Source organism: Macaca thibetana, chromosome 11 (genome assembly GCF_024542745.1).
Source record: "Macaca thibetana thibetana isolate TM-01 chromosome 11, ASM2454274v1, whole genome shotgun sequence".
NCBI classification, from domain to species: Eukaryota; Metazoa; Chordata; class Mammalia; order Primates; family Cercopithecidae; genus Macaca; species Macaca thibetana.
Window position 1 is genome coordinate 63,479,838 of NC_065588.1, and position 284,189 is coordinate 63,764,026.

Sequence of the window (284,189 nt, forward strand, 5' to 3'; positions counted from 1 at the left end):
ATACATTAACAAAATTAGTAATAGCAGTGCTTAGAATTTCAATGCTGAGTCATACTGATGATTAACTCCATACTCCTAGTGGTGATGTGGTCCAGATACTGGAATGGAAGTGGCAGGGTGTGGAGTCCAGACATAGTCTACCACTCATGCTACTTACTAGTAATATTAAGGTGTTGTACTTAGCAATTCTTCACATGTGGGTTCCTGAGGAGATCTAAAAGTTAATACAAAACCAAGCTGTTTATTGATTTTCATGAGAAAACTTAGTTTAGGTCTACCTGATTTATTTTAAAAGAAGGCAGAAAGGAAATTTGGTATGGCAGGGTTTAACCTAAAAGGTTATTTATAAAATCAATAGCACTGAATGATAATTTTTTTAATGATGGTCATATATTTTATTAATGATATCTGAAAGTTGCTTAACCATTAGAAATTAGAATTATTTAAGGGTTGGAGTATGATGATTTCATCAAATGTTTGAATATTTAAATAATTTTTATGTAACCATAATTAAACCAAATTAGTCTTTTTTTCTTCATACTTTTCTTTGGTAGTGCAGAAATAACATAGGGGCATATCTAATTAACCAGTTCCAGCGGGTATTGCTATATCTTTATATCTAGTTCAGTCTCAAATGTATGAATATGATTATATAGTCATGATTGAAGTTCAAAATGAGGAAACATACAAAATCCTCAGCCATTGAAAAATTCAGTTAACTTGTTTATACTCCTGTAAGCTGTAATTAGTCACAAGACAAAGTATATAGTAATACTTTGTAATGAAGTAACATTTTCTGCCCACATTAATTTTACTAAAGACCTAAATTGTTAAAATTAGTTGGCAGTCTCTAGATTATGCTAAGTAAGTGTTTTGAAATTAAAGACCTTAAACATTTCAGCAAGTAAATATTGGATTCTAGCTCTGTTTTAAATTGAATCCTAATTTTCAAACCACTGCTACCCCAGATTCATACCTGTTTTTGAAATCTTGTTTATGGAATGGAAAATTGACAGTAGGTAATAGTTTATTTACTGATTGGACAAAGGATATTCTGGTTTTAACTGACTTTTCCATTTAAATAAAATTCATTTGATAATTTTGGTTGCAAAAATGGAACATGGTGGAAGTATTTGGCTACAGGCTACCACAGTCTCATCAGATTAAGACTTTTCTACAAGGAAATGCAAAATGAAATCATACATTTTCCTTTTCCAATACAGTAAGTTGCTTGTTTTCCTATTAATACTAGAAAATATTTTGTAAACACCTTTGCTGTAGTTTCAGGCAAGATCTCTCAGCAACATGTTTTTTGCTCTTTTTAACTTGGAAAGTTAGCTCTGAATCAAAACTACTGAAGGGAGTAATGCATATAATTTTACTTTGTTGGACCCTATAATGCCAGTGTGTCACGTTTCAGAAGGATTTTTAGTAGACAGAAATGCCTACTTTTGTTTTTGGAGTCTTAATACCCTGTCCTCTTCATACCTTATTAGTGGTGATTTTAGCAAGTTTAATTATTTTGCTGAGGTCTTAGAAAAGAGAAAGCTTATGCTATATGAAATGACATTGTTTCCAGATTAGGAAGTATTGGATTAATTTGCTATTGCCAGTAAGTAATGGTAGATGGATATTGAGTGATTTTAGTCTAGAATACTCTCACAAAAATAGTAAAGAATTGTACTTCAGGGCCGGATGGCGGCTCACGCCTGTAATCTCAGCACTTTGGGAGGCCAAGGTGGGGATCACTTGAAGACGGGAGTTGGAGACCAGCCCTAGGCAACATAGTGAGATCTTGTCTCTACCAAAAAAAAAAAAAAAAATCAACAAAATGCAACCAAAAGAATGGATGAGATGGCCCTAAAAGAATGAGGATTACATTTAATGAGAAGACATGTGGGATGAAATACCTAGTGAACAATATTTAAGGGAAACTGAAGTGCAAATAGCCTCACAGGTTTGTTTTTGTGTTTGAGACAAGGTCTCACTGTTGCCTAGGCTGGAGTACATTAGCACGAACATGGTTCACTGCAGCCTCAGCTTCCTGGGCACAAGTGATTCTCCCACCTCAGCCTCCCGAGTAACTGGGCGTATAGGTGTGTGCCACCACATCCAGCTAATTTTTTTATTTCTTTATAGAGATGGGGTCTCATGACCTTGTCCAGGGTGATCTTGAGCTCCTGGGCTCAAGCAGTTCTCCTGTGTTGGCCTCCTAAATTGCTGAGATAATTGCAAGTGCCTCCTTGCCCAGCTGTGTGTTGTTGATTTCTTTTTTTTTTTTTTTCTTTTTCTGAGATGGAGGCTTGCTTTGTCTCCCAGGCTGGAGTGCAGTGGTGCGATACCGCCTCACTGCAACCTCTGCCTCCTGGGTTCCAGCGATTCTCCTGCCTCAGCCTCCCAAGTAGCTGGGATTACAGGCTAGTGCCACCATGCCCAGCTAATTTTTGTATTTTTAGTAGAGATGAGGTTTTGCCATGTTGGCCAGGCTGGTCTCAAACTCCTGATCTTAGGTGTTTCACCCGCCTTGGCCTCCCACAGTGCTGGGATTACAGGTGTGAACCACGTCGCCCAGCCAGCTTCTTAATTTATACATCTAGCCCAGTCCATGCCCCTGTTTCAGACTATTACATCCAACCACCTGCTGTACATCTCATAAAGGTATCTCAAACACAGCATGTCTAAAGCTGAAGTCATCATCTTTCCCTGGTTTTTCCTGTCTCTTTGCTGATGGCATCCCATTTACCTAACCATTCAAACTGGAAATCTAAAAGGCTCACTTAGCATGAGTTTGGAGGCAGAATATGATAAAGAACAAGGACTCTGGGAGGCCAAGGTGGGTGGATCACTTGAGGTCAAGAGTTCGAGACCAACCTGGCCAACATGGCAAAACCCTGTCTCTGCTAGGAAAAGAAAAACACAAAGAAATTAGCCGGACGTGGTGGCACATGCCTGTAGTCCCAGTTATGCGGGAGGCTGAGACAGGAGAATTGCTTGAACCTGGGAGGTGGAGATTGCAGTGACCCAAGATTGCATGCACCACTGCACTCCAGCCTGGGTGACAGAGCGAGACCCTGTCTCAAGAAAAAAAGAACAAGGACTCTACAGACAGACATCATATATTAGTTTGAATCCTGGCTGACTGTTAGCTGTTGGACTTGGGTAAATTATTTAACCTCAACTTTCCCTGTCTATAAAATGAGAATTAAAAATTGTAGAACTTTATAGGGTTTTTGTGAGAATTAAATAGGAACATTTGTATAAAGCACTTAAAACAGTACCTGGCACATACTACGTGTAATATATAATTGTTAACTCTTATTAGCATTCTGTCCCTTTTATTTCCTAAATATCTCTCATGCCCATCTCTGTTATTCTTTTGGCTTAAGACCTCATTTCCTGCTTATCTATTGACTGGACTGTGGCAAATGCCTGCTAATTGTTATTTTTGTGTTCATTCATTTAGCAAGCCAATTTATTGCGCGCGTAGGGTGCTGCCAGGGCTACAAAAGCTATTGAGACTGTACTTGATATCAAGAAGCTTCCTGATTATCATGGGAAGACTGACATAAGGAAGCACCATAAAATTCTGCTGTATGAGAGGTATACACAGGGGTTACTGGGGGTTGACAATTGAGGGTATGGTCCATTCAACATGAGTGGGATAGAAACAATTCATAAAGGAGATGAAATGTCTTGAGGAATGAGCTCTTCCTTAGAAGAATGGTTTTCAAATGAGTGTGCATCACAATCACCTGTAGGACTTGTTAAAACAGATCGCTGGGCCCTACGCCCAGAGGCTGTGGTTCAGTAGGTTGTAGTAAACCAATAATTTTTTGCTGCTTCCCAAGGCCACACCTTGGAAGCGACTGCATTAAAGAAGGCATTATTTCCCAGTCCTTCCTCTACACAGCTGTCAAAACAAGGGTCCTGACCATTTCATCTTTGCACTACATCCTTCACTGTCTCTCTTTTGCCCACAGGATAAGTACAAACTAGATCTGGTTACTGCCTGCCCCACCAGCCTCAGCATCTCTCACACCTAGGACTAAGCTTTTCTTCTGACGACTATAAAATATTTCCCTCAGCCACCATGCTATTCCTTGCCTTCTCAAGTTTGCTGTAGGTCAAGTTAAACTTTTTGCCTGGAATGACTTGCCTTCTTTTTTGTTTTACTTAGCTGGCTGCTTTTCATCTTGTAGGTTAGGTCAAGGACTCCAGGAAGTCTTCCCTGGACAAGTAATGAAGAGGGGATAATCTAGGGACAAACTCCCATGTTTGGAACCTGACTCCATTTTCAGGCACGTAACGTCAAATTCCTTTTAAAAGCACCTCTCTGTTAACGGTGCAGGTAATGCTATTCCCCTCCTCTACTCCATACCATTGCTGACGGTTACTGAGTGGGCTAAGGTATGGGAAGGGCCAACTAGTCCAGCTGTTCACAAACAGCCCTTTATGTCAAACTGAATACTGCCAACCTAGTTCCACTTTCTTTATCTAAAGACTCAGCTTGGAGTCCTTTCTGGGACTTGGCTGGACTAAAAGTAACCCCGCCTTGTCTGGTTTGTGACTTTCTCTACTCTGATGCCCCTGGCTTTCTGCCTTCTAGAAATTTGTCAGAATTTCTGAAATTCTTGGGCCTTCCCTCTTGCTCTATATATGGTTTGGGATTCATTCCTTTTAAAAAATATTTACTGTCATTTCAGTAGAATTTTGACACAATAAATATAAGCACATCAGATTTTTTGCCATCTTGAAGCTTCTGTTATTTCTTGGTCTTTGGTAGTGCTTTACTGAGAAACATTATAATACAGTTGTAAAAGCTCAGGCTCTAAACCTGGGTTTAAATCTGGTTCTACCACTTCTTGGGAGTGGGACTTTGGGCAAAGTATTAATGTATCTAGTGTTACCGGTGGAGGGGCTTGACTATGAGTTGTTCCAGGTCCTGGGCATTTTGAACAAAGAACTGAACAAAATGCACACAGTGGCAGAGGAATGAAATGCAGGAATGAAGCAGCAAAAGCAGGAATTTATGAAAGCGAGAACGCACTCTGCTGGGAGGGAGTGGGCCTGAGCAAGTTGCTCAAGGGCCCAGTTACAAAGTTTTCTGGGCTTTAAGTATCCCATTTGAGGTTCTTACCATCTACCCCTTATCTGGATGAAGGATTTGGTCTGTGGCTGGTTAAAGGCTGAGGTGAATTGGCACCCTATGCACATGAAGGGATGGTTCTGTGTGGCCCTCAGCCAATCCAGGGCACTCTTCCTTTCCATCTGAGATATGTTGGGATGGGAGGGTTGTAGGAAGAGTAGCCCTTGATCCTTCATTACTTGGCTTGGGGAGATGGGGTTTTTCCCTTTTGATTTAGCTTTAGGAAGTTTGTGTTAATTGGCCTTAGGATTCCTGCGCCCAGACCCCGGTATTTTCCTTTAGATCCAGCTTTGAGAAGTCAGCGTGATTTGGCCTTAGATTTCCTGCCCCCAGACCCTGGTGTTTTCTCTTTTAAAAAGTTAGCACAAATTGCCCTTAAGTTCCCTGTCTGCAGACCCTATTCTTCTGCCTCACTAGCTCTATTTCCTCATTAGTCAAATTGAGTTATATGTACTAGTCTGAAAGAAGAGTTTCCCCCAACATACTAAGAAGGTTAACACACACACCATATAGTACAACACACATGAGATAGGGCAGGGACTCCTCTTAGGGGCCTGCTGGATCTTCCCAAGCATTGAAATTAAGGAAAACTCCTGAGTCTCTTCAAGGAAAATTCCAAGCACCTAGCTAGCCTTGAGTAGTAAATGAGCAACTTGATAAGCAAGAAGGTAATAATAGCTTAAATAGCCAAGTAAGTTCGAGTCACAAGATGTTTGGTTCCCATAGAAACTAAAAATAACATCTTGACACTTGTCCTTGAGCTGTTTTTCAGAAACCTGAACCCCCACCTGATGGAAAATGCTGACCTGTCATGTAAACCTCAGATAAGGAGGAACTGAGGGCTGAACTTCTTTGTTCTAAATTTCTCTCTGAGGGGCCTGCAGAGTCATACCCTCAGGCCAACCCTTAACACTTCTTTCTGCTGACCCCAAGTTTTTATACAAAGCATCGCTTCCTTAACCAATGCTGAATTGAAGAATCTCTGTATCCTATCATCTGTAAACCTCTGCTTCAAAATATCTCACCTTTTAGGGCCAAACCAATGTATAACCTCCACGTATTGATTTATGACTGCCTATAAACTTTGCCTCACCACCTTTAAAAGCCTTTGCATGTAGGGCACTGGGGAATTTGAGTCTAATGCTTATTAGCTGCCCAATTCTTCTTGCTTGGTGCCCTGCAATGAATGCCTACTTTCTCTCACTGTAGATCTTAGTGTTGGTGTTGACTTTGCTGTGCCAGGTGGATGGACCTAAGTTTGGTTCAGTAACACATAGTAATTACTCAAAAAATATATTTTTAAAAATATATTTATTCATAAATGACTGACTATAGAAGCTTAATAGTCCACTCATGGATTCTTCATATGTTACTCCCATTTTCTGAGGGAGGGAAAGGGATGTTATGAAATGTATTTTGAGGGGAGTATTTTACTCTATATTTTGAGAATCCTATGATGGCTCAATATTAGAAAATATATCAATGTAAAACTATTAGTGAAGTAGTAAAACTATAAGGACTAGTTATCAGAAACCAATAATAAATAGTATCCTAAACAGTGAAACATTAAAACAACTTTATTTAAAGTCAGAAGATAAACTACTAGTAGTATTATATAGCATTATTGTATAACATGGTCTTGGAGGTTTCCAAAAAATGAAATAAAGCAAGAAAATATAATGAATAATTGGGTTAGAAAATAAAGCTATCGTTTTCGTGTATGACATAACCACATACCTAGGAAACCAAGAGAATCTAGCAAGAAAAAAGCTTAAAATTGATAAAATGTGCTGAAGTGGATTCTTTCAAAGGAAGTACCCTGGTATAAATTGAAGATGGCGGAAGAGAAACAGGTAGCGTGCATGGCTCTCATGGAGAGGAATGAGAAGGGTGACTAAATACAGCATCTTCAACTGAAACATCCAGGTACTTGCAATGTATCTAATCAAGGAAACAGCTTGACCACAGAGAACAAAGAAAAGCAAAGCAGGACAACAGCCCACTTGGGAGTGACAGGAGCCAGGGGAACCTTCCCCACCCAGGGAAGTGGTGAGTGAATGGGTGACTCTGGGAACCCTCGCTTCTCCCACGGATCATTGCAAGGCAGGGTCAGGAGATCTCATGAACCCACTCCACCAGGGCCTTCAGTCTGACAGAGCTACATAGAGTCTTAGCAGAGCAGCCGCTCAGGTATGGGTGGAGACCCAGGAGCTTCAGAAAATCAAGCTTCCCAGCAAAGTAACTGCAACTCCTGCAAAGTGGGAGATTAGATCCCTGTATATACCTGTAGGAAAGAGGCGGAATCCTCGAGGCTGCGCAGTGACAGTCTGCAGGCCCCATTTCCACAGCATCTCAGGAGAAGACCCACAGGCTTGGAAATCCAACCAGCCACTGGTAGCAGCCTTGCGCCTCCCTGAAACGGAGCTCCCTGGGGGAGGGGTGAGCCGCCACCTCTGCTGCTGTTGGGGCAATTTAGCCACTCCAGCCTTCAGGCTTTGGAGAGTCCAAGCCAACTGGGGGTGGGAGGGATTTCCCAGTACAGCACAGCTGCTCTACAAAAATGTGGCCAGACTGCTTCTTTAAGCAGGTACCGCAATCTCATTCCTTCTCACTGATTGGGACCTCCCATCCGCGGCCTCCAGCCACCCCTGCCAGTGTTCTCCAGCTGACAGAGAGACTTGAATTCTCCCTGGGATGGAGCTCCCAGAGGGAGGGACAGGCTGCCATCATTGCTGTTTGGGCGAATTAACTGTTCCAGCCTTTGGGTTTTGGAGAGACTGAGTCAACCGGGAGTGGAAAGGGTACCCCAGCACAGCACAGCTGATCCACCAAAATGTGGCCATGCTTCTTCAAGTAGGTCCCTGATCCTATTCCTCCTCACTGGGTAGGACCTCCCAACCAGGGTCTCCAGCCACCTTCTACACGTGTGTTTGGGCCAGCAACAGGTCCATGCCTCCCTGGAACAAAGCTCCCAGAGGGAAGGGCAGGCCACCATCTTTGATGTTTCACCGCCTTCTCTGGATCAGGTACTAGAAAATCTGCAGCAACTAAGGACTAGAGTGGGTCCCCAGCACACTGCAACAGCCTGACAGAAAAGTGGTCACATCGTTACATGGGTGCCCATTTCCATATCTCTGTGAGGCAGGTCCTCCAGACCTGGGCCTCTTGCCAACCCCTGCCAGGGCTATTGAGCCAGTAGCAACTCAGGAACTCCCTGAACAGAGCCTCCAGGGGCAACTGAAAGCCTCTCTGCCACTGCCTCTGCAGTGGAACTACCCTTGCTACCCTCAGATTAATGAAGGAGCAAAGACCCTAAGTGCTTTATCCACCCCTCCAACAATCTGCAGTCAACCCAAGGAGAGGAGGCCAGTCTGTCTTACACGGGTCCCACATCGCACTCCACCCCCGCCACACCCGCCGCAACTGCTCAACACCAAACGGAACCCTTGGATTGTGCCCACAGCACAGATGCTGTATCCTGCGTTGATTCCACTGAGATACTGCTGACCTGCATCTCTCTGGGGTGGAGCCTCAAGGAAACAAGCAAAAGACCCTTGGCCACAATCACTACTAAGGTCCCTTCTTCATCTGCTTCCAAGTTGGGGAAGGAATATAAACACAGAGATTGCTTCAGCTGCATGGGCATCCCAGGAGTGCCAAGCCACAATCTACAGCCAACACTCAAGGGGGAGAGGAACCCACATTTTCATGGCATTGAGAGGGAACGTGACTGCAACTATGAGGAAACATAGGGGAGTCATACAACTGACCAAGAGTCTACCAACTGACCAATAATCCTGAATATCACCTGCTGGATCACACTCCAAAGCTTTGACACCATAAATACCTCACTAATCTACCCCACTCTGAAACCAGAGACAAGAAGCCAGCTTCAAATAAAGACCCTGCCCAAAGCCTCAGCCTGGTGAAAACATCCAGAAAAGAAGTCAATTGACTGTACTCAATCCACACCACAGCTAAAGGAACACCCACATGCAGAGATGAGAAAGAATGGACACAAGCAGTCTCATAACTCAAATGGCCAGAGTGTTGTATATCCTCCAAATGACTAACAATTCTCCAACAAGAGTTCTTAACCAGGCTGAACTGTCAGAAATGACAGAAATAGAATTCAGCATATGGATAGGAATGAATATCATTGAGATTCAGGAGGATGGCAAAAACCCAATCCAAGAAAAATAAAAATTACAATAAAGCAACATGGGAGCTGAAAAATGAAACAGCCAGTATGAAAAAGGACCTAAGTGAGTTTGACAGAGCTGAAGAACACAATAGGGGAATTTCACTATGCAATCACAAGTATTAACAGCAGAATAAACCAAGCTGAGGAAAGAATCTCAGAACTTGAAGATTGGTTCTCTGAAATAAGATAGACAAAAATAGATAAAAGAATAAAAAGAAATAAACGAACCTCTGAGAAGTTGGGATTATGAAAAGAGGCCAAATCTATAAGTCATTGGCATCCTTGAAAGGACCTGGGAGAAAGCAAACAACTTGGAAAACATCTCAGGAAATCGTCCATGAAAACTTCCCCAACCTTGCCAGAGAGGCCAACAGTGAAATTCAGGAAATACAGAGAACTCCTGCAAGATTTTACACAAAAACATCATCCCCAAGACACATAATTGTCAGACTTTCCAAGGTCTAAATGAAAGAAAGAATGTTAAAGGCAGAGAGAAGGGGCAGGTCACTTACAAAGGGAACCTCATAAGGATAACAGTGGACCTCTCAGCTAAAACCCTACAAGCCAGAAGAGATTGGGTATCTATATTCAACATTCTTAAAGAAAAAAAAGTCTGCAACCAAGAATTTCATATCCAGCCAAACTAAGCTTCCTAATTGAAGGAGAAATAAGATTCTTTTCAGATAGGTAAATGTTGAGGGAATTCATTACCACCAGACCTACCTTACAAGTGATCTTGAAAGGAGCACTAAATATAGAAAAGAAAGACTGCTACCAGCTAGTATAAACACACAGACCAGTGTCACTATAAAGCAACCACACAAAGAGGCCAATAAAATAACCTGCACAACAAACCCCTGTGACACAAGTTTACTTAAACTATGTTTCCTTGAAGCTAAAATAAAAGCTAAAAAAAGAGGAAGAATCCCTTTCCAGAAGAGTCTCTTTAAGAGATGGCAGCAAATGGAGGTAGTGCCTGGGGCTCTTCACTCTAGAACTCATACTTTCTGGTTTCCCTAAACTCACTAGCTGGGATATAAACAAGGGTCTGACATTGACTTCTCACTCAACACCCGTATCTGAAGAGAACAGCCGATCTTTCTAGGGGAACACAACCTACAGACCAAAATAACTTGAAAACTGAAAAGTGGTAAGAGTTCTTGCCTTCTTCATCTTCCAAAGTTAGCCAAATGTCTGTGTTCTGCATCTGAGTTTTCTTACCTCAAGTACTCATAAGATTTGTGTTTCATGGCTGAAAATAGGCACTACCGTGGACCTTAAAGACAAACAAATGAAATCCAGTTTTTGTTTGGAAGGAGAATGTTTGGCAAAAGAGATGAAGAGAGGTGGGATATAGGAGTATGTCAAGGGAAACCCAAGGTGGTAGGGAGTTGAGGAAAGAATGAGATTCTCTGTGACTGGGAAAAATGGGAGTGGGGCACATATGTACAACTGTCAGGGAAAGATCTGTGTGCCCACACAGTGCTGAAGATTTTGAATGGGACTGCTGTCTGCTTTATGGATTCCATAGCTTACAGGCCCTTGGAAAAAGAGTTCCTCAGGAGAATGGGACACATGGGCTTGGAAACCAAGCATCTCAGTGGTGAAGAACAGAAGGCCCTCATCCCATTCCTTGGTCCCTGGAGCTATTGCCTGTCCCACTTCTATTCAAAGAATTGTATGCCACTTTGAATAATGAGATTCTAAGATAGATTTAATTTGGTTTAAAACAAATTTCAAAATGCTTCAGTTCCCTGAGCAGATGCCGTGTGTTTGGTAGAAGATTTAGCATTGAAGAGAAGAAACCTGCAGCCTTGAGAAAATTTGCTGAAGGGGTTAATTTCTTTATGATTCCATAAAGAAATAGCAAAAAAGTAAGGGACTAGGAAGCGGGGAGGGGTAAAAAATTATTGAAGTGTAATATATACAGAGCAAAGAACACAATTCATAAGCGTATGGCTCAATGAGTTATCAAAACGTTAATATACCCACGTAACTATGTAACTACCACCCTGGTCAAGAAAAAGAACATCATCAGCATCCTTCTTGGTCATCTTTATTGTTGCTCCTCTTCTTGACTTGCTAACATTGGGGGTACCCCAAGACTAAGATGTTGGGTCTCTTCTTCTTATCTACATTCACTCCCTAGGGGACTCATCATCTCCTATGGAGTTATATACCATCCCTACTGACACCTCTCAAATTAATATCTCCAATCAGAACTTCTCCCCTGAACTCAAACCCTGTATATATAACTATAGCTTCTTGACATCTCTACTTGGATGTCTAAGTAGCTTCCCAAACTTGACAGATCCAGAACTGAACTCCCAACTCTCCACCTCACAAATTCTCTGCCTGTAGTGCCCTTAATTGTAGTAATATCTCATCCTTCCAGCTACTCAAGCCAGAAGGCTGCAAGTCATTCTTGATTCCTCCTTTTCTTTCACACACTATATACAACCTATTAGGAAATCCTGTTTGTTCTGCTTTCAAAATGTGTCTGTGGCTCTGATCACCACTCAGCATTTTTATAGTACCAGCCTAGTGTAGTTTATCGTAATCTCTGGCTTGTCTGGGTTGTTGTAATTGTCTCCCAACTATCCTTGATGCTTCCTCACTTGCCCTCCTCCAATCTAGTCTCAAAAGAGCAATCATAGTGGTCCTATACAAAAGTAAATCTCACGACACCATTCCATAGCTCAAAAGCCTCCACTGGCCTTCCATTTAATTCAAAAAAAAGTCAAACACCTTATTACACACAGCCTACAAGGCCCTCCATGATATTATAACCCTCGTTGCTTCTCTCACTGCATCTCTAGCTACTTTATCCCTTGTTCACTCCGCTAAAGCTACCCTAGCCTCCTTGCTGTTGACTGATCATGCCAGGTGCATGACATTTACATTGGCTCTTCCTTCTGCCCGGAACACTGTCCCCAGAGTGCTGTGTTAATGCCAGATATCCACATGGCTCACTCCTTCCGCTTTTGCAAGTGTTTACCTAAGTGTCACCAATCCTGCCTTTCTCAATCTCTATTACCCTTTTTTTCCCCATACAATAGCATTTATCACCTTGAAATGTACAATATAACCTATGGATCGTATATTCCTTAACTGTCTCTCTGCATAGAACATAAGCTCCATGTAGGCAGGGATTTTGTCTATTGATTTATTATCTCACTAATGTATAATAAGCACATGGTATATACATAAATGATGGAATAAATAACTTCCATATTTCAAGATATTCCAGGTGGTGGTGCCAAGCATATAATGTTTGGAAATAATGATTTTAGTGTCAGGAACATTGTGATAGCTCCACTTGAGGCTGCTGTTTTTACATGGGGAAATTTTTAAGTATTAATTACTCTTTTGAATCAGTATTATAAGCATGGTAGAAAATTCAATATATTTTTAAAGGTATATATTAAAAAGCAAATACCGGCTGGGCACAGTGGCTCACGGCTGTAGTCCCAGCACTTTGGGAGGCTGAGGCAGCCGGATCACTTGAGGTCAGGAATTCGAGACCAGCCTGGCCAACATGGTAAAATCCCATCTCTACTAAAAATACAAAAATTAGCCAGGCATGGTGGCACACGCCTTTAGTCCCAGCTGCTTGGGAGGCTGAGGCAGTAGAATCACTTGAGCCCAGGAGGCAGAGGTTGCAGTGAACCGAGATCACGCCACTGCACTCCAGCCTGGGTGACAGAGCAAAACTCTGCTTAAAAAGAAAAAAAAAGCTCCTAGAGTCTCTTCTTTGAGGCATTGCTCTTAAGTTTCTTGCATAGTATTCCACAAACTGTTTAAGCATATGTGAACATATTTATAGACATTCTTTTTTTACCCAGATAGTAGCATACTGCCCCTGGCCCTTTTTTCTTCATTTAACAATATAACTTGGAGAACCTTCCATGTCAGTAGAAATAAAAATGTTTCATTCTTTTAAAGTGCTCCATAATACTCTATTGTACAAATTTCTCATAATCTATGTAGCAATTCCTATACTGAAGTTGTTTCCAACATATTACTATTTCAAACATGCTACAATGAACATTCTTGTACTATTGGCACGAAGACATTTTGATGTGATCAAAACAAACCGAAAAGAATGAAAAGGAAACATTTTTATTTATTTACTTATTTTTATTTTAGATTCGGGGGTACATGTGCAGGTGTGTTACACGGATATATTGCATGATGCTCTGAGCTTCAATTGAATCTATCACCCAGGCAGTGAACATAGTATCCAATAGGTAATTTTTCGCCTTTTGTCCCCCTCCCTCCTCTCTCCTTTTGGAGTCACTGGTGTCTATTGTTCCCATCTTTATGTCCATGTAAAGCCAATGTTTGGCTTCCACTTATAAGTGAGAATATTTGGTTTGCTTAATTTGTTAATTTCCTTAGGATGATGGCCTCCAGCGGCATCTGTGTTGCTGCAAAGGACATTATTTTGCTCTTTTTTATGGCTGTGTAGTATTTCATGGTGTATATGTACCACAGTGTCTTCATCCAACTCACTATTAATGGACACCTGAGTTTATCCTGTGTCTTTGCTATTGTGAATAGTGCTGTCATAAACATTCAAGTGCAGGTGTCTTTTTGGTAAAATGATTTATTCGCCTTTGGGAATGAATATACCTACCAGTGTGATCACTAGGTCACATAGTAATTCATGGTAATTCTTTTTGGTTCTCTGAGAAATCTCCAAACTGCCAAGAAAACATATTTTAACTTCTAGGTTAAAATTTTTTTTTAAATTATTAACTAATTTGTATATGAGATGCTCTTTTCTTTCCTTTTTGGTTGATTTTGGCCATATTAAAATGTCATTATAAGTACAAAATATTGGACCTTACCACATCATAAACTACCAACCCTGGAGTGTGACAGGATCAATCTGAGTTAAATGGTCTCTAAACATATTTTCTATCACTAAACACATGTTATACTGTGCTCCACTCTGCTTCCCAGTGCTCAAACCCTGTTCTGCCCCATCAGGGATGGGAGGGAGTTAAGAATCATCTTGCAGACAAGCCATGCAATGAGGAGTTTACTGCACTGCCATCCGTCGTTCTAGGCAAAGTGTCTGTGCTTGCTTGCTTGCTTTCTCTCTCTCTCTCTTTCTCTCTCTCTCTCCTTCCTTCCTTTCTTTCTCTCTTCCTCTCCCTTTTCTTCCCTTTTCTTCCCTTTTCTTTCTCTCTCTCTCTCTTTCCTTTCTCCTTCCTTCCTTCCTTCCTTCCTTCCTTCCTTCCTTCCTTCCTTCCTTCCTTCCTTCCTTCCTTCCTTCCTTCTTCTCTTTCTCTTTCTCTCTCTCTCTCTCTTTTTTTTTTTGGAGATGGAGTCTCCCTTGCTCACCCAGGCTTGAATGCCGTGGCACAATCTCAGCTCACTGCAACCTCCACCTCCCGAGTTCAAGCTATTCTCATGCCTCAGTCTCCCAAGTAGCTGTGATTACAAGTGCGTGCCACATACCCAGCTAACTTTTGTATTTTTTTGTAGAGACGGGGTTTCACTGTGTTGGACAGGCTGGTCTCGAACTCCTGGCCTCAAGTGATCTGCCCACCTTGGCATCCCAAAGTGCTGGGATTACAGGGGTGACCCACAGCACTGTCTTTTGTATCTTGAATGGTTTGAGTTTTTGGTTTTTAAAAAATATTAATTTATTTCTCTTTTAAAGTTATTAGTAATGTACTTTTTGCTAATAAGTCCCTGCTTAATAATGAAACTTTTTTTTTTCTTTTTGACACAGGGTCTTGCTCTGTTGCCCAGGCTGGTCTCGAACTCCTGAGCTCAAGTGATCTGTCTGCCTCGGCCTCCCAAAGTGCTGGGATTATAGGCATGGGCCACCATGTCTGGCCAAATGAAACATTCTATTTTCAATCTGAAGATCATGAAGATGGACTATAGCTCTTAGGAGTTATGATGATGCTATTGTTTACCTTCCTATATCTTGAGGATGAGAAGATGGAACTGGTTGTGGTAGTAGATATCTGGGCCACAATGTGATCCCTTAATCTCAAGCCTGGATGGCATATGTAATCCTCAATTAAATTTCTAACAGATACTTTGTTTCTTTAACCTGTGAACATATTTTACACTTAAGATTCAAAGACTCTTCCAAGATGTTTTGGGAGATAAGACTCGGACATCATTAGAGGCTTAGACAAATTTGACAGACTTAAAAAAATTTATATGTACATACTTAAAGTAATGGTAATATATAGCGTGAAAAAATCCAAATAATATAGAACTTAAAGAAAATGTAAGTCTCATGTAGTCTGGGTTGCGTTAATGGATGCAGTAGAGATCAGTAAGTTGTACACATAATTATTTGGTAATAAAAAATAAAAACCCAGAGACTTATATATTTTTATAGGGCTACTTCGATTCAGGAGTGTTAAAATTGCTGTATCAAACTGACCTAATATATGGTGTCATTTTGACTCTTTTGCCCTGAGACTACCTCTGTCTTTGTTTTCTTTCTCTTTCACTTTTCTTTCCTTCCTGGCCAAACCATAATCCTACCCACCCCACCTTACCTTTGCCCTCCACCACAAGCTCTCAGTGTCTTTTTTCTCTGGCCCTTTACCTAATTCTTCTATCCCCAACAGTCAAAACATGATAAAAGTGTAGTAAGTTATATTTTTTTAGATTAAATTTCTTAATTTTTCTACTTCCTTGGGTATTATTACATATCTTTAGTGATTAAGAGTTGTGGTGAAAATAAATTTTTTTTTACTCTTTTTTTTTTTTTGAGAAGGGTCTTGCTTTATTGCCCAGGCTGGCGTTCAGTGGCACAATCTTGGCTCACTGCAACCTCTGCCCCCTAGGTTCAAGTGATTCTCCCACCTCAGCCTCCCTACTAGCTGAGACTACAGGTGCACACTACCACACTTGGCTGATTTTTTTTTTTTTTTTTTTTTGTATTTTCGGTAGAGATGGGGTTTCACCATGTTGCCCAGGCTGGTCTTGAACTCCTGGGCTCAAGCAATCTGCCCTCCTGAGCCTCCCAAAGTGCTTGGATTACTGGTGTGAACCACACTGAACCTGGTCATTTTTTTCTTCCATTTTTCACTCTGTTTTTTCTTTTGATACCTTTGCCCTGGTGGATTTGATGCCCTTGAGAGCAAATAATTACAACTATTTGATTGTCACTGAGCTATATTAGCTATAAAATTTCTGAACCTCTTGGTAGACATAAATAAATTACAAAAATTAACTTGTCAGCATTTTATTTTGGTGACTGTAATAATAGCCTTAGGTGTGGGACTATAAAAACAACTAACTAAACAATTCTAATTAATTTTGGAAGAACTGAAGCGATTAATGGGGATAGAAAGGAGTTTTCTCCAGAAATAAACATCTCAGATAAATTTCTACCATCCAATGTGATATTGAATTTTTGGAATTTGCTTTTCCTTGTAATGACAATGGAAAAAAATGTTCTTTAAATTCATATAGCTGATATTTAAAAATCAATATAGGAGAGTAATTTTTAGACATAGAAATTCTATAACATGATAATTATATGATATTGGTATAATTTGTTTTCTTTTTTTGAGACAGAGTCTCGCTCTGTTGCCCAGGCTGGAGTGCAGTGGCACAATCTCCACTCATTGCAACCTCTGCCTCCCAAGTTAAAGCGATTCTCATACCTCAGCCTCCCAAGTAGCTGGGATTACAGGTGTGTACCACCATGCCCAGCTATTTTTTTTTTCTATTTTTAGTAGAGATGGGGTTTCACTGTGTTGACCGGGCTGATCTCAAATTCCTTGCCCTCAAGTGATCTGCCAGCCTCAGCCTCTCAAAGTGCTGGGATTACAGGCCTGAGCTACCATGCCCAGCCTAATATTGGTATAATGTTTTAAAAGCTAGAAAACTGAGGGACATTTTTCAATGTTTATAGTCTTCTCCTGCCCTGCCCCTTTGCCCCCTGCTATTGTATTTTTTTTTAATTGATACCTAATTGTACAAATGTATGGGGTACATGTGATTTTTGATACATACAATGTAATGATCAAATTAGGACATTTCAGATATTCATCACTATGATCATTTATTATTTGTGCTGGGAATATTTCAAATATGCTCTTCTATTTTGAAATATCCAATGCATTGTAATTAACTATAGTCATCCTATTGTGCTATCAAACACTAGAACTTATTCCCTTATCTAACTGTATATTTGTACTCATTAACCAACTTCTCTTCATCCTCTTCACCCCCAGACACCCACCCTTCCCAGCCTCTGGTAACTATCATTCTACTGTCTACCTCCATGACATCCTCTTTTTAAGCTCCCACATATGAGTGAGAACATCTGATATTTGTTTTTCTGTGCCTGGCTTAATATATTTCACTTAACATAAAAACCTTCAGTTCCATTCATGTTGCTGTAAATGACAGGATTTTATTCCTTTTTATGGCTGAATAGTATTTTATTTTGTATATATACCACACATTTTCTTTATCCACCCATCCATTAATAGATGCTTAGGTGGATTCTATATCTTAACTGTTGTGAATAGTGCTGCAATAAACATAAGGGATACAGGCATCCCTTTGATATACTGATGTCCTTTCTTTTGGGTAAATATCCAGTAATGGGATTACTGGATAATATGGTGTTTTATTTTCAGTTTTTTTGGATAAATGTCCATACTATTTTCCATAGTGGCTGTACACACTGACAGTGTATAAGAGTTCTCTTTTGTCAACATCCTCACTAGCATTTGTTAATTTTTGTCTTTTTGGTAATAGATCTGGGGTGAGAATATATCTCATTGTGGTTTTGATTTGCATTTCCCTGGTGATTAATGATGTTGAGCACTTTTTTATTTACCGTTGGTCATTTGTATCTCTTGAGAAATGTCTATTCAGATCCCTTGCCCACTTTTTAATGGGATTATTTGTGGGTTTTTTTGTTTTTGTTTTTGTTTTTGCTGTTGAGTTTCTTACATATTTTGGATAATAGTCTCTTGCTGGATGAATAGTTTGCAAATATTTTCTCTGATTCAACAGGTTTTCTCTTCACTCTGTTCATTGTTTCTATTGCTGTGCGAATTTTTTTAGTGTATAGTCCCATTTGTCCGTTTTATTTTTGTTGGCTGTGCTTTTGAAGTCTTAGCCATAAAATTTGCCTGGACCAATGTCCTGAAGCATTTCTCTTGTTTTATTCTAGTAGTTTTATAGTTTCAGGTGTATGTTTAAGTCTTTAATCCATTTGCAGTTGTTTTTGTATATAGTGAGATAGGGGTCTAGTTTCATTCTTCTGCATATGGATATCCAGTTTTCCCAGCACCATTTATTGAAGAGGGTGTCCTTTCTCAATGTATTTTTTTTTATTTTTACATGTTTTTAACATTTTAAAATTTTTATTAAAACTCTATTTGGGGATATATTCTTTTTAAATTTTTTACATGACCTTTCCCAATGTATATATTCTTTTTTATGTTTTATGTGTTTTTAAATTTTTAATTTTTTATTAAATTTTTTGGGGGTACATAGTAGGTGTATGTATTTATGGGATACATGAGATAATTTGATATAGGCATGCAATAAGTAATAATCACATCATGGAAAATGGGGTATTCATCCCCTCAAGCATTTATCCTTTGTATTACAAACAACCCAATTATACTCTTTTAGCTATTTTAAAACGTACTATTAAATTATTATTGACTGCAATCACTCTGCTGTGTTATCAATACTAGGTCTTATTCTTTCTACCTATTTTTTGTCCCAATTAACCATCCCCTTCCTCCCACCACCATCCCACTGCCCTTCCTGGCTTCTGGTAACTGTCCTACTCTCTATCTGCATGAGTTCAATTCCAATGTATATTCTTGATGCCTTTCTCAAAAAATTGGCTGTAAATGCATGGTTTTATTTGTGGTTTCTCTATTCTGTTCCGTTGGTCTATGTGTCTGTTTTTATACCAATACCATGCTGTTTTGATTATATAGCTGTATAGAACGTTTTGAAGTCAGGTAATGTGGGGGCTTCAGTTTTGTTGTTTTGCTCAGGACTGCTTTGGCTCTTTGGGGTCTTTTGTGGTTCCATGTGAATTTTAGGAGGTTTTATTTTGTGAAGAATGTTACTGGTGTTTTGATAGGAATTATATTGAATCTGAAGACTGTTTGGGTGTTATGGTCATTTTAACAATATTAATTCTTTCAATTCATGACCATGGGATGTCTTTTCATTTGTTCATATCTTCAATGTCTTTCATCTATGTTTCATAGTTTTCCTTGTAGAAGTCTTTCACCTCCTTGGTTAAATTTATTCCTAGGTATTTTATGTTTTTAATTTATTGGAGCTATTGTAAATGGGATTGCCTTCTTGATTTCTTTCTCAGCTGGTTCATCACTGACGTATAGAAATGCTACTGACTTTCGTATGTTGGTTTGTTGAACAGTTCCAATAGTTTTCTGATGGAGTCTTTAGATTTTTTAATGTATAAGACCATGTTGTCTACAAAGAGAAATGATTTGACTTCCCCTTTTTCCAATTTGGGTGGTATTTATTTATTTATTTATTTATTTATTGAGACAGGGTCTTGCTCTGTTGCCCAGACTGGAGTGCAGTGGTGCGATCTTGGCTTACCGCAACCTCGGCCTCCAGGTTCAAGCAATTCTCCTGTCTCAACCTCCCAAGCAGCTGGAACTATAGGCACATGCCACCACATTCAGCTAATTTTTTGTATTTTTATTAAAGATAGAGTTTGACCATGTTGGCCAGGCTTGTCTTGAACTCCTGGCCCCAAGTGATTTGCCCGCCTTGGCTTCTCAAAGTGCTGGGATTACAGGTGTGAGTCACTATGCCTGGCCTGGATGCCTTTTATTTCTTTCTCTTACCTGATTGCCCTGGCTAAGACTTTCAGTACTGTGTCGAATAAAAGTGCTAAATGTAGGCATCCTTGTGTTTTAATTTTTAGAGGAAAGGCTTTCAGCTTTCCTCCATTCAGTATGTTGGCTATGGGTTTGTCATATATGATATTTATTTATTTATTTTATTTTTTGAGATGGTGTCTCACTCCGTCACCCAGGCTGGAATGCAGTGGCACGATCTTGGCTCACTGCAACCTCTGCCTCCCTGGTTCAAGCAATTCTCCTGCCTTAGCCTCTTGAATAGCTGGTACTACAGGTATGCACCACCACACCCAGCTAATTTTTGTATTTTTAGTAGAGACAGGGTTTCATCATATTGGCCAAGCTGGTCTCGAACTCCTGACCTCATGAGCCACCCACCTCAGTCTCTCAAAGTGCTGGGATTACAGATGTGAGCCACCATGCCTGACCCATATATGGTCTTTATTATGTTTATGTATGTTCCTTCTATGTCTAATTTGCTGAGAGTTTTTTTATCATGAAGGGATATTGGATTCTTTCAAATGCTTTTCCTGCATCTATTGAGATGATCATGTAACTTTTGTTTTTTATTCTGTTGATGTGATGTATTACCTTTATTGATTTATGAATGTGGAATCAACCTTGCACCACTGGGAAAGTTTCACTTGATCATGGTGTATTTTATTTTTGATGTATTGTTGGATGTGGTATGCTAGTATTTTGTTGAGAATTTTTGCAGCTATCTTCATCAGGGATATTGGCCTGTGGTTTTCTTTTTATGTTGTGTCCTTGTTTAGTTTTGGTATCTACTGGCCTTGTAGATTAGTTAGGAAGAATTTCCTCCTCTTCTGTGTTTTTGAAATAGTTTGAGAAGAATTGGTGTTAGTTTTTACTTATAAGTTAGGTAGAATTTAGCAGCAAAGCCATATCTGGTCCTGGGCTTTTCTTTGTTGGGAGACTTTTTATTACTGATTCAATCTCATTATTCATTATAAGTCTGTTTGGGTGTTTTATTTCTTTCTGGTTCAATCTGGGTAGTTTGTACGAGTCCAAGAATTTATCCATTTTCTTTAGGTTTTTCAATTTGTTAGCACATAGTTGTTCGTAATAGTCTCTGATGATCTTTTATGTTCCTGTAACATCAGTTGTAATGTCTCTTTTTTTTGTTTCTGATTTTATTTTTTAGAGTATTTTCTCTTTTTTCCTTGGTTAGTGTGGCTAATGTTTCATTGATTTTGTTTATCTTCTTAAAAAAACCAACTTTTTGTTCCGTTGGTCTTTTGTATTTTTTACTCTATACTTCAGTTCTCTGATTTTTATTATTTATTTTTTCTACTAATTTTGGTGTTTGTTCTTGCTTTTCTATCTCCTTGAGGGGGTATCACCAGGTTGTTGATTTGAAATCTTTTTATTTATTTATTTATTTTTTGAGACAGAGTCTCGCTCTGTCACCCAGGCTGGAGTATTTTTTTAATGTAGATGTTTATTACTATAACCTTCCCTCTTAGCACTGCTTTTGCTATAGCCCATAGGTTTTGATATGCTGTATTCCCATTTTCATTTGTTTCAATAAATATTTTATTTCCTTCTTAATTTCTTCATTGACTAAGTGATCATTCAGGAGTATGTTCTTTAAATTTCTACATATCTGTATAGTTTCTAAGGTTTCCCCTGTTATAGATTTCTAGTTTATTTCATTGTGATTTAGGAAGATTCTTGATAAAATTTCAATTTCTAAAACTTTGCTGAGATTTGTTTTGTGGCCTGTATTGTCTATCCTGGAGAATGTTTCATATGCCCATTAAAAGAATATGTATTGTGCAACTGTTGGATGAAGTGTTCTGTAAATATCTGTTAGGTCCATTTGATTTAAAGTGCAGTTTAAATCCAATGTTTCTTTGTACCTGAGACTGGGCAATTTATAAAAGAAAGCGATTTAATTGGACTTACAGTTCCATGTGCCTGGGGAGCCTCACAATCGTGGTGGAAGGAAAGGAAGAGCAAGTCACTTCTTATGTGGATGGCAACAAAGAGAGAGAGTTTGTGCAGGGAAACTCCACGTTATAAAGCCATCAGATCTTGTGAGACTTACTCACTATCATGAAAACAGCATGGGAAAGACCTGCCCCCATGATTCAATTACCCCTGACTGGGTCCCTCCCGCAACACGTGGGAATTCAAGATGAGATTTGAGTGAGAACACAGCCAAACCATATAATCATTATATAATGACTTTGTCTCTTTTTGCAGTTTTTGACTTAAAGTCTCTTTTATCTGATGTAAGTATAGCTACTCCTGCTTGCTTTTGGTTTCCATCTGCATAAAATACCTTTTTTCATCCCTTCACTTTCACTCTAAATGTGTCTTTACAGGTGAAGTGAGTTTCTTGTAGGCAACATATAGTGGGGTTATGTTTTGTTTTTAAATGTATTCAGCCAGTGTATGGATTTTAAATGTATATCTTTTAAGGGGGAATTTAATCCATTTACATTCAAGGCTATTATTGATACATTAGGACTTATTCCTGTTATTTTGTTAGTTGTTAATCTGGTTCCTTTGTATATCTTTTGTTTCGTTCTTCTTCTCTTATTGTTTAATAACAGTGTAGCTTAGTGATTTTCTGTAGAGGTAATATTTTAGTCCCTTCTCTTTCTCATTTGTGTATCTACTCTACTAGTAGAGTTTTAAACTTTCATATGTTTTCATAATGGTACATATTGTCCTTTCACTTCTAGATCTAGGACTCATTTAAGCACTTCTTGTAGTGCTGGTCTAGTGGTGATGAATTCCCTCAGTTTTTGCTTGTCTGGGAAAGACTTTATTTCTCCTTTATTTTTGAAGGATAGACTTTCTGGGCATAATATTCTTGCCTAGCAGGGTTTTTTCCCTTCTTTTAGCATTTTGAATATACTAACTCATTCTCTTCTGGCCTATAAGATTTCTGCTGAGAAATCTGCTGTTAGTCTGATAGGGATTCTATTATATATGACTTGACGCTTTGCTCTTGCTGTTCATAGAATTTTCTCATTATCTTTGACTTTTGACAGTTTTACTATAATGTGCTTTAGAGAAGACCTATTTGGGTTGAATCTGTTTGGGGATCTTTGTGCTTTCTGTATCTGGATGTCCGTTTCTTGCAGGACTTGGGACGTTTTCAGCTACTATTTAGTTAAATAGGTTTTCTATGCCTTTGCCCATTATTTCTTCTTCTAAAGCTTTCAAAATTAGAATAGTTGATTGCTTTATGGTTTCCTATGTCATATAGGCTTCCTTCACTCTTTTTCATTCTTTTTTTTTTTTTTGTCCAACTGGGTTATTTTAAAAGATCTGTCTTCTAGTTGAGAATTTTTTTCTTCTGCTTGATCTAGTCTATTGTTGAAGCCCTCAATTGTATTTTTAAAATTTTATTCACCGAATTCTTCAGTGCCAGGATTTCTGCTTGAGTCTTCTTATGATATCTATCTCTTTTTTGAGTTTCTTATTCAGATCATAAGTTGTTTTCCTGATTTTTAAATATTGTTTATCTGTGTTCTCTTGTATCTTACTGTGTTTCTTTAATATCAGTATTTTGAAAATTGTTTTAGGCATTTCAGATGTTTCTTTTTCATCAGAATCTGTTGCTAGAGAATTGTGTTTCCTTGGAGGTGTCATGTTTCTTTTTTTTCTTCATGTTTCTTTGTTTCTTCATGTTTCTTTTGTCATTACATTGATGTCTATACATCTATTGTTACAGTTGCTTCTTCCAGTTTTGTGGGTTGGTTTTTGCAGGAAGAGATTTTCCCTATAAATGTATCTATAGTATTGGTTGGGTAGGGCACTTTGGCTTTGAAAGTTGGGTGGATGCAGTAGTGTAGTCTCCATAGGACTTCTTTGTCTATAATCAGCATCAGTGGTGTCTGTGAGTTCTTCAGTGGCTTAGGCTGTGGTTGACAGTGAAGACTGTGGTGAGGTTTTGCTGGGCATAGGGACACCAGGCGGATCAGTCCTTAGTCCCCATGTGGCATATGTGAGCATCAGTTGTTGTGAGTCCAGGTAGGCTGATCCTTAGGCCTCCAGGTGGCTTGTTCAGGTGCCAGCAGTCACAGTGGTGGACCCAGTGAGTGCCAATTTGTCTAGTGAATCAGGGTTTTAGTTCTCAGAGTAGGCAAACCCTTATCCTGGCTTTTTAGGTCCCAGCTTCCCTTGACTGTGACTCCCAAAAGTGTAGAGAGACTTTGCTATCCTGGCTGCAGTGCCAAAATTGTAGAGACCAAGGGGAAAACTCCCCCTTGCCTTCAGAAGATTTACTGAAAAATCAACTTTCTTTATAAGGAAAGGGAGAAAGGAGAGTTGGGGAATGTAGACAATTCTTTTGAGGGACAGTGAATAATTATTAGGTAGAATGAATTCCTCTCCTCCCTACCATTTATTAAGGTATAACTGATGATTAAAAATTGTATGTGTTTACACTGTGTGTGATGTTTTGATATATATATACATTATGAAATTAATAAAGCAATCTAGTTAACATATTCATGCCACATATACTTACCATTTTTTGTCATGAGAACATTAAGGTCTTATCTCAGCAATTTTCAAGTATATGGTACATTATTATTAACTATAGTCACCATGCCATACAGTAGATCTGCAGAACTTATTCATCCTGTCTACCTGAGATATTTTACTTTTTGATCAGCATCTCCCGATTCTCCCCATTCCAACCTCCCCCAGTTCTTTTTACCCATCATTCTCTCTGATTCTATGAGTTCAGTGTTTTTTAGTTTCCACATACAAGTGATATCATGAAGTATTTGTCTTTTTGTATCTGGCTTATTTCACTTAGAATAATGTCCTCCAGGGTCATTCATGTTTTTGAAAATGACAAGATTTCCTTTTTTAAAATCTGAATATATTCCACTGTGTAGATATACATTACTTTTTAATGCATTCATTTTTCACTGGACTCTTGGGTTGTCTCCATATCTTGGATATTGTGAGTAACGCTACAATGAACATGGGAGTGTAGATATCTCTTTGACATACTGATTTCATGTCCTTTGGATATGTACCTAGTAGTGAAATCACTGGATCATATGGTAGTTCTATTTTCAACTTTTTTAGAAGGCGTTATATTATTTTTTCAGTGACTGTACCAATATACATTCTCACCAAGACTGCACAAGGGTTCCATTTTCTCCACACCTTATCTAGTACTTATCTTTTGTCTTTTCGGCAATAGCCATTTTAACAGATGTAAGGTAATATCTCATGGTAATTTTAATTTGTATTTCTCGGATGATTAATGAGTGATGTTGACCATTTTATTATACACCTGTTGCCACTTTGTATGTCTTCTCTTGACAAATGTTTATTCAGGTCATTTGCCCACTTTAAAGATTGTCGGGTTTTTTTGTTATTATTTGAATTCTTTATATATTTTGGATATTAACTCCTTCTCAGCCATATAGTTGGAAAATATTTTCTGTCAACATGTAGGTTTCATAATGTTGATTGTTTCCTTTGCTGTTGAGTTCAGTTTACTAGTATTTTGTTGAGAATTTTTCCATCTATGTTCATCAGGTATATTAGCCTATAATTTTCATCTCTTGTAGTGTTTTTGGCAGGCTTTGGTGTCATGGTAATGCTGGCCTTGTAAAATGAGTTTGGAAGTGTTCCCTTCTCTTAATTGTTTTGGAAGAGTTTGAGAAGGTCTCTTTAAGTAAGTGTACAGTTGACCGGTGAAGCCATTATGTCCTGGGTTTTTCTTTGTTGGGAGGATTTTGATTACTAATTTATCTCTCTACTCATTATTGGTCTGTTCTTATTTTCTATTTCTTCATGATTCACTCTTGGTAGGTTGTATGTTTTTAGGAATTTATCCATTTCTTCTATTTGTCCAATTTGTTGTTGTATAATTGTTCACAGTATTATTTTATTATCCGTTTTATTTCTGTGGTATCAGTCAGTTGTAATGTCTCCTTTTTTATTTATAATTTTAGTTATTTGAGCCTTCTCTCTTATTTTCTTAATCTAACTAAAGGATGGCTAATTTATTTGTCTCTTTAAAAAACCAACTTCTAAGTGACCCAGGAATTCTATTATTCATACAGACTTGCATTACTTCTTTATTCTTAACCACCCTCCCTTCCCCATGTGTTTTTTGAGATCACAGGACACTCTAATCCCTGGGCCTCTCTGGGTTCTGATGTTGGTTGGTATTTACCTCTACCAGTGTTTGGGTTCAGTTTTCTTTTCTTCTACAAGGTCATTCATGTCTCTATTCATTTCGTATCCTCCAAATGCTTATCAACATCTCTTGTCCATACTCTCCTATTCTCCTTGTCTAAAAAATGTTGAAATGTTTTATTATTTTACTGTCATTTGAATGCATTTGGGAAAGATAAAAGACATATATATACATGTATTCAACCCATCATGTTTATCCAAGTCCATCATTATTATTTTTTAGTTTCTCTCTTTATTTAAAAATATAATTTTGACACCATTACAGAATAAGTAAGTCTGTTATGTTTTATTGCTTTAGTATTTGATTTCAGATTGTGGTAGGCAGAACACTAAGATGGCCCACAAGATTCCTATCCCCTGGTGTACAGAACCTGTGTAATCCCCTCCCTTTGAGTCTAGGCAACATGATGGATGCCACGCCCATGGTTAGGTTAGGTTATATAGCAAAGGTGAAAGATAATTGAGGTCCCTGTAAGTTCACTTGGAGTTAATAAAAAAAGGAGATTATTCTGAGTAGTCTTTGCCTAATCAGATGAACCCTTGAAAGAGGATCGAGAAGTCAGAGAGATTTCAAGCAACAGAAATGCTGTCTTGATGACTTTGAAGGAACAAACAACCATGTGAACTACCTGTGGAGGAGGCAATATAGCAGGAACCTAAGGGTGACCTCTAGTAACTGGGAATAATTCCCAACTGATAATCAGCAAGAAAAATAGGGTCTTCTGTCATACAATCACACAGAACTAATTCTACCAAGAACCAATAAGCTTGGAGGAGGACCCAAGCTTCAGATGAAAATGTACCTGTGACTAATATTTCAGCTTAGTAAGACACTGAGGAGAGTTGCCAGCTAACCTGTACCTGGACATCTAACACATGCAAACTGTAAGATAATAATTTTGTATTGTTTTAAGCCACTACATTTTGGTCATTCATTATTCAGCAACAGAAAATGAATGCACAGGCCTGTCATGCTTCATATTCTATTATACTGAAGTCTATTGATATATGTATGTTTTTCTCTCTGAGACTTGGATATGGCCTTGGGGTTGAGGCATGATGTGTGTGTTTATGATTGGGTGGTTGTTTTATTTAGCATATATTCTATTTACTCCTGTAAAACAATAAGATTGCTTTACTTTTACATGCATTTCTAAATTATGATCATAGTTTAAAGAATATTATTAATTAAATCTTTATCATTACCAGTTTTGGTGAGACAAATTCATTTGGTAATGAAATAATAATAATAGCAACAACAATATCAATAACTCCTAATATTTACTAAATGCATGCTATGTGGCAAGCATTGTGCAAAGTGTTTTTTATTTAATCCTACCAAGTATTGTTATTATTATTATTCCCCTTTTACAGTTCAGGAAACAAAATCTTAAGGAAACTTCCAAAGGCCACATACCCTAGGAATGGTGGATCCAGAATTCTATACCAGATTGCCAAACTCCTCAGTTTGTGCATTTAACAGTTATGGAAAACTGCCTACAGGAATCTACAGAATGTTTATTATTATTATTGAGCCAGGGTCTCACTCTGTTGCCCAGGCTGGAATGCAGTGGCATGATCACAGCTCACTGTAGCCTAGAACTCCTGGGCTCAAGTGATCCTTCCACCTCAACCTCCCAAGTAGTTGGGACTACTGCCACTATGCCACCATGCCTGGATGTTTTTTTATTTTTTGTAGAGATGGGATCTTACTATGTTGTCCAGGCTGTTTTCAAACTCCTGGACTCAAGCAATTCTTCCACCCCAGCCTCCCAAAGTGCTGGGATTACAGGCGTGAGCTACTGTGCCCAGCAAATGTCAGCGTTATTGAAAATGAAACAGTTGACCTTTAACATTCTTGCTTTTTATGTGTATGGTTCTGACTAGTCACATGCAGCTCTGCAAGCTTATGTGATTTTGCTGTAATGTAAATTCATGTCGCTCAAATTTGGGAGAGTGGAATAACTGGTGAGGGATCCCAGCAGATGACAAGGAGGATCTCAGCTAATGGTTGTGTGTGCTCTGATGCTCATTAAGAAACCCAAGGGATCATTTCAGAGTTTGGATGTTTTCCTTTACATTGTGGGGAGAAATTATATGGTACTGTGAAGTAAATGGGCAGATTTTTAATAGTATTTGGCAAGTGGGACCCAGGAATGTCTGAGGGAGCTAGGCATAAGGACCAAAAGTAGATGGAAAACAAAGGGCCACTTTATTATTGGATAGACCAGGCCAGTACCCCAATTATATAATTGAAGGGAGCTCTTGGCTTAGGTTTGAGGCCTAATTTGGACATCCTAGTTCCCCTCAAGCCTATATCCAAAGTTGGGATCTTTTACCACCTCTGCTTGGCTTCCTGGTAGAGGAGCTTTCATTAGTGACCAGCAGGTTTGGGCATGTGTTCAGAAAGAGTAAGACTTCTGGGCCCTGAGGCAGCCTTGACTCAGTGAATAGTCCTGCTGCAGAGAAGGAACAAGAGCTAAAGATCCTACAACGGAAATGGCTATGTAATGTGCTCTTAATAACAATGTCTGATGGATTATCTTGGATTCTAACCAATCAGATTGGCTCTTTCTCCTCCCTTGGTGGTATCTAGAAGAGCATGAGCATTCTTCCTCTTACAATGGCAATTATAGATTTGGTGACTTAAGGAGTCTAAAAGGACCTCCTAAGATGAATCTATTCTTATTATTTATCAGACTGATATATATCTGACTTTCGTAAGAAGCTGAAGACATGTTGTTTAAATAATGGACAATCCATTCTTTCCTTTGCATATGTTTGATTTTTTAAGTTCTAAGTCTGCAGGCATGGTGATATACAGATAGTATGATGATTATATGCTTAAAACAAAACCTAAAACAAAATCCCCTGTATCCTCACCTGTATTCAGATGTGCAGCATGATCTTACTTCCAAGTTGAAGAAAAAAAAAAATCACAAAAGGGTATGGGATTGAGAAAGAGTTTTGTTTCTGGTTGCTCTCTCCAGCCTGTTTATCTATATTATGACATCTGTTATGAGGCTGCCAATGTAGTCACCAACAGTCACATTCTATTAGTTAAATTATAAGGTGCAGAATGAGAAAGCTTTTGAAAACTATGACTAATGTTGAATTCCTTATAAACAACCAACTTGTGGCCTCCACTTTATTGCTTCTAAGTGAGAGTGCATTAAAAATCTGTTAATATCTAGCTGCAAACTCAGGAGTAATTGCCCAGCCAGCCTTTTGAGATTAATTATAAGTCCAGAGCTGTCATTATATTCTGACTGGTTTCTCCGGTCAGGAGTGGTCTGCCTCTGAAGTAGTGCTTCATGTGCTCTTGACTGTGGTTTGAAAGGTTTTGAAGTTCAGTTGAAAATCTGAGCTGCTACCTCCCTGGTGAGTTTATCTCCTTCCAATTTATTTTGATGAGGTTCACATGGGGTAAGCCTATTGGATTTATGGCCCCAGAGCCTATTAGTTTCATTGTTTATATGCTCAAAGACAAAAATATTAAAAATAGTTTAAGTGGAAAGAACTTTAGAAGTAGAATATAGCAGCAACTTTGAATAATTTATTCCATCAACAAAGATATATTAAGTTGTTCCAATGTGTCTAACACTGTTTCTTACAGGCAGTGGGGACACAGGAGTGGACCAAATAACAGCCTATTTGATACGGTTTTTATCTGTGTCCCCACCCAAACCTCAGGCTGAATTGTAATCCCCCCATTGGAGGAAGTGATTGGATCATGGGAGTGGATTTCCCCCTTGTTATTCTTGTGATAGTGAGTGAGTTCTCATGAGATTTTGTTGTTTGAAAGTGTGTAGCACCTCCCCCTTCACTCTTTCTCTCTCCTTCTGGCCATGTCAAGATGTGCTTGCTTCCCTTTTACTTTCTGCCATGATTGTAAGTTTCCTGAGACCTCCCCAGTCATGAGTCCTGTACAGCCTGTGGGAACTTGAGCCAATTAAACCTATTTTCTTTGTAAGTTACCCAGTCTCAGGTAGTTCTTTATAGCAAGATGAGAGTGGACTAATACAGAAAATAGGTCCCGAGTAGTGGGGTATTGCTATAAAGATACCTGAAAATCTGGAAGCAACTTTGGAACTGGGTAATGAGCAGAGGTTGAAACAGTTTGGAGGACTCAGAAGACAGAAAGATAAGGGAAAGTTTGGAACTTCCTAGATACTTGTTGAATGGTTGTGACCAAAATGCTGATAGTGACATACACAGTGAAGTCCAGGCTGAGGTGGTCTCAAATGGAGATGAGGAACTTATTGGGAAATCGAGTAAAGGCCACTCTTGCTATGCTTTAGCAAGCATAGCGAAAGCATGCTTGGGTCTTAGAATTATGGTGGGAGGCAAAAGGCACTTCTTACATGGCGAAGGCAAGAGAAAATGAGGAATATGTGAAAGCAGAATCCCCTGATAAAACCATCAGATCTCATGAGATTTGTTCACTACCAAGAGAAGAGTATAGGGAAAACCACCCCCTTGATTCGAATTATCTCCCATTGGTCCCTCCCACACCTGCAGGTATTACGGGAGTGCAATTCAAGATGAGATTTGGGTGGGAACACAGCACCAAACCGTATCAGTGTTCAACGCACAACAAGGAGGCCAGTGGGGCTGGAATAGAGAGAATGAGGAAAAGAGTATTAGGAGATTAAGTCAGAGAGGAAGTGTCAGGTTGGAAGATGTTACACTCTGGTAAAGACTTCTGTATTAGTCCATTCTCACATTGCTATAAAGAACTACCTGATACTGGGTAATTTATAAAGAAAAGAGGTTTAATTGACTCACAGTTCAGCTGGCTGAACTGGAAGCATGGTTGCGGAAGACTCAGGAAACTTACAATCATGGCAGAAGGTGAAGGGGAAGCAGGCACATCTTACATGACTGAAGGAGGAAGAGAGCAAAGAGGGAGGTGCTACATGCCTTTATACAACCAGATCTCATAAGAACTCACTCTCATGAGAACAGCAAGGGGGAAATCCACCCCCATGATCCAATTGCCTCCCACCAGGCCCTCCGTCAAACACTGGGGATTACAATTTGACTCAAGGTTTGGGTGGTGACACAAATCCAAACCATTTCAACTTCATATTTTAGGATGTTAAAAGGGGAGCCTTCATAGAGTGTTTTAGTTTCCTATTGCTATGGTAACAAATTACCACAAAGTTACTGGCTTAGGAAAATACAAATTAATTATATTCTAGTTCTGGAGGTCAGATATCCAAAATGAGTCTTGCAGAATGTATTATTTTTCTAGGGCTGCCATGAAGCAAGTACAAACTGGGTGGCTTAAACATCAGAAATTTATTGTCTTGCAGTTCTGGAGGCTAAAATCTGAGATAAAGGTGTCAGCAGGATGGGTGTGAAGAATAATCTGTTTCATGCCTTTCCACTAGTTTCTCATGGTTTGCTGGCAATCTTTGGCATACCTTAGTTTGCAGAAGCATCACCACAATCTCTGCTTTCACCTTCACGTGATGCTCTTCCTGTGTTCATGTCTGTGTCCAATTTTCACTTCTTTATCAGGACACCGGTCATATTAAATTAGGTCCTGCCCTAATGACCTCATTTTAACTTGGTTATCTCTATTAAAGACCCTATCTCCAGATAAGATCACATTCTGAGGTACTGGGGGTTAGGACTCCCACATACTTTTTTTTTTGGAGGGGACACAATTCGATTCATAACATAGGGGGTTAAAATCAAGGTGATGTCAAGACTGCATTCCTTCCGGATACTCTAGGGGAGAATCTATTCTTTGATCTTGCCACCTCTAGAACCCACATTCCTGGGCTCATGGCCCCTCCCAGCAATGACACCACTCCCACCTCTCCTTCCTTTTGCTCATCTTGTCTAACTCTCACTCTCTTGCCTCCCTCGAATAAGAACCTTTGTTGTTATACCTGGAGAGTCAAAGATAATCTCCCACCTCAAGATCCTTAACTTAGTCACATCTGCAAAGACTCTTTTACCACATAAGGCAACATATTCACAGGTTCTGGGGATTGTGGGTTAGGGATTAGGGGATCAGGACATCTTTGAGGAATCATTACTCTGCCCACCTCAGAGGGTTTTGAGCAGAGGAGTGATATAATCTGCATTGTATTTTAGAAGAATCTCTGTACCTGCTGGGTGGAAGGGAAGAGTTTGAAGAAGCAGACCCAGTAGAAGACTGTAGCAGTGGTTCCGGTGGAAGAAGATGGTGCCCTGGACAAGAGTGGTTGGGGTGGAGATGCAGAGAAGTTGTCAGATTCTGGATGTATTGTGAAGATTGACTTGCCCATGGACTGCATGAGACAGGTGAGATAATAAATCTTCCTTATTGTCTCTTTTTCAGAATAACAGTAACTCATATTTATTTACCACCTTACAATTTTTGACATGGTTTATACATTTATTTTCTCATTAGAATTCCCTACAACCTTTTTATATATAATTATTTTTATATTTATTTTACATAGGCAGGACTGGAAGATCAGAGAGATGATTTCTTCTAGTGATTTGATTTTTAGTTGTTTTGAGCCAAATTTTTTTCTTTTTTTTTTAATTGTCTTGAAATATGCTTGATGGGGCAACCCGCTCAGGTTCCCTTCCACACTGTGGAAGCTTTGTTCTATCGCTCTTTGCAATAAATCTTGCTGCTGCTCAGGAAAAAAAAGAAAAAAAAGAAATATGCTTAATGGGTTTTAGGCACAGAAATTACTAGGTAAGTTTATACTGGTGATAAAGGGAAACAGGTGTTATCTGATGTCACCTATGTTGTATAAATAAATTCACAAATTCCAAAGCCAGAGATAGTTCCATATTTAGTTTGGTGAGGATTAAATGAGTTAATATATACAAAGAGTTTAGAACATTGTCTGGTACACATAAGCCCTATATAATAATAATCATGACAGTTATTATTTACTATTTAGAGTCAGTACTTCTAAAAGATATTTGAAATGGCTATTTTAAAAAGGCAAAACAAAACAAAGAAAAAATACAGGAAAAATTTATATTGTGATTTCCTAGAATAAATCAGTTGCTGCAGTTAAATGTTTTAGTTCTGAGCATCTAGGCAGCTATGTCAAAAACGAAAACACTGTTATGTAATATAGTTCTTGTTGATTTGTAATTGAAATCAAATTAGGTCATCTAAAGAAATGAACTTTTTATGAAATTCTAATCATAATTCAATGTGCAGATCCTTGTACAAAGGGGCTTTGAAACAATATTTTGGACTTTCAAAAAGTCTTAAAGAAGACCTTTCAGGCATGACATTAAATCTTAATGCAATGAAGTACTGTATGAATGTGCTAAACCCATATATTCTAGGTGTTTATTTTTTGTAAGTGTTCATTTTCCCTCCTGTTGCCAGAGTGACTTTTAAAAATGCAAACATGATCATGTTACCCCCTGCTTAAAATTCTTCCCTGACTCTTCATTGCCCACAGTGGTGGTCTCAAGCTTATTTTTAGTCATGGAACCATTTCCTCAAATTAGAGCTTACACAGAAATTCAATACGTAAACCACATATCAGCTGAGTTGCTCTGGATGAAGTGCAGGTGAGGACTTGGCATCTGCATTTCCAGCTTCATCTACCTCTCTCCTCGTGCACCTTGTTCCATCCTCCAACCATCAGGATATAATCAGAACCCCTCAGTGTGGCCTAAACAGCTTCCATTCAACCCTTAAGTTGCCATACTGGCTGCACTTAGTTTGAGCTTAGATGAGGATCTAACTTATTAATGAAACTGGTACATTTTTGAAAATGAGTGGTTAAAAAATTAAAATTATATGAGTTTTGAAATATTTACTTATTGTTCAACAAACTGGTTTTATGTTATTGTTAGGCATATAAAATGGTTTCATTAAAACTATGTTTTAAAAGGTCTCTCTAAAAATATTAACGCAGATATAAAAAACAAAGAGCAAAAATAAAAACAAAAAATAAAAAAATTATTAAAGCTGATATATTGATTGAATATTTCAAAAAAGACAAGTGTAATAATTACTCTTCAAACATATTACTGTATTTTACTTAGTTTCTTAGTTGGGTCTGTCTTTAAGCCTATGTCATTGTTTCTCTTCCTCCTCCCCTTGTTTTCTTTCTTTATTCTTTGAGTACATAATGCTTTTGTCCCCAGTATGGTTCTAAAATTTTAATAAAATTGCCTCTAATCTTCAAAACATAATTTTATGATATATAAATGGAAAATTTTTGATATATTAACTTCTGGATGAAAATTCTGTTTTTAACAAGAATATATTATCTCTGTGAGTGGTGAGGTAATCAGTAAGCTCACAACAAATGCAGCTAAGTAGAAGATATTCCCAATTCTCTTTTAAAATATATTAAAATGGTTAAACATTTTAGCCTAGATATTTTTGTTTCAATCCAGAATCACTTTCTTTGACATGCACTTCTATAAGACAAATCTTGTAGATCAAGGTTTCTCAGAGCCAGGCTGCCAACTAGTCCTAGCTAGTGCTAGGCTGTGAGCTGGCATGCACTCTGTGCCTACTCAGTGGCTTCTAGAGCAGGTTTGAGGCACCCACCAGTGAGCTTCAGTGTTGTCCTGCTAGGAACTCATTCCTGTGAGAGCAGAAGGTGAATCCTAAAAAAGATCAAGCAGGAAAGGGCTGCTTGAAAAAATAAGATATGAAAACTGGAAAAGGCTAGCCAAGAGCTCATTCTTGTTGCAGATTTTATTAGCCTTGTGAAGTTCTTGGATAAAGCAAGCCAGTGGCCTCAGATGGAGCTCTGCTTGGAGGAGAGTGAGTGGAGAGCTCTGCTTCTGATGAGTGGTCCCTGTACAAGCAGTGAGAGCACACTATGGACAGGGACACCGTCAGGGCTGTGCTGGGAGCCCAGCAGGAAGCTCTGCAGGAGCTACCACTCGAGTCCCCTGAGTTCCCCACTGAGGCCATCAAGTGGGACTGCAGCATGTTCCCCATTGAGAGGGAAGGTCCAGATTACACATTATGGGTCTCTAACTACCAGCCCCCTAAAGGCAGGTACAATGATATCACCAAGATGTACACACAGGTAGAACTCAAGAGAGAGTTGCAGCAGCCAACCTTGGAACATGATGCTCCGAGAGTCAGAATGACCAGAGTTCCAGTTGGCTTTCCACAGAATCAGGCATGCTGTGAATAAATATGTGTTTAATTAAAAAAGACAAAAAAAGGAAGAAAAAGGTTGTCTTTATGATTGTTTGGAACATTTCACCAAATTTAGGTTTTGTGAAAGTATAGACTTCTCAACTCTATTCCATTCTCTTCTGGAACAGAATGTCAATTTATCTGAATAAATATAGGAGCTCCATCAAAAGACTCTTCAGGTTGAAATATTCCAAAGTGCAATTACAGAATTTCAAAATTAAATCCTGTATCCTGTTTAAATTTGTATTGTTAACATTTGTTCACATCCTTGTTTTTGTATAGACAAATTTCATTTGCTCTTCTGCAAGTTTTGTTTTCAACAACCTTAATTCTCTAAAAAGCTTTGCAAGCTGAAGTTTTTGTTCTTCCACTTGTTGAATGCCTTGATTTAAAAATTCAATACTTGTTAATAAAATGTGACCAAAATTTAGAAAACTTGTTTACAAGAGTTGTCACCACTTAGGTTGACTTGAGGGCAGGTTTCCCCTTGCTGTTCTCATGATAGTGAGTGAGTTCTCATGACAGCTGATCGTTTAAAAGCATGTGGCACTTCCTTCTTCTTTTTCTCTCCTGATTCATCATGGTAAGACGTGCTTGCTTTCCCTTAGTCATCTGCCATGATTGTAAGTTTCCTGAGGCCTTCCAGCCTTATGCTTCTTGTATAGCCTGTGGAACTGTGAGTCAATTAAACCTCTTTTCTTCATAAATTACCCAGTCTCAGGTACAGCAGTGTGAGAACAGACTAATATACTTCAATTAAAGATTTATTCTTAATAGGTTCAAAGCTTTGGCTGATGGGGAAATGGGGCTGTCTAGAATGCCAGATACATGTTACGAGGGGAGGGAGGAAAGTAAGTGAGAGTATGTCTTATTCCCCTTCTGAACTGCTGAGGCGGTCATCTTAGCTGTCCATAGTGCTATGAGCCACTGGAAAACAGCCCCTTTCTTAATGTCTTAGCTATCAGGAATGGTCATCCATCTGGCAAACATTTGCAGTGTGCCTACCATGTGTTAGATACAGCCTGAGGTGCTGGGGTTGCAGAGTCAAACTCTTAATCTTTTTTCAGAATGAACCTATGGCAGGTGAGAGGGGAAAACAAACCATTTTACCAGCATATGATGGGCACTGTGATGGAGGTATAAACAGGGTCTTGTAGGAACATAAAAGCGAGGGGCTGCAGACTGCTTGGATGAGACAAGCGAAGGCAGCTCCTGAGCTGAAGTTTGAAGACAAGTAGGCATTACTCAGACTATCAAAAGTCAGGCATTGGGCAAAAAAGCGAGAGCATATATGTAGCATAGTGACTGAGGGTGCCTAGCATATTTAGGGAAACCTTCAAGTAGCTCTGTATGCTGGAAGATGAGTTTGTGTTGGGAATGTGGAAGGTGAGAAATTTGCCTAAAATCAACTCATCAGAGGCTGGTGAACGCTACAGGGAAATGATTGGTGGCAGTTTAGATATATTTCTGAAACTTTTGAATTTCATAAAAGATGACCTCTCAGTGACAATCTTTTTTTTTTTTTTTTTTTTTTTTTAGATGGAGTCTAGCTCTGTGGAGTGCAGTGGTTCATTGCAACCTCCACCTCCCAGGTTCAAGTGATTCTTCTGCCTCAGTTTCCCAAGTAGTTGGAATTACAGGCACCTGCCACCATGCCCAGCTCATTTTTGTATTTTTAGAAGAGACGGGGTTTCACTGTTTTGGCCAGGCTGGTCTCGAACTCCTGACCTCGTCATCCGCCTGTCTTGGCCTCCCAAAGTGCTGGGATTATAAGCGTGAGCCACTGCGCCTGACTGACAATGAATTTTATACCGAAAACTCTGTTTACTTTTGTATAGCCTTACTGATAGGTTAGAACATGGCTATCTCATTGTGATGACAGATTGTAGGAAACAGTTGCTCAATTGATAGTATCAGTCTATCTTGGTCAAGTGTCTTAGTTATATGAATTTATCATTTAACACCAACAGTACAAATGTTCAGCTGGTAAATAGCTCAAAGATCAACAGGAAGGTGTCTAAAACTACAGGAATGTCCAAGCAAGTAAGGTTCCACAGTGAGGGACGAAGTGGAATGAAGGGGAGGAGATGGCAGACTTGAAAAGAGCCCAAGAGTTTAGTTGTGGGACAGTGAAGTATTTCAGTTTTCCGGATAGTTATGAAAACTGAAATTATGTCTCCAAATGTGGGTTCAAAGGGAGGGTGGGACGCTGAAATATTGTTTTTGCTTTGTGTAGGCAGAGTTCCTGCCTCAAGAAGAGGTTTGGCAGTAACAAAGGTTAGCTCTTCTCCTGGCCATCACTCAGAAAAGTGTTCCCACAAAGTGGCTGACTTAAAAAGTAAACTTGACTAAGTATCATATCATATGAGCAGCACTGGAAAGAGGCAGAGCTGAGGGAAAGAGGGAAGCTTCTGTGTAGACATTGACTTGACTCTTTGACCACCATATCTTGCCTTTCAGTTTGTGGGTAGCTTAGGAAACCGAAGTCAGACAACATAGCTGGCTTTTGGGGGATAAGAACTGTGTCTTTCAGATGTTTCTCATAGTGTTTTACAGAATATGCCCTCAAAAGAAGCTGAAACAATTCAAAAAAGAAAGTCTGACACATTTCAATGCTGTGTTCAAACCTTCTGTTTTCCAAAACAGGCCATCAGGTATCAGCAGCAAATCACTTTTGTGGATTATAAAAGGAAGGCGACTTGCAGCTCTAAAATCTTAAATTCTCTGTTCCATGTTCTGTGTTTTATAAATAAGCATAATTGGTGTTCATAAAAGAAATCTGCAATCTCAGCCTACTTCAGGATGTTGGTGAGTTGACTAAGCTGTAAAACTCCTTAAAAGTCAGGATGTTTGGGCAGAAGAGGGCAAAACGTCTAGACAGAACAGAAGGTTTAAACTGCCCCTGGTGATGTTTAGTGGGAATTGACTTCAGCAGCTTTTCCTCCTGGGTGAACAGCTTGTGATTTGAGACTGTGAAGTGGTTGGCCTGAAATGCTTTCTACTCTGAAGTTATATGACTATTTTTTTTTCACATGGTGAATAAAGAGATTGATGGAAAAGACATAATTATCAAGATAAAAGTGTGTTTTAAAATAATACTTTTAAGTATTCGACTGTATTCCTTTGTCCTTATGCAAACCAAACCTTGAGAAACAAAGACTGATAAGATCTTGTGGAGAGAAAGTCAAATATTCCAATTCATTTGGCTTTGTTTGTGCCATACGTGTAAATAACTCCAACAAGATAGTCTGAGAAATAAGAGTTCATCTGGGAACATTCTTAGTCTTGTTATTAATGTTTTAAAATCCTTAGAACTCTTTTGCCAAATTCTGGGGCTTAAAATGCAAAGATAAGGATGATTATTTTCAGAGCCAAGTGTGGAAATTATTCATCTAGTATCTCTCTGTGTTCCTGCAGTGCTATTGACTCTTGCAAAATGGGATCTCATATCTCTTTACTAACGAGAACTCAAATCTTCCCTGGGGATTGGCAACTCTAAAGGCTCATTACTCATATGTTTGATGTTATCTTTTGCTGGCAAATAACTGATGCTAGAGTCCTGAACATTTGCCTTTTAGCTTTGCTGTTTGCCCAACATTATGCTAATTCATCTGAAATGGAATTGTCAGTAGCTGCAGAATGTCTTTACCTTTCTTGAGAATTGAAGAAATTTATCTTCACTGGAAGCCTTAATACTAAGCACCTTTTTTTTTTTTTTTTTTTTTTTTTTTTTTTTTTTTGCGTTCTTGGTCTTTTCTTCCAGGAGGTGGCGATAGAACATCATAAATATCAAAGCATAAAACGCATGCGTTTTGCCCCTCCAAATCTTCCATTGTGGAGCTTATGACCAGCGTGAGTTACTATTCAAGATTTGAGCCTTGGGTGAGCTCTTTCATTGTAACATGTGACTTCCAAGTCATATCTGAAGAGAGAGCAGAAGTACTTTCAACTCCATTGATCACTTGTTTTTCCACTTAGCTTCTCATTTTCTGAGTTTGTGCTGTTGAGTGCAGGAAACGTTAAATAGGTTGGCTTCCAGTTGACAGATGCTGAGATTTACTAGTGCTGTTGTAGGTTGGGCTTTTGAACCTAGAATTATTGCTTTTGCTGTAAACCAACATGGCTGCCATGCTGTTTTCTAGACGTATGAGGATACTACAGGCTCTATTAGAGACTAATTTTTAAAATAGCCCCTGATATTCCTCAACTCTTTCTGTTTAGCATTTTGTACACTATTCTTCAAGTTGGCATTTGGCAGCTTTTCCTCCTCTTACGATAAGGCAAAGTTAAAAAAAAAAAAAAAAAAGGACATTTGCCAAGGAACAATTTCACAGGAGCTTGGCTGGGAAACGGGAATTTGGTATCCTGCTTGTGTACCTGCCAGTTGATTTCTGATTTCCTTATTAGGGGAGAGAGAAAGTTATTCTGAGGTTTATCATCAACAGCTGCCTAATCCTAGTAAGATTAGCTCTCTTTTAGAGTGATCTAATTTGAAAATATCTGCTGTTTGATTACCTTTACTATTTTCTTTCTTTTTTTTTTAAATTATACTTTAAGTTCTGGGGTATGTGTGCACAACATGCAAGTTTGTTACATAGGTTTACATGTGCCACGTTGGTGTTTTGCACCCATCAACTCATCATTTACATTAGGTATTTCTCTTAATGCTGTCCCTCCCCTGGGCCCCTGAATATTTTCTTAAAACAAAAAGTTCCTGGTTTAGCAAGCAAAACTGGGATAGGTGTGCAAAAGAGAATCCAATGGAGAGTTCAGCATAAGCAGCTAGAAGAAGAAAATTGAATACATAGAGAAGGGAAGTTTGTAAAACTAAGGGTGGGGACTTTCTATATGGTGGCATGGAATAATTTTTTATTCATGGAAACTTTAACTATATTGCAGTACTTCGCAATTGAAAAGTGGAAAAGATAAATGCTTCTTTCTAGTGCAGTAGTTTTGTGAGGGTTCTTTTTCTAATATGAAGTTTTTTTCACATTAATTTCTTTGAAAGTACATTTAGGTGGTCAATAAGTGCTTAGTTAATTCATTCCTAATACAAATATTTTTGAGCTCCTACTATTAACTGGCTCAAAAGCCTAATAAGTTTGGGTATGCATTTGCTGTCTCAAGACGTTTGCTTTCTAATAGGTGGAGATAGACAGGTAAGCAATCATCGGTAAGTGATGCTTCCTAAAACATGTAGGTTTTTCAGATTTTGGTAATCACAGCATGAAAGAAAGTCATCAAGGCCAGCTCTATGCAAGGCTGCAAAACTGCGAAAGTATCAAAACAGCAGATCTCTGGCTTTAAATTCCAGCTTATGATTCATTAATGGTGTGCTCATGGGCAAATTGCTTAACCTCTCTCAACTTCAGTTTTCTTATGTAAAATGGGAATAACAGTACTTATTGGTGAGTCTGTTATGGGTATTTAATGAAATAATGTAAGTAAAGAATTCAGCATGGCACTCACTTGAGACTCAATAAGTGGTAGCTACTGTGATCATTTCTGCTTGTCTCCTTTCAGCTGGTTTCCTTCCACTGCTGAGGGCTTGGTTCCCTGTGCTTGCTTGTTGCTGCCATTCTAGAGGAACACTCCTCCTGCCTCTTCCACAATACATGCATGCTGTGATGCTTCCTTTAGGTCTGCCGTTTCCAGGGGAATGGGGTTCTATTTCTAGAACTTACTTCAGGCTCCTGATCTCTGTGTGATCCAGTTAGATAACCCAATAGCCTAGCCTGTGCCAAAGAGGTCCGTGCTAACCTTCACCCTTTTTTTTTTTTTTTTTTTTTTTGAGACAGAGTCTCGCTCTGTTGCCCAGGCTGGAGTGCAGTGGCATGATCTTGGCTCACTGCAAGCTCTGCCTCCAGGGTTCAGGCCATTCTCCTGCCTCAGCCTCCTGAGTAGCTGGGACTACAGGCGCCCGCCACCTCACCTGGCAAATTTTTTGTATTTTCAGTAGAGACGGGGTTTCACCATGTTAGCCAGGATGGTCTTGATCTCCTGACCTCGTGATCCACCCCCCTTGGCCTCCCAAAGTGCTGGGATTACAGGCGTGAGCCACCGCGCCTGGCCACCTTCACCTTTTACCTTGTTGAAAGAGGGCTGCTGAGACAGCCTGTCAGCCTGCGCCCTCCGGCATTCTGGCTTTTCTTTCTGAGGAGTGCTGCCTGTGGTCCTGTAACAGTTGCGTTTCTGGTTCCAATGACCGGACAGCCCAGTTATTCATCAAAAAGTGCTTATGAAGGAACTCTTCATTTCTAAATGTTGGGTGGACAGTGGTGGACAAAACAGACACTGGTGTCGCATTGAGCTTGGAGAAAAATGGGGACATAGACATTATACAGACAGACACACAGGGAAAAATATTTACAAATTGGTAAGTACCACAAAGGAGGTGGTATGAGGAAGAACTAGGAGATCAAGAAAGTGTGTTAATTAATTTTCTAGGGCTGCTGTAACAAAGTGCCACAAGCTGGGTGACTTTAACATCAGAAATTTACTGCCTCACAGCTCTGAAGACTAGACATCTGAGATCAAGATGTTGGCAGGGTTAGTTCCTTCTGAGGTCTGTGAGAAAGAATCTGTTCTATGCCTCCCTCCTAGCGTCTGAGGCAGTCTCTGGTGTTCCTTGACTTTTGCTACATCACCCCAACCTCTGCTTTCATCTTCACATTGTCTTCTCCTTGGGTGCCCGTCTTACTTCAAATTTCCCCTTTTTATAAGGACTCCAGTCCTGTTGGACTAGAGGCCCACCCTACTGCAGGAAGACCTCATCAAGACCTCATCAAATTAGATCTGCAACAATCCTATTACCAAACAAGTTCGCATTCTGAAGTATTGGAGATTAGGACTTTAACACATGAATTTTTGTGGTTATGCAGTTCAACCCCCTGCAGTCAACAGGGAATAGCTCTCCAGGGAAGAAAAGAAAGAAAGACATTTTAGTGGTAGAAGTGTCTCTTAGGGCTCTACAATCATTCAGTATAAACAGCTGTTGCTCAGCCCTGTGTGAAGCTGGCCTTGTCACGGTGGCTTAAGCTGGGAATGGAGACAGAAAAACTCACATGGATTGTGCTTGTATATCCTGTTACTCATCTAATTCCACATTTGACAGTGGAAATTCAGTCTCGCACACAAGAGATGGGGCAGGAGGCTTTTTTTATTTCTTGTGCTTTGACATTAATGTGACGATCACTCTAGTTTAGGCTTTTGGTTCATAGGGCAGAGAATGAAAATTTGGATAGTGTGACAGATTTGTGCAATCATCTGTCATGTCAGAGTTGCATGGAAATTTTAGATACTGAAAAAGTATCATTTGTGTTTTCATCCATGCAGCCATCCATTGCTATTATGTGGGCACCGTGGTAGCTAATGGCAATAGAATCAGGTGATAAAAAATATTTAACCACTCATGATGGTCAGGGCCAAAACCAATAACATCAGTAAACAATTCGTATGGCCAACCCGGGGCCAATGCACTAGCTACCAGCCATGTGTACAATACTTAATAACCAGCAGTTGTCCTAGGTCTCATGAAGCTGGTAGCTGGCTAATAGAAATATGATGCATACACATGTGTAATTTAAAGGTTTTTTTTCCCAGAGTATGGGGTCTCATTTTGTTACCCAGGAGTGCAATGGCATGATCATGGCTTACTGAAACCTCAAATTCCTGGGCTCAAACAGTCCTCCCACCTCAGCCTCCTGAGGAGCTGAGACTACAGGTGTGTACCACCATGCCTTGCTATTTTTCAAAAAAAATTTTTTATAGCAAGGGGATTTTACTATGTTGCCCAGTCTTGTCTTGATCTCCTGGCCTCAAGCGATCCTCCAGTACTGGCCTCTGAAGTGTTGAGATTACAGGCATAAGCCACTGCTCCTGGCCAATTTAAAGTTTTTTAATACTATGTTAAAATGTAAGAAGAGACCACTGAAATTAATTTAACAAAATATTTTATTTATCCTAAAATATCTATCATTTCAACATGCAATGAATATAAAAATTATTAATGCAATATACCACATTCTTTTTAATGCTAAGTCTTCAAAATCTGGTATGTATTCTAATGCATTTACAGCCTATCTTAATGGACAAACCACGTTTCCAGGGCTCAATGTTCACATGTGGCTGGTGGCTACCATATTGTGTCCAATAGCACAGGCCTAGAGGATAAATGAAGATCAGAGATCTAGCTCTCACTTTCTTAGAAAGAGAAGAGACCTACATAGAATAAATGTCCTTTGAGGGGCATTTGAAAAAGATGTAGTAGAGGGATCATGGAGTGAGGGGAGTGTATTAAAATATTAAATGAATGTATTTTTCATTTCCTTTTCCTCCAACTTGAAATGTTTTCTTGCAGCCTTTCTGTCAGTGTGAGTCCCAGAAAAGTGCTGAGTATAAATAACGATTTGATGAGAAGGAAACAATCGGAGGCAAGGCCCTGACAAACAAGGGAAAGAAATAAAAGAAGATTCTTCTAATATGAAGGAGAAAAGGACAGACAGAAGGGAGGGAGCGTAAGAAAGAGGTGTCAGTGTCCTTGCTTTCTCCTAGTCTCTTAGGGTTGAACCATGGTAAGAGGTGAGGTCTAGAAACATGTGTATAAGCATGAGGGAATGTAATGAAATTGATAGTAGTGGCCCACTTCCATAAACATATTAGAGGTTACCCAAATGCACAACCCCAATATATGCCTCTTTGGCATATGGGTTATTTTTAACTAAAGCCATTGAGAACCAGCAGATGTAGGGAGAACTCTAAAAACAAGGCACAAGTTTTCTTTTTGTAAAGGAAAAGTTACATTTATAAAGGAAATTTCCATTTGTAAAAGGTGTCTCCCTCTGTCACAGCAGAAAGAGTAGGATTCTTAACAACTCTTATCAATGGAGAAGGCACATACTGAAATCTTTATAACAGACCTTACTAAAAAACCCTTGGTTACTGTACTTTTCCTGGTTACCTTCCCATAACTTGACCATCCAGAAGCTCAAACTTTCTTTCCTTTGTTTAACCTAAGATGTTATACAAGCCCAAGTTCTAACCATCCCTTGGGATTATTTATCACTGGGTGCTCCCATGTGTACATGCATGTGTTAAACTTATGTTTATTTTTCTCTTTTTAATCTTTTGCAAGATTAATTTATAGGGCCCCAGCCAGAAAACCTAAGGTGGGTAGGGAAAAAAGGTTTTCTTCTTCTTTTCTCTACAAGAGCCTGGGGAAGAATGCAAGCTTCTGTGTTTAAAATGGCACCATATCCCAAAAGGTGAAAGGGCAATGGGATAGAGTGGGGTTCAGAGAGAGAGAGCGAGAGAGAGAGATAGAGAGAGAGAGAAAGAGAGAGAGAGAGAGAGAGAAACAGAGAAAACAGGAATGAGAGATGAGCCTGAGGCTCTGGGCAACCACAATCTGTAGGATATCACAGAGCCCCTGTGTGTTCCAGTGAGAAGGTTTGGAGACACTTAGAGGTTGGAGTACTATCAGGGGTTGGGGATCAGAAGAAATAAATGAAGAATTTGAGGACCTGTTAAATGGAAGCAAATGACTGGAATCACAGACTGTAATAGTGGATGTCAGCTCAGTGTCCCTGAAGGCCAGTGAGATATTGTGATATAGAATATATATTTGGTTTTCACCCCCAGTTCCTGGCACAGAGCTCCTAAAATCCTGGTAATTCCTTGAAATTATAGGGGTAATAATAGAAACATCTTTTGTTATACTATTTGGTCTTAGTCGCAGGTCCCCGACACAGAGCTTCTAAGACCCTTGCAACCCCCACAGTGATGACTGTCTTTTTTATGGTAACGAGATGTTTCGTGGCTGGGGCCCCTAGAAAGCTGGGGGCTGCTCACCATAAAGACCAAGGCATATGATGTTCCCCTTCCAGAGTCCAAGTGATCTCATTGTTCAATTCCCGCCTATGAGTGAGAACATGCGGTGTTTGGTTTTCTGTTCTTGTGATAGTTTGCTGAGAATGATGGTTTCCAGCTGCATCCATGTCCCTACAAAGGACACGAACTCATCCTTTTTTATAGCTGCATAGTATTCCATGGTGTATATGTGCCACATTTTCTTAATCCAGTCTGTCACTGATGGACATTTGGGTTGATTCCAAGTCTTTGCTATTGTGAATAGTGCCGCAATAAACATACGTGTGCATGTGTCTTTATAGCAGAATGATTTATAATCCTTAGGGTATATACCCAGTAATGGGATGGCTGGGTCATATGGTATTTCTAGTTCTAGATCCTTGAGGAATCACCATACTGTTTTTCACAATGGTTGAACCAGTTTGCAATCCCACCAACAGTGTAAAAGTGTTCCTATTTCTCCACATTCTCTCCAGCACCTGTTGTTTCCTGATCACACACCGGGGCCTATTATAGGGAGGGGGGAAGGGAGAGGGATGGCTTTGGGAGTTATACCTGATGTAAATGACGAGTTGATGGGTGCTGACGAGTTGATGGGTACAGCACACCAACATGGCACAAGTATATATATGTAACAAACCTGCACGTTGTGCACATGTACCCTAGAACTTAAAGTATTAAAAAAAAAAAAAAAAAAAAAAAAAAAAAGACCAAGGCATAATGAGAGGCTGGAACTTTCAGCCCCACCCCCTAACTTTTGAAGACGGGAGAGGGGCTGGAGATTAAGTCAAGCACCAATGGTCAATGATTTAATCAACCATGCCCACATAATGAAATTTTCATAAAAGCCCTAAATGACAGTGTCTGGAGAACTTTTAGGTTGGTGAACACAGTGAGGTGCTGGAAGGGTGGTGCACCCACAGACAGCATGGAAGTTCCACACTCCTTCCCACATACCTTGCCCAATGCAGTTCTTCCATGTGGCTGTTCTTGAGTTGTATCCTTTAGAATAAGCCTGTGAATGTAAGCAGAGTTTTCCTGAGTTCCTTGAGTTTGCTAGGAGCTGTAAAAAAAGTTCTCTGGAAAAGGAATTTGGAGGAAAGAGACTTTTTTCCCAGTAAATAGTTTGCAAACTGGTAGAAGCAGCCTTTGGAGTAAAAGGAAGCTACCTTCCAGAGAGCAAAGAGGGAGTTTGAGTTTTATAGCAAAATTCCGGCCCAGCTTCCCAACCAGGTCTGTTTATACAAATGAAGGATTGAAGCGCACTTAGTTCTGATTGGTTGGCCCAGCTAAGTTCCGATTGGTCAATACAGTTGAGTCCTGATTGGTTGACACAGCTGATATTTGATTGATTGGCTTCCAAGCCCCACACTTGAAGTCTCTGTCAGATGTTTCTTTCAAACAGCCAGTAGGGGTGTATTGGGCCACAGTTTATCTTGGTACCAAAAACAGGAGCTGGTTTGGCTTGACTGTAGAAAGGGAGGTCCTATGGTACTTTTACAATATCTTTCTGAGAACACAGAGTACCTGACTGCTCCCTCACCCAGCCATGCTGCCTGGTTCTGTTTTAACTTTGAGCACCTAAAAATGACCATTTGTCAGAATGGAAACCCCTGATTTATAGCCAGTTGGTCAGAAGCATGGGAGGTCTAAATTTCGGATTGGCATCTGAAATGAGGGTAGCCTTGTTGTGGGGCTGGGCCCTCAACCTATGGAATTTGATGCTAGCTCCAGGAACATAGTGTCAGAATTGAATTGTAGGACACCCAGTTGGTGTCCTGAGAGTTAGAGAATTGGTTAGTGTGAGACCCTCCTCCCCTCACTGATGTTTGGTGTTCTGTGGATAGAAACAGATCACAGTAGCACGAAGACACACAAGGGGCATGAATACATTGTAGAGGGCCAGGCAAAACCGTTGTAGGGGAGGAAAAATTGCCTCCTTCTACCTTTCTAGGTTCTTGCTGGTGTAGAAATTAAATTGACATAGGATTAACAGAATAAAACAATTTTAATTATGTACATGTGCATGAGAGTCCCACAAAAGTATGATACCTAAAGAAGCAGTCAGCTGATTAAGGTTTATGTGTCACCTGGAACTACAGAAAAGAATAGGGATTTGGGGCTGGGGGACAAGAGTGGAGGCAAATTATAGGAGGTTGGGAGGAAAGGCCAAATTAAGAGGAGACGGCCGTGAAAAGCACGTTAAACAAAGGTAAGATTTGTTATGCCTTCACCATTGATTGAGTCTCTAGAGATTTAGTTGTCTTTTTCTTTCTGGTGCAGAGAGGGAACCACCATTACAAATGGAAGTTTCCTTTCTTGATGTAAATTTCTCTTATAAAAGGGTAACTTTTCAGACATTCCGTGTCTGCAGTTTCTCAAAATAACCGGCTCAAAATAATCAATATGCCAAAAAGGTACATTTTAGGGTGGCTTATTCTGGTCTCCCGCAGTCACATTTTGGTGTGGTGTGTCCTGAACCCCATCATCATCTATTCTTCAACATCAGCAAAAAACCTGGAGAACTCAACCATTGCTGAGGCTTATTTGCAATGGTCAGCATCCAGTCTGGAAAACAGAACCCATGCCAGGCAGTAGAGGGCATTTATAATGGAAACTAGTGGAAGAGGCGTTGGAAAACTGAAAAGGGGGAAGAGGTGAGGCAACTTTGAAAGTAACAAAAACAAGAAGGCTTCATCACTCCTAGAGCTTCAGTAGCTCCCTGCGGGCAAGATGTTCAACCCAGCTACTTCGTGTTTCTCTAAAGTACTGGTTATGTAACAAGGCAAAGAGAATGGAGGTATCTGAGGAATAAAGACTCGCTGATAAAATGAGTGAGAATGAATGCAAGATTTGACCTTACATTAAGTCAGGAGTGGTAAAAGCAGCCAGGGGCAACACTTTGAGAACAGCAGCCAAGGGGGAGCGGTCTTGGAGAGGCCTGGGACTGTTCTGGCCGGGTGAGGTGGTCTCCACCCACAGGGAGGTGAGAATTTGGACTCAGACCTCTTGGCTTATCTCAAGTGTGAAAGAGAACCAGCTGTGTGTATTTACATTTCTAGGAGAAGAAGCTGTCTGGGAGGCCATTCTTGACAGGCAAACCACCTGCGGGGTCTGGCATCAGCATTCCTGGTGGCACTATTGATGTTGGCACTTCTGATTCCTCCAAAACACTTTTTCCCAGAGAGCATCAGTGAGTGCGGCCATAATTGAGGTAGGGTGTGAAGAGGCTTTGAGGAAAAATTCTCGCTGTGCTTCAGAGGAGTTAATGCTTATTTTCTGTGAGTGACATTTTGAGAAGATAAGAACATGTTCTAGTTTTCCCTAATATCCTCACCTAACTTCATCTAAAGGGACAGGTCTCAGCCAAGGTCTGCTGGTACTTTTAGGGGAAATGTTCCCCTTGTTTCCATCATTCTCTGCTTTGAGCTATAAGAAATGGAAGGAAAAAATCATTTGAGACAAGATACACAAAAAGAAATGATAGCTGTGTAAATGGTAATACATACTCCTACAGCTTTGGTGTGAAAATACTATTTCCTGCACTATCAAAGCCAAGGTCAGGGATTTTATTTTAGGCAAAATTGTAAATGATTCAGAAATCATTTAGTTAATAAAAGTACCCCTGGCCCTACTTACACTTTTCCTGTCCTCATTAACTTCTCCACTACTGTTGCTACCATCATAATTTATTTGGGGGGTATTGTTTGCTAGCATTTGTAAAACTGGTTGGCTTTCTTGCTTATTCACATTTTTTATAAAAATATTTGAGGTAAGATAGGTTGAAAAAGATGACAGACAGTAAAATCCAGGGATTATTTGTGGATTTCACCATTCTGGGCCTATCCTATTCTTCTTAATCTATAAGCATTTACAATTATAATGTAAGGAATTCCTAGTTTCTGGAAGTTATTATTTTTATTTTTTCTGGAAGTGAAATTACTTTTGGAATTCAATAATTTCTTATCTGAAGAAAAATGTTCTTTTATCACAAATTCCCACTTTAGGACAAAAATGCTACTGAAGTTACAGTATTTAAATTTTTCTGTGGGATGAAACTTTGATTTTCATACTTTCAGCTGATATTTCTTAGAGTTATGGTGCTGGGGGAGAAAAACATACAGCCAAAGGGTCTCCAGAAGAAAAGGCCCCTAGAGTGTTAACCCCTTCCTTCCACAGAGGAAGCCACACTCATGAGTGCACACTTTGCTCATTGGGTAATCGAAGCCCCATGAGCAGACTAAATGCTATAATTTAAGAGGTCCTGGTCCTAACCTGTCCTTGTCCCCAGATGCCTCTCCCATGCAAAAAAAGGTCTTCTGTTCGATGTGCCGCCTGAAATTCTGCCAATTTGTTCTTTGTTTGAATTATCATCCTGGGCTTTTTTTAAAAAATGCACATATTTCTGGGTAGGTTAGACAGTCATTGCCAGATAAGAATTGATTTTTGGTCAGATTGCTTTCTGGGGACTCCAAGGCTTCTTGGAGGTTATAATGCGAGACAACAAAGGGCAGCATTTCTGGAGCCTCTTTGAGGGGGCCAGAGAGAAAAGTGCTAAGGTGAGTACAGGCAGCATGCAATAGCAAGGAAGGCACCAGGGCCAATTTGGCTTTACTGGAAATTTTGCCCAGAACATATCCAGTTGTTGATTGAACCATAACTACTACTAAAAATAACATTCCTCATTTGCAGAACTAGTAAAAACATCCTTGGGACTGTATTTCCAATTAAATGAATGACTATTTATTCAGCCATTATCATACATGGCATATTGAGTAAGGTGGTGTTGGCATTTACTGAGCACCTATTTATTACATGATATAAGTTTTGCATACATTAAATTACTTAATCTCCTCATCAACCCATTTTGCAGGTGATGAAACCTAAAGCAAGAGAAGTCAAGTTACTAGGTAGGGAGTGACAGACCTAGAATTCAAGTCTAGTTCTAGCCTTGTATTTTTAGAAACCATGTTTCTGAGTTTTTAATTGGGTCTGTGTGGAACTGCCTTTGCAAGAATTATGACAGTGAGAAAAATCTGACATAGGAAAATTATGACAATGAAAGAAATCTGACCTAACTAATTTCCTCTTGCTTTTAACCCTAAGCTGCCCTTGTTCTTTCCTGGGAGTAAGCTAACTATGGGAAGAATTTAGTTTATAGTTTAACTTAAAAACAAAGGCTACACACCCCCTCCTTGTTTGTGGATCAGACTGCCTTTGTAAAACTAACCGATTAGCCACAAGATTAGAAATTATGACTCAGGAGTCATGCAGCCGGAGGCCACAAGGTTTCTTACCTCCCAGTTGGATAACATCACTATTGTAAAATCTAAGATTGGTGTTCGAGGTATTTTTCAGATCCTGCATTCTGACGGACCAGCTGGTGCCACTTAGACTGATAAACTGCTTCATGTGGTCTTGTGGGCCCCACCCAGAAATTGATTCAGGGCAAGAAGACAGCTTCGACCCCCTCACATAATTTCATCCCTGACCCAACCAATCAGTATTCCCCATTTCCTAGGCCTCTGCCTGCCAAGCTATCATTAAAAATCCCTAGCCTCCAAATTTTCAGGGAGCAGATTTGAGTAATAATAACCTCCTGTCCTTTTGCTTAGCTGGCTCTGCATTTATTAAACTCTTTCTCTATTGCAAAAACCCACTGTTCTTGGTGCATTGGCTTTTGTGAGCAGTGGGCAAGATGAACCTTGGGTGATTACATACGTGTCTAGAAGAGAGCTAATATATTGTGGTGGGATCACCATTCTGCAGAGCACATAGCACTTTTTAAAAAGCACTGAGTAATTACATGATGGGGAAATATCACAGACAATCTAATGCCAGGTCTTGTGTGTCTCCATTGGGTAAAATTATCTTCTATAATAAGGTCAGGTGAATTTTTTAGATGCAAATAACATGCACATGGGATATGAGACATTGCAGAACTCAAAGCTGAGGTACACATGTGCTGTTAGTTAAAAACATTGAGAGATGGCCGGGTGTGATGGCTCACGCCTATAATCCCAGCGCTTTGGGAGGCTGAGGTGGGCAGATCACCTGAGGTCTGGAGTTTGAGACCAGCCTGGCCAACATGGTGAAACCTTGTCTTTACTAAAATTACAAAAATTAGCCAGGTGTGGTGATAGGTGCCTATAATCCCAGCTGCTCAGGAGGCTGAAGCAGGAGAGTTGCTTGAACTAGGGAGGCAGAGGTTGCAGTGATCCAAGATCGCACCACTGTACTCCAGCCTGGGCGACAGAGTGAGACTCCAGCTCAAAACAAAACAAAACATTGAGAGACATTTTGTTAAAATATTGAAGAATGTATTTTTTACAAGCAAATATATTCAATGAAGCTATAATTCCATTAAGTGGAATATGAAGAACCCATATTTCAGAACAAGCCTGACGGAAGACTAATACTTTCAGATAATTGAAGCATTTTTTAAAAACTTTTTAAGGATAATTTTAGCATTCCAGTGCACAGTAGAAATAACCTTATTCCCTGCTAATTGGAATGTATAATTCTGAAAGAGGCATTGATCATCTTAATTAGAAATAAGGTTTGTGATGTTGAGATAATGGCCTTTGGTTTAATAATTTGCAGCAAGTTAATTTAGAATGGGAAACAGAAACCTGACCCAAGACAGTTTCTCTTGCTTCTGGTTCAGGTCTGTCAGGCCACATGGCTTACTCATCTTTCAAGCGCAAGGCAGCTCTGCATGGAGGATGGTAAGACTTTGGGCCAGCCCAAGGCATGACTGAAGGTAGGAGGTAGTGGTCACATTGCTGAGTTCTTCTCCTTTCCCTCTCTGAACTATGCTCCACCTCCTGGTGCTCTGTCTCACCTGCTTTCCAGTGGACCTGGTGGGAGTTTGCCAATCATTGCTCTTTGGAGCACGCCAAGCAGAAAGGCACCTACTGCCAAATCCACCTCCTCCTATTTCTCCACCTCTTTCTTCCACTCCGCTCAAACTCATGAAGAGAGGCTGCTTCCACCTAGTTACAAGGACAATATTGGATTACATCTGGAAACACAGAGAAAGGATGGGGAGTTTGTAGAGTTACCCAAAGCATCCAGCCTGGGGAGAGTGAGCAGAAATCCAGCTGTGCCTCACCTACCCTGTCTCGTTTTTTTTTTTTTTTTTTTTTGCGCCTAGTGGCTCCACTGCCCCCAACCAGCACAGGGTATGGCTGTGTCAGCCCAAAGGAGGGCTTAATGTCATCATCTGCCTGGAGGCAGTCTCCCTTTCTGTTCTACAGATACCATTTAGGCTCTGCCTAAATTATTACTGCAGTGACATAGTCCTTTAAAGATTTTATTCTTCACTAGAAGTCCAATGCACTATCCATTGCACCACAGAGTCACTTTAAAGATTTTGTTCTAAATGCCCTTATACACGTTTTCTCATTTGAAAATTACAGTAGCCTACTCACTTAAAGTGCATCAGAGATCATTTAACTCTGCTGTGCAGATGAGGAAGCTGAGACTCTTATTGAGACTCATTTTTCTAAGATCTTGATCTTGAACCGTGTCCTTGTGATTTTACATTGTCCTTCCTACCCTTACTTTGTTGGAATCTATTCATTGTAAAATGTGAATGACTAATAGTATTTTTAAAATTCTTTATTATTAACTGTGCATACATATATGAAAATATAGAGAGTAGAATAATTAGCTCATGTATCTGTTATCAAGAATCAACAATTACTAGATTTGGCCAGGCACCATGGCTTTTCATCCTACATATTTTAGTTTGTATGTCTTTAAAAAATAGACATATTCGGCTGGGCGCTGTGGCTCGTGCCTGTAATCCCAGCACTTTGGGAGACTGAGGTGGGTGGATCACCTGAGGTCAGGAGTTCAAGATCAACCCGGGCAACATGGTGAAACCCCGTCTCTACTAAAAATACAAAATTAGCTGGGCATGGTGGCACACACCTGTAATCCCAGCTACTAGGGAGGCTGAGGCAGGAGAATTGTCTGAACCCGGAAGGCAGAGGTTGCAGTGAGACGAGATCGCACCATTGCACTCCAGCTTGGGTGACAGAGCGAGACTCCGTCTCAAGAAAAAAAAAAAAAAGAAAATAGACATATTCTTGTGTAGCCACAATGACATTATCATACCTAACAAAATTATTCCTTGATATCACTAATAGCCACTTCATATTCAAATTTCCTAATTTGTCTAAAAAAATTCTTTTATTGTGACTGTGTTCAAATCAGGGTTCAAAAAACGTTTACATTCTATTATCCCTTCTTTCTCCTTATTTTCAACTTCTTTTCTTCTGTCTACTCTATTGTTTGGAAGGTTACTGAAACATTCACCATCTTTAAACACACATACACACACACACGTGTGCATGCACATGCACATATAGACATATTTGCTGTTGGGGAATCAGGTGAGAGCTAGCATGGCCGCTTGTGCTCCAAGAAGCTGATAAGACACATCTACGGGAAACAGCAGTGAGATAGTGCTAAGATAGAATTGCAAGGTTAGGCAAGTCTTATTTATTCAGAAATATTCTTTTGAGAACCTGATACATACCAGATTCTGTGCTATATGCTAGAGATAAAAGTGAGGATTAAGTTTAAAGTGGGAGGTTGGGAACAGACATTAAAATAAATAGCCCTAAAGGGCATTATTGCATGTTGTCTTCTAATTGCTTCTGTATGTCCCACCTTTCAGGGTTGACTTGCTTTTGCTAACATATCTGTAAAATGAAGAGCGTCAGTTCTCATTGTATTCAATTCTCGTCATTTTCACATAAAGCTCTGTGTATTTCGGATAGTTCTAGCTTTATTAAATGAACAACTGAGGTCTTCATTGCATGTAACTGTAACCCTTTGATTCCTTTCACTACTATTTACTTTCATCTTTCATTATATTTGATTTTTATTTCTTATGAAGGATACAATTTGGATTTAGGCCTGTGATATTGAACAAGCTGGATGGCTGTTAGAGATAGAAAGCCAACTGCTTACCTGAACAGTTTTACAATAGCACTGACAGAATATTAATTTTGGTTGCTGTATTAGGTAATGCTCGCCATGTAGCAAACATGTCCCCAAATGTACAGGCTCTTTAGAGCTGCAGTTTTCTTATCACATATAAGCTTATGTGTGATAATAATAAGATATTATGATATGTTTCTCCTAGGACTTCTGTAAAGAAATAATGCATATTGACACATTTTACAAACTAATGTGCTAAACAAGTGTTAGTATCAACAGCAGGCACAGGGTTGGCAGCGGCATCAGCAGTGGTAGTGGTAGTTACCATGACTCTTGTCAAAATGTCAGTAGACCATCCCTCCTAATGTCTGAGCCTGGGATTGTTGTCAGAATGCAAAGCTGAGAAAGAAAATCTGGTGATCGCATTCCTGTTTTTGATACAGCAGTGGTTCATTTCCTACAGGAGTCTATGATTTGGAAGAATTAATGGTTTCGTTCAGGGAAACCCTGAGATAATGAGAAAACTCTTCTGTATTCATTGGCCTCTACTTTGTTTTATGATAGAAGGTGCCTTGGGAACACTGCGCTGGATGCTAAAACTTTATCTTCTTCCTCTGTATTCATTGCTAGATATTATTTATGTTTATGCCTGTTTATTTTTCTTTAGTGGCCTCTGAATAGATTTATATTTTTATAATGTGTGGCACTTAATAATTACAGCTATGAGCAATTTGTTAAAAAATTTGCTGGATGTTTTTCTAAGTTCTACTGCAGTGGGCATGAAATGAGTGAGCATAGGAACCACCAGGGGGAACGTAATAAAATTTCATGTTCTAGGGCCAATGATTATAGACTGAATTGTAGATCTGAGAAAGGTTTAGTCATCAGGGATATTGGTTAAGTTTTTCTGCTCAGTTAACTTTTTAAATATGCACTCTTTTGTTTATTTTTAGTGATTACTCTAGAAATTTTAAAATGCATTCCTAACTAACTATAAAACACCTTCCACAAGTTTTACTCAAACAATGAAAAAGCTTACGATGGTTTAACTTTAGTTACTGCCTCTTACCCTTTGTGCTATTGTAGTCGTATATCCATATATTTTAATTTTTACATGTTCTAATGCTCACAAAACACATTATTACTGTGTTTAAAGCAGTGCATATAACTTTTTTTTTTTGAGACGGAGTCTCGCTCTGTTGCCCAGGCTGGAGTGCAGTGGCACTATCTTGCTCACTGCAACCTCTGCTTCCTGGGTTCAAGCGATTCTCGTGCCTTAGCCTTCCGAGCAGCTGGAATTACAGACGTGTGCCACCATGCCTGGCTAGTTTTTCTATTCTTAGTAGAGAGGAGGTTTCACGATATTGGCCAGACTGGTCTCGAACTCCTGACCTCAGGTGATCTGCCTTCCTCGGATTTCCAAAGTACTGGGAATACAGGCATGAGCCACTGCAGCTGGCCTGAATATAACTCTATATGTACCTTTTCTATTGCGTTTCATTTCTTACTGTAATTTCTGTTAGCTATCATTCTGTTGCCTTCTCTAACTTGAAGAACTTCCCTTAGTACACTCACAGTACAAGTTTTTTCAGCTTTTGTTTGAAAACATTTTTATTTCACTTTTTTTTTGAAGGATACATTCACTGGGTATAGTATTTTAGAATGGCATTTTTTTTACACCCCCCCTGCCCCCACCCTCACACCCCAGCATATTAAAAATGTTATTTTTTTGTATTCTGGCTTTCAATTTCCTTTGAAAATTCAGCCTTCAATATAGTTGTTGCTCCTTTGTAGGTAATGTATTTTTTACCTCTGGCAACTTTTAATATTTTTTTTCCTTTTTTAAAGTTTGGTTTTCTACACTTTAACCAGGATGTTCCAGCATGACTCTTTGTTTTTATCCTGCTTGGTGTTTACTGAACTTCTTGAATCTACAAGTTGATGTCTTTCATCAATTTTAGAAAATACAAAACTATTTTCTCTTCAAATATTACTCCTGCCCCAATTTCTCTCTCCTCTCCTCTGGAACTCTAAATACATACATATTAAGCCTTTTGACTGTCTTCCATGTATTTTTTATTATTCTCTGTTCTATTCTTGTTATTCTTCCTATGCTCTCCGTGCTTCTATATGGATATTTTATACTATCTTTTAGCTCACTAATTTTATTTTTATTGTGCCCAGGTCACTGTTAAGGATATCCAATTATTTAATTTTAGATACAGTATAGTTTTATTCTAGAATGTTTATTTTATTCTTGTATATAATTCATGTATCTGTTGAGTTTTTTCATGTTATTATCTATTTTGCCCATTTTTTTCTTCATTTTCTTCAACATTTTAACTTAGCTATTTTGAAGTTTTAGTCTACTTAGTCCAACATCTGGATCATCTGTGGGCACATTATCTAGTGTTTTCATTTGATTTTGATCACATTTTCCTGCCTATTCATATGTCTGTTCATATTTGGTTGTATTCTGGTCATTGTATCTAAGAGAATAGTAACATCTCTGCATGATGCCTTTTTTTTTTTTTTTTTTTTTTTTTTTTTTTTTTTTTTTTTACCAGATAGTTCCCCCTTTCCCTCTACTAGGTAGATAAAGTGTATTATCCTCTGGTAATTTTTCTGGCAACTCTTGTTTAAAACCCAAACGATCAAAAGAATTATGAAGCTGTGCTACCGTGGCCTGTGTTCATATTAAAAATCAAGTTTTGCCCTTGTTTTCTGTGGGCTCATGATTTGGCCTTGCACCCAGGGACTGAACTGAGCCAGGGTTTAGTTAAAAAGTCAGTCCACTTTTGTATTTTATTATTCTTCAGCCCTGGTCTATGCAGGCTTTTGATTCAAATTTTGGAAGGTGTCTTTCTTTGGCCTGAAATTTTGCCCTTTGAAGATTTTGAGGTGTTAACTATTTAACTTCCTGCTCCAGGCAAATTTAAAATATGCAAACTGTCTTCAGGGAGCGACTAGTTGTATTATTGCAGACCTCTTCTGTCCAGTGGGATTTTATCTTCAAGGCAACAAGAGTCTGTGGGAGATTTCACTTGGCTTTTCTAGCTTAGCATCCCCAGGTCTCCAGCCTCCCACGCTGTTCCAGAACATAGCAAATGATCAATGCTAAAAATCAGTCTTGCATTTGGGTCTCCTCTAGTTTCCAGTCTTCCAGATCTGTGTGGACACCAAAGACTCTGCTCATTTCACTCTCCTTAGTCCAAGAGCCATGGGCCTCTTACCAGTGGCACTTATGTCTTCCCAAGTGCCTCGAGGCAAAAAGATAGGTGACTGTGGTCAACTCGCCTAGGGAGTATTTACCCACCCTTCATGTTGGAATTAATCTAAACTTCATTGCCTCCAGAGAACTCTGATACCTTAAAATAAAATTTTTGCAATTTTGGTTATTGCAGTGGGAATATTGGCCCTCTACAGTCTGCTATATCCCACCTTACTTTGAATGGTACTAATGCTAGTGACTGGAGACCCACAGCTTTATTCTCACTACCTTTTGTTTCAGAAAAGGCAATACACTTGTTTGGAATGTATAAATTTTGTGTTAATCTATAACTGAAGATTTAGGATTTAAATATGTTACTGAGAAATGTGCATGAAGCCACACCATCCTTATTTAATCAGCTTCTAGGAATAAAAACTACTTTATTCTAAATTCTGTGCTATGGGTCATAAAATGGTATACGGAGTTAAATAGAATTATACCCCAATTCCATCGTGTTATTTTTATGAATTCGTTTCAAAACATAGTTTTGGGAAGCGTATTCTCTAGCAACTTATTTGAAAAAGATTTCAAGTTCAATGATAAAAAAGAAAAAAAGAAAAAGGTAAACCTTGAAGAAATTAATCTCCTGCTGATTTAGCTTCTTTAATTTTTAAAAATATTTTTTGATCTTGTAAAAAGCCATTTTATTGAGGTATAACTTACATTTTAAAAATTGCAGGTATTCCTGGCTAACCCAGTGAAACCCCGTCTCTACTAAAAAATACAAAAAACTAGCTGGGCCAGGTGGCGGGCGCCTGTAGTCCCAGCTACTTGGGAGGCTGAGGCAGGAGAATGGCGTGAACCCAGGAGGCGGAGCTTGCAGTGAGCCGAGATCCAGCCACTGCTCTCCAGCCTGGGCGACAGAGCGAGACTCCGTCTCAAAAAAAAAAAAAATTGCAGGTATTTTACATTTATATTTAAATGAGTTTTTGACAAATGTGTACACCTAGGTAACCGTCTTCACAGTTAAGATAAAAAACATTTCCTCAGCTGGGCGCAGTGGCTTAGGTCTTTAATCCCAGCACTTTGGGAGGCTGAGGTGGGTGGATCACCTGAGGTCAGGAATTCGAGACCAGCCTGGCCAACATGGTAAAACCCCATCTCTACTAAAACTACAAAAATCAGCCAGGTGTGGTGGCACGCACCTGTAATCACAGCTACTTGAGAGGTTGAGGCAGGAGAATGGCTTGAACCCAGGAGGCGAAGGTTGCAGTGAGCTGAGATCATGCCACTGGACTCCAGCCTGGGTGACAGAGTGAGACTCCATCTCAAAATACATAAATACATAAATATAAAAAAAAATAAATTTCCTTGAATATTTCCACCTTTTGTTTTTACTCTCATATAGGCATTCCACAGCAGCTAGTTACTTAGCTTTTTTCCTCTTCTTCACAAGTTACTGGTTCCTGACTCACATTTATACACATTGCCACTACTGCTTCTGAAATATTCCCTCATAATTTGAGCACTCTGATCTCTGCTTCCTTTTTCTTACCTCTAAATTCTTATGCATGTGGAGGAAGAGGTTGAACATGGGCATTTTGGCATGCTGCTCTGTAATTCTGTTCTTTACTTGATTAATATTTCTATACCCAGACTGCCCTCCTTGGAGATAAATTCCCCAGAGGACCCTTTACTATATTTTGTTCAATAAGTGCTATTAATAAACACAATTTGAAGAATGTAAATCAACTTTATTTTTTAAAGTTCTAGACTAACCCCGGCATCCTCTGTGGGGTGCATTCTATGAGAAGAGTTATGAGCATGCACCCACAGCACACACAGTGCCATTAGCTCATTCAACTTCTCAATATAATTTCATACCCGACTAGTATGAGATTGTCTTTTATAAAAGCATTGACCCATAGCAGTGGCAGCATCTGTCTATTAGTGTGCTCAACATTAAATTGGAATTTTAATGCTAATAATTAATTAGAATAATATCTCACTTGGACAGAAGCCATTTCATCCTCTCTTATGAGCTATAATGTTACTTGAACAACTATCAACTCCAAAGAAATAGAAAGAAAATTTTGTTATTACAATATTTTAGGAAAGGTAAAAGAAGAAATTTAGGTTTCATGAAAATATTTCTTAAAGGTAATGATCTTCAGAAATGGCGTTAGTTAACACAAAACAATCTTGTTACTAAAATGTTATTTCAATTTTCCTCTATTTTTAAGCCAAGTGAGTCATGAAGGAATAACATTGGTCGTTATATCCATATTACTAATACAAACGTGTGTAGGCTTTTAATAGTATTCAAGAAAATCTAGAGAAATGAAATTCACAAATTTTATTTAAGACCAGTACTAGTAATTTTCTTTCATAACATTCTGTAGGAACGCTTGATAAGTCCGCTTTGGTTTCCTGTTTTGGTCAGGATAACCTTAAATGAAGAGCCTGGTAACTATGGATATGCAGAAAAGAGAGAGAGAAAAAAAGTAAAGATCTGTGTAATCCTTGATCAGTAAAATCAGCTGACAAATAATCAGGCGTTGATAGAGGTCAGGGTAGGGACATGAAGCAGGACACAAAGCTTTATTACAAACATACTAAATCCAGGGGATTTCCTATGTGAAGGCCCATTTAATTCCTTATCATTGTCCAGTTATATGTGTGTGTGTGTGTGTGTATGTGTGTGTGTGTATATATATATATATAATTATTTTATAGATAAGGAAACTGAGATTTAAGGCAGTTTAATTAGATCAGAGTTACAAAGAGCCAGGGTCAAAACCTGTATATTCTGACTCAAAGGTTTATATAACTACAGCCCATGCTCACGTCTAGCTCTTGGAGTCATAGAATGGGGGCAAAGAAACAAATCTTCCTTCTTATTTAGTGCATTACTCTTTGTCAACATATGTGTGAGATTGAGATTAAACCCATCAGTGACAAACCCAGATATGGTAACCCCAGGTTTTTGAGGTTTCCATTTGTTTGACAAGTTTAGTTATCTGAGAAACTTCCTGACTGTTTTAAACAGAATGCCTCGGTCCTCTGAGAACAGGACACCTTCACTGGGCACTGGCAGGGACTGTCACCTTGAAGTGACACCTTAAAGACTTCCTAACTGTGGCTACTTTTGATTTTTAGGAAGCTTCTTGAGACTGCAGGGCTCAACCCTGGCTCCAGATTGACAATGGTGGACTTTGTAGGTAACAGAAACCCAATTAATAAGCTGAATTTACAAAAATGGTCTCTAAACTTTGGAAATGGGGCCAGGTGGTGATGACAAAGACAAATGTGGTTGGTTTGCCCTCTGCATGTTGGCTTTGCCCTGTACTAACAGCTTCCTTCTCACATTGTCACCATCTCTCTCTCTCTCTTCTTTTCTTTTTAACACAATGTTATTTGAATTCATGCAGTGTGAGTTAGTTTTATAGATTAGGGCACATCAGGAATACAAAGTTGTGGAGTAGAACGTGTGTGGCCAGTGAGATTTACTTTTTGGGAACTAGATTACATAAACCAATGTATTTGGTAATCATTTGGTTCTGATTATGTAAATCTGTAGATAAATGTGAAATTAGGACTGCCTGATAAAGATATATTGCTTATGTTGCACAAAGGTATCTGCTAGTACCATTTAATAGTTGTAATAATAATAACAGTTGACATTTGTGAGTGCTCACTATGTGCAAGGCACTGTGCTAAACTTATGTTATTCAATTATTACACCATCTCTATGAGACAGCTATGATTATACTCATTTTACAGGTAAAGAAATGGAGATTTGAAGAGGTGAAGTAATGCAAAGACACATAGCCACTAAATGGCAGAGGTGGGACTGGAAGCCAGTTCTGTGACTTGGAAATCCGTGCCCTCAAGCACCACATTATTTGTTTGCCTTATTATGATAGAAGGAGAGTATAAGGCGAGGCCCTCCAAACCCGTGAGGTGTTCATTTTCACCTTCCGGGTTCACTGGCAGAACCAGACGTGGAATCCAGATTTTCGAGTCTCAGTCCTTTACAAAATTGACTGACTTTGCTTCCTTGGAATTAATTTGCTTTTTCACTTTTTTTTTCAGAAAATAGGATTTGAAGTAAAACATATGCCAATAGAAATTATTATTTCAAACTAAAAACAAAATGAAAACTGTGCATTTGATTACTCTGTGGTACACTCTGGTGAACAGAAATGCAGACGGTCCAAATCTAGGGCCATGCTTTCTTCTGACCCTTCTTTGCCTAATATCAACACCATATTGTTACAAAGAGGGCAGTTCAGAGCCAAGAAGCCTCCTTATGGATGGTTACTGATTTTATCACTAAGAGAAATCTCAGTGGGAACGCAGACCATGTACAGTTGTGGGACACACTCACTGATCTTCCTAATTCTTCCATTGTCAGTCAGGTCAGACTGCCTCTCGTGGCTGCTCTAGGCTTCCACACGTTACTGCTTGCAAAGGCAGCTGACGTTAGCATACATTACAATAAATGAAATTGGGTTAAATTGTGCTACTGCCACATCAGCACTTTCAAATTGCACTAAGAAACTCTGATAGAGAGACATATATATAGTCGTCATACTTGTTAAAACTGATTCCTCATGCCTGAGGAAAATAAATCATGACTTCCTTAAGGTCTACTAGAATTGTTGGTTGGCATTTCTGACTGAATTCCCTCAGTTTTCACTACAAGATTTTATAAAAATGATGTTGCATTCATTCCTGGGACTCTTACAAGGCATTTAAAGCTTTCCAACATTCAACTGAGGATCCTTAAGATCACTTCTAAAATTGGGTTTCTTTGCTGCAAAAGATAGGTCTAATTTGGGAGTTAAATGCATTTGATAGGATTTTAAAACTTTTCTTTTGCCTCACAAAACTGACTGGCTTTGTATCAAATGAACAAACATTTCTGTTATACAATGACTTTCCTGTACCCTAATAGTGTGTGAATAGCCAAAAAACTTCATGCCATTAGAAGCTCAATAGAACACTTACCCTTTAATAAATATGGATTTCTACTTTAGAGCAAATATGGACTTTTTGGATCCCTCTCTACATCCTAGTGAAAGGAAATGAAAAGGTTAGAAATTGAAACAAAGGTATTTTTTTCTTAGAAAATTACATATGGCATGGAATTTGGAAAAAACGAAGTCCTCATTGGAGATGAATACATTTTTATTTGGGACATTTTATTAGTTTCTTATTGCTGTTGTAAGAAATTACTCCTTTCATAACAGCTTAACAATTATCCGTGTATTTTCTCTCAGTTTTGTATGTTATAAGTCTGGTAGGCTCAGTTTAGCATCTTACAATGCTGAGGTGTGGCCAGGGCTGCGTTTCTTACTGGAGTGTCTTTGGGGAGAATCCCTTCCAGTTCATTCACCAGGTTGACTGTATTCTGTTCCTTGCGGTTGTAGAAAGTAGGCCCCTACTTTCTTGCTGGCTGTCCACAGAGCATTGTTCTCAGCTTCTAGACCCTGCCCACATTCCCTGTATCATGGCTCCATTCCTCTATCTTCAAAGCCAACAAAGGCTGGCTAAATATTTATCTCACGCCATCTCTCTCTGACCCCCTTCACTCCCAGTCTCATCTTTCTCCTCTTCTGCTGCTGCATCTCTCTTACAGGTAGAGAAATATCTCTGATTTATGGGCTCAAATGATTAGATTTGGCACATTCAGATAATCCAGGATAATCTCCCTATTTTAAGATCTAGATCCTTAATGATATCTGCGAAATTCATAGCAGTACCTAGATTCCTGTTTGGTCAAATAATCTTAGAGTGACATCTTTAGAATTCTATTTTCCTCTGAAATGAATACAGCAGAGGCTATCCATTAGGGACTCTTTGGCTAGAGGTGGGTGGAATGCAAAGTTTGATTCAGAATTCCATACCATTGCTGCCTCTAATATTTTTAATTAATGAGAAGAAAACCATTACATTATCAATACACTACTTGGCCAGCACATAGAAACCTATCTTAATAAGTAACCAACAGTTACATATTTACTGACAAGAAGAATCACTTTTGTGTTTGCATCGTCATTAAATACCTGAGTTATGGGAGAACTCAAAGAGAATCTTCCCCTCTTTAGCAATGTTACGCTACATGCCAGTACCCCAGAGGTCTCAGCAGAGCATCAGTATTGCCTTAACTCTCGAAGTACTAACTTCAGCTGACATAGTCCACTGGGGATAGAGTCAAAAATGAAGACGGCTTTCCCAAGGGCCTCACCTGGGGCAACGACATTGAGAAAGTGATGACCCAGACCTGAGATCTCCTGGAAAGTTGAAGTTCAGTCTCAAGGAAGGTAAAGAAATAGGACTGGGGAGAAAAACTCCAAGGACTGGGAATAGGAGAGTTTCTCTAGGTTTATCAGAGAGTAAAGGAAAGGGGGACCTTGAGAAGTCGGACGTTTCTCTGATGTTTCCTTGAAGTCCAGAACCAACGTTTTGGACAAATTCCAGTAATTTTTCCATTTGCCCATCTCTATGTTCATAGTTCTTGTCATTAAGTCCACAGTATAAATTCACAGTTATTCAATATATCAAACTTTAGGAAAGTTAAAAGGGCTAACGCAATAGAAAATAGCCCATTTTTCAAGTGAACTTGACCATAGCTATTCTGGACAAAAAATATTTATATGTTATTTACTCAGTTGACCACTTTCATGGATTCTGGTTTATGTAGGATAAAATATGGAAATAAAAATTTAAGACATTCTTTCAGTCCATGGACAAAAACAATATACTCTCTGTCATACAGTAAATCCCATTTAAATTGTACTTCTCTGCCTCACTGGAAGTTTACAATGTGGTGATCAATATGTCTGATAGTAACCTCAGGATACACCCCAGACTTCTGAATTCTCAAACAAAGATGAAAATATGTCCAGTTTAAGTGTTAGGAATTATATACAGATTCTTTGAAAACTGACATTTTATGTTCCATATATACACGGACACTTCTGATTTAACTGGAGTACTTGATTGACAGAATGTTCCATTCACTAAATACTGTGTAAACTCTAGGTTGCTATTAGGTTTTTAGAATTCCCTCTTTGTTTTCTTTGCAGGATCCCATGGAAAAAAAAATATATATATATATGTATATATATATATTTTTTTTTTACTTTAACTTTAAATTATGGGATACATGTGCAGAACGTGCAGGTTTGTTACATAGGTATACATGTGCCATGGTGGTTTGCTGCACCCATCAACCCATCATCTAGGTTTTAAGCCCTGCATGCATTAGGTATTTATCCCAATGCTCTTCCTCCCCTTGCCCCCCACCTGCCATCAGGTCCCAGTGTGTGATGTTCCTCTCCCTGTGTCCATGTGTTCTCATTGTTCAACTCCCACTTATGAGTGAGAACATGTCGTGTTGATTTTCTGTTCCTGTGTTAGTTTGCTGAGAATGATGGCTTCCAGCTTCATCCATGTCCCTGCAAAGGATATGAACTCATTCTTTTTTATGGCTGCATTGTATTCCACCTACGGGAGAGATTTTCATGAAAAACAGCGTCGACTTAGCCCAGTTCAGAAATTCAGAACAATCAGGTGGCAAAATGGAGGGCTTGGTCCTGCCTCAGCTGTGTCCCCAGCTGTCTGTGTCAGTGACTGCAAAGCATGACAGGCAACAGCACTAGCCAAAGGCTTGTCATCACATGGGTTGAAGTTACATCTGTAAAGTATTTAACATCTGATTTAAATACTTTAAATTTAATGCTTCTGTACTTTCAATTTAAAGCACAGAACATTCTGCAAGAAGTATATTATGCTGCGAGTTTTGGTTTAAAACCATCTTGGTACCAATGCAGGCTCCATCAGTTATTAGCCTTGTAAACCTGAGAAAGTTGACCTCTGAGCTTCAGTTTGCTTATCTGTGAAAGGAGAATAGTACTTCAAAGGGATGATGTGAAAATTAAATGACATAATGCAAGACAATAGATTGACATAGTAAGCTCTTGGTCAGTCTCCACTATTATTATTAATAGTATACATGCATACATGTGATGCTTATAAAGACTTGTGAGTAAACACCAGTAAGAATGGTTGTCTTACTGGATAATTAGGCAGAGGAGAATTCTAATTTAAGTAGGCTCAATATATCAGCATTTTGATTTTCAAAACTGGAAAAAGCAATATGGGGTTGTCTTATCCCCTAAGAGATAGGTCAATTGCCAGGGATGAAAGGGGGCACACCCACATGCCTTTTGATTCATATGATGCCACCTTGACTGGGGCTTACAAGCTGTGCACTGAGAAATTACTGAATTCCATTATGTGCTTTACTGCACTGTCCTGTTCTATCCTTGAAATAATCCTAGGAAGTGGACACTGTTACAAACCATCTCCAGTCTACAGATGAGGAAACTGAGGCTGAGTAATTTGTCATTGCTACAGTCACATGGCTAATAAGTATCAGAGCTGACATTCAAATATGTCTCGATCCACACTGTGAGCACGGGGTCACCAAACTATACTACGTTTGACAGCATCTGGACCCCCGGCACTCCCTGGAGGTCTAAGGAGCAGGGTTATTCAGGTCTGTAACCATTCACTGTAATAGCACCTCCTGACTTTAGTTAACTACGGTCATCAGATAATTTTAAGGAAAGTAATTATAATAGGCATTATATATGGGCTTGCTCTGTGCTAGATTGTACAAGCAGAACTTAATAACATATATCTCCACAATGACCCACAAAGTAGATATTATCATTCCTTTATTACAGATGAGAAAAAAGGCCCAGGGGGGTTAAGTAATTTGCCCAAGGCTCAGAGTAAGTTGCAGGAATAGGAAGTACTACCTCTGAAGTGTTAATGTACGACAGTGGGAATCAGGAACTCATCAAAGGGCTATTTTGGAAACTAGCAGTTGCTGGTAAGTGAGAGATGCTTCCATACCTTCAAATCTTGTGAATTCAGCCATGGGAATTTTGGGAAACTAAAAGCTCTTCCGGTGGAGAAATTTGGGAATAGAGAGCTTGTGAAAACCAAAGCCACAAAGGATCTGAGTAATAGTGAAAACCAAAGTCACAGAGGACCTTGTTCCATTAGAAGAATTCAGTAATAGTTGTGTAACAAGTTGTTTATAATAAAAATATGATCATATTTATGGATTTTTCCCCTCACATTTGATAAAATATTCAAGACATTTTCTCAGAAAGCCATGAGTAACACCTAGAAAGAAAAGAAAAACATGACATTTTTAGGTTAGATTGCAGCTTGTCACCATAGATTTTTTAAAAAATCCTTTTAAAGCTTGCCAATTGACATAGGAAATTATGACTAAAAATAAAAGTGAGGTTGAAAAGGACAGAATGCAAAAGCCACTAACCAAAACTATTCAACTCGCCTCGCACACATTCTCTCTGGGTAGTTCAGTCAACAGCATTTTAACTTTTTTTAAAACTGCTTTTAAAAACTCTACAAAACAGACCATATTAATGATTAATTTTAGTTTTCATTGCAGAAAATACATTAATGGTTGAAGCTTAAGTTTACCTAAAAATATTTCCAAAAATGATGATCAATAACAAGGGGATGTCAGTGTTAGACCAGCCTTTGATATCTGCCTCCCTTTTGAGATCTGAAGTGGCCCAGGTGAAAACTGCTAGTGTGCAGGACAACAGACATTCTGGAGATAAACAGTCTTGTTTTGTAGCTCCTCTTTTTGGTTGTAAGATGAGGACTCAATCGCCTGTGAATTGGGACAGGTAGAGAAGCCTCTTGCATTTCAGTGCTTGCTCTTCGTGTATCTCTGCTTTAACTCTAATGTTCTTCAGTTTTTCCAAAATCATATGCTTTATGTTTGCACGTATGGGGAAAAAACAAAAACAAAAACAAACAAACAACAAAAAAACCATGGCAAGTGGAAGGCAAGCTCAAAGCAATCTTTTGAACCAGAAATTTGTGCTCTAATCAGAAAAGGATGTCTGGTGGTTAACATTACTATTTTGTAATTTGTTGAGCATTTAGTATTTGCCAGGTGTTGACCTAAACCCTTTAATTTATTATCTCATTTCTCATCTGTTGGATGAGGAACCAGAAGCTTAGAGAGGTTAAATGATGCTTCCAGGGTCATGGAATTGGTGGGGGCTGTGATCTGCTGTTGGGCCTGACTGTATTTTAAGATCTAAGAATCAAAGCTCAGGGATCAGGCGACTTGGATTTACCGCTTACAATTGTGTCATCCGGGACAAGTTATATGAACTCTTTGTGCATCTGCTTCCTCAACTGTAAAATAATGGTGACAATAATGCTTACCTACTTCAAGTGTAGATCCTCAATAAATGTCAGCTATAGCCAGCATTCCAAAACTCATGTTCTTGATCAGTTCACCCTGCACCAAACTAAGGCAAGAGTCTGTGTTGATAGTGCACAAGGTGAATTCTGTCTGAAATTCAGACTCCTTACTTCTAGCAGGTTGCTATCCTGCCCTCCAAACTTGCATCTTTTTGTTTTAATATATACTTAACATCTGAGTGAGCACATCCTTATAGAACATCAAGAGTAATAGAATGAGGTTCCAACCAGCAAAGACTATGCTGGACAAATTCAAACTAGATTTTACTTTTTTCTTTTGCATAAAAAATAGTCACGTTTTGGGTTTTAATTACATTTTGGTTTTAAAAATGGAATAAACCATCACAAAATTTTCTCCTAAGAAATTGTTTTCTGAGTACATAGGTGATACATTAATACAACCTGTGGTAAAAAAAAAAAAAAAAAAAAAAAAATCATTAAACCCAGGAGTGTATACAATACAAAGCGCAAGTTCCTCTTTAATCCATTCCAACTCGACCTGCTGCCCACTCGAGAGGCAACCATTGACAGTAGCCTTTTTTGTATCATCGCAGATTGTTTTCTGGGCATTTTTTTAAATGTAGGTAAATATGCTCCTGTGGCTATTTTTCAACTATAAATGCGATAAGACTTGACATAATGTAATATTTTTTTAAATGTCTACTCTGCCGGATGAAATTCAAACACACCATTGTAGCAATGGAGACCCTTTATTATGTTCAATTAATAATAATAATAATATATAATGGTATTATTATATATATAATAAGAAGAATAGTATTATTATTATTGCCCTCCTCTCCCCCATCGTCCCTGCTCCCTGACTAATGCACTCTCTTTAGGAAAATTCCCCTGCTATCTCCTGAGTGAGACCTGGTCACCACCACCTTTGTAGATTTGCTATTATGGCTTCCTATGCGGGATTATGCCTCCCTGCTTTCTCCATCTTTGGCCCATTAGCCCATTCGTTAGGGGCCAGCCAGGTCCTCTTTTCTCAGGAGGCCTCTTAGAGTCCTCTTATCTCCCAAGATTACCTAGCACTGGCGGGCTTTCCCTTGAGCTGCGTACCTTGTTGTATTCCATTTAACAGGTCAAGGCCCAAGGAAGTGCGTGGCCACTTCTGCATATCTTGTCTCCTCAATAGAATTTTATGTTTCTTTAGTTTTAGACTGTATCTTATGCCATCTTCTGTTCTTCCTATGGTCTTTGGCATAAATAATAGCCATTAAGACATACTTGAAGTAAACAGTTTTAAAGTAGAACAGACCAAAGAAGGTCTTTGAATACTATGCTGGTGGTTTAAGATGATTAATAATTTTACTGTAAGCAGCTTTTAGTGCATTCATTTTAGAAAACATTGAATGAGAGGTGCTATCCTTAGTCGATATTCTTAGGATGTTCTACGTTGTCTGGGGTGGATGGTCCTTGCAACATAAAGGAATGTTGAGAACTAAATTAATACTTTTAATATTTCCCACTATAGAGCAAGTATTTTTTACTTCTACATTATTTATTTATTTATTTATTTATTTATTTATTTAGACAGAGCCTTGATCTGTCACCTAGGCTGGAGAGCAGTGGCTGCAATCTCAACTCACTGCAACCTCCACCTCCTGGGTTCAAACAATTCTCGTGCCTCAGCCTCCCGAGTAGCTGGGATGACAGGTGTGCACCACCATGACAGGCTAATTTTTGTATTTTTAATAGAGACCGGAGCTCACCATGTTGGCCAGGCTGGTCTTGAACTCCTGACCTCAAGTGATCCGCCCATCTCGTCCTCCCAAAGTGCCGGGGTTACAGGCCTGAGCCACTGCACCCGGCCAATTCTACATATTTTTTTCTCTTTTGTCAGGATACATTGGCCACATGAAAACTAAAATAGAAGTCAGTTAGGTGGTTATGGCAAAGGAATTGTGTAATCAGTTGTAAGATTACCATTTGTGCCTGAGAAGAAAAATGTTCATCAATTTCAGCTACCTTACAAATACAAACAGGGTCTTAAAACATAATATCCAGTGAAGCTTAGCTGGGACAAAGCTGAAGCAGTGTAACCATGGAAAACAAGTGAATTATTAGAAATTATTTGTATTTTTTGTTTCTATTAAAGTATTTTTAATAACTAAATCCAGACTAATTGACCAATTTTGGCAAAGTACTGGTGATACTGAAAATTCAAATTTATTGGAACCATAAACGTTAAACTTAAGTGACTATGACTTAATAGGTTTATTAAGGTAAACCTTCCACACAACTGTGCTACAGAGTTAGTTATTTTAGTAATCCTTTAAATTCTGTTACAGTAATCTTGGTGAAGGTGGAGCTAGATTCTTTGGACTGGAATTTAGGCGTTTAATAAGTGGGTGGTAAACTGAGCTTTGGAACTCTTTTCTTTATGGTAAAAATTTGAATCCATGTGATTTTTAAATCTTTCTAAAAGACCTAAAGCATTTTTTCTCTCTCTCTTTTTTTTTTGTTTTGAAATTCAGTACATACAATTTTTTCACCAAATGTTCTTGCCTATATTTTTCAATAATTAGAGACCTCGCATTAATTCCTTACATTTAGAGGCTTCTGCATTAATGCCTCATATGTGAAGCATTATTTGTAAACTGGTATTCCATTATAGAAATAAATTAGTTATTGATGGATAGAACCTTCATAACCAGAATGCTGTAGAAACACATCATAAATTTTTTCTCCTTAGCACATTTAAAAAGCATTAAAATAAATGACAAAGAACTTTCTAAATGTTTATGACTTCAGTTTATGCATGTGGGCTAATGGAATGAAAGGCTAATCCATCAGTTAGCTCTTGCTGCATTTAATTAGCCTGGATCACTTCATCCTACACTGGAAATAACTTATGTCTTTTCTCTTTCCCTGAGGACAAACAAGGTAAAATTAACAGTAGCAGGAAATAGTTCCCTTACATTTAGGGCTGATGTAAATAGAGAGAAAAATAAGCTTACTGCAGAGAACAAATAAGGAGCACCTACAGCCAGCAGCTGCTCTTTAACCTCTACATAGGTTATTTCAACTTGAGATTTTGACTTCTTCCTTGTGTCGTTGCTACCTTATTTTATCTGTGACATTACATCAATTGTGTCCTGAGATGGGCCACTGACACGGAGAGAAGCGTGCAGTGTTTACACAGCAAGACTCATGGACTCATGTTCTTATTTAGAGAGAACAATTTTCTATTCTTATTTCTAAAATTAGGCAGCATCTTATATTTTTAAAATGCTCTGCAATCAGCATTAGTTGTTCATGTTACAAATTTGACAACCAAAATGTTGCACTGTGTTCTGGATTATATAGAATAACAGCGCCATTTTTAACAGGAGAAACCCCATGATTGTGATGTCTGATGGAAAACATATGTTCATTAACTGCTATATCAAATTGTGTAATAAAAGTGACTTCTATATTGGTCAATAAAGGAGGCAGCTGACTATATATATATTTTTTATATATAGATACATATATATGACTATATATGTGTGTGTATATATATATGTGTGTGCTTGTGTGTGTGTGTGTGTGTGTGTGTGTGTATATATATATATATATATATATATTTTTTTTTTTTTTTTTTCCATCCAGGCTTGCTTTCTGGCATTCTGCTCCAGAAAAGACCTGGGCATTGATGGGAAGCAGTTTGGTCGTATAGACCTCTGGGTTCTAGTGTCAAGTTAGCAATTAGAAAATTGTGTCAATTTAAGAAGGTAATTTAACCTCTGTTGGATTCATTTTTCTCACCTCAAATAAAGTGAAAGGTTCTTTCCAGATTAGCAGCTTTCAAACCGTCCTGAGTAAAGATTTCGCGGGTTGTCCTGGAAGCTCTTGTGCTGCGGGCCAGGGCAAGAGCAAGGATGGGAAAAGGCCCCGAAGAAATAGGTCTTCAAGACCTCTCAGTGAGTGGGAAACTCTGCTATTTATTTTATTTATTGGGCCTCTGTTTTGGCGAGTTGGGGAAAGTTTCTTCTTTTAAAAAGAGGTTGGAAAAACTTCATCCAAGACAATGTCTAGGTTTCCCTCCAGTGTTTTAATTTTATAATTTGAATTATAAACTGGCAACATGAATTAAAAATGAGTATAATTTAAAAAATAAATGCCTTTAGAAGAACATGGTACTTCCTGCCCATTTGTGCCTTGGGGTTTTATATGTGCCCGTGATGAATGACGCATGCTGCACACAGTGGGAGGGCAATGTCACAGTTAAACGACGTTCTTTTGGCTAATTGCTGTCTATGATATAAATCTCTGTTAATCTAATGAAACCAAGCAGGCTACACTTGAAGTGACTTGTTTTGAATTTGGTGCATATAAACAGTTTTCTCAGTTAACATGGTCCTATCTTAAATCAATTTCATTTTAATTGGGAACATTTTGTTTTGGTGAACTCAATTACCAACATATAGTGTTTTCTTAGCCCGATTTGTTAAGTTTTAAATTTCCTTACAGATATTTGCAGACAAAAATATTAAAAAGGAATCACCAAATTTATAGAAATGATGACAGTGAAGGAAAAGAAGAGAAATAAAAATTTAGCAAAAGGAAATTTAAAATATACCCAGGATACAAAGAGCTGCGTGGCACTTAATTCATTGTGTGCTTAAAGACTACCTGAGATTGGTGCCATTTGCAGAAGCCACTTTGAGACTCTTCTCTGATTGGGAAAACTGGTGCTGTGACCTAGATATGGAGTAGAGGGACAATCAAGGAGGGGGCGAGGGAGAGAGGAGCCTATTTCATTTCCCTGTGGTCTCAGATCTCGCATCTGCCACCTGCCTGCAGGGTTCCTAGGGTCTCAAGCCTGCTTGAACTTATCTGTCTTAGTTTGTATGGGAGGTGAGAAGGCAACCTGTGTGTTTTTATCATTACGCTGTCCCCTGTGCTTTCACTTGCTTCCAATAAAGCTTGTCCTTTAAACCTATTAATACTTTGCCCTCAAGAAATCTGCCCCCATTTGGAGGAGGGACATCGAGGTCAGGATTTTTTGTACTTGAGTTTAGGAGGGTCTCGGCAGCCAACAGTCAGGAAATGCCACTGCAGCTAAAGAGGTACAATAAATCTCCAAGCCACCCAGTGAAATGCAATCTCCCACCACATGGGAAAAGGTCAGATTTGAACAGTAAATAAATTCCTGTCACACAGCAGCATGTCTGTTCAGGTTAGATAGTAAATCTTCATGAAGAGAAGTAACCACACATACCACAATTCTATTTATATGATCCTGGACTTCATTAGTTAATTTTTACACAACTGGTCTTCTCTTCTGGTAGGCTTGGGGCTTACCATTCTCAAGTGTTAAGACCTCCCAGGACACAGAGGCTGGATGAAGTGGGCTGGGTGGACCTCCAGAGGATTCTGAATTCTGTTTATAGAGTATAAGCTCAAATACCCTTGAAGGGAAGAAAATTTTTATTTACAGCCTGTCCATATTTAATGGAAGACAGGGGATCATTGATGCTTCCTTTGGTATATAAAATTCCTTACAAATTTTTGTAACAAACCTTTTAGAATGCTGTAAATGGAAAAATCTCCAGCATGTTACAATATATTACACTCAGTTTCCTTTATCTTAACAGTCCAGAGGTTAGCAGCTGGAGTCAAACAGCTGAAGTCTCAGTTCTGATTCTTTAGCCAGCCAGTCGGCATTTGTTAAGCTATCATGCTATAAAGATACAAAGATGAATGAAGTTGGCTGCCTCAGAGAACTCACAGCCTGGCTGAAAAGAAAGACACAGAATAAATCATTAAAATGTAAATCCTAAGTGCTATAAACAAGCTTTCCCCAAAGGGCAATAAGAACATAGGGGAAGAAGCCATTAATTTCCTAGGCAATTTGAAAAGGCTTCACTGGTTGGGTGCGGTGGTTCATACCTGTAATCCCAGTACTTTGGGAGGCTGAGGCGGGTGGATCACAAGGTCAGGAGTTCGAGACTGGCCTAGCCAACATAGTGAAACCCCGTCTCTACTAAAAATACAAAAAAAATAGCTGGGTGTGGTAGCCTAAGGCAGGAGAGTCACTTGAATCCAGGAGGCGAAGGTTGCAGTGAGCCGAGATTACACCATTGCACTCCAGCCCAGGTGACAGTGCTAGACTCCATCTAAAAAAAAAAAAAAAAAAAAGAAAAAAGAAAGACTTCACCAAGGAAGTTGTATCTGGGCAGATTCCTGGGGGAATGAGTAGCTTTTTTCTCGATAGAAAAGGAAAGGAAAGGGAAGTACCTTACTTGATAGAAGAAAGGCTGTATTCAGAGGCTGTGTTAGTCTGTTCTAGCATTGCTATAAAGTAATACCTGAGACTGGGTAATTTATACAGAAAATAGGTTTAATTGGCTCATGGTACTGCAGGCCGTATAGGAAGCATAGTGGTTTCTGCTTCCGGGGAACCTCAGGAAACTTACAATCATGGGGGAAGGTGAAGGGGAACAGGAATGTCACATGGCAGGAGCAGGAGGAAGAGAAAGATGGTCAGGTGCTACACACTTTTAAATGACCAGATCTTGGGATGACTAACTGTCATCTTGACAGCTCCAAGAGGGATGGTGTTAAACCGCGAGAAACTGTCCTCATGATCCAATCACCTCCCAGGGAAGTATATTACAGATAGAACAAATGTTGTATTCAGAGGCCTAGAGATGTAACGGAGCAGGACATGTATTAGTAAGTGTGAGGATTTCAATATGGTATGAACTTAGGGTATATGCTGGGAAGTGGTAGGAGACGCAACTTGAAAGATCAGAATGGTTCAGGTTAAGTCCAAAGGCGTTCATGCCAGAGACAAAGTTCTAGCAGATTTCTTCTTGTCCCTGATGGTCAAGTGTAAGGCAAGATCAGGCCTATTTCTATCCCTATGATATACCCTTCTCTTTGCAAACTGGAGCACTATCTTGGCATAGCCAGATGAGCTGTAGTACTTCACTGAAATTTCCTTGCTTTGAACTCTGATCATAAAAAATTTCTTAAATGGCAGTGCTTTTTAGAGGACACCCTTGTCTTTGACTTTCTTCACCGTTTCCATTTGACAGATGTCAAGAATGACAGTTTTCAGAATATAAGACCATATCCTTGAGATGATTCAAGAACTACTGAAATAATTTTTGTGTCATATTTTGGCAACATCATTTTGTGTTTATGTTTTCATAGGGCAATTCATTTTCAAAATCTAGACTAATTTTTTTTTCTTAAATTTTATTTCTCAGCACCGGGCATTTGTTTTATAGCTCCCATAAATCATTGCAAAGAGAAGGTCACAAGGGAGTAAGCTTTCTGAGATATGTTGATGGAGTATTGCTTCACCAAAATTTGAGTTCTCACCACTAGCAAGCAAGATCTTACCAATTCATGGGTAGCACACTGAAACATGAGTTCAGGCAAATTACATCCACCTGCTTGTTCAGGGATTAAAATGTTTGCAATGTATCATGAGAATTTCTAAAATTAGTGCTGCAAGGACACTCATACACACAAGGAGAGCCTTTTCTTTTCTTTTTTTCTTGTAAAGGAATTTTGTTGGGTGTAAAATGGATTTCCAACAGGATGGAAGATGCTGAAATGCATTTCTAAGGATCCCCACCACCCCTCTTCCCCTTGGATATTTTGATCTGAATGCAGGGATTCATTCATTTAATCTATCTACAGATACAGACTGAATTCTTCCTGTGTCATAAGATTAGGGATATAGTGTGAATAAGACAGATAGGTCCCAGACCCCATGGAACTGCAGCCTAATTGTATTGAAGTAAATACGCAAGACAATTAGAGGTTGAAGATCGTAGGTAGTACATTCTTCAGGTGAGGTGAGAGATGATAACTCAGTTGTCGGTGGTCAAGGAAGGTTTCTAAGGAAGTTACATATAAGTTGAGGCCTGAGGGACGAGGCATGAGAAGAGACAGGGAAGAGCATTTCAGACAGCGTGGGCAGAATGTGCAAAGGCCCTGAGGCAGGAAAGGGCTTGGACTTTTTGAGGAACAGAAAGGAGAGGAATGCAGCTAGAATGGCTTTGTATCAGAGTATCAGAGTATCAGAAAGGGAGGTGTAGTATGGCAAGTTACCATCTTAAACTTCTAGCCATTAGTCAGGTTGGACTTGTTCTAGGTGATGGAGGCATCAGCTTTGAGCTGACTTCCACCTCTTGGCCCAAGAAACTTGGCTAATCCTCACAAATAGAAATGGGTGCTCACTGTTCTAGATGCCCTTGGTATCTTGCAGCTTTATGTGGTCCTTATGTTGCCTGGTGTGACAGCTCTACTGGAGGTGAAGTTGTTATGACATGAATAGCAACGGTTTTACTGCCGGCTGGGTGCAGTGGCTCACGCCTGTAATCCCAGCACTTTGGGAGGCTGAGGACAGTTGATCACTTGAGGTTGGGAGTTCGAGACATGCCTGGCCGACAAGGTGAAACCCTATCTCTATGAAAAATATAAAAATTAGCTGGGCATGGTGGCGAATGCCTGTAATCCCAGCTCCTCGGGAGACTGAGGCACAAGAATCACTTGAGCCCTGGAGGCAGAGGTTGTAGTGAGCTGAGGTCATGCCACTGTACTCCAGCTTAGGTGACAGAGCGAGACTGTCTCAAAAAAAAAAAAAAAAAAAAAAAAAAAAAAAAAAAAAAAAAAAAAGGCTTTGCTGTCTTTCCTTGGCCCCCTAATAAAGCAGAGGACGCTTAATTGGGGAATGGCTTCCAGGCCTGGACTTATACTGATCAGAATAATAGAGCCACAGAGGCTCAACAAAACCTGGAATGGCTAGAAAGGGCCTAGAGCTATGCTTAACATAATACATTTACTTTGGGATGTTAGACCAAGAAAGGGAGTTGGGTGAGAGAAAGAAAATTCAAAATCCTTACTGGCACTTGGATGGGTGGAAAAGAGACTTAATGGAAGCAAGTGTTCTGAAAAGTGGGACTATGAAGAAAAGATCTTTAGGACAACTACTGTGGGTTGTACAATGTAATGTCTGTTAAGTGCTTCTTTGAGAGATTTCAGTACATTTATAAATTCCTTTTCAGTATTTATACATTTGCTTCAATGTCATCTGGTGTGAGTAGAAGTGCATCGTAATTCTGAGACATGAGGTGGTCTGGATTTGTGGTATCACTGAATCTGTCTCTTTTTCTTTTACCTATGCCACTGCTAATGCATATTTCTGCAGGAAAGGAAATGTAAATAATACTTTGCCTATAGTGGATAGTAATAAAGATTTGAACTAATAATGAATAAGCATGCATATACATTAGTTGATATAAGAAAATATTGTTCCTTTCTTCAAAAAAAGATGTTGTTTTGGAATATGCCCAGCAATCAGGATCTAAATAATGCCAGAAAGAAAAAAAATATGTAAAAGGATTTTTCTGGGAGAAGCGAGTGAGTTATATCAGATGCCAAACTACACTCTAGGTGAGCAAGAGTTAATATGAGAGAGCTGTAAACAGGCAACGTTTTTAAGCACAACACTGAATCATTCCAAATAATCTAGCAACAACATCTTAAACGGCTCTAAAAGGACAGCAGATGTTCTAATGCATTATCAAAACGAAATTGGATGTTTTTGAACAAAGCAACAAATGGCTGTGTAAAGCAGTCGAAAGCACAGTCAAGACAAATTGCCTAATGTAAACTTCAGCAGTGACCAAAACCTGTTTTTATAAAGACTCAACACATTGATAAAAAGCAATTTTCAGGGGAGCTGGGTGTGATGGCACATGCTTGTAGTTCCAGCTATTCAGGAGGCTGAGGCGGGAGGATCTCTTAAGCCCAGAGTCTGAGTCTAGCCTGGACAACACAGTGAGATCCCCATCCCTGAAAAAAATTTTTAAATAATTTGTTTAAATTTGTAAAGAGTCATAGCAGCAAAATTTTATTTCACACTTGCTGCGAGCAAACAGAGATTGCAGGACAATCCAAAGATTTACTATTGGCTGGGCATGGTGGCTCATGCCTGTAATCCCAGCACTTTGGGAGGCTGAGCTGAGGTGGGTGGATCACTTGAGTCCATGAGTTCAAGACCATCCTGGGTAACATAGCAAAACCCTGTTTCTATAAAAAATTAAAAAAAAAAATTAGCCAGGTGTGATGGTGTGCATCTGTGGTCCCAGCTACTCGGGAGGCTGAGGTGGGAGGATCACCTGAGCCCCAAGAGGTTGAGGTTACAGTAAGCCAAGCCATGATTGTACCACTGCACTCCAGCCTGGGTGACAGAGTGAGACCCTCTCTCAAAAACAAAACAAACACCAACAAAACCCAAAGATTTACTTTGGGTAAGGACATTTTATAGAAAAAGAGAGTGGTCAGCTATGATTAGATCATCTGTGTTCACTGAATATAATAAATGCTACATCTGTTTCAATACCATCAGGTTCCTGACAGACACGCAGCTGAAGATATGGGGAGTAAGTTCTCAAAAGGGGTCTTAATCTCATTGAAGTTTATCATAACATTGCTTCAGCATTTCTATTCAGGAATAGTCATTTTTTTTTCCTCAGAAGAAGGTTGTAAAGAACCTTGTAAAGTGATTTTTGTCCCAGACTGTGTTAGGGACATTGTTCTCCATAGATAAATAAAGAAAATGTTTTTTCAGTCATATTAGTATGCATAGATAAACATAGTTTTCCTCTTCAGCAACTGGGATTATCCCAGCAGTAACTTCAGTCTTACTGGCTAGGTCCAACCGGGGTTTTGTCCAGAGGATGTGCTAGATAATGGTGGGATGTTCTCCAGAGCAGCTAAAAGCACATGTAGTTTGTGGTGAATGCAATTTCAGGGAACCAAGGCTTAGTCCCGGAGACACAATAATATCAGGCATTCGACAGAGGAGCAAAGTCAGAGACAGGAGCCGAGAAGCTGAGAGCTGGCGTCATTAGAACAGGCTGGGAAATATGAGTGTGAGGCATGTCTCGGCAGGAAGGTCCAGCATTGGCCAGGGAACAAAGCAGACTTCTTGGCATGCCCTCTCACTGAGGCTGTGTGAACCGCTGGGCAGGCCAGCCTGCTTAAAGGTAAGGGCTTCAAAGCGGGACAGATGCTGGGTGTTACATGGGGTGAAACTCACCATTTGGCTGTTCACTTTATGCATATACTTGCACAATTTCCTGTGTCTCTTCTTAATTGATGAACCCATTTTCTATTCTCAACCTCACACAGTCTCTTACAACTTCCCTTGGACTTTGCTAGTGTATTTTTTCAGTGTCTTCACCCTGGCATACTAATCGGTCCTGCTGTGCTCTGTGCAAAGATCTACAAGTCTTTAGTAGAAAGCCTCAGCAGTACTAGTTGGCTTGATTATTGAATGTGTTCTTCCTTTCAGGAAGTACAGAGTTACAAATAAATGGTGGGTGTACGAATATGAGGGGAGAGAAAGTGGGGGCATAAATTCAGACCCTTTCCAACAGCATCTCACTGGAGTACTGCAGTGAATTTTAGAGCATATTACTTTAGAGTTAGTGATACACAAAATAGGCTTTGGAGGAAAATGATGGGAACATTTAAAGGATTGAAAAATTGGGACTTATGTCTACGGGTTAAGATAATTAGAAATGGTTGACTTAAAAGTAGAAAAGCCTGAGCGATGAGGTCATATGAGGGAATACAGTGTTGGGGGTGGCCTTTGCGAAAACAGGACACATCTTCCCGGAATATCAATTTAGTCAAATATTCCAGAAGAGAGGCGGAGAGGAAGAAATTATTTTAGTGGGAATCAGTTATAGCTATATCATGGAGCAGAGTGTAAAATGCTCACAAATTGTTAATATAAAATACAAACTTAAAAAAAAAACCTTAAGCTTTTGTCTGAGCTGTTATGGTTTTGGCTCCTGGGTCCTAGATATATAGGTTTAATTTCTCCAGTCCTTAGGAGGCATTTGAGTGTTTAATTACAGTAGGGAGGATGGTGACCAACCTTCTGTGAGCCTGATAGAACTAGAATTATAGGTTACATAGAGAGTTTTAACTTAAATACAAAGGAGGACTTTTATTGAGGGTTATGACAATAAATCAGATGAGCAAAATGAGTTTAGGAACATTTAGGAGTGTATTCCTTACCTTGGAGAAAAAAGTAACCTGGAGAGCAACTGCTGTGTTACCCTCTAAAGCCTTTGGTGGGCTTCTCCCTCAGGTAGAGTCCTGGCTGGTGCGTGGTTTTTTTCTTCTGATGGTGCTTCTTTGCTAAAGTGGAATCGTGGCTAACAGGCCCCTTGCTGAGGGTCCCGGGGACAGGATTGAGGCAGGTTTTTCCAGAGTGTTTTGTATTTAGACCTATCTGGAAACAAATTTCCAAATTACCACAGTAGAGCCCTGGGTATTTTTATACCAATAAATTCTCTGATTCTATTGACAAGAGAAATACTATGGATTGAAGTGAAAAGTAAATGTCATGTTCCTTCTCAGTCTTATCTTCCAGAAATAACTACCAATAATGCTTTCTTATGTATTCTTCTACAGATTTTCTTTTCTTTTTCTTTTTTTTTTTTTTTTTTTTTGAGATGGAGTCTTGCTCTGTGGCCAGGCTGGAGTGCAGTGACAGGATCTCGGCTCACTGTAACCTCCATCTCCAGGTTCAAGTAATTCTCCTGCCTTAGCCTCCCGAGTAGCTGGGATTACAGGTGCCCGCTACCACACCCGGCTAATGTTTTTGTATTTTTAGTAGAGATGGCGTTTCATGGTGTTAGCCAGGATGGTCTCGATCTCCTGACCTCGTGATCTGCCCGCCTCAACCTCCCAAAGCGCTGGGATTACAGGCGTGAGCCACTGCGCCCAGCCTCTTCCACAGATTTTCTATGCATGTACTAGGAGATACATACATACCCATCCATACGCAAACATATACACACATGTGATCATATTATTTACATTTTTTCAACTTTTTCATTTTTAAATGAAAATGCTTTTTTCATTTAAAATGTCTAGAACATTTACCATATAATTTTCCCTTTTATTCTTTCTCTAGCATCAGACATCCGTAGAGAGTTCCATCATGTGGTTGTACATTCGTTTCTCAAACAATCTCATATTGCAGGATATTAAAGTTGTGCGGCAGATGCAGCGAGTTGTCATTTCTACTTCTTTCTGATGAGGAGAACTCCGACTTTGTTCAAGATAGTAATAGTCTCAACTAAACCTATGAGTGTCCCCAGGATCCCATGTAGGTAGGAGTGGCACGTGACACTGTCTGGGCTCAATGGAATTACAGTATTCCATTGTCGCTGGTGAAGGGTGTCCAGGTTCTTGGCATCTTGAACAAAGAATTGGACAAAACACACAAACAAAGCAAGGAAAGAATGAAGCAACAAAAGCAGAGATTTATTGAAAATGGAAGTATACTCCACAGGGTGGGTGCTGGTCGAGCATAGGGGCTCAAAAGCCTGGTTACAGAATTGTCTGGGGTTAAAATACCCTCTAGAGGTTTCCCACTGGTTACTTGGTGTACACCCTATGTAAATGAAGTGTGGCCCACAATCAGAGGCTAAAGTGAAGTTACAAAAGTTATAGTCCTGTGCTTTCTGCAACCAATCAGAGATATGTTCAATTTTCCATCTGCCAGGCAGAAAAAGTGGGTGGAGGGTTTACAAAGGGAGTAGCCTTCTGCACTTTTGTTTCTTAGTTGTGGAAAGTTGAGGTTTTCCTTTTGACTTAGTCCCAAATCGATCTTAGGTTCCCTGCCTCCAGATCCTGTTCTCCTGCCTCACCATTGTATGGGCACATCATAATTTAGCCAGTCAGGGAAAGCAGACTCAGTTCGAACATGGAGGTTGTTTTTAAATGGTTGCTATTATAAAATAAGCTTCAATCATAGTTCATCTGCTTGATTCTTTCCTTAGATAAAATAATCGAGTTTGTGTGGTGGAATTTTGAGCAGAGGCTGGTGGGCAGGGAAGGTGTTTTGGGGTGGGGAGCTGCCATCTTTTTAGTCTGTGTGTTCTGCGGGCTTATCCTCCAGGATTTTGTTGGAAATGTACGTTGACTCAGTGGTACATCATGCCTTGCCAATGCAATTTTTGCAGTTTATCGTACCTTCATTTTCTTGATGGCCTCTCCTTAGTCCCTTCCTTGCCTTCCTGCTTCTGGCATCTATGGCCAGAGGTCAGCTTCCAGTCAGTGTCTATGAGAGTCTGGATGTTGCTGCCATTTGCATTCTGCCTGGCTCTGCTCTGATGATTTCAGCATGACCGGGTTAAAAGAGAAGAATGAGGAAAGTCAGTCCCTCTTGTGGGGAGGAAGTTCATCCAGGCTGCAGACAAATTTATTCTGTTGCATCTTGATATCCAAGGTGAAAGAAATTGAGGTTACACATCACAGGTAGACAGAAAGCAGAATTCTAAAATATTCCTAGCCAATTTCACTTTGTTGAAAATATGTTGCAGCGTAGATATGGACAGCAGTGATAATCAAAATACCTAACAATTAGAAGATGTGGATACCACTTATCAGAATGGATGCTGGCATTAAATAACCAGCATGGCTGTACCAGTGTGAACCAACTGAATATCAGCGGTGGTGCAGGAAAATAGGATTTTCCTTCCTTTTATCCTCAGGAACTAAATTATGAAATCCTTGCCAGCTGGACTTCATCTCAGCAGTTTATTATCTCTCCCAAACAGTTTGTGAAAACTAATCTTCCTAAATTCCCCCTTAAAAGAATATCTCTTTGATTAAATCATCAATGGATATTTATTTTTTAAAGGTCCACAATTAACATGGATGTATTGGTCAGAACTCTTTGGGTTGTAAGTGGCACAGCCCAATTAAGACTATATTAAACACAATGGGAGGTTTTTAGTTTCTGTTACTGGGAAGCCCAGGATGGAAGACTTCAGGGATATTTGGATTCAAGCTCAAAGTTATAGTTAAGACTCCTTAATAATTATCTTCGTCCCTCTTTATATGCTACTGGCATTCTCTTCATTGGCAGATCGTGTTCTTCCAATTTGGTGGATAGAGCCATACTCATCGACAAGCAACTTTTGCACTCACCAAGGTTCTGGCACCGGGAAAGGCCCTGAGCACAGACACTTGAGCAAGCCCAGCTCCACTCCTGGAGCCAGACTCCAATCAGCAGAACCTTCCAGCTGATTTACAAGCAAAAATCAATCCCTATAAATAAATAAAAATAAAAATAAATGTTCCAGAGAAAAAAGACTTCACCGCTGAGAAATGCTAGGGCAAGCAAAGTTAAGTAGGCTTTCTTTAGCATTTGACTTTCTAGGCTTTAATGCACCCTTCTGCAATGTGAAACATTAAGGAGAGGATATTGAGTACAGCATTTCAGAAATGTATTTGATCCAGCCAGGCACGGTGGCTCACGCCTGTAATCCCAGCACTTTGGGAGGCTGAGGTGGGCTGATTACCTGAGGTCGGGAGTTCGAGACCAGCCTGACTAACATGGAGAAACCACGTCTCTACTAAAAATACAAAATTAGCTGGGTGTGGTGGCACATGCCTGTAATCTCAGCTACTCAGGGGGCTGAGGCAGGAGAATCGCTTGAACCTGGGAGGCAGAGGTTGCAGTGAGCTGACATCGTGCCATTACACTCTAGCCTTGGCAACAACAGCGAAACTCTGTCTCAAAAAAGAAAAAAAAAAGAGAAATAAATTTATTTGATCCTAGAACGTTTTCACCAAGCATGATGTTTTTGGGAACACCATTAGTAAACACTATACACTTCTATTTATGGAATTAGAGTTAGATCTCAGAGTCATGAGATTGTATAAACAAATTCACGTTCACAATACTAGGCAGGAGGTAAATACTGTACTGTCTTTCAGAAGAAGGATTAAACTGAAGGAGTAGTGAATAGAAAGACCTTTATCTAAGTCCGATATAAACTTTGCCAACTTTGTCATCTGGGAACAGATACTCAGCTCCTTAGCATTCTTGAAGCCTCTGTCTAGGAACTGAATCATTCATTTCCATAATTTTAGAGCTAGAAGAGATCAAGAGGTCATCTGGCCCAATTCCCCTTTTCAACGTATGAGGAAATCAAACCAGGGAGATTAGGTACCTTTCCCAGAGCAGGGCTAAGACTTGCTAACATCATCCATTGCTCTTTTCACTATATTAAAATTTCTTCTCTTTCCTGGAAAAAGTTTAATATTCCAGCTGCCTCTAATGCCTGTTTGAGCAAATAGTTAGGGGGGCAAAAGTCCAATGTCCTACTCAGAGCCATTTTGGAATAATCCTCTTAAATTCAACTGGATATCTGCTTCCTTTGAAATTCTGATTAGTCGAGGGTGTTTGATTTTGATAACCCACCAGGGAGGAAATTATGCTCTGAGGTCCAGCAGCTGCCAGAAGCAAGCTGTCAGCTTAATACCAGCTCTCTTTCTCTCCATTTTATCAGCAAAACAGCTGTGAACAAAGGCATGGAGGGTAGAACTGGGCGAGGAAACACAACACCACCGAAAGCTGGCATGAGCTCTGTTGCTGGGAGGGTCATGAAATTTTATGATGTTCCTTAATTAGAGTCAAATATAAACATCAAATAAAACCAAATACCCGTGATGTGTGACAATAGGTCATAGATATGGGTTATCAAAGACAAAGCGTTCCTTTGTACCCTTAAAACATCGTTGTTCACTACTCATTTTATACCTATTATGCCATTGAAATGTGATCTGAAAGGGTCTGGTTGAGTTCATAAAATGGAATAATTATTCTCTCATCTCTCTCTCATTGCTCACCCTTATCCTCACATATAAGCCACAGGTAACTCAGTAAATGCTGAGAATGGCATTGGGGCGATACAGTATTCAAATTGACAACAAGGCTCACTACTTATACGCTTTCCACTTATTTATGAGTCACACTGTTTAAGCACCAACTATGTCCCAGGTACTGTGCTGGACTAGAAGGATTTGACATTGAGCAGCAACAAGCCTGGTTGGTCCTTGCTGTCAGGAAGCTAGGAGTCTTGTGTGGGAGACAGACAGTAAGAAAAAAGTTCACAAAAAATACATAAAATTACCAACTGTGATAGATGCTTTGAAAAGAAGGTACATGGTGCTGTGACTGTATAACATGACAATGTGACCTAGACCAGTGCATCTCTAACTCTGTGTGCTGAAGGACCACTTTTCCCTTCAATCTGCCTGGACTGATACTAGCATACAAATTGTGCTACATGTGACTGACCATGTGAGTTTGACAACACCTGAACTGCTCTTTGCCCTGTTCAACAAGGCAAGTCTACTGAACATGTGCTTGGATGTCATGGTAATATTAAAACACTGTAGAACTTTCTAAATGCTTATTTCTCAATTTTAACATTTATCACATTGGAAACAATTTGTAGATTGGCACCGAAGTATGGACTGCACTTCGAGCAGCTCCAACCTAGACTGTCGAATCAAGAAGGTCGTCCTGGAGGAAATGATTTTTGCCTAGTGTTCTGTGATGAATCTATGATCACTATGACCATCATAGATCACCATGATCTATATTAAAGAGCAAATAGGCAAAATCGAGATGGGAAGGAGAATTCCAGGCAAAGAGAATCCAGGAGAAGAGGAGTGTGGCTGGAACATGCAGGTGAGTGGAAGATTAGTCAAGATGAGTTTGAAGGGAAATGCCAGGCCAGGCCTATGTTATCTTTGTGTTTTCTCCATGAAAAAGGACAGGTTTTGGAAGGTTTTAAACAGTGTGATTTTATCAGATTCGAGGTGCTAAGATCACTTTGCTGCAATATGGACAATACACTAGAAGGTGTGTCAGTCTGTTTAGGCAGTTATAACAAAATACCACAGACTGTGTGGCTTATAGACAACAGACATTTATTTCTTACAGTTCTGGAGGCTGTGAAGTCCAAGATCAAGGCACTGGCAAATTCAGTGTCCGATGAGGTCTGGCTTTATGGTTCACAGATGTGGCCTTCTCGCTGCAACCTCAGGGCTCTCTTTGGGGCCTCTTTTATAAGGGCACTAATCCCAATCATGAGGGTGCCACTCTCATGACCTCGTCACCTCCCAAAGGCCCCACCTCCTAATACTATCACCTTAAGGGTTAGAATTTCAACATATGAATTTTTGTGGGACACAAATATTCAGACCATAGCAGGAGAATAAAAGTGAAAGTAGGGAAACCAGCAAGTAGACTATTGCAGTAGTCCAGGTAACTTGAGCCAAAGGGGCAGTGGATGTGTAAGAAGTGGGAGATTGAGGCTGGGTGCAGTGGCTCATGCTGTAATCCCAGCACTTTGGGAGGCGAAGGCGGGTGGGTTGCTTGAGCCCAGGAGTTAGAGACCAGCCTGGGCAACATGGAGAAACCCTGTGTCTACAACAAATACAAAAATTAGCCAGGCGTGGTGGTGCCTCCCTGTGGTCCCAGATAGTTGGGAGGCTGGGGTGGGAGGATTGCTGGAGCCCAGGAAGTCAAGGCTGCAATGGGCCGAGGTCGCAGCACGGGAAGTGGGAGATTGAGACTGAGGATGTAGGGTAAGATTTCTGGTGGAGTGGATACAGGGTTGAAGAAGTGGGAAAGACCAAAGAGGACTCTTCTGGTAGCTAATCATCCCAATATTCCACTCTAATGCAGACAAGGAATATTGCTTCCTTTCTGTTCAGGACCAAAGGAGTCCCTTTATTCCTAAGGAAGTTTCCTGGCAGGGAATGGAATTCCATTTCCCAAGTCCTTCAGAGGCTCTGCCAATACTTGTAGATGTGCTTCACAACTGCCATTCTTTCTCCAATTAACGTTCCATTTATGGAACTAAGTGACTTCCCCTTTGAATATACATTCTTCTCTATAGTGTTTCCTCAGTTTTTTTCTTTGAAACCTTATTCTAGAAAATATTAATAGGCACTCAATGAAAAAGGAGTCTCATCAAAGAACATATTCAGGAAATACTGAGCTAAACAAGAGTCACACTGGTTTTTCTTTCAGTGCATGACTTTTCAGAGCACTTAATATGTGAATGTGCGTCTTCAGTTTCCAAGGGGGGAGAAACAAAATACAGTGTTTTCAAAACTTACTTAATTATGGGTTCCTTTTTGCCAAGATCATCTACCAGGCTAGAGTTCTATGAAACCTTCTTTGGGAAAGGATGGTGCCTGGTGACTAGAGCAGTCCCTTGTTCAGCACTGGAAGCTTGGTTCTGCTTCACATATTGGGTTCACTGGTTTATGACAGGACAATCTAGTTCCATTCCCTAAGGCACTTTTACTGAAAGGCTGAGTCAGTTTTTTGCAATCAGCAACGACACTCCCTTCTAGCTCTGTGCTGAGAATCGCTGTTCTAGCTCTAAGTGTTGGCCTGGGGGCAGCATCCTGTGTCTGTCTGGGGGCAATGTGCCACACTCAGGCAATACATGGGAAAGGAGGACCTGGAGTACTGCCTCGATGGACTTGAGTGACGTTGGTGTAACAGCCGTCCATTTTCCGTTTTCGCTGACTGGGAAACAGCAGCAGTTATAAATGACAGCTATGTCTGCAGAGGCTGACCTTCTCTTCATCCTCCCTTCTCTCTGGCTTTTGAGGGTAACCAGGGGAGCAGCAAAGACCAGCGTTTTCTTTACTGGTAAATGGGTGTCATTCATCAGCAGGTGTTACAGGTCCGTGCCTCTCGGACTTGAAGGTGCACGGGAATTCCCTGGGGATCATGGTAAATGCAGATTTCTGGGCCTTACTTCTAGAAATCCTTATTTGGCAGATCTGGAATGAGACATTGTCATCTGTAGTTATTTTTATCTTTATGCCTTTACTCCTATATACTTGAGTTCATTTCCCAAAAATAAGAACTATTTTCTTACATAATCACAGTACAATGATCAAAATTGGTAAATGAACCTTGTTATGACAGTGTTATCTAAATCTACAGATCTTACTCTAATCTCTCTAATTGTCCCAATCATTTACTTTCTAGCAAACCCTCCCTGAAAAAAAAAGCTCTGACTCAGGCCAAAGGGACCAGATGTTCCATGTTATTAAATTAGCCCAGGTCTAAGACAATAGGAAGCAATGGAATATGGTGGAAACGGTAGCTAACTTGGGTGAATCCCCTGCCTAAAGACATTTACTCTGAAATTTCTTAAACACAATACCAGCCTATGTTGTGGTCTCGCATGCACCCCACCTTCAGCTTCTCTGTGCCTGGCCCATACCTGCTACTATATCTTTGCAGTTTTTTGTTGTTGTTGTTGAGACGGAGTCTTGCTCTGTTCCTAGGCTGGAGTGCAGTGGCCGGATCTCAGTTCACTGCAAGCTCCGCCTGCCGGGTTTACGCCATTCTCCTGCCTCAGCCTCCCGAGTAGCTGGGACTACAGGCGCCCGCCACCTCGCCCGGCTAGTTTTTTATATTTTTTAGTAGAGACGGGGTTTCACCAGTTTAGCCAGGATGGTCTCGATCTCCTGACCTCGTGATCCGCCCGCCTTGGCCTCCCAAAGTGCTGGGATTACAGGCTTGAGCCACCGCGCCCGGCCTATATCTTTGCAGTTTGAGGCTTCCTGAGCTACGTGATTTCCCTGTCCACAACTCTCTCACTCCCCTAACAGAATACCCCCCTGTGCCAGGCATCACAACCATTATGCCTACGGGTCAGTTATTATGCCCATGAGGCAATCTTTGATCCATTCAGACAAATGGATAAATGCTAGTTAGAAATGCCAGGTGGGCTTGTGAGTTTTTAAGCTTGTTAAACACAGGATGCTGCAATGCGGTTGAAGTGGTTGGTGTCAAGAAACACTCCGTTAAAACTAAGGAGGTGGTTCTGGTAGCTGGTGGGAATCAGGTGTCATCCCAGTCATTCCATGTTTCTGAGGAAAACAGCAGCCAATAGCAACACAATAAAGTTTTGATTAGATGCAACTAGAAGAAATTGCCTTCCTTCAGAAAGGCATTCTCTTCCCTCGTGTTTTGAGGAAGTTGGCTATGCAGAAGACAAAAGCCTGACTTTTCTGCTTACTGGAACGTGGACCATTAAAGCCACGTTGCTAGCACTGCCATTGATTTGGTGATTTAACTCCGAGAGTAACCTTATTTTTAATTTCTTGGAGGGCGTCTCCCCCGTGGCTTCCAAGTAACAGCTAAGGTTCCCAATTCATCAAAATAACTTCCTTGTCACCTTTGCTCCCTTTCCCTGATATCGTCTTAACACCAGGCAATGGTTCTGGAAAACAAAAGACATCTTTGGTATTAATTATGCGTGTGGCAGTGGAGGGTGGCTTCTAGAATGTATGCACATTTAGGAAAATGGTTTGATTATTTAAAACTGTGTTCCTTCTATGTAATGATTCCCAGGCATCGAATCAATGCCAGGGCACTAATTGTATTAGAACTTTATTGAAGAAACATCTAGTGGGGCTGAGGCAGAAAATTGTCACTGAATTCTGCATCACTGGGGCTGGAGGATTGAGTGCCAATAGGGACCTCTAGTGTTCTGCAAAGGTTCAGACTTGATAATGCGAAGATTGTTTAGATGACTTTTCCTATTTCCCATGTGTCAAACGGGAGTATGCTTTTATTCAAAACTTGCCATTCTCTCTATGAAGTAAAGAGGCATAGCCTATTCATAGTTTCTGTCTAGGTATTTTTAAGTCGATGAATTTAAATAAAGACAATGTTTTCCGTGGAGCACCAGGATATACTGTTTCCATAGGCCTATAATACCAGATCTTATTTACTGTGCTTTCTGCAGATTGGCACCAGACTCAGCACTGCACGTGAGTTGCTTCTCTTTTTTTTTTTTGAAATGGAGTTTCGCTCTTGTTGCCCAGGCTGGCGTGTAATGGCGCAATGTTGGCTGACTGCGATCTCTGCCTCCAGGGTTCAAGTGATTCTCTTGCCTCAACCTCCCTAATAGCTGGCATTACAGGTGAATGCCACCACGCCCAACTAATTTTTGTATTTTCAGTAGAGACAAGATTTCGCCACGTTGGCCAGGCTAGTCTTGAACTCCTGACCTCAGGTGATCCACCCGACTCAGCCTTCCAGAGTGCTGGGATTACAGGCGGGAGCCACCGTGCCCGTCCAGGTTGCCTCTTTTAACCATTATTAATTGTACTATTATTTTTCATTTTTCCAGTGAAGACACTGAGACAAATGAAGGTGAAGTTACCAAGTGTAGGTAATTCTTCAGTGGTAGGGCCGGTCCTTGGTCTCATATCTCCCTTAATTCCAAAGCCTGTTTTCTGACCTGGCAAACTTTTAGCATAAATCTGAAGGGTAGACTAAAAGGTCACCCTTCTCCCTTCCCTGCTTCTCTCCCTTTTTTTTCTCCTTCTCTTTCTTCTTTCCTCCCTCCTTTTCCTACTAGTTTGCTCCTAAAGGGAAACTTTTTCTTCCTTCCCGTTTTTTCTTTATTCTCCCAAACTAGCAAATTTATCCATTTTCCATCAGAAGCTTGGTGACATTTGCAGAGGGAGAGGATTCTTTTTTTTTTTTGCCAGGGTTACACTCAGAATGGCATTTTGACAACTGCCAGGAATTGGCATGTTTTGTCTTGACATTGCTAAATAATCTCCCACATGAAATCAAAGCAGATATTTCATATGTCACTGCTGGGTAATGGCTTTTCTTGGGTTGTATCCAATCCAGGGAATTGGCATTGTTTTATTTCCCTGATGAAAACTGTTATTTGGCCCTTTCTAGCTCTTAAATTATTCTATCTTATAATTTCTATCTGAGCTGAAGAGGTAAATCTGTTTTAAAGAGCAGGTACTTTTTGCTAAAACAGAGGCATTGAGGTGAAGTGAATCATTCATTAGAAGTTGAACATTTGGAAGTCTTTAAACTTAATACAGTGCCTGGAATCTCACGGCTTCCTCAATCGTGAATTTTTTTTTTTTTTTTTTTTTTTTGCTTTGTTTTGTTTCAGTTTTGAATGAAACCTAGGAGGAAGCTTTTTAGGCCTTTTGTTCAAAAACATATGATTAGGGCCGGGCGCAGTGGCTCACACCTGTAATCCTAGCACTTTGGGAGGCCAAAGGGGGTGGATCACAAGGTCAAGAGCTTGAGACCAGCCTGGCCAACATGATGAAATCCCGTCTCTACTAAAAACACAAAAATTAGCTGGGCGTGGTGATGTGTGCCTGTAATACCACTTACTCGGGAGGCTGAGGCAGGAGAATCACTTGAACCTGGGAGGCGGAGATTGCAGTGAGCTGAGATCATGCCACTGCACTCAGCCTGGGCAACAGAGCAAGACTCCGTCCAAATGAAACAAAACAAAACAAAACAAACGAACAACAACAACAAACATACGATTAGGCCATATATGTGCAGGTTGTGATTTGGGTGGTTGAGGGGACACTCCACACAGATCTTGATCTGACGGCATAAGCAACTCTTCTGTCTGCCTAGCATCTTTCTGTTGGAAATCCCAGCCTCTCGTGTCTGTGGAGTGGTCACACACATGGCCATTTTCCCAGACAACTGAGCATTTGAGCCAGATTGGACAATCATGCCTCATCCTCCCCAGTATAGTGATGTGTCCTGTAGTGGGCATCTAATCCAAGCAGAGGCACTCAGTGTCATTTCAGAGTCATTGATACGGGGCTGCACTGAGAGAGTCATTCTGAAGATTGCAGAATCAAAGAACCATTTAAACATGAAGCTGCAGAGATAATTTGCGCTGCCCAGTGTAGAAACTTTGTTTAGGGAGGAGGGAAGCAGAGCCTGAAGACGAAGGTAGAGCAAGTGCATCTTAAGGACATCATCTGATGTCCTGGATCCAGCCATACCTGAAGTAGAAACCAACTTTTCAACTTTTCAGTTGTAAGAGCCAGTACATTCCCCTTTGTGTTAAATTAGTTTGAGTTGAGTTTTCGTCACTTGAAATTGGAAGTGTCCTGACGAATACAACAACATATGTAGAAATTTCTGGTTGAACAAACAGGAAGTGAAGAAATAGGATTCATTCACCCTTGATATTGATCTTCTTCCAGGGAGGATCTCATGAAGGCCAGTAAATTGTCTCCTGGTATCAACTGTGCATGAATCAAGAGTTCTTTTTGTTCCTGCTTTTCCGCCAATGTGAAATCCATATGAAGTAACTGAAAGTTGCCTAGTCAGTCTTTTGATTCTTCTCCATCACCTGCTGCAGGTCACTTCCATATAACTAAGGACGGAGTCGTTCCGATCACAACTTTTAATAAGAGTTAGCACTTTGGGAGGCTGAGGTGGGCTGAGATTGGGTAATCTGAGGTAATCTGATTGGGATTGGGAGTTCAAGCCCAGCCTGGGCAACATGGTGAGACCCTGTCTCTGCAAAAAATAGAAAAACTAGCTGGGTGTGGTGGCGCATTCCTGTAAACTCAGCTACTTGGGAGGCTGAGATGGGAGGGTGGCTTGAGCATGGAAGGTCGAGGCTGCAATGAGGTGTAATTGTGCCATTGCGCTTCAGCCTGGGTGACAGAGTGAGACCCTGTCTCAATAAATAAATAAATACATACATACATACATAAACAAACAAACAAATTTTAGTGATATTGAGTTCTTTGAAATTGAATTGCACTGCACTGGTTCCCATACTATTTACCACCAAGAACAAGAACAACTTTTATTTTTTTCTATGTGAAAGATTTTCTTTACAAAAGCATCACAGTTGCTAAATAATAAAGACTTTATTTATATTTGTATGTAATATAATATTTATGTATTATTTGTTTCTGCCATAGGAAGTAAATAAACACATATATAGGAACTGCTTAACATTTGCTAAAAACAGCTTTCTACACAGAACTGATATAATCCCTGCTATGAACAGCAATCTTTAGAATAATGTTATAGTTTCTGTTAGGATTTTTGCAATATTGTATATATTGTAAATATAAATATATTGTAAATATTGCACATGAAATATATATGTATATATACAACTCTCTCTTTGGAGACCCTAACCTGGGCACATCTGACCGATTAAACACTGCTATTATGTTAATTACTAAGAAGATAAAATGACATAGACCCTGTTGTAATGGAATTTATAATTCAGTTTATAGGGGAAAAAATAACCCTTTTTCCTCTACCCTTTTAGGTTCACTGGAGCACTGCAAATTAGACTGACAAAAGACAGATTATCGGGAGAAAAAAATACAAAGAAGCTAATAGGCTGAAGAGTTTATATACCATTTTAAACAAAGAATGATAAACTGTGGAGACTTCACAGGAAAAAAAAAAGGGGTGTGAGGCTTTCCAGAGCAGTCCACTACGGGAAGGTAAGTATATGGGGAGCTTCATGGAAGCCAGGGGCTGTCTTGGCAAGGTGTGTGTGTTCAGGTCCATCTCAGCGGTAACTTTCTGTCTTCTTCATGGCCTTAACAATTCCCTTGGAGAGGCAATTTATGGCAGTCCTCATTTCCCGGGAATTTCTGATTTTAGTCAGATTTTTTAAGAAAGAGAAGCTCTTGGAAGACTTCTTTCTGCATCTGTCGGATCTCAAAATAGTCCCATGCCAAAGTGGCATATTTTGGGGTGGCATATTTACCAATCCCCTTCAGGTTTCATTCATCCCTTCACCAAAAATTTACCCACTGCTTATCAGCCAAAATTCATTGAGATACAAAGTTGACTGACACGTGGCTTCTGCTCTCAAGGAACTTACAACTTGATCCACAAGGCACTTGCATTTCTGAAAGTAATGCAACTCTCAGGCTGTTATAACTAAATGCTGTAATAAGGTAGTATGTATCTTATGCATTAGAATAATTAGGTTTCCATGGGAACACTGCTATAGCCCCTGGTCAGCCTGCTGTGCTCAGTTACTCCTGGCTCTTGTGACAATAGAGGTAAAGGTGACACAGTATATCCACAGAGTGATCACCATTACTCAGCAGCAACAGGACTAGCATGTGTTATGGACCTGTGGGGAAGGAACTGAGATATGGCAAGAACCAGAATGTTACATACAGGAGGCATGGTTTGTCACAGGCTGTTTTTTAAATGATACAAATTAGTTATGCTGGATTTTCAGGGTGATATGGTTGGCGTTAGATGAGGCTGGGTAGGGCTCCACTCGGAACTTGTTACTGGAAAGGGGTCCTGATCCAGACCCCAAGAGAGAGTTCTTGGATCTTGCGCAAGAAAGAAGTCAGGGTGAGTCCATAGAGTAAAATGAAAGCAAGTTTATTAGGAAAGTAAAGGAATGAAAGAATGGCTACTCCACAGGCAGAGCAGCCAGGCTGGTTGCCCATTTTTAAGGTTATTTCTTGATCATATGCTAAATAAAGGTTGGAGTATTCATGCCTCCTCCTTTTACCCACATAGGGTAACTTTCGGTCATTGCCATGGCATTTGTAAGGTGTCATGGCGCTGGTGGGAGTGTAGCAGTGAGGTTGACCAGAGATCACTCTCCTCTCTTGGTTTTGGTGGGTTTTAACTGGCTTCTTTACTGCAATCTGTTTTATCAACAAGGTTTTTATACCTGTATCTTGTGCCAACCTCCTGTCTCATTCTGTGACTTAGAATGCCTTAACCTCTTGGGAATGCTGCCCATCAGGTCTCAGCCTCATTTTACCCAGCCCCTATTCAAGATGGAGTTGCTCTGGTTCGAACACCTCTGACACTCACCATAACCTTGTGGAACTTGTTAAAATAACTTAATAAGAGGTCATTAGGCTGGGATGATTCTATCGCCCTGCATTCCTATGTAAAGAAATTGAAACTTCAGCTCAGCCCATCACAAGCCAACTGAGCATTATATTACCAGGGACTTTCTGCTGAGATAATCCAAATAAGGCAATATCTGATCTGAACCAATTAAATATTTTCTTTGCCTCACTTTTGCATTCAGCCTATAATAGCTTTTCTCTTGCACTTCTTTGGCAGGGCCCTGACCACTTCTGGTTTGGAGCTGCCCTGTGTGTGAATTGCTGTCTTCTCAAATAAACTCTTAATATTTTAATATGCCTGTTTGTTTTTTAACAGATCTCACTCTGGACGATTAAACACCAATACCACCAACCTGAGTAGGCCTTCCAGGAAATACCGGGGACACTAAGAAGCCACACCCACTGAACCATTCTATGGTCACTCAGCATTTGAAGCAAATTGGAAAGGTGAAAAAGCTCGATAAGTGGGTGCTTCATGAGCTGACCGAAAGTAAAAAAAAAATTGTCATTTTGAAGTGTCATCTTCTCTTACTCTATGCAACAACAATGAACCACTTCTTGATTGGATTGTGATGTGCGAGGAAAAGTGGATTTTATGTAACAACTGGTGATGACCAGCTCAGTGGTTGGACCAAGAAGAAGCTCCAAAGCACTTTCCAAAGCCAAACTTGCATCAAAAAAGGTCATGGTCACTGCTTGGTGGTCTGCTGCCAGTCTGATCCACTACAGCTTTCCGAATCCCTGGGAAACCATTACGGCTGAGAAGTATGCTCAGCAAACCAATGAGATGCACGGAAAACTGCAGTGCCTGCAGCCGGCATTGGTCACCAGGAAGGGCCCAATTCTTCTCCACTGCAATGTCCGACTGCACATCACAACCAACGCTTCCGAAGTTGAACAAATTGGGCTACGAAGTCTTGCCTCATCTCCCATATTCACCTGACCTCTTGCCAGCCGACTACCACTTCTTCAAGCATCTCAACAACTTTTTGCAGGGAAAATGCTTCCACAACCAGCAGGATGCAGAAAATGCTTTCCAAAAGTTTGTTGAATCCCGAAGCATGGATTTTTATGCTACAGGAGTAAACTTATTTCTCATTGGCAAAAATGTATTGATTGTAAAGTTTTCTTTTTTGATTAAAGATGTGTTTGAGCCTAGTTATAATGATTTAAAGTTCACGGTCCAAAACCGCAAGTATTTTTTGCACCAGCGAGATGTGTGTATGAGAGGCTTATTTCACCCAGCCTCTTTTCCAGTCATCTGTAGAATTATTTCAAGCACAGGAGGGACCCTACTTCATATTGGGGAGGATTAAGGAAGACTTCCTGGAGGATTGTCTCAGAGCTTGCTGCAGGTGCATATTGAAAAGCAATTCATTACAATTTTCTATAAGAGACTGTGGCTGAACAATCTGATACACAGGTATGGTCAGAACTTTGTGTAACAATTTCTCTGTCACGTGTGTAGAAATCTTAAGGAAAGGAATACTCTCTCTCAGCAAGCTGAGTCCTGTAGCCAGGTACCTTGGGTAGTGTTTCCTGAATCTTTAAAACCCACTGACTTCAAATGGCATGACTTCCAGACTACAGAGGTGGGTATAAAGAGCAACTAAGCCCCCCACACCCTTAAAATCACATCTTGTCAAAATCATGAAGACTTTCAGAACTTGTGGATTCATTCCTCTTTCCATTGCCACTGCAAAATCTCATAGGAAATTTTTCTCTGTATGTAAAGAAGGAAATCATGCTCTTGCAGCTGCATCCTGAGTAATCACTTTTGAGATAAAACTATTTTTTTAGCCATAAAGACTATATTTGAATTTCACCAGCTGCTTTCTTAATGATTACTGGTCTATTTTGATAATGGCACCAGCTTCAAGAAAGGTGGTGATGCTACCTAACCTTTCTTCTTTCTTTGATAAGAAAGAGTTTTGCATCAGGGGAGATTACACTTATTTAATGTAATCCAGATGTCTCCTTTCTCAGTGTTCTCCAATTCTGCCAGCCTCATTGATGACTCCAACTATTACTATTCAAATACAAATGGCTTGCATATGTAAAGGGAAACTCAGAATACTTCGCTATTAATTTTTTCTTTTCTTTTCCTTTTTTCCTTCCTTCCTTCCCTCCTTTCCTCTTTCCCTCTCTCTCTCTCTTTCTCTCTTTCTTTCTTTCTTTCTTTCTTTCTGACGGACTCTAGCTCTGCCGCCCAGGCTGGAGTGCAGTGGGACGATCTCAACTCACTTGCAATCTTCGCCTCCCAGGTTCAAGCTATTCTCCTGCCTCAGCCTCAGAGTAGCTGGGACTACAGGCATGGGCCACCATGCTCAGCTAATTTTTGTATTTTTAGCAGAGATGGGGTTTCACCATGTTGGCCAGGATGATCTCCATCTCTTGACCTCATGATCCACCCCCCTCGGCCTCCCAGAAGCTATTCATTTCCTATGAAAGTTCTCAGGGGCAGGGTGGGGTGGGATGTGGTAACTTTCTCCTAGGTTCTCTGATTTTGGTGAATTCTTAATCTCACTTCTCGGTCTCAGGTGGTTTTCTTTTCTCAAAACTGAAACACAGCTGCTTCTTTTCCTTTATCTTCCCTAAGTGCCTTTACAGAAAGCATTTGTGTGTAGTTAAATTTTACAAACGGTTTTTGAAAACAGAGATTGCATTGCTGGAGAGCATAGCAAATTCTTTAAAACTAAATATGGGATATCACCATTGATTTCTAAATGCAGATAGCCCCAGCCCTTTTCATCAGCGAGAATTTCTCTTGAGCTCTCTTCTCCTGGGCCTCCCCATTCCATTTTCCTGAACTCTGGTCCTCCTGCCTTCTCTCTTTACCTCCCTATTTCCTCTACCAGCTTATGTCCCCACCATCTCAGTCTGCCCTTAGAAACTTATTTTTTTCTTCTTGCATCATTATGCAGAGAAACAAAGTTACTACTGGTTTCCTGGTTTTCCTTCTGAACAATATTTCAGAACCTATTTTATTTTATTTCTTTACAGCCAAATGGCTCTTCAAAGCATTTTGCTAAGGAAAAAACACTTTCCTCTTAAGAAAAATTTCATCAACAACTTTTACACTTGATCTTAGCCAAAAGGCTGAGAAGCAATCATCAACAGCCTTTAAAATGAGAATTTGTCATCTCCTTGGTACATTAAAGTCTATATCATATCCAGATTTTAGTAACTAATCAGCATTACTTTTATAGTATTGCAAAAATAAGGCTATATTTTGAAAATCACTAAGTAAGGAAACATAAGACTCAATATGGTCAGATTTTAAGTTCATGTTCTTTCCATCTTTTTTGGTAATTTCTGCATATTGCTTCTTGAGGAAGAGATCCCTTCCCACAAGCAGCCTCATTGTATTTTTCTTTAAAAGTTTTTTTTTTTTTTTTGGTAGGCATTTATTTCCAGGAAACTGTGGGTTAGCTTGAGACGGATATTAAAATTAAAGTTATAAACCTGAGGTTGCCTCTGACATGTGCAAAAAAGTAGGGAGTTTGGGAAGAGGTGAAATGATCACTTACTTGCTACCATCTTTGCTACAGCCAGAAATTAACACTTGGAAGCAAAATCTAGGAACACCATCTGAGACAAAGTTGTTTCTGGCCTGGAATCATAAATATTCATTATTGGTGCCCTGTCCCATCTCAAGACTGCAAATCTATTCCTTCAAATCTTACTCGGAAATGAGAGTTGATAAATCTCTGTGGTTTTAATGATGACAGCAATTCCATAAATTATTTAAAAGTGGCTTGCATTTTCTACCAGGTCATTTAATCCTCACTCACATCACGTCTCTAAGAGAATGTCCTTCTCTTGTTTGAAAAGTTTGCTAAGAAGTTCCCAGTCAGGTCAATTTTGATACAAAGACTTATCATCACAGAAGCCTCTTGCTGGGTTCACTTCCAGCCTTCTGAAATGGGTATGATCTGAACATGCTTTAGGGGGTTGAAGAACAAGGCATGTCAGCTCCATTCCTGTGCACCAACCCGCTTGTCTGCCTCAGGGTCACCATGTGACTTTGTGTAGTGACATCATCAGACAAAAGCGATGCTTCCAGGTTATGCCTGGGCCTGGACAAGGCCACTAGGGGACTGCCCTAGCCTGACTCTTTGGTCCTAAGGTATCAATCTGTTTAGCATTACATTTCTTATCCAGTTGTTTCCTGGTTTTACCACCTACAGATGTAAAACAGGTGTGTAAAATATGGTCCCATCTTAATGTCTGAGACCCCTTCCTCTGCATCAAAGGAACTCAGCACCCCTGAAAGTGTCTCTGGTCATCTCTGCAAGTTTCCCACGAGGGTTTTATAAGCGCCCACAGAGCAGTTGGTCATTTTGTGGCCTCTCATACTCTTCTGTTTCTTATTTTAATTCCCACATTTCTCATCATCTTTGTGTGTCAGCTGTTTTGTAGTAATACATATACAGTGATAAACATTTGCAGAGTAACTACTATGTGCTGGGTATTATTCCATAGGTCATATATATATTATTTAATGTTTATAGCCATCCTATGAGGTAGGAGCTGTTACTACTCTCATTTTACAGATAAGGAAACCAAAGTCCAGAGAGGGGCCAACAAGGAAGTGGTAGACCCTCTTGCCTTTAACCATTTTGCTATTTGCATGTTACAGTCATGTTGTAGTGTTGACTTAATCTAGAGAGTGAGAACACAGGCCTTGACAGGAGTCACACCCAGGGTCAAACTCCAGCTCAGCCACTTACTCATCAGGTAGCTTTGGCAAGCTGCTTAGCTTTTTTGACCCTCAGTATCCTTATCTGGAAATGGAGAAAATATTAGTAGTTTCCTCATCAAATTATTTTGGGGATTAAATAGAATAATGCACGTAACAACGTGAAGTGGAGTCCCTGGAGTGTTATAAGCATGCCCATAAATGTTAGCTCTGAATATGAGAGCAGTAATAATCCTCCCTGTAAATCTTTTTACAGATTAGCAAACTGAGGCTTGGAGAAGTGAAAAACTTGCCTAAGATTCAACAACATTAAAGGAACAGAGGCTGGGCTTGCAACTCAGCTCTGGGACTCCAAAGTCTGCCCTTTCCAACTACATTGTCTCGCTGACCACGAGCTCAGTTGATGCTGAAGACCTGTGGTAGGTGCTATTTGGGATATGGCTTTGATCAAGAGATGCCCTGATCTTGTACACCATTACTTGTAATAAGGGCCATGTGTGAAAAGTTCCACCCGAGTGGACTAAATGACAGGCTGCTGGAGGGCTGAGCAGAGAGGAATCACGTGACTGTGAACGCAGATCATTTCTGGGTAGTCTCAAACCTTTGGCTGAGTGCCTAAATCTTCATTTCACCTCTTGCTGTGAAACTCTTGTTTTTCTTTAAACCCAAGAGTCCAACTCCACGTGTAATACAATATCATGTAAATGAGGGTAACCTTGGAAGGCAGGCTGCTTGTCATACTATAGTGGCTTTGTTGCTATAATGAAAGCCACATGCTTCATGGTACTTTTAGACTAGTTAATATTAGCAGGTCAGCTGCATTTTTATTTAGCTATTGCTATTCCAGCTGTGCTTTTTCTGGTTATTTCAAGAGAATTCAGAATTTCTACCAAGCCATAAGGTTTTTCAGGAGAGTGGTGAACTGGAAGAAAATGGCCAGCACTTTCCCCTCGGCTCTCTGGTTTCCACATGGAATTTGTCATTGTTTTCCTGAGTCATTGTGAAAGGAAGACGTGGTTGACCCAGGGGTTTGTTTTCAAAGAGTAGTGGAATAAATAGGAAGGTGGAAAAAATGATGAGAAATGACTTGACTTTGTCCTGGGGCTAAGAGTAGAAAATAGGAAAGAGGGAGGAAAAGGGACATGCCTAACCACCTTGCTGAGTTCTTGAAATTTGCTGGAATGATATGGTCATGATTATGATTATGAGTATGATTGTTTTGAGAAAGGGAGGAACATTTCTTTCCATTCTTGAGTCCTCTTTGGAGTCATCTGAATCTCCAAATTTGCTTCTCAGAGAAAGTTTTATATTTCTTGGGAAAGATCTTAAATTACTTTCTTTCCCAACTAAATTGGGTCCCTCCTCCTCTACTCAACACTAAATATCCAATGTCCCTGTGACTGGAAGAGTCCCTTCTCTCTCTGTAGAAAGAAACTGGGACAGACAAAGAACTTTGCCTCCCAATCTAGTCATGTCATTAAGAGCAGTGATCTCAATCCTTAGGGTAGATCTTTGTGGACCCAGAGATTGATTGACGGGCACTTTCTCCTCTACCCAGCAGGCTGGAAGAAAAGGGGTATAAGAAAGAAACTTTCAGAGTTCCTCATAACAATCTTAAGGGCAAAGACCTGTCTGCTGAGGATTAGGTTCATTTGTGCCATACTCACAGAATCAGCAGCTCAGACTCCTCTGTCAGTGAGGGATGGGGCTGATGAGATTTTGCTTTAGCATGTGTGTTGTTTAACAAATGTATTTTGCATATATTGAGTCCAATAGCTATGAACAGGAAACTACTTCATTTTCTCTGCCATGACAACCTCGAAAATGTACTCTACTCAGCCTTCCCTCCCTGTCTGCCTCTGTAGTCTGATCATGTTCAAGCAACAAAAATGAGTCTTTTATTGAGGATTATGACTCATCTATAAGTATGAAAAGACCCAATAGAGTCAAATCAAAGCCTCAATCTCTTCACATCTCTGATTTTCACAGCCCAGGCCCGACCCTTGCTGGGGTTCCCAAAATAGGAAAGGAGAGTCTGGTCTCATGGTCCGTTTTTTCACTTGTTCCTGACTCACTTCTCCTCCCTGATTTGCCTTGCTGCTTTTGGTTTCTCCATGGTGGGGGAGTGGGGCAGAAAGGGAAACAGAAGATGGGCAGCCTTTTTAAACTATCTGGTGCTCTTTGGGGCTCTCTCTTGACTGGCTTTGCCCAGATGCTGGGCCCTTCATTACACTTTTCCATGATGTGTGTTTGTGGATCCTCTGCATTGGGACTTTTCTGATGTACTCGTTACTGATATTGGTGCATGCTCTTCAGCCGACCCCATGCGTCCCACTTTCCTCCTTCCACCCCCAACTGCTATCTTGGTGGTTGTACTCCAGCCTCTCACTGCCGATATCTCCTTGCTCTGGCAGGCCACCCTATAATGTGGGCTCCTTTCAAGAAGTTTCAGGAAAGATTCCATAGTGTCCACCAGGCTCATGGGAACTCCTGCATTCCTGCTCTACCCCACCAAGGAAAAGAAGGCTGCTTCCCCTGCTGCCTCTGTCCTCGCCTGCCCTCTTGGCAGTTCTCGGCAGGTTCCTGACCTCAGAAATAGTCTCAGCATGAGGCGGCTGTGGTCTCTGTTCAGCTATGTCCTCAAGTCTTCAAGGACACATGTCAGGTTCCCATGGGAGAGAAAAGCCAAGGGTTCTCTATTCTCAGGCATTCCCTTCAACAAGCTCTCTTGGGGACTTTCAAGTCTTCCTTTACATACTCGGGAGGTGAAAGATCAGTTTGGGCACCTTCTAGTGAGCCTGGGGATCCAGCAGGTGTCTGTAGGATTGGGGATAGAGGTGCTTACTACTTATTGTTTTCGCTTCAGGGGCTTCAGCCAAAATGTAGAGAGAGCAGGAAAATCCCATTTGCACCTAATGAAATGTGTAGGTTGAAAGTTCATCAGGAGTGAGCCTGCTGTGCTGGCTGCACTTTGAGACTTCCTCATGAGTCATTTAGAAAAATATTTCCAGATTGTACTATCTCTGGAAATTAGTGTTTGCTCTCAGAAGGTGTCTGTGAATGTGTATATATCTGCTTCAACAATTATTTGCTAGATAAACAGAAAAATAATAGCCATGTCTACACTGGTGGAAAACTATATATAGCTCTACTTAAAATTCATGCAGCATGTCTTTGCTAAGGTGTGCTCTATATATGTGTTAACTCTTTAAGGCCTTACTATAATTATCACCATGTCACAGAAAAGGAGATTGAGGTGCAGGAAGAAACACGAAGAGGTCACAAAGCTGGGAGAAAACATCTTCCAGTCCTGGTTGCTTGGTTTCAGAGTTCCTTCTTTGGGCCACTGCACTCCTCTACCATGAGGCTGGACTGCACTGAAGAACAGAGATGTTCCCCCATTGCTGACTTCCAGATGAAGCTCCTCTGAATTTCCTTAGTCTGAATGATGCATCATTAAGGAAATGTACCCCTGGGGAAGGAATGGCTCCAAGGTCAAGTTCAAGTCTGAGTAGTGAGTTGGGTATCAAACCTTGTTTTCACCACCCTGCAGAGTGGGAAGAACACATTGTTTTGGAGATGTGAGATCCTGTATAGGAACAAGCTTGTGTCCGTGATGGAAACCCCATGGGGAAAGTCTACCTTTTTGGATAATTTTCCCTTAGGCGATGTGTACAGGTTTAAGTTCCATAAGAGGAAAATGTGGTGTTGGCTTTTTGAGTTACCCTGGTTGTTTGGACGAGGCCCATGCGCTTCTGCTCCTCTGTGGTGATGCTATGGAGAATGAAGGGTCTGGGCATTTGATGGAATTATAGCCAGTACCATGTCAACCTCTTGTCTGAATCCATGAAAAGGGAGAAGTATCCATTTAAGGGGATTGTCTGGGAGTTCTGGATGGTGGTCAATGGAGGAGAGGCCTACGGAGGTAGAAAGGAGAACAACATGGTCCTCAGAGCAAGTTCCAATTCAGAGAAGTAATCACCCTCTTCCCAATATATTCTTAAAGAATCTGACTCATATCTGGGCAGTAGGAGAAGAGGATGCTTGGGTTAGATCTTTCTTCAGTAAAGCCCAATAAGACCATCATGTCTTTCCTGCCCTCAAAGACAGCAAGTCAGAGTGAATTTTGTGTATCCTATTGAGTAGGATTTGGCAGAGACAGAATTGAGGGGTCCCTGCTAGATCTGCAGGGGCAAGGAGAGTGCAGGCATCGAGCTTTTTTTGGAATCCTGGCTGAGGTGTCTTAGGTAGGTGGTGAAGAAAGCCAGTAGTCTCAGCTTCAAGGGCAAGTGGAGTCTAGAATAAAGGGGCATAGTCTGGTGGTGAGGACAACGGCTAGAGTCAGGCATGGCGACTCAGAAAAGCATCCTGGAGAATGCTTTAGTATGTCAGACTTCGGATGGAGTAACTTTCATCTGAGAACCATATAAATAACAACAGAATAGCAACGTTTACCAGTCTTCGTTCATTTTACAAAAGCATATAGAAGGCTTCATGTGTGTCTGGCCTTGCATTAAGCTCTAGAGGCAGCTGCGATTAGAAGAGCCTGATCTTTTTTTGAACAGTTTATAGTCCAGGGGTGATCTGGAACATCAACACGATGGTCTCCTAAGTTTATTGATGGGTTCCACACAGGTGCTCTGGGCTCATCGGCAGGTACACAACCTAGACTTTAACTGGGAGAAGAGATATCCAAGAAGACTTCCTGGAGGAAGTGGCATTTAAAGGGAGGCCTGTTCAGGAGGGAGAGGCTAGAGTTGAGGGAAATCATCAGGGTCAGATCATAATGGGTTTTATGACAGCCTAGGAGGTAGGTAGTGCTGTCATTATTTTATAGCTAATGCCAGTGAGCTCAGGGGGTAAAGCGACTTGCCCTGAATGAAACAGTGCAGGGGACAGACCTGGAATTGGATCTAAAATCTATCTTACCACAAAGGTGAAGCTCTTTCCACTTCACTCCTCTCTGTGCTTTTTAATTTGGGAAAAGTTTAATGAGCTAAAATTTGTACCCCCTCAAAATCACGTGTCTGTCTCTAATAGGCCTCTCTGTCCCACTTTGAGCTAAAAGTCATTGCATCCTCTCATGATGAAACAAATTGAAATTTATTTTAAAATATTCTTCACTGATCCTGGTGGAGGCAGCAAATCCCCAAAAACTCAGCTCAGGGCTTCGGCCTAATGCCTCCGTGAGGGAGGCCTTGGAAGAGCCGGGTCACGTCTGTATTCCAAGTGAGAGAGTCTGGAGAGAAAAGCACACAGCAGTTTCTTTCATAAAATTTTAAAAGGACTGGTTTGTTCATGACCTTGGTTGATTAGGGTCAGGTACTTGACATAATAATGCTTAATATATCAGAGAAATCTGTGTTTGCTCGCTGACCCATGCTCCTGATCCGGCTTCCCCAGCTGTAACTTCTCAGGAGTCAGCCCTCTGGAAAAGCAAATCAGTTTGAGCTGGTTTTTTTTTTCCCCCCTCTCTTCCCAGTTTGGTGCAAAATCCAATGTAACTTTGGCATTTAACTACTGATAAGTGAAAAATAAAGTTCATTGAAAGTGAGTGTTGTCATAGTTCATAAGAACTCACAGTCCCTGCATCTGGACAGCTGCCTTCTTGGCCAGACGTCCGACGACAGTCTTTCCATTTTATCATAAGGCTTTGGACTTCAGTCACTCTGTTTCCCACCCTGAGGCAGTGCAGACCCTGAATTGTCTTAGACAAAATTGAGAAGCAGTCAAAAAATGCCTTTAGGGCTGTCAAACTCCCCTTTTTCCCTCTCGCATGGAGTTTCACACTCAGTGGCTTAGATGCCCAGCATGCCATGATCTTTTTCTCCTTCCGTTAAAATGATGACCAGGAAAGAATCTGAAGCATAGTCATTGGAAGGGAGGAAGGAGTAATTATGGCAACGATAGCAACTAACACTTAGATAGCACATACCATGGCTAAGACACATGATTCTAAGAGTTTCATGTACATTGACTCACAAGTTGCTCCAATAACTCTACACATTAGAGAATATCATTATCTCCTTATGACACAGAGAGGTTAGTGTTACTTATTTAAGGTCATATAGAAGGTTGTAGAGACATGATTTGAACCCAGCAAGTCTGGGTTCAAATGTACTTAACCATTATATTTGAGCATGATTAGTTGGCCAAGATGTTGCAAGCACTGTGCTAGATACTGTAATGTGTTATATTACTTAACATTCTTAATATACTTAATATATTACTTAACTAGCCTTCGATAAAGGTTTTAAAACCTCATTTTACAAATAGCAAGACAGAGAGGATAAATGATTCGCTAGGATTTCATACCTAGTAAGTGTCAGGGCAGAAATCTAAATTATGATCTGAATGAGTGCAAATTCCACATTGTTTCCACCTGAGCATTTCGGGATCCAGAACATCAATCCCAGGGTAAGCGTCACTCTCTTTAGATATGGCTCTCACCTGAAACCTCAGCACTTCAGGAGGCTAAGGTGGAAGGATTGCTTGAGGCCAGGAGTTCAAGACTAGCCTGGTCAACATAGAGAGACCATGTCTCTACAAAACAAAAATTTACAAGAAAATTAGCCAGTCAGAGTGGTGTACACCTGTAGTCCCAGTCACTCAGGAGGCTGAGGTAGGAGAATCACTTGAGTCCAGGAGTTTGAGGTTGCAATGAGCTATGATTGTGTGCCCCTGCACTCCAACCTGGGCAACAGAGACCCTGTCTCCAAAAGAAAAAAAAGTATCAGAGCATTAAGTTAGACGATAGGAGCTATGATCATTTGGGGTACACCTTTGAGTAGCGACCAGTATGTAGGAGAAACATACTATTTGGCGAGGGAGGGATGGGTGATGAGAGTTTCTTGGCCCTAGAAATTACACTCCGTAGGCTGGTGTCTACTTAGCCATGCTAGCATGCTAGCCTCACGTAGAAGCTTTTTCTCTGCAGTTCTAGCCGACTATATTTGACTGGCCTCACCCCAATAGTTCACAGCCTCCCCACCCTCAAGTCACCATATCTGAAATTAAACTTGCTTTCCTTATATTCCCATCTAGGGTTAACAGTGTTGCCTAAGGTTCAAATACCCCTTCTCCTTCACCTGCCACATTGAATCAGTCCCTGAGGTCTATAGATTCTGCCTCTTACAAACGTTTCTAGTCTATTCTCTCATGCCTCATCGCTCACACTGACTTTGTTTAGATCATTCATCATCTTTTGCCTAAATTATTGTACTTGTCTCCCAAGTGGCCTCCTTACTCTGAGTTTTTCTCTCCTCTACTCCATCCATCATACTGCCCCTTGTGTAATTGCTTTAATATGAAAATCTGATCATGTCACTTCCTTGCCCAAAATCTGTCCATTGCAGGCCCCTAGCACTTACATAATATTTCCTCCAACTGGATGCTAAGGGCTTCAGTGATGTACTCTTGGGACTGATGGTATCATCAGAAATTTAAAAAAAAATACTTTAATTTCAAGGACAGCTTAAAATGTAAATAGAAGCATTTTCTAGATCATTGGATGACTGTATAACCAAATGCTGCCAGTTGATTTGTCTTTACAACTGCCTTTGCATTTAAAATTACCCTGGAGACAGGCTGGGCACAGTGGCTTATGCCTGTAATCCCAGCACTTTGGGAGGCCAAGGCGGGTGGATCACCTGAGGTCAGGATTTTGAGACCAGCCTGGCCAACATGGTGAAACCCATCTCTACTAAAAATATAAAAATTATCCGAGCATGGTGGCATGTGCCTATAGTCCCAGCTACTCGGGAGGCTGAGGCACAAGAATCACTTGAACCCAGGAGGTGGAGGTTGCAGTGAGCTGAGATCACTTCATTGCACTCCAGCCTGGGTAACAGAAAAAACAAAAAAAAATTACCCCGGAATCAAACTCAACATATAGACAAGGGAAGTGCTGGCCATGTGACATCACCACAGCCTCTTTGAATGGTTGGCTCCATGCTAGTTTGACTAGGGAGGAGTGAGATTACTGAGTCATTGCTCAGCACCTCACGGAGACAACCTGCATTGAAAATATTCCACATGCTTATAGTCAGTACCACATTCCTGGGCAGTGGACATTTTGTTTCAGTAATATTCGTTGCATTAAATGAATTTTGTTAATTTGCATTTAATTGGTTTTACATTATAATTATTTTGGATTTATAATTGCCTAAGATATACACATTGGGAAGTTGTACCCCATTGTTAAACTAAATTTTGTCTGAGAATGCCTCCCCAACTTGAGTGCCTAGGTAACAAACTACAACCTAACTTAGTACATACACAAACTGAAAGCCTAACTAGGAGTAAAGTCTCAGCCAATCACAGGCTACCAACTGATCAGGCCATGTGCAAATAAGGCAACCAATGAGCTGTAACCAATCAAGCTGTTTCTGTATCTCACTTCTGTTTCCTGTCCATAAGGCTGCCCATCCAACCTTGTGGACTGAGTTCTCTGAACCTCTTCTGCTTCCGAGGGCTGCCTGATTCACAAATTGCTTATTGCTCAGTTAAACGCTGTTAAATTTAATTCATGTAAAGTTTTTTTTAACATGTTTTATATTTGCATATGTTTAAATAATATAGTAAAAGTGAGTTGTCAATGCCAAGAATGTTTAATTAAATTCTTTTAAAAATACAGTTTCCCATGCCAAAGTCCGGGAAATCCTCACCTGACCAGTAGGATCAAGTGCGAACTCCTCAGAGTGGCATATGAGGCCATTCTGCCCTGTCCGCACCACCCTCCAGCCTCATTTCCTGCATCTCTCCCAAAGGCTGCTCCTCTTCACTGGAGTAGAGCTTCTGGACGGACAGTAGGGACTCTTTCTTATTCATATTTGTACCTATGGAACCTATCAGTGAGTGTTTACACAATACATCAATCCTGGAATAAATGAATGAACATGTGATGGAAGCCAGGAGGAAAAGGAACAAGGCTCTTTGGCAGACCATTTAGCCAACTCCTAACATTACTGGAAATAATAAAGTTCCTTGCATAACCCCAGGCTGGGACTTTCCAGCCTCCCCTACCTCAGCCACAATTCTATTCTAGAATAAGTTATTTACAGGCAGAGAGAGAGAGAGAGAGCCAGAGAGAGAGAGAGACAGAGAGATAGAGAATGAGAGAGAGACAGAGAGACAGAGTGTATGAGCTGAAGCTAACACTCAAAGGAGGAAGGTCAGATGCAGCCTGTATTCTGAGAGGAGGATTCATCTCCCCACAGCATTTTCAACTGGGGAATTCTCAGAGGATCAAAGAGAGACTCTGTCCACACTGCCATCCGTCCCATCTGCAGCCTATGGACTGCTCCCCTCCCACCCGTTTTTAGCTTCCCAAGGAGGGATGATTCACTTAAACAGACTGTTATGTGTACTTTATTTTTAGTCCAGAAAGTATTTGTTTTCAATGTTTGTGTATGGGAATGTGAGTTCAGATCAGCTGATGTGGCAGTGAGCATGAGTAACTTAGCAAGCAAAGCCACACAGCTTATTATGATCTCCAAGGCCCATGTCAGTTCCAAACTGCTATGCTCATAGTACTTACTGGGGGACAGTCAACTGTAGTGGTCCCTATTCTGCTCTCATTCTCATATAGAGGATATGGATGTGCTGTTTAGCCAGCCTGATCCCTTAAAAAGGAAGACTTTTCTTCCTTTCTTCTTTGCCTCCTTCCTTCTTGTCATTGTTCAATAATTGCCTCCAGTGACAAGCTTGTCCGGCCTTTGACCCTGATCCAACACAATAAAATTATAAAATAAGTTATTCTGTATCTGCAGAAAGCTTTACATATGGACAATGAAGTTGTAACAAGAAGGGTGTCAGCCATGGATCTTTCCACATAAACTTGGCTTTTAATAGTGCATTTGGAGACAAGGAGACCTGGGTCCTCCCAGCTCTGTGACCAGGAACAAGTCATTCACCTGTTTTGACCTTAGATTCCTCCTCTACAAAATGATGATGGAAAAATACCTGCTCTTTTTTTTTTAACATGAATTTCAGTGATGAGGATTGAAATTAAAATGAGATGATTTTGGTAAAAAAGCTTTGTCAACCGTATAAAGTACTAAGCTAATCTAAGGTGGGGTAATTTTTCTTAGCATGCCTTTCCCCTCATTAGAACCATTGCATCCTATATATGTGAAAGTAATTTTATAATAGGGCATTAGCTTTGTACTGTTTAGCAGCCATGATGGACACCCTTAATCCTTCTGCTAGACAAATGTACTGAGAGAGAACTGGGCCGTGGCAGGGGTGCATCAGGACAGAGGCAGGCCACCACCACTGCTTGGAAAGCAGGTCAGAGGGCGCGTGCTGTGGGTGGAGAGGGTCCCAGTGTGGAAGGCTGTCTTTGTATTGTGTGTTGAGCGCTAAGGATAGATGGAAAGCATTTAAATGCAAGATGATTAAGCTTGCTGGTGTCCCCTTGCCTGATATGGATGGGACTTCCCTTCCCATGGATGGTCATTGTTCAAAAGAATTGAATAAATTCCCAGGGATTTTTGGTCACTTTAATTATATTCTCTCACTGCACTCAAATGGTAAAACAAAGCCATTCTCTGCCTTTTGTGAGCTGTGTGTAAACACCCCACTTTATCTATCTATCTGTGTATCTATCTATCTACTCTATTATCATTTTATTGTGGTATGATTAACATGTAAAACATGTACATATTTAATGTAAACAACTCAGTGAGTCTGGGGATAAGTGTCTACTCATAAAACCACCAAGCCTGTAGATATAAACAATCACCTCTCAAAGTTCCCTCCCATGCATTTGTTATTATTATTATATTGTGGTAAGAACACTCAATATAAGATCTACTGTCTTAGAAAATTTCAAGTATACAATATCATATTGTTAGCTGTAGGCACTACATTGCACAGTAGATCTCCAGAACTTATTCATCTTTCATAAGTGAAATTTTATACCCTTTGACCAACACCTCCCCATGTCTCCCTCCCCCCAGCCCATGGTAACCACTATGTCTCTGCTTCTGTGAGTGTGACTATTTTAGAGTCCACATATAAGTGAAATTATACAGTATTTTTCTTTTTGTGTCTGGCTTGTTTCATTTAAATAATGTCTTCCAGGTCCATCCATGTTGTCACAAATGACAGGGTTTCCTTCTTTTTAAAAGCTAAATCAAATTCCACTGTGTATAAATACTACATTTTCTTTATCCATTCATCTGTTTTGGACACTTAGGTTGATTCCATATCTTGGCTATTGTAGATAGTGCCGCAATGAACATGGGAGTCCAAATATCTCTTTGAGTTACCAATTTCATTTCCTGGTCATATGGTAGTTCTATTTTTAGGTTTTTGAGAAACCTCCATCCTATTTTCCATAAGGGCTATACCAATTTACATTCCTACCAACAGCACACTAGGGTTTCCTTTTCTCCACCTCCTCACCAACATTTGTTCTTTTTAATCACCCGACTTTAAAACCACAGTGATAACTTGGTGAGTTTGTTAGTTCTTTAATGCCTGCCCCTCCCTGCCTGCCTTCTGGCATGTCACCCACATGCAGAAATGCATGTGGGGGAGGACGTGTTAGTGCTTCAATATGGAAATAAAAGATCTTTTCCAATGATACAGATATCTTCCTTGTTCCCTATCTCCTTTCCTTTAGAAAATGCTCATATCCTCTTCAAGAGATAAAACCTACACTATTCATGATGGGATAGCACTTTTCTCAGTGCCATCTTGAGCCCCATATTCGGGCTACTCATTCATTCGTTCATTTATTCATACATCCAGTACACAGCGATAGAGGTCCTACTATGTGTCAGACACTATTTGAAGTGCTTGTAATAAAACAGTGAACAAGAGAGACAGGGTCCCTGCTTTTATGGATCTTATCTATCTGTGGAGCAAAAGGACATAATGAATATTCAAATAAACAAGTACATGGAAAGACAGCTTTGGATGGTGATGAGTGCCATGAGTGAAATACAGCGACATGATAGAGAATGACCAGGGAGGGGACTATCTGGGAAGGCCTCTCTGGGGAAGCTGCATTTCAGCTGAGACCTGGGAAGAAGGAGGAGCCAGCCATAGACAGGTCTGGGACAGAGCATTCTGTGTTAAGGGAACATCAAGCGCAAGGGTGAAAAGGCCTCTCTAGCTTGCTGGGAAGCCAAACTTTGCTTTGCTGAAGTTGACAGCAGCTGGGTGTCCAGATGGGTAGTCCAGTTTTCTACTCTCTAAACCATATCACCAGTGAGTGCTCACAGGTTCAAGAACATAGGCTATCTGCTTCTCTCCTAACTGCCCCCTTTTACAGGATTCTCTCCAGTGAAGAGAATAACATAGATTGTAAAGCTGGTTTTAAGTCACCACCTTTGCGCAATTATCTCGATTTCTCTCTAAGCCTCTAAAGCCTTTGCTGTGATATGCCTACAGTACTTACTGAAGCCAAAAGTAGCACACAATTATTCCCCTTAAGTAGTACTAATAGACATATTGACTTTCAAATCTTAAGACACTGACCTTAGTTTGGGGCCTGATAGTGGGACTGATGTAAAGTCCATCTAAGAAAGGATACCTGGGCTGGGCGTGGTGGCTCACGCCTGTAATCCCAGCACTTTGGGAGGCCGAGGCAGGTGGGTGACCTGAGGTCAGGAGTTCAAGACCAACCTGGCCAAAATGGCGAAACCCCGTTTCTACTAAAAATACAAAAAATTAGCCAGACATGGTGGCGTGCACCTGTAATTCCAGCTACTGGGGAGGCGGAAGTGGGAGAATCACTTGAACTCAGGAAGTAAGGTTGCAGTGAGCCGAGACTTTGTCCCCCCCCCCAAAAAAAAAGTAGAAAGGACACCTGTGTAGGGGTGAGCAGACCAGCCTCCTGGTGTTCACAGATGAGCTTAATCAAGGAGAATGGGGGATGGAGCAAAACCCCTTTACAAATCAACAACATCAGAGAAAGAGAAGCAGACTTCAGATAGAGAAGTTATTTACTAGGTGTTAAGAGCTATCCGTCCTCTTGTAGAACAACCTATGAGTTAGTTTTTGTGAAAGTTCTTCCAGACACCTGAGGGAAATTGTCCCCCCTCTATTCTTTTTCCCTTATGTGCCCATCATCTCTGAAGTATTTGAAATACACAGTGCTATGGTTCCATTCTGTCCCCACCCAAATCACATCTCAAATTGTAATCCCCACGTGTTGGGGGAGGAAAAAAAGGCAGAAGGTGATTGGATCATGGGGGCCATCTCCCCTTTGCTGTACTCATGATAGTGAAGGACTTCTCATATCTGATGGTTTAAAAGTGGTATTTTCCCCCTACTCTCTCTCTTAACTTCTGCCATATAAGATATGCCTTGCTTTCCCTTCACTTTCTGCCATAATTGTAAGTTTCCTGAGGCCTCCCCAGCCATGTGGAACGGTGAATCAATTAAACCTTTTTCTTTATAAATTACCCAGTCTCAGGTAGTTCTTTATAGCAGTATGAAAACGACTAATACACACAGTGATCACTTTTTATCACATAATTAAATTTAAGAAAGTAGTAAATAGAAGAAAATACTCTGTAACTCATATCAAACAACGTGAGTATTGCTTGTACCCCAAATTTCTGGGCCAACTCATTTCTAGAGTCTTATTCATCCCCCAAGTAATGCTATGGATCTTCCTGCCTCTTTGTTTAAAACCCATCCCTGAAGTCCACCCAAGAGGTTGACTTTGATCTCCAAGTTCTGTGCCACATACATCTCCATTAGAATGTTGCTCGTTTCTCCTTCAGGGCTAACCTTTGCATACAGCATTCATTTACTCATTTAAGACATTTTTATTAAGCATCTACTGTGAACCTAGACTGTAATCAGTTTGGGGGATACAAGTTTATTCATCATTATGGACAAAGCAAACCTGGTTCTGGCTCACGTGGAGCTTGAAGTTTACTGAGGAACATAGACAAATAGGAAAGAGTAATGTGGGGTGACAAGTACTTTGACAGAAGTTAAACAGAAGTCATAGGGAGCACAGAGTTGAGAAATGAGGAATGCTACTCTCCCAAAGAAAGCCAGAAAGACCTCTCTGCCTCTGCTGGTCTCAGGTCTCATCTTCTAGGTATTTCCACTACCTTTTTATCCTCTTTCCTGCCTCTGGAGAGCCAAAGGCCACAAGGTGCAACTGCACCTTGACTTTCAGCCACATAACCAGTTAGAAGTCATTTTCTTTTTACCCTTACTGTCTGGCAAGTCCCTGTTCTGCATCATTTTTGCCAAACCAGGTTTTCCTCCTAACCTCCTTTGGCCACAGCCTCCTCTTGGTCCACAACAAATGACCAAGGGTTTCCTATTGACAGGAACATAGGGCTACTATCTCAGTGGGACAAGGATTTAGGGTCATTGTCCCAGGAGTGATGATGCTTCATGCTCCTTGTGACATATCTAGGTTAAGGGCTTAGGAGAAGACTTTTGTGGTTGTGGGGAGAGTTTTCTCTCTAAAACTAACAAGACTGTAAGGGAATACCATCAGCTCCTGAGGCTTCATTAGAGCTGAGATCTAACCAGAGGATATAGGGTGGAACTAATGATATTAAATCAACTATTCAAATGAAGAGATTTGCATGCATTTCCAAGCAGGACCTGGTATACCTGCTAGAATTTTAATAATTTAAGCTGTGGACTTCAGCATTTTTATTACACATTAACTGACTACACTGGGTAGGAAATATACATCAGTAAATTCTATTGGATACTTCCGGGGACGAGGTGAGAGTTTCAAGATGAACAGTGTTTATTTCTGTACCAACAACCACAGCTCTTCTCTTATTCTTTGTGACTCTTATTCAACCCACATCACAGAAAATGAAGTAACAAGATCACACATTCGTTGTATTCTATGGACCCTCTCTTTCACAGAATGATTACATTACCAGGTCACCCACTGGCTACCCACTGACTTGAGACTGACAATTCATTAGGCTTTTTTTTTTTTTTTTTTTTTTTTTTTTTTTTTTTTTTTTTTTTTTTTTTTTTTTTTTTTTTTTTTTTTTTTTTTGAGAGGGAGTCTTGCTTTGTTACCCAGGCTGGAGTGCAGTGGAGTGATCTCAGCTCACTGCAACCTCCGCCTCCTGGGCTCAAGCGATTCTTCTGCCTCAGCCTCTTGAGTAGCTAGGACTATAGGTATGCATCACCACGCCCAGCTAATTTTTGTATTTTTAGTAGAAATGGGGTTTCACCATGTTGGCCAGGTTGGTCTCGAAATCCTGACCTCAGGTGATCCACCCGCCTTGGCCTCCCAAAGTGCTGGGATTACAGACATGAGCCACTACGCCCAACTGAGCTGATATTTTTATTATCTTTTTTTTCCAGTTGAGAAGCCTGAGCCTCAGAGGGTAAGTGACTCCTCTCATTTATGCCGCTGGCGTCTGGTGAGGCTTGGTCTCAGCATTCAGGTATGCAGATGGGTATGTCTGTGGTAGGGAATAGAAGTCTGTTCTTAATGTTCTGCTGACTGCTCAGTGCTTTATGATGAGCCCAAGTCATCTGCCTTGCATCAATTTTTCCTCCATTCTTCTAATGTTTCTCTTTAGATAGAGCAAATTTATTCTTTTGTTCACCAGCTGGTCCTTTTACCTTTGAGGAGGTAAAAGAAGTAGGTTTCCAGCAGAGGAAGAGGGAGTATGAATGAAGGTCACGGGAGCATAGAGCAGGAAGAAATGGTCCCAGTGGAGTTGCCTAGTGGCCATCTAGGATGAGAGGCAGATTCGTAGAATCTGTCTTCAACGCAAGGTGAGGCTGTGCCTATGGGAAGGAAAGAAATGGCACGGAGGGTGAGCAGCCTCCCAGAATACACCTGGGCCCTGCTCATGGTCACTGGTTAGTTGGAGCCACATCTGGGTCTGAGATTCGGTCTGTACACAAGATTGCTGTGATGGATGTAATTCATTTCATCACATCCTATTTTTATCACAGCAGTATCAAGAAAATGAACACACAAAGCTATATCACCATGGAGAGCAGGCAGTTTAGATGTATTTATTTGTTTCTTTCTTCTGTATTTTTAATGTTTTGCTTGATTTCTCTTCATTTGAAGTTGCTCCTCTGATGTTACAGAGATAACATTTGCCTGATGATCTCAATCAGAAAGTGGTCACAGGAGTAGCATTCCACAGGACACTGAGCATTCGCTCTTGGGAGCACATCTTTGCACAAGGGCAAAGGAAAGGGCAGCCAAGGCCTGGGCGAAACGCAGCGCCCTCAGCTTTGAGAAGGAAGCATAGGGAGAGCGCCCTCTTGTGGAACTTGACTCACTGTCTAATCTGCCTAGTAACAGGCTCTCTTTCGTAGCTCTTTATACCAACGGATATATTTTTTCCCCATGGATTTGTGTTTGAAGGTATTCTTAGAAAATTCTGAGTACAACTCTCGGTTGCTTTTCATAACCACGAAGAACTGACAATCTGAAGTCAATGTGCAATTCAAAAGGTGGCATTTTTTTTTAAGAGAGCCAGATTAACTGTGAATTACCTCCCAAATTGGCATGTTGGGTAATTATTTTCATATTTTGGTGCAGAGCCTTTCAAAATATGGGTTTTGCAATTACGTTAAACAAAACAAAAAACTACTTCTCTCACCTGTGTAGGATTTAAGCAAAGCCCAGGCAGTTTGGGGTTATTTTTAGTCCTGATTAATTATTCAGCCAAGATAATTCCATGTTCAGCAGCTTATTTGGAAGAGACATGACAGCTGGGCTCTCAAGTCAGCCTCAGGTCAAAGCCGACATCTTCATAGCAAAACCGTGCTCTCCCCACATTTTGGGGAGAGGGCAGTGGGTTGCATTTTCTGTGACACTGGTGTCAGCTTTGCCAGCCTGGAGCCGGTGAGTGGAGGGAGAAACTGCTGATTCAGGGGACTTCAGACACGGCCGATTTCACAGCAGCGAAAATAGGTCACTAATGACACGTGGCAATGAGCCAATAAACTGCGGCCAGGAGCTTGGAAGGGTCTGCTGGTGGCAAGATCTGTTTCACTAGAACTCCAGAAAGAAAGCAATCTGCTTTAATTTGTTTAAAACAACCATAGGGTTGTAGAACTCAGAGGCCAAGATTGTGATCTCGTTTCTCCTTGCCTTTATGTTCCTAAGCATTCAAGTTTATTGTTTCGGTTTATCCCTTTTCCATTCCCATGAACTGAAATAACTGGAGCTCCTGCTTCTTTTTTGAATAGTCAAGCTCATGTGATTCTTTTTTCCCTTCAAGTGCCAGGGGGGAGAATGAAGACGATATGGGTTGACTCTGTGTCCCCACCCAAATCTCATCTTGAATTGTAATCCCCACGTGGTGGAGGGAGGGTCTTGATGGGAGGTGATTGGGGGCTATTGGGAGGATCATGAGGACGGTTCCCCCATGCTGTTCTCGTGATAGTGAGGGAGGGCTCGCGAGAACTGATGGTTTATAAATGGCGGTTTCCCCTGTGGCTCTTTCTCCTGCTGCCATGAAAGACGTACCTTGCTTCCCGTTTGCATTCTGCCACAATTGTAAGTTTCCAGAGCCCATGTGGAACTATGGGTCAATTAAACCTTTTTTCTTCATAAGTTACTCAGTCTCGGATGTGTCTTCATAGCAGTGTGAGAACAGACTAATGCATGTGACAATGATGATATTATCCTTTCTGATTCCCTCGTGTTGATGCTGATGTGACTCTGGTCGGTTTAGTCCATACCATACTGATCTTCATAAAACCATCTCTGTGATTTGGGAATGGTGTCATGTGTTGCCATTATGTGAGAAAATAGTATTTTTACTTCATTTTGGGTGGTCACTCTGGATTGATGTTTCCCATTAATATCCTGAAAGGAGAAGGGGGGATCGTAGAGAAGAATGCTGGGAATGGCTAATCACCCTCCATATTGGCCTGGTGTGATTCAGAACAGAGCTTAGACCAGAGATTCCCAAACCAAAGTGAGCCTCAGCATTCCTGGGAGGGCCTGTTAAAAACTAGGTGGCTGGGCCTCACTCTCTTATTCTGATTCATTAGGTTTGTACGAAAAGCCCAAGTATGTGCATTTCTAACAAGTTCCCAGGTGATGCTTGTGCTGCTGATCCAGGGACCTGCATAAACCTGAAGTGCTGGCTTAGGCAGGTCAGCAGTGGCCTCAGCACTTCCCCACATAAGCAATTTCCCCATCCTAGAGCTTCCTCAACACTGCAGACGGTTTAAGGGTAGAGACCATTTCTCATTCATCTTTAAATTTCCAGACTCCAGCATAGTGCTTGACACAGATGTGTTAAATAGTTGTTGAATTAATCAATGACTGAACTCTATCAGCTGATCTTCTTAGAATTTCTTACTTGAAGTGGGTAATCAGAGATGTTTTACTGAAGCTCTGGAATCACCTTAAATAGGACATTGGTTGCATTGAATGTAAATGATGAAATCACTGAAATTAATATTTAAAAAGACAATGGGCCTGGTGCGGTGGCTCACACCTGTGATCCCAGCACTTTGGGAGGTGGAGTGGGGTGGATCTGGAGGTCAGGAGTTCGAGACCAGGCAACATTGTGAAACCCTGTCTCTACTAAAAAATACACAAATTAGCCGGGCATGGTGGCACACACCTGTAGTCCCAGCTACTTGGGAGGCTGAGGCAGGAGAATTGCTTGAATCCAGGAGGCAGGGGTTGCAGTGAGCCAAAATCATGCCATTGCACTCCAGCCTGGGCAACAGAGTGAGACACCATCTCAAAAAACAAAAAAACAAAAAACAGCAGAGTAAGGATAAATAAGGCAATATGCTCTCCTAAGGGTTTCTCAGGTTGAACGAAAGGAGCTAGGTTTTAGGAAGAAGCTGGGCAGAGGAAAACGGCCTACCAAAGCGAACAAGGTGTTTTACCACCATTTGTAATAAGAGACAGAAACCTTCTGCAAGAAGTGTATTAAGAAGATGACCTGGCACCTTTCCCCTGGAGGGTTCCATGCACTGAACCTCACAGGGCAGGGTAAGACATAGTTCTTGTGTCAAAGGAGAGTTTTTGGCATGGTTTGTGACTTGGGGACTATGTAATATGTTGGCAACAAGTATGGAAATCCTGGAGATCAGCTTCTAGGACTTCTCCAATCTGTGTCTTCATTCTTTTATTTGGATGGGAACAAAGGGAAGAATGGAGTTTGAGTCTGGTTTGGTTGGAACCTTCCATCCCTCATGACCTTGTGGCTGCCTTAGCATGTGCCCTCTCCACGTGTTGCTGGGCATTTTCTGGCATGCCTCTTTTGTTTTTTTTTGTGTGGGTTTCTTTTTATCATGCTATCCTTCTGCTTGGAATGTCTCTCTCTACTGTCCAACCAGCCTAATCCTGGATAATTCAGACTTAACCATTTATAACTTCCCCTAGCAGCTACCTCTCCCAGGAAGTCTCTTTAGGTGTCTCTTCTCTGTGTTCTTATAATACCCTATGAATACTTCAATCACTCTTTCACTTATTCATTCAACAATTATCTATTGAGTTCCTAATAGGTGCTAGGCATAGTGCTAGTCATTGGGGATATAAAGATGGACATGACATAGCTCTTGTCCTTAAGTAGCTCATTGCCTAGTGAGAGGATATAAATAATTCAACAAGTAATTACAATACAAGTGCAAAGTCCTCAGATAGGAGTAAGCACTGATGCTATGGAAATACCTAGAAAGGATGCCTAACTTTAACTTGAGATGTCAAGGAGCATTTTCTAGATTAGCAGCCCCCAACTTTTTTTGGCACCAGGGGCCAGTTTTCTGGAAGACAATTTTTCCACTGATGATCAAGGGGAGGGATGGTTTCAGGATGAAACTGTTCTACCTCAGATCATCAGGCATTAGATTCTCATAAGGAACATGCAACCTAGACCCCTCACATGCACAGTTCACAATAGGGTTCACGTTCCTGTGAGAATCTAATGCCACTGCTAATCTGACAGGAGGTGGAGCTCAGTGGTAATGCTCACCTCCTGCTGTGCAGCCTGGTTTCTTTTCTTTTCTTTTTTTTTTTTTTTTTTTTGAGATGGAGTTTCACTCTTGTCACCCAGGGTGGAGTGCAGTGGCACAATCTCAGTTCACTGCAACCACCGCCTCTCAGGTTCAAGTGATTGTCCTGCCTCAGCCTCCCAAGTAGCTAAGATTACAGGCGCCTGCCATCACGCTCAGCTAATTTTTCTCTTTTTGGTAGAGATGGGGTTTCATCATGTTTGCCAGGCTGGTCTTGAACTCCTGACCTCAGGTGATCCACCCATCTCTGCCTCCCAAAGTCCTGGGATAATAGGCGTGTGCCACCGCGCCCACTGTGCAGCCTGGTTTCTAATAGGACACAGACTGGTACTGGTCCATGGCCTGGGGGTTGGGAACCCTTGTTTTAGATAAAGAAATACTTTACTCAAGATCTAGCAAGTTGAATAGAATTTAGCCAGACAAAGAGATGGGAGAAGAGCATACCAATGAGGAGAAGCTTTTGCAAAGCTTATTATTTGTTTATATGATCAGTTGAAGACCGTAGACTTTGGGGGCTGAGACTGTGTTTTATTCCTTAGTCTAGCCCTAACTCATAGAATCATACCTGGCATACAGTAGATGTCCAAGGAAAAATTTCTTGAATGTGTGAATGAATGAATTAGCTTCTGCTGCAACGGGTGCTGAGGGTACTAACCAGTAACCTCAGAAGGTGATGATTCTTAAAAAGTGAACCTTTGTTGGCTCAATGGCTCTCTATTCTAATTCTTTTATGCCCTTCCTATGTGCTTATCAGTTGGTTAGCAGACATTAAAATTGCGTGGGCTCTATGTGCAGGTTCATTTCATGTTCTGAGTACGATTGCTGATACGATTTCCATGCAGCAGCAAAATGCTCCAACCCAATGCTTTGAAAACAAATGTGCAAATTCCAAAAAGAGGATTAATGCAAACAAGGTTAGAACCGACTGAGCATTTTAACACTGCATGAAATATAAACACATCAAACTGTGTTTTCAGAAACAGACTTCTTTTTTTATGATTGGAAAAATACTGCTTTTGTTGATGGCTCCATCGTCAGTTGCCTCTCAAAGTGTGTTCTGCTGTTAATGGAACAGTGAGGCAGGTCTGCAGGCCCACGTGTCTACCCACTCATTGTCAGTGAGCACTGGATTTCTGAATCACCTGGGAAAATGGGAAATGATTAACTCAAAGCAAAAAAGGTGACTTACATTTTCTGAATGAATGATAGTGATTGAAGTGCTAACGCCTAAGAGATTTGCAGAGGAGTTCATGCAAGGGGTAGAGAGCGTCCCTGTGTTCTTAGGAGTTGCTTTAGTGATAGAAGCCCTGGCTCAGAGTGGGGGAGGCAAAGCAGGCAAGAAGCAGTGAGTGGGAGAATTGAATACCTTGATTGGAGAATCCTTGTGCTGCTCCTTTATGCCCTGATTGTGTGGGCTGACATCTGGCTGCAAATAGATGCTCAACAAAGGATCATGGCTAACTGCGGCTCGTAACAGTGCTTTGAAACTGAGTGCACATTAGAATCACACTGCAGAGTTTTAAAAAAATATCAACCCTAGGGCTTCATCCCAAGAGTTCCTGATTTAATTGGTGTGGGATAGGACCCAGGCATCAGCATCTTTTTAAAAGCTCCCCAGGTGCTTCTATTTGAAAGCCAGGATTGAGACTAATTGTTTGTAGTGGATTAGGAGAGCCTCTTGCCAGCCAAGGAGTGGCTCCTTCACTATGAGCGATCCCTTGTCATGATCTCTCTTCCAGGACAAGAGCAGAGAAGGGAGAACAAGAAAAGGGGAGTAATTAAGGGTTTAGTGTGATTCTTTTAAAACCCTAGTCCAGAGAGGCTTTGAGAAACACAGGTTACATCCACACTGATTGATCTTGTTATCCTTGAAATCGAAAAGAGAATATGGAGAATAAAGAGTTGGCAACATTTTAAAAAATGATGTGGCAATGGGTTATTGGCAAGGTACTTCCAGAAGGTCTTAAAATATGTTTGGCAAGAAACTCACTGATCAGATGAAGGGACCCGTAAAGTGAAATTTGAAGGGAAATAAAGATATTGAGGGAAGTGGGGAGAGGAACTGTGGAACTAGAGATCAAGGAATAAACTGCTATATGATTCACTTGAAAAACAAGGGAGGCCTCTCTGAGATCCCCAGGGGAGACAAGGAAAAGGTACAGGGATAATGCTCACAGGTATGGATGGTGACTAATGTTTCATAATTTCAGTTTAGAGAACTTAATATAATTTTTTTCAATTTATTATTTTAAGTACCACCAACACTGTTAGGGTGAGACTTATAAGTGGAACCCTCCACCAGAGTTCTGCCCTCCAGTTACAGATTTCCAGAAGGTGTAAAGCATTGCAACAGTCACATACTATGTTCCATCCCAAGCCTTATGAGGTCTTCAAAACCATACCACAGTATTCTTGGGGGAAAGTGTCTTCATAGAGAATATTTCAGCACTTGTTTTAATAATACACCCTTAAGCTGTTCTAATCTGTGCCCATCTCAATGCAAAATTCAGATTTACTTGAAAAAAAAATACACTAGTTCAACCTCAGAGGTCCTAGGTTTCTTTCCTTGACCACCTCCTATGCTGAGCTTCCATCTCGTCCCTCCTGGCTGGAGCAGTTAGGTTTACCAGAGCCACATAAGTGAGAGCTACCATTGGTCTTATCTTGGAAAGCTCGAGCTTTCCAGCATAAAGGAACTCAGATCCCTTAGGACCCTGGGAATCTCACGTGCCTCTGACTCCTTCAAGAGATGCAGCATCTGTATAACCAAAACGACCACCCTCTACTTCCCTGTCATATCTTGCTTGGCCCCGGAGAACACAGAGGGAAGGCTTCTGTGGATCACCCCTCCACCTTGTGTACACACCTCCTAGAATTGGTGTCTCACCGCCTAACTATGTGCCAATGGCTCTGATCTGTAAACAGGATATTGATATTAGATCTCACATAGTTTAAGCTTCTGCCAGTAGAATTTAGCTACCTTCCCGATATCTTCCTGCTATGTCAGAAAGCACAGCTCCTGAGCCCTCAGTACAGGAGTCCACGTGTTTAAACTGAAGGAAAGGACTTCATCAGCTGATATAGTGCAAGAACCTGGCTGAAAGAGATCATGAGGGTCCGAGCATCTGCTTACAGGCCTTCCCTTCCAGTTTTCAAAGAGTTCAAAAGGGTGGAGGGCCCTGGCTTCTCTTTTATCCATGGAATGCCTTTTCTGGTGCCTTTTCTTACTGTCTCTGGCCTGACATGCTTGGGTCAGGTAGGAGAAGGGCTTCGCCTTCATGGCATTGTTATCTTCAAATCTCCCTTAGTATCCACTAAGCCTATAGGTCTTTGATTCTCTAAGGTTCATGGGAAACGGCTAAGGGTGCTAGGAAAGATCTATTCAGGATCTGCCCTTACCCCATTATGATGCTAGCCATCTAGCAGAACTTGTACAGTATTTAAAAATGAACAATATCAACTCTGATTCTTCCAGGCAGTTCTGAACTTTGAGGATGAAAATTCACATGCCTCAAAGGTCTTATATAATTTGGTTTCTAAAGAAATTAGCACTCCAGGTATTTCATATCATGATCATCATTTTTGTCAATTACTAGATAGTGTCTGGAGCCCCCCAAGATCCCTTGTGGCCTTTGTCTAAAACTGAGAAAACCCACTGAGTGAGCAGCAAAACTGTCTTCTCCTTGTGCCGCTTAGCATCTGAATCTCATACTTACCACTCTTTAAAACCTGCACCGAAAACCATTGTCTCTGGTAAGCAGTGTTGGGCATTCTGAATCTAGAATTTGGGTTTGAGTTTCCTTTGGTGTCTATTTAAAAAAAAAAAACAATTGTTCATGCAAGTCTAAATTTTATCTGAATTTTTATTCTTCACAGTGCATGTGCTATGGGGCTCAAAGATACTAAGTGTGATGTTTTAAATGGTTACACTTCGAAAGAGTGACTCATCTCAACTTTCCCTAAGTGGTCATGTATTTTGCATATCTATTCTAGAATGCTCTAGGCCCACGGGCAATGCACATTGCACTCACAGAGGGCATACACTTGGCATCTGGCTTGGAATACCCTCCTTAGCCACATCTTTATCTGCTTGGCTACAAATCTGAAACTTTCCGTGCTCTTGGGGATCTGTTTTAGACACTCTCTGGAGTTAAAATGAATGAGCCAGTGCTTGAATATTTCCTCTTCCTGTTTGTGCAGCCTTCTGCACACAGGTAGCGATGCTAACTGCCCAAGTATGTTGCAATTGCATCTGGACTTGCAGGTGCAGAGCAGGCCCTATGGATCCAGCTCCCTCTCACATAATACCCTGGGTTTGGTGTGCTCTTCTCTTCTCTGACTCCCACCACCCACCCCCAGTTTTTCCCTGACTCTGATTCACATCTGTAGGAGTGGGCGGGAGGTTTTAGCACTTAGGCCACAGAATCTGAAGCCAGGATGAGGGCACAGATGCTGGCTCTCAAGTGTCCTTAAAGACTCCCTAACCAGCACCACTGAGCTCTAAGTATCACCTTTCCTTGTGGCTTCTTCCATCCTGGCCTTTCTAGATCCTGTGGGTGGAGGTCTGAAGTTTTTGTCCAGCATGATCTTGTTCCTGGAAGGCTGGAGACCACACAAATCCTGGGCTGATTCAACTTCCCAACCTTCTCCAAATGGCTTCTACCACTGGGATACCAAAAAGGGGTTGTCCACCAAGTTTTGGTTGTCAACAAAATTCAACCACTGATTTTGCCCATTCCCTTCCCTTCCACAACCATGGGATGTTACGGGATGGTGATATAGTTTGAATGCTTGTCCCTGCCCAAATCTCATGTTGAATTGTATCCCTAGTGCTGGAGGTGGGGCCTGGTGGGACATGTTTGGGTCATGTGGGTGGATTCTTCATGGCATGTTGCTGTCTTTACCATAGTGAGTGACTTCTTACGAGATCTGATTGTTTAGAAATATGTGGTACTTCCCCTCCCCACACCCTCTGTCTCTCTTGCTCCTGCTTTTGCCACGTGATGTGCCTGCTCCCCCTTCACCATCCGTCATGATTTAAGTTTCCTGAAATCTCTTAGAAGCTGAGCAGATGCCAGAACCATGCTTCCTGTAAAGCCTGCAGAACCGTGAGCCAATTAAACCTCTTTTTTTTTTTTTTTTTTTTTTTTTTAAATAAATCACCAGTCTCAGGTATTTCTTTATAACAATGCAAGAGTGGCCTAACACAGATAGTCGTCTTTTTCCTCCTTTAGGTACCACCTCTCCCTGACCCCCTAACCTCTCCAATGCTAGCAAGTGCGATCCTTAAAGCTTAATTGGCACCATGGGCATGGTATAGTCCATGCCTATAGGTCTGGTGCAGGATGAATCCTCCTCTACACTGGTCCTAGTGGGACCTTAAAGTTCCTGAATTTCCATTCCTTCTTTTCCTGTTTAATGTTATTAAGTGAAAGAAATAAAAGGGCGATCTCTGGTATGTAGCCAGAGTTCCTGCTGCAGCTTCCTTCTTAGAAATTACTTAAGAACCACTTCATATGTTTTTCCCTCTCTCCTGTCTTTTTTTCTACTGCATTATGTAACAAAGTTTCCAGACTCGGTTTATCAGCAGAGATCATTCTCCTTCCCTTCATGTCTGGTTAGAAATGAGACCTGCATAGTCCTGTGGTTGTTGGCACTCAGGAAGGCTGGCTGGAGAGTCTTTACTGTTCTGAGCCTGACAGGAGGCAGTGTTTGCCTTGAGGCCATCAAAGACCTCAGATACCTCAGAAAGCCCGAGGCTGTCTACCAGTCACCTTCTCCCATCAACACCTGGCCCCTATCGTTCTTTGTTCTCGCAGCATCTCAGAGGTGTGACCCAGCCAGAGTCAGAAAGTTCCCTCCCCACCCCCTACCTCCTCCTCTCCCCCCACCTCCACCCCAAGTGCTGGAGCAGTGCATCCTGGAATAGTTTCAGCTTTTTGTAACAGGCAGCTTTAGCAAATGTGTGGCCTGCAACTCCAGTTGGTGGTTCTGATATATGGACCTAGTTTTCAAAACATTTTTATAGACAGAGATTTTCACATATACGTGTACAACTTGATGGGTCGTCAAAAACTAAATATTCCTGTGTAACCAGAACCCAGGTAAAGAAGCAGAATATTACCAGCATCCCAAAGCTTCCTTAATCCTCCTTTCTAGTCACTCTGGATTTCTAGCAGCATGGATAGCTTTAACTGTTTATAGATCTTATACTGATGGAAGCGTATTCATAGTTTATACAATTTTGTGTCTGACTTTGGTGCAACATTATGTTTGTTCAGTTCATCTATATCATTGCACGTGGTCATAGATCATGCATTTCATATATTGTGTAGTATATGTGTGGATATACCACATCCATTTTACTATTTTTCTCCATTTTTTGCTCCAGATTTTGGCCCTTACAAACAGTGCTGTTGTGAATGTTGTGCCTGCCTGTCTTCTGGCTGGACATAGGTAGGTGTTTCTGTTGGGTGATATGCAGAAGTGAAAATGCTGGGTCATGATATGTGCACATGCAGCTTTGGAAGATACTGCCAAATAGTTTTTCAAAGTATATGAGAGTTTCAGTTCCTCCCCATCCTCTCCCACACTTGGTATTTTCTGCATTTTTATTGTAGCCATACTGGTGGGTGTGTGGTGGTGTCTCACTGTTGTTTGAATTTGAATTTCATTTTGAGTGGCTCTGTGGCAGCCCAGGAATGAAGCTAGGGCATCAAATAAAAGATGTTACCGCAGACATATGTCTGTTCTCGCTTTTGAGAGATGCGGCTCTATTAGTCTGTTCTCATGCTGCTAATAAAGACATAATTGAGACTGGGTAATTTATAAAGGAGAGAGGTTTAATGGACTTACAGTTCCACATGGTTGGGGAGGCCTCACAATCATGGCAGAAGATGGAGGAAGGAAGAGCAAAGGGACATCTTAAACGGCAGCAGGCAAGAGAGTGTGTACAGGGGAACTGCCCTTTATAAAACCATCAGATCTCATGAGACTTACTATCATGAGAACATCACAGGAAAACCCCACCTCCATGATTCCGTTACCTCCCATTGGGTCCCTCCCATGACATGTGGGAATTATGGGAGCTACAATTCAAGATGAGATTTGGATGGGAACACAGCCAAACCATATCAGCAGCCTTTCTCCCCACTTTAGAGATATCTTATTTGTAGAGGCTAGCTTGAAAATCCAGAGTCCAGGCCGGGCGCGGTGGCTCAAGCCTGTAATCCCAGCACTTTGGGAGGCCGAGGTGGGCGGATCACGAGGTCAGGAGATCGAGACCATCCTGGCTAACACAGTGAAACCCCGTCTCTACTAAAAATACAAAGAATTAGCTCGGCCTGGTGGCGGGCACCTGTAGTCCCAGCTACTCAGGAGGCTGAGGTAGGAGGATGGTGGGAACCCCGGAGGCGGAGCTTGCAGTGAGCCAAGATCGCACCACTGCACTCCAGCCTGGGCGACAGAGCGAGACTCCGTCTCAAAAAAAAAAAAAAAAAAAAAAAAAAAAAAAAAAATCCAGAGTCCTTTAAGTCATCCTACATTCTCAGAAAACATGCTATTGTCACTGGGCCTGGACACATCATGAAGTATTATGCAAGTGACTTTGCCTGACTGATACACTCATTTTCTCCCATCTACAAACAATAGTGGAGTCCTATATATGCCAGTCTCTGTTCTAGCTGTTGAGAGTACAGCAGGAAACCAAACAGAAGGTAGACTCTTCGAAGCTCACATTCTACGGGAGAGAGACAATCAACAATACAATGAGGAAATAGATGGTCAGACAGTGACTGGCACTGTGGAGAAAAACAGGGCAAGAAAGGTTGAGGATCTCCAGGCACAGCTTTCAATAGAGTGGTCAGGGATGGCGTCACTGACAAGGTGACATTGGAACAAAAGCCTTAAAGTTCCATGGGAACAAGCTATGTGGGTGTCAGAGGGAGGGGAGGAACATTCTAGAGGAAAAACCATGTGCAAATGCCCTAAAGTGGGAGCATGTTTGAGGAACAACAAAGAGGTCAGTGTGGTTGGAACCAAGTGAGCAAGAGATGATGTGGTGCAGAAAAGAAGGCTGTGCTGGGCCTGACAGGCAACCCAAGGACTCTCAGCTCAGAGTGAAACATCCTCAATGGTGCTCCAGTATCACCTTCATGGAGCCTCCTAGTATCAAATCTTCCTATCAACTGAGACCAGTTGGCTCTCTTTCCATAGCTTAGGATGTGTCAGGTTAGAATCTCCTCTGCCCCTAATCAAGTCTTTTCTGGTCATTTAGAGGTCATTTTGACTGGTGCAGCAGAAAGGGGAGGGACCAGGTAGAGTATGAGGATCTCACCTTTTCTGTGATTTGATGAACAACACTGGAGTTTAAATGTTCCTGAGAGAGTCCTCAGGCTGTCCCTCAACATCAGGCCTCAGCAGCACGTGGGGATGAACAGGGCACACTGTCAGTTAAAATTCACAGTCTGTAGGATCCACATTTCTCACCTGTATCAGAGACACCTGGATCCCACCCTGCAGGCCCCTCTCCACTACCAAGGGTCTCTTGGGGCAACTCCCGGAGAGAATCCAACATGTGCCCTTGATTTAGGCAAATGTAGCTGTGAATGTTCTGAAAAGGAATAGGAAAGAAGGGGCCTTGGTATCAGAATAGACTGAGCAGAAGAGAAAGACTCAGAAAAAGAAAGTATAGTATATGATGAGGAGAGCATTAATCAATTAACTACAATGGAAGAATCTATCTAAGCACTGGGGAAAAGAGAAAATTATTTAGTCCATAGCTCATATCAAAATCAACTTCCATAAAAATATGACAATAAAATATGGGCAATTTTTTTTTTTTTACAACAGAGGAGAGAGACTTTCTAAATGATCCAAAAAGTAAACCACCACCATCATCATCAACAACATCTAATACTTTATGCTTTACTTGTGTCAAGTAATTTAATCCTCACAACCACTTTATTTGGTAACATTAGTTTTTCTCATTTCCTAGATGGTAAAATTGAGGCACAGAGAGGGTAATTTTCCAAAGGTCCCAACAAGTGGTAGTGCCAGGATTCAAAGCAAACGAGTATGACTTCAGGGTTCCTACTTCTGTATTACCACAAAAGAAAATATTGAGAGATTTGAATACACGAATTAAAAGCTATTTGGAAAAAACATGTAGAGGAAAGGACAAATGATTGGCAGAGGAGGGGGAATCACGCCACATATGTAACAGATAAAGCATTAGTATCCTTTACAGAACAATTTCTCAAATGTTAGTTCTCAGAACACCAGTGTCCTGAACCATGCCAATGCGTGTTCTGTGAGGAAAAGAAAAAAGTCCTCATGGTCAATGAAGTTTAGGAAATGATGTGTTAAATCTGACCACGGAAGTCTTTTTTCCCTCACTTCACCTATTAACATCTCATGGGACAATCAAGCTTCTGAAATACAGCCCAGAAGATCTCACCTTTGTATATAATGTGTTCCTACAAATCAGGAAGGAAAATATGAAAAATCCCAATAGAAAAATGGACGCAAGAAAAAACAGACAGTTCAAAAAAGAAAAATATAAATAGCTGTAAGCATACAGAAACAATTCAACCTTGTTATTAAAGAAGGAAAGTGAAATATGGAGGTACCAATTTTTATCTTTCAATTAGGAAAAAGGGCTTATACCCAGTATTTGTAAGAGTAGGAGGGAAAAACCACACTCTTACAAAATCAGTGACATTGACTAACAAGTACAGCTTTTCTATGGGAGGGCAATTTGGCACTATGTATCAGAGGTCTTAAAAAATATGTGTATAACTTGATCTAGCAAAGTTTGTTCAGAGGCACTTATAAAGAAATACAGTAGGTCCTAGAATAATGTTGTGTCTGTCATTCAACATCATTTTCTTGCAACATTGACAAGAAAAAATATTGATTCCCTGCCGGGGCCACTGTCTGGTGAAGTATGCATGTTCTCCCCATGTCTGTGTGGGTTCTGTCCGTGTTCTCCCGTTGCCTCACATATCCCTAGGCTGTGCATGGTAGGTGAACTGGCCTGTCTCAATGGCCCAGTCTGAGTGGGTGTGTGTGAGCGTGTGAGTGACCCTGTGATAGGATGATGTCCTGTCCAGAGTTAGTTCCCACCTTGTGCCCTGAGCTGCTGGGACAGGCTCTGGTCACCCAAGACCCTAAACTGGAATAATTGGGTAAAAAATGACCTGACTTGTTTTCATTAATCTTTTAAAAATGTATGTATAGCTCACATGTATTTTAATGTTTAATATTACAAGTGTTCGGGGTCTTTATTTAGAAGTTTGATATTTTAGTGACCAGAAATATGCTGTAGGAACTTAACTTTTGTTCATATCAATTAGCCTTTGGTAAAATTGGTTTCCTTATGTGTTGTTTTGCTTAAAGTTGTTTCCGTTAAAGTCACAATTTCCAAGAACCTATAGGGGACATTAAGTGAGTACCTGCTGTAATTGGACAAGTGGGCAAGGATGTATGTACAGGGGAGTTCATTGCAGCATGATTTGTATTAGCAAAAATGTCTATTAATATGAGTCAACGAACATTTATACATGGAAGTACTGTGTACCTCTTAGAAACAGTGATAGTGATCTGTTGTATTCCCATGGAAATATGTCCAATGTATATGTAAAAATAATCAGATTACCAAATAACTTATAACTACCTTTGTAAGAAAAATAAAAGAAAATAAGATGGCAAGCATATATATTTAAATGTTAATGGTGATTAGTTTTCTCCAGTGGTTGGATTTCAGTTGATTTTTACTCTTTTCTTTATGCCTTTCTGAATTGTCTAATCTTTTTTACATTGACCACTTGTTACGTTGAAACTAAAAATGGCTATTACTGTTTGAAACATGACATTTTTACTACTTTGAAAAGGTGAGACACGTTAGAGAACTAAGGGGATTTAATTCTTTAACGAATGTGAAGTTTTTTATTATGCTACTGAAATTAGCCTCAGCCTAATAAGCTAAACCCAAAGTGAGGGTGAATAAGATTCAAGAGGAAGAAGACAAAGAAGCTTAAAAAAATCTGAAGTCTGTAGAAATAATACATCTTTCTAAAAGGGATATAGAGAAAAGAGGGAATTAACCTTCACATGGTTCAACTGCTGCATTGAATCCTTGGCTTGTCAGAGGAAAAACCTGGACAGTTAACGGTTCTTCTTGTATCAGGCAGGGAAACAAGCAGATGTCAAATAGTGTTTGGCAAACAGACCTGCAGAGCCACCCTCCAGCAGTTTCTGAAGGGAATCTCAACTCCTTGTTCCTGAATTTGTAGAACAGGATCTGGGCCAACTCCTTCCCCCCACCTTTTTTTAAACTAACCCAAAATGAACTCCTTATGCAAAGTCTGGATGGTTTCCAACCCACCCAGTGCTCAAGGTTGTCAGCCAGCTGTTGGCAGCTCACACTGACTCATTTTCTTTTCTCTTAAATGGTGCAGAAATATGTTGCTTTACATACAGAAGAGAGAGAGAGAAAAAAAGGAATTGAAGGACCTAATTTGAAAATACCTCAAATCTCCTAAAATCAGCCTTAAGACCTAGTCAGTTTATTTCCCCATTCGTTCTGTGGTACCAAATGTGTTGAAGTGGTCCCACAGAGAACTACCCATTTTATGGTATGTAAAGGGAATTCCTCAGCAAATTCTCCTGGAAAGGTGAGAACTTGAATACTAATGAAGAATCTATCTCCCTTGCCATTCTCTTGCCACTGCCAACTGAAAATGTAGCATTTTATGTTTATTTAAAACAGAATCTATCATAAAATAGATCTATTTTAGGAAATCGAATATTTGAAGAAATGTATCATCCTTACTCTCTATCATCCAGTCTTGTTGGGAGGTAATGTAGCCTAGTGGTTAAGATCAGAACCACTGGAGTCTGTTTCCTCATCCATAAAATACTATCTACCCCCACTGGGCTGTTGTGAAGATTAAATGAACTGTTTTTAGAAGTATGCAGTGCTGGCCTGGCACAGGCCAGTTAATGGAGGCCAGCAATAAACACAGCTCTTACCCCTGGATCACAATCAACATAGCAAGCATCTTCACAGAATCCCTAGGTATTTAGAAAGGCAGGTGTCACAAACATTTTTTGTTGTTTCAAAATGTCTTTCTCAGAAACACCACTGTTTGCTGGGTTAGGAGGTAAGTTCTCCCACCCCCAGTCTGCCAGCCCCACTCACCAAGTGTTGCTGGATCTCTTCCCTCACTAAGACCACCGTCTGGGGTCAAGGATTCGGTCTTCTCTTTCCAGGGGTGGGAGGTAGGTTTTGTAAGGGTCACGGATTATTGACACAAAGGCCATCCACAAGGGACAATCAGATGGGCTCAGCACATTCTGGAGTCATGGAGGACCATCTGCGGCAATGTGGGAATGGGTCATGGGAGGTTCCTGCCCAGCCCTAAGGAAAAAAATGAGTGAGGGGGCAGAGTCGTGTGCTCGTGACAGGAGCCAGCCAGACTCACAGCAGGCCTCCTGGTAGTGGCCGCCCACAAATCTTTGAGCAGAAACTGTCTGATCTGCCTTTCGTCCTGAGCCTGGGTGGAAACAAAACTTCAGAACAATAACTTTTCCTTTCCCTCGGCCTTCCAGTCATAACAACTCTAATTCTTCTTCAGACCAAGTGGATCCTTCTTCCCACTAGGGGAAAGGGCAGGAAGTGCTGAAAAGAAAGAAAACATGATAGTGAGTATTTCAAGATCTTCTCTTCCACCTTCACAATGAGAGCCTTTTCTTAGTTCTGTGTAGCTGTTGGGAATGCAAGGAAAAAGGGAAAACTGGGAGTGTGGTGCCTCCTTGGGAATTTCTTTGGATGGAGAATACGAAATTGAAAAGCCAAGAGTTCCTGCTTCGGGAGTGGGCAGTAGGGACTCTTTCTCCATGCATTCCATGTCTTCAGAATAATTTCATGCTCGGTATTTTTGCCTTTTCTCTGAAGTCCTCCCCAAGTCCTGGAAGAACCAAGAAATCACCATGGCTCAGACAGAATTTGTTTTAAGCAAGACTCGACTTGTCAGCTGATGCCGCAGCAACCTCCTACTAGACTGTGAGTTGCACAGGCTCAGCACTGGTTAGGAACTGCTAGACTTTCAGACAGGGCTGGCTCCAGTTTTTCCCTCTGATCATGGATTAAAGTGGAATTTTCCAGTGAGGCTTGATCTAGGAGGAACCCTTTTCTTCAGGTCCACAAGTTCTCTTTATTCTGCAGAGGAATCCTACCCTGTGGCCATAGTGGGGCAGTCTCCATCTATTCCGTCAATGACCAGACCTCAGATGAGAAGAGAAATAAGCATCCCTGGCAGAAAGATCTCCAAATACAGAGTGGTTTTCACTCATTCACACAAGAATCACAGGCTCATTGATAACAGTGTATAGGGATTTGGGTTTTCTATTTTTATTAAATAATGTATTATTACTATGAAAGTTTTCACATCTAAGAAATCAAAGGGTTATAAAATTATAAAAGTGTTCTGCAACTTTCACATCCTTTCTAGCATTAACAGCATTATTTTTTCAAAATAAAAATAAAAATATTTATTTTTTAATAGACAGTTTTTTTCCTACTAAAAAAGCTGTAACAGACAAAATTTCAGCTGTTAAAATGTTTATTTCTTGATTTTCTAAGTAACAGTGAGTATTATTTGTTAAAAGTTGGACTTCACTTGCATTGCATTTTGAGTACATGGTAATATTGCCATTTGAATGTAAATCTAAGAATGTTTAATACCTAAAATGCTGTTACTAGATGAAATGCTAAGTCAGACTTGAAAGTCAGACCCCAGTAATGATAACTAGTGTGAACATGGGATAATTAATGACTCTTTATTACGTAGGGACAGAGTGGTAGACTTTAAAATAGAACATTGGCATGGCAGCAAGGACACAGCACATGAAATTTATGAGGACCAAGACTTTCCAGACTATGGGGAGTGAGTGAGCACCAGCCCAGGATGGCAGGCGTCACATTCATTTCCCAACCACTTCTTAAGGGTTATTTCTGTAGAGAGGCAATTGCTGTGGTTGGAGTAGGAATGGAGAGAGTAGAGGAAGGATGCCTTGGTGTTTTTTCAAGTGAATACTTAAAAAAAAAAGGTTCTTGAAAGGAAGGTCAATATTTATTTTGCTTGGCTTGTTCTTCCTATCTGGAAAACTTCCTAACAGAATATACTACCCAGTTTCTTCAAGTCATGCAGAGTCAAAGGACAGATGAGATAAAAATCTAGATCTTACTTTGCAGAGATTTATTGGCCTCCTGTGTTTGCCATCTTACCAATGAGCCTGGTTGGGTAAGATGGCAGTAAGAGGGCAGCCTGTACTTAGAAAGTGCACAGTCACACACCTCACAAGCTGTGACATCGGTAGGTCTTGGAAGCAATAACATCTATGCTCATAGGTCTGATGGTATCGATGGGTTCCTATTGATCCAACAATATCTGAGACTTAGATGCCAGGGAGTCTGCAGTTAGAATCCCCTTCCCTTTTTTGCATATGTATGTAAATATTTCTTGCCTTATACTGGAGTACGCTAAAGAAGAACAGAAATTCAATGCCCAGCCTTTCTTTAATCTTACCCTCATTTCAGATACAAGAAAGAATGTTTATATTCCAACCTGGAGTTTTATCTGTAGTTTAGTTTCATTGCAAAACTCTATTCGTGCTTTCTTCATACCAGCCTTGGGTTCTTTACTATAATGGGCCTATGGAAATTATTTTATATCATCCCCAATAAATATTTTCCTGTTATTATTACTAAATTGGGGGCTTGTCCCATTGTCCGGCCTTGAGGATTTCTCTAGTAATATTTGTTGAAATGAAAAGAAAGCCAAGTCTTTTGAAGATTTAATACCATATTACGACAACTCTTCCAAAGCTTTTGATGGAAGTACTTGGTAGAATATTGAAGACGTATAATTATCATTATCAAAAATAATAAACACCTCTGAATTGTACAATGTGAATTATATTTCGCCTGTAGGGAGCTTACAATCTATGCATTCAGCTGTCACACACACAAACACAGCTTAAGCCAAATAAATCAACAACCTAGTGCCAAACACTCAGAAGGATTAAATGCTGTCACTGCGACCTTGGGTTCAGGAATAAAGGATGGAATTTTACCTCTGCACACAGTCCATGCATGTGAATGTCAACTGCAGAGTTTCCTAGACGATTATCAAATGGAAGCAGTAAAAGTGTACTCCCTAAAAAGAAATATCATGGGCTGCGCGCAGTGGCTTATGCCTGTAATTCCAGCACTTTGGGAGGCCAAGGCAGGCGGATCACTTGAGGTGGTCAGGAGTTTGAGACAAGCCTGGTCAACATGGCGAAACCCTGTCTCTACAAAAAATACAAAAATTAGCCAGGCATGGTGGCACACACCTGTCATCCCAGCTACTTGGGAGGCTGAGGCTTGAGAATCACTTGAACCCGGGAGGTGGGGGTTGCAGTGAGCCAAGATCACACCACTGCCCTCCAGCGTGGATGACAGAGTGAGACCCTGTCTCAAAAAAAAAAAAAAAAAAAAAAAGGAAAAAGAAAACTCACGTTCATTCCCAATTTAGAGAAGTGGCATACTCCCTTTTTATTAAAATTCAAGTTTCAGGGTATGAATTCTGGTTTGATAGTTGTGTCTTTTGCAGATAACACTCTTCCCTTAAAGGTTAAGGCTCGTTAGAACCAGGTTACAATAAGGGAGTATTTTTATTTTATTTCTTCTCATAGGAACAACGTGTTCAATCAACTATTTGCATAATTTAAGGCAAATTATTCTTCCAACAAGCCTACAACTACCTCCTCTGAGAGGGCAAGTGCTACACAGACCCATCTCTTGGAGATCTGATGAGCGTTATGTATTTATTTGCTTGTGACTTGAATAAGATGCATGACCTAAGCACGAATAAGCATACTGCAAACAAATTTAAATAGACCAGTTTTTAGAATAACATTTTCTAAGATTATCACATTTATATTTGCTCCTCCCTAGTGCCTGGGATTATTGACTGGCTCTAAGGTCACCAGTAGGTATTTATTCTAGGGCTTCCGTTCAGTTTGACAAAACAATCTTGCATTCTTCTTTTTCTTACAAACATTCCATCACTTGTCCTAGAAATTATGTAAAAGAGAAACACTAACTCAAACTGAAAAAGCAATTTTTAAAAAGCATTTCAGAAAGGAGAAAGGAAATTTCTGAATGTAAGTGCTGGGATCTAAAAGTCAGAGTGGATTTTCTGAGGCCTATTTATAATGGTTTAACCCAATCATGGGAATTTAAGACTGTGTACTTATCAAAAGTGGCTAAAAAATGAAAGAAACACAAAATATTATTTTTCCCCCACGACAGGCAATAAAACAAGTTATTTAACATAAGAAACATACTTTTTTTTAATGTATGAGATTAGCTGATTATGTATGGGATTAGTTGAGAGATGGTTAATCTCTCAACTCCAACTATGGCTTGTCAATCTCTTATGTGAGAGTCCAGGAGCTGCCTTCTAGGATACCCACTAAATGGCTAGAGATGTATTAGTTGTATTCTTAAGTTTTACTTGATAATCTATTTTGTGTTCATAAAGTTCTCTGAATTATTTGCCTTGTGATAGCAGTGATGGCTCATCCATGGTTGCTGTCATTTTCTTTTTCTAATAGAACACCCAGAAACAGGCTGAAAGAGAGTACCTAAGTAGCTATACCTATATAAAGGGGCAGCTCCATCTGCTTTCTGCCTGCTGTTATGAAGGCTTTCTGCCCGCTCCGGGCCTCCTATGTGTGCAGGGCAGGATATGGTTGGTGCCTGAGACCAGAGGCACAGTAGATGAAGGCAGGCATGATTTTGGCACAAGGGGAGGCATTTTCACCACCTGTCAAATTCCTTTCCTGTCTCCTTTTTGTCTCCTTTCACTTGTGAGAGCCCTAAAGGGAAGTTGAAGCTGTAGTCCATTATCCACCCAAAGGAAAGCAAGAGCCTAAAAAGAACTTGAAGGTCCAAAGGGGGGTTTTCTGCAGAGGTCGCTATAATTTTAATTAAGAGGGGAAAGCTTTGAAATGGGTCAGTTTATTAAGGACATCTATTGGCCATTTGTCTAGAAGTTCACTTTCCCTGCCCCACATTATGGGGTGGCCCCTCCTCAGAGGCAGAGCTGGAACAGTAAGACAGAGAGAGGAATCAGTGGCCTGTATGGCTGCTGTGATTATCACAGCCAGGTGGCCAATGTTCCAAAGTTAGAAAGGTCAATGACTTGGCAGTTGTCTGCGCAAGTTTGTGATCTTAAAGGACTCTAAGACCTTGGACTTATTTTAAGGGGGCAGGTGCCAAACTGCTACCTTGAGAAATGGATGCATACACAGCAAGCACAGGAATGGGCACAGGTTGGCATAGCTTAGTGGGTTAAGATTGCATAGAATAAACTGAGCCAAGTGATGGTAAATGAAAGATAACAAATGCAAAGTATGTGAACATTTTAAACAAGTTTTTGGTTGTTCTAGTTAGCCAGAGATGTTTCTCCAACCCAGCAGTTATAATTCAGGCAAGATTATGCAAATACAAAGACCCCAGATATTAAAAATACGTATAGCAACATTAGCCAAACCAGATAGTACAGAAACAAATTAATGCAGGCCTACTGTGAGAGAATCCTATAGGCAATACCTTTCTGGATGCAGGGCAGGTGTGTGGTTCAAGGAGCAACTGATAACCAAAGAACAACATACTAGAGATGGCATCCATTCTTAGGTGACAGTAACACTGATGTTACACTTTTGTGATTTTGTGTGTGTTTTATGTGTGTCTATTTAATACATCTGTAGCTTAAAGATGACAGATACATGATCTGTGTCCTGCTGCTCCTGCTTTCAGGGCCCTCTATAGGCATTTCTTATAGATCACACCATTTCTAAACTTGGAAATGGTCTCAGAACCATTCTCAACACAAGATTCAGAGTGATCAGGGTTGGCCTGGGAGGTGAAATCTATTTGTAGTCTCTCCAGTGCTTTTTGTTTGTTTGTTTGTTTTGTCTTTTCAATGTGTTTGTTTGCAATGTGTCAAGTAAGAAAGCTCTATTCAGTGTTACTAAAATAGAAATTCTTGAGCTGAGCATTGGGTTGCTAGGTTCTAGGACAAAGCTTGATAGCACCTCACCCTTTGATAAAATTATAGCTGATGACCAACTGTCCAACAAGTTCTGTCCCTATGTTGCTATGTTACCTGGGCTTACAAAAATGGCACATAAGTAGGACAATCCTGCAATCTTATCAAGAGTGTTACCTTTTGTGTGTGTGTGTGTGTGTGTGTGTGTGTGTGTGTGTGACAGAGAGAGAGAGAGAGAGACCCTTACTATAGAGAATGATGAGACATGCAGAATTTTTGTTAACCCAACTGCAACTCTAATTCTTGCTCTCCTTTCCTTCTGCTATTAATGTTAACACCAGAGCCCTTTTCTTTGAGGAACAGAATTGAATGCAGTATGAGCCCAGATACGGCTGACTCTGGTTCCAGGATCCTTGGGCTTATTTTGGGTACTCGGTGACAGCAGATACGTACATAACTCCTTTCATCTAGGTACTTGTGTAGCTGTATAGTTGGGAAATGTCTGCCTCAAGTTATTCCTGTGGAGAGCGTGCCAAGAGAAGTTATTCTTGCTTTTGTGGTTAAAATCTGTAATATGGCTATATTTCACAAGTTCTTATAATGGGGATTTTGCTTTTACCTTACTTCCCTTAACATCTTCCATTTTTTTTTCTGACCTCTCTCTTCTCCCCACCACTTTTTAAAAAGTTAAAATTTTTCATTTTACTTTTTGTGGGTACATAGTAGGTGTATATATTTATGGGGTACATAAAATGTTTTGATACAGGCAATGACATGTGAAATAAGCACATCATGGAGAATGGGGTATCCACCCCCTCAAGCGTTTATCCTTTGCGTTACAAACAATCCAATTACACTCTTTATTTTAAAATATGTAATTATTGTTGACTATAGTCACCCTTTTGTGCTATCAAATAGGAGGTATATTCATTCTTTCCATTTTTTTGGTACCCATTAATTGTTCCCACCTCCCCCACAACCCCCTACTACCCTTCCCAGCCGCTGGTAACCATCCTTCTACCCTCCGTCTTCAGGAGTTCAATTTTTTTTTATTTTTATCCCACAAATAAGTGAGAACATGCAATGTTTGTCTTTCTGTGCCTGTCCCATTTCACTTAACATAATGATCTCCAGTTCCATCATGTTATTGCAAATGACTGGATCTTTTATGGCTGAATAGTACTCCATTGTGTATAAGTACCACATTTCTTTATCTACTCATCTGTTGATGGCCACTTAGGTTGCTTCCAAATCTTAGCTATTGTGAACAGTGTTGCAACAGACATAGGAGTGTGAATATCTCTTGGATATACTGATTTCCTTTCTTTTGGTATATACCCAGCAGTGGGATTGCTGAATCACATGGTAGTTCAATTTTTAGTTTTTAAATGAATCTCCAAATCATTCTCCATAAGGATTGTACTAATCTACACTTTCACCAACGGTGTACAGGAGTTCCCTTTTCTCCACATCCTCACCAGCATTTATTGCTTCTTTTGTCTGAAAGCCATTTTAACCTGGGTGAGAGGATATTTCACTGTGATTTCAATTTGCATTTCTCTGATTTCAATCATGCTGAGCGCCTTTTCATATACCTGTTTGCCATTTGTATGTCTTCTTTTGAGAAATGTCTATTCAAATATTTTGCCCATTTTTGAATTGAATTATTAGTTTCTTTCCTATAGAGTGGTTTGACCTCTTTATATATTCCAGTTATTAATTCCTTGTTAGATGGGTAGTTTGAAAATATTTTCTCCCATTCTGTGGGTTGTCTCTTCACTTTGTTGACTATCCGTTGCTGTGCAGAAGCTTTTTAACTTGATGTGATCTCATCCATCCATTTTTGCTTTTATTGCCTGTGCTTGTGGGATATTGCTCAAGACATTTTTGCCCAGACCAACGTCCTGGAGATTTTCCCCAATGTTTTATTGTAGTATTTTCATAGTTTGAGGTCTAGATTCAAGTCTTTAATCCATTTCAATTTGATTTTTGTATATGGTAAGAGATAGGGGTCTAGTTTCATTCTTCTGCTACGGATATCCAGTTTTCCTAGCACCATTTATTGAAGAGGCTATCTTTTCCCCAGTGTATGTTCTGGGCACCTTTGTCATTATAGAGCTCTTTCACTTCTTTGATTAATTCCTAGGTATTTAATTTGATGTGTGGCTATTGTAAACGGGATTACTTTTAAAAAATATTTTTTATTATACTTTAAGTTCTGCACAGCATGCAGGTTTGTTACATATGTATACATGTGCCATGTTGGTGTGCTGCACCCATTAACTCGTCATTTACATTAGGTATATTTCCTAATGCTATCCCTCCCCCATCCCCCCATCCCATGACAGGCCCCGGTGTGTGATGTTCCCCTTCCTGTGTCCAAGTGTTCTCATTGTTCAATTCCCACGTGTGAGTGAGAACATGTGGTGTTTGGTTTTTTGTCCTTGCGATAGTTTGCTGAGAATGATGGTTTCCAGCTGCATCCATGTCCCTACAAAGGATGTGAACTCATCCTTTTTTATGGCCACATAGTATTCCGTGGTGTGTATGTGCCACATTTTCTCAATCCAGTCTGTCACTGATGGACATTTGGGTTGGTTCCAAGTCTTTACTATTGTGAATAGTGCCGCAGTAAACATACATGTGCATGTGTCTTTATAGCAGCATGATTTATAATCCTTTGAGTATATACCCAGTAATGGGATGGCTGGGTCAAATGGTATTTCTAGTTCTAGATCCTTGAGGAATCACCACACTGTCTTCCACAATGGTTGAACTAGTTTACAGTCCCACCAACAGTGTAAAAGTGTTCCTATTTCTCCACATCCTCTCCAGCACCTGTTATTTCCTGACTTTTTAATGAGCACAATTCTAACTGGTGTGAGAGATGGTATCTCATTGTGGTTTTGATTTGCATTTCCCTGATGACCAGTGATGATGAGCATTTTTTCATGTGTCTGTTGGCTGCATAAATGTCGTCTTTTGAGAAGTGTCTGTTCATATCCTTTGCCCACTTTTTGATGGAGTTGTTTGTTTTTTTCTTGTAAGTTTGTTTGGGTTCTTCATAGATTCTGGATATTAGCCCTTTGTCAGATGAGTAGATTGCAAAAATTTTCTCCCATTCTGTAGGTTGCCTGTTCACATGATAAGTTGTAAAGACCACCAACGCTATGAAGAAACTGTTTCAATTAACGAGCAAAATAACCAGCTAGCATCATGATGACAGGATCAAATTCACACATAAAAATATTAACCTTAAATGTAAATGGGCTAAATGCTCCAATTAAAAGATGCAGACTGGCAAATTGGATAAAGAGTCAAGACCCATCAATGTGCTGTATTCAGAGACCCATCTCATGTGCAGAGACACACATAGGCTCAAAATAAAGGGATGGAGGAAGATCTACCAAGCAAATAGGAAAACAAAAAAGGCAGGGGTTGCAATCCTAGTCTCTGATAAAACAGACTTTAAACCAACAAAGATCAAGAGACAAAGAAGGCCATTACATAATGGTAAAGGGATCAATTCAACAAGAAGAGCTAACTATCCTAAATATATATGCACCCAATGCAGGAGCACCCAGATTCATAAAGCAAGTCCTTAGAGACCTACAAAGAGACTTAGACTCCCACACAATAATAATGGGAGACTTTAACACCCCACTGTCAACATTAGACAGATCAACGAGACAGAAATTTAACAAGGATATCCAGGACTTGAACTCAGCTCTGCATCAAGCAGACCTAATAGGCATCTACAGAACTCTCCATCCCAAATCAACAGAATATAAATTCTCCTCAGCACCACATCGCACTTATTCCAAAATTGACCACGTAATTGGAAGTAAAGCACTCCTCAGCAAATGTAAAAGAACAAAAATTGTAACAAACTGTCTCTCAGACAACAGTGCAATCAAACTAGAACTCAGGATTAAGAAACGCCCTCAAAACCACTCAACTACATGGAAACTGAACAAGCTGCTCCTGAATAACTACTGGGTACATAACAAAATGAAGGCAGAAATAAAGATGTTCTTTGAAACCAACGAGAACAAAGACACAACATACCAGAATCTCTGGGACACATTGAAAGCGGTGTGTAGAGGGAAATTTATAGCACTAAATGCCCACAAGAGAAAGCAGGAAAGATCTGAAATCGACATCCTAACATCACAATTAAAAGAACTAGAAAAGCAAGAGCAAACACATTCAAAAGCTAGCAGAAGGCAAGAAATAACTAAGATCAGAGCAGAACTGAAGGAGACAGAGACACAAAAAACCCTTCAAAAAATCAATGAATCCAGGAACTGGTTTTTTGAAAAGATCAACAAAATTGATAGACCACTAGCAAGACTAATAAAGAAGAAAAGAGAGAAGAATCAAATAGACACAATGAAAAATGATGAAGGGGATATCACCACCAATCCCACAGAAATACAAACTACCATCAGAGAATACTATAAACACCTCCAGGCAAATAAACTAGAAAATCTAGAAGAAATGGATACATTCCTGGACATATACACCCTCCCAAGACTAAACCAGGAAGAACTAAAACAATATTTTTCACCTTGTTCACTGTTGGTATATAAAATGCTACTGATTTCTGTATGTTGATTTTGTGTCCTCCAACTTCGTTGAATGTTTATCAGTTCTAATCGTTTTCTTGTGGAGACTTTAGGTTTTTCCAAATAGAAGATCATATCATCTGCAAACCAGGATAAACTGATTTCTTTCTTCTCAATTTGGATGCCTTTTAATATCTTCCTATTGTGTGATTGCTCTGGCTAGGCATGTTGTGCTTCCATTATCATTTGTTTCAAGAAATTTTTAAATTTTCTTCTTAATTTCTTCATTGATACCTGGTCATTCAGGAGCATATTGTTTAATTTCTATGTATTTTTAGAGTTTCCAAAATTCCTCTTGTTATTAATTTCCAATTTTATTCCATTGTGGTCAGAGAAGATGCTTGATATTATTTCCATTTTTTTGAATGTTTTAAGACTTCTTGTGATGTAACATATGGTCTACTCCTGAGAATGATCCATGTGCTGAGGAAAAGAATGTGTATTCTACAGCTCTTGGATGACAACTCCTGTAAATATCTATTAGATCCATTTGTTCTATAGTGCAGATTAAGGAACATGTTTCTTTGTTGATTTTTTTGTCTGGAAGCTGTGTCCAATGCTGAAAGTGGGGTATTGAAGTCTCCAGCTATTATTGTATTCTGGCCTATTTCTCTTTAGCTCTAATATTATTTTTTTTATATATCAGGGTGCTCCATTGTTGGGTGCATGTATTTTTAAAATTGTTTTATCCTCTTGCTGAATTGACCCCTTTATCATTATATAGTGACCTTCTTTGTCTCTTTTTCTAGTTTTTGTCTTGAAATCTATTTTGCCTGGTATGAGTATAGCAGCTCCTGCTCTTTTTTGGTTTCCACTGGTGTGGAATACATTTTCCATTCATTTAGTTTCAGTCTATGTACATAGTTATAGGTGAAGTGTGTTTCTTGTAGGCAACAGATCAGTCTTGATTTTTTCAGTCTGTCTTCTGATTGGAGAGTTTAGTCCATTTACACTCAATGTTACTATGATAAGTAAGGACTTACTCCTGCCATTTTGTTACTTGTTTTCTTGTTGTATTGTGGTCTTCTCTTCCTTTTCTCTTTGCTTCCTGTCTTCCTTTAGTGAAAGTGCTTTTTCTGGTGATATGATTTAATTTCTTGCTTTTTAAATTTTTGTGTGTTCATGGTGTGTTTTCTGACTTGGGGTTACTATAAGGCTTGCAAGTACTGTCTTATAACTCATTATTTTAACCTGATAAGAATTTAACACTATTTGCATAAACAAACAAGTGAAAAGAAAACTAATAAAAATTCTACGCCTTAATTTCATCCCCCCACTTAACTTTTTGTTGTTTCTATTTGTATCTAATTGTACTGACTCTGTCTTGACAAGTTGTTGTAGTTATTATTTTTGATTGGCTCATCATTTAGTCTTTCTACTTAGGATAAGAGTAGTTTACATACCACAGTTAGTGTTATAATATTCTTCATTTTTCTGTGTACTTACTAGTGAGTTTTGTATCTTCAGGTGATTATTTATTGCTAATCAATGTCCTTTTCTTTCTGATTGATTTACTCCCTTTAGCATTTCTTGTAGAACAGATCTGGTATTGATGAAATCCCTCAACCGTTGTCTGGGAAAGTCTATTTCTCTTTGATATTTGAAGGATATTTTTGCCAAATATACTGTTACAGGGTAAAAGCTTGTTGTTGTTGTTGTTGTTGTTTTTTCCTTCATCACTTTAAATATGTCATGCTACTCTCTCCTGGCCTGTAAGATTTCCTCTGAAAAGTCTGCTGCCAGATGTATCAGAGCTCCATTGTAATTTTTTTGTTTCTATTCTCTTGCTGCTTTTAGGATCCTTTCTTTATCCTTAACCTTTGGGAGTTTGATTATTAAATGCCTTGAAGTAGTCTTCTTTGGGTGAAATCTGCTTGGTGTTCTATAACCCTCTTGTACTGGATGTTTATATCTTTTCCTGGGTTTGGAAAGTTCTCTATCATTATCTCTTTGAATAAACTTTCTACCCCTGTCTCTTTCTCTACCTCTTGTTTAAGGCCAACAACTCTTAAATTTGCCCTTCTGAGGCAATTTTTAGATCATGTCAGTGCATTTCATTGTTTTTCATCCTTTTCTTCTTTTGTCTCCTCTTTTTGTTTTCAAATAGCCTGTCTTTAAGCTCACTAATTATTTCTTCTGCTTGATCCATTTTGCTATTAAAGAACTCTGATGCATTCTTCAGTATGCCCATTGCATTTTTCAGCTCCAGAATTTCTGCATGATTCTTTTTAATTATTTAAATCTCTTTGTTAAATTTATCTGATAGAATCCTGAATTCCTTCTCTGTGTTGAATTTCTTTGAGTTTCCTCAATATAGCAATCTTTTTTATTTAAAAAATTTTAATTATATAGAAATGGAGGTTTCACTATGTTTACCAGGCTGGCCTCAAACTCCTGGGCTCAAATGATGCTAACACTTCAGCCTCCCAAAGTGCTAAGATTATAGGCATGAGACCCCACACCTGGCCAGCACAACTATTTAATTCTCTGTCTGAAATATCACAATTTCTGTTTCTCCTCTCTGTTTTTCCAGGATTGGTCCCTAACACCTTATTTAGTTCATTTGGTGAGGTCATGTTTTCCTGGACGGTGTTTATGCTAGTAGATGTTCTATGGTATCTAGGCATTGAGGAGTTAGGTATTTACAGTAGCCTTCACTGTCTGGGCTTATTTGTAAACAATCCTTCTTGGGAAGACTTTCCAGGTATTTGAGAGGAGTTGGGTGTTGTGATCTAAGCTGTATGTACTTTAGGTGACACCTCAAGCCCAGTAACACTGTGGTTCTTGCAGACTTGTAGAAGTACCACCTTGATGGTCTTGGACAAGATATGGGAGAATCTTCTGGATTACCAGGCAGACTCTTGTCCTCTTCCCTTACTTTCTCCCAAACAAACAGAATTTCTCTCTGTTCTGAGCCACCTAAAGCTGCGGGTGGAGTGATACAAGGACCTCTGTGGCCACAACCACTATGACTGCACTGGGTGAGACCTGAAGGCAGCACAGCACTGGGTCTTGCCCAAGGCCTGCTGTAACCACACCTGGCTACTGCCTATGTTTGCTCAAGGTCCTGGAGATCTATAATCAGCAAGCGGCAAAGCCAGCCAGGCCTGTGTCCTTCCCTTTAGAGTGGTGAGGTCCCCCAAGCCCTGGATGGGTCCAGAGGTACTGTCCAGGCATCAGGGACTGGAGTCAAAAACTTTAGAAGTCTACCTGGTAATCTATTATATTGCAGCTGAGCTGGCACTCAAGCCACAAGATGTAGTCCTTCCCACTCTTCCCTTCCCTTTCCACAGACAGAAGGACCTCATCCCATAGTCACCCCCACCCCAAACCACGGAGAGAACTGCCAGACTATTGCCCATGTTCCCTTAAGGCCCAAAGTCTCTTAAATCAGCTTGTGGTGAATGCTGCCTGGCCTGTGACTCACCCTTCAGGGCAGTGGGCTCCCCTCTGGCCCAGGGCAGGTCCAAAAATGCCAGCAAAGGGTCAAGTCCTAGATCAGGGACCCTGAGGGCCTGCTTGGTGCTCTACCCCTCTGTTACCATGCTGTCTCAGAGCTAAGCCAGCATGTCTCAGAGACTCATCCAAGGCCCTTGATGTAGTACTCTGGTATCACTACTGGTTGTTCAGGGTCCAAGGGCTCTTCAGTTAGCAGGTGACTGATGCTGCCAGGACTGGGTCTTTTCTTCAAGACAGCAGGTTCCCTTCTGACCCAGGGTGTGTCTAGAAATGTTCTCCAGGAGCGAGAGTCTGGAATGGGGGCCTCACAGCTCTGTCTGGTGCCCTATCCTGCTGTAGCTGCGCTGGTGTCTAAGATGCAAGACTGTCTCTCCTACTCTTTCCTCTCTTCTCTTCAAGCAGAGGAAGGAGTGTCTTTTGGAGCCCCGAGCTGAGCAGTATGGGATTAGGGGAGGGGTGATCCCACACTCCTTTGGCTGCCCCAGCTGATGTCTCAGTATGCACTCCAAGTCCACTATCTCTGGGCCTAGTTTAGCATTAGGCCTCTCCTAAGAGTTGCAGACCTTATGGTCTAGACTGCCTTTCATGTTTACTTGGAGACTGCTGTAGCCTTCTGTGGTGAGGTTTGCAGTCACTCAGTTCAGACTGCTAGGATCAATGATTCCCCTCTTGCTAGGCCTGATTTGAATGCTCCCTCCATTGGCAGGCATCGGCTGAGTTTGGTCCGGTTTTCCTTTTTGCTCTAACAGAACAGCCCTGATTTGAGTGCCTCAATTTGTGTGTTCTCCCTCCCCCCAGCTCCCAGAGACACTCTGCACCACCCTGCCGTAGCCAGGGGTGGGGTAGGGGTGGTGTCAGCAATTCAGGACTGTTTTTTTTAATCTCTTCAGTGCCTCTTTCAGTGATATGAAGTTAAAACCAGATACTATGAGTGCTCACCTGATTTTTAGTTCTCATGAAGGTGTTTTTTCTGTGTAGATAGTTATTAACTCAGTGCACTTGCGGGGATGGGTTGGGAGGGGCAATGATGGAAACTCTTACTCCGTCATCTTGCTTTTCCTCCTTTCTCCCTCTCTAAACAGACCAGAATGTGGCTCTGAACACTATCTCATTTTTTATTATATTAAATTAAAATGTGAAAGTTATGATTTATTACTTGTTAGGCCTCAATATGTTCTTTTTCCCATTCTCATTAGTTAATAAATATGCCAACCCTTAACTAAACTGATAGAAAATGTATCGAACTGCGTAATAGTTAAACTTAGTTGCTTTGATTTGCTTTGTTTGTTAGCTTTCTTTTATCCCTTTACATTTTTAATAAGGCATTTTGAGTAATGCAAAGGAATAAATGGAAGCTAAAAAAGGGCATTGAAATAATGAGCATTGAAATAATAATCCTCATATGAATTCAAGCAATGCATTCAAAGTTCAGTCCATGGCTTATGTATTGTCATGCCCTGGTCATCCGTCTAGTGAACCACACCTATGCACACTCTTAACAGTAACTGAGGTAGGCATTTAGTTCTTGAGCAAGAAAGAACACTTTAGCAAGTTAGGAAAGAAAGAAGCATTCTATTTCTACAAATGTATGCAACATTTGTTAACACAACAGCTATAACTACCATTTTAAAACATCTACTATGTGTCAGCACTATGCTAAGTGTAATATGGGTTATTTAAAATTCCTGCAACAGGCTGAGCACAGTGGCTCATGCTTGTAATCCCAGCACTTTGGGAGGCTGAGGCGGGTTGATCATCTGAGGTCAGGAGTTCAAGACCAGCTTGGCCAACATGGCAAAACCCTATCTCTACTAAAAATACAAAAATTAGCTGGGCGTGGTGGTGCACGCTTCTACTCCCAGCTAGTCGGGAGGCTAAGGCAGAAGCATCATTTGAACCTAGGAGGGTAGAGGTTGCAGTGAGCCAAAATTGTACCACTGCACTCCAGCCTGGGTGACAGAGTGAGAGTCTGTCTCGAAATAATAATAATAATAGTGATGATGATGATAATAATAAATAAAATAAAATTCCTGCAATAGCTTTGTAAAAATAGGTATTATTTTTCTAATTCCATAAATAAGAAAATTAAGCCTCTAAGAAGTTAATTAACTTGCTTAAAAGTTCACACAGCTAGAAAATGGCTAACAGAGCACATTCTCAGAATCCTCTTCTGATATCAATGAGTAAACTTGGCTATTGATGAGTAGATCTTATTAATGACTGTTATTTGATGTTAAGTCCATTTCAGCTTCCAAAGCACTATCACATATACTGTTTCTTCTCATTCGGTCTTCATAACAATTCTGTGAGTAGGTCACTGCAATCCCATTCCACAGATGAAGAAACTGAGGCCCCAAGTATTGCAACTATGAAAGCAAGTCAATTCTGGAGACAGGCGTGAAAGCACTGTAACTAAAGACCAGTGTTCTATTTCTAAGGGGAAAATTAACTGCACTTCTTTCCAGAGAAGACTGACTCACCAGAAATGAGCCAAATCAAAATAAGCATAATAATTTCTTCAACCTGTGGGCCCAGTGAGAAGGGAGGAGAAGGTCCCCAGCACAGAGGAGAGCCAGGATTACTTCTTTTACCAACCTGAGTCAGTGCACACTAAGGGCTGGTGTATGTGCACACGTGTGTGTACGTGCACACTGGTAGCCTGCAGGTGCCTGAGGATTGCTGAGGTCTTTTGCATCCCCCTGGGATAAGTAAAGGAAACTCTACCAGTGTGTAATAGCCAGGACCACAGTGTGTGCCTTGTTGCCTCAGACTGTGCTGGAGAGAGTCCCAGAGGGATCCTCCTCTTATGGGGCTGGCTTGACTCTTGCCAAGAACTGCCAGGCATTTAAGATACAGTCTTCACCTACACACATTCCCAGCAAACCCTTCAGATTGTAGCCCCCACAGCCTTCACACTTTCTCAACTCAAGCGTGGCATTGTGCCTACCATCAAACTCTGCATTGTAACAAAATTGAAGCCTCTTTTTGGATTATAGGGCCTGCAGGCTACAGCTACTTTAGAGAACTGACTGGTGTCCAAATTGAGAAATATTTGTTAAAAGGGGGCTTTTGCCAGGATATTTTCTCTGGGGACCATTATCATAAATCTGAAGAAAGAAGCCACATCTGAAAAGCCCATAGCATTAAGGAGCCCATTGTACTCTTTCCTTTTGGGAATTACTGACTCTAGATAATCTCTTCGAATCTTTGGGTCATATTTGTTTCATTATTTAATATCACAACTCAATCACACAATAGAAAATATTCACAAATCTGCATTTATGTCAAGGGCTAAAATGGGTCCACAATAATGTAGCTTTGGGGTTGTGCTTAAAATAAAATAATAATCAAAGTTTACTATTTCTTTCCTAGCATCTGTCCCTACCCAATTACTCTACTCAATTATTTTTAGGAATTGGCTCCTGGCATTGGTTCTTGAAGCCAGAGGTATTGTCTGTGCTGTCTCTTGGAATCATTTTTCCACTTGACACACTCAGAGTTAGAGGAGTAGGCTGGATGGGTCTGTTGGAGTGTTATTGTTCATACAGCCTGTGTCAGCAAGGGCTGCAATCAGCTTGTTTGTCACATGTCTCCAAGCCTCACTCAGGCAGGCATGGGGATAATAGCCACTAATCCAGCTACACAGAGAAAACTGGAGCCCTATGGGTGCTGAGCACCTTTTCTGTATCCTGTCCCCTGAACTAGAACTCTGGGTTTATATCACAAGTCATCTTTTACCTAAATACACTATTTTTCAAAAAAAAGAAGAAAGCGACCCTTGAAGGGTTAACATCAATGAATAGTTGGAAACTTGTTAAAAATTTTTTTCCCCTAACACATTTTAAAGTTTAGGAAAACCTAGAAATGCAATGCCTAAAAAAAGCCAGCTTCTGTCTATATTTCTAAATGATTTTTGCATCTTTAAAAAGATGTGTGTGCAATCTTCAGGGAGGAAGGGAAGGAATATATATGCCATTGCTGACTTCCTACTTCTAAAGATAGTACTTTAATATCTATAAATCAGACTCACTACTTTGGTATTATATATCAAAAGACATAGAGTTTCAAAATAATGCAATTCTGAGACCCTCCTCACCCTCCGCTTCTCACCTATCTTTATCTTTCCTAAAGTACAGGTACCTTCAGAATCCTGAAAGGGATTCAAACAATTCAACTTTTTTTTTTCCTGAGGCTAGATTAAAATTTACCTTTGCTTTATCTATATGTAGCAAGTAGAATTTGCTAAACAAAGAAGTAGTATAAACTCATATTTAGGATTGTTGCTCCATTTACTTAAGAAAGGGGTTTCATCACCTTTAAAGATATTGTAACATCATTTGAAGGCAAATAATGAGTGAACAAATTACAAAGTGTTTGTTCAGACAGGAAATATATTTTTAGGGCTTACCTGAAAGCACCGAAACTTCTTTTAAAATGGTACAGTTTCTCAGTAATTCACAGTAGGCTTCCCTCCATTTATTTCAAATGGATGAAATTTTATTGACCATGAAAACAGCCAACAGACACATGAAAAAATGCTCATCATCACTGGCCATCAGAGAAATGCAAATCAAAACCACAATGAGATACCATCTCACACCAGTTAGAATGGCAATCATTAAAAAGTCAGGAAACAACAGGTGCTGGAGAGGATGTGGAGAAATAGGAACACTTTTACACTGTTGGTGGGATTGTAAACTAGTTCAACCATTATGGAAAACAGTATGGCGATTCCTCAAGGATCTAGAACTAGATGTACCATATGACCCAGCCATCCCATTACTGGGTATATACCCAAAGGATTATAAATTATGCTGCTATAAAGACACATGCACACGTATGTTTATTGCAGCACTATTCACAATAGCAAAGACTTGGAATCAACCCAAATGTCCATCAGTGACAGATTGGATTAAGAAAATGTGGCACATATACACCATGGAATACTATGCAGCCATAAAAAAGGATGAGTTTGAGTCCTTTGTAGGGACTTGGATGCAGCTGGAATCCATCATTCTTAGCAAACTATCACAAGAACAGAAAACCAAACACCGCATGTTCTCACTCATAGGTGGGAACTGAACAATGAGATCACTTGGACTCAGGAGGGGGAACATCACACACCGGGGCCTATCATGGGGAGGGGGGGGAGGGGGGAGGGATTGCATTGGGAGTTATACCTGATGTAAATGACGAGTTGATGGGTGCAGCACAGCAACATGGCACAGGTATACATATGTAACAAACCTGCACGTTATGCACATGTACCCAACAAATTAAAGTATAATAATAATAAATAAATTAAAAAACAAAACAAAACAAAAAAAAAAAAAAAAAAAAAAAAAAAAAAAAGAAAATGGTATAATACTCAGAGGAGAATTCCCAATGAGGGTTGAGTCTTGGCTAACTAGTTGGGTTAGCCAGGCAGCATAGTGGAGGTGGATTTGGCATTGTGTTCTCATTCATTTACTATAAAAATGTGTTTGTGTATATGTGTTTTGGCATCTATCAGCACTATGCCACACACTAAAGATAACAGAGGATAAAATTTGCACATTGCCTTGGCTTGGCCTCACAGAACTTACAGTCAAATGGGGAATAGAGGACTTATCATCCAGTAGGTGCTTTGACAAGGGAAGAGCAGGATTCTTTGGAAGCGTATGGATGGAGCCCCTCAAACAGATCTGGAGAAGTGACATCTAAGCTGAGACCTGGAGGAGCAGGAGGAGTTGGAGAAGGGAGATATACAGAGGAACTTTTTAGATTACAATGTAGGTGAAACCACAGAGGCAAAGGAGAGCATGGCCAGGGGATGTGAGACAGAGGAAAAGAAAGTTCCATAACTTGGAGCTTAGAGGGCAAAGGTGCTGGCTCTGGCAAGACAGGAAGCTCTACAGGTATAAAAATGCTGTAAAGCCTGACTTCTTAGAGGTATCCAACACAGTTCAACTCACCTTCGCTCTTGAAGTAACTTCTTTCCCTTTTAGGCTTCCATAACACCACAGTCTCTTTGTTTTCCTCCTACTTCATAGATTACTTCTCGGTCTCCTTTGATGTCTCATTTTACCTTGCTCAATCTCTAAATATTAGAGTTCCTCAAGACTTAGTCCTCTGCACTCTTCTCTGCTCTATTTACCTCCTACATACATTTACCGAGTGATTTCATCCAGTCACGTGACTTTAAATAGAATCTATGCCAATGACCTCCAAATCTCTATACCCTGCCTCTTCCTCCAAATCCAGATTTATGTCTATTTGCTTCCTTGACCACTCTCTTTAGCTGTTCAATAGGCAACTCAGACACAATACTCAATTAGTTAGAATGAGCTTGGCTGTAAGCAACAGAAATCTTCAACTCAAATGGCTTAAATAGTAAGGTCATTCTTACAGTGTTGTTCCTGGCCTAGGTAGTTCACAGGGATGGCATTGTAGGTGAGAAAAAATTTTTCTTCAAAACTCTTAAGTTTTGTTACTGGGGTGTGCAAATTAAACTGAAAAAAGGAAAATTAACAGGAGAAGAAGTTTATTTATGCATGTAATGCTCATACATGCAGGAATGCTCAGTGATGAGTTAGTCAAAGGGATGATTAGAATTTGGGGCTTATAAACCTAACTTAGTAGGAGAAAGGAAAGTGGGAGAAAAGGCTTCTATGGGAAGGACAAATAGGTATTTTAAAAGAAAGAAAAATGGGTTTTTGGGAGGACAAATCAGAGAGAAAGGTTTTGCTAATATTGTATCTACAGTCTGAGCCATCTTTCCATCTCCTTCAGGGTGATAAAACCTCCCTGTGGAAAGGATTTATGATAAGTTTACTCAAGGTCTCTCTCCTGGCATCAGATCCACCCCAATGAGGGAATTTATGGCAGCCTCATTTCCCAGATACAAATTTCTTCTTTTAGTCAGATAAGGGAAGTTCCGAGAAGGCTTCTTTCTGCATCTGTTGAATTTCAAGTGCATTTGAAATAAGGATGAAAATCCTTATGCCAAAGTCACATATTTTGAAGATGGCATATCCTGATCCCTTTCAGTGCTGCGTTCTTTTAGTTGAACAAAATTGTACAAAGGCATTTCAGTGTCATGAACTGGGTTTTGGGCTAATTCTGAAATTGTGAATCACTGAAGGGCCTAGATTAGTATGATTCTTCTTACCTCTGACCTAGCCCCCTTTTATAATTCTAATCACCATAGGAGTCAAATTAAAGTCGAGATATTTTTGACCTATTGTAGTACCTTTTATAGTATAGATAGTATATATTTTGATGTATTATAATGCCTACCATCTGCTAATTCTTGTGGTGAACTTCAGATCTGGGACATTGATTAATAGCATAAATAGTCCCCTTTAATGGCCTCCTGTATCCTTGCCTTTCCCCTGAAACTTTTTTGTTCCTGCCAAGTTTGACCTTGAACTCATCTATGAGACTTGCTTAGGCCAATGGAGTGTCAGCAAATGTGACACAACCAGAAGCTTTAAAAGTGATTGTTCATTAAGAACAAACCTAGACTAGCTTGCTAGAGGAGAGGGGACCACATGGGGCAGAGATGAGCTGTCCCAAATGGGGCCATTCTAGATGAGGTGGCCTCCAGACAGTTGCCCAGCTAACCACAAATGCATGAGCATGCCCAGCCAAGACCAGTTCAGTCTAGTCCAAGTCAGCAGAACTGCCTAGCTGATCTGTAGACTCGTCATAAATAATAAATAGTAGTTGACTTAAGTCACTAGCATTGGGGTGGATTGTTATGTAATAAAAGCTAACATACCTGTGGAAAATTCCTAACTTTTTTGAATGGAAAGGATGCGAGAACACCTTCACGGAGGAGCTTGTAGGAGTAGGGTTACTTCAAACTATCTTTCAGGTGTGGAATTTTTTATTTCTTGGATTTCTCAAGATAGAAAATTTCTCAACTGAGCATGCTTCTCACAAAACACGCTGTCATACCTTGGCTGAGTAAGATGGTAACTCTGAGTTGGTTCTGCTAATAGGCCATCCTCCCTTGACATGCAAAATTGTATAATGGTAAGCTTCTCCTCTCTATGTGCAGAAGGTTGTGTTGCAACAGTGCTGGAAGAAGGCTGGTTACTGGACAGAGGCCCGTGGAAGCTGTTAAGAGGTAGCACAAGGCTGTCTCATGAGCGCAGGAGATGCGATCCCAAAGTAGGAACCATCACAGCCGTTTGTGGAATGGTCCCTGTGGAGATGAATTTCCAGCAAATTATTTGGCACTAGCTCTTTAAATCCTCTGAGGTCATGACAAACCTCTGGCCAGAGTTTCACACAATGACTGGTCACTTCTCTCAGGTCACAGTGATGCCCTTCATTTGCCAAAGGACTGCTACCAACTTCTAATTACCTGCTAATCTTTATCCTTCATTTCCTCCACTCAACGGATGCTATCAAACTTGCAGTTTAACATTCAGCTTGCCGTCCTTTGTTGTGCCCTTGCAGAAGGTCTGGCACCATCACTTAGACACTTCTTGACACACTTTTATGTCAGAAAGAAGCTGCAAGGAAAAAAAAACATGCATGACCACATGTGCTCAGTTCAGCTCTCATTGGTCAGTAGTGGCTGCTACACAGCATGGCTATGCTTGCTGACAGAAGCATCTGCTGGGCTGGCTCTCAGAGAATGAGAAGGTATGATTGTTCCAAGTATGTATTGATAATAGAATACAATGTATCATTTAATAAGGTAAATACACTTGGTCTTGAACCTGCAGATATGGAGGGCCTTGAACTTCTGCAGATTTTGGTATCAGCACAGTGTCCTGGAACCAGTTCCCTGTGGATACCAAGGGAAGAATGTACTTCAAATTACAGTAAAGCTATAAAAATTGTAGCTTAGTGATTAAGCACATAGACTTTAGAATCAGACAGGCCTGGGTGCAAATTAAGATTGATGATTTATTAGTGCTCTCGTTGTGAGCTTATTACTTAACCTCTCTATGCCACTGTGCAATGAAGACAGTAATTTCCACTTCCTAGGGATCTTGCAAGGATTAAATGAGACATAGCATGTAAAATGCCTAACACAGTCCTTAATACCTAGTAGGCACTCAGTAATTATAGGTGATGATAATAATGATGATTACCTAAGATAATTTTCTCCCAAATATATTCTACCCAACAATAGTGTATTTGGAAATATTAATAGGTGTACTGTGAAATAAAGGTTTCAGAGGTCACAGAGAACATCAATATGTAGTGAAGAAACTATTTTATTTAACACAGCTCTTCTCACATTGATTTGAAGACAGAACCTTTTTTTTTTTTTTCTTGGAATGCCTCTTGACATCTGTGAGACAGCACTGTCCTCCCAGACCCCTGTTTGGACAGTGCTGGCTCATGAAAATAATTTTCAGTTGTTTGACTGTTGAAAAATCCCTCACCAGAAAGCAAAATGAGAATTGAATATAAAGAAGCAGTACGTGTAAAAGCCTGGCCTTCGTGGGTATGGGAGCAATGTTGCAGTTGGCTTGCAGCCTCTCTGGAGTCTGGGAACACAGGAGATCGTCATCTCAGCCATCTGCTGTGAAGGGGCAGCGTGTGGTGCAGTGGGGCAGGCTTTTAACTTCTGAGTCAGAATTGGCTGTTCCATCTGCCAGCCTCACTTTGAAACAGAAGCCACTGAGGGCTTTTTCTCAGTGGCAGCTCAGTCCCCTGAAGACAAGCTCTGAACTCTGGACTGTCCTCACTAAGACCACCCAAGGCCAAAACTGAACTTTTCCTTCAGCCAGAAGTGGCCACACATGTTTTTTTATTTTTGTTTGTTTGAGTTTGTTTTGTAGGCAACCACATGAAGCACAGACCCAGGAGGCCTAAGCTGGCCTTGATGTAGGAGAAGCTGGGGACAGGGATGTTTTTGAAGAAGAAAGTGACCACTTGTCAAAGAATTCGGGATTGATTCCTAACGCAGAGTGGCTCATCAGGAGACCCAGGTTCTATTGGCCACCCCTCTTGAATAACAGCTGGTTATTCAGGCTAGGGAAAGTGTTTTTGTTTTTTAAGGGAAAGTTTATAGAAAGTGAGAGAAGGTAGATATGAGATCCAAAAGACAAAGTAAAAAGTAATGTGTGTTCTTTAAGGTAAGTGTAGGTACTTTTTAAGCATAATATTGAATTAACATTTGGTGCAATAATGAATTTATATAATGTCAATATTGAATTGATGAAGGGAAATCTGCAAGCGAAGGAGACACCAAACTGCTTTTGTGATCGGAGAGTCTGTATATCTTGCTACTGAGAAAATGTTTAATCCCATGCTTCATAAATAGCTACATGGCACAGAGAAAGATGGAATACTTACCAATTCACTTATGAAGTGAGCAAAACTAAAACCATCGTATAACATTTTGACAAAAACCATCAAACAAACTCTCTGCCAGAACTATTAAAAACACAAAACTCTTCGGATGCAACTGACACTGACTTAGGAAGACAAATTTAAAATGAGCAGAAATACTTTGAAATTAAATTCTTAATACCTTACATTAAATTAAATAATTAAATTGAAATCTTAAAAACTATAATCAGAGCAAGTAAGGTTTACCATAGAGATGTAAGGAATGGTTTATTAATGGGAAATCTATAAAGAAAATATGTCATTTCAAAATGACAAAAGAAAAAAATTACATAATCATCTTAGCAGATGATACACATTTCTGATTAAAAAATATTGTAAAGTAGGAAAAGAGAGTACTTCCTTAACAGTACTTATACAAATAGTCACTGGAGACATACTGTAGTAGAGTGTTCACATTAGAACTGGAAATATGTTAAGAATATGTGACCTTCACTATTTAGTATTATTTAATAGTATTATCTTCACTTTTAAATATTTTCCTGGAAGTTGTAGCCATTGAAATAAGATAGGAAACAAACAAAAGATGGCGTGATAATTAATTTTAGGTGTCAGCTTGGCTGGGCTATGGTGCTGAGATGTTCGGTCAAACACCAGCGTAGATGTTGCTGTGAAAATATTTTTCAGATGTGAATTTAAATTAGTAGACTTTGAGGAAAACAGATTATCCTTCATAATGTGGGTGGGCTTCAGCCAATCAGGCCTTAGGAGAAAAGACCTAGTTCCCTTGAGCAAGAAGAAATTCTGCCTCCAGACTGCCTTTGGACTTGAGACTGTAACATCAGCTCCTCCCTGGGTCTCTAGCCTGCTGGCCTGTCCTGCATATGTTGAATTTTCCAGCTCCAGAATTATGTGAGCCAATTTCTTAAAATACAGTCTCTGTATACACACACATACACACACACACACACACATACACACACACCCTCTTAGTTCTGTTTTTCTCTGGAGAACTCTAATACAAATAGCAACAATAGCTAACACCTACTGAATGCTTTCTATGTGCCAGGCAATGTTTTGAGGGATATACATGTATGTATTAACTCATTTAATCCTCACAATAATCCTAAAAGGTAGTGCTGCTTTTGTCCTTATTAAAAACTAATTAGAATGAAATATTCTGAGGATTCGTAAGAGAATCTGGGCTAATTGAAGGAGAAGAACCCAAAGCCTCAAGTTCCTACCCCATGCCCTTTTACTTTTAGGCAACAACTCCAACTGTCTCATTCTGGGTAAGGTTTATCAGTACTCTGGGACCTTGCATTGATGATGAAATTAATCCTGTTATCCGGGTGGTAGTCAGTTGAATTGGACACAGGCTGGGAAGCAATCATATTCAGGAACTTCTGTAGAGATTGGACTTGTACTCTGATGATCCTATATTAGTTTCCTATTGCGTTTGTAACAAATTATGGTACCACAGACTTAGAGGCTTACCATTCTGGAGGTCAGATGTCCTAAAACTGAGGTGTCAGCAGGGCTGAGTTTTAGAGAAGAGTCTGTTTCCTTCCAGCTTCCAGAGGCCACCTATATTCCTTGGCCCATAGCCCTTTCTCCACCTTGAAAGTGAGTAGTAGGCCATCTTAAAATTTATCTGACCTCTGCTTTCATTTTCCATGACCTCTCTTTCTGATTCTGACCCTCTTCCCTCCCTATTATGAGAGCCATTATGATTACTTTGAACCCACCTGGATAATCCACAATAATCTGTCTTCTCAAGATCTATAACTCAATCACGTCTGCAAAGTTCCTTTTGCCAGGGAAGGTAATGTATTCACAGGTTTCAGGGATTAGCCTGTGACATCTTTGGAGGGGTCATTATTCTGTCTATCATACATACCAAGCATAGGTGAAAGACACTAGCGTCTCTTTCCTATGGAGAAGTGTGCATGTAACGGATCCAAACCAAAAAACGCTGCCTTCTCAAACTCATATTATTATCCCGAAAGGTATGTCAACCTTCAGTGTTTTCCTGTTCCTGGTTTTCTGGGGGCAAACCTGCAGCACAACCCGGTTTTAGAAAACTGTATCACTGGAAAGGAGAATTTTCTTACGACCCTGCCTTATACCTTTTCCATATATGCATAATGTAACAAAACTAGGAAGAAACATAAATCCATATCATTCTCATCTGGTTGCAGGGAAGTCGATGTCTAATACAGAAACAGAAGACAAATTCACAGTGGACAAGATCAATAGCTATGACCTACTTAAAAGTTCAAAACTCTGTAGAATTTTAAAAAAGAGAAAATTAAAAGACAAACAACAAAGTAGAAAGCTACTTACAAAATGTATAGCAAATGGTTAATATATTTAATCCATAAAGAGCAGTTATAAATTAATAAGAGGAAAACGCTCCCAAGGCAGCATGGGCAAAAGGAACAGATAGGTCACAAAGGAAAATAAACAGATACGTCACAAAGGAAAATAAACAGATACATCACAAAGGAAAATAAACAGATACATCACAAAGGAAAATAAACAGATACGTCACAAAGGAAAATATCAAATGGCTTATATACACATGAAAATACTTAACCTCATAAGCAGAAAGGGAATGTAAACAAAAATAACCTGACAAATGTAAAAACACATAATGCCCAATGCTGGTGAAGATGTGGTGAAGCTTTCCAGACTCCTTCCTGATTGCTGGTAAGAGCAGGAATGGGTACAACATGTCTGGGGTCCCATTTGACAATATGTATTAAAAGCTTACACACCCTATGACCCAGAAATTTCACTTACAGTCATTTATTTGAAGGAAATCATCAGAGGACTATGCAAAAATTGGGCTGCAAGGATTTTCCACAGTCTATATATTTAAAACATACATGTATATGTCAGAACAAAAGAAAGGAAATCATTTGAATGTCTGAAGAAAAGATTGGTTAACTTTATTATAATCAGCTGTAAAATAGAATATTATAAAGTGCTTCAAAATCAGAATTTTATCTGTTCAATCTTATGTATTACCTGATTGTGTATTTACTATTTTCTTTCACTAGAAAACAAGGGCAGGTACTCTTTCTTTAACTTCTGTGCTCTGGGGGACTTGAATGTATGGGATGATACAAACCATATTTTTCAAATAACAACATGTGGAACGTCTACAGTTTGAAAAGAAACAGTATCAAGGTAGAAAAATTGTGGCGAGTAAAATGCAAAAGAAAAAGGGATTAGAAGAAAACACGTCAAAATATTTATACTGATTATCTCTGGATGTTGAGATTGAAGATGATATTTTTTCACAGTATGTTTTACAGTTCCCAAATTCACCATAATGACCATTAATTTCACAGTTTGAAAATATGTAATAGATAAATACAATTTTAAAAGAAGAGAAATAGTGCCTTCTGTCAAAATCACAACTTGTTCTCCTGACCTTTTAGTGGGGACTACTCAAAGTGAGATGTGTGGACCAATGGAACCTTGGAACTTGTGTGAAATACAGAATCACAACCCACTACTAAGTCAGAATTTGAATTTTATCAAGATACCCAGGTAATTCATTTATACGTTAACATTTGAGAATGTTTTAGGATATTTGCAACTGATCATATCATAACTGTATTGAGTTATGCTATCTGTATTGCTAATTGCTATCAAGATGTAGTATTCAGCATTCTGTACAAATGAGTTAATACAATTTTAAATATCTTTGCGGCATTGAAATAACTTCCACACAATTTCAGTAAATTGCCTCCTTATTTGAATGCAAATAATTCAGAAACACTAGGGTGAAATCTGCCCTGATATTTGCCTCTGCCCTATCCCTTGCTGCTGGCTGTTTTAACCTCCGATTCAGTGGCTGTGAAGACATCCTACCCTCTTTCCCTCACCCCATTGCCTCCATTAACTCATCCTTGCGTTAACTACTACTGTTGCTTTTGTTCACCTGCTCGCCCACATGGATCTGTGTGCTCGTTCCATATAGTCAAATACACTGTCACTGCTGAGATTACTCAGAGATTTTAAAAACCTATTGATCACTTAGTATTAGGCAGACAACAGTTGCTTTTCAGAGCAAAAAAATTTTCCGAAATTTATTTATTTCAATTGTTGAACATTTGACAGATAATTATTTCATAGGACAGTCCGTGACCTTGAAGGCCTCTTAATAAAATGGCAAGGGTGAGGGGGATGGGAGGCAGGCAACGTGTAGAAATATCACACAGTGAGCAGATGGGATATGTGCCTTTGACAAAACACAAGAAGGGAGCAATCATAGTGCCCAGGGAAAGCCAGGAAGGATTTGGGGAGAAGTGAAATCCTTCTGTCACCTTCTAACTCCTACTCAGATGAAGTTACTGCCATAGCAGATACATCCGTAGGCTGTACACATATCACTGTTAATTGTCATCTTCCCTGGCAGACTGATAGTTCAATGATGGCACAGAGCACGTCTCTCAGGCTCACAAAGGGAGTGCTTAATCTATTTTCGTTAAATGAAGGGATCTGATCTGAATCTTAGAGAGTTGGACTTGGCCTTGAGTGGATGTTCCTTGGGGCAGAGGACGTAGCCTGCACCACGGCAAGAAGAATAGAACACCACAGCGTGCTTTGACTGGCGTCAGCATACCATCTCCAAACTGCCTGTCAGCGGATCAGGGAGACATTTCCATTTTGAAAAAGGCTTGTCTACCAAACTGGGGGTTACAAAGAATAAAACCTTTTGGCCAGCTACCGGTGACAGATTTAAAGTTAAACCACCAGTCACAGGCACATCTCAGAATACGGTTCCTTCTTTCAAAGGAAGGGCTGTGATTATGCTAAGCCTGTCCAGGAATCCCCAGCCTGTGCTTTATTTATGGCTGCCCCCTTCAAAGCAGAGTGCAAACGTGCTTGGAATGAGCAGACAGGCAGGCATAGCTTTGCAGCCTGGGTACCTAGAGCTTCTAGAAAAGGAAGCAGAGTTGGAGGGCTGCCAAGACAGTAAGCTGTCTGCAGCATGACCAGGAAGAGGAGAAGCTAGGCTTTTTTGTCTCCAGTGCCTCCTCATCATTTTCTCAATATCCTGTGGCATTTGAACAGGCCGCTGGTGGTTTTCGGCAGGGTGATGTGCATGGTGACATTTGTATTAGTAGCTTCCTGATGACTGCCTTTTGTTTACCAAACCATAACAAAAGGGGGAGTTACTCCAGAAAATTGAAAGTCTATGTGTACCAAGGGCAAAAACCCCATCAAATTTGGGACGTGTGTCCTTTGGCTGCTGGAAAGGGGCCTGTAACATAGCCCTTGGTCACCCACTTGTCCTATGCTTGGGGCACTGTGCAGGTTTGGCTGGCAGAGGGGCTCTCCCTGTCAGTAAATACTGTGCTATAGGACACAGAAGCTGGAGGTGAGCCGGCCAAAGGGATGCCTGGAGGATCCTGAAATGCTGGTTTTAGAAACCTGCTTCCTAGTGAAGGTAGCCACTCCCTGGGGCTGTGTCACTCTGCCCTGCAGCTCTTGAGGCGTTGCCAGGCATGCACTCCATGTCACCCAAGAGAAATCACACCTTCAGGTTCAGTAGAGGCCACTGCCCCAGCAGAAGGATGTGGAAAGAACATTTGAGATGTGACATTCTGCACTGAACTCGATATGACCTTGCATAGCTGTTTGCTTCAGTCCCAAACCAGCTTCCTTTAACCTCTAGTGAAAATGTTTCCCACATGTGTCAAAGAAAACTTATCAGCAAAGTCTGATGGGACTAGGATGTATAGGAACCAAGGTAGGGAGGAGGAACTTTCTCACTGATTCTTCACCCAGAGCAGAAACTACCTTTTCTCATTTCTCTTTAGTATGCTGGGGTGGTTTGACTCTTCAAATATTTTTGGAGCTTGGCTCCAAAAATGCCATCCCTGACCACAGGGAGCTGAATACAAAGGCTCCCTCTTAGAGAACATGTTTTATGTGCTCCTGAATGCTTTCACATATCCGTAGTCCCCATGGAAAGACACAGCCCATCTTGTGAGCTGCCTGAGGTCCATGCTAGGTTCCTTTGATGCATGCAGACATGAAGGAAGCTAACAAGGGTCTGCCCTGCAAGGGACCCAGGACTCCGGACTCTGGGGCCTACTGCAGCACCATGGACCCTTGTCTTCACCCCTTCATCACAGGCCTGCAATGGTACTGTGTCTGGTGGAGGAATAGACAGCCTAGTGGGGCAAATTTACTTTCTTCTACCTCTGAGACTTGTATCTTTTTGTGAGACCTTTAGTGCAGTATCTTTCTTGGTTTAGTCTAAATATAGTTTTCAGTAGGCAGGAGAGTAATGCTTAGAAAGTATATAACTTGCTGATGTCAGGGGGAGAGAGATCTAATTTCTATTATATCAGAGTTCCCCAACCCTGGGCCATAGACCTGTACTGGTCCGTGGTCTGTTAGGAACCTGGCCATACAGCAGGAAGTGAGCAGCTGGTGAGCGAGCATTACTGCCTGAGCTCCACCTCCTGTCAGATCAGCAGTGGCATTAGATTCTCACAGCCATGCAAACCCTATTGTGAACTGTGCATATGAGGAATCTAGGTTGCACGCTCCTTATGAGAATCTAATAAGGCCTGATGATCTGAGGTGGAACAGTTTCACCCCAAAACCTCCCTGATCTGTGGAAAAACTGTCTCCCATGAAACCAGTCCCTGGTGCCAAAAAAGATCAGGGGCCACTGTATCATGCCATATAATTCAGCTTTTATATGACTCATATTTGTTTATTCAACTCATTGTCCTAGTTCTCATCTGCATACTGCCTAAAGTAGTTAATCTTCGGGTCTACAATAGCTGCCTTCTTGGCAATTCTGCCAACATATTCCTCGAAGAATCCTATATTCACGAGCCTCCTGTGGAAGACATCAAGGCTCTGAAGAGAGCTCCAGACAAAGGAAATGTCTGCATTCTAGGAAGAGCATACTTTGAGAGGGGCTACTTTTCCTAATTTGCACAAAAGCCCCCAGTGGGTTAATGATGTCTGTGGCAAAAACAGAACTCTGGCAGGTTATTTAGATACATTATCCCTTTTTTTCTCAGCATGGAGTTTTGGGAGGGCCATTCTCTCCCCAACCCTTTGCCACTTTTAACTATTAAAATATTGTAAGCATTCCAGGCCGGCATGGTGGCTCATGCCTGTAATCCCAGCACTTTGGGAGACTGAGGCAGGAGGATCACCTGAGGCCAGGAGTTTGAGACCAGCCTGGCCAACATGGCCAGGTCTCTACTAAAAATATAAAAAATTAGCCAGGTGTGGTGGCAGGTGCCTGTCATTCCAGCAACTCGGAAGGCTGAGGCAGGAGAATAGCTTGAACCCAGGAGGCAGAGGTATATATATGTACATATATGTACTTATATTAATACTTCTATATATGTACTAGTATATATATATAAGAAATATTCCAAACAGTTTTGAAAAAATTCAGTAATTCTACCTATTCTTGTGTATTCTATAATTCCTATTCATATATAATTTATAAATCATATCAGAATATGCTCTCAATTTTCTATGCTACCCTTTTTGCTGAAACTTATGCCATAAACACTTCACATTTCTAGTGGTTTCTGTTTTTCATAAGAATTGTGATTGTGCTTCCTCTGAGGAAGTGCATGATAACTCATTTAATTATTCCTGTATTCCTGCACTTTTGATGTTGCTTGTGGTATTTTGCCTTCATAGATAGCACCTCCGCGAGCATCTCTGTGTCCACAGCTGCTGCTTCTCTTGTACAGTTGGCCCTTGAACAACACGGATTTGAACTGCACAGGTCCACTTATTTGTGAATTTTCTTCAGTTTCCAGCACCCCAGACAGCAAAACCAACCCCTCCTGTTCCTCTTCCTCCTTAGCCTACTCAATCTGAAGAAGACAGGGATGAAAACCTTTATGATGATCCACTTCTCCTTAATGAATAGTAAATACATTTTCTTTCTTATTACTTTCTTAACAGCATTTCCTTACTAGCTTACTGTATTGTAATGATGCAATATATAATACTCATAGCATATAAAATACATACTAATTAACTGTTTATATTATTGGTAAGGCTTCCAATCAACAGTGTGCTATCAGTAGTTAAGTTTTTGAGGGGTCAAGAGTTATACATTGGGGAGATGGCCAAGATGGTGGACTAGAAGCAGCTAGTGTGCCCTGCTCTCATGGAGAGAAATAGAAAGGGCAAATTAATGCTCCTGTATATGCATTGGGATTCATCAAGAAAACAACTTAACCCATGGTGAATGGAGAAGAGTGAGGCAGGACAATTGCCCACCCAGGAGTGATGTGGAGCCAGGGAAATCTCCCCTGCCCAGGGAAGCAGTGAGTGACCCCAGGGACCCCTGCTTCTCCCATGGATCTTTTCAATCCTCAGGTCACTCCACCAGGGCCTTCAGTCTGATACAGAGAGCTATGTAGAGTCTTGTCAGAGAAACTACTCAGGCACACTCAAAGCTCCAGGGGTTTTATATACTCAGGCTTCCCAGCATAAGCAGCTGCAACTCTGGCAAAGTGGGAGGTTAGACCCCTATATATATCCCTAGGAAAGAGGCTGAATCCAGGGTGCTGAGCAGTGACAGTGTGCAGGCCCTGCTTCCACAGATCCTGCTTCCACAGCACCTCACATGATGAGACCCACTGGCTTGGAACTCCAGCCAGCCACAAGTAGCAATGTTACACCTCCCCAAGATGGAATATCCAGAGGGAGGGGTGGGGCGCCATCTTTTCTGTTTCACAATTTTAACCATTGATACCTTTGGGCTCTGGGGAATCCGAGGTGATTAGGGACTGGAGCAGTCCCCCAGCACAGTGTAGCAGCTCTATCAAGAGGCTGCCAGACTGCTCTTTCACACAGGTACCAGATCTTGTTGCTTTTCACTAGGCAAAATCTCCCAACCAAGGTTTACAACCACCCTGCCAGTGTTTTCCAGCTGTATTAGTCCATTCTCATGCACTATAAAGAATTCCCTGAGACTGAGTAGTTTATAAAGGAAAGAGGTTTAACTGACTCACAGTTCTGCAGGGATGGGGAAACCTCAGGAAAGTTACAATCATGGCAGAAGGGGAAACAAACACGTCCTTCTTCACATGGTGGCAGGAAGGAGTAGTGCTGAGCAAAAGGAGAAAAGCCCTTTATAAAACCATCAGATCCCATGAGAACTCCCTCACTGTCATAAGAACAGCATGGAGGTACTCACCCCCATGATTCAATTATGTCCTACCAGGTCCCTCTCATGACACATGGAGATTATGGGAACTATAATTCAAGATGAGATTTGGGTGAGGACACAGACAAACCATATCATCCCCCCACTGGCCCCTCCCAAATCTCATGTCCTCACATTTCAAAACACAATCATGCCTTTCCAACAGTCCCTCACATTCTTAGCTCATTCCAGCATTAACCAAAAAGTCCAAGTCCAAAGTCTCATCTGAGACAAAGCAAGTTCCTTCTGTCTATGAGCCTGTAAAATCAAAAGCAAGTTAGTTACTTCCTAGATAAAATGGGGGTACAGCATTGGGTAAACATACCCATTCCAAATGGGAGAAATTGGCCAAAATGAAGGTACTACAGGCCCCATGCAAGTCTCAAATCCGGCGGGGCAGTCAAATCTTAAAGCTTCGAAATTGTCTCCTTTGACTCCATGTCTCACATCCAGGTCATGCTGATGCAAGAGGTGGGCTCCCATAGCCTTGGGCAGCTCTGCCCCTATAGGTTTGCAGGATTCACCACCACTCCCAGCTGCTTTCATGGACTGGCATTGAATATCTGCAGCTTTTCCAGGTGCATGATGCAAACTGTTGGTGGATCTATCATTCTGGGGTCTGGAGGACAGTGGTCCTCTTCTTACAACTCCACTAGGCAGTGCCCCAGTGGAGACTCTGTGTGGTGACTCCGACCCCACGTTTCCCTTCCACACTGCCCTAGCAGAAGTTCTCCATGTGGGCTCCAATCCTGCAGCAACCTTCTGCATGGACATCCAGGCATTTCTATACATTCTCTGAAATCTAGGTGGACATTCCCAAACCTCAATTCTTTACTTCTGTGTACCTTCAGGCTCAACAACATGTGGAAGCTGCATCAGCTTGGGGCTTGAATCTCTCCCCAGAAAATGGGTTTTTCTTTTCTATTGCATCATCAGGCTACACATTTTCCAAACTTTTATGTTCTGCTTTATCTTTTTTTTTTTTTTTTTTTTTTTTTTGGCAGAGTCTCATCCTGTCACCACCCAGGCTTGAGTGCAGTGGTGTGATCTCATTGCAACCTCCACCTCTCAGGTTCAATCAACTCTCGTGCCTCAGTCTCCCGAGTAGCTGGGATTACAGGCACGTGCCACCACGCCTGGCTAATTTTTGTATTTTTAGTAGAGATGGAGTTTTGCCATGTTGACCAGGCTGGTCTTGAACTCCTGACCTCAAGTGATCCGCCCACCTTGGCTTCCCAAAGTGCTGGGATTATAGGCATGAGCCACTGCTCACAGCCACCCTGCTTCATCTTAAATGTTTTGCTGCTAAGAAATTTCTTGTGCCAGTTACCCTAAACAATTTACCTCAAGTTCAAAGTTCCACATGTCTCTAGGGCAGGAACAAAATGTCACCAGTCTCTTTGCTAAATCATAACAAGAGTCACCTTTGCTCCAGTTCCCAATGAGTTCCTCATCTACATCTGAGGCCACTTCAGCCTGGACTTTATTGTCCATATTGCTGTCAGCATTTTGGTCAAAACCATTCAACAAGTCTCCAGGAAGTTGTAAACTTTTCCACATCTTTCTGTCTTCTGAGCCCTCCAAGTCTGTAGGAAGTTCCAAACTTTCCCACATTTTTCCATCTTCTTCTGAGCCCTCCAAACTGTTCCAACCTCTGTCTGTAACCCAGTTCCAAAGTTGCTTCCACATTTTCGAGTATCTTTATAGCAGCACCCCACTCCCTGTGGTACCAATCTACTATTTTAGTCTGTTGTCACACTGCTATACAGAACTGCCCAAGATTGCATAGTTTATAAAGAAAAGAGGTTTAATTGACTCATAGTTCTGCAGGTATGGGGAAACCTCAGGAAACTTACAATCATGACAGAAGGTAAAGCAAACACGTCCTTCTTCACATGGTGGCAGGAAGGAGAAGTGTCAAGCAAAAGGTAAAAAGCCTCTTATAAAACTATCAGATCTCAAAAGAACTCCCTCACTATCATGAGAATAGCATGGAAGTAATTGCCCCCATGATTCAGTTACCTCCTATTGGGTCCCTTCCACGGTGTGTGGGGATTATGGGAACTACAATACAAGATGAGACTTGAGTTAGGGACACAGCCAAACCATATCACCAGCTAATAGCAGTTCCAAACCTCCCTGACATGGAGCTCCCAGAGGGAGGGGTGGACCTCCATCTTTGCTGTTTTGAAGGCTTAGCCATTATTGACTTTGGGTTTGGAGAGTCTGAGGTAACTGGGGGTTGGAGTAGACCCCCATCATAGCACAGCTGCTCTACAGAAAAGTGTCCAGACTGCTTTTTAATGCAGGCCCCCGATCCTGCTTCTCCTCACTGGGTGGGACCTTCTAACCAGGGTCCCCAGTCACCCCCACCAGTGTGTTTGGCCTGGCAATGGGGCTGTACCTTCCTGGGATGGAGGAGCAGGCCTCCATCTTGCTGTTTTGTAGCCTTCACCACTGATACCTTCAGGTATGGGAAAATTAGAGGTGACTAGGAACTGGAGTGAACCCTCAGAATACTGCAGTAGTCCTATGGAACAGTGGCCAGACTGTTTGTTATGTGGGTCCCTGATCCCATATCTCCTCGCTGGACAGGTCCTCCTGGCCTGGGTCTCCAGCAACCCCCCTGCTGCAACAGTTGAGCCTATAGTAGCTCTGTGACTCCCTGGGACAGAGCTCCCAGTGGGAGGGGAAGGTTGCTATCTTTGCAGTCTCCAGGCTCCAGAGAATCCATGAGACCAAGGGCTGGTCCAGACCCCTAGCACAGAGCACCCACCTCACAGAAAAGTGGCCAGACTTTTCTCCATGCAGGTCCCAGTCCTCAATTCTCCTCACTGGGCAGGATCACCTGACCTGGAGCTCCAGCACAACCATCCTGCCCATCTTACCACTTCAATCAGAAGCAGCCCAGCAGTTAAAGATACACTCACAGGCAGAGATGAGGAAGAACCAACACAAGAATGGCAACTCAAATGGCTGGAGTGTCTTATGTCGTTGAAAGAGCCACTCTAGTCCTTCAACAAGGGTTCTTAACCAGGCTGAGTTGGTTAAAATGACAGAAATAGAATTTGGAATATGGATAGGAATGAAGATCACTGAGATTCAGGAGAATGGCAAAACTCATTCCAAGGAAATAAAGAATCACAACAAAATGATACAGATGTTGGCAGATGAAGTAGCCAGTATAAAAAACCCTAACTGATCTAATAGAGCTGAAAAAACACGTAAGATTTCACAATGCAAACGCAAATATTAACAGCAGAATAGAACAAGCTAAGGAAAGAATCTCAGATCTTCAAGACTGGTTCTCAAATAAGACAGACAAAAATTAAAAAGAATGAAAAGAAACAAAACCTTTGAGAAATATGGGATTGTAAAGAGGCCAAATTTACAAATCACTGGCATCACTTGAAAGGAAAGGGGAGAAAGCAAACAAGTTAGAAAACATATTTTGGGATATTGTCCATGAAAAGTTTCACAACCTTGCTAGAAATGCCAACAGTCAAATTCAGGAAATATTGAGAATCTCTGCAAGATTCTACATAAGAAGATCATCACCAATACACATAATCATCCAATTTTCCCAAAGTGGAAATAGAAGAAAGAATGTTAAAGGCAGCTAGAGAGAAAGGGCAGGTTACCTACAAAGGGAATCCCACTAGACTAGACTAACAGCAGATGTCTCAGCAGAAATTCTCCAAGCCAGAAGAGATTGGGGGTCAATATTCAACATTCTTAAAGAAAAAAGATCTTCAACCAAGAATTTTATGTCTAGCTAAACTAAGCTTCCTAAGTGAAGGAGAAATAAGATTCTTTCTGATAAGAAAATGCTGAGGGAGTTCATTACCACCAGACTTGCCTTATAAGAGATCTTGAAAGGAGCACTAAATATGGAAAGAAAAGACTGTTACTAGCCAATGCAAAAACACACTGAAGTACACAGACCAGTGACAATATGAAGCAACCACACAAACAAGCCAGCATAATACCCAGCTAAAAATGTAATTACAGGATCAAATCAACACATACTAATACTAACATTGAATGTAAACGTGCTAAATGCCCCATTTGAAAGGGACAGAGTGGCAAGCTGGATAAAAAAGAAAATACCCAATAGTATGCTGTCTTCAAGAGACCCATCTCATATGCAGTGACACCCATAGGCTCAAAATAAAAGGGTAGAGGAAAATCTGCCAAGCGAATGGAAATCAGAAAAAAGCAGGGGTTGTAATCCTAATTTCAGACAAGCAGACTTTAAGCCAACAATGATTTAAAAAAGACAAAGAAAGGTATTCCATAATGGTAAAAGGTTCAATTTAACAAGAAGACCTGACTATTCTAAATATACATGCACTCAACACAGGAGCACCAGATTCGTAAAGCAAGTTCTTAGAGACCTACAAAGAGACTGAGACTCCCACACAGTAATAGTGGGAGACTTTAACACTCCACTGACAGTATTAGACAGATCATCAAGGCAGAAAATTAACAAAGATGTTCAGTACCTGAACTCAACATTGGACCAAATGGATCTAATAGACCTCTACAGAACTCTCACCCCAAAACAACAGAATATACATTCTTCTCATTGCTATATGTCACACACTACAAAATCAACCACACAATTGAACATAAAACAATCCTTAGCAAATGCGAAAGAACTGATATCATACCAAACACACCCTTGGACCACAATGCAATAAAAATAAAATCAAGACTAAAAAAGTTTCTCAAAATCATGTAATTACAAGGAAATTAAACAGTCTGCTCCTTAATGACTTTTGGGTAAATAATGAAATTAAGGCAGAAATCAAGAAGTTCTTTGAAACTAATAAGAACAAAGATGCAGCATACCAGAATCTCTGGGACACAGCTAAGGCAATGGTAAAAGAGAAATTTATAGCAGTAAATGCCCACATCAAAAGGTTAGAAAGATCTGAATTTAACAACCTAACGTCACAACTAAAAGAACTAGAGGAGCAAGAGCAAACCAACCCCAATCTAACAGAAGACAAGAAGTAACCAAAATCAGAGTTGAATTGAAGGATAATGAGATATGAAAACCTTTCAAAAGATTGACAAATCTAGAAATTGATTTTTTTGAAAAAATTGATGATTGGTAGGTCACTAGCTAGATTAATAAAGAAGAAAATAGAAAAGATCAAAATAAACACAATCAGAAATGACAAAGAGGATGTTACCACTGACCACACAAAATATAAATAATCATCAAAGACTACTATGAAGACCCCTATGCACATAAACTAGAAAATTTGGAAATGATAAATTCCTGGACACATACACCCTCCCAAGATGGAACCAGAAAGAAATTGGTTCCCTGAACAGATCAATAATGAACTCCAAAATTGAATCAGTAATAAATAGCTTAACAATAAAAAAATTCCCAGGACCAAATGGATTCAGAGCCTAATTCTACCAGATGTACAAAGAAGAGCTGGTACCATTCCTACTAAAACTACTTTTAAAAAGTTGAGGAGGATGGACTCCTCCCCAGCTCATTCTGTGAGACCAGCATCACCCTGATACCAAAACCTGGCAGAGACACAACAAAAAAATGAAAAAACTTCAGGCCAGTATCCTTGATGAACATGATGCAAAAATCCTCAACAAAATACTTGCAAACCAAATCCAGCAGTGCATCAAAAAGCTAATCCACCATGACCAAGTAGGCTTCATCCCTGGGATGCAAGGTTGTTTCAACCTATAAAAATCAATAAATGTGGTTCATCACATAAACAGAACCAAACACAAAAATCACATAATTATCTCAATAGATACAGAAAAAGCTTTCAATGAATTTTAACATTTCTTAATGTTAAAAACTCTTAATAAACCAGGAACTAAAGGAACATACCTTAAAATAACTAGAGCTATCTATGACAAACTCACAGCCAACATCATAAATAATGGTCAAAAGCTGGAAGCATTCCCCTTGAAAACCAGCGCAAGGCAAGGATGTCCTCTCTCATCATTCCTATTCGACAGAGTATTGAAAGTTCTGGCCAGAGCAATCAGGCAAAGGAAAGAAAGAAAGGGCCAAATAGGAAGATGGGAAGTCAAACTACCCCTGTTTGCATATGACATGATTCTATATCTAGAAAACCCCATAGTTTTCATCTCAAAAGTTCCTTCAGCTGATAAACAACTTCAGCAAAGTTTCAGGATACAAAATCAACATACAAAAATTACTAGCATTCCTATACACTGATAACAGCCAAACCAAAAGCCAAATCAGAAAGGCAATGCCATTCACAATTGCCATAAAAAGAACAAAATACCTAGGAATACAGCTAACCAGGGAGATGAAAGAACTCAACAATGAGAATCACAAAACACTTCTCAAAGAAATCAGAGATGACTTAAATGGAAAAACATTTCATGCTCATAGAAAGAATCAATATCATAAAAATGGCCATACTGTCCAAAGCATTTTATGGAGTCAATGATTTTCCTATCAAACTACCAGTGACATTTTTCACAAAACTAGAAAAAAACTATTTTAAAATTCATATGGAACCACAAAACTCCCAAATAGCCAAGGTAGTCCTAAGCAAACAACAAAGATGGAGGCATCATACTACCTGACTTCAAACTGTATTACAGGACTATGGGAGCCAAAATGGTATGGTACTGGTACAAAAACAGACACATAGACCAATGGTACAGAATAGAGAGCCCGGAAACAAGGCCACACACTTACAACCATCTGATCTTTGACAAAGCTGACAAAAACAAGCAACGGGGAAAGGACTCCCTACTCAATAAATGGTGCTGGTATCACTAGCTAACCATGCAGAAGATTAAAGCTGGACCCCTTCTTTACACCATCTACAAAAATCAACTCAAAATGGATTAAAGACTTAAATGTAAAACTATAAAAACCCTGGAAGACAACCTAGGCACTTCCATTCTAGACATCAGAACTGGCAAAGATTTAATGAGGAAGACACCAAAAACAACTGCAACAAAAGCAAAAATTGACAAATGGGATATACTCAAACTTAAGAGCTTCTGCACAGTGAAAGACTATCAGCAGAGTAAACAGACCACCTACAGAATAGGAGAAAATATTTGCAAACTATGCATGTGACAAAGGTCTAATATCTAGCATCTATAAGGAACTTAAACAAATTTACAAGAGAAAACCGAAAAACCCCATTAAAAAGTGGCCAAAGGACATGAACAGATGCTTTTCAAAAGAAGACATACATGCATCTAACAAGTATATGAAGCAAAGCTTAATCACTGATCTTTAGAGAAATACAAATCAAAACTACAATGAGATACTATCCCATACCGGTCAGAATGGCTATTATTAAAAAGTTAAAAAATAACAGATGCTGGCGAGGTTGCAGAGAAAAGGAAACACTTATACACTGTTGGTGGGAGTGCAAATTAGTTCAACCATTGTGAAAAGCAGTGTAGCGATTCCTTGAGGAGCTAAAAACAGAACTACTGTTTGACCCAGCAATCCCATTACTGGGTATATACCCAAAGGAATAGAGATCGTTCTATCATAAAGACAAATACAAGTGTATGTCTATTGCAGCACTATTCACAATAGTGAAGACATGGAATCAACTTAAATGCCCATCAGTGGTAGACTGAATAAAGAAAATGTGGGACATATACACTATGGAATACTATGCATCCATAAAAAAAGAACAAGATCATGTTCTTTGCAGGAACATGAATGGACCTGGAGGCCATCATCCTTAGCAAACTAACGCAGGAACAGAGAACCAAATACTGCATAGTCCTACTTACAAGTGGAGCTAAATGATAATACATGGACACAAAGAGAGGAACAACAGACACTGGGGCCTACCAGGGGGTGAAGAGTAGGAGACGGAAGAGAAGCAGGAAAAATAACTAACTAATAAGAACTATTAGTTATTATTATAACTAATAAAACAACCAGGTGTAATACCTAGGCTTACACCTGGGTGATGAAATAATCTGACAACAAACCCCTATGATTTGAGTTTACCTATATAACAAACTTGTACGTGTACCCCTGAACCTAAAATAAAAGTTAAGAAAAAGTTATACATGGTTTGGTGACAGTTACACTACCAAGGAAAAAAAAAGTTACATGTGGATCTTCGACTGTGCGGAGGTTATCAACCCCATATTCAATTGTATTTGAATAAATTCCCAGGAGTGGGATACAGTGTTTACAGCTATACAGTATAGCCTTTGATATGTGTTACCATATTGATTTCTTAAAGGATTGTAAAGATTTACATCCTGTGGATTCTCTGTGGTTGAGTAATTCAAAAGCCAAGGTAGGAGTGATAGTCATAATTTATTAACTAAGTGGGGCATCGACCCATCTAAACCCAGGCCAGTTAGTCAGCCTTCCTGGGTGCACTGCCTGAACATTGTTGTGACTTAGCAAACTTTCAGTTGCCTCTAAGGCTCCCTTTCCCTCTATTTTCTATTGTTTCGATCTGTTTTCTTTTTTGCCTCTAGCTCTCTTCTGCTCCTTTAGCAAGATAGTAATAGTAAAGCAATAGCTGATATTTTATTGAGTATTTACTCTGCCTTCATATGTATTAGCCCACTTAACTCTTGCAACAACCCTATCAGGTGGCTTAGTCCCATTTTATAGCCATGAGCACTAAGGCTTGGAAGGCTAAGACACTTGCCCAGGCACACAGAGATGAACCATGATGGAGCTGAGATTCAAACCCAGGCCGTTTGGCTCCACAGGGTTTTAGCTTGGGGTGTTGCGGTGCTGGGGATATGGTAGCACCAGAGAGGGGGAGACGCTAGAAGCCTAAAGGGGCTGAAGATGTGATGTTTCAGTTTCTTTTTTGCTCTTTTGTTTCCTGCATTATTAAACTTTTTGATTAGCTTCTCCCAGTGTCATATTTATTTGCAGCTGTTAAACATTAGAAAACTTCAGAGGGGGATTTATTTAAAGTGTAGTTATTAAAATGTCCATTTTGATTTAAGGATTTCTTCTGCTTTGTGTTACTCACTTGTCTCATATCTCTTTAATCTATAATCATTTCTAATAAAGAACATTCAGATCCTACCAGCCAATGCACTTGAAGTGATTCTTGCCAAGTTGCATTGAAGGATATTATCTCTCAGCTGAATTATCACTCAGCTGCATCGCTGTCTTTTTATTGTTTATAAACTCTGCAATGTGTCCATCCAGGTCCATTACAAAGCCATCTATGTATTTGGAGACTATACCTTGTTTATAGTATCCTGTATTCTCCTGCCGGGAAGAGGTCTCTGATTATTTTCCCCTTTAATGCACAATTGGTTTTCAATTGAATTTTCACAAACTAGGCTGTAGATGTCGATCTTTGAAGTGGGGATGGATGATGGCTATTTTGGAGAATTTGAGGGTTGGAAGGTCTGTTTCTGGTTGTAAACCCCATAGATCCTTGAAAGAAAATGATAGACTGGATGTTTTCCCTGAATGTGTCTCCTGGAAGTTTTCCTCAACAACCTTGGGCATAAAGAGAGAACTATGGGAAGTAAGGAATAGGTAGAGTGGGAAATGCCCTATCTTTGTTGAGTTCCTTCAAAGCAGAGACTCAGGCAAGGAATTGAGGGGATAGCGGGAGAGAGTCAGGAGAGTGAAACAGGGAAGGAGTACAAGTCAACATGAGGGGGTGTGTCCAAGGTCACCAGTGTAGGCGGATCTTTGAGAAGTACGTGGAATGCCTTCTAGAATCTTCCACCTGAAAGACAGGAGGTTGGAACGTTTAGCCCTCTAGCTCCAGTCCCCTGTTGGGCGAGGGTTGCTCTTGGCATAAAAATGCCTCCAGCGTGTACTCCTGGGTGTACCTGCCTGCAGAGGCTACTTTGGTGTTGCAGAGAGAGCCAGGTGAAGGTGAGCTCCTGGGAACTATCGATCTCAGTTGCATGACTGACATCACAGGTGAGCCAATGGCAAGTAACACAGTCATCAGAAGTTTCCTTGACACAGCCACAAAATGAGACGAAGGCTCTAAATTTCAAAATCTATCTACAGCCTTCCCACTTCTCCCACCTCCACCACTATCACTCTGGTTCAGGCCACCTTCATCTCTCACCTGGATCAACTGGTCTCCTTGCTCCCTCACCTGCCTTCTTACATTCTTTCTGCCTTAATCACCTCTTAAAAATACAAATCACTTCATACCACTCTTCTGCACAAAAATCCGCCAATAGCTTCCCATCGTCCTAAAACTACATATAATACAAAATTCTTATCTAGCCCAAGTTTCCTTCACCAGCTTCATTGCCTGTAACTCTTTTGCTTGTTCATTCTGTTCCAGCCACACAGTCTTCCTTATCCTCAAACATGCCAAGAATGATTGTCTCCTGTTTTTCCCCTTGAGCTGGGGTATAATGTTCCCTCCAATTTCACTTGGCTCGCTGCTGCCTCTACTTCCTCAGTGAAAACTTCCCTGACAACTCTTCCTAAATTAGCAATCCCTTCCTCTCTAACTACCCTTATCCAGATTTATTTTTCTTTATAGCACTTTTTTATCATAGGTCATGAGCTTGTATATTTATTACTTTGTTTATTCATTTTTTCCACTAGAATAAAATTCCATGAAAATAGCAGTTCACTATTTTATCTTCATCACCAAGAATAGTCCCTGGTGGCTGGGCACAGTGGCTTGTGCCTATAATCCTAGCACTTTGGGAGGCTGAGGTGGGTGGATCACTTGAGGTCAGGAGTTCAAAACCAGCCTAGCCAACATGGTGAAACCCTGTCTCTACTAAAAAAAAAAAAAAAAAAAAAAAATTAGTTGAGTGTGGTGGCATGTGCCTGTAATCCCAGCTACTTGGGAGACTGAGGCAGGAGAATTGCTTGAACAAGCGAGGTGGAGGTTGCAGTGATCTGAGATCGTGCCACTGCACTCCACCAGCCTGGGTGACAGAGCGAGACTCCATCTAAAAAAAAAAAAAAAAAAAAAAAAAAAGTAGTTCCTGGTACGTCATAGATTCTCAATAAGTATTTGTTTAATGAAATGAATAAATGAGTGATTCAGAAAGCATGATGCTTCTTCCTTCAAATTCTCTCCTGAAATGCTCCCATTAATGTGATCACCGGGGTCACCAAGAGGAGCATTACTTCTGTGTATAATTAATCATTTATGTCAATGGAATGATACCCCCATTGGAGCTGGTAGCCTGAGGTAGGTAGGAAGTAGGTGGTACCTGCAGGGGCACCAGGGAGGCATGGGCCTGGGGCTACTTCAACCACTTACACATCTACTGCCAGTTTGGCACCAGCCATGCTGGATGGGTGGGTGAGAGCCAGGGTTAGTACTGGCAAATTCTATGCTTCTTGCCTCTTTTCTAACTCTTTCCTTTCTCCCACCTGCTCAGGAAATGAGAGGGAGGGAGAAGCTACACCATCTGGGGCTGTGGGAAGGTCTGGCAGAGAGAAGGAACTTGACAGTGACAGTACTTGGGAGGCTCGACTTCTTCTTGCTGTATCCAAGGACTGACTGAAACAACACAGGCAAGGGCCATTTATGGAAGTATGCACAGCATTGCAAGAATGTGCTTTTGGGAATTTTGCCAGAAATCTACATTTTGAAGGAGACATGCTATTCATGTTAGGAAACAAATTCTCTTTCTGTGCCCCTTTTTTCTTTAACCCCACACCAGGTGACCTTTTGCCAACACCAGGAAGATTCAGTATTTCCCTGAGTAGTGCCCCAATATCCTGATTCCTCCACATTTTTCTCTTTAAAACTTACCTGTGCCCAGGCAGGTAGATCACGTGGTCAAGAGATCGCGACCATCCTGGCCAACATGGTGAAACCCCGTCTCTACTAAAAATACAAAAATTAGCTGGGTATGGTGGTGGGCGCCTGTAGTCCCAGCTACTTGGGAGACTGAGGCAGGAGAATTTTCTTGAACCCGGGAGGCGGAGGTTGCAGTGAGCTGAGATTGTGCCACTGCACTCCAGCCTGGCGACAGAGTGAGACTCCATCTCAAAAAAACAAAAAACAAAACAAACCCCACAAAACTTACCTGTGCCCTTTAAGGCTCTGCTGATGTTTCAATAGGATTGATATTTCAATGGGAAAAGGCCAGCCCCTATTCTCCTACTCAAGTAACAATATAACAGGGACATTCTAGAAACAACACTTCCAACCACCTTTCCTAAGTCAAAGAAGTGATTCTAAATATGGACATCCAGGTAAGTGGGGAGAAAGGATGGGTCACTGGAGAAGGAAATTTGGAGCTTGCAAGACTTCATGGTGTTGGCACTTGTCTTCTTTGTGAATGGGCTCTGGGACCTGACTCCCAGGGTTGAAATCCTGGTACTGCCATTTGATTAGTTGTGAGACATTGGGGATATGTTAACCTGCTTGCACCTCAATTTTGTGCCCTTGCCTCCCTGCTGCCCCTGCAGATACCACCTACTTCCTGCTCACCTCAGGCTATCAGCTCCCGATAATAGGGGGTCTCATTGCATTCTCATCACATTGACATAAATGATTAATTATACACAGAAGTAATGCTCCTCTGGGTTACCCAGGTGATCATGTTACTGGGAGCATTTCAGGAGAGAATTTGAAGGAAGAGTTATGATGATTCCTGAACCACTCATTTATTCATTTCACTAAACAAATATTTATTGAGAACCTGTAATGTCCCACGAACTATTCTTGATGGTGGAGATAAGATAGTGAACTGCCATTTGCATGAAACTTTATTTTAGAGGAAAAAATGAACAAAATTTTCTGTAAAATGGGGATAATAACTGGACCTTCCTCATAGAGTTGGTGTGAGCATTAAGTGAGAGTAACTGAACCTGTCTCTTGGGGTTGGCATGAGTATTACATGAGTTAATGTGTGTGAAGTGCTTAGAACAACGCCTATGGCACAGTAAGCTTCCAAAATGATGACAATGATGAGTCCATGAACTCACAAAGGAAACTCACAAAGAGCCACAATTCCTACCATTGACCTTGCCTTTGTAAAAAATCTTATACCCATTTTCCTGCCTATGACACCACCTTCAAACTGTTTTTGGTGTGGAGAATCAAAATCTATCACTTTCCCAAAACCTCCTGTGACTCTACTTTTTGTTGATGAGAGAATGAAGTTCCTTGGTGGGGCACTCAAGACTCTCTCCAATTTGTCCTCAACTATGGATTGATGATTTTTATGGTTACAAGTGACAGAAAGCAATTTGGACTGGCTAAACATTGGGAGGATGTGTAGTCTCCTCCATCATGGCAACATCTAAGTGTATAAATGTGCTGGTCTCTCTTGGTGGTAAGCACTCTCCTCAGAGAGACTCAGAAATTCCAGGCTTACGTTATCCTCACAGCTAGTGATCTTATGGAAAGAGATTGACTCTTTCCTAAAATTCCGACAAAATTCTTGGGATTTAGTCTTGGCACATTGGTTGACTTGAATTCTGTGCTCAGCTCTAAACGAATCACTCCATCCAGGAAGATGAAGGTGGTGATTGGTCAAGCCATGATCACAGGCCCCACTCTGAATCCAGCAGTGGGGTCAACTCTGCTTTTCAGATACTAAGAATAGATGGGCTTCCCCAAGGGAAAAGAGTTACTATGATGAAGAGAATAGAGAATGAATACTGAGTAAGCAAAAGTAACAGATGTCCACCACAACCTATCCTTCCTGCATTACTTGTTCTTTGAACACATGCTGCAATTTTCTATTTCCTGCCCTTGTACGTGATGTTTTTCTTTGCTTAAAATATCTATCTGACACCTCCACCTACCAAAAGTTCAAAGTCCATTTTAAACGATACTCCCTTTATGTAACCTACTTTTAGACAACCATAAATTACTAACTTTATTACAGTCCTTATCATCATCCAACTTGTATTATATTACATTGTGTATGTCCCTTTCTTCTCTTATTGGATTGTAAACTCCTTAAGGGAGATAATCATGGCTCATGCAGCATTGTACACTTGCACTTTATTTGGAGATCAGTGAATATCCTCCACCATGTGAAAAACTTTGAGTTGGCTGTAGGGTATCATAATAAAGTTAGTTGTGGTTATCATCATTATTTTCTAGTACCATGTCTTCCACAATGCAATTTTTAAATAAATATTTGAGTGATTTCCTAGAATATCTAAGTATAATCAGAAGTGATTTTGAGCAGTCTCCATATTCATTCTACATCTTTCTAAACCCAAGATTAACGTTATTCAGGTGCAGAAATGTGCCTTCTTTCAAGACGCTCCAGGCATCTGGGCCAAGCAAACAGAGCTGTGAGTTTATTTTTTGTCTGCATTTAGATTAGGCTCTTTGGCATTGCTTTAGTTTTATTCCTTAGCAACCTTTTACATTTTAATTATCTCTTATATCTTATTGACCTAAATCAAAGGCAGAGCTTCAAGTTTTTAAAGAGTCTTTCTAAGGCCAGTGAGTACATATTTACTTGCCCGTGGATGGTTTGACAGCCTCTAGTAAGCATACCTGGTACTAGCCAGCACTGGTCCCCCAGTACTAACCAGGCCTGTGAGCTCGGCTGGACCCTGGTGGCTTTGCCTTCCTTCATTTATATATTCAGAGACTGTAGCCCATTCACCAACTTTGCAAACGAGTGTCACTGCAGACAGAAAGGTTGGCCTCTGGCAAAGCTTGATGTGGGCTACCACTCTTCCCCTGTCTTCCATTTTCCCCCATTTTGTATACTCCCTTGCTTTCCCAAGAGATGCACACAGTATACCACCCTCTGGCTGCTTGGGGTTTCATTCTGGGAATCCCATCTGGATCTATGTTTTCTCCCCTCTCTCTGTTTCCTCCTCTTCTGTCCATAACGATGCCACTTGGCAACCCTTTGGGGTCAACCATCTTTTATTAGATTAGTTATTAGTTATAATCAATGAGCTATGGTTATTCATGACTTGATGCATCAGCCCTTCTAGATCACACATTTAATTCACACTTCTTAGTGGGATGGCTAGAAACAATTCTCAGCTCAAAGAAAAGGCAACCGCAGAATGAGTCTCAGGTCACAGAGCCGCTGTGGGAAAGGCTTGGAGACGACTGAGAGTTGGAGGAGGACAGGGTGAGGCACACTTTTAGCAGTGCTTTTTGGCAAACAGAACACCCTTGAAAAGAGCAGGCAAAAAATATCGAGAGACTGAAGCAGAAGCAGAATATACCCATCAATACTTACACAGGAAACTCCTTGAAATCATGGGCTTCTAGCTCCTGGTAAGCTAATGGTACTGCCCCCATTTATATTTTAAGAGGTAGGAACCTGGGATTTGTTGACAAAATTCAGCAGGAGATAATACTTTTGGCCAATTTTGACTTTTCAGGATCTTTATTGCTGATTCTTTTTTTTTTTTTTTTCGAGACATGGTGCCTCTCTCTGTCACCCAGGCTGGAGTACAGTGGTGTGATCATAGCTCACTGGAGCCTCAATCTCCCAGGCTCAACCAATCCTCCTGCCTCAGCCTCCCGAGTAGCTAGGACTATAGGCATGCACCACCAGACTTGATTAATTTTTTTTTTTTTTTTTTTTTTTTTTTTTACATCTTTTGTGAAGACAAGTTCTTACTATGTTGCCCAGGCTGGTCTCAAATTCTTTGCTAGCCTTAATCACTACCACTTTAAACCATGCACTTGTGTGCTTTGCATTTATCATCCCATATGGTCCACATCAGCCTTCTGAGGAAGTCAGTGACAGAGATGACCCCATTTTGCAGATGAGAAGGCTGAGACTCAGCAAGGTTGGCTTATGTTTCCCAAGGTTTCCTAACTAGCACATTGTAGAGTTAACATTTAGATCAAAGTGTCTGACTCCCAAGCCTTTGCTATCATCTCATTAAATCCTGTCAAAACAGGCAACTGATGCAGTTTCCAACTTCTTATATACAGCTCTCTCCATAACTAACTTATCTGCAAACACATTTTTCAGCATGTTCAATGTGTAATCTTTGTCCATTGTTGAGGACACTAAAATATGTAGCAAGTGCCCTGGGACTAGTATGACTGAGCGGTGAGCCCTGACTGGGGAAATGAAAGTGTTTCATAGAGGTTGGTACATTTGAGCCTAGTGATAAAGGATGAGCAGGAGTTTGGTGGGCAAAAAAAAGGAAAGAGATGCTTTGTTTCTCTTTTAGACTCTACAAACATACCCAGTGTAGGAAGGGGAGCATATGGGATGCCAAATGGTGCTATTCTTGTGGTATACCCAGTGTGATGTCCCTAGAAAGGGCTTGTGATCTCTATGGCGGGGTGGGTTGTGGGGAGTAACAAATAGATCCGCAGTAACACACACAGCAAGGAACAGAATGGGGAGCCTGGAATCTGCAAAGGGAGAATAAGAAGCAATGGAGATGTGGCTTTGTATCTAGACTTTGGGGAAAAGAGATATGGGGAAGTAGATTATAAGGAAGGTAATTTAGGTCAAAACAACAGTGGAGGAGGGCTAAACTGAAGCAAAGACACTTAGGCAGAAGTTTGAGGGAGATTGCCCTGGTCTATCAGTCTTAATGGGGAAAAAGCTCACTGGCTTTCCCAAAGTGATATTAATGAGTAGCAAACCCCGAAAGTCCAGATATCAAACCATAGGAGGACTGTTAGGTAAAAGGTGGTGTATGATACGGTTTGAATGTATGTCCTTGCCCAAATCTCATGTTGAATTGTAATCCCCAGTGTTGGAGGTTGGGCCTGGTGGGAAGTGTTTGGATCATGGGGTGGATCCCTCACGAATGGCTTGGGTCATCCCCTTGGTGATAAGTGAGCTCTCACTTTGAGTTCTCGCAAGATTTGGTCGTTTAATTGTGTGTAGCACCTCCCTGCCGCTCTCTCTGTCTCTTGCTCTGTTCTTGACATGTGATGTGTCTGTTCCCCCTCTGCCTTCTGCCCCGATTGGAAGCTTCCTCAGGCCTCCCCAGAAGCAGATGCCAACATGCTTTCTGTACAGCCTGCAGAACCATGAGCCAACTAAATCTCTTCTTATAAGTTACCCAGTCTCAGGTATTTCTTTATAGCAATGCAAGAATGACCTAATATAGTATATTTACTCAATTGAATTTGATACAGCTGTTAAGAACAACTGCTTGGGAACATAAAAACTGCCAGCATTCAAATGGCACAGTACAACATTATATTCATACTCCAGGTATCCACAGGAACTAGAATATTTAAAATTGGAAGTGATTGTGTTGGTTGGGATAACTGTTTTTATTTTTCACAATTTAAAAGGAAGAGGTTATCTCAAAGTGATTTTTCTGAGGGCCTGTCATTACACTGAGAGTAATAATAACCACCATTTGTTGAATGCAGCCTGTGCGTCAGACACTGTTCTGTTTCATGGATTATCTCATTCAGTCTTCACAGCAGCCACATCAGGTGAGTATGGTTATTGGGTGACGGTTGCTGAGGTCTCTTACCTAAGATTCCATGGGTAGAATTAGGATGTAAACCCAGGAAGCTGGACGTCAGAATTCATGCTTTTTACCTCTGTGTTATATACTGCTTCAGCTTAACTGTATCAAAAAGTCATTTTGGTATGAACAATCTTGCTAGGTTCAAGGTGGCCTAATGTCATTCTGAATTCTTCTCTAGGGAAACGATGTTGTAAAACTGCCCCCTGAAGAAAGCGTGGGGCCAGCAGGCAAAACACAAGCCTGCACCTGAGGAAAGCTAGATTCATCATTTAGTTTCACTGTGGAATGGCCCAGCTAATTTGAGAAATTTCATGGAGCTCTTGCCTCCAAGAAATTATTTAATCTCTCTGCATACTGCAGTAGCTCCTTTTATATGCAAACCCCATGTATCAAGTAATTCTTAACAAGATGGACTTTTCTCTCTTAGTTGAGGTAAAGCAATCAATTACTGGCAATGGATTTAGAACCAAACAGAGAGCACACACTTTAAAGAGTCCCAGGACAAACTCTGCTCAATATTGTTCCAAAAAGCTGTCTCAGGTGCACAAAGGCAAGCTCTGGCTGTATGCTACAATGAAGTGTTACTAGATGCTTTAAGATGTGGTCATTTGTGACAAAAGCAGAATCTTACATTCTGTAACTCTTTACAAGAATCTAACAGCACTTTCATAGATATGATTTCAATTGGTCTTTGTTATGGGCTGAATTGTGTCCCCTGAAAGTTCAAATGTTGAAGTCCTAACCCCTAGCACCTCAGAATGTGTGTGGCCTTATTTAGAAATAGAGTTGTTGCAGACATATTTAGTGAAGATGAGGTCACACTGGAGTAGGGTGGGCCCCAAATCCAATAGAGCTGCTGTTCTTATTTGAAAAGGGAAATTTGGAGACAGACATGCAGGGAGAACGCTGTGTGGAGATGAAGGCAGAGATCTGGTGGTGCAGCAGAAGTCAAGGAACACCAAAGCCTGCCAACAAGCCTCCCGGAGTCGGGGAACAGGCCGGGAACAGATTCTCCCTCACGGCCCTCAGAGGCAACCAACCCTGATCTTGGACTTTCAGCCTCCAGAACTGTGAGAAAAATACATTCCTGTTGCTTAAGCCACTCAGTTTGTTGTGGCAGCCCTGGGAAATTAATGGAGTCTCCAAAAGCAGACTCTTGGGGTAGGTAAACTATTACTTTCTCCCTATTATATAAATCTAGTCAACACTTCATAAGTTCATAAAAAGTATCAAGCACTATATAGGTAGGAACTCAATACTCACGACTCTCCTATGGGGTAAATGATTTGATTCTTCTCTCCCTTTTGTAGACAGAAACTAAGGCACAGAGAAATTAAATAACCCGCCCTGGGTGCCCCAGTTAAGAAGCACTGAGGCCAGAATTGCTCGTAGATTTCTAGCTAAGTGCTCTTTTCACCATGCCATGTTGCCTTCGTGAAACACAAAAGCCTGGGAAAGGTATGCTTGTGGAAAGATGGAAACAAAATGACAAAGACATGTGGCTTGATAAGGAAGTGAAATGTGTGGGCAGGATGAGACGCGGGGATAGAAGCTGGTGAAAGGAAAATGAAACTTCCGGGGACAAAATTTCCGAAATGTATTTCTTGGAAAACCCTTGCCTTGAGATGCCACATGAAAAAAATGGTTCCGGACTTAAAGGGGGAAAACACTGCTGACTCTCTCTCCCAGTCAGAGATTCACAGTGACATTCGCATTTCAAAGACTCTGACAAGTATTGCAGAAAAGAGCGAATATTTAGCTTTGTTTTACCCAGCATTCCTCAAACTTACTTAACCATTCTTTTACTCCTATTTATCTTTAATGTTTCCAAACAAGTTTTGTGGATTAGAGAGGTTAAGGAGACCCAGAGATGCCTATAGGTAGGTGTTAACATTCTAACATTATTTAGGTTCTTCTTTCAGCCCCATTGTTTCTTTCTTTTTCAAAGCAAGACTCTTAAATATTCACTTATTTTAAAAAATTAACCATCAGACATACAAATAGCATATGGAGACTAATATCAGAAAAGCACTTACATTACATCACCCAGCTTAAGAAATATAACATTATGGATACAGTTGAGGCCTCCTGTGGACCTTTCCCTATTACCTTCTGTTCTTTATAACCCGACCTCCTCCCTAGAGGTGATTTGCAGTATTATCCTGAATTTTTACTTTATCATTCTATGTATATCCATATGCTTTTTTTATACATGTGTATATTCTTAAGCAATATAGGGTGGTTTAATAGGGTCTTAAACTGTTACAATATTGCATATACCTTCTGTAACTTGCTTTTTATCCAACATTATACTTGTGAGCATTTTTCATGTGTGGCTATATTAGCTCTAGTTAATTCATTTTTACTGTAGTGTAATAGTCCCCTGTATGACTATGCCAGTATTACTTATCTATACTTATGTATAGACATTTAGGATGTTTACCATTTTTCTATTACAAATAACACTGCAATATATATTCTCATGTATGAATTCAGAAAAATATGTGACACTTTCTCTAAGATATAGACTTGGAATTGCTGGGTTATAGGATATGTGCATATTCAACTTTCCTAGATATTACCAAATTGTTCTCCAAAGTAGTTGTGCTAATTTCAATTCCTACCCACTGTGTATGAGAGGTCCAGTGGCTCTACCTTAACTCTTGATATTGCCAACCTGCATAATCCTTGGCAAATTAAAAGATGTGAAATTATACTTTATTATTATTATTATTATTATTATTATTTGAGGTGGGGTCTCACTGTGTTGCCCAGGCTGGAGTGCAGTGGTGCAATCTTGCCTGACTGCAGCCTCTGCCTCCTGGGTTCAAGTGATTCTCCTGCCTCAGCCTCCAGAGTAGCTGGGATTACAGGTGCCCACCACCATGCCTGGCTAATTTTGTATTTTTAGTAGTGATGGGGGTTTCATCATGTTGGCTAGGCTTGTCTGGAACTCCTGACCTCAGGTGATCCATCTGCCTCGGCCTCTTAACATGCTGGGATTACAGGCCTGAGCCATCATGCTAGGCCTATTATGATTTTAATTTTCATTTGCCCAATAACTAACTAATGAGATTGATCATTATATGATATGCTTATTGGCCATTTAGATTTCCTCTTCTGTGTATTTCCTCTTCCTTTGCACATTTATTTTTATTTTTTCTGTTAACTTATCTTTTTCTCATTAACTTTTGAAAGTTCTTTGTTAGTTCTCAATACTACCTTTTCTCAATTACTTGCTTTATAAATATCTTCCTGAAGACTGGAGCTTTCTTTTCACTTTTTGGAGTTTTTTTGCATAAAATGTTTAAATTGGCCGGGCACGGTGGCTCATGCCTGTAATCCCAGGACTTTGGGAGGCCGAGGAGGGCGGATCATGAGGTCAGGAGATCGAGACCATCCTGGCTAACACGGTGAAACCCCATCTCTACTAAAAATACAAAAAATTAGCCTGGCGTGGTGGCGGTCACCTGTAGTCCCAGCTACTGGGGAGGCTGAGGCAGGAGAATGGCGTGAACCTGGGAGGCGGAGCTTGCAATGAGCCTAGATCGCGCCACTGTACTCCAGCCTGGGCGACTGAGCAAGACTCTGTCTTAAAAAAAAAAAAGGTTTAAATTATAATTTAATTCAATTTATCTGTGTTTTAATTATAGTTTATACCTTTTGTATCTTGTTTAAGAAATCTTTCCCCACACTCAGGCTGTAGAGATACTCTAGTATATTGTTTTCTAAAAGTTTTAAAGTTTTGCCTTTTACATGTATATCTTATAAACTTGAGATTAATGTTTATGCATGATATGAGGGAAGGAACCATTTCCCCCACGACCCCTCCAATATGGAGAGCCTCTTGTTATAGAACCATTTGTTAAATAGTCTACCATTTTCCCCACAGAGACTTTGCAACACTATCTTTGTCATTATGATATTTTATTATCATACGAGTCTCTTTTGGGTCATAATACCATACCCTTATTCTGCTTATCTATTTCTACGCCAGTATCATACTGAATTAGTTACTATAGCTTTACAATAAGTTGATTTCTGGTATGGTTGGTTAATTGCATTGACAGATAAAATTAATGGCCTCCTTGGATCTATGCCCTTAGCAGTATAACTTTACAGCTCACACTATGAAGAAGTTGAGTCTCTTTCTCCATCCTTTGAATCGGGACTGAATTTGCTGCAAAGGATGTGATGGAAATGACAGTATCCCTGTTGCAGACATAGACCTCAAGGCCCTGCATGTTCCCACCCCTTTTGGAACTCTGCTTCCACTATGAGAATAAGCCCAGGTTCGTATGCTGAAATGTGCTGAAAGAACACATGAAGCAGCGGAGCCAATCCATGCTAAGACCATCCTAGACTGGCCAGTGCCCACCCAACCTACCAGCTGCTCATGTGAGTGACCAGAGTCAAAATAGCCACACTTGATTGAGAACACCATAACTGCAATGCCAACCTTATACTCATGGCTGGGCACAGTGGCTCATGCTCGTAATCCTAGCACTTTGGGAGGCTCACGTGGGCAGATCACGAGGTCAAGAGATTGAGACGATCCTGGCAAACGTGGTGAAACCCCATCTCTACTAACAATAGAAAAATTAACTGGGCATAGTGGTGTGTGCCTGTAGTCCCAGCTACTTGGGAGGCTGAGGCAGGAGAGTCGCTTGAACCCGGCAGGTGGAGGTTGCAATGAGCCAAGATTGCGTCACTGTACTCCAGCCTGGCAACAGAGCGAGACTCTATCTAAAAAAAAAGAAAAAGAAAAAAATAAGCCAAAATAAATGCTTATTGTGCTATGCTACTGGGGCTTTGTGGTGGTTTGTTCCACAGTATAATGATGTTAAAAGATGACTGAAATATAGGGCAAGTCCCATAACTTATTCTGCTTTTCAAAACCATCTTAGTTGATCATGGTCTTATGTGTTTCCACATATGCATTTTAGATTTGGTTTGTCAAATTCCACGGCCTGGTTTAACCCTTTTATACATAACTCAAGTCCTAGGGTGCATTCTTTGCAGCATAGAGCCCTTTCTAAGATTTCACCTTACATTATCCTCAAAGGTGAAGTTAACTAGACCATTTGTGGCTCCATTTTTTATAAGGTGTTAATTTATTTGTATTTGCTTCATCATATTATAATATCATTATCATGAGGTTCTGTTGCCAAGGCAACCAAAAGTGATACATGAGGTTTCAGCTTTATCTAAAACCTTAACTATCTTTGGCCATATTCCATGTACTTTCTTGGCTCTTTTGCCTTCATTCCTGGGTTGAAAGAATGGACTATTCTACAATTCTGTCAGTGTCTTATGTTTTACATCTGTTCCCACCTCTACACATATCAGCATGCTCATCAGTCTCTAAATTTACTAACTTAACTCACTTCTTTTCTACTATTTATCCTTGAGAGCGCCTCTCCTATACAATGCTGAACAACATTCATTCAACATACATATAATGATTACCTAATATGGGCCTGGGACTCAGGGTTACAAAAGTAAATGAGACAGATGGAGCCTCCATCCTTCCAGAAATAAGAAAAATAAGTTGGTGTTAGCTAGAGTTGGGGAAGGGCACATCAGACAAAGAAAACAATATGTGATAAAACCCTGAGGTTTCTAGTAGGACAAGAAGTTTTAAAGGGGGCAATGTGGCTGAATATGAATGTGTGAGAGTGAGAGGCACTTGAGATACATCTGGAGAAGCAGGCAAGGGGAAAATCACAGTGGGCCTCTCAAGGTATCTGCATCACCCGTTGAGGAACTGACTTGTAAAGGTCTGAAATGGGTAAGTCATCCAATAAAAGCTCATTTCTCTCCCTAGCCATGTGCTCCAATTAGTAGTAGAGGAAACCCACCATCATAGGTGTCTCTGGACACTGCACTCACACCAGGGAAATCAGAAGTCTATCTTGGTAGCATGTCAGCCAACAAGCCTTACCTCCTTAGCCAAGGAGGGGCTGGGGGTCTAAGTTGAGCCAAACAGAGTTCCTCTGGGGAAATCTTGGTGGTCTAACAGCCAGAGGAAAACATGGCTTGGTCAGATTCATTTCACTGACAGCACAGTTATTGAACACAGTGTGTTCATTGGTCCTTGGAGCATACCTCCGAGGCCACTTCAGATCTAGATCCATGTGACATCTTACTGAGATGGGGAAGAGACTCTCCCCCACCATCATGGGGTTCTCTGGGTGCTGCATTCACACAAGGGAAACCAGAAGTCAAGCCCAGGAGCATGGTTTTGTGGCATCACGCACTCTGGGGGATTATTTTGCATACTCATCTTCTTTAGGATTCTCTTACTATGAGTAAGAGTAAGAGATCTCTTAAGATGAGTAAGGTCTCTCTTACTCATCTTCTTTAGGACTGGAATGCCAGTGGGCCCCATGCATGTCCAGCAGATAACTGGTATCAGAGCCTCTGACATGGATAAGAGTAGATACATCTGTCCATAGAGAGTTATTCATTCATCTAGGGTCAGGCGTGGGAAAACCATGGTTTTACTGTCCCTAGCTTCTTTATTAGCTTCCTGTCACTTTTTGGTATTTTCTTCCTCATTTTTTTTCTACCAGGTTCCCCAATTTCTCTTTAACTCCAGATTTTCTAATAACAAGCATAGTCTCAGGAAATAGGGGATGTTGTATAGAGCATTTAAATATTGGTAACAGGGTGTAGCTAATCAGTGGCTTTTTGACCCCAGTTTTTAGAACTGGGGTTACTGATTCCTCTGCTTACCTAATATGCAGAATTCTGAGTGAGCAAGTGTGTTTATTGGGCATTTATAGTTTTTGCCTGCCCAGCATCATTTCCTTCTCTCCTGGTAATGCCAGGACCCTGATTTCTCCTTTAGGGGCTGGCTTCTCTCCATATCTTATTCTATCTTGGTGGTATGTCAGCCAAAAGTCTTACCCCCTTAGCCATGGAGGGGCTGGGGGTCTAAGCTGAGCCAGAGTTCCTCTGGGGAAATCTCGATGGTCTAACAGCCACAGGAAAACATAGCTTGGTCAGATTCATTTCACTGACAGCACACAAAGAAATTCTGCCCACTAGGAACTAGTTTCTGCTATCTAGTGCCCAAAGCAGCTCCATTTCCTCTCCCACTCAATTTTCTTCCATTAAATCCCCCGTTTGCTTAAATTAGTCAGAGTTAGCTTCTGTTGTTTGCAATGGGAGAAAAGTTCAACTCATAATGTGCGTGTGTGCATTTTTCTGGGATATGGAATTCTTCAAGTTCTCAAAGGCATCCATAATCCAGAAGGGTTAAGAATTACTGGTTAGATGATCATATCTGCCTTTGAGGAAGGATTGAATACATGCACCCTTGCAAATTAACAGGTGCTGGAGTCACTGAACTAAAAATTGTTGAATTTCTGGCATCCTCTGGCAAAGCAGAGTTATTTTTGGCAGAATTGGTCTTTCTCAGGAACTTATAACATAATTGTAGAAATCCCATAAATGAAAAGGCTAGTCTCGCCTTTACCCGCAGTTGAGGTTTGCTTTCTGATCAAAGATACTCCTTTGCCACCACCTCAACCAATACTTGTTCTCACAGCATTTTTCTCTCCAGTCAAAAGAGCTTTTTCAATGCACAAAAAAGTTAACAGCAACTATGGGAGTTAGGGTGGAATCAGTTAAGTCTGTCTCTAGGTCGGTATTTTCCCGAGTACCAAGTAGGATGCCCAAAGGGGTACGGGAAGTTTGGGGCTCCAGAAACTTGGTCCAGCTTAGAAAATCAAAAGCACTTTTTCTATCTTTCCCTAGTTTTTGAAGTTATTAGAAGCCAAGTCTACTATTAAGTAAAATTGGATGGTTTTTTTGTTACAATTCTAAAATTAAAGGCTTTCAAAAAGAAAAAAGGAAAGAGCAGACAAGTAGAACCACTTTTGTGTCCAAACCACTAAAACGGGAAGCAGTTCCAATGTATACCCAACTTTTTGTTCCTGTCCCATCCCCATGTGCCTTTTTCCCACCAGAAAAATTATTTCAGCTTAATGCAAGGAACACCATTTTAAATTTTGGGTAGCTGTTTTGCATATTGCTATTTAATCATGGGCACGCCACACACACACACACACACACACACGAGAGAGAGACACTCTCTCATTCTCCTAAGTTCTTCTTCTGTATTTGCTTCCTTATCACTTGAAGTGAGGTGAGTTCAAAAAACTTAAGTTTCTTTGCATCCAGAATCAAACTGCTGGCAACAATGGTGACATCATAAATTGATCTTGGTTCCTCGAAAATGCTGCTGGGATGTCATAGAAGGCAGAGTGGGCAAATCTGACTGGTAACAGTGAGAGTTGAGTTTGAATAAGGACTTAGAAGCAGAGTAAAGCAAATGCTCGTTTGAAGCTGAACTCACTCTGGTCTCTCATGGGAAGGGGAAGTAGCAGAGTTGTGTTCAACCACCATCACTTTTCAGTAATAAGACCAAGGCCCACTGACTTTCCGAAAAAGAGTGTGATGGCAGCAGCTGTTTAGTTGCCCTCGCCATCTCTTCTAACTCAGAAGGTTAATCATTCATTGTTTTAAAAAGCTATCTCATCTCACATTTCATCAGAATATTTTCCTTAATATAAATTTGTCATTTAAAAGCCTGCTGAGTATCAAGCAGTGCTGGACAGTCTACTGCACACTATTAAATGATAGCAATAAAAGAATACACATTCTGGTTGGATGAGTAAAACCTTACACAGAAGTAATTTTCATCCATAGCTTCCATTAATAGTAACAAAGCCAGTGATTACTTGCCAGGCAACTGGTACATTCTAAAGACTATGAAGGTGCTGCACATAAGTGAGCTTGAATCCTCCCAGCAACCTAGGATGCCAGCTAGGCATGATAGAGAACAGCTTGGCTTCCATGAAAAACTATGCATTGTTTAGCACTCACCTTTCCCGTTTATCTCATTCTGATTCTATGGGGGACTTGGTGCCTTCCATTACCTTTGATGGTTATAGGTAACCTACATGAAAATGATTCTTGTCTGTAAGATACATAAATATATAGTATCCGAATTGAATTAAATTTAATTCTCCACCCCTTACCCCTCCCAATAGAAAAAGCCAGTTTCTACCTATTTGTAAATTCATTTCAACATTCTTTTATATAAATTTGCGTTTCTTTTTACTTCTTCTTTGAACCAGATTTAACATTTGCCTGTTAAACAATATCTTTAGCATGTGCTCATTTTATATCTGTAGGAGGATCAGGATTTTGCATTTACATACATATATATATATACACACACACACACACACACACACACATTAACAATATTGTTAGCTCCATTTTACAGATGAAGATATTGAGGCTTAGAGTAAGATGACTTGCTGGGAACCATTAATGATGAAATGACCTAGCCAGAGTGAAACCCCTGTATGTTCCGACCCTACAGCCTATGTGCGTTCTTCTAATTGTGCATCTGCTCTATGCCAGGCATGTGCTAAGTGTGTGGGAATATTATTTTAAGTCATTTAGATATTAGTGGCCTTTACTGAAATTATAGAGTTATAAAATATCCATGATGATTTTATATCTATGTGTGAGATAAAAATCAAGGCAAGAAAATAAAAGGCAGAAGAAAAATCCCTAATAGTTGGAGAAAGGAGGATAATGGAGCAGTAAGAATACAATGGATTTAATCTTGGAAAGCTTTTTGGAAATTTCTTAATTTGCATTGTCAAAATGGAAAAGGCAAAAAAAGAAGCCTGAAGATTAAAGCCAACAACTTGTAAACTTATGTCCTGAAGCTTCAAGTACTGTCACTTAAGAAATAAGCAAGGAAATAGGATTATACCACTGCTTGCACATCTGTTATCTAACAGTGTAAAAAAAAAAAAGTGACAAATGAGACAAGAACCTAGTCTAATCTCTTAATCTTTCCCATATGTAACTATTTTGCATGAAGTTTCCATGGGCCCTAAATATGATAGTGTCGTTCTTAAAACTGCTTAAAACTGTCTTTGGATTCACTATGTTTGTAGACTGAACTCTAAACTCATTTTTTATCATAAGTTTTTTTATCAGGCTCCTGCTATATCTCATCTCTTCTGGTATCCAGCAGCATTTCTTTTTCTTTATTTCTTCCTCCTCCTCTCCTCTTCTCTCTCTCCCTCTCTCTTTCACACACACACACACACACACACACACACACACACACACACACACACACATCTCACAATGTAGGCTCCTGACTCTTCAGAGAGTCCTGCAATTCTCCAGCCCACCAAGCTGTGTTGCAACTCAGCCTTTGTTGAACCTTTCTTTTGCCTTTAACACCGCCCTTTCCACCCCACCCTGTCTTGGCAAGTACTTATTCATTACTCAACACTCAAGAGTCACCTTCTTTATAAAAAATTCCTGATATAATTTGTGAAAACCAGCCATCCCTATACATACATTCTGCCAGCATGTGTTTATGAAACCCTTGGTTGTGCTTATTTGTTCACACACTTGCTTCCAGGGACTGTGTCTGCTTGATCTCCCTTCTCTTCCAGAAATTCCCACGATGCCTGCTGCATGGTTTGTGCTCAGTAATTGAATGTGTTGTGCATCAGGGAGATGGCACGTTTGACTGTGTGATGGGCAAGGGGGTGGAGTACCAGAAGGGACCAGAAAGTTCAGCGCATTCAAACCCTTCCCTTCATGGCGCAGACAGAGCTGGAAGTATTCACAGAACAAAGGAGGAAACTCAGGCATTGAAAGAGCTGAAAGTATTAATAGGACTCTTGCCCCTGAGTTTAGTACCAAATCCAACATGCCACACTACTTTCTGGGATGATTGAGTGTGGGTAGAGAGAGAGAGGGAGTTTATTTTCTGTTTTGTTTTTGTGGTGCTTTCATAATTTTGGTAAAGGTATTTTTAAGTCAGAGCACAGGGCGGATCAGTTTTCATTACCCAACTTGGCATTTTCCTCTTGTCCACAGAGCAGCTCTGAGCCCTTATCATAGCCTGTAACCACATCCTCTGCTGGGTCCAATGCTAAATCAACACTGTCAGTGAAAAACAAACACTAACAGGTGCACAGCACATTGAGCAAGGGAGGACGTTTATTCTACAGCAAGGGTTAGTAAACTGGAGGAAAGGAAAAAGCTGGTCCAGGTATGAGCAAACCCCCTGGGTCCCACAGCCCCCTTGGGGACAGGGAGAGGGTGCCAAAGGCTTGAAACAGCTGCCACGGGCCTGCAACAACCAGGCCCACCTGTGAGCAAGCTGCAGAAATGATTTTGGTAATTACATTCAAAGCTTCTGTCAGAGTCACATGTTAAAGCTCCTGGGATCTCTTAGACGAGATCCAGGCAAGTGTTGCTGAAATGCACACACTGATGATGATGCAGCAGACACTCCCCTGGTGTCCTCAGCTGCAGCACCTGGTAGGGACTAGGGAGCAGCAACGGTCATGTTTAGGACAGGACATCTTTCATAGGATCTTGTTTCAGGGGAAACAAGACCTTTACAAAGTCTGCCCTGAGAGGAAATCTCCTGTTCTATATTTCTTAAGCTGCCACCCTGGTGTTCCTCCTGAACTAGGTGACTATACAATGCTGACTAAAAATAATGACCAATAGGAGAGAGGAACCAGTCTGTATGGAGCTGTGTGCTAGGCTATTCTTTTTCTTTTTTTTTTTTCTTTTTTTTTTTTTTTTTTTTTTTTTTTTTTGAGACAGAGTCTCACTCTGTCGCCCAGACTGGAGTGCAGTGGTGCAATCTTGGCTCACTGCAACCTCCGTCTCCAGGGTTCAAGCAATTCCCCTGCCTCAGCCTCCTGAGTAACTGGGATTACAGGCACATGCCTCCATACCTGGCCAATTTTTGTATTTTTAGTAGAGATGGGTTTTCACCCGTTGGCCAGGCTAGTCTCGAACTCCTGACCTCAAGCTATCTTCATGCCTCAACCTCCCAAAGTGCCGGGATTACGGGTGTGAGCCACCATGCCCTGCCATGCTAGGCTCTTCTAAGTAGGTATTGTCTTATCTAATCCTTACATCAACACTATGAGGTAGATATTGTTATCAGCATTCGCTCTACTTTACAAATAAGGAAACGGAACAGGGTGAATTAAATTGCTCAAGGTTATGCAGCTAGCAGGTTTGTGGTAGAGCCAGGATTTAATTCAGGTCATTGGTTTCAGAGTGTGCGTTCTCAGGCCTCGAGGATGCTGTGATTGACCTGAGAGTTGGCAGCCTTGGCTGTACATTAGAATCACCTGGGGAATTTTTTAAAATGCCAGTGCCAGGGCTCACCTCCAAAGATACAGATTTATATGGTTTAGGGTAGGCTGAGTACTAAAATGTGTGTGCCTGTGTGTATACAGTGTGTGTGTGTGTTTTTGTGTGTGTGTGTGTGTGTAATATGTCTTGGGCAACCAGATTAGCTTTAGTCACTTAAAGAGTGCAGCTGGCACAGGTAGGTGTTTCCCATCACGTCATCCAAGGAAAGTATTGAGGGGTGGCAGACAACATCGGAAGCCCAGCCACAGAAGGTCTGGCACAGGCGTGGTGCCATGACTAAGGCTTGGGGAAGAATGCCAGAAAGAAGGCAGAGGCAGCCAAAAAAGGTGCTGTGCTAGAGAGACAAGAAAACCAACAGAACCCCATTGCACTGTTTGCCAAGGGTGGCCGTGGAGAACTGCCAAGGGGGAAGACCACAGGGGTGACCACCTTTCACTGCCGCACAGAACGTTCCTGGAACTCCCCAGTGCAAACAAGAATCAGGGTTCCCGGAAAGGTGTTTTAAGAGAGAAACTTGCCTTATAAATCACATCTGTTGGAGGTACCAGCGGAGTATTTTGGGATCTGAAGTGTTCAGGGCAGGAGCCTCTTGAAACCAGGGACTGAGGCCGCAGAGATGTGAGTGCTAGGATGTCAGGGCTTTCCCAGCCCAGCAGTTGCGGGTCTGGAATCAGCTTGGTTCAGTTGCAAGTTACAGTCTCACTCTGCTTACACCCTAGACATATGTTTTAGAATTATAAAATTTGTGTCTGTTAAAGTCAAGTTAAAATAGAAAAAAAAAAAACACTCAGTTTTATCGCCCAAGTGTAACAACTATTATTCAGTATATTACTTTACATTGTTGTAATTTTTCCCGGACATAATTTTTCAACACAATGTTAATTATAACGTATATGCAAATATTATAGCCTGCTTCTTCACTCAAAATAATATGACCATTTATTCCTTAAGGAATATCCTTTCCTTCATAATAATTACACTAGCAGTGACCAGTTATTGCTGGGTTTCTGAAAATGGAATAATCTATGAACTCATTCTATAGAAAAAGATTTACATGAACATCTGTTAAAAATTGTTTGTATCTTTACTTAAATATACAGGACCTAAAACAAGTACTTTATAGCATAAAGATGTACATCTATATGCTTTATGTCTATATCTGTCTCTCCTTTTTCATAAGGCCTAGAAACAAATGCTTTATTACTTGCAAACCACAACATCAAAACAATTTTATATGTTAAAAATAAGACAACAGGGAGGCCGAGGCGGGCAGATCACAAGGTCAAGAGATCAAGATGATCCTGGCAAACATGGTGAAACCCCGTCTCTACTAAAAATACAAAAATTAGCTGGGTGTGGTGGTGTGCGCCTGTAGTCCCAGTTACTTGGGAAGCTGAGGCAGGAGAATCGCTTGAACCCAGGTGGCGGAGGTTGTAGTGAGCCAAGATCGTGCCACTGCATTCTAGCCTGGCAACAGTGAGACTCTGTCTCAAAAAAAAGACAACAAAACCAATAAAATTCACAATTATATATTGATGAAATATGACAAACATTGTTCAGTGAATTTAACTGTTGCTCATTGCTATGGTGCAGGCATGTTGCCTTCTTGGTGCCAATAGGACCAGTGCTGTGAGCTCACTCAGTTCCTATACCACTTTTCTCTGTTCTAAACTCTTAGAACATTTATGTGCACAACCTGAAGGCATCCTGGGCTTTTACTTGGCATAAACACTTCCTTTATATCAACTCAGATTTCCTTCTATTTTTCTCTAGCTCGTGATACTTCAAGTAGTACTCTCTGGTACCAATGTAATCATAAACACAGATTACGAATTGAGTTCCCAAACTAAATCCAAATGGATCTTTCAGCTGATCCAGAATATGGCTATATTAATTTTTAAATTGATTGAAAGGTAAACATAAATGTAAAAATGTTCCATAGAGAACTTCCAAATCTAGAAGATTTATCATCATACCCCTGCCATTTTGAGAAGCATTGATTTATTGAATGCCTCACTTGTACCAGGTAACTGAGCTGCAGCCCCTTACTCCTTGTAACAACATATCATTCCCATTTCTCAGATGAGGTAACCAAGGTTTGTGGAGGTTATGAAACTTGATGAAGAACATGGAGCTGTCAGGTGAAGGAGCCGTGATTCTAATCCTGGTCTCTGCCATTCCAAAGCAAGAGTCCTTGGACCATGATCTCACAAGGTCTTCCACAACTTCTTACAAAGTGTTCTTCTCCCATGTGGGGTTTAGCATGTTTATACCGACTGAGACCAGGGTTAGAGATAAATTATTGGTTTTTTTCCTTTAGAGAAAGCCTAGCATTTGTCATGTATGGTGTATTTATTTGCTTATGAAAATAACCTAATGAGGATGGACCCTTGAAGATATTTCAGTAGATTTGGCAGTAGCCCAGGTGATTGGCAGTAGCTTGCCAGCTATTAAATCATTCTGAATACATGAAGAATTGTAATTTCCTTCTCAAAAGAGCTTTGCCACGTGGTGTAATCACTGCACACACATTGGCATAAGCAGGAGCTATCTTTGTGCAAATCCATTCTTGGAACCAATCATATTAACTTGATATTTCATGTTTTGGCCCAATACCATAAACTGGCACAAATAACACTAACCTTACCATGCACTAAAGATTGGAATAATAAATCAGCCAGCCTGTAATTATATTAGGAGAGCCAGCTTTATTCTTTAGCGAGCAGATTGATGTATCTGTTTAGACTGGTTGCCCTTAGGGCTCTCTGGGAACCTGGGCTGACTTTCTAGTGCCCAGGCAGGCACTGCCCCAGATCACTGTGTACATAGGTGAGTTCCTGCTGTGCAGGTCTGTCAGGACCAAACTGGTTTCCAAACCTGGCTGGCTTCTCCACAAGGTCCATAGCTGTCAAAAGTGAAACAAAGCAAAGGGCTTGGAATGCCAAAAAGACACAAGCTCATCCATCAGGCTCAGCAGGAAAGACAGGGGAGGCAGCGGCGGGAAGCCTTCTTTAGCTGTGTGATCCTAGGTGGCTGTTAACTTAGCATCTGAGGACTGTCTCAGATAGACAAGATTGGACCAGGTAATCCCTTTGTCTGAATTCATGTCATTTCTTCAGCAATGGCAGAAAGGACTTGAAGCAGCAGGTCTAAGTGGGCAAAATAAGACAAAATAAGTGGACACAATACCGACTGGGATCAGGGCTAGAGATAAATGACTTTTTTTTCCTTTAGAGAAAACCTAGCATTTGTCATTTATGATATATTTATTTGCTTATGAAAATCACCTGATGAGGATGGACCCTTTTTTCAGTAGATCTGGCAGTAGACCAGGGGGTTGACACCAGGTATGACAAAATAGTGTAGCAAAAACATTTCATATAGGGGGAAGTATTCCCTGTCCATTGTCTTGCTTGCTTCCAAGACAGTATAAAGAAGATTATATGAAATGTTAATGAGGAGAGGGGTAAGTCGGTGAAAGAAGGGGCCTACTCCTGAATCCTGCCATTACAATTTGCAGATTAATTCCATTGGAATTTAAATGTATTGTTGCAATGTACCATCAAATGTGAAGAGGTCCAGCCTGGATATATGTTCCTTGCCTGATTCCTGAATGGCTTAATTTGGCTCTGCCTGTCTGACTCATATGCCTTCCCCACATTAAACTGGATGGTTTATTTTCTGAGATCAAGTGGGCTATTTTGGCATCATGGCTGTATCTCTTTGCTTTTGTGGTTTTCTCTGCTGGGAATCCTCTAACTCTGAGTCCTCACATGCCTGGTGCCTTTCGGGTGCTCTGGTCCCAGTTCAAATTGCCCCTTCTCAGAGAAAGGCTTTTCCCCACCTCTCTCTACTCCTAATCACTCTCTGTTAATGTCTTTGTTTAATACTTAACACGCTCTAGGATTATATCATTTATTTCCTTGTCTATTTTCTGTCCCTACCTTCACATGTATGGGTCTTGATCTCCACTGTATCTTCAGTGCTTAGGACAGTATCAAGTACACAGTGGGCATCCACTAAATATCTCCTCTTATGTTGTGAGCCCTCCTAGAGCCGTAACCATGTTGCCAGACACCATCCTGAAAGCTTTATGAATATTAACTCATTTAATCCTTGCAACAAGCCTAGGAGGTAAGTCCTATGTTTGTCTCTATTTTATAGATGCAGAAACTGTTAAGTGACCCTAGAGTCCATTCTCTGAACAACTGCCTTAGGCTTCCTCTCTAGTATTTTTGTGGAATAAGTGAATGAACGTCTGTCGTCATCATTACCTAAGAACTCTTAGAATAATATAAGTTCTAAGTTCAATAGACGTAAATATTATGATTCTAAAAATAGAAGTCTTAAATATACGAAAGATATCATGCAAGGTTAAGAGCCACCAGATTCAGGACAGCACGGTCGTAAGGGGTAATGAGTATGCAGTCTCATTCTTGGTTTCTAATTCTCCAGAGCTTGTAGACAGAGAGTAGGTTAAATCCTGGGATGATACTGACCATGAAAGGCAAATATTTTTCTTTTTAAGTTGCCACAGGCACCAAAAGATTAATCAAATGGCTGGAGAATGCAGGGAAACTCAACAGTGTTTAAGAAACTTGGTGGGCTTTATAACTTCAGTATTTTGAAATGTATTATTATTTGTAGACCTCTACTTCATATGTTTTGGTTGATTGATTTGTTTAAACTCATACATTTTACATCAATATAATAAATGTGTATACATTTATTTTTAAAAAATCAATATACTTAGTATGCATACGCACTTAGGAAGTTCTTGAGAATCTTGGAAAGGATTTTTAACTTTATCAAAGGATTTCACATTTGTCTTCTCATTTTATTTCAAAGCACCACTGAAGTAGCAGAGTTGGAATAATGTTATTTTTCTCCAGGCTAGTTGGCTCCTAGGTCAGTGGTCTGGACCCTTGCGGCTTTCTTTCTGTCTCCGTAGCTGCTCCCTCATCCTCTTTGCTGGTTCCTCTTCATCTTCCAATCTTGAAATGTTGACGTGACCTAGGACTCAGCCTTTGGGCATCTTCTCTTCTCTACACTCAGCTCCCTGGTGGTCTCTTTCATTACCTTGGATTTAAATGCCGTCTCTATGCAAACGACACTCAAATGTTATTTCTAGCTCTGCTCTGTCTCTTTATCTCAGGACTATTCATCTCTGACATTTCCCTTTGGTTGTCTAATGGGTATTTAAAACTTAAATGCCTCAACGTGGGCTTCCAAGGTTGCTCTGCTTTGTCCTCTCCATGTCAGTAAGACTACTCCCTGCTTCTAGTTGCCAGACCAAAGGCCTGGGGCCGTCGTTGACCCCAGTCTTGCTCTGACCCTCCACATATGATCTGTGACAAATTCTGTTGTTTCCACCTTTAAAATTAGATATACCCAGGACCTGGCCTTTTCTTTATATGGCCACTGTGGCCAGCCTGGGACAGACGTGTATCGCTTTTGCCTGGTTGATGGCAATGGCTTCCTAACTAGTCTCCTTGCTTTTCCTTTGCTGCTCTTCAGTCTATAATCGGCCCATCCTCCCTGCAAGGGCAGATTCAACCAACCGCCAGATAGAAAATATTGGGGGGAAAATGGATAGTTTCACCAGTACTGAACATGTGCAGATTTGATTTCATGGTCCTCATACTCTAAACAATACAATGTAACTATTATTACACAACATTTCCATTGTATTAGGTGTTATAAGTAATCTAGAGATTATGTAAAGTATAAAGGAGGATGTGTATAGGTTACTTGTAGATGCTATGTATTTTATATAAAGAGTTGAGCATCCGTGGATTTTGTTATCTGAGGGGGATCCTAGAACCAGTCCCCTACAGATACTGAGGGATGACTGTATTCTCAACACAGCAGCCAGGGTGATTCTGCTGTCCTCAGATCATGATCCTCCTCTGCTGAAAATACTCTGAGGACCTCCCCTATCACTTAGAGTAAAAGCGATAGTCCTTCAACAATCTACACGGCCCCACTCCTTCTGCTTTCATGGATTCCCTATGACTTGACTTCTCCGCTCCAGCTTACTGTGCCTTTCACATTTTCCCACCTCAAGGCCTTTGAATGTAGGCATTCTTGTCTCTGCCTGCAATGCCCTTCCTTCAGAGATCTCTGAGGCTTTCTCCTCGATTCTTTTAGGTCTTTATTCACATTGCTTTTCAGTGAGGCCTTCCCTAGCTACCCTGTTTGAAGTGGCCATAATCATGCCAGCACTTCCTACTCTCCTCCCATGCTTTATTTTCTTTCTGAACACTTAAATCATTATATACATTCTAGATGTGTTAGCATAAGCCTTAGTTTCTTGCCTGATCCAAAAATACTGATGATAATGGCACCAACCTCTTAGAGTTGTTGTCAGGATTCGCTGATCTAGTCCAGGTGCTTAGCACTGTGCCTCATGTGGAGTAAGCTTTCAGTGAGTGTTAATGTGCTTACAACGTGCAAGCCCCTAGCACCTAGCTCAACACCGTGTGTGCAGTAGATGTCCCCTACGAATAAATGATCTAATTGGCAGAGTCAACATTGCCATATTTGTCTTTGTTCTGGGGAATCCATACATGTGAGACGCAGCATGGTACTAAAGCTGATGCCCACATGAAGAGTCTGAACTCAGCCCCAGAGCATTATCACTGCTAAGCTAGGCCTTGCTATAGAATACTGAGCTGAGTCCATCTGATTCCAGCACAGGTTCTGAAAAACAGGAGTTTTTCCCCTAAAGAAAAAGCTGTTACATGAGAGCATAACCTTTAAAGCGTACTCAGTAATAATGCCTTCTGAAGCATTTGTGCAATTAGATGTATTTCATTAACTGTGTTTTCTGAGCAGAGCAATTTGAAAGAACACGTTCCCTTCTGTCTCACTCTGTCTTGTTCTCATCAGCCCTTTCACAAATTAATCTGAATAAAAGCAACTTCCCCTCAGCGGTGAGTTAAAATAAGACACTGTTCACATGATTATTACTTCATTGTGCTTTTACGCACATTCCTCTGTGCTTTTTAATTATATATAATTACCAGGAAACAGGGAATAAAATCTGTTTAATCTACAATGAAACATGCTAAATAGATAATGTTTCCAGTTCCTGTTTTTGTTTGCTTATTTGTTTAGGTATAATTCTAAACCAGGGAGAGCAGTTTCAAGAGTGTAGACCCAGTCTTGCAGAAAATACAGCTTATAAGATTAAACATTATTTATTTCATGTGTGAGCTATTACCTTTTAAAAATTGTCATGCAACTCAGTGACTCAAGTGATGACATCTGGGGTGCAATTATTTCAAATGCCATTTTTTTTTCTTCCTTGTAAAAAAGTTGCAATTAACTGTAAACAAGAGTTAAACTTGATGGTAGCATATGGTGACTTTGATATGATGATATGTTTTTACTGCAGTTTCCGATGTGTATGTTTCTGATGATGAGCAATTTTATTAAAGCCTGTCACAGTGATCATATTAAAATGCACGATACTGTTCAAGAGGCAGCACAGCTCAGTGTTAAATCTCGCCCTGGAGACAGGCTTCCTGCACCTGAATCTAGTTTTACCTTCTGTATTAGCTATGCCATCTTAGGCAATTTACGTAACTCTTTTCTGCCTCAATGTCTTCATCTAGTAGCTATCTCGAAGGGTTATTGATAGAATTAAATTGATGTATATAAAGTGCTTGGAAAAGAGCACTGGATGAAAGTTAATTGTTGTTATCTGTCACAAAAGGCAAGGTCATTACAAACAACTCAAAATCCCAGTGACTTGAAATAATAATGGTTTATTTCTTGCTCAAGCTACATGTCCTTCAAAGAGTAGCCATTGTTTCAAACGCTGCCAGTTGCTGCGGCAGAAGTAAAGATAACTCTGGATGGTCTTGCCCTAGCAATTAAGTGCTCCTGGCTGGAAGTGGCACTGCGACTCTGCTCCTAATTCATTGGCCAGAATTAGTTACACGGCCACACTCAATCACCTGGTGGCCAGGAGGTGCAATCCACCTTGTGCCTGGAAGGCAGACAGCAAGCATCTTTGGCAAACAGCACTCATAATATCCACAGTGTCTGTTGTTGTTATGCCTCTGCAGTAAAAGCATCTGGCATTCTTGGTTTGAGTAGCCTTAACCTTTCGGGGTGCTGGCTGTTGCTGTTGGTGATGGAGAACTGCAGGCCTCTGGGATGGGCTTCAGGAGGACAGTGTGGGGGTGTCTTGGAGTACAGCAGGCTGAACAGAAGGTTCTATTTAGCTGTCGCATGCCAATCAGAGCCGCTGAACCGTCTGTGATATAAATGACTTAAAAATGTTCTCCATTGAAAAAAGGACTAGTTCTAACACTTTAAACATGTCAGCTCCAAGATAACATTGGAAATGATGTACATGCCTCTCCCTGCCACCGCCAGCGATGTCTACCTCCTCTATTCAAAACTCTACATCGTTTCCCAAGGCCTGGGAGCTCTTGCAGGTGGTTTTATTTAGAGATCCCCAGACTTACATTTGTTTGTTTGCCTTGAATTCCTCTAGGGCCATCCAAACAAAAACAAATGGCTTAGAGTTCGCTCTTGATTACCTATGCAAATAGTTGGGAATCTTGAATACTATGTATTTGCCTTTATTTGGGCTTCTCTATCAGTTCCTTGGCCAGGAACCCTGCCCCTCACCTTTCCAATTCTCCTCTAGGCTCCTCTTACACAGCAGGGTCACCCATTGAATTGCCCTTTGACCTCTATTTAGCCCAGTCCTTTCTCAGTTAAGCTGGGCTTCTGCTCCAGGGTGGGGGTGATGGTGGGTAAAGCCTGGGCTTTTGTTTCCCCTGTAATCTCTAAATGCATTGATAATTTATTCTAGTCTTTCTCATTGCTGTCACATGGCTGGAGAAAAGAGCAGTGCAGTTCAGATTTCAGAATTCAAGACTGGGTTGAATAAGGGGACAGTGAAGGGAACTCTTTTTATAACACGGTCACTGGAAAGGTCCCACAGCTGCTGCCACTCCCAACCCCCACCTGCCGTGATACTTCCACTCCTTTCCTCACACAATCCCCCAGCAGCCTGCAGTGTTCTCTGTGCACAAGCTTTGAAGGCAGAAATTCCTGTGTTCAGATTATGAGCCCACCACTTATTAACTGTGTAACTTAGGGGGAAATTACTCAACCGCTCTAAAGGTTGCTCTTCATCTGCAAAGTAGGGTTTAATGGCACTTAATGCAAACAGCTGTCATGACAATGCAGTGAGAAAATTTGTGTCACTTTCTGGTGTAGTTCCTGGCACATTCAGACTAAACTAGTTGTGGTTGTTATTAATTAAGACCCGGATTAGGTTTTATCTTTTCTGTGAACTCTAACCCAACTACTTTATATCCTCCTAAACAATATACTGGTTTTCAATTTTAACAAAATTCCTGTAACTAATAGACCCAAAGGTGAAGTGGAGTAGAAGTTTGTTTCTCAAATTACAGTCCAGGGAATAAGTTCTAGGTTGTGGTCAGGGGAAGGTGGCAAGGCACAGTCCTTTATAAATTCAAGGTGATGTCTGCTCTTCTGTCCTCGACCAATGGCTTCCAATGTCATTCTATTCATTGTCTGCCATTTTATCCTGAGGGACGGGCAGGAACATGGAGGTGCATATGTGGGATGTTGTATGTCCCAGGTACATTGACCCTGTCACAATCCACCAGGAGAAGCTTACTACAGGGCCACAGGCTGCTTCCAGGGAGGCTGAGAATGTGGTGCCATGGGGCTTCCGATTCCCCGCTGCAGTGAGGAAGAGGAGAGGGGATTCTGATGATCGGCTACTTAACTCAGACTCAAATCTTTTTTTTTTTTTTTTGAGATGGAGTCTCGCTCTGTCGCCCAGGCTGGAGTGCAGTGGCGCCATCTCGGCTCACTGCAACCTCTGCCTCCCCCGCCATTCCCCTGCCTCAGCCTCCCGAGTAGGTGGGACTGCAGGTGCCTGCCACCACGCCTGGCTAATTTTTTTTGTAATTTTTAGTAAAGACTGGGTTTCACTGTGTTAGCCAGGATGGTCTTGATCTCCTGACCTCGTGATCCGCCCACCTCGGCCTCCCAAAGTGCTGGGATTACAGGCGTGAGCCACCGCGCCCAGCCTCAAATCCTTTTTATATGTGTTAGGGGCATATTTTCCCTTAGACTGTCTGCTCCTTGAATCAGAGACCTTGTTCTAGCCCTAACCTTCAAGGTTATGTTTGGTAACAGACATGCAATAGTATCCTAAGAATACTTTGGGAATTGAGCTAAATGAACAGAAGTTCTATACTTTGGGCAAATATCTCAGATTTGGTCTCCCTTGAATCTCAGTGTTACTTTTGAGTAAAATGGACAAGCTTTGACAGGTTGGATTAGGGATTTCCAGTGTTGGACAATTTATTCTTCGTAACAATTCAAAGATAATAACAAAAACACGGAGAGTTTCCCAGTGATATGTGGATTCCATGAGCAATTCCCATCACTAAAGTTACTAAATATAATTATTTACTGATATACTATAGGGTATGTTATGCTCTTAGTATTATCTTTCAATCATCTTTTAAAATTACAGATTCATATAGTCTTTTCTTAAAGATAAATAGCATTTCTGAAAAGAAGTAGAGTTAACAAATCATACTTTTGTAGGATTTCAGGGTGAAAAAGAAAATCTGATGTTACACTTTTTTAAAACCTGCAATTTTAACCTAAAAGTCTAGTAAAAACATATATTTGCATTGGTAAGACAATTTTCTTACCTCAATTATGATAGAAAATATGCAAATAGGAGCCAAGTAAAGTATAAGAGACAGATCACTAAATTAGGTATAAATAAAAATAAAGCAAAACAAGATATTTTAAAGTTCTCCTCCTCTAGACACTTGTGCCAGTTAAGTTACTGTCTCTGAGCCTCTGGCCCACCTTTTTCTTCACTACTTTTTGATGTCAACAAGCTTGACTCTGCAAAGCACTGTTGTGCTTTGCCACCTGCTTCCTTAGTCTACCTCTGCCACTGCATGGCTGCAGATTGTAGAGCGGGCCGAGGGCGAAGGGTCTTCCTTCTTTCCTTTTGTTTCGTATTCTTGTCATACAGCCCTCACAAAGCTTCTTCCTCCCACATTCAAAACAGTTCCATTCAGTAGCGGCGGTTGAAGCCAGGTTGCAGTTTTCTAGCACTCATGGAATCAGCCTCCTCACATCCTTTAGAGATGTCAGCAGCAGTCAGTTGATATCTTTTTTTCAGGGTCTTGGGGGACCTCTTGAGCCCATGGAGCTCATCCTCCAATCTCAGAGGAACCAGGGCCAGCCAAACAGCTGCCCCTTCCGAGGGGTTTGAGTTTCAGTCCATGGTGCCTCAATGCCGAGGTTCTAAGTTTTCATAAGTCTGATTTCTTCTCTCTGTTCCTCCTGGGATTGGTAGCTGCTTCCTGCAGCTGCTAGCTTCCTGCTACCTTCTCTTTCTGTCTTTTGTTTTTTCAATACCTTAGTTAACAATTTTTATTATCTTCTCTCTGTTAAAATAACTGGCTTTGGCTGGGCGTGGTGGCTCACGCCAGTAATCTTAGCACTTTGGGAGGCCAAGGTGGGCAGATCACGAGGTCAGGAGATTGAGACCATCCTGGCTAACATGGCAAAACCCCATCTCTACTAAAAATACAAAAAATTAGCCAGACGTGGTGGCGGGCACCTGTAGTCCCAGCTACTTGGGAGGCTGAGGCAGGAGAATGGTGTGAACCTGGGAGGCAGAGCATGCAGTGAGCTTAGGTTGCGCCACTGTACTCCAGCCTGGGTGACAGAGCAAGACTCTGTCTCAAAATAATAATAATAATAATAATAATAATAAATAACTGGTGGTTTCTGGCTTCTGACTGAGTTCTGATTAATAGAATAAGTGAAGTTCTTTCTTTCAACAAGCAAGTGGACCAAAATGCTATATATTTGAATCACATCATCATACTTGGTTTTAGGTTTGAATTTTTTAAAGTTCAGTTTAATGATATGTCCTTTTACTAAAAGTTATACTTAAGCAGCTGAATGAGATTTGTTTCTGCATTTGGTATTTGGATGCAACTTTGAGAATGAATTGATTTTTTGGATAGTCTTTGCTACTAATTCTATTCTCTTGGAGGCAAATGTTTCTCTGTGCCTCGTTTTCTCCTCACTCTACTGGGGGAAAATAGTGTTTACCATCAGGTGACCTTTACCACACCTTCAGACAGGTGAACTGTAGGTCATATTATCATCTGGCTAGGGACAAAATGACTCGTCTTTGGGAACTTTTCTGAAGTCCGACATTTTAAAATGTTTGTTTGATGGGCAAGTTTGGTTTCTAAAATACCAAACTTACCTCCTTGAATTCTTAAGCAGAATATGCTAAGTATATTTATAATTTTTACTAACTCAGGATTATAATTTTTACCCGTAAAGTCTGTTCAGCATTAAATACATCTTTCTCCTTAGGGGTCATTGGCAGGTGGAGGGATGTTTCCTTATAAACAAAACTGCCCCAGACTAATCATAATAATGTGGAAGGTAATGAGACAACAGCATCAACTAAGGTTTACAGTTATTGAACTCTTACTAAATGCCAGATGCTTTTTCAGGTCCTTTATACACATCATCTCATTTATTCCTACAGCAACTCTAAAACTGAGGTACTCCTATGATATGGTTTGGCTGTGTGTCTCCAGTCAAATCTCATGTAGAATTGTAATCCCCACATGTCAAGGGAGGGGCCTGGCGAGGGGTGATTGGATCATGTGGGCAGTTTCCCCCATGCTGTTTCTGTGGTAGTGAGTTCTCCTGAGATCTGATGGTTTAAAAGTGTTTGGCAGTTCCCCACTCCCTCTCTCCTGCTGCCATGTGAAGAAGGTCCTTGCTTCCCCTTCACCTTCCTCCATGATTGTAAGCTTCCTGAGGCCTCCCCAGCCATGTGGAACTATGAGTCCATTCGATCTTCTTTCTTTGTAAATTACCCAGTCTCAGGCAGTCCTTTATATCTATGTGAAAATTGACTAATACATATGGTTATCTCCACTTTACCGATGAGGAGATGAGAAACTGAATTACTTCCCAAGGTTCTACAGCAAAAATTGACAGAGCCAGAATTAAAGTCAGTCCAATCCTGAAACCCACTCTCCAATTCACTGTTTTTGCATTTTTTTTCTTTTTGCTTTTAATGTATACATTCATTTAGGAAACAAGTTCAGGACTGACCATGTGAAGGTCATTGTACTCAGAACAGTGGGAATTACCAAAAGGACTGAGACACAGCCTTGCCTTCAAGGAATTTATAATCCAGGAAGGCTATCTTTTAAAAAGTACTAAAGTACTGACTATAATACTAAGTGATATGTGAAAAGTGTCTTGAGGGGTAAACTGCCTCTCAGAAGCACCCCAAAGAGCAGGCAGCGCAGCCTGGTGAGATCAGGGAAGTCTATAATGGGCAGGTAGAAGTTAGCCACAATCCTGAAAGAATGCGGGGCTGGGGGTGAAAAGAAGGGCAGGAGGAGAGGGGCAGGCTGGGGGTCGGGTATACTTGGGAGAGCTGGGAGCAGAGAGGTAGGTAAGGTAAGTTGGAGCCAGGTTGCTTGGAAGCAAGCTGATTCTTCAGAGACCCTTCCTATTCATGTCACAATCTTTGCCACGTCCAAGAGCACTGAAGTCATCAAAACTCTGACCTTTAAATGGGCAAGACATTAAAACCTAAAATACTGAAGATGAATAAGAATCTGTAACCAGCCTTTACTATGTGCCAGACACTGGACTAAGCACTTTAACAACCCCAGAAAACAGGTTGATATAGTTTGGCTGTGCCCCACCCAAATCTCAAATTGTAGCTCCTATAATCCCCATATGTCATGGGAGGGACCTGGTGGGGAGTAATTGAATCATGGGGGTGAGTTTTTTCCATGCTGTTCTCATGACACTGAATAGTCTCACAAGATCTGATGGTTTGATAAAGGAGAGTTCTCCTGCAAAAGCTTTCTTGCCTGCCACCATGTAAGACGTAACTTTGCTCTTCCTTTGCCTTCTGCCATGATTGTGAGGCCTCCCCAGCCATGTGGAACTCTGGTCCATTAAATCTCTTTCCTTTATAAATTTCCCAGTCTCAGGAATGTCTTTATTAGCAACATGAGAACACACTATTACACAGATACTATTATTGTCTCCATTTACAATGGGAGAAGTGAGGCAGAGAGAGGTTAAATAACTTGCCCGGGGTCACTCAACTAGTATGTGGCTAAGCCGGGATTTAAGCTCAGCCTGTCTGGCTCTAGAGTCTGATGGTCTTAGTCACTATTATAAAATGCTTTTAAAAAGAAAAAGAATGAAAAGAAAAAGTAAACACTATCTGAAATTTTCCCCTGAAGCAAATGGTGCTCAGAAGGCTCCTCTGGGCACTGCCCCCCCTCAGCCCTGCCCAGGCTGTGAGGTCTCTTCTCTCTGTTGAGCTGAGCCAGGGCCTTGCCAGATGTGGACTTGCCTATCCCCCGGGGGACTGCATGGCCTTGAAGGTGGGACAGTGTCTTACCCTCCAGCACATGCACACCGAGCAACTTTAGAACAACTCTTTTCTTTCTAGGAAGAGACAAACATCTCTTGGTCACACTCGGCTCTCTATTAGAAAACAAAAGATGTTTCCTCTACTATGATTTTGGAATTTTCACTCAAGTTGGGTCAGTCCTTTCAAGATCCAAAGCTGTCTGTGACTCTTTTCTTTATGTTAGCTGGTCTGGCAGGATTCTGATTTTAGTAAAAAAAAAAAAAAAAAAAAAAAAAATCAGTTCGCCTTTTCTGGATGCCAAGAATAACTGATGGAAATGAGGCAAGTGTAAATGAAAGAAGATTTACTTACAAGGAAAAAGGAATCAATGCAAACCACAGCCTCATTACTGAGGTTTAGAGACTCTGGTGGAACAACGGAGGATGTTTAGTCTTTCCTGAACGACTCAGACTTGTTTCTCATTTCCTGAGATGTCTCTGGAATAGAATTAAAATACAGTATATACTTCATAAAACCAAACTGAACAGAAATTAATCTTTTCTTTATGATTCTGAAGGTAATTTAGGATTTCTATAACAACATGGTGCCCATATTATGAAAGTTATATAGTTTAACAAAAACTAGTCTGATTATTTGAACTTTTGGGGTGTTTAGATTCTTGATAAATAAGAGTATATCATGTTCAGATTTTGCATGGAACTTGTGGAATTAAAATCTAAATTTTAAGATAATAAGAATAAAAAGAAAATCAGAAAATCATATTTCATAACCATTATATAGACTTGGATGGAAATCTAGAGATCACCTAGACCCATAATCCTTTATCTTCTAGGCTCACAAAGGAAATAGTGTTTGACTAAACCTGAGGGACCTGAGTCTTAGGACTCCCAGCTTAGTGCTCTTTCTGGGCATCTAATATATCTGACTAATAATATATGAGGGGTAAGGATAAGATCCAGCCTTATCTGATTGGTTTTGATATTGGCTCATTCTAAATGGTATGGTTGACCTGTCTGAGGCAACTCAAGATTGAGAGTCCAAATTCACTCTATCACTCTATGTCCTTGATTCTTGCATCTTTCTCCCCCAAATATCATACTGAAAAAGTAAAAAAGTGTATCGGTGTCAGACACAATAGTACTTATATTCAAATCTGGAATTACAAAGACATTTGCATTTTGCTTTGCCCATATGTTATGGTAAAAATGTGAAGGTTTTAGTGCTTATTTTGCATCTGTACCTCGACTCTAAATCTAAATTTAATTTTCCCTCATTGAACTAAGTAAGCAATATTTTTTTGGTAAAGTTAATTTAATACATCTTAATAGAAAAGCAATTAAGGGCACCTTTAGCCATTCTGATGTAGACACTAGAGGCTCTTAAAATACACTGTTGGTTATCCACGCTTGGTATTACCTGGAGATGAGAAGGCTGCACATGAGCTTTAGGCACTTGTGCAAATCATTTGCCTTCACCAGTGTCCATAACAGATCTGCTTTTCCCATAATCCTGCTGAGCAGCCAATAAAGCTACCAGGAGGATCCAGGGCAATGCAAATGCTGCCTCCCAGTAGTATTTGTTATTTTCTAATTTATAGCCACTGCTCTCAGTCTTATCAAGTGGAAGAACAGCCAAAAGGGTTTTCCTTTTCTCTCTCAGTTCAAGCAAAGGCAGCACTAAGGTTCACAGTGAGAATTTTTATTTTATGTTATAACTCTACTTGAAGCTTAGATCTCATAATACTCTTCTTCTGGGTATTATTTTACCTGCCGGCCTGCTGATCTGTTATTATATGAATTGCAAGCTCTAGTCAAAAGGGAGGTGATTTAAGGAGACTGAACTGACCTGACCTGCAATATGAGTCAATTTGTTGGTGCTGGTGGGCCTGAGACAGACTTTTAGTACCTTCTTAGTGCTCAGAGGAACTGAGGCAATTTGAGAAGTTTATTAATTTAATAGCAATTTCACCATCCCTTTGGCTTTAGGCCAGTCCATTCATCCCTCTTAAGTACCTAAGTGTGGTTTTTCTCTCCAGCATCTAATTGTTGCATGGTCATCTGAGAAGGTCAGTAGCTGGTGAGTCCAAGGAATATGTGGTCAGGATTAAAGTGCTCCAACTTTGCCATTGTTAATTGAGGGAATAAAGCAGCAGAGAAAATGATCAATGAAAAGAGAACTGCATTTGGATAAAAGCAAGGCAAGAAGTATTATATGAAAAGGCAAGTTCAAGACCCAGAGTGGGATTGACTGAGAAAATTGGATTGTGTCAGTTACAGTTATTTGGTTGCAAGTAGCAGAAAGTGATTTGTTACTTAAGCAAAAATAAGTAAAATAATTTTAATTTAAAAATATTAATTGGATACTGGAGTATCTCATTCGCATTCAAGAAGAATTGCTTGAGAGAGTTGCCCCTGGCTCCAATGACGCTCTATTTCTCAGTATTTTCTTTTATTTGTGATATGTTCTGAATGGGTTAAATTGGGACAGATGACCACCCGATGGTCAGGTGATCCATCAGCCATGGCAAGGGTCCGGTAAGATCTCACGATTTAGATTTGACTGCTGAGGGACCACCTCTGGACTCAGGATAGATGCCAGAGAATCGGGGAAACTATCCTCCAAAGTGTTTAAGACAGGTCTTTGTTTGTGGGCTTGAGCAATAAGTATTCACAGCATCTTTCTGGAAAAGTCTTCCATTAGGGCAGCAGGGGCTGGAAGAAAAGGCCCAAGAGTCCGTTTCCGTGATAAAGCATTGTCATGTGCCAGCTTTGTAACTCTGGCTTTACTGTGCCTCAGTTTCCTTATCTGTAAAATATCTACCCTACTTGCCTTACAAAGGCATTGTGAAGATGAAAGGAGGTAATAGGTGTGAAGTGTAACTTGTAGCATGCTCAGACAGGCCTAAGCCTTGTTATGATGCAATTCTATAAGGACTGCTGCTTATCTGGGCTGTCCAGTCTGGGCACGTGAATTCTGCCTTCACTTGGCAGTGGGGTCCACCTTATTGAGATACTTGTCTGCAAAAAGCCTGAAAGGATGCCTCACTTTGATAATTTATGAAGATAAAATATTTGTGTCAGTTCACAATGATTGAATCTAAGCTATGGAGCTAGAAGCATATCGAGTTTACTAACCAGTATCTTCAGTGTGACAGTAATCTGTAACCACTACCATGTGCAGTGGATTTCTTCCCATTAAGGAGGTGATGCAAATATCTTTGATTTGGTCCAGTTTGTATCTTTTTCTGCTTTCCTTCATCTAGTTCACTGGTGCTCTCTTCTTGTATCCAATGCCATTTTTGAGTGACCTTTTCTCACAGTAGGACTTCCAATTGCAGCTACAGAGAATTTTCAGTTTCTTCATTTCACTCTTCAAAGTGTGGCCTTGTGGTAGACTCTTTACCAACTTTGTCTATTTTTCCAGCTGCTTCTGTTCTTAACTGCACTGGACTTTGGAGGTCCTTGCTTCTGTGATATGCTGTATGGAATGTGTGTTGCTGATGACTAATTGTTCTGGGTGTAACTTCTCTGGGCGACGTCCAGTTCTCCATCCCCCTGCAAAATAAGCCAACTCTGATTTATATGTCTGCGAATCTCTGCTGAGCCATGGTGGTGGTTGTGGAGGGGAGTTGGAGTAGAAATGCTGTTGGAAACAGTACAGTTTGCTATGGCTTCCAGCTCAAGAGCGAGTCAAATGTTGGCTGCTGCTCAAGGTCAAAATTTGGGCAGAGGAGCAGAATTAGGTCTTGTCCTATACAAATGTGATTCTAACGAGAATCCATCCATTCTTATTACTGGCTAAGTGGAAGGCCATGAAGATGGTTTCAAAGTTGGGAAGATGCAACCCTGAACCTTCTCCAGGGCTTCGATGGCATCTCTCGGAGTTGCTGGTGCAGGGATTCACACTCTGCCCTTTTGGGGGTGGACAAGTCACCTCCAGATGGAGGCACAGCATTTAGAAGATGCTTCCTCTGAAAGTCCCTCCTGGCTTTTGCATTTAATCATTTCTGACCCAGTGGCATTTAAATCCCAATGCCACCTTTGAGAGCTTTCCCTTACAGAAGGACTGTGGTGCCGCAGGCTGCCCAGACATGTTCGCATGCATGAGGAATAAACAGCATTGACAGACAAAAAAAATGGGATTATGGCACCTTTTTTACTGGCTTCCTGCTTCACTACCTTTGAGCATTTCCCTAGGTAAATTCCATTCTTCACTTTCCCACACCACTTCCAGTGACCAAATATTGTCACTTGACATGGAGCTCCGAGTCAGGCCCAAACCAAGGAAGTGACAGACAGAATGGCATAGGTGCAATGGTGATGCAGGTAACAGCCTGAGAAGCCATTCTGTTACCAGGACTCTTGTCTTAGTGGAAAAATGATCACACTAAAATCCTTGAATGGAATGTTTTCAAGACAGTTTTAATGGCACTTCCTCCCAAGTACATCCTTCCTTTTCAATCCCTGCAGGTTGCCACTCTGCATTCTGGAAGGCTGAATGTAAGAAGAAAATAGCAAACATGGAAACCCTTTCAAGGAATGATTTGAGTATATTTATTTTTTTATTTGTTTTCCAAAGATTTTCAGATTAGAAGTTATGCATATTTTAGTCTTAGGTGGGTAAGGTGTAGCATTTAAGAATCGTCTCTGTGTTTCTAGAACAAGAGTAGACATAAGAGAGAGGTGAGAAACAACATCCTAGTCAGGATAGACTAGGCTATGCTGTGGTAACAAAGTCTCTCAAATCTCAGCAGTTTGCTAGAACAAAGGTCTATATTTTGTCCAAGCTATAGATTCGTCATGGGTCAGTTGAACTCACTTCCACGTTGCCTTCCTGCTAGGACCTAGGCTAATGGAGCAGCATCTATTGGAAACATTCGTGGTGTTGTTACAGAGGGAAAAAAGGCATGGAAAACCACTCACTGGCTCTTAACGCTTCTGGTCATAAGTGACAAATGTCCTTCCTGCTTGAATTCCATTGACTAACATAAGCTATATGGCCACACCTGAGTTCAACAGGGTATGTTTTATCCTCTTGCAGGAGAACTACCACAGAGAAGGCCTCTGGGATATTTGGCAAGATCATAGTAATCCAATCTACTACCCCCAAGGTTACAAAATATTTAGCATGTGATAAAGATACATTTCAAATTATTGAAAGAAAGGATAACACAAGTGGTCCTGGGGAAATTGGTAGTTTGGAAAAATGAAATAAAATGAGGTTGTTATTGCATGTCATGCTTAAAAATAGAATGAATTCAAGCTAAAAAATAAGAAATATAGATCAGTAACTTATAATATTGGGTGTCAAATGCTTCTTTATGTATAAAACCAAAGGTGGACACTATAAAGGCCAAGACTAGTTAGAGCTCATTATAGAAAAATAAAATCCTTTAGTAAGTCAAAAAAAAAAAAAAAAAAAAGACATAAACAGAACTAAAAGCCAACAACAAAGGGATAAAACAACAAAAGGGATAAAAATATTTCCAATTTAAATAGCAAACAGTCAATGCTTTTTACTGATAGAGGAGTTCTTACTCATCAGGAAGATAAAGAGTTTGAGTTGAATAGGTTTTTGCTTTTTGGATCAGATTTCCTTTTAACCATGCAGAATCCAGGTGGGACCTTCTCTCATTTTGATTCATTTGGTGCATTTGGCTTCATTCTCTCATTTTGATGAAGATCCTCTGCTTCACCCTGGGTTCAGGCTGCATTTTGCAGGCTTCCCACGTGACATCCTATGTGGTCAGAATCAAGAGATCATTATCTCAGCCCCTATCCTGCATAGGTGAGGTTGGATTTCTACAGGCTTCTGCAGGAGCAGGCCAAGGACTTCCAAAATCTAATCTCATCTACTCACATCTCACCACCTTCTCCATTGCCACCATCATCCCCCTTGAGCCATTGCGGTCCCTTCCAAACAGCTTTTCTATTCCTGTTCCTGCTTCCCAGAATGCAACCTCTTTATAGCAGTAAATCAACTCCTAGCTTAAAACTCCTGCTTAAAGCTCTCCAGTGACTTTCAGGTGCACCTAGAATAAAATCTGACCTTTATCTTGGTTTACAAGGTCCTGTGTGAGCAGGCCCCTCCTAAGTCTCTGACTCGTGGCACCCTCTGTGCACTCTTCAGGCTGCAGCCCTGCGGACCTTCTCCCCCTTTCATCAAATGCAACATGCTTGTTCCTGCCTCTTGGGCACTGGCCTTTCTCTCCTGGGTCCCCTCTGCCCAGGAGGCTCCTCCCTGAATCCTCAGATGGCTGGCTCTATTCTCACGTTTCCACACTTAGAATCCTTCTCTGACCATGTAATTTGAGCACCAGCCCCTACCCCCATCACTCTTGAGCTCCTTGTACTATTTTGTATTGTTTATAGCAGTTACTGCTTATTCAGTATTATTTGTTTGTGGTTTGTTGTCATTCTCCTCCTACTAGATGGAAAACTTTGTGAGAACAGGACCTTGTCCATCCCCATGCTCACCACTGCATTTCCAGTTCCTGGGACATAGAAGGTGCTCAATAAATATTCATGGAACGGATGCATTCCTTAAAGGATAGTATCTGTTTAACAAATTTTCTTTTGCTATTCTTATTGACAGCACAACTTTGATGGATTATTGTGCTACACAACCTCCTCCCGGGCAGGGAGAGAGGGGGCACGGGGAGAATGAGGCAGAAAAGTACATCTTTGCTGGAGCCAGAAACTGATGCTTCTGTTTATTGTCTTATGGTATCAGCCTCTAAAAAAGATGTTTTATAGGGCATGGTACTGTATCTCCAACAAGAATGCAAGCTCTATTTCACAGATGCCTGAGACACAAAGGGCCCTGGTCACTTTTCCAAGGTGTCATGTTTTCTTTTGGCTCAAGCTCATACCCAGAAACCTGGATAAAATTCTGTACTGGAGAACCTGGGAGTTGTCAAAACTCCCTAACTTGTAAGCAAACTGACCACAACACATTAGAAGGAAGCCTTTCAGAAAAACTAAACATCTAATAGATAAACTCCAATAAGCTAAAACTCCACAATCTCACACCATCCCAAATAAGGCATCTGTTTAGCATAATGAGAAAAATATGGAATATGTGTCCAAACTTTGATTTGAATCATAGTTTTACCACCAAGAAAAGCTGGGTGAATAGAAAAAAATCATTTCAGGCCAGGCATAGTGGCTCACGCCTGTAATCCCAGCACTTTAGGAGGCCAAGGCGGTGGATCATGAAGTCAGGAGATCAAGACCATCCTGGCTAACGTGGTGAAACTCCATCTCTACTAAAAATACAAAACATTAACCAGGTGTGGTGGCACGTACCCATTGTCCCAACTACTCGGGAGGCTGAGGCAGGAGAATCACTTGAACCTAGGAGGCAGAGGTTGCAGTGAGCCGAGATCGTGCCACTGCACTCCAGCCTGGGCAATGGAGCGAGACTCCATCTCAAAAAGAAAAATTTGTTTTCCCAATCATCATAAAACTGTATTGTTGTTAGGATTACAAAACGAGGTCTGCAAAATTGCTGAATGTGGCATTGGGCATATAACTGGCAGTCAATAAGGGACAGCTGGATCTGAATAAATGTCCAGGCGAGTTGCTATATGAGGAAAGACTTCTCTGCCTCGAGGTACTATGTCATTCTAAAGGCAGACCAAATGTGTAGATGTTTAGGTACTATCAAGTCGGAGGTGCTGTATTTTTTTCTTTTCAAATTATTTGATATTATAGGGGAAAAAGATCAGAACTTCTTGGACATTTTTAGACTTGTTTTACAGTTAAGCATTAATCTGTGTAGAGGAGAGAGCTCTGTATCATTTTTGATGCTTGGAGTTTCAACAGGTATTAATGGTCCCTGTCCTTCCTCTTCCCGTGATTGGTGCCTTGGCTACCATGGCCAGCTATCTCCGATCTTCTGCTGGATCAGCTGCCCATCGCCTTGTGCCTTCTCACTGTGGGTACTTTTGATAGTATTGGGCAGATGAGGTGGTGAGTCTCAAAGTCCCACCGTGGCTGGGATCAGAATGATCAGAATGTTTCTAAGGGAGTCCCAACTCTGCCACTGAGATGTGTGAGCAGAGCCCATGCTTCTTTTGCATTTATCCTCTCTGTTTTCATTCAGTGCCTCTGCAGACCCTAATGTCCTAGGGCGTGGTGTGGATGGTTCTCCTCAGAGAATGGCTCTGAGTAACCTCATCTCTGATGCCAGACAGCAGTCACGGGGGATGTCTGCATCCTGCTCTCTGCCTCCACTCCAGACATTGCCTGAGCACACCCTTTGTCAGGGGAGCAGTCCCTATTTCCCACAGTCTAGGAGGGTGTTGCTAAAACCTTCTGTTTGATTCTTCAGGCAATAGATGAAATTTGTCACCTGAATCAACGCAATGCTTGTTGACAAGCACAGCATCAAGAGTTCTATCCTAATATAAGTGAAACTCTATATACATTTTAGGTATCTTTGAGCCTTTTTTCATTGAACTTTAATGGAATCAGAAGTACTTCTACCCTTTTCAAAAAATAGTTATTCTTAATAAGAACGTATGAACATGTGCTTACTATTCTTAATAACTATTTTTTGAAAAGGGACAGGAGCATTGCAAACAGGAAAGAAAATAAAGGGATAGCAGCGAAACAGAAATTTTGCATGGCAGTTTTTGAAAAGTAAAGGAGATATAGTAGGAGAAAAAACTCCAAGACTTACAAAGGCACTTCCTGCAGAAGGCAGGAGACCAGCGGGGAGGCTGCTATGATAATACAGGAAAGAGACAGGAGAGCAGGGTGGCAGCAGCAGTGGCAATGATGAGCAGTGGTAAGATCTGAAATCCAACAGCATTGTTCACAGATCGGACATGAGTTGTGATGAAAACAGGTGCCAAGGATGACTCAAACAATTTTGGCCTATGCAACTGAAAGGATGGGATTGCCATTTCCTGAGATAGGAAGGTGGAGCAGGATAGTGGGGACAAGGGAGCTTAAAGAGTTGGGTTTTGTAGGTGTTCAGTTTGAGTTTGAGATGCCCACTTAATAGAAATCTGAGTAGAAGGGTTGAGAAGGCAGTCACATATATGAAAAAATATATATCATTCATATGCAGTTTGAGAGAAAAACCCAGCCTTAAGGTATGTATCTCAGAACCACAGCATAGCATATAGATGGTGTTTAAACATTATCTATCTATCTATCTATCTATCTATCTATCTATCTATCTATCTATCTATCTATCTATCTAATCTATCTAGAGGGAGAGAGATTACTTTAAGAAATCCTGGGTGCCTAGACTGGGCAACTGGAGGGATAGTGGCTGCACACCTCTGTTTACCTTTCATCTCGTTTTTCAGAGTGTGTTCTGTTCTGTTTGGTTTTAATGTTCGGAGAGTTTTGTTTTAGTATTCCAAGTGGCCCTACACCCATCATTTAGTGTATGTTATGTTATGAATGTGTTAGCTCTGAACACCATTCCCAGGACCATTCTCTGGTTGGGGTAAATAGGGTAGAGGTTGAGCCAAGGGTCAGTTGTACTTTGACTAGCATTCCTCAGCATTTTAAAAACAGCGCTATTAACATATAGTTCACATACCATGTAATTCACTCAAAGTGAATTACATTTTTTGTATATTCATAGACTGTGCAAACATTCCCACAGTCAATTTTAGAACACTTCCATCATCTTCAGAAGAAGCCCAATGGCCTTTAGCTATCACTCCCTAGCCCCTACCCTGCCCTCAGCCATAGGCACCCATTAGTCTACTCTCTGCCTTATGGAGTTTCCTGTTCTGGACATTTTATGGAAAGGGAATTATGCGACATGTGGTCCTTTGTGACTGTTTCTTTCACCTGCATGTTTTCATGTTCTTTCATGTCAGAGCAGGTATTATTACTTCAACCATTTCTTACAGCTGAATCTTCCAATGTATGGATGGACTCCATACATTGGTGTATGGTAATGCTGCTATTAACATGGTGTACGAGTTTTTGTGTGGACATATCCCCCAGTATGTTTAGGATCTGCCTGAAACCCCTGACCATGTCAGGGGCAAAATAAGCAGAAGGGTGTTGGATGTGGTCCAATAACCTCACATTTACCTTGTGAAGGGAAGGAGTTTCAGTTTCAGTTCAGCATAGGAAGCACAATCTCTTGTTTGTTTTACCAGAAAGACATTCTTTGTTTCGCTCCTACTCTGTACCAACCATTTTCTCCTAGATGCTAAGAAAGAGGAAGAAGACAGGGCAAAATTCAAGAACCTATGTAATTTACTCTTCACTAATATTCAACCTAAACCTCCCTCTAACCACTGAACCCTTCACTCACTCCCATTTATACCCTCCATATTGTATTAATGCTCCCCTTTCCCCTGGATGCTTATGAGTATTTCAGATAAGTGTAACTGATCACCTCCTCTTTCTGCTTCCTCCTCCCCTGCTAGAGACTTGGCCACCTGCCAATCACAGCAGAGCACCTTAATTCCTTCAGCACATGGTCAAGGGGTCCCCTGTGTGTGCAGCTCCAGGTGTAACTCAGCTGCCAAAGCAAAAAGAGCACAGCTGCTTCTCAGCTTTCCAGGTCATTGGGAGGGGGCTAATGACAAGTGGGCCTCTAAGATACCCTCTGGGAGTCTACCCTTGGTAACCTTTGGGGAGTCACGCAAGCAGTTTGACTTAGGCCATCCCATGTGTCCTAATAACACTGTCTCATGTGAATTAAATAGCTTATTTTAAAAAATTCTCTCTCACTAAATTGTCATCTTCTTGTTGGCAAGGACTGTGTCTTATTCATCCTTGCAGCCTCAACACTATGCCTGGCATCCACGGACAATGCATTTTGCTTAGTTGAATAGAATGCTCAAGACCCTCAAGAAAGGGAGAAGAGAAATTACATTTACAAAGCACCTACTGTGTGCCAATCACTATAGTAGTCCACTTTATGTTTTATTAAACTCAGTCCTTAGAGCTAGAGTCAGCTGCAAGGGAAGATGATAACCACTATTTTACTGATGAAGAAGCTAGACTCCCTCCCTCAGAGGTTGAGGAGTGTGCTAGAGGTCACACAACCACGAAATGGCAACATTAAATTCAAACCTGGTGACTCCAAAGCCTATTCTCTTCACATCATGACACAGCCTCCAAGTCTGGTTGTGAGAAAGCATCAGACAGCAGGCATCCATTCCTTCATGCGTTCTTCAGTTCACGTAGATAAGTACTGAGTGTTAATTATGCATTACATACTGTGCTAAGTTCTAAAGCACAAAAATAAATAAGACATGGCTCAGCCTAGGAAGGGAGATAAGTGAAAACAATCATTAATTATATCAGAATGTCAGGTATGGCACTGTGAAGGATCTGATAGGAGAACCACCAACCTCAGCTTCTGGGCCACAAGAAATGCCATCAATAATTAGTGCCAGAAGAGTGTCTCTAGGGACCTACAGGAGTCAGCCAGTGAGTCAGAGGGGTAGAGTAAAGGGATGGGCTTAGATCCTCATTGGTAACATGGGGACAATGATACTCTCTACCCCATAGGAATTTTGTGGGGATTAAATGAGTTAATTCAAGAGCATAAAATAGTGCCTGACACACAATATGTTCTCAGTCTATTGTAGCAGCTATTATCATTATTTATCTTAGATGAGCCAATCATTTGATGAAAAGTATCATAGAACTGTCCAGAATAAAGCAGAGATGAGAACATGGCTACAGAGTGCATTTGCCCGGAATCCTGAATCCTGAATCCTCCCGACTTGCTGACTGTCTGACTTGAGCTGTTTAACCATTCTGGCCTCCAGTTTCTCCTCTGTACCTTCTCAGGGTTGTTGTAAGGATTGAGATAAAACAGGTCATATGCTTAGATCAGCATTTGGCAAACAGTAAATACCGTCACCTTCTGGGCTGTTGCAAGGTGCTGTGGAAGCACTGAGAAGGGTTACATGAACTAGACTGTCAGGGAAAGCTTCCCCCAGGAGCCAAAGCTTGCCTGGGTATGGAAAGTGCAACAAGGTGAGCCAAAGCTTACCTGGGTGTGGAAAGTTAACAGGTAGGCTAACCAGTCCTGAGGAACAGGGACAGTAGCCTGGTCAGAATGACACTGTTAAAACTCAGAAATGTGGTGTGGCTCAGTGAGTCCTGAGAACTGGAAGCAGCTGAAAGATGTTGGAAAATAGAGGGTGACGGCCACAGTGTCAGCAGGTCTGGAGAATGAGGGTGCATATTGCAGAGTAAGCAAAAGGGTTGGAACTCTATGCTGGAAACTGCCTGGCTCTGTTTCACGCATCTGAAGGGGGTGCTCTCAACTTCTTTCTTAGTGGGAATTCCCCAGAATATTACTAGTATGCTGTTGTTTGCCAACACATGCCATCCATTTTGAGTTACACCATTGTTTTTTTCCCCTATTTCTAAGTCTCTGAGATGGGGGCACATCTTCCAGTTGATGCTGGTACAATTCCTGCCCACCTGGACTGAAGGTGAGGTCTTCCAGGGAGGGTTTGCCTTTGCTTTGGCCAGTCATCAAGGACACTATCTTAAGTTCTCTGGGTAGGGGTTTTGGAGTTACACTGGCAGTGTCAATTCCAACAACAAAGCCGCATGAACAGCTTGTAGTTCAAATTCTCCAGGGAGATTTGCTCCTTCCCCCATCAGCAACGTTCAGACATACAAACAAGTTTTCTTGCTGTCTCTTTTTTGTAAGTTGTGTTCATTTCTCATTTAAACTTACACTGAAGAATAGCTGCTTCGTATCCCAGCTTTATATAGGGCTTCCTATTAGACTACCCATTTGGAGCATATTTTTTCTTTCTTATTAGTTACTTTTGTGTCTTAATCAATAGCACCTCGGGTTCAGTGGAAAACAGTACTTAATTTCATGAATGGATGGTCTCCTTAATACCTATTGATTTCCAAAAGGAAAGTCAATGCTGAGGTGATGTTTATTTAGTGTGTGCGAATCTATCCTTTACCCATGCGATACAGGATGTTGTCCTAAACACAGAAGTCACTCTATGTATTCCAGACATAAAGCATTTAGCACAGAATTGAGAGTTTTCATGGAAGAGCTGGGGATGCAGAGGTAAGGGCAGCTGCTTGCTGGAGACCAGGGTTGATGATGGTGGTGATCTCAGCCAGGACACCGGAGCAGGATGCTCTCAAATGCTCGTGGAAATGGCTGCAATTCTCAAGAATCTTAGAGACACTTCATAAACTACTTCAATCTGCTGAGGCGAAGCAGGTGGTTCTTAGAGTTCTTTGGGAACCACTGGGAATCTCCCTTCTGCTTCCACATCTGTCTGCAACCACCTCTGGAAAATAATAACGGTTTCTGCGCCATTTCTGCATTCCAAATCTCCAGTGAGTTTCTTTCAGTGGCAAATTCTAACCTGGATCCATGCTGGGAAGAAAATTCACAAAACCTGGTTGCCAGACTTAGAGTGGCAGCAGTGCTGAGTTGATAACGGATCAACCAACACACAGGGGAACCAATGCCTTTTTCCAAGAGCAGTTTATTACTATATATATATATATATTTTTTTTTTAAGACCACTGGTGAAGAGGAACAGTGGGCATGTGACATTTAAAGACTCCACCAACCACATTTCTCCCATTTCAATTTTTGGCTCTTCTACCATCAATGATAGTTAATAGGGACCCACTGGTTCTGAATTAATGCTAATGAATTATAAAATTCATCTGCATATGTCCAAAAAGCAAAATTCTGAGATTCTCCAAGATATATTAAAGTCTGTGATCTTTGGGCTTAGTCCCATGTGAGGGGTTGCGTGAGGAGGTGGGAGAGGGGACAGAGAAGGGTGCTGATACTGGGACCTCACATGGCCCCTGAGTGACCAACAGGCAAATGCCAGCAGTGTCTCAGCATCTCTCTTCAATCAACATTCATAAAGCAACCTCTATGTCGACAGGTTCGTGTTAGTCTCTTAAAAGATAGAGGAAAGACATGACCACATGACCTTGATTTTCTGGGAATTCATAATTGACTTGGGCAGATATATGAAGCAGCCCTGTCTCCATCTCCTGTCTCTCTTTCGAGGAGGATGCTCCTGGAAATCTGGGCCAGCCACAGAACCCTGTTTGTGCTGCGGATGCTGTGTGGAGAGGTTTTGCAATGCCCGAGGGAGGCTGGCACACCAGGGATGGAGAGACAGTCAGCCGGAGCCCAGTGAGAGCTGGCAAGTTTCTCCTGCCCCAGGCAGGAAACTCTGCACTATTTAGAAGTGTCACAGCAACTCCTGAAAATGTTAATCAGATTGCACACGCAACAAAGAAGGAGGGAAGGGGAATATGACTGATCAGAAACACCTTGTTTTTTTTTTTTTTTTGGACATGTATAATAGTTTACTGTTGTAATTCCTTTATACCATGTGTTAGACAACTTAGCTAATATGTTAATTGATTTATACAATTCCTTTCCATTTTCAAATGGAATCTTATGTAAGAAACACCTCTTAATAAGACAGCTGTAAATGTCCTATTCGAAAAGCAGCTGGTCCCTGCCATGTTCAGGCATCAATATATTTCACATCATATTAAGACCATACAGGTAATCTGTACTAAGCCACTCTTATTATTTCTATTTGGTATTTATTTTAGTCAGCTGGGGGTTTTTTGACAATTACATTTAATTTGGATATTTATGAATAGGAGTTCAAAGAAACAAACTCTGCTGCTTTTCTGCCTCCCTACCTGTTTTCTTAAGCACTTGTAGAAATAAATAACCAAATTACTCCTATAGGAGGAGTTCGGCAAGCTACATCGTTTGGGTCAAATCTGGTTTGCTACCTGTTCTGTAAATAAAGTTTTATTTACAAATAAGACTTCATTTGTAAATAAAGTCTTATTTACAAGCCATGCTTATTCATAAGCCATGCTTATTCATAAGCCATGCTTGTTCATTTGCATATTGTCGATAACTACTTGTATGCCGAGTTGTGCAGTTAGGAGAGAGACTTGTATGGCCTATGAAGCTGAAATATATTCACTATGTAACTGTTTCAAGGAAAAAAAAAAAGCTCTCCAGACACTGCTGTTTAAGAATATAATTTTTAGCATAATAACTCAACTCCAGTTCAAAACAAATTTCCCTTTTAAAGGTTACCTTCCTAATCCCTCACTCTTTCTTGGCAAAAAGCATGTTTCGACATTGATTTTGACCAGACTTGGATTCTAATCCCAAACTTTCACAGACATCTAACAACAGCTAAACAGAATTAAAAGTAAATTTTATGCATAGATTCCACAATGCTGCTTCCTCCAATGCATGCAAGGTATTGAGAATTAAGCATGTTGAATTTTAGCAGAAATTCACAAGGAGGGGAATCAGAGCAGTTCTAAACCAAAATCATGGCAACAACACCACATGTGAATCTCATGCACATCATCTAGCCAGGGCGGTGAGAATGCATTTCACGATAGGGAACAAAGCTCCAAGTTATAATTAAGCTAATTGATCATTTCAAATGTTTAGTCTTCTCTGCTTGATAAAAGCAATAATGGGAGAGCTTATCAAGCAGATGTGTAAGTTAATCATAAACTTCTTCCGGCTTCCCATTTCCCAAGGACCAAGTGTATCTTTGTCTTTGAGTACAGCAGGCCTGTGTGATTCCAGTCTGCAGTCCTATTGTGCAGCTCTGTACTGAGAACACAAGAGCATATAATGCCCTTCTGTTCAAAGGTCTGCTCAGTGCTGTCTCGTAGACAATGGCACCAAAATGTATTTTGTTCACGCGTGGTAGATGGATGATTTCCCCACATGTACTGGGCTCTCCTGTTTCTCTGACCCCATTTTCCACCTCTCTGACTCTGGCCCCCTGCTTGCTACTTCCTTCCTAAATATCAACTTGGCTCCCTAACCTGCCTCAGGTATCTACTTAAATGTCCCCTTAACACAGAAGCCTTCCTTGATTGCAGTTTCTAACAGAGAACCCTGGCCCTTTACAGGCAAAAGGCTTTTCCAACCCCTGCTGTTTAGGAACATAACCTCTCCAACACTCTCTATTCTCTTTAAAGGCCTTTTTATATTTTTCATAGCATGTATTGCCACCTGACATGTCATATGCTTATTCATTGGTTTTGTGCTGCTTGTTTCCTCCATTGAAGGCAGACACTTTGACACTTAGATTTATTGACTGATGAATAACCGGCTTCCAGATCATCTACCTGGCAAGTAGTAGGTATTTGGTAAAAGTTTTTGAATGGATAAATGTGCGTTTCTGTAGGTAGTGAAGTTTGCTTTTCATTTAGAAAGGGGGGGAAAAAAAGAGGTATCTTGTCTTATGCTTATTAAGCCTTCCATTTTATTAATGGCAGTGCAATGAGGTCATTGAGAAAACATATTTTATTCACAAACAAACCCAAGTTCAAGTCTTTACTCTGCCATTTAACAACTACGTCTGTAACTTAACCTCTCCAACCCTCAATTTCTTAAACTGTAAAATAAGTACACTAGTAGTTATTTCACAGATTTGTTGGGATTCCATGAGATGATAAACAAAGTATTTACTGTGACATATAATTTGTATTTTAAAACATCTGCTGGGCGTGGTAGCTCACGCCTGTAATCCCAGCACTTTGGGAGGCCAAGGTGGGAGGATTGCTTGACTTCAGGAGTTTGAGACCAGCCTGGGCAACATGGTGAGACCCCATCTCTACAAAAAATTTAAAAAATTAGCCAGGCATGGGCAGGGCGCAGTGGCGCACGTCTGTAATCCCAACACTTTAGGAGGCCGAGGTGGGAGGATTACAAGGTCAGGAGTTTGAGACCAGCCAGCCCAATATGGTGAAACCCCATCTCTACTAATAATACAAAAAATTAGCCGAGTGTGGTGGCAGGTGCCTGTAGTCCCAGCTACTCGGGAGGCTGAGGCAGGAGGATGGCATGTACCCAGGAGGTGGAGCTTGCAGTGAGCCGATATGGTGCCACTGCACTCCAGCCTGGGCGACAGAGCCAGACTCTGTATCAAACAAAACAAAACAAAAAAACGCAAAAAAATAAAACAGAAAAAAGTAAAATAAAATAAAATAAATTAGCCAGGCATGGTGGTCTGTGCCTGTAGTGTCAGCTACTCAGGTGGCTGAGGTGGGAGGATCACTTGAGCTTGGCGGATAGAGGATGCGGTGAGCTGTGTTTGCACCACTGCACTCCATCCTGGGCATCAGAGCGAGACCCTGTCTCAAAGAACAAACAAAAACAGAACAAAAACACATTGTGACTAATGCCTGTAATCCCAGCACTTTGGTAGTCTGAGGAAGGTGGATTGCTTGAACTCTGGAGTTCTGTAGCGGGGCAGCATGGTAAAACCCCGTCTCTACAAAAAATACAAAAATTATCCAGGTGTGGTGGTGCTTGCCTGTGGTTCCAGGTACTTGGGGGACTGAGGTGGGAGAATTACCTGAGCCTGGGAGACGGAGGTTGCAGTGAGCTGAGATCATGCCGCTGCATTCCAGCCTGGGTGACAGAGGGAGACCCCCCTCTCAAAAAACAAAAACAAAAACAAAACCAAACCCATTATCTTTGTTATTTCACAGAATTCAATAATGCACACATTTCAGTTTAAGTTGACTGTCACCTGATTCCTGAATCTGGACTGATATTGGATAACGAACTGCTAAAACAGAACCTTTACTGTGATTTCAGGAAAAATGCTTAACATGATTATATGACAGATTGAAAGTGAAGTTATTAAAGCATAGAAGAAAACTGAAAATGAATTCAGTTGAGGGGTCATGTGTTTGGTATTTTTGCTTTATATAAACCTTTTAAAATGTATTTAGTCAAATTGATCTGTCTTTTCCTTTATGACTTTTAGGTTTTGTACCATAGAAAAAAGGCTTTCCCTACTCAAAGGTCGTAAGTACATTAATACAATATTCTCTTCTAAAATTGTTCTGGCTATTTTTTTACATTTAAATTTTAGATATGTCTAGAATTTATTTTCATATATGATTTTTTTGAAATAGCTCTCCATGTATCCATAATGAACTAAATCACTGTCCCAGTACTGCAGTATTGATAATTTATACTATCATTAATACTCTTAAATAGCTAGTAGAGTTCATCTTTTTCATTTAGGGTTTTTCAGAAATTTCATGATTTTTCTCAGATGTTAATTTCAGTTGTAAACTAGCCTTTTGATAGTTTATTCACTATCATACAAAGTTTATTAAAAATTTTCTTATCATTACAATATTGAATCTTTCTACAAGATAACTGCTACTTTTTATTTGGCTACTTTTATGCCCTTTGGTCAAATTTTAAAGTTCTAAAAATATATATGTTAAGTTTGTTCTTAGATATTTTATAATGTTTTCAGATATTATTATAAATGAGCTATTGTCTTCCATTACATTTTTATAACTCACTAATATTTGACACAGAAAAACTTTTTAAAAATTTTTTTAATGTTTTTCTTTTCTATTATTATACTTTGAGTTCTGGGGTACATGTGCAGAACGTACAGGTTTGTTACACAGGTATACATGTGCCATGGTGGTTTGCTGCACCCATCAACCTGTCATCTACATTAGGTATTTCTCCTAATGCTATCTCTCGCCTAGCCCCCCACCCCCTAGTAGGCCCCGGTGTGTGGTGTTCCCCTCCCTCTGTCCATGTGTTCTCATTGTTCACCTTCCACCTATGAGTGAGAACATACAATGTTTGGTTTTCTGTTCTTGTTTTAGTTTGCTGAGAATGATGGTTTCCAACTTCATCCATGTCCCTGCAAAGGACATGAACTCATCGTTTTTATGGCTGCATAGTATTCCATGGTGTATATGTGCCACATTTTCTTTATCCAGTCTATCATTGATGGACATTTGGGTTGGTTCCAAGTCTTTGCTATGGTGAACAGTGCTACAATAAACATACGTGTGCATGTGTCTTTATAGTAGAATGATTTATAATCCTTTGGGTATATACTCAGTAATGGGATTGCTGGGTCAAATGGTATTTCTGGTTCTAGATACTTGAGGAATCACCACACTGTCTTCCACAATGGTTGAACTAATTTACACTCCCACCAACAGTGTAATAGCATTCCTATTTCTCCACATCCTCTCCAGCATCTGTTGTTTCCTGACTTTTTAATGATAGCCATTCTAACTGGCATGAGATGGTATCTCATTGCGGTTTTGATTTGCATTTCTCTAATGACCAGTGATGATGAGCTTTTTTTCATATGGTTGTTGGCTGCATAAATATCTTCTTTTGAGAAGTGTCTGTTCATATCCTTTGCCCACTTTTTGATGAGGTTGTTTTTTTTTTTTTTTTTGTAAATTTAAGTTCTTTGTAGATTCTGGATATTAGCCTTTTGTCAGATGGATAGATTGTAAAAATTTTCTCCCATTCTGTAGGTTGCCTGTTCACTCTGATGATAGTTTCTTTTGCTGTGCAGAAGCTCTTTAGTTTAATTAGATCCCATTTGCCAATTTTGGCTTTTGTTGCCATTGCTTTTGGTGTTTTAGTCATGAAGTCTTTGACCATGCCTATGTCCTGAATGGTATTGCCTAGGTTTTCTTCTAGGATTTTTATAGTTATAGTTCTTACATTTAAGTCTTAATCCATCTTGAGTTAATTTTTGTATAAGGTGTAAGGAAGGGGTCCAGTTTCAGTTTTCTGCATATGGCTAGTCAGTTTTCCCAGCACCGTTCATTCAATAGAGAATCCTTTCCCCGTTGCTTGTTTTTGTCAGGTTTGTCAAAGATCAGATGGTTGTAGATGTGTGGTGTTATTTCCGAGGCCTCTGTTCTGTCCCATTGGTCTATATATTTGTTTTGGTAACAGTACTGTGCTGTTTTGGTTACTGTAGCCTTGTAGTATAGTTTGAAGTCAGGTAGCATGATGCCTCCAGCTTTGTTCTTTTTGTTTAGGATTGTCTTGGCTATGTGGGCTCTTTTTTGGTTCCATATGAAATTTAAAGTAGTTTTTTCCAATTCAGTGAAGAAAGTCAATGGTAGCTTGATGGGGAGAGCATTGAATCTGTAAATTACTTTGGGCAGTATGGCCATTTTCATGATATTGATTATTCCTATCCATGAACATGGAATGTTTTTCCATTTATTTGTGTCCTCTCTTATTTCCTTGAGCAGTGGTTTTGTAGTTCTCCTTGAAGAGGTCCTTCACATCCCTTGTAAGTTGTATTCCTAGGTATTTTATTCTTTTTGTGGCAATTGTGAATGGGAGTTCTCTCATGATTTGGCTCTCTGTTTGTCTGTTATTAGTGTATAGGAATGCTTGTGATTTTTCACATTGATTTTATATCCTGAGACTTTGCTGAAATTGCTAATCAGCTTGAGGAGATTTGGGGCTGAGACAATAGGGTTTTCTAAGTATACAATCATGTCATCTACAAACGAAGAAAACTTGACTTCCTCTTTTCCTATTTGAATACCTTTATTTCTTTCTCTTGCCTGATTGCCCTGGCCACAACTTCCAATACTGTGTTGAATAGGAGTGGTGAGAGAGGGTATCCTTGTCTTGTGCTGGTTTTCAAAGGAAATGCTTCCAGTTTTTGCCCATTCAGAATGATATTAGCTGTGGGTTTGTCATAAATAGCTCTTATTATTTTGAGATACATTTCATCAATACCTAGTTTATTGAGAGTTTTTAGCATGAAGGGCTGTTGAGTTTTGTCAAAGGCCTTTTCTGCATCTATTGAGATAATCATGTGGTTTTTGTCAGTGGTTCTGTTTATGTGATGGATTACATTTATTGATTCGCATATGTTGAACCAGCCTTGCATCCCAGGGATGAAGCTGACTTGATCATGGTGGATAAGCTTTTTGATGTGCTGCTGGATTCAGTTTGCCAGTATTTTATTGAGGATTTTCACATCGATGTCCATCAGGGATACTGGCCTGAAATTTTCTTTTTTGTTGTTGTCGTGTCTCTGCCAGGTTTTGGTATCAGGATGATGCTGGCCTCATAAAATAAGTTAGGAAGGATTCCCCTTTTTTCTATTGTTTGAAATAGTTTCAGAAGGAATGGTACCAGTTCCTCTTTGTACCTCTGGTAGAATTCAGCTGTGAATCCATCTGGTCCTGGACTTTTTTCTGTTGGTAAGCTATTAATTACTGCCTCAATTTCAGAACTTGTTATTGGTCCATTCAGAGATTTGACTTCTCCCTGGTTTAGACTTGGGAGGCTGTATATGTCCATTAATTTATCCATTTCTTCTAGATTTTCTAGTTTATTTGCATAGAGGTGTTTCTCTGATGATAGTTTGTATTTCTGTGGGATCAATACTGATGTCCCCTTTATCATTTTTTACTCTATTTGATTCTTCTCTCTTTTGTTCTTTATTAGTCTGGCTAGTGGTCTATCTATTTTGTTGATCTTTTCAAAAAACAAGCTCCTGGATTCACTGATTTTTTGAAGGGTTTTTCATATCTCTGTCTCCTTCAGTTCTGCTGTGATCTTAATTATTTCTTGTCTTCTGCTAGCTTTTGAATTTGTTTGCTTTTGCTTCTCTAGTTCTTTTCATTGTGATGTTAAGGTGTCGATTTTAGATCTTTCCTGATTTCTCTTGTGGGCATTTAGTGTTATAAATTTCTCTCTAAACACTGCTTTAAATGTGTCTCAGAGATTCTGGTACATTGTGTCTTTGTTCTCATTGGTTTCAAAGAACATCTTTATTTCTGTCTTCATTTTGTTATTTACCCAGTAAGTCATTCAGGAGCAGATTGTTCAGTTTCCATGTAGTTGTGTGATTTTGAGTGAGTTTCTTAATCCTGAGGTCTAACTTGATTGCACTATGTTCTGAGAGGCTGTTTGTTATGATTTGCGTTCTTTTGAATTTGCTCAGGAGTGTTTTACTTCCAATTATGTGGTCAATTTTAGAGTAGGTGCGATGTGGTGCTGAGAAGAATGTATATTCTATTGATTTGGGGTGGGGAGCTCTGTAGATGTCTGTTAGGTCCACTTGATCCAGAGCTGAGTTCAAGTCCTGGATATCCTTGTTAATGTTCTGTCTCATTGATCTGTCTAATATTGACACTGGAGTGTTAAAGTCTCCCACTACTATCGTGTGGGAATCTAAGTTTCTTTGTAGGTCTCTAAGAACTTGTTTTATGAATCTGGGTGCTCCTGTATTGGGTGCATATGTATTCAGGATAGTTAGCTCTTCTTGTTGCATCGATCCCTTTACCATTAAGTAATGCCCTTCTTTGTCTCTTTTGATCTTTGTTGGTATAAAGTCTGTTTTATCAGAGGCTAGGATTGCAATCCCTGCTTTTTTTGTTTTGTTTTGTTTCCCATTTGCTTGGTAAATATTCCTCCATCCCTTTATTTTGAGCCTATGTGTGTCTTTGCGAGTGAGATGGGTCTCCTGAATACAGTACACTGATGGGTCTTGATTCTTTATCCAATTTGCCAGTCTGTGTCTTTTAACTGGGGCATTTAGCCTGTTTACATTTAAGGTTAATATTGTTATGTGTGAATTTGATCCTGTCATTATGATGCTAGCTGGTTGTTTTGCCCATTAGTTGATGTAGTTTCTTCATAGTGTCGACGGTCTTTACAATTTGGTATGTTTTTGCAGCGGCTGGTACCAGTTGTTCCCTTCCATGTTTAGTGCTTCCTTCAGGAGCTCTTGTAAGGCAGGGCAGGTGGTGACAAAATCTCTCAGCATTTGCTTGTCTCTAAAGGATTTTATTTTTCCTTTGCTTATGTAGCTTAGTTTAGCTGAATATGAAATTCTGGGTTGAAAATTCTTTTCTTTATGAATGTTGAATATTGGCCCCCACTCTCTTCTGGCTTGTAGGGTTTCTGCCGAGAGATCTGCTGTTGGTCTGATGGGCTTCCTTTTGTGGGTAACCTGTCCTTTCTTTCTGGTTGCCCTTAACCTTTTTTCCTTCATTACAACCTAGGTGAATCTGATGATTATGTGTCTTGGGGTTGTTCTTCTCGAGGAATATCTTTGTGGTGTTCTCTGTATTTCCTGAATTTGAATGTTGGCCTGCCTTGCTAGGTTGGGGAAGTTCTCCTGGATAATATCCTGAAGAGTGTTTTCCAACTCGGTTCCATTCTTCCCATCACTTTCCAGGTATACCAATCAAATGTAGATTTGGTCTTTTCACATAGTCCTATATTTCTTGGAGGCTTTGTTTGTTTCTTTTAATTTTTTTTCTCTAATCTTGTCTTCTCACTTTATTTCATTAAGTTCATCTTCAATCTCTGTTATCCTTTCTTCTGCTTAATCAATTCGGCTATTGATACTTGTGGATGCTTCACGAAGTTCTTGTGCTGTGTTTTTCAGCTCCATCAGGTCATTTATGTTCTTCTCTGAACTGGTCATTCTAGTCAGCAATTCCTCTAACCTTTTTTCAAGGTTCTTAGCTTCCTTGCATTGGGTTAGAAAATGCTCCTTTAGCTCAGAGGAGTTTGTTATTACCCACCTTCTGAAGCCTACTTCTGTCAGTTCATCAAACTCATTTTCTATCCAGTTTTGTTCCCTTGCTCGCAAGGAGTTGTGATCCTTTGGAGGAGAAGAGGCATTCTGGTTTTTGGAATTTTCAGCCATTTTGCGCTGGTTTCTCCCCATCTTCATGGATTTATTTACCTTTGGTCTTTGATGCTGGTGACCTTTGGATGGGGTCTCTGAATGGATGTCCCTTTTGTTGATGTTGATGCTATTCCTTCCTGTTTGTTAGTTTTCCTTCTAACAGTCAGGCCCCTCTGCTGCAGGTCTGCTGGAGTTTGCTGGAGGTCCACTCCAGACCCTGTTTGCCTGGGTATCACCAGCAGAGACTGCAGAACAGCAAAGATTGCTGCCAGTTCCTTCCTCTGGAAGCTTCGTCCCAGAGGGGTGCCTACCAGATGCTAGCGAGAGCTCTCCTGTATGAGGTGTCTGTTGGCCCCTACTGCGAGGTGTCCCCCAGTTATGATACACAGGGGCCAGGGACCCACTTGAGGAGGCAGTCTCACCCTTAGCAGAGCTTGAATGCTGTGCTGGGAGATCTGCTCTCTTCTTAGCCATCAGGCAGGGAAGTTTAAGTCTGCTGAAGCTGCACCAACAGCCACCCCTTCCCCCAGGTACTCTGTCGCAGGGAGATGGGGGTTTTATCTATAAGTCCCTGACTGGGGCTGCTGCCTTTTTTTCAGAGATGCCCTGCCCACAGAGGAGGAATCTAGAGAGGTAGTCTGGCCACAGCGGCCTTGCTGAGCTGTGGTGGGCTCCACCCAGTTTGAACTTCCGGGTGGCTTTGTTTACACTGTGAGGGTAAAACCACCTACTCAAGCCTCAGCAATGGCAGACTCCCCTCCCCTCAGCAAGCTCTAGCATCCTAGGTTGACCTCAGACTGCTGTGCTGGCAGCCAGAATTTCAAGCCAGTGGATCTTAGCTTCTGGTCTCCATGGGGGTGGGACCCAGTGAGCCAGACTACTTGGCTCCACAGCTTCAGCCCCCTTTCCAGGGAAGTGAACAGTTCTGTCTTGCTGGCATTCCAGGTGGCACTGGGGTATGAAAAAAACCTCCTGCAGCTAGCTCAGTGTCTGCCCATATGGCTGCCCAGTTTTGTGCTTGAAACCCAGGGCCCTGGTGGCATAGGCACCAGAGGGAATATCCTGTTCTGCGGGTTGCGAAGACCATGGGAAAAGTGCAGTATCTGGGCCAGAGTGCACAGTTCCTCATGGCATAGTCCCTTGGGGCTTCCCTTGGCTGGGGGTGGGGGGAATCCCCTGACCCCTTGTGCTTCCCAGGTGAGGCGACACCCCATCCTGCTTTGGCTCGCTCTCCATGGGCTGCACCCACTGTCCAAACAGTCCCAGTGAGATGAACCAGGTACCTCAGTTGGAAATGCAGAAATCACCTGCCTTCTGTATCGATCTCGCTGGGAGCTGGAGACCCGAGCTGTTCCTATTCAGCCATGTTGCCAGCAAATATAGAAAAACTTTTGATAAACTTACTAAGTTCTCTTTTTGCCAATAATATACTTCTTTTCATTTATTTTTATTTTTTTTAATTTGTTTGTTTTTAGAGATTGGGACCCCCTGTGTTACTCAGGCTGGTCTCAAATTCCTGGCCTTAAACTATCCTCCCACCTTGGCCTCCCAAAGTGCTGGAATTGCAGGTGTGAGCCAATCATTTATTCTTTTGAGTTCTCTAGGTATGGGAAAAATAATTTTTCTACTTCTTTCCCATTTCTATACTGGATAGTATTGTCTGAAAAGCTGAATAATACTGGAATTACTGGATATCCTTATCACATTCCCAATGGTAATGAGAATTTTTCTACCATCTCATCATTAGGCTCTTTATGTCTACTTTACTAAGAATTTTTCTACCATCTCATCATTAGGTTCTTTATGTCTACTTTACTAAGATTTTGTATCGTAAAAGTCAGGTATGGCCGGGTGTGGTGGCTCACGCCTGTAATCCTAGCACTTTGGGAGGCCGTGGCAGGTGGATCATGAGGTCAGGAGTTCAAGACCAGCGTGGCCATGATGGTGAAACCCTGTCTCTACTAAAAATACAAAAATTAGCTAGGCATGGTGGTGGGTGCCTGTAATCCCAGTGAATAGTTTCTACTCAGGAGGCTGAGGCAGAGAATTGCCCGAACCTGGGAGGTAGAGGTTGCAGTGAGCTGAGATTGCGCCACTGTACTCCAGCCTGGGCAACAGAGTGAGACTCCATCTCAAAAAACAAAAAAGTCAAATATATATGTATTTTTTGTATACAATTAATTTATTTATTTTTAAGAGACAAGGCCTTGCTCTGTCATCCAGGCTGGAGTGCAGTGGTGTAATCACAGCTCATTACAATCTGGAGCTCCCAGGCTCAAGGGATTCTCCCACCTCAGCTTCCTGAGTAGCTAGAACTACAGGCATGGGTCATCAGGCCTGGCTAATTTTTTCCATTTTTTGTGAAGACAGGGTCTCACTATGTTGCTCAGGCTGGTCTCAAACTCCTGACCTCAAGTGATCCTCGTGCCTTGGCCCCCGCAAAGTGCTGGGATTATAGGTGTGAGCCACCACACTCAGCCAGGGGTAGATTTTTTATCTTGTCAAAAAATAAGAGATACATATTTACATAATTTATCATTTATATTTATTTAATAATATATATTTTATATATATACTGATTTTATAGCATGTAGGGCCTTGAACTTTTTATTATTTTCTTACTTGACTCATAAATATGGTAAATTATATAAACATATTTGTTAACTTTGAACCATTTTTGCATTCTAGAATCTCTTGACTTGGTTATGGTGTAATACTCTTTAATACACTATCCAATTATAGTTGCTAAAATCACACTTAAGATTTTAATGTCAACATTCATAAGTGAGCTTGGTCTTTTCTTTTTAGACTCTATTTAGGTCAGATTTTTGTATAAGTGTTATGCTGACTTTGCAGAACAAGCCTTTCTTTTCACAGCCCTTTTTTCCCCATGCACTCTTGGAAAGTTTAAATAGTATTGAAATTAATTTTTCCTCAAAAGTTTTGAGGATTTCCCTTATGAAACATGGTACTTTTAGACAATTTAGGATTTTGGTAAGTTTCTCAATTTATTCCATAGTTATCAGTCTGTGTTTTCTGTCTCTTCAGGGTTCAGCTTTGATGATTTTTTTTCCGAAAAAATTATTTGTTTTCAGATTTATTTGCTTTCAATGTTGCAAAGACTTTGTTAGGAGCCTTCCTATTTCCCATTCCTCAGATTTCTATTGATGGAAGAGAATGTATGAGTATGATATTTCTGACTGCTTTGTCACCCTTGCTGCCTCTCCCCAAGCGAGGGGGAGTGGCTTCTCTGGCTGTGAAACTGGGAGCTTAGCTGAACATGAGTGGCTTGGCTTTATCTCTTCCAAAGGAGCTGCTCCTCAGAATTCACATGCTCACTTTGGTTCCAGGAGAGTGGCCTGGCCCTGCGGGACCTGACAGTGGGTTGGATGGTTTTTTATCTCTGGAGTGTTGGGTTGCGATTCTAAGCCTTGTATTCTAATCAGCTTAACAACAACAGGTCTGACTTTTGATCTTTATTGATTTAATGCCTCTCTGTTAGTTCTCCATATTTTCTCACTTGGAAGGAGGAAAGAGTGGTTTTATTTGTTAGGACCTTCAAACCCTTAATATTGACTTTAATAGATGACTACGGACTAGAATTTAGGGGATAAAATAAAACATAGAAATGGAGACTTCTTAAAGGCCAGCTTGGGTAGTTTGGGACTATGTCAAGACACCTAGGTATTTGAGAAGTAGTTTATAACCATTATTGTCCTGTACCTGGTCTTCACCTGGCATGGGCCTTAGTGTGGAGAGAAAGAGAGGGCAGCTCTATAGCTCATTGACACCAAATGCTGCACCTTTGCTTTCACCAAAGCAAACAGCTAGGACAAGGATTAAATGATCAGAAAAGAATCTTTTAGTTTCAGTTAAAGCAGATTAAGATTCAGTGTGCAGATTTTGTAAGTATTGTGGGTGCAATGAATTTCTCTCTGTAACTTTTTATTCTCAGCAAGGACTGCCGAGAGCTAAGTTATATAAGAGCTCTCAAACTTAAATGTGCAAACAAATCTCTCAGGGGGTCTTGTTAAAATGCAGGTTTGGATTCTGTAATTCTGGGGGAGAACCCAAGATTTTGCATTTCTAGCAAGTTTCAGGTGATGCTGCTGCTGCTGATCTGAGAGATGCACATTAGTGAGGTGTTAGACTTTGCTTAGCAGACATTAGATTAGCAGACCCCAGTTTGATTTCTTGTTACCTTGTTTTGAACAGCATTCAGGGTGAAAGAGGCCATTTTGGACTCATGCAGCTTGTCATAGGCTTTGGTTTCAGATTAAGCTCCGCCATGTGGCCTCCAGTTGGCGCTGCATGTGCTAATCACGTAAATTCTGATCTGGCTCCAAATGTCAGTGACCCAGACTATCTCTTTACTATGCAGAAGTGGTAGATTTCATTAACAATAAAAAAAATTAAAAGTAAACAACTTTTCTTGTATAGCAAATATGTCATCTTCTTGGTGTGAAATGGAGAAACAATTCAGTGAACTTATTTCAAATTTGCAGTCTAAAGCAGGCAATTTTAGAAGACTTGTGCCTGGAATACTCGGAGAATCATGTTTCCTGGGGAAATCAAGGAGGAACTAGATTGGTATTTAAAAATATGCTTTCCACTACCGTTGCTATTTAAAAATATGCATGCCCACTACCATTAAAACAGGGATTATGAGCAAATGAAAGAAAAATTAAGGAAGACAGACTGATAAAGACTGCAAGAAGAGAGAGAGTTTCCCTCTGAGAGAAAGCTAGACCTTACAGGATAGACTAGCTACATATATGGAAAAAATATATACTCATATCCAACTGCTTTTAAATATAGGCTTGCAAAAGGAAAGATATTTTGGTATTTATCTGAATAGAGAGGGGTTGCTAGAGAATAGAGAAATCTAGACAAGAATTAGAAGAAGCAATGTTCAGACAGTAAGAGCAAAGAAGGCCCAAGAGTGCTAGCATTATACAAGATTGAGAAAGGAAGCCCCTTAAGAAGGGGGTTAAGCAGTTAAAAACCTTAGCTAGGCCATCCTGAAAGGAGAGAACCCCAGCAGGGAAGAACACAGTCCACTGCAGGAAAAGCTGCAGCAGAATGATCATCACTGTAAGCCCAGAATATTCAGAAGCCGAGGAAAGAAAGGGCCTTCAGGAGATCAGGACAGTTATTAGCCCTTATGAAAGCCCTCAGGGCACAGGCTTCAGAAAGCCTCATAGGCACTCCTGCTCGGAAATTGGCTGAGAGATCCCTTAGCAGAGACACATATGAAGACAAGAAGAAAACGGTCCCTTGGAGCCAGGTGTCATGGGCTTCAGCAGTCACATTGCAAGAGACAGCAGTAGCTGCCACAGTGTTGCTGACAGGTGCTGCTGAGTCTCTGGGATGTGATAGACCCCAGTGGCACGTATCAGGTTCTACTAAGAACTAGTTCTGACTATGTTATTTTGTTACATTAACTGCTCTAGGAGCTGTGGATTTACTTGAATTATTTTAAACTCTGGCACATGTGAGGCTGGTGGGTCATATTTGAGATTTTTTAGTCCTTTGAACTTTCCACTTTTAATCAAAGGGAAAACAAAATCCTATAAAAGAAAACTGGCACACAGGGAAAATGTTTTCTAACAAATGTGACAAAGGCTAATTTTCTTAATGCAAAAAAACCTAAAATGCAGTATAAAAAAATGGGCAACAAATATGAACAAGCAATTTACAGAAGAGATAATTGAAAGCTTTTTAAGCAAATGAAAATACTCAACCTCATCTGTAATTTTAAAAATGCAAATTAAAACAAAGTCCTTTCTTACCTACTAGATTGGCAACAAAGTTTTAAATGCGAAAATGTACTATGCTGAAGATGTGAGAACACAGGCATCTCTGCATTTCTGGCAGAGTGTAAATTGAAAAACCTTCTTTGAGGCTGGGCGCAGTGGCTCACGCCTGTAATCCCAGCACTTTAGGAGGCCGAGGAGGGCGAATCACAAGGTCAGGAGTTTGAGACAAGCCTGACCAACACAGTGAAACCCCATCTGTACTAAAACTACAAAAATTAACCAGGTATGGTGGGGTGTGCCTGTAGTCCTAGCTACTCGGGAGGCTGAGGCAGAAGAATTGTTTGAACCTGGGAGGTAGAGGTTGCAGTGAGCTGAGATCGTGCCACTGCACTCCAGCCTGGGTGACACAGCGAGACTCCATCTCAAAAAAAAAAAAAAGAAAGAAAGGAAAAAGAAAAAAGAAAAACCTTCTTTGGAAAGTAACTTACCAATATTAATAAAAATGTTTTAAGCCCATAGTCTTTGACCTAGCAATCCAACTTGTAGAAAATATTTCTACAGAAAAAAGTTACATGTAGGCACAAAGATATGATGACTATGTGATTATGAGAGTATATATCCCAAAGCATTGTTTGTAGCCTGACAGCAATTTCAATATTCATCAACTGGGAAGTGGTTCAATATATTATGGTGCATTTATATAATGAAATGCTATGTGGTCATTAAATGAGTAAGATTTATGCTGATGTGGCTATAGTCTGCAAGATAAATTACTAATCAGTTAGAACAATGTACAGAATATTGTGAATAGGATGCCATGGTTTATAGGGAAAATGTGAGGTAGTAAATTTATATGCATAAATGCATTGGATATGTTTTATTTTCTATTTCAATGCAATCAGCACTTACCCCTAACTGCAGCCACTGCTGTAATGACCAGTTCTTTGCAGGGTTCAGCAAGCTTCACACTGGTGCACCGTGACAGTGTCTCTTCTCAGGCCTGCACTATGTACTATTTGCTCCTACCTGTCTTAGTCAGCCCAGGCTACCATAACAAGTGCCATAGACTAGGTGGCTTAGAAAATCCAAGATCATAGTGCCAGTCCATTCAGCTCCTGGTAAGGGCTTTCTTCCCGGTTTTCAAAAGGCTGTCTTCTGTCTGTGTCCTTACATGGCAGAGACACTGAACTTCAGTCTCTTCCTTTTCTTATAAGGACACTAACTCCATCATGGGGCCTCCAGCCTCACGACCTCATTAAAACCTAATTACCAACAAAGGCTCCACTTCCAAATAATATCACATTGAGAGGTTAGGGCTTCAACATAGGAATTATGGAGGGACACAAACCTTCAGTCTATGACACTGTCCCAAGGCTTCTCTGAAGCTGCAGAGAGAGAGAGAGAGACTCTCACACAAACCCATTCAACATTCATGCACTTGCAGTGTAGAAGTGCGAGGAATTAACTGGTTGGATACCCTCCACCAATAAAGGACAGGAACCACTAGATAAGTGCTTCTCATTTCACACTCAGGTGGACAGTTGAGAGTCACAGCTTATGAAGCTTTCCAGAAGCCCCATCAGAATCCAGCTCTTGTTACTCACGGTAGTGGCCAATTCAATGCTCCATTTCCTTATTGCCTTTTTCTCTTAACTCTTTTAACTCCCACTGATTGCTACTCCTTCTCCTTGGGATCATGTTGTCAGACTACCTACAAAAAAGCTTTGTATCAGCTCTAATTTCAGGAGAACCCAAGCTAAGAAAATATATATGCTTGCATATGTATAAAATAGTTCTAAAAATAAAATATGTAACCAATAACCATTGTTTACCTCTTTGATGGAGACAGAGCTATGAGAAGAAAGTCCTTATTTTTAGTATATGTCTTTCTGTACCTTTGAATTTTTAAAAATGTGTACATGAATTATATATTAAAGAGTTTTTTTTAAGTGTGACATTTTGGGTCACGCCTTCATTCAAAACTTTCAGACTTTGCTGCATTATTTTGACATTGATAATTGCTGCAGTAAGATTTGAGGTCAGTCTCAGATACTTTTTTCCTTATCAGTGACTTACTATTTCTGCCTTAATTGATGAAAACTTTATTCTTGAGTTTATATTTGATATTCAGCAACTTTACCAGGATATACTTTGTGTCAATGTTCTGTATCAACATTTCCCTAAACCTATGTACTTTTAGTTTGCACATTTTCCCTTCCATTTTAGAAAATGTTTATTCTATTTTATTTTCAGGTTAGTTTTTTCTCTGTTCCATGAATTGAGTTGTCACCTTCAAAGACTCCAATTATACTTGTGTTGAAATGTCATTGTCTTTCCATTCTGTTGTCTTTTTATTTACTTTATAGATTTCCTTTTCCTTTGCATTTAGTTTGCTTATTTTAAGTAAGTTTTTTCTTTGATCTATGTTATCAATGTTCTTAGCCATATATATATATATATTTTTTTTTTTTTTCAATGCCCTTATGTTTCCAGTGCCGTGTTAAGCATGGAGTAATTGGAACCAGACAACCAGATTTGAATTTTAGCTCCAAAGCTTTCCAGTTGTGTGACTTGAAGCAAATTATATAGCTTCTCTGTGAGGAAGTTTCTATTTTTAAGTCTTCTTCTCTTACATAATTATCTGCATCTCTGAGTAAGAGAACCTTTCAAGGTTTGTATTTCATAATAGGCAGTTGTACAAAGTCCACTTGGCCTCTTGAATTGCTGACAAAATGGTTTCTGGTGATTTCCAATTCTTTGAAAGAGGCAACCCTTTCTCTAAGTTTGTTATTTTGGCTCTTCATTCAAGTCCTGCTGAGAGGCGGTATATTATAATGGCTGAAGAGTATGAGCTCTGAAATCAATCTGCCAGGTTCAAATCCTGGCTTTACCCCTTCAGAGCTCTGTGTTCTTTGCAAAGCTACTTAACCATTTGTACTTCAAATTTCTCATCTGTAAAATGAGAAAACAATAACCCTTACCTTACAGTGTTCTTGTGAGGATTGTATGTGTAATGTACTCAAAATATTTTAACAGTGTCTGGCTCAGTGGGCTCTTTATAATTATTCAGTCTTATAACTACTATTACATACTCATCTTTTTTTTATAATAGTGTTTTTGAGCTTTAATTTGTTTATGTAGTCTCCAATTATATTTTTCATCTTATATTGTTTTATCATCTTTTTTTGGCTGTCTTTTTCATTGTTTTCCTATTCCTCTTAAGATTAGAGCACTCATAATGGGAAATTTTCTTCTGATCTGTTCAGTTATGTTTTCTCCCAGAACGGATGGTTTATCTACCATATATATCCTTTTTTTGCCTTTTTAAAAATGATAACAGCTTTTGCACAGTTGCCATGCTCTCCCTTTCTCCTTTCCATTTTTCTTGCAGTCAGCTTTATTAAGACCTTGTGTTTCTGTCTTGTAAGTTTAGCTTGCTGGTAGAGTACATTTTGTTTTCTGTATCCTATGGCCCAGAGAATGGATAATTCAGCAGTAATTTTGTTTAGATTCACCGGCTAGAGCCCTTTCTACCACTGTGGGGCTTTATCCTATGTTAGTGGGTACCGTCTTTAGACTTCGGATCATTTCCCCAATTCAAGATGGGGCCTTGGAAGCTCTACTTCTGACAGAAATGATTTGTCTTGGGTGTTCATTATCTGGCATCGCTGTCCTCCCTCCAGCTGCCATTGCCATACTTATCTCAGCAAGTAAAGAAAAAAAGAAATGCGGAACCATGAGTTTGGCAAACACACATATTTTCAAGTTAAGTGGCTTCAGACAGGATGACTGTCAGTTGGTAAGTGAAACTCTTTCTCCTGGGTCTCTTATTCCTTGGAAGTTTTCCCCTCACGTACCTGTGGTCTTCTATTCTGCTTCTATTCTATTCTTCTATTCTGTTTATAACTACATGCACTTACCATGTTCCTCCTTTGCTTTTGAGTTTCTTTCTTGCCAAAAGAAAAGAAAAAAAAAATTACAGTGTTAAGCTCCTGGAAGTTTTCCTGCTCCGAGGAGGTGTTGTGTGTACGTGGTGGGGCACAGAGGTGTGCTACTCCTTCCACGTGGTTTCCTTCAGGATAATTATACGAGGCTTTCTCTTTAGTTTTCTTCAAATTAGTGGCAGGGGTAGGAAGCGAAGTTTAGGACCTTTGCTGATTCCTAAAATATCGCCTCCCTTCTTTCTTTGATTATTTCTGGTGGTGTTTTTTTGTTTGTTTGTTTTTGCTAAATGCCATACTTTTTGTCTTATTTGAGAGAGGCAGAGAGTAATGATAGAAGCTATCTTGAGAATGTAAGTTTTAAATAACCATGGTGCCCAGTTTTCCACTTCCTATATCTGTAAGGTAGACATCCGATTTCTGCTTGAATATTCTCTATTATGATCATTTATATTTCAGTTACAGTCAGACCATTTTACTGGGGAAGGGGAAGTAATTCTAATTAGTAATATTTTGTTTCTCTAAAATTTTACCTGAATACTGCCTTATTTTATCTTCTATGTATTGCACCTAAGTCTGTCATGTGGAGTTATACAGAGTCAATTGAATAATTAAAGAGTTTATACATCTATATTTTCAGTTTTCTCTCCTCTGGGCCAGTGGTTCCTACCTCCTTCAATCCCCCTCATGTGATATGATTTCACAATTGCTAATTGCTCTCCTAGATATATTGGTAAATATCCAGATATTACATATTGATAAACATCTAAATATCTAGATAATTGGTAAATATATTTTAAGATGTGGTGACTATAATGGAATATACCAATCCAAATGACTAGAAGAGGCAAATGACTCTCCTGGTGCTGAACCATGCATATTAGCAGTCAGTAGCAAGGAGGATAGGACTCTCTGATTGTAGGTGGTGTTGCCTGAAGAAACAGGATGAAGAACATGTTTCATTAGTGTTTTGCAGTTGTATGCCTGAGAATCTAACTCTGGCTAACTGAATCAGAAAGGGAATGTATCAGAAGGGTATTGTGGATTTCACATAGTTGAATGAAAAACCAGAGAATCAGACTGGGAAATAAGACAGAAACCAGGACAAAAATTACCTGTTTGTTAAGGTATTACTGCTGAAAAAAATGAACTTCAGCAGTTCCTTCTATCTTCCCAGCACTGTTTTCAGCAGACAGAGTCCTAAGTGGATGCCTGATTGGCTGATCTTGGGACACATGCCTGCTCCCTGCATGTACTGAGGCCATGAGAAGAAGGATCTGGCAAAACAAACCTCAGGGACCTCATCAAGAAGGCAGAGGACCTGGACTACCCACGGCATCCAAACTGAGCACAGTTTTAGAGATAATTCCCACAGAAGAGACAGGATTTCTAGAAAATGGAAATAGCCCACTATTGGAAAAGAATGGTCATTTACTGAGGTGCAACTATAATTTGGTAAAATATAATTTTGTTTAAAATCATTTAATTTTGTTCCACATCATTTCCCTTTGAAGATATTTGAATTGCCAGGGATGTTAATATTATCAAGGAGATTTGCTGTTTCACCCAAATATGGATGTCCACTTTGGGATTAGATCCCAGGCCTGCCTCGTTCAAATTTCCTTTTCCCTCAGACTTTTCTTGCAGGAAAGGTAACTATCAAAGGCTTTACAGTGGAAATCAATATCTATGACAGGCAGAGCAGGATCAACAAGGAAGCTTGGCATCCAGTAGTGAGATCATCCATCCAGCTAATAAAAGGAAGTTCAGGGGTTGATCTCTGACAGAGTTTGTGGGTATCAGTTCAATAATGATTCATTTGTCTAATAAATGCCTACTGAATCTTTAATATGTGGCACCATAGGGCTGGACAAACAGGTCTAGTTATAGACATTTGTTCATTTTTTTTCAACTTATTCAAGTATTTATTGAACAACTATTATGTGCCATATACTGTTTTTGGTTTGTTATGGAAAGCCTGTAGGAATCTCTGTTGTAATTTTGGGAATTTGCCCAACCTGCCCTTTAGATGGTGCTAAGCACTGACTTGTGTGCTCCCAAAATTTATCTGTTGAAGCTCTAAGCTCCAATGTGATGATATTTGGAGATGGGAGATAATTAAGGTTAGATGAGGTCATGAGGATGGGGCCCTTATGATGGGATTAGTGCCCTTATAAGAAAACACACCAGAATGCCTGCTTGCTCTCTCTCTCTCTGCCATGTGAAGACACAGTATGAAGGCAGCTTATTGCAAGCCTAAGAGAGAACCCTTGCCAGAATTGGACTTCCAGTCTCCAGAACCATGAAAATGTAAACTTCTGTTGTTTAAGCCACCCAGTCTATGGTATTTTGTTCTGGAAGCCCAATCTGACTAATATGGTTGGAGTCCAGTGCTTTGCCTGAAGAAGGTACATCTCTAAAACTAAACATTTTGCTCATTCAAGCGTAGTCTGAAATAATTAAGACTTTAGTCATGAAAATCTTAGACAGAATCCATTCAGTGACTACCTTTATTCTGAATTGGCAGGCAGTTGTTCTGATAGATCTGCAAAGATTCTTTTGACAACAATTTCTCCAACTTCAGATATGTTGAAAAACAAAATAAATATGTTAATAATTAGCATGATGTAATGAACTTCAGTAGTAAATTGAGACTAGAACAGATTGGGGTACCAGGAACCTTGGTTGTAAGTGGCATATACAAACGTAGTTGCATCAAAACTTGCTAAAGTGGCCAAGTGCGGTGGATCATGCCTGTAGTCCCAGCACTTTGGGAAGCCGAGGCAGGTGGATCACCTGAGGTCAGGAGTTCGAGATCAGTCTGGCTAACATGCTGAAACCCTGTCTCTACTAATAATACAAAAATTAGCCAGACATGGTGGCGCATGACTGTAATCCCAGCTACTTAGGAGGCTGAGGCAGGAGAATTGCTTGAACCCGGGAGGCAGAAATTACAGTGAGCTGGGATCACACCATTGCACTCCAGCCTGGGCAATAAGAGCAAAACTCTGTCTCAAAAACAAACAAAAACACACACACACACAAACAAGAAAGCAAAACAACAACAACAAAAAAACTTGCTAAAGCATTGGAAGTATTGAGGCTATTTATTAAAGAAATGCTGTATAAAATAATAGCAGAAGAAATGAGAATGGAAAGAGATTTCTGAAAAAGAATTACAAGTGACTGTAGGGAAGTATTAGTTTTGTTATAGGGTAGTCGGGAGTGCAGAATACATAAAAGACTTGATTTTGCCTATAAAGCAGTAGTTTTTATTAAAGAATATAGCAAGAGGAATAGATTGTTGGAAGGATAGTTTGGTTTATCGTCAGAAACTCACTGCCTTATAGCCTATCCCTCCCTCCTTAAGAGGCATGCCCTACTGGACTTTAAATTTCTTTGGTTCAACGCACAGGAACAGCTTAAGTTGTACATCTTTTCAGCTGGTTTCATACCTTTGCAGAACATCCAAGGGCAACATACATATCACTATTACATTGGGATAGTGGAAGTACTGACTCCACTTTGCTCATTTTAATCAATTCTAGTCTTTTTTTCACATTATAAAATCAATGTAATTTTGATAATATAAACAAAAATATTTACAGTTCCTCTATTAGTATATTTATTGGAGGTACTTCATACATCATTTCTATGAGTAACTTTATTGAATTATGCATGTGGACCCAGATCTTAATGACAACCTCCTCTCTCTAACCTGTAACAAATACGCTGTAATGGGCAGGATAATGCACCCTGCCACACACATACACACACACAAAGGTGCTTACATCCTAATCTCTGGAATCTGGGAATATTTTATGTTACATGACAAAGGGGAATTGAGATTGTAGATAAAGTTAAGGTTGCTAATCAGCTGTTGTTAAAATAGGGAGATCATCCTGGATTATCTGCATGAGTCCGGTGTACTCACAAGGATCCTTGCATGTGAAAGATGGAGGCAAACGAGTTTGTGTCAAAATGTGTGAGAAGGATGTAATCTGTCGTGGCTGGCTTTGAAGATGAAGGGAGCCATGGGCCAAGGAATGCAGGCAACCTCTAGAAGCTTGAAAAGTCAAGGAAACAGATTTGCACCTAGACCTCCAGAAAGGAACACACCCCTGCTGATGCTTTGAAATCGCTCGGTGACACCCATGTTGGACTTCTGATCCCTAGGGCTATAAGATAATAAAAGTTGATTGTTTTAAGCCACTACATTTGTGGTAATTTGTGACAGCAGCCATAGGAAACATATACTTGCTGTACAGTAATCCCTTGGTATCCATGGGGAATTGATTCCAGGACAACCCCCTCTCCCATGGATACCAAAATCTGCGATGCTCCAGTTTCTTATATAAAATGGTGTAGTATTTGCACATAACCTATGCACATCCTCTTGTATACTTTAAATCACCTCTAGATTACTTATAATACCTATAATACAACATAAATGTTATGTAAATACTTGCTATACTGTATTTTTAAAATTTGTATTGTTTTTTATTGTTGTATAATTATTTTTTATTTTTCAAATATTTTTGATGCTTGGTTGAGTAAATGAGTGCAGAATCCGCTGATACAGAGAGCTAGTGTATGTATTTTGTCTTACACCTCAAAGGCAAAGTAGGTATTTAGAGAGATCAGACAATTCAAGAACATGGCTATCTACCTTCTAGAATTCTGGTTAAAGATATTCAGGAATACAATATAAAAAGATGGATCTCTCCAAATACTGATATTTGCATCAGAAGAGATTTTGGTTATTCATATAATGATTGAAATGAAAACCACAAAGACTAGTGAAGAAAATACCTTTTTCTTCAGATGTAGAACAGCTTTATGGAAGGTTTAAAATTAATTCTAAATTTCAGTTTCTTCTGAATAAATGGATCCTTGGAACCCTTTTGTTGTTTATCAGATTGGAGGACATCTAAAATGAAGCATGATGAAAATTCCACCCATGAAAATAGATCTTTGCAAAATGTCATAGGAATTATTCCCAGTCTCAAGTCCATATGCAAAAGTCCAATATAGATTTTTTTTTTTTTTGGCAACTGTAAAAATAGTATTTCCCATGTACCCAAATTGTGAGTCCTGCTTATTAGAAATAATTAAGATAATAATAATGCATTGCTCCTCACTCTGTCTGGTGTCTTTAAATGGACTTGGCTGTCCACACACTAGTGTACCTGGAATATGCAAAAATCTGCTACAGGAATTAATGTCTTATCTCTGACTATTCTGATCCGACCTGTTGCTGTTACTTCTCTATTTCCCCAGTTCCTTCTTAGGCTGTCAGACTCAGGTTTGATAATTTGCCCTTGTTCCCCACACCTTTGTTCCCCATGCCATTGACCAATCTATTTGGGACACACTTTCCTGTTTTCCCTTGGGACTTTAGGGCCCCGTTTTGGTATTTGCCTTTATCTGAGTCTGCTTGAGCTGCCATAACAAAATACCATAGACTTGGTGGTTTAAAAAACAGATTTATTTTCTCACACTTCTGGAAGCTAGAAGTCCATGATCAGGTTGCCAGCTATGTACGGTTCTGGTAAGGGTTCTCTTCCTGGCTTACAGATGGCCGCCATCTCCCTGTGTGCTCACATGATTTCTTCTTTGCATGAGCATGCACAGAAAGAGACAGCAAACAAGCAAGCTCTCTGGTGTATCTTCTTATAAAGGCACAAATCCCACCAAGAGGACCCTCATCTTCATGAATTCATCTAAACCAAATTTTCTGCAAAAGACCACGTCTCCAAATACCATCTCATTGGGGGTTAGGTCTTCAACACATGAATGGGAGGTTGGGGACAATTCAGTTCATTGCAGCCTTTTTCGTCTCATGAAGCTTGATTCGAGGTAAAAGACAACCAGAAGATGAGTTTCAAATGGTAAAAACTTAATCTCATTGATTCTATCTTTAAGGAATATGCTGCCTTTATTGTTGTCTTCAAATCGATAGCAATGTATATTTTAAAATTCTTATTTAATTGCAATATCCCTTAATATGAGATCTATCCTCTTAACAAATTTTAAGTATATGGTGCATTATTGTTGACTATATGTACAATGTACAATAAACCTCAGAAGCTTATTCATCTTACTGAACTGAAACTCTACGCCTGTTGATTAATAACTCCCATCTCCTCCTACTTCCAGCTCCTGGTAACCACCATTCCAGTCTTTGTTTTCTAAGTTTGACTATTTTAGATATATCATCTAAGTCGGATCCTGCAGTACTTTCCTTTCTGTGTCTGGCTTTATTTCACCCAACATAATGTCCCCAAGGTCAATCCATGGTGTTGCCTATTACAGAATTTCCTTCTTTTTTAAGGCCAAGCAGTTTTCCCCTGTATGTATATACCACATTTTCTTTATCCATTTTTCTGTTGATGGACATTTGTTTTCACAACTTAGCAATTGTGAATAGTGTTGCAGTGAACACAGTAGTGCTAATATCCCTTCAAGATGCTGATTTCAATTCTTTTGGATACATACTCAGAAGTGAGGTTGCTGGATCATATAATAGAAATACATTTTTAAGGACCTTTTAAGGTTTACTGTGAGTATTAACTCTACTAATTTTCTTTTTCTGTAAGATATTTTATTTCAAAATCTGAATTCTTCCACCAAGGGGATTTTTAGGAATCAAATTCTCATAGTTGGTGAGAAACTGGTATATTGAACATATAAATTAATTACATTGTATGATATTTGAGATTTTTCATTAGATATCATCTAAAATATCACATTAATATTCATTCATTGGCTTTGTGGTATAAATCTTACTTTTAAATCAAAGTATAGAAGAGATTTTGAGAGAAATGCTCTCAAATAGCATAGCATAGATAAGACATAATTGATTATTTTATTATGCTTCAGTGCCAATTGTCTTTAAGATCCAGTAGGGAAACAGAGGGTGGCATTAAAAAAGTTGGAGTTGTGATTCAAATACCAGGTGTCCAAATGGAAACCTCTATATTAGAAGCACATTTTTCCTATAAAGTTTTATCTAAGATGGGCTGGAAGGGACCTGGAGACCTGCAAGAATGTGTTTAGGGATGGCAAAGATAAAAGTCTCTGAGTAATGTGGGAGGAAGACTGGGTGTTGATGGTGTTTCCTTGACTGCCGTAGTCCCAGTAGCTTCCTCCTCTTGATTCTGGCTGTGTTCATTGTTAATGTCAGGAAATTAGGCAGCATTCTATGGAATGATGAAGAGGATCTCAGATAAGTGAGAATTAATGACATGGGATAGGCATTGCCTAAAAGCTGTCATTCTTCGGTTGAGTGCCTGCAGGGGACAATTGGATCCTCCTGCAGTATAATTACCACCTTACAGTGGAGTGACCTGATTTGTAAAAAGACAGCAGTAATAAAATAACATTTACATAGCAATTTATACTTTACAAAGAGATTTCATGATGATTTCTTTATTTTATCTTTGTAAAAACTCTGCAAAGTAGATAGGGCAGGGAGAGCTACCCTTTTTCTAAAAGATGAAGAAACAGAGAGAGGTTGACTTGCCCCTAGTCATACAACTAGTATGTGGGAGAATCCTGGCCTCCCAGGAGCACTCTTGCCACCACACCTTGCTCCACTGGTGAGTAGGAAAACCACCCAAGTTTTCAGATCCACAGCGCAAGAGAATGTGCAGCCTGCTGTGAGAGTGTGTGTGTATGGATACGTGAAAGTTTGTGGTTATGCTACAAACAGGGAGCGTCACAGTAAAAGACACTGTTTTATATAAGAGAGGTGGCACAGGGAGAAAGAGAAAGAAGGAGAGGGAGAGAGAATGAGAGCAAAAGTGAGAATAAGAGGGTGGATCTTGAGGAAAGAAAGAGGAAGATGGAACCTGAAAACTGTACGCTAAAACTAAAAACCAAAATGTCAAAACTTTTTTTTGATTTTGTTTTTCAAGATGGGGTCTTGCTCTGTTGCCCAGGCTGGAGTGCAGTGGCGTGATCATAGCTCACTGCAACTTCCAGCTCCTGAGCTCAAGTGATGCCCCCCAACCTCAATCTCCCAAGTTGCTGGGACTACAGATACGCACAACCATGCCTGGCTAAGATCTTTAAAATTTATGAATTAAAAAAAAAATCATTTTAAAAATGAGTTCTCACTATGTTGCCCAGGTGTCTCAAACTCCTGGCCTCAAGTGTTCCTCCCACCTCAGCCTCCTGAGTTGCTGGGTTTACAAGTACAAGTCACTGCACCTGGAGTAAACATTTCCTAAGGGAACAAAATAAAAGGGAGAGAACTCACAGAAATGAGACCACTCAAGTCTCAAGCCCTATGTAGCATAAGCAAAACACTATCATTATAAAGAAACGCCTGAAAAAACATACAGTCTAAACTCACAGAGCTCCTTATCTGGAAGGAGCATACTATCTAAAAGGAATGATATCCATAAAGCTCACTGGAGATAGGCTCAGGGTGGTAGGTAGTTGGATTTTCCAGGATCAATAGATTGCTGGAGGCAAGTACCAATAACGGAGCCAGTGGATGGCCACCTCTAAGAGGCTGGGTCATGTTTCAGCTTTTCTTGTAAGGGAAACTCCCTAGCCCCATGGTTTCCCAGCATTCAGGGCAGCACAAGAACCATTAATGGGAAGAGAAGGTAGGTGCTGGACTCAAAATCTGTACTGGATCTCTCTGCCACTCTGACTTGGCCACTCCATTTAGAGGTCTCTTGTTGCAGGGCTTTGGTCAGGAGCTCTTTTATAGGCCTGCCCATGCAGAGGATATAGTAATCATGTGAAGAAGTTTTCTCTAACCCCTAAGGGTACAGAAAAGAAAAGGCTTGCATGAGTACTGAGTGCCAATGAACCTATTAAAAAGATGTTCTGCTTGTTGCACCTCCTGGAACACTTGTTCAATCAGTACATAGAGCCTGAGCATACTTTGGAACTGGGAGGGAGGACAAGTGCCTGAGGAGTGCACCTGTCAGACATTGCGTGTTAACTACTGTCTCTTTCCACTAAGCCTGGACATAGCTAGCCAAGCCACTGTCATCAATCAACCCGTCTGAATTGACATAATAAATGACATCTCTTTGCCAACTTTCTCCTGGATATCTGGGTAACGTTACACACTTGTTACACTTTTGTGATAGGCAATGTACAGTTTTGGGGGGACATGCAACATGAGAAGGTGAGACAAGCTTAGGTTCCCCAGGTGAATTTTTGCCCCTATTTTACCATGGGCCAGTCATTCAACACGTTAGTCCTTTGAAAGATGTAGTGGCAAGAATAGAAAAGGTAAGGTGATGAGCCACCCAGGTATGGAGCCCTCCAAATGCTAGGGGCATATAAGCACTCTTGGACACATATCTGGCCACTGTGAATGAAAACAAATGGATCAGAACCAACTACTTTTAGGATAAAATATCACAATAAAAATATGGTAAAAGAAAATAAATAAGAAAAGGAGAAAACATCCACAGATCACTGGCTGCTTGGATTTTTCAAAGAAAAGTATGTAGCTGGTGCTATTTTTACACATCTCTGGTATATTTCCAAGGCCACAAAATGAGTTGACAATGATTTACTGACTTTCGAACATAATTTGCAGCTGCTTTGTATCTCAAACTGAGTCTCAATTTAATCGTGAATTGATCGCAGCTATGGGTAAAATGCAAACTTCAATTTAGCATTGGGTGAGAGAGTAAAGTCAAAACAACCACTTGTTTCTTGATTCAGCCAAGTAATTGGTTGATCTGGGGAAGAAGAAAACAATTGTTTGAGAGAATTGGTCAGAAAGATCTCAGCAGACTCTCAACACAGGCCCAGCCACTGAGTCTGCAGCCACGTCATTATTGCTCTTTCCCCAACATACTGTTCCCTCAACACACCGACGTTCTGTGATTATCTGATGAGACCACTGGAAACCCTAAATGGCTCAGTTGTCTCTCCTGCCAGTCTCCTTTCATCTTACTAAGGCTTATTATGTGTGAAAGAAATAAATACATTAAGTGGGAAAGTGATAGAATTGAAAAGACAATGAACAGCTGCATTGAAATACATCTTTTCAATTTAGTGCTTTATTTAAGGGTTTCAGCTCAGCATAGAGACATTATGTTTTCTTGAGCCACCCAGGAAATCATATCAGTTACAAGAAGGCTGGCTCACTTGAGCCTCTGATTTGCCTGCCCATTTAATGGAGAAGATAGAAGGCTGCATTAGGGTCTCTACTTTGTCCTTCATGGGACTCCATCTCAATTCTCTTCAGTCATCCACACTCTTTTTTTCCAAAGACCTATTGACTTCAGGGAGGTTTATTATTGCAAATGCAATTTGGTTAGATGCTCAAAAGAAAAATGCTTGACTATCAGAAACCACTATCTAAGCTAATTGCCCTTTGAGTGCAAAGTAATACAGCTAAGAATCCTTGGCAAAATTAAAAATGCATCCAACCTGACAATTTTCACGTTGGGTTAAGGTCAAATTACTTATACTTATTCATAAATGAACTTTCCTGACCTTGTTTTATGATTAAAAATTGTATAGCACATTGAATAATTACATAAATATCCTTAGTGTATGTTGGATACATTAATAGCATTATGGGGATAGGGAAGCTATGCAAGGCCCCAAACTCTACCTCTAAAAATTGTATCCTTTTATCATGTGCACCCACAGCCCCTTTTATATTTGTTTAGTACTTCCCTCATTATCTTAAAGTTCTATTTTATTTATTTACCTGTTTATTTTACTGGTATGACTTTCCATTTGGATGACTGCTCTTTAGACCTGTTGAGAATGCAGACCCCCTGGGGGCAGCTGACCAGCCTTAAAGTGAAAACTAGTGTTCACAAGTTTATCACACTGTCCATGCTGAAGTAGCTTAAAGCAGATTCTAGTTAACATACAAATCTCTTGTGAGAGCAAAGTTAGGAAATATGGTAGAAGTCAAAGGGTGTAATGGTTAATACTGAGTGTCAACTTGATTGAAGGATACAAAATATTGATCCTGGGTGTGTCTGTGAGGGTGTTGCCAAAAGAGATTAACATTTGAGCCAGTGGGCTGGGAAAGGCAGACCTACCCTTAATCTGGGTGGGCACAATCTAATCAGCTGCCAGCGTGGCTAGAATATAAGCAGGCAGAAAAATGTGAAAACAGAGACTGGCCTAGCCTTCCAGCCTACATCTTTTTCCTATCCTGGATGCTTCCTGCCCTTGAACATTGGACTCCAAGTTCAGTCTGGGGACTAGGACTGGCCCTCCTTGCTCCTCAGCCTGCAGATGGCCTATTGTGGGACCTTTTGAGCATGTGAGTTAATACTCAATAAACCCATATACATATATGGGTTTTCCCCAACAGACTGTTCTCTCCCCAACAGATTGTTTCCTGAATGGCATCGACGTTCTGTGATTATCTGATGAGACAACTAGAAACCCTGAATGACTCAGTTGTCTCTCCTGCCAGTCTCCTTTTAAGGCTTATTATGTGTGAAAAAAATAAATACACTAAGTGGGAAAGTGATAGAGTTGAAAAGACAATGAACAGCTGCATTGAAATGTATCTTTTCAATTTAGTGCTTTATTTAAGGGTTTCAACTCAGCATAGAGACATTATGTTTTCTTGAGCAATACAGGAAATCGTATCAGTTACAAGAAGGTTGTAATAAACTCATATATATGGGTTTATTAAGAAGGTGGGTATAGATAACTCTGCATTTTTGCTAAAAGGGAAATGGATCAGTGGGTTACCAGAAAGTATTTTGTTTAGATGCAAAGAAATGTAGCATGTTTTTAAAGCAATGATATAGCAGAAGGGTGAATAGGTGATTCAAGAGAAGGAATAATTGCAGAGTCAAGTCATATATACCCATAATAAATCCATATATATATGTATGTGTGTGTGTATATATATATATTCCACTAGTTCTGTCCCTCTAGAGAACCCTAACTAATACAAAGGGACTTCAGAAAACTCTGTTAGTCCCATCTTTATCTCTCTCTTTTAAATTTCTTCTTCCTTTTTAGCTTCTTTCAACCTTCCTTCAACATTTCCATTTATAATAAACAATCTTAAACACAACTCATTCCTCTGCAAAGATATGGAATGTTTTTCCTATTTTCCTTACATTAAGTGAGTCATAACTTACTGAAACTTAGTGGAAAACCTACTGACAAAAGAAGAGTATTGATAATATAAAACCACTGGGGAAACGGTGTGAAGCAAGGAGGAGGTCCCTATGCCTCTTGAACAGGGCTGATAAGAGTGAAATAGGTGCTCTTCAGAGTCAACGGAAACAGTAAGGATGGTGGGATTTTTCTAGGATCACATAATAAGAGGAATGAAAGTGCTATCTATAGTAATTACATTTTTTACATCTACCATATTGGCCAAAAAATTGATAACATGAAGATGTGTGGAAATGCATTCATAAGTTATTGGCAAACATACATTTTTACATGCTTTATAGATGTCCATTTGCGAATATCTATTAGAATTACCATTGCGTATAAATTTCAACCCCAAAATTTCACTTCTAGGAATTCATTGTTCAGATCCATGTACATGTGCAAAGACATATGTAGGAAGATATTTCTTGCAGCATTGTTTATAGTAGCAACTAAAATAAACAGTAATAAGGAAATGGTAAAATAAAATATGGCACATACAGCTCAATGCTATATGTAGTCATTTATTAAAAATGAGGCAGCTCCATATGTACCCATAGACATGGAACATTCCTTGCCTCAGTTATCTATTTCTATCATAATGTCATGTAATACATCACCAAAAATTTAGTGGCTTAACACAATAAACATGTATTTAACTTAATCATCTCATCTGTAGGTTGATGATTTAGGCTGTGCAGTTCTTCTGGTTTCATCTGGGCTTGCTTGCATATCTGTGGATCAGCTAGATGTTGGCCAGAGTGATCAGAGGAGAATCTTTTCCCCATCCACCATCAAATGTGCCATCATACCTCCATTGGTGCCCATATATTGTGCCTTCCCTTGTGTCATAGCAGGTGTGCTGTCCTGGCTCTTATCTGAGGCTCACCCCTCTATGAGGTTATCTGCTCATTGACTTCACTCTGCGATTATTCCTTCTCTTGAATCACCTATTTATCCTTCTGCTATACCATTGCTCTAAAAACATGCTACATTGCTTTGCATCTAAACAAAATACTTTCTGGTAACCCACGGATCCATTTCCTTTTAGTAAAAATGCAGAGTTATCTATACCCACCTTCTTCACTTCCTCACTTTCCATTCTTTCTTGAACCCCCTCTGTCAAGCTGTTGTCCCCACCAATCCACTGATACTGCTTTTGCTAGTGTCTTCAGTGATTTCCATGTTGCCATGTCAAATGATTCTTTCTTCATCCTCATCTTACTCAACCTCTTGGTAGCAGTTGGCATAGTTGATCACTTTATCCTTCTTGAAACTCTCTATTCTTTTGGCTGCAAGGAAACCTCTCTCCTGGTTTTCCACCTATCTCACTGGTCACTATTTCTCATTTTCTTTGGCTGAATCTTTTTTATCTTCCTAACTCTTAAATGTTGGAATACTCCAGGCTCAGTCCGCAAATCTCTTTTCTTTCACAACTCATTTCCTAGATGATTTCATCCAACCCCATAGTTTTAAATACCAACTATATGTTGATAGATCTCAAATATACTCCTCTATTTATCTTATGAGAAATATTATTCCTTTTCTGTGGAAGAATGTGATAAATAACCCTAGACATGTATCTTTCATTAGTATTGATTTTACTTCTTAGAAGCTGATAGTTGGGTGGAATGGTATATTTTTCAATTCTCTTGCTATTATTAAATTGCTCTTAAAAAAACAGCAACATGTCACATTTCTACCAGAAATAGTGGAGAGTATACTTTTTCTTGCAACTCTGGCAATAATAGGTATTCTCATTTCATTTTTATGTCTGATGGGTTCAAGGAGACGTAAACTTTTAGTAAGTGGTGGCAACAGTCTATCTAGTGTAACTGACTAGCTAGAGTAGGAGAGTGAGAGGTGGTAGGAGGGTTATTGTTGAAATAACTAATATCCTGTGCTGTGTACTGTAAGAGAAGAAAAGAGAATAGAAGAGGATGGAGTTTTCTGTAAAGGTTCTAGTAGAAAAGCTGACCAAGCTTCCTAATGTGATGAAGATTGTGGTCCAGAGACTTTTGGAAATACAGTAAATGTCCACTTTAGGCAATTGTATTGATTAATATCAGGTGCAGCTGAAAGTAACAGAGACAATAACAATACAAAAAACAGTATCTCATTTGATAGTCTGGAGGTAGCAATTCAGGAATTCAAGGCTGGCAAGGCCCTGCCCAGTGTCAGCCTTTTCTATCTGTTGAGCTGAAATTCCTGGCCTCAGTTCCCAATGTCACCTCATAATCAAGTATGGCTGCTGGAGCTCCAGCAATTACATCTACATCAAGTGTAAAAAGGAAGAAATTGAAGAAGAAGAACACATTCCATCCATTTAAGGACATTCCTAGAAACTGCACACACCAATTCTGCTTATAGCTCATTGGCAAGACCAGGAAATATCTATTCCGGATGGTCAGCTGAAAATTGAGAGTTCTTTTTCCAGGTTGACTGAGAGAAGTAGAATGTATAATGGAGGAAATTAGACATTTCTGAAACAGCTATCATTGGGTCTCAAGTAGAAATTGTCTAAGAAAAGGCTTAACTACAATGATGATGACAAGTTCCTGGGTTTGGGTTATTACACAGAGCCTTAGATAGGAACTGATTATCTTGAACTAAATAGACATGATTGTGTTCATTTCTACAAACTTCCTAACTTGTGGTTCTTAACTAGTGTTGATTTTACCCCTCAAGAGACAGTTAGCAATTTGAGACATTTTAGTTTATCCCAATTAGGGAGATGGTGGATGCCACTGGCATTAATGGGTAAAGGCTAAACATCCACAATACACAGGACATTGATACAATAAAAATTATCTAGTCCAACAGTGTCATCAGTGCAGAGGCTGATAAACCTTTCCGTAAACAAGTCATAAAGGCTTTAGTCAAATTTCAGGGTCTAAGCAGAGAGCTGTGTGCATTACCAATTTTGAGCGATTAAAATAATTAAATTTCATATTGCTCTGGCTTAATCTGGGCCATGGCATTCCTCATTTGATCCACTGGGCGAGAAATTAAGTAATTATTTCCCCAAAACACAGTGACCTCTTTTTATGTAAAATTTTTATGTTGCTATGTGGCGATGTGACCTATCGTTATAACATCAGTACGATCATTTCAGAATTATTTTCAACCCTCCAGACTTTTCTATCCTTCCTGAGATGGTTATGTTTTCCTTTCTCTTATTTCCTGTTTCTCACTGCACTTACCACATAGCACAGTAATCACATGTTGACATGTCCACATGTCCGAATCCCCCACTGGATCACAAGCTCCTTTAAATCAGGGACAATACTTTATTTATTTTTGTATTTCTAGTGCCCAGTGCAGAGTATGCAACTTAGCAGGTATCCATAAGTACACATTGAACTGAACTGAGCTCCTGTTATCCTTGGGCCTCTCTTCATTCCAGTCCTGCTTGGATATCTTCTGGTTTGGCACTCACAGCAAAGATCCTATCACTACTTATGTTAGGCAAAATGCTTCCCATTCTGGCACTTCATCTAAAATCCAGAGGGTGGGAAAATTCAGAGAACAGGAACTAAGGGGTTAATAGTTTAGCTTCTCCTGTGCCCCCTCTGAGTCAGCTGCCTCTCTGTGGTTACATTTTCTCCCAACCACAGCCAGCTTTCAAATATAAATATCAACTAAAAACTCATTGAGGTGGTTTTTGATGTAGGCAACAGAAATTGAGTGTGTTCCATTTTAAATTTTTCTTAAGTGAAGGATGATACCACCTGGCCTGAAGTTGGCAGGTTGGTTCCAAGGAGGCTGAGGAACAAAGGTGGAGGAGGCAGGAAACCACAGGAGTGAAAATGTTGGCAGGCCCAGGAGTAGGATGAGAATTTACTGCAAACTGGCAGGTGGTGTCAGTTTTCTGTTTTGGTTCGTGGAAGAGGTTAGCTATCATGAGAGTCCACAGGCCTATCCACGCATCCTTCAGCAGGCTTCTATTGAAGGATTCTTCTGCCTGGAGACTAGGTAAGGTGGTTTCTCTTTCACTAAGAACATATCATATCCAACAGAATCCAGCACATTCCATTTAGAGATTTTCTTGAGACCAATTTATATAACCTAACACCTATTAGGTAGAAAAGGATCTTCTCACAGCACCATGAATAGAGACAGCTTCTTCTGACCATTCATCCATCCTCATGTTTTTTTAGGGGGGGCGGAACGGGGGTGATTTGGGGGTTATGATCTATTTAATGAGATGAATGGCCAATAATCTTTTAAAAATGTCAAGAATACAATATCTTCTATACTGCTATGATGCCTCTATTGGGACTTACTGAATGGCCATGCATGGAACTTGAATTGACCAAGACCATTTGTTCATTCATACATTCAGTCATGCAAACATGCATTTAATTTATATTTATTGAGCTTTTACTAGGAGCTAGACGTTCATGAAGATTGTAAGACACTTTTACTAGGAGCTAGATGTTCATGAAGATTGCAAGACACAGAGCATGGTTCTGTCCTGGTACAATCCAGGCAAGATAAAGATAAAACATGGTATGGTGATAAGAACAATGGTGACTAAGAGCTTAGGAAAATGGTACAGAGTCAGAGTGTCAGTGAGTTCAGAAGAGTAAGCAGTTCAACACAGACTCCAGAGGTCAGGAAAACTTGATGAGAAGTTGAAAATTGAGCTGAGCTGGCCAGGCATGGTGGCTCAAGCCTGTAATCCCAGCACTTTGGGAGGCTGAGGTGGGTAGATCACAAGGTCAGGAGATCGAGACCATCCTGGCTAACATGGTGAAACCCCATCTCTACTAAAAATACAAAAAATTAACTAGGCGTGGTGATGGGCACCTGTAGTCCCAGCTACTTGGGAGGCTGAGGCAGGAGAATGGTGTGAACCCGGGAGGCAGAGCTTGCAGTGAGCCCTGATGGCGTCACTGCACTCCAGCCTGGGTGACAGAGTGAGACTCCGTCTCGAAAAAATAAATAAATAAATAAATAATAAGAAAATTTAGCTGAGTCTTGCAGGGTGGGTAGGATCTGGACGTGCCTTAGGGCTTTACACCAGTGGTTCTTTCTTCATAGAATGCTCTAATGCTTGGCTAAATCCTCTTAATTTTTTATATCTCAGATTTAAAGTAATTCCCTCAGAGAAGGCTTCCATGACCCACTGGATTAGGTAACATGCTACCTTTGCATGTCATCAGAATGCCTTGTAGTTCTGTGTAGCACTTATCAAAACTAGAGTTTAAAGCTCCTGAAGGAGGGACTATGTTTGTCTTGTTCACCTTTGAATCCCCAGAACCTATTAAAGTTTTTGAAACTGAGTAGGGACACCATAAATATTTGTCCAATAAATAAATGAATACGTAGGCGTGTAGAAACAGTGGGTGTTCCTGAGTAGTATGAGCAGGTGTAGACATGAGTCTTTGCATGACAGGCTGTGAGGGTCTGTGTATATTGCATAGTATACCTGTGTATGGAGCAGTGGAACGTGATTGTGAGGGTGGGCTGACTGTCTAATATCAGGGAAGGAGGTTAGTCTTTTTCTATTGGTCATGAGACTGTGGAAACAACATACTGAAATTGATAATTTAGAAAATTAATCTGTTTATATTACAAGAGTGAATTTGATGAGGAAGAGGATTTGTACAGCTTTGTATCCTTAATAATTAACAGAAACAGGACTGCCTTTCAAGAATCTGCAGTAGGAGCTAGTTTATTAAACAGTGACTTCATGTTTTCAAACTAGAGACAATAAGGGTCAAATCCCTACCTCATAGAGACATGGTGATAGCAATATATACATGGAAAATGGAAGCCCCTCATTCCTATGATAGGTTGTGTAACCCCCATGCAGATTTATTCTGAGGATGCTAAATATACCAATCAGACTGCTCCTTCATTTAGGAAATCGCGCAATGAAGCTTTAAGGAATAAAGCGTAGTTCCTTCCATGAGTTCATCTGAATTGAAATGTCTTTTGAAAACTCAGATAGCAATATCCTCTCCCACTACTCCCCTGACCTTTCCCTTCCTTGATTCCCTTCCTCTTTAATTTCCTGAACTCTGGCTCATGTGTGGAGAATGTATTTCATTCTACAACCTCCCAAGCATTTACTCGTAAAGGGATGTCCTAGAGGCAGAATGGATCCATGTGATCCCGAACGCTGATTATGTGGCTTCCACCATCCTGTGGGCTCTTCACTCTTCCCTTCATTAGACCTTCAGTTAGACTATAAACTACTTGAGGACAGGGTCCAATCATAATTCACCCTTGCATCCATTTATCATTACCTGCATTTTGTGCAGAATAGCTCTCTGGTATATTTGTTGAATGACTCAAGAATGGGTCAGAAGTTTAGATGCAGTTTGCCGGCTGTCATCTGGGAATGAGAGAAAGTCTCATACAGACCCTCTAGAACTAGGACTTTTCTGGAATCAGAGTAGAATCAGTCCCACTACTTCTGGTGGGTTCTGGTTTCACTTTAGCCAGACTTGGCTACCTGTCGTTTTAGTCATCTGACCAATTTAGCTGTGCTACTAGGTCCAGGCTTCTTACTTGGGAGGGGCCAGGCACATGCTAATGATTCCAAGTCAGAGTTGCAGTACAGTTGAGAGGGATAAGAAATAAAAATGTCTCATTCTGTGACTGGAAAGTATTCTATTAAGATCTATTAAGATTCATGAAAATGACTGTCTAACATTATGGTATGTGCGGAGTTGCTCACACATATGTGCATTACACACATGTAATAAACACGTAAATGAAGTTTGTTGTTCATTTCACCCCATCTTGTAAATACAATTCAGACAAATGGAAGAGTTGGCAGAGCGGTGGAAACGGCATTAGAATCAGATTTTATCTTCCCAATAATTTAATAAGACTCAGTCTTCTCACCTATAAAATAAGGAGTTGGAATACAACAGCTCTTAAGAGCACTTCTAGCTCTCAAATTCCATTATTCATCAGCCTGCCAGAAAATACATCTTCCCCTGCCAAATATGGACTCAACACCCCACCTGTTCCAGAAGCTCCCCCAGATACCCCTACCCACCTCCCTGGTTTCAGCCTCCTGCTTCTCCAGTCTTCTCTAAGGCATTCTTCTCTCCCACTGCCAGCCCACATCTAAAAACATGACTTCTTTTTATCAGCTCTTTTCTCTTTGCTTCCTCTTTCTGCATTTAAACCAGATTCGTTTTCAATATTGTCTGTTCACTGACTAATGAAGACAGTCTGCAGTATGATTTTCACGAGTCCTAGGCACTTTTGCCTTCATGAGCTTCTTACTCCATTAAAAAATATTAAAACTGTTATTTTACAACTGTGTTAGTATAAAGTTGATTATTTTAATACTTTATATTAAAACATTTTCTGCAGTCTCAAAACTATTTTGTGTGTGTGTTGTGTGTATGTTTACCACTATGCCTAATGGATAGGTTGGCTCTGGAGGAAATAAGTAATCAACTAAGTATAGTATGGCAATTAAACACATGTCCTATGAATAAGCAATAGACCTACACCCAAGAAAATTATCATTTTTTCTTCAGTGGAGAGAAGGAAAGGTCAAAAACAATTCAGGAAGTTCGAAATGGTAGATCAGGGTTCAGGAAAATCCTCCTTGACTTGCTGGTCTACTATGACCCTGAAAGTCCTCCATTTGGCAGGCAGCAGTCTACCTAATCTCTGTGCCATCATTTACTCATTGAACATTGTATATGCTGCAGGCACTGTTCAGGTGCTTGGGATACATCTGTAACTATCACAAACAAGGTTTCTTCTTTTCACCTCCCTGTCATGTAAATCTGAATAAGAAGACATAGCTTCTTGAAATGCATTATTTCCCACTTTATGCAGTGGGAGCAAGGGGCGGATGTATTTCCCAGTGGCTTGGGGGTAAGGAGATAGCAGCACTCAGAGCTTCCTGGCGATGCTCATTAGGGAAGGCTCTGCCTGAGGAGTCCCTTAGTGGCAGTTCATATGATTACTAAAGATTATATTTCTGAATCAAGATTGCTCTTCTGAAGCATGTTTGGGGGAAGTTCCTTGCAGGTGCTTTATTTCTCTAAGAGTTGATGTTAAATATATTTGATATTGATGTAACTATTGCAACATAAATATTTTGCCTTAAAATAACAACTGTGGTTCCTTTTAAATTTTTGTGGAAAAAAAAAAGGATGACCCGATTTTATTTTCAAGGTAACAGGTGGAGGCTTCCAAATTTTCTACATGGAAGTAAGAAAAAGAACACCAAATGTTCTGTGTTTGCAGGAAAAACTCAAAGCATAGCTAATTCAAGCAATACCATTTGTTAATTTATCACAAGTGGGAGATGCAAAGAGGACTTTTGAACTGAAATCTAATAATCCAAAATTAGGTGTGGTCCATGGTGCTAGCCATTTTTTACAGGTGAGTTTTATTCTTGTTCTTTGAAACTTCGTGGCTATTGAAAAGACTTTAGTGTTGTTTTCCTATTAGTTTAGACTCTAGGCTGGCTAGTCTTATTGTTTCCAAAGTTGTAGAGGAAGTTGTTGGCTGCCACTGGGAAAGAAAGGAAGACATTAGACGCTATCTTATAAAAGGAGCTGCATCTCTTTTGAGATTCATGCATAGAAATCAATTGGATAGAGAGCAATTGCATGGGATGCTAACAAGGGTAGAGATGTTACCAGTCATCGTTCTAAGTCTTCACTGTCTCCAAGCTTACCATGGTCTGTACACGTTATTTTTTCTGGCTTTATTCTACATGCTGAGTGGACTGATCAAATTCAAAGAATAAACAGTCATTATTTATAAGGAGCTTTTGGCATGGACTCTTACATCACATAGGGTCATTCTTTGACCCCCCCCCCCCCCCCCCATACACACAAAAAGCTACTTAAATCTAAGTATCTTTTGTTTATAGGAAGATTCTTATGAACAGCAAGCAGACTTTTAAAAACAGAAAAATTTCACTGTAGTCTGGATGGTTTGGGGCTTATACCATGAAATAATAAAGTCTGTATAATGTACTCTTAATTATGAGCTCATTTCTATGACTTTTTATTTCGCTCTGACTTCTTATTTTATATAAGGTGATTAATTATAGATTGATAATGAATGAAACACAGACTTACATGCCCACGGATTAAATATATCAGTCATTACATTTAATGGTGAGCCTAACAATGAGAGATGTGCTTCCCTTATGGTGTTTTGTTCGGGGTTAGTGTTAACTAGAATCCTGGGGAAATTTGGCAAGGAGAATACTACTGAATTAAAACTTTCCTGAGTCCTCTTAGTTCATTGAGCTTAGGAGCAAGAAAGCAAGCCAAATTTGTCAGTGTGGAGAGGTCTTAATAAAAGCAGCCTTTGCTGTTTATCATTTCCTGGCTGACAGTCCTCCAATTGCAGGCGCCCAGAGCCTTAACCGTGGCCCCCAGCTCACACGAGCACACTGTGAGCCAAGAGACTAGGCCGAGCAGCCTTCATCTGGCAAATGCAGTGGGGCAGAGGCAACAGCGAGCATTAAATGCATTTGCCATTGGGTAGGCAGCCTGAAGAGAGCTTTCATCAAGGTTTTAAAGGAGCTAGCAAAAAAAAAAAAAAAAAAAATCACAGCTCCTCACGGACTCCCTCTCTGAGGAGACACCATGAAAGAGACAAGGAGCCTCATTTGCAGTAATTAGAGGCGCAGTGTCATCTATACATAAATATTTTAGATTTCAGCCATGTAATGAGTTTGTCGTGAATATCAAGACTGAAGGAACGGGAGTGAATGGCTGCACTGAATCCTGACACCAAGAAGATCTCGAAAGACAGTATAAGTGGTTTTGACAAGAAGATGGATTTCCAGGCCTTTTGAAAACCACATGAAATGAAGAAGAAAAAACCCATCCAAAGCATCACATTTTACAAGCCATCATATGTGATTAGAGACATAAATGCAGCAAAATAACATAGGTACAAACGTGGACACAGAGTCCAATCTAGGTCCAGGTGACACAGGGTTTCATTAGAGAGGAACTATCTACGATACCTTCTCTTCTCCCCATGGCTTTCCCTGTGGAAGTCTAAGAATTGTGACAAAGAAGCCTTTGCTTCTTTGGCTTTTTACGGAAATACAACTGAATTTGATTCAAGAGGTCAAATTTTATCTTCAAAGCTCTGAATAGGTTAGATTTGAGCTATCTCTCTAGGAAAGAATAATAATGAAACCACCAAAATTTTAGAAATTGTAAACTCATTGGGTACAGCTTTTCAGGCCCTGGAGACCTGATATTTTGAGGATTTTGAGTCAGGACAAAGAATGCCTGTGCTTGCACATAATTAAGAGTGCTTAGAATAACCTTACCTTCTAGGCCGACAAACAAAAGCATCATCAGCATCATATTAATTACTATTATTTGCATGTCTCTCAGAGCCCTGCATGGCAGTTTGCAAACCAGCATCCTTAACTTTGCTGCCACATAGACATTAAAACTTTCTGACCAAAAGCCCTATGGTTGTCACCCTGGAGAAAAACCTGTAGTTTGGCAATATTGCTCAAGAAAAAATGTTTTACCTCTTCATTATCAGGTCAAGCAAATTTAGCATTTCAAGTGACCTTTACAGAAAACTATTTTAAATTGTGATAACTGCACTTTGGTTGTCTGGAAAAAAATCTGTAATGTGCAAGTAGAACATTTGAATGTTGCATATATCACCTTATATTGGAATTTAAATGTATTATCAATTCTAATATTAGGGGCTAATCAATTCTATGAGTGTGTTAAGTGGCATTATATGTTCATTGATTCTCTAGAATCTTCAGAAATTATTGGAAAACATGGAACAGGTTTTACCCTTGACCTAGTATGATAATAAGTTGAGGAGTTGTCCTAATACTTATAAATATTTAAAAATACAGCAACAATCCATTATCCACAATTCCAAGGTCTCAAAATTTCTGAAAACTGTAATAATTGACCTGGTGGCAAAATTTAAGCTAAGTTTCTGGCAGCACAACCTAACACAACCTAGCCTTGTTGACATAAGGATATTTACAATCTTTAATTTGTTCAATGTAAACATTAATAAATGTTTCTGTAGAAATATCAGTGTGCCCGATTACAGAGTACTGCATTGGAATTCACATGTAATAATGTAAAGAATACTTACTGTTATACCTTTAAAACCCAAAAAGTTCTGAATCCTGAAATGTGTTGGCCCCAAAGTTTTGTTGAGGAATTGTGGACTTCTTTAACCTGTGTGTTAGGCATGAATCATAGCCCAAGCTATGCTATGCAAAAATATTACTTTGGATGTTTCTTTTAAAACAGCTTAAAGTTGAATCTGAGATCCCCAAAGCACTAAGTCATGGCTGGAACACTCTCTCCCGTCTACGAAACCGAAGAAGACATACTGGGTGCCCACAGATCAGGACAAGGTCTTCTGATCTCCACTCCATCATGGTTGCCCCTTAGTTCTCCCTACGGTAACAAAGTCATCTCGATTTGCCTAGAACTTTCCTAGTTTTAACACTGAAAGTCCTGTATTCCATGAATTGCCCCAGATAACATGGGACAGTTGGTCACTCTAGCCCTTCCCCAAGCCTGCCAGGGTTTTGCTGACTCTACCTTTTTGCTTGGATCTTGCTCTTTTGAAGTACACCGTGCAGTTTGGAGGTCCGTTGCTTCCTTGAGACACAGTAAGGAGTGGTTCCAATTTGGGGTGCTCACGGGATCCACAGATCTCTCCTTTCTTTCGTCTGTCTCCCCATCTCCTGATCCGCAAAAACATGCACTTTCTCTCAGCCCTCACCAAGACATCTCCCATTGTCTTTCAGTGGGCTTATGTTTACACAAACAACAGGAAGAGCACTAAATTGAGATGGCATCTGCTTTCTTCCCAGCAAAAATACCCGAGGCATAGAAGCCAAAAAAGCCTACTTAAAGTTGAGGAAGGGGAATACAAAGAGAACAAGCCCAAATTAACACATTAATAAACGCCCTGCCACACTTTATCTGTTTTACAGAGGCTCCCTTCTTCATTAAATCAATACGGTGAAGCCTTTAGAGGGAGTACCTTTGTTCTCATAAACCCTTTGTTTGGACAGCAAGGCACAGGTTGTACTATCATCTTACACTTCTTCAATTGTTGTATGCTTTAAAACACTCTTTCATATACATTATCTCATAGTAGGACAAATATTATTATCCTCACATGTAGACAGAGAAAGAAATAAAGACCTGAAGAAGTGTAAATGATGTCATCATCAGCACCCCTCAGTCAGTATTTTTTGGCAACTCCATGCAAACAGTTGTTAAGAGTCTCAAAAGCCAAATATTACCATCTTGATAGCTGCTTTGGTTTCCTAAATTCAGAGGTTTTTTCTTTTTTAAAGTCTTTTGAATGAGTCTCTAAGGATTGATATCCCCAAATAATATTTGCATTTGGCACTGTACAGTGGATACAAAAACAAAAACAAACAGTCAACAAAAAAGAATACTGCTCTTTTACACTTGTGAGGACAACAAAAGCTTAAATGCATCTAGACGCAAAAACATTTTCAACACACAGTTCATAGGAATGTCACCCAGATACAGTAACTGAGAGACAAATGGGATTATTTGCTCTGGAAGAAAGTGTATCGGTATTGTGATGGTGAGCCAGCCTCCTCCATTGCCACTTTGTTTCTTCCCAGCAGAATCACAAATTCATTTAGGTGCCTACTCCACCCCATGAACCTCAGGAGAAGCTGAGTTCCAGGAGTGGATGTAATTGGTCTAAAGCTAGCATTATCTCTTCTTTCCAAGAATTAGCCAGAAGTTCCATGTGACCCATTCTGGTCAATAGGATGGAAGAAAAGATTTGCTGGAAGTTTCTGGAAAAACTTTTACACACATAAGAGACAGATATACAGTTTCCCTCTCCCAGCTGATGGGAGTGAAGATGCTGGTAACCTCAAGCCCTCCTGGTAGCTGTCCTAGATCCTGAGGGACCTGCCTGAGATGGTATTGATGGGAGGATAGAGAGGAAGAAGTTCCCAGGTTATTGATAAAATCACTGGACAACTGGGTCAGCCAATTCTGAATCCTGTCTTACCTCTGGACTTTCTTTTATGTAATCTAACACTTGTCCTAATTATTTGAGCCGGATAGAGTTTGGTTTTCTGTTCCTTGCTGCCAAAAGCATCCTAACTGACACAAAGAATTATTCCTCTTCCATGTTTGTCTTCCTTTCACAGATGAAGAAATAGGGACCCAGAGAAGTCACATAATGTATACCAAGGTCACACAACCATGATTAAATACCTTTTTTGTGTGTGAGATAGGGTTTCATTCTGTCACCCAGGTTGGAGTCCAGCAGTGCAATCTCAGCTCACTACAACCTCTGCCTCCCGGGCTCAAGTGATTCTTATGCCCCAGCTTCCTGAGTAGCTGGGACTGCAGGGGTGCACCACCACACCCAACTAATTTTTGTATTTTTTGTAGAGATGGATTTTGGTCATGTTGCCCTGGCTGGTCTCGAACTCCTGAGCTCAGGCAATCCACCCACTTCAGCTTCCCAAAGTGCTGGGATTACAGGTGTGAGCCACTGCACCCAGCCTGTTTAAATGCCAACTTTATAAAACTAAGAGTAGTTGTAAAGGACATTTTAGAGATGGCTTTCAACATAAGTTGGGTAGCAGATTTATAACAAAGTTCTGGCTGAATTTAGAATAGTAATAAGCTGAGTAATAATACTCAACAGGGAATCTCGGATAACTTCAAGGCAACTTTTGGAGTCTTGAAGTTTCAATCTAGAAATTCCTTATCCTCTCAACATTATGTCTGCCAAGCCTACATACCAAGAAACCTGGTCCTGGGATGTTCTAGACAACAAGAAGTTCCATTTAACCCCCTTCCTTTAAAGCCAAGGACCAGACTTAGGAAGCCAGCTTCTTGCTTTCTCTCTTCAAGCCCCTACCTGGGTGCTTCTGGAGTATGAGAATCAAGGTACCCAGAAAAAAGAAACCAGAAACCCAAATTGGAGAGAATTTAGACCTTAAAATCTTCTGGGCTCAAAGATTTTCTCATTAGTATCTACCTTCTGATCATAAAGGTCCCAGAAAACTCAAAACATGTCTTGCAGATCTGAAGCCACCCCGCATCTCCAGTGTTAGAGTAGCTCAATCCCCTGTTGTTTTCTACGTTCCTCTCCTTTTCTTCTACTGTGTTTGCCCACACCTCCCACATCTCCACCATATCCAGCCTGGGAAAGGTGCAGCCATGGCTGGGTAGGGGAAGGAAAAGGAGGGGTGATGTGCTGTGCCGTCCCTGAAGCCTCAGCCCCAGAGTGGGGTATTCTTCTATCTCCTAATCCTTACATTTCTGCAGTGGTTCCTGTCTCTAAACTCTGCATGTCTCCCTCCACAGTGTTTCTTGATGACATGAGAGTTTTATCTGAGAAACATGAGAAAACTGGCCAGTAAGCCCCTCAACCCCAAACCACACCCACTTTGTGTCACAGCACAATTAGTACGAAGTCCCAGTGTTTGTGTCTGCAGGTTACAGTATTGTTTGCCACCTGCCTTTGGGAGAGGCAGACCTCCTTCAGAGTCTATCAGCGGCAACTTATTGTTTGTCTCTTCTATTTGAATTTTTAATATGGATACATTGATAATTTTAATTTAAAATAACTTTCTGCATTACTTCACAACCTGTTTCTTTTTTTCAGTTTGTGGTAATATGTTGAGAATAGTATGTGATACCCGTAGTGGGAGGGAGGAGTAGATTCCTTTTAAGGCAGTTAGAGGAACTCCTTGTTGTTCAGACCAGCACCAAGGCAAGAATCAGTGACAATTTTTCACTGGTAGTGCCCCAAACTTGCCCTGCAAAGCTTAAAAGGAGACACTCCTCTATGAGGTCCACTGCTTGAATCCAATGCATATGCTATGCTTAGTGGAGTGTGTTTAGAGCTCCTTCTTCCAACATGCCAAAAAAAAGAAAAAAAAGATGCTCATGCTACTTCTTGCTTTCTGTCTATTTCTTTCTTGCCCTCAGGCTTAAAAGTAAGCATGATGGAGAACAAGAGAGAAGGCGTGCCCTGGCAACCATTGCCAGGAAACAGATTTCACTGAAGTCATAAATTAGAAAGATAACCCACTTATCGGAGGTGGGTTCATATGCAATGCTGAAAAATCTGCCAGTGTAGAGAATATTGCTACCTTTAGCTTCAGTTTTTTTTTAATCACTCATGTTTGATAATTATAAAGATGTTTAAAGAAGAAATCATGGTGTATAATACTATCACTGTGTAAGCTCTGCTAATACTTTTTCTCATGTAAATGTTTTCTTATGTAAAAATAATAAATATACATGATAAAGCAAAAATCAGACAGAAATATATAAAACAGAAAGTAAAAGTCTACTTAACATATGCTTCCTGCTTTCTTTAGTTCTTAAGCTTAAATTTGCTAAAGGAGCTTCCTACTTTCAAAAACTTCTTTATACACACATATATAAATGTGTGTTCTTTTTTATTATTTATGTAAAAGAGATAATGCTGCTCACTTTTTTGGTCTTATATCTTTATTTTTCACTTTTTGGAACTCCACATCAATATTTTAATTCTGCTCTATGACTACATCATATTTTATTGAACCAATCTGCTTTGCAAATGTATTGGTCGATACTGTTGTCAATGAATGATTAAAGTACTTTAGCACATTAGAATTAAAATGAAGCTATGAAATCACCTCAATTACCATTTATGAATTTATTATCTCTACTTAGCAAGTGTTTATTGCACACCTAGTATATACCAGACATTTTCTTAGGTGCCAGGGATATAAGTAGGATAATCGTCTCTGAGTCAAAAGGGTCATAGCCTAGGTGGAGGGAGACAGCTCAGCAAATCAATAGTTACTGTCACTGCTGAGATATGAATAACAAAAGATGCTATAGCCACTGAGATTAGAAGCCCAGTGTAAACCTAAAGTGTTAATGACGAGAAAATTTAGAGCAAGCCACATGTGAGAAGGCTTGAAGACATGAAGTAGCACAATGTATTCATGGACGTGCAAGAATTTGGGGGTGGTCAGAGCACAAGTTTCGTGAGGGAATCCAGCCTAGGCAACAGAGCAAGAGCCCATCTCTAAGGTCCTTAAGCTAGAGACAGAGACTGGGGTCAAGGCCATACCACAAACTTTATCCCAAAAGCCATAGGGAGTCATTGAGGTTTTAAGTACTGTGGGGAGAAGGGAAATGGGAGTGACGTGATAATTTTTAAATAATTTAAGAAAAAAGCAAAAATTAAAGATGAAAACAGAGAAACATCTGGCTGCAAATTCACTCTCAGCATAAAGAAAGGAAATAAGAGCTAGATAAGAAAAATAAACAGGCTGCAGGTGCAGTGGCTTATGCCTGTAATCCCAGCATTTTGAGAGGCTGAGGTGGGAGGATCTCTGTAGTTCAAGACCAGCCTGGGCAACATGGTGACACTCTGTCTACAAAAATAAAAATTAAAAAAAATAACTGAGCATGGTCGCTCAAGCCGCTAGTACTAGCTACTTAAGAGGCTGAGATGGGAGAATCACTTGAGCCCAGGAATTTGAGATTATAGCGAGCCGCGATTGCACCACTGCACTCCATCCTGGGTAACAGAATAATGAAAACCCATCTCTTAAAAAAATGAAAGAAGGAAGGAAGGAAAGAAGGAAGGAAGGAAGGAAGGACGGACGGACGGACGGAAGGAAGGAAGGACGGAAGGAAGGAAGGAAGGAAGGAAGGAAGGAAAAAGAAAAAAGAAAGAGAAAGGAAGGAAGGAAGGAAGGAAAGAAGGAAGGAAGAAAAGAAAGAAAGAGAGAGAGAGAAAAAGAAAGAAAGAAAGAAAGAAAGAAAGAAAGAAAGAAAGAAAGAAAGAGAAAGAAAGAAGGAAGAGAAGGAAGAAAAAGGAAGGAGAGAGAAAAAAAGAAAGGAAAAAAAGAAAGAGAAAAGAGAGAGGAAGGAAGGAAGGAAAAACAAAGAGAAAGGAAGGGGAAAAGAGAAAAGGAAGAGAAGGAAGGAAGGAAGGGGAAAAGAGGAAAGAAAAAGGAAGGAAGGCAACAACAACAGAAACAGATTTCAAATGAAAAGTGGGTATGACAGGATACTGAGAGTATGAGCAAGATAACAGATTACTAAAGGGTAGTTAAGAAAGGTAAATGAAATTTTAGATACAGTATTCTAACTTAAATCATTCTAATGAATTTAATTCTCAATAAATATATTTCATAAAATCCATCAGGTAAGATGATCTTTGGCAAACAAAAACTAGGATCCTTCTGAGTGGTGCACTGGAGCCAGCTAAATTGGTCATGGTAGGAGTATTTATACCATAGAAATTGGCCAACACACAAATCAGTTTTGGTTTTGTTTTGTTTTCCCCCAGAGTGCCTGTTGATAAACATTTGTCAGCACACTATTGATCCCTCCTTGAGTGAAGGAACTAGGAATCATTGAAAACATCCACAATTTCATTCCTTCCAGAGACACCAAACTGTTTCTATGCCTCCTCCCAATCCCCTCAAGTCCTAAAACCTATTTCATTGTCAAGATTATCAGCACATCCAAACATGTATCGTAAGTCACATCATTACATTTGCAAAGAGATAAAGAAATTAAAAAGCATAAGCAAATAAACAAAGACAGGTCCTATGACTCTTGTTGCCCAGCCCTGGTGAAGACCAAGAAGCTGATGACATGACTAGTGGCAACTCTCCATTTTAAGAGCCTGTTTCCCACAGGTGAGAGGGACCCATCACAGGCCTGCAGTGATTCCGATGACTCACAGGAAAGCAGTCCAGCTTGTTTGGCCAGTTCTTGGGTTATTGGACAGTCATCAATAGCTTTGAAGCTACTGAAGTCTCCTCTGGTGCCCTGAAGCTTCATTACTTCCGCGAAATTCAGAGAGAGGTATTTATTTTACTGTTACCACTTTGGTATCATTTATGTTTTCTCTTTCCAGAAATTTCTGTGCCAGAGCCAAAGTAATGGGACTGGATCTTTCTTTTTCTTTTCTTTTTTTTTTTTAAGTGTTCGTGATCATGCAACAGATACACCCACAGCCAGTGAGTTTCAAAGCCAAAGGAAAACAACAGGCCTTTGATTAGGCTGTACCTACTCCAGTGCAGAAGGGCACTGCAGCAGCTGGGGGAGCCTGGCTGCACCACCTCTTTTCATTCTCCAGAGGTGGGTGGAAAAGAGTGTGTGGGTTGGAATTAAGGAATTGGGTTGACTAGCCCAAGGCTGGTTGGGAGCCTGCAGTTCAGGGAGAGATTATTGCTTTATTGGCTCTGGTTTTAAAAAAAAAAAAAAAAAAAAAAAAAAAAAAAAAGTGACCATCTTACATCATCTCAGCAGGACTGAAAATTTCACATGATTATCAAAGTGCATGAAATACTAGACAGATCCCTGAATGTGAGTGGAAAGGGAAAGGAGGGGTTGGTGGAGCAGAGGTAGATGCCCACTTTCTCACCAAAATAGAACATCAGGACCTACTAATGGGTGCAGGAAAGTGAGTCAGATCTGGCCTTAAGGATGTATCCTGAATACCCACCAGCGCTCAGTTCCCTTATTGATATATCACTAGATACCAGCTATCATGACTTCTCTGCTCCTTTCCTGTCAATGACCGCCAAACTGAACCCTGCTCGGAAAAACTCTCTTTGCTTCAAGAGGGATTGTGTGGGCTTAGCTCAGGTTCATGGAAACACCTTGCTTGTTTCTTTCCTGCGGAGTGGATGGTGAAAGGAGTTATTAGCACCAGTCAGCTTTTTCTTATCAAGTAACTTCATTATTTCTAGGGCAGTCACATACCGTTGTTTGTCCCAGACAGAGGGGCTTCTGGGACACGAGACTTTTATTGCTAAAATCAGGAAAGTTCCTGGCAAACTGGGATAAGAAGTCGCCCTAATTGTCACAGTATCTGATGAGGTGCCAAATGAGTAAGGGAGACAGTCAACACTAATGAAGTTTGGAATTGGTAGCTGGGAGTTTTGTACAAAGCTGTGTATTTTACAATGCACTTTCACACACACTATCTCATTTTAATCTTATAACAAATTAAAGAAGGCAGAGGAGGTATTACTTTTGCTTCATGTTGAGGAAAAAATTGAGCCACAAAGATTAAGTAACTAGCTCAATGACACAGAGCTGGTTAATAACAAAACTCGGGTGTTGCTTCCAACTCTGTGGAGTGAGACAGGGAACGATTGATAGCTGGAGTCCAGTGTTCTTTCTGCTGTACCATGTTGTCTCTCTAGTTATAGGGAGAATAGAATTCCTTTTTCTCTCATTATTTGCCTTTGTTTTTTCTTGTTATGATGCTCTGTTGTAGAGTGACAATCTTGCAGTGAAGAATAATTCAATGGAAATTCAGAGCTGTGTCCCCAACCACCAACCATCAGGAAGTACAGATGCTCAGACATTTGCTGTGACTTCTTCCCAAAGGCAAGGTAACATGTCATTGCCAAGGATTACATTCAAATGACCTGTAATATGGTTTTCTGGTGGAGGGAAGAACTGAAGGTAATACTAGTTCATCAGAGAATGCTGAGTGGAGAATTGCAGTGGTAGGGAGATGAGAGAGCTGTGGATCTTAAGGCAAGATGACAGGCTCAGAAGTCAACAGCCTCAAGCAGAAGCATGCAGGGTTCCGGGATGAGAAACATGACTCAGCATTTATCCTTTCCTGTAAAACATAGCAACTTGTTAAGGCTGCATTTGAAATTTTACTCTAAGGCCAGTGATAATATCTAAATTACGGTCATGACATGCATAACTTGATATCAAGTAGAATAGAAATATTTCCTAAAATTAAAGAAATTACAACCAAACTCAAACCTATCATTTCTGTATTCAACGACAGTCACAAAAGTATGAATATCTATGGGGAATTATAATGAATCTACAATTTCTCTGGCCAGTTCTATTTCTTTTAGAATGTCAAGCAGCATTTGATTTATGATAATGGCTCAGATTTTCAAGATTAAATTCATGTTGGTATACTGTCTTTTAAAGCATGAAAACCCATTTGCTACAGAATGATATAATCATGATCTGCAGTATAAATGAAAAGGCTTTATGCTGGCAAAAAAAAAAAAAAAATCTCCGAGATGCAGTAGAGCGATATGGTATACTGGTATGTATGGGGTGAAGAAAAGACCTAGGGTTTTGCAATCAAGCAGATTGAAGTTCAAATTCCAGTTGTGTTAGTGTGTGATGTCGGGTGTTAAGTCTCAATTTTTTTATCTGTAAAATGTACATCTTGTAGATTTGTTGTACTCTTAAAGTTGTGGCCTCATAGATTTGCCTCCTCAGCTTCCTCTGCCTTGTTGCTTCTGTGGACAGCACGCGGAACAGGGAACACAAGAAGGTTTCAAAAGATTTAAAATCATGGTTTTTAACACGGCTAAGATGTTATGTGGTAAACTTCCACCTATCATCACTATCTCTCCTATACCAGGAGTAAGCCATTATATTTGTTTTACATAGTGCTATGATTACAGGCATAAGCTACCACACTCAGCCCCTCAGAATTCTTGAATATAAAAGTGTTCTGATTTATTTGACTACACAAATGACTGGAAAATCTCAGCATTTTAAACTTTTTTTGTATATTCTGTTTCTAACTGCAGTAAGATAAACATTACAGTTATGTATGTATACTTATATTTTTTTCCATGTTGGGATATTTTCTGATCTTTCTCTAAAAAGCCATATATGACAATTAGCAGTAAGATGGAAAAGATAAAAGCTATATTTGAGTTAAATTAGATAAAAAATAGATTGTTTTCTATTTAAGATTTCAAAATATTAATGACCTAAAACAAAACAAATTTTGCTATTGGTCAGTTTTACTCTGGTTGAAGTAATGCATCTTAGAAATAAAAGAAATCTTAAATAAGGAGCATCTTCTAAACGTTAGCCAGGGGAGAAAAAACAAAAAACAAAAACGATGAGGCTTATCTACCGTTAAAGACTGTTTGTATCCTCCCAAAATTAATCTGTTGAAGCCCTAACCCCCAGTGTGATGGTGTTTGCAGATGGAGCCTTTGGAAGATAATTCGGTTTAGATGAGGTCCTGAGAGTACAGCCCTAATCCCATGATATTAGTGCCCCTAGAAGAAGAAACACTAATGAGTTTGCTCTCTCTCTCCACCACGTAAGGACACAGCAAGAAGGCAGCCGTCTATAAGCCATGAAGAGAGCCCTCACCAGAAACAAACCATGCTGGCACCTTGATCTTGGACTTCTAGGCTCCAGAAACATGAGAAAATAAATTTCTGTTGTTTAAGCCACACAGTCTATGGTGTTTTGTTACAGTGGCTTGAGCAGATTAATCTGTTTACGAAAGGGAAGATGGACATACACGCTATGCTAGGAAGGAATGATAACTTATCGTTGAACCTAAATGTAGGGGATGTCCTGCCTAAAATTTTGACTATGCTTTTATTTGTGTGTAAGTATTTGTTTTTGTTTTGTTTTGTTTTTGCTCCTGGGTCAGTCTTGGGAGGGTAAATCACTACTGAAAGGAACATGGCTTCGTCCCCCAAAAAAAGGGTGAACATATAGACCCTCTGGGAGTAATCAAGGCCTAATATTAAGGAAAGACAGGGAAAGGTCAGGAGGCCTTTACTTCTGTGAGTGTCTGGGACCCAAAAATCCAATCAAAGCCTGCTGCAGATTAGGACCTCAAAGTCAGTAGCTTCCTAGCCTCACTCTTGGTATTTACATCCCCAGGAAGAAAAGAGGGATGCTGGTTGGGAGTCCTCAAATGGTAGGCTACTAGGCCACTTGTGACATGGCACTCTTGAGACAACTGGTGCATTGGAGGATAGTTTGAAAGTAAACTCCAGTGAACCTGGAGCTCCTTGCCTAAGCTTGTATTTGAGCAAAAAAAAAAAAAAAAAAAAAAAAAAAGCCTTGTTCAAAAAATCCCAAATGGCAGAACCAGCTTCCTGAAAGACATGGTTCATCATTTCCATCCACCCCCAAGGACCTGGGCCAGAAATATTCCTCAGTGCCCTTTAGATCTTATGGAACAAGTTTTCTTCAGTGATACCACATGTTGGTGAGAAGCTATGGCAACAAATGTCTGATCTCTGCTTAGGTGTGGAAGTCACGCAAAGTCCTCTATTAATAAAACCCCACAGATTGAGTGGCTTAATCTGTGTTTGCCTTTAGGGTTCTTTGATATTGAAAGACAAAGGGTAGTCTCAAGAGTAAGAGACTGAACTTGATAATCTGGCATGTGGGTATTCAAGTTGATTTTTGAATTTAATTTAGAATAGAAAAGAAATGTGTATATCTCTGCAGCTGACAAATTTGATTAACTACAGGCATAACTGTAGCAGGGTGTGCATATTACTTGTCAGTAAGTGCCCTTGAAAGATTTAAAGGACCATGATCAGCAAGGGATCATGGTCCGTGTGTTTCTTTTCAAATGAATGAATGAATTTCTTTCCTGGCCGAGGTTGAGAGACTGCAGTGAGCTGTGAGCTATGAGCTATGATCGCACCACTGCACTCCAGCCTGAGTGACAGAGCAAGACCCTGTCTCAAAAAAGAAAAAAAAGGAGAATTTATTTCCCAAATGGTTAAGATGCTATTGAATATTAAAACTAAGTGAGACTGAAAGTGAGAAACTCATTTCTGTATTTGATCTTTTTAGCAATATTCTCTTAATTCGTCTCTCAAGCTACTTTCATGGATAAATAGGAAAAACAAGTAAGATCTAACTCTGCAAAAGAATAGAGTTATAGGGAGGCCGAGACGGGCGGATCACGAGGTCAGGAGATCGAGACCATCCTGGCGAACACGGTGAAACCCCGTCTCTACTAAAAAATACAAAAAACTAGCCGGGCGAGGCGGCGGGCGCCTGTAGTCCCAGCTACTCGGGAGGCTGAGGCAGGAGAATGGCGTAGACCCGGGAGGCGGAGCTTGCAGTGAGCTGAGATCCGGCCACTGCACTCCAGCCCGGGCAACAGAGCCAGACTCCGTCTCAAAAAAAAAAAAATAGAGTTATAATTTTATTCACCATTTGTTAATCTCTATGAAAATGGAATATCTGGTGAGAACAAATATAGTCAGAGTAATATCCTGGTGAACAGATCAGGTATAAAATCTGGATTCTAATGAACCATATTAATGCACCCAATTAAGTGTTTTAAGGTGAAAATCAATTATGCTTTCTGGTGTTGTCTTATTCCTTTCATGCTTCTATAACAAAATACCTTAGGTGGAGTATTAAAAACAACAGCAGTTTGTTTCTCACAGTTCTGGAACTTGGAAGGCCAAGATCAAGGTACCAACAGATTTGGTGTCTGGCGAGGGTTGCTCTGCTTCAAAGACGGCACCTTCTTGCTGCATCCTCATATGGCAGAAGGGGGCAAATAGCTCCCTTCCACCTCTTTTATAAAGTCACTAATCCTATTCATGAGAGCTCCACCGCCATGACTTAATTATCCCCTAAGGGCCCCAACTCTTAATACTATTACATTGATGATTCAGTTTTAATACATGGATTTTGAGGGGACACATTTAGACTACAGCTACTATTAAATGTTTTGAGCTAAAATTAAATTTTTTCTTACCTTTATGAACACAGCAACACTTCCAGATTCTACAATAATTTCAAATGAAAAAGAGACTGGTTTTAGCCACAAGTGCTCTTAAGCTCTCATATGGTTTGGCTCTGTGTCCCCACTCAACTCTCATCTCGAGTTGTAATCCCCACGTGTCTAGAGAGGGACCTGTAATCCCCACGTGTTGAGGTAAGGAGGTGATTGGATCAATGGGGGTGATTTCCCCTATGCTGTTCTAGTGATAGTGAGTGAGTTCTCAAGAGATCTAATGGATCTGTAAGGGGCTCTTCCCACTTGGCTTTCTCTTCTCTCTCCTGTAGCTTTGTGAAGAAGGTGTCTGCTTCCCCTTCTGCCGTGCTTGTAAGTTTCCCGGGGCCTCCCCCTAGTTATGCAGAGTTTTGAGTCAATTAAACCTCTTTTCTTTATAAATTACCTAGTCTTGGGCAGTTCTTTATAGCACTGTGAAAACAGACTAATACATTCGCTTTATCTTGGCATCTCTTCACTTTCCTTCCACTCCACACCAAAATCCCACCCCATCTCCCAAAAATTTATTTAAAAAAGCTTTCCATACTTGAGGCTAGGTGTTCCAGACTAGCCTGGGCAACAAAGTGAGACCTTATCTCTACAAACAAATAAACGTTAAAAAAACAAGTAGCTGGGCATGGTGGCATGTGCCTGTGGTACCAGGTACTTGATAGACTGAGGCAGGATTGCTTGAGCCCAGGAGGTTGAGGCTGCAGTGAGCTATGAGCTATGATTGCACCACTGCGCTCCAACCTGGGCAACAGAATGAGATCCTGTCTCTTGGGGGGAAAAAAGCTTTTCTAGTGAACTCATTAGCATTAGTATTCTGGTAATATTCTTAAAGATCTGATTAAAAGAGAGTATATAAATTGTAATAATTATAATATGAAGAATCTTGCAAGACCAAAAAGTACACATTTCTTAAACCTCCAAAATCAATCTTCTTTCCCTAGGTTTTAAACCCATCATGTATTATGTAAAACAAAACAAAACAAAAAAACCTGAATCATATTTGAATAATAGGAAAATAAAATGGTGAGCTCTTGGTTGACTTTTTGATGTATAGGAAATATACTTGCACCCTGAAGAGTTGAAGCAATTTATTCTGTTATGCAAATGTGAAGGTTATGGGTAACTTATCTTGCCATGACAGAGTATTTTTTTAAGTTGTCAAAACTATTGTGGCCTTGACTATCCACAGACATTTAATGCATCTGCAGATTAACAGGTTAATAGTTCTCAATCTGCCACCTCTGTTCAAACACAAACTCTAGCTCTTGTCTAAGATTTATTAAATTGGCCAGTTTGTCTTTTCTTGTGAATGAGTTCATATTCACACATTGAAATCTCAGATTATATCTGTAGTTGACAAGGAAAACAGCAACATTGGGCTGTGCTGTTAAAAGGTAGATGACCTGTTAAAATAAGGAATAAGCAAAGAGATTTAAAAAAAAAGAGAGAGAGAGTGAAAGAAAGTTTCTGCTCTTTTTGAAATCCATGTTTTCTTAATATGATTCAGCCTTGTTTTGTGGCTGGTGAAGTGTTTTGCATTTATAAATTTGGGCTCAGTAACTGTTTAGCTCAAAAAAGCCAACTGTATGTCATTAATTGTTGGACTGTTTATAGCAGTCTCATTTCTAACTGGAAAAGGCCCCTGGAAAATGTTTTCAGAATCCAAAAAGACAAATTGTTAATGTAGAGCATTTAAAATAAAACATCATTTTCCAATATATCAATTGTTTTAAAGTATTTTCTATGCTGGCATTGGCAACATGTATCACTGTTGATGATAGGGTACCTTAATCCTCCTCTTACATGTTGGAAATTTCTAGTGGCTTTCATTGTATCTTTATATATATATATGTTTAATAATGGTTGTCAGGTATTGCAATTTACATACATTTTACATAGAACTGATTGATTATGTTTTGTTTTGTTTTTTGAGATGGAGTCTAACTCTGTCCCTCCTACTGGAGTACAGTGATGTGATCTCGGCTCACTGCAACCTCTGCCTCCTAGATTCAAGCAATTCTCCTGCCTCAGCCTCCCAAGTAGCAGGACTACAGGTGTTCACCACCATGCATGCCTGGCTAATTTTTTGTACTTTTTCAGTAGAGACAGGGTTTTGCCATGTTGGTTAGGCTGGTCTCGAACTCCTGACCTCAGGTGATCTGCCTGGCTCAGCCTCCCAAAGTGCTGGGATTACAGGAGTGAGCCACCACACCTGGCCAGAACTAATCAACTATGTTTTTGTTGCATCTTTGCCTGTCTCTCCCACTGGGCTATAAGCTCCTTGAGACTGGGAATTATGGCTTTATCTTATATACTTCTGTCTAACACAATCCCCTTGTTGTTTGCATGCATTCGGTTTTCTGTAAACATTCATTGGATACTTGCTAGGTGTGAGGCAAGCTGCCAAGGTTTCTATTTGAGTTACCTCATATCCTCAGAACAACCTAATAGCTTAGGCATATTATTGCCCTCATGTTTTTAGGTGAGGAAGTGAAGGCATAGAGAACATAGACTTTGACAGGTAAGTGGCAGCCTCAGGCTTCAAACCAAGGCAGCCTGATTTTAGAGACTTTGCTTTTACTTTCATGACTAGTGCTTTACATGAATTAACTGGGGTGAGAGAACAGAGGCGAGGATGGTCCTAAAAGGACACTGAGGTAGATAATAGAGTTCATTTTCTTAAATCTTGAAGCCAGATCTTTGAAAGTGGTTGATTGCTCGGCCCCAGTCTTCATACCCCAACCCATTCTCTTATATGGCCTGTAATTTACTTGAAATACCTCTATATCCACATTTGGTACACAGTTATACTCCCTAGACACAGTAGAATAAGATCTGAAGTGCTCCAATCAGAAATCCATACTTTGAAGATGATTAGTTAAAATTGGAAGGATCTCAATAAGGAAGTGTAGTATTTTCTACACTCTAGTAGTAAATATTTTAAATACCACTATCCAAATATGCCCTCCGAGGGTTGATGATGCAACATAAGGATACTAGAAAGTGCTTTACTATGGTGAAATAAGCTGTGTTTATGATACATGGTTATATGGACAGATTTGTATAGAAAACTCGCTTCCTTGTATGAATAAGAAATGGGGATCCGAGTAGCCCTGTAGCCGAACACCTTTTATAGATTACCTAGGTCTAAGACTCTAATTGGTCATGCCCCCCACTTTATGGAGGATTTTGTTGGCTAATCCGCCTAGCTGATCCTGCCAATAGAATACATGTTGTATTTGCCCAGGAGAGCTACTTTCATGCAAAGTGCTTGTCAGAACACCCAGAAAGAGAGAGCCATGATTTCACCAAGTTTACAAGACCTGGTTTTAGGACTATGTTTTGTATGTCAAAATCTGGTCTGAAATGTACTAATAGGAAAGTTGTGGAAAAGCAGAGACATAAAATTCCCACCGTCTTTTCATTATCTGAGGCTACTAACAGTGGTAAATTGTAAATGGCCAAGGTGGCTTAGGGAATTTCACAAAACCTAACTTTCTTCTTTTATTGAGATATAAACCTTGACATTATCTCCAGCATTTATGACTCTTTAGTTAATAATAATTAACCATTCAAAAAATTATCCGGCCAGGCACAGTGGCTCACGCCTGTAATCCCAGCACTTTGGGAGGCCGAGGTGGGAGGATCACAAGGTCAGGAGTTCGAGACCAGCCAGCCCAATATGGTGAAATGCCATCTCTACTAAAAATACAAAAATTGGCCAGGCGTGGTGGCACATGCCTATAGTCTCAGCTACTCGGGGGGCTGAAGTGGAAGAATTGCTTGAACCCAGGAGGCGGAGGTTGCAGTGAGCCGAGATGGTGAGTGCACCCAGGCTGCACTCCAGCATGGGTGACAGAGCGAGACTCTATCTCAAAAAAGAAAAAAAAAAATTATCCATTACATGATGCCATTTACCTATTTTTGAAATTCTCTTACTTTGCACAAGATCAAAGTTGTATAGACCATCCTTGTCTATTATAGGATATCATACCTGGTCTATTATAGGGACATTTTTATGAATGTTTTCTGGAAGTATGAACAGATGATATAAGACTTATCCAGAGGGCTTACAGAAAAAGTGTTGACACTCTGTGTCCCATCAAATTACTCTACAACAAACCAGGGACAGAAAACTGCAAATTTGAGCATCAAATGAGACAATTTCCAGGGATACCAGAAAACTCTCACGGCTTCCTTCTCCTTTCTAAACAATGTGAATTTAGTAGTGAATAACAAAAGGAGGATTTACAAAGCTAGAGTTTTGATCCTAGTTGGGGAAATCAACTTCCAAAGTATGTTAGCAGAAACATCCAATAGTTCTTCTAAATGCATCTCTGCAAATTATTACCATTAAATCTATGTTAACTGAGGAAAAAAATCTACACTCAAGGATTCACATAATAAAGAAGATGAAACTAGAATTCTCCGCTTTTCTGCCATGACTATTATATCTACCATTTGGCACAAATATTTCTTTTTTTATGTTATTTTATTTTTAATTGACACACAATAAATGTACATATTATAAGAAACAATATTTCAGTATATGTACACGTTGTGTGATTATCAAATCAGGGTAATTAGCACATCCATAATCTCATACATTTATTGTTTCTTTGTAGTGAGAACATTCAAAATTCTTTCTTCTAGCTATTTTGAAATATCCAGTACATTACTGTTAACTGTAGTCACCCTACTGGCACAAACATTTCTGTAAGGCTGTTTCTAGTTTTTTATTTAGGTACATATTCCACACATGTGGATTTTGATTGAAAAATCAGAACTGCTTATGGCTCGTGGAAAAAGTACTACAAATTTTCAGGGCAGCAAATCTCCAATCGAAAATTCCACATTGATCTAATTATTGAAGAGTTTTTTGAGAAAGTCTTTCAAATGTGGTCTTTTTTTGTGGGAAAGGATTTAAGGGATTTATCAGGTTAAAGCTATTTGAGTTCACACCTATGAACTCATGACTAGAAAAGACTCTGAAATTCCTTTTTTATTCCTTTTTTCTAAGTTAAAGTGTAAAACATTTGGGTCAGATTGTCACTGATGCTGTCATTCCTTAAGCATCTATAGACTGAGAGATCCCATATCATCTTTTTATACCTGTGTAACATGCACATTACATCTCTGTCTTGAAGCTTCACTTTATGTAATTTAGTGGAAATGTTTAATCTGTGTTGCCATAAATTTGGACTTACTCTCTGGCTTAAATTAGGTTGCATTGGGAAAAGTTTGCAAAGTATTTGAAGAGCTATAGTACTTAGCATTTACTAAGTAAACTTAAATACTGTTTGATAGTGATAAGCTATTTGATCCATCATACATGTATCAAATGCCTGCTAAATACCAGGCACTCTGCCACACAAGGAGAACTTTAATGTATCCTTGCTCTTAAGGAGAACATCCTTGTTGGTCACCAGGAGAAAAGCTATAGTCTGAAGTAAACTCATCCCACCAAGAGAAGTGGAATGACTACATTTGAGCCAAAGAAATGTCAAACACAAGGGTTACTACCTGCCACTGTACTGGTATTGCTTTGTAATTTTGTTTCTCTCTTCCTGCCTGGCTAAGAGGAGAAAGAAGACTAACCTTGTAGAGGTAAGTAATTGAAAGCCAAAACTTTAATGACTTTCTCCAACTCACTAGTAGGCTCCAGGTTAGAGCACTCTTCCAGAAGCGATGAAGCTTACAGAAATGAAAATGTTAACGTACCTTCAAAAACATGCCACAACTGGTACTAGCCACAGTTGGCATATATATTTGATTTACAAGGAAATAAAAGCTAGAAAATAGGATTCCTAGCCCTGTCTTTCAGTCATAGTGTAATTTTTGCATGACAAAAAGTAACTCTTTATACTCAAGCTTTCCAATATGGCAGCCACTAGCCACATATGGCCATCTAAATTTAAATTTAAATTACTTAACATTAAATCAAATTAGATATTCAGTTCCTCCATCACACCATCCTCATTTCAGTGGATGGCACTCCATAGCACACAGGGTTCCTGGCTACTGTACTGGGGACACAGATCACAGCACATTTCCATGATCACAGAGAGCTCGGATGGACAATGGCTGTTTCACACCAGTCACTTCCAAATGTCTTAATTTGAAGAAAAAGATTCAAGGTGGCTCATACCTCATTGCTCCTCTGTGTTTATGAGTGTTGTAATTGAGTGACTAGAACTAATGCTTGTTTTCATGGTAGAGTCCAGGTGTTATCTATGGAAAGGTAAGCAGGTAGAGCGGGTAGAGCGTCTCTGGAAGCACCAACACTACCATTATTTCCCTTTTGCCATAGCTATTGAGTCTTACGTCACAATGACGTGAGTAGTTACCG

The 284,189-nt window shown here is 40.4% G+C and overlaps 3 long non-coding RNA genes across 3 annotated transcripts; all 3 read left to right on the forward strand.

Moving 5' to 3' along the window:
- The first annotated feature begins 85,259 nt into the window (after positions 1-85,259).
- LOC126930993 (uncharacterized) lies at positions 85,260-95,889 on the forward strand. The gene is made up of 3 exons (XR_007717758.1): positions 85,260-85,468; positions 92,907-93,087; positions 94,796-95,889. It is a non-coding gene; the product is annotated as an uncharacterized LOC126930993 (long non-coding RNA).
- A 20,610-nt stretch (positions 95,890-116,499) lies between these two features.
- LOC126930992 (uncharacterized) lies at positions 116,500-226,987 on the forward strand. Its single transcript, XR_007717757.1, has 4 exons — positions 116,500-116,666; positions 125,541-125,605; positions 159,089-159,200; positions 226,756-226,987. It is a non-coding gene; the product is annotated as an uncharacterized LOC126930992 (long non-coding RNA).
- A 30,911-nt stretch (positions 226,988-257,898) lies between these two features.
- Positions 257,899-273,639, forward strand: LOC126930991 (uncharacterized). Its single transcript, XR_007717756.1, has 4 exons — positions 257,899-258,247; positions 271,962-272,130; positions 272,251-272,406; positions 273,554-273,639. It is a non-coding gene; the product is annotated as an uncharacterized LOC126930991 (long non-coding RNA).
- Positions 273,640-284,189: the final 10,550 nt, after the last annotated feature.